Here is a 256,064-nt window from a genome sequence, read left to right as displayed (position 1 = left end):
TAATTGAGTGTACAGTCGTGGCCAAAAGTTGTCAAGTGACACAATTCTCTTTTTCACAAAGTTTGCTGCTCCATTTTTACTGTGACAGTTTGCATATTTTTCAGTCTAGAATGTTATGAAGAGTGATTAGATGAATTGCAAAGTTTCTCTTTGACATGAAACGAATCCGCGCTGATTTACCAACACAAGCCTCCCAGATCCTTCAATTCTTCTTAATCTCACGACTGGATTGTTTAAAGTGAAGTGATTGTCACATGTGATACACAGCAGCACAGCACAACAGTGCACACAGTGAAATTTGTCCTCTGCATTTAACCATCACCCTGAGTGAGCAGTGGACAGCCATGACAGGCGCCCGGGGAGCAGTGTGTGGGGACGGTGCTTTGCTCAGTGGCAACTTGGCAGATCGGGATTCGAACCGGCAACATTCTGATTACGGGGCTGCTTCCTTAACCGCTAGGCCACCACTGTATTACTTCTAGCAGGTCTACCTCTGACTGCCATCCAGCCTCTAAACTAATACAGAACACAGCAGCACCTTCCCAACGTCTCCACACCACCCACTGCTACGTTACCTCCACTGGATCCCAAAATCTGCTCCATCCGGCCTCTACAACTAATACAGAATCCAGCAGCACCTTCCCAACTTCTCCACACCACCACACTGCTACGTTACCTCCACTGGATCCCAAAATCTGCTCCATCCGGCCTCTACAACTAATACAGAATCCAGCAGCACCTTCCCAACTTCTCCACACCACCACACTGCTATGTTACCTCCACTGGATCCCAAAATCTGCTCCATCCGGCCTCTACAACTAATACAGAATCCAGCAGCACCTTCCCAACTTCTCCACACCACCACACTGCTACGTTACCTCCACTGGATCCCAAAATCTGCTCCATCCGGCCTCTACAACTAATACAGAACACAGCAGGACTTCCCAACTTCTCCACACCACCACACTGCTACCTTCCCTCCACTGGATCCCAAAATCTGCTCCATCCGGCCTCTACAACTAATACAGAACACAGCAGGACCTTCCCAACTTCTCCACACCACCACACTGCTATGTTACCTCCACTGGATCCCAAAATCTTCTCCATCCGGCCTCTACAACTAATACAGAACACAGCAGCACCTTCCCAACTTCTCCACACCACCACACTGCTACATTACCTCCACTGGATCCCAAAATCTTCTTCATCCGGCCTCTACAACTAATACAGAACACAGCAGGACCTTCCCAACTTCTCCACACCACACACTGCTAGTTACCTCCACTGGATCCCAAAATCTTCTTCATCCGGCCTCTACAACTAATACAGAACACAGCAGCACCTTCCCAACTTCTCCACACCACCACACTGCTACCTTCCCTCCACTGGATCCCAAAATCTCTCCATCCGGCCTCTACAACTAATACAGAACACAGCAGCACCTTCCCAACTTCTCCACACCACCACACTGCTACCTTCCCTCCACTGGATCCCAAAATCTGCTCCTTCAGGTCTCTACAACTAATACAGAACCCAGCAGCACATTCCCACTTCTCCACACCATCACACTGCTACCTTCCCTCCACTGGATCCCAAAAGGTGAGATCTACCATCAGTCCTGTCTCGTGAGTGAACTCACTCACAATTTTACCCGAGAACACAGCCATGAATAAAGAACGGTACCAAAACTTCCTCCGACAGCAACTTCTCCCAACCATCCAACAACAGTCTGGTGAAGAACAACGCCTTTCCCAGCATGGTGGACCACCCTGTCATGAGGTCAAAATGAGAACTAAGTGGCTCGAGGAATAAATCATTGAAATTTTGGGTCCTACTGAACCTTAATCCAACTGAGAAGTTGTGGTCAATCCTCAAGAGGCGGGTGGACAAACAAAACCCCACAAATTCTGACAAACCCCCAGCACTGATAATGAAGGAACGGGGCGCCGTGGCTCTTAAAAAAACCCGATAAACATGATAAAATACTCCAATACAGCACAGAAACAACTGACATTGTCATTATGAAACGCTGCAGCACAGCACACGGTGACACAGCGAAATGTGTCCTCTGTATTTAACCATCACCCTTGGTGAGCAGCGGGCACCATGGCAGGTGGATTACATTTGAACTAGAACTTGGTTCCTAAACCACGTGAAACCTGCTACCCCTAGACGTGAGAAAGCCCTCTGGAACGGAAGGGTGAAACGTGGTCAAGGAACCAGAACGGTCCAGTTGCTCCTGGAATAACCTTTTGTTCAGATAACCATGGTGACTGAGAACCATGACAGTATTTGTGTCCTTCTCAGAACTTTTGACCACGGGTATGTGTATGAATGTGTGGGCTGGAAACGTGTCACACGCCACCATCAGCACCTGCTTTTAAGTGATACGTCAGTACACGGTGTCACGGTGAAGTGACAGGCGTCTCAGTGGCACGTGGGCGGTTCAGGATTCGAACCAGCGACCTTCTGATTACAGGTCCGCTTCCTTGCCCGTCAGGCCACCACCGCTGAGAACATCATCTGACTCTGTGTTTCTCTGCTCCAATCTCTCATGTTCCCTTCTCGGCTTCTGAATGATATGCAGGACCCAGGAGAACGTTCACGTTGAGACGTACCGCCCAGTCCAGGACGAAGGCGGTTATCGTAGCCATCCAGCAGCCGGTCCAGGATTCTGGTGAAGATGGTGATGTTGTCCTTGCTGTCATCAGGAAGAGGCTCCCGATGTCCAGCCACGACCCTGCATATAAAACCAGGTGGTCAGAACCCAGCACAGTGAAAAAGAAAAGCAGAACCATGACCTGTGGAACCGTAACTGGTGGAGCTCTCAGAACCACATCGCAGATATGGTTTACGGGGACTCACATCGTCTGTGTGAGATGACATGTTTAGAGAGGCATGTTTAAGTTCCACAGGTCATGATAGCGATGGTCCCTGGTGAAGTTGTCCTGTACGCTGGAGGGACACTCGACACACACCAGCGTTCTGCTGATATCTGGTGGGATGGTGACAGTGAAGGTGACTCCACCTCCTCAGGCCAACGAGGGACCACAGGCTCAAATCAACAAGTACACACACAAATACATATAGAGTTTAAATGACTTTTAAATAACGTCAAATCCAATTTCACATTTTTAAATTGTAATTTTATTCGTCACATACACACACATGGTGTGAAATGCTTGTGCGACTGCTGGTAACCTCAATATTACAAATATAAAAAAATGACAAATGTTTTTAAACATAAATATATTTAACGTGTGGGGTGAAGATGTGCAAATGACTTCAATGCTTATACAGAAATATTTGTAGTGGAGTGAAGACGTGAGTCCAGAAGTTGTTTGAACGTTCTGCAGTGTATTGGAGGTCTATGTAGTTTGTGGTTGTTGAAGCTCGGACAGCCTGTGGGAAGAAGCTCCTCCTCATTCTCTCTGTGTTGGACTCCAGGGAGCAGAATGGCTTCCCTGATCGCAGCAGAGAGAAGAGTCCATTGTTGGGGTGGTGAGGTCCTTCACTATCTTCCTGGCCCTGGTCCAGCACTGCTTGCTGTAGATGGATTGAAGGTCAGGGAGCTTGGTACAGATTGTGCGTTCAGTTGATGGAACCACCCTCTGTAGGCCTCGCCTGTCTTGCATGGTGCTGTTCCCGAACCAGGCTGAGATGTTTCCCATCAGGATGCTCTCTATGGGTCATGGTAGTAGGTGGTAGTAGCCTAGTGGGTAAGACCGGGTTCAAATCCCACTTACTACCATTGTGTCCCTGAGCAAGACACTTAACCCTGAGTGTCTCCAGGGGGACTGTCCCTGTAACTACTGATTGTAAGTTGCTCTGGATAAGGGCGTCTGATAAATGCTGTAAATGTAAATGTATGGTGCAGGAGTAGAGGTTCCTGAGCACCTTGCTGGGCAGATGAAGTCTCTCAGGCGTCTGAGGTGGCAGAGACCACGGTGTTGATGTGACAGGACCATGACAGGTCCTGCGTGATGTGAACATGTCTGGATGCTGCAGTACCACTTGAACAGTTTACGAAGGGGGCGGTCCACCCATCAGTCTTGATTGACAGCGTACATTGGCCCAGACACCAGAAAATGGACATGGAACAGGGTGGAGAACCGACTCCATACGGTTCCAGGCCAGTTTGACAGCTCTTCCGTTCCTTCCGGTCCATCCTCAGTGCAGGACAGGGACGTACTGGGATTAGAACGGAGAAAGCTGGGTCGGTGCCGGGGGAGAGAGACGACGTTCCCTCAGAGCAGTTAAAGATGAATGCAGCGGCCTATTTTGAGGACGTTTAGTGAGCGCGCCGCTTTGAAATGGTCTGGCTGGCTGACAGAACTGGATCACGGAACAAACACGGCACGCTGAGCAACACGCCACATCCCTCAAGTCCCCTCCTGCAGCCGCGGCCCGAGGCAGAAGCTCCGCCCACATGCCAGCTGGGACCAATTATCAATTAGCTACTTGAAAGCTGACGGTTGAATTAGTTAATGAATCCGCCGCCTCGGAACCACGCGGCTCCGCCCAGAGGAGGTCGTTAGTGGGATTGGAACGTGTCCCACCGCGTGGGGGACGGCCGATCATTCGCATGGATGTCACTGGACTTAACCTTCACCGTGCCTTCACCAACAAGCAACAAACGTCCTTTACTCTCAGCTCTGGTTCTTCGCGAACCCATTTTGAATTACGGAACGTACCAGGTCCTCTGCGGATTCCCAATTTTCCCAAAGGGAAGACGGAGGTTAAATGAAGTCGGTGCTGAAGTTTTATAATATTAATATATATATATATTAAAAGGAAACTAAAAAATGAAATGTAAATCCTCGCAACTCCTCTCTGGTCTGGATCCCAGTAAAATAAGTCACCCTGAATTGACGCTTCCCACCGCGGGGACATTCCAGCATCCAGGGCTTCATTAATAAAATGCACCGCGTTTCCTCACCTACGACACAAATCACTCTTTTGGGGGGAGGGTGGTCCTCAAAATGAGAGTAAAGTGATTGTCATTATGAAACACTGCAGCACAGCACCGGTGTCACCTGTGTCACCTTGAGCAGTGTGTGGGGACAGTACCTTCATCAAGGGGACCCCACTAGGCCACCACTTGAAAATGAAGATAGTAATATTAGAAATAACATAACTAATTACTCCAGGTAACTAGTAATAACTAGTACTAGTAATTATTGTAGAAATATTCATTTTAATTCACAATTAATTTAGTTTCTATTATTTTTACCATTTTAGATTATATATTTTTATTTCTTTGTCTATTTACTGATAATCCATCTTTTTCAGTCAGTTTTGTCCCGAGAGAGAGAGTGAAATGGACAGACAGACAGTGTTGCTGAATGGAGGAATGTGCAGCTTGAAGAAATCATTTTGCTCTGAAGTCTAACAGGATTATTCAGTCGTTCTGCTTCTTAACCATCAAACTCCCCTTTACACACACACACACACACACACACACACCACACACACACACACACACACACACACACAGATTCCATATTTCACCACCACAAGGAAATAAAATGTTCGGACCCTGAACAGACCCTGACACACACACACCTTTCCTTGGGAACACCTGGATGTTGGACAGTGTAGAAGATGGGACACGACTTTCTCTGGACCAGTGTTCCAGTCGTCGTCCTTCCCCTCCATCACATAAAATTACTGCAAAACCCCAAGGAGACTTGCGATGGACTCTGAATGAAACGGAGGAGGGGTTGTGGGACGCTTGTGTCACTTCACATCCCTCCTCCTTCCACTCCACCAGCACTGAACGCAGACAAGTAAATCTGTGCTCCAGAAACATCTCCTCTGGAGGGTGACCTGGGTGCGTGTGCGAGTGTGTGTCCATGATGTTCTATCAAACCAGACATTTTGTTCAGAGCGGACCAGCATGAAGTGGATGTCAGTAGTCTAGCGGGTATAAGAAGTGGGTATAACCAGAAGATCCAGGTTCAAACCCCACTTACAACCAGTGTCTCCAGGGGAACTGTCCCTGTAACTGCTGGTTGTAAATGCAGCTGCCTAGTGAGTGAGTGAAAGTGAAGTGATTGTCATTGTGACACAGGAGCAGCACACAGTGCACACAGTGAAATTTGTCCTCTGTGTTTAACCCATCACCTGAGTGAGCAGTGGGCACCATGACAGGTGCCCGGGGAGCAGTGTGTGGGGACGGTGCTTTGCTCAGTGGCACCTTGGCGGATCGGGATTCGAACCGGCAACCTTCTGGTTACGGGGCCACTTCCTTAACCGCTAGGCCACCACTGCCCCTAGTGTGGGCGGGGCTTGGTGAACTCACCCTGACTGGTTGGTGGGAACGAAGACCATCAGGGACAAACCGAGACAAAGTCCAGGGAGGTGGGCGTATAGTTTTTGGAGAGAGACGGCCATGTCACCAGACCCACAAAAACCTGGAGCAGGAGAGAGAATAACAAGCAACATGAGATTAGAGGTGGTTTATTAGAGGTGAAATGTCCCACCTGTGGGACTAATAAAGGATCTTCTTATCTTAACACACACATATAGTGAGAGGAGCTGCACTCTCATTGGTCCCCAGGGAGGTGGCTGATTGTCTGTCCCTCCCCCACAGGACTGTGGTCAGGAGCAGAGGTAACATTCCTGCATTCCTTCACCTCAGCTGCTGATCAATTAATGAATTAAGTGAAGTGATTGTCACATGTGATACACAGCAGCACAGCACACGGTGACACGGTGAAATTTGTCCTCTGCATTTAACCATCACCCTGAGTAAGCAGTGGGCACCATGACAGGCGCCCGGGGAGCAGCGTGTGGGGACGGTACGGAGATCAAGGGGACCTCAGTGGCACCTTGGCAGTTCGGGACTCGAACCTGCAACCTTGTGATTACGGGGCTGCTTCCTTAACCCTCTAGGCCACCACTGCCCGTGTCCTGACGGTTGATCATGGCACCAGAACCCGTCCTCCGTGCAGAGACGCTCGCTGATCGGAGTGTTCAGAGTAGCACCTCCATCAAGTGGATCTCGGGCGTGCAGACAAATGTGTGAGAAAGCTCTTGTAGGAAAAGGTCAAACAGCTCAGCTTCCTTTATCTTCTCAGCCAGGCCCGTCAATCCACTGCTGCCGATCAGGGTTCAGTTTTAATAATGCACCTTTCCTCCCCTGGGACGTTCTCACTGAAACGAGGACGTTCTGAGATGTAAAGAAGGATTCCTCATAACCAGCTCTGTCCCAATATCTTCATCTTGACCTTTAACCCTGACCCAAACTGACCCCAAGATCATACAGCATGGTCAACGTGCAATTTTAAACCCCGTAGGGCTGCTTGGGTTCATTTCTCTCTCTCTCTCTCTCTCCATCACACACACACACACACACACACACACACACAGTCTTCACACCGACTGAAACATGTTTGAACGTGACGACTCCATTTCCAGCTCTGAAACAACAGAACACCATTTTCACTCCAGCTGGGTTGCAAATGACATTTTAACACACACACACACACACTCACACACACTAACACTCACACACTACACACACGGTTGTTCTCAGTTCAGTTACTCTGTCACAGAGCTACCACAGAAGTTCAAAGAACATCAGACGCCACAAACGCAGAATAAACAGAGAGACCTGATCACATTCAGAGACAAGCTGCTCACCTACACGATATTGGGTTCATGAAGTGAAAGAGAAAGTGAAGTGATTGTCACATGTGATACACAGCAGCACAGCACACGGTGCACACAGTGAAATGTGTCCTCTGCATTTAACCATCACCCTGAGTGAGCAGTGGGCACCATGACAGGCGCCCGGGGAGCAGTGTGTGGGGACGGTGCTTTGCTCAGTGGCACCTTGGTGAATCGGGGTCCAAACTGGCAACCTTCTGATTACGGAGCCGCTTCCCGGGTAGTAGCCTAGCAAGTAAAACCCAGGTTCGAACCCACTTACTACCATCGTGTCCCTGAGCAAGACACTTAACCCTGAGTGTCTCCAGGGGGGGACTGTCCCTGTAACTACTGACTGTAAGTCGCTCTGGATAAGGGCGTCTGGTAAACGCTGTAAATGTAAGTGAGACGTGGCTGGTTGTCCCTGTATGAGGTTGGTCGAGTCTGCATGATTTACATTTCCCAGTCACTTTCCTCGGCAAGGCTCAAAAAGATTTAGCGTTTTTAACCTTCTGTCACCCACACTGTGAAATGATGGACCTCCAGTTGAGTTTTGAGGTCATGATGTCACCATGCTGATGCCTCCACTGCATACATGTGAATACACCCCCACAAGTTGACAGGAAAGTAAAGCCATAAGGAGCAGAATCAACAAAAGTTCAGAAAAAGAAAGTCTCCAAAAACCAATGACTTGAGATCTCGTCACACATTTGTGTGGTTCTAACACATCCATTCTCCGAACTCTTGGGAGAACCTTATAGTATCCCATACAGGAGTGGGGGTGAGGTAACAGTGGTCCTCCCAGTAGGAGACATGCATCTCTACTTGAGATGAATAACACATTAAAAGGGATGATGACAGTTTAGTGTATCATGCTGTTTCAGTGAAACTCCACAGAAGGGCTGAACAGTGGGAGGAGGTTTACACTCTTAAAAATGCATTATGCAAATGAGCCTGACTGCTACTGTCATTGTTAAAGACTTGCAGGATCATTTGGAAGGTTGTGCATTAAGATCTCAAATTCATAGCAGCTCCACCTCACAGTAACACAAACGTTCACAGCTACGCTGACCACTGGAACAAGCACTACCAGAACTGGCACCTCCAAACACCAACACCACCAGACACCACCAGACACCAACAGACACCAACTCCTCCAAATACCAACTCCACCAGAACCAAAAAACTGCACCTCCAGATGCCAACACCTCCAGATGCCAACACCTCCAGACACCAACACCCCAGACACCAACACCACCAGACTAAGGTCAAACCAAACACCAACACACCAGACACCACATCCTCAAAATACCAACTCCACCAGAACCAAAAAAAGTGCACCTCCAGATGCCAACACCTCCAGAGACCAACACCACCAGACACCAACACCTCCAGACACCAACACCACCAGACAGAAGTAAAACCAACACCAAAAGGCCACCACTCTGCTGCTTGGTTTCCAGCCGTCAGCAGGTCTGGAGTACGTCTCCTCATAAATGTCCCTCCACCAGGAATATTCCATTCTGACACCAGGCCTCAGGGCAGCAGCTGCAAATGAGAGCTGGAGAGAGACAACCTCTTAACAGCAACCTGACAGGTAGACGGACTGTGTGTGTGGTGTGGTGTGTGTTGAGTCAGTTATCTCCACCAGTTAAGTAACATAAGTGACTTGATGTCTGAAAGTATAAACGTGTCTGTACATCTTTGCAGCAGCAGCCCCACCAGCACACTGAGACACTCCTGTCCATTTCAACAGGGACCTGGAGGTCCTCCATCCAGCCAATCCAGGTTCTCACAGGGATTTGCTTTATCATTGGTTGCATGAGGACAGAAATTAACATCTCATCTATACAGACCCAGCAGACCAATCAGTAGATCTGCAAAACCAATGTGTGTGTGTGTGTGTGTTGTGTTGTTGTGCACTTCAAATCCTGACATCCCTCAGCTACAGAGGATGGTTCTCCACACAGCCACCACCATCTGCACCTCATCCCCAACCACACCACCTCCTTCACCACCACTTCTTATTGTCATTTGCCTTCTCAGATCCATCTCTTCACAGTTGAAAGAGAAATGGAACCACTTGAAGAGTGGACAGGTCCGTCTACACAACAGAACCCTTCTAACTGGGACATTATGGTTCTGCCACAGTCACAGCTGTGATTGGTCCAGAACCAGAAAGCCACACGACCACAAGTCGGGACAAGGGACAAGTAAGGTGAGGGCGGAGCCTCCTGCAGGCGGCGCTGATCGCTGTCCCTGCTCTGCTGTCCAGCTGAAGGACGGTACGGTTCCTCGGTTCTGCGCTCAGGCACCGTGCCCAGAGGTTAATGGCGGCTGTTATCAGGTGACGCCACAGAGAGATTTACATTTGACTTTCATTGACGTCCTCCTGCACTGCTGACATTCGCGTTTCTGGATGGAAGGAGGACCAGATTCTCACCGTGCACACACATACACACACACACACACACACAAAATGCAGGCTCTGTCTGATCAGCCGCCGGCGAATACAAATCACACTCAGACAAACACACACACGGCCTTCCGTGGCTCAGACTGCTGAGTCATGTGGGACCTTCAGAACCCGGACTTCTCCACACGTCACCACGCCGAGGCTCAGGAAGGACACACAGGTGGCTCCTCTGTTGCTACGGCAGCCAGGACGCAACACAGCTGGACCTCCAAAGATGTCCAGAAGAAAAGATTTACAACACACACACAAGCAGACAGTGTGAAACGGTGCGGTGACCCGAGATCATGTCTCCATTGGTGTCCCACTCCAACACCACGTGTGTCCCGGAGCGCCTGGACACACTGAACATCTGAGCGCAACAGATAAGTGAGGAACAATGAAACGAGCAGCAGAGCCAGAAATGAAGCAGAACCCAGCGAGTAAATCCGCGGTTCTCCAGCAGAGCGGCGGTCTCACCTCCTCCTCGGCGCGGCGGCTCCAGCGGTGAAGATGGAGGGATGAGCGGCAGCGCCGAGCCGAGAAGAGCCGAGCTTCTCCAAACTAACCTTCCCTGCGCGCAGAACCCCCACCCGGAGGAGGAGGACCCGTCACACACGCACACACGCACACACACACACACACACACACACACGCACAGAGCGCGCGTCAGGGTGGAGGTGCGAATCTTCATCTGTAGCTGTTTCACCTCGACTTCCGACAAACTAACTCACACACACACACACAGCATAATATTACTCACTATATAAGATGTGTGTGAAATATTGTATATGTGCGTGAGTGTGTATGCGTGTGTGTGTGTGTGCATGTGTGTGTATGCATGCGTGTGGGCATGGTGTGTGTGTATGGGTGCATGTTTGTGTGCGTATGCGTGCGTGAGTGTGTATGCGTGTGTGTATGCGTGCATGTGTGTGTGTGCATGCATGTGTGTGTATGTGTGCATGTTTGTGTGAGTATGCGTGCGTGAGTGTGTATGCGTGTGCATGTTTGTGTGAGTATGTGTGTGTGTGTGTGCATGTTTGTGTAACTTGACCACTCAACAGTCATTGTCACCAGACTTTGCCCCAGAGAAACTGAGCCATCGGTTTGTGAGCCTGAAGAGTGGGGCGTCCTTGACTTTCCGCTGTGTGTGTGTTTGTGTGTGTGTGTGTCTTCTTTATTTCTTCTTCAGTGATGGATCCATTGATTCTGGTGTTCTGTGTAGCAGGAAGTGATCAGCAGCTCTGATGCCCTGCAGACGTTCATATGCAGCAGTGAGGAAACGGCAGAAGCTGAGCGGGAGACCCGTTACTGCAGGACCCATGGGTGGGGGATGGGCTTCATCACGCTCCTCTTCCTCACACTTGGATGTGGATGTGCAGGTGCCTGACGGCGGCTCCTGACTGTCACTGCGCTCAGCTCAGCTCAGCTCAGCTCATCTAGGTCATCAGAACCCCATGTCCAGGAACCGCGGTTCCACGGTTCCCCTTCGTCTGCAGAAGATCCGGACAGTGAAAGTGCATTCAGGCACATCAGCCAATCACAGCAGAGCAGCTCTGGCTCCCACGTCTCCTCCGACTGCTGCTGTTTCCTCCTTCTTTCTATTTACAAGCATTTTACCAGATCACCTTACAATCAGTAGTGACAGCGCATAGAGACAGGGAAGGGCCAGCGGTGGCCTAGCAGTTAAGGAAGCGGCTCCGTAATCAGAAGGTTGCTGGTTCGAATCCCGATCCGCCGAGGTCCCCTTGATGAAGGTCCCGTCCCCACACGCTGCTCCCCGGGCGCCTGTCATGGTGCCCACTGATCACCAAGGGTGATGGTTAAATACAGAGGACACGTTTCACTGTGTCACTGTGTGCTGTGCTGCAGTGTATCACAATGACAATCACTTCACTTCTTCTCAGTCCCCTGGAGACACCTGGGACTTCTGGTTTATAGGCAGGTGTAAAACTAGGCTACCACCTTCCTATTTTCCTAGTTATTCCAAAGCAACAATAACTGCTGAGTAACTGTTGGCTGTCAAGCGTCAAGAATCTGGGTCTCCTGATGTTGGTTAAACAAGGACTAAAGTGGAAACCCGACCACATATCTGCTCCTGCCCTGTCTGCACAGCACGCTTCCCTGGTCATTCCTGCATCGACTACAAATATCTAAAATCACAGTTTTTCAGAAAAATCTCCCACATTGGCATCATTTTACCTTCAGATAACAAAACATCAGTCCAGATCTGGTCAAAACCACACCCATCAATCCCTTCCATTAACCACACCCATCAATCACTCAAGGAACCACACCCAGCAATCATCAGAGAACACACCAATCAATCCCTTCAAAGAACCACACAAGCATCCCGGCCAATAACCACACCCATCAAGCCCCAAGAACCACACCAATCAAGCCCGGCCAAGAACCACACCAGCAAGCCGGCCAATAACCACACCCAGCAAGCAGGCCAAGAACCACACCCATCAAGCAATCACGGCAAGGAACCACACCCAGCAATCACGAAAACCACACCCATCAATCATCAAATAACCACACCCATCAATCCCCCAATAACCACACCCATCAATCACTTCAAGTAACCAACCCATCAATCACCATAAACCACACCCATCAATCACTTCAAATAACCACACCATCTATCCCCAATAACCACACCCATCAATCCCATCAAATAACCACACCCATCAATCACTTCAAGTAACCACACCCATCAATCACTTCATATAATCACACCAATCAATCCCTTCAAATAACCACACCCATCAATCCCTTCCAATAACCACACCCATCAATCCTTCCAATAACCACACCCATCAATCCCTTCAAATAACCACACCCATCAATCAGTTCAAGTAACCACACCCATCAATCCCTTCAAATAACCACACCTATCAATCCCTTCAAATAACCACACCCATCAATCCCTTCCAATAACCACACCCATCAATAACCACACCCATCAATCCCTTCAAATAACCACACCCATCAATCCCTTCAAATAACCACACCCATCAATCCCTTCCCAGAACCAACCCATCAATCCCTTCCAATAACCACACCCTCAATCACTTCAAATACCACACCCATCAATCACTTCAAGTAACCACACCCATCAATCACTTCATATAACCACACCAATCAATCCCTTCAAATAACCACACCCATCAATCACTTCATATAAACCACACCCATCAATCCCTCAAATAACCACACTTATCAATCCCTTCCAATACCACACCCATCAATCCCTTCAAATAACCACACCCATCAATCCTGAATTACAGATGCACCAATCCTGGTTTGACACTATTAATATGTGTAATAATGTAATTGATCACTGAGCCTTTCATTATGTGCCAGGGCGATGTGGGGTAACAATATTGTCAAATAATCATTTATGATGATTGAATTTAAAAAAGAATCGCTGGAGGCTAATCTCATTTCTCCTTCTCAGCATCTTCACAACCATGCTGGCATGACGGGCAGGTGAACGGAGAGGTGACGAGAAGACGAGGAAGGAAGGACGCAATCGCATGACGTCCTTCATAACTTCAAAGACCTGATGGTGAACAGAAACAAACAGGGCAGCTTTATACAATTTACACAGGTGAGGACAAACAGTGAATCTCCGGACCGGAGTAACCCCTTTCCGACCGGATCATGACAGCATCCATCTCTCACAATAATTAAGACGCATCATCTGATGACAGAGGCCGAGAATTGCAAATGAACATTTAATTTAAAAATGAACTTTTAATAAAAACAATTTACCAATCACCCAAAATACATTTACATGCATGAAATGTTTGCTGACCGCGCATTTAACAATCCAATCAGAGCCGAGCCCGCCCCGACCCGAGCACGATTAAAATGATCGAAACGGACCCCAAACCCAATATTTACAGCCCTAATACGAGTAGTGCACCATCACACGCCCTCCGGCCCAAGCCGGACTTCTCTCAGAGGGCGAACCTGAGATGAACGCCAGGAGACACTACAGCTCTGCCATCTTATTTGTTTTCTTGTCGTCTTTGTGTTTATTATTTTTATAGTTCTTTTCTCGCTATCAGTCAGTTTTATTTCTACAGCGCTTTTTACAATGTACGTTGTCACAAAGCGCCTATGAATAGAAAAGAAGCTCAAGGCAGCCAGTGAGCAGCCAGAGACAACAGTGGCAAGGAAAACTTGAATAGTGAAAAGTGAAGTGATTGTCACACTTGTGAAACACAGCAGCACAGCACACGGTGCACACAGTGAAAAGTGTCCTCTGGATTTAACCATCACCCTGAGTGGGCAGCCATGACAGGCACCAGGGGAGCAGTGTGTGGGGACGGTGCTTTGCTCAGTGGCACCTCAGTGGCACCTTGGCGGATCGGGATTTGAACCGGCAACCTCCTGATTACGGGGCCGCTTCCACCACTGACCCAGGAAGGAAGACCTTGAGAGGAACCAAGTCTCATCCTTCTCTGGTCACCCTGGGATGGTCAATGCGATTCATCCAGGAAATTATGGCTTTTGAGGTTATTGCAGTCCAGTTATGTATTATGATGTAATATGAATTCCCATAGATGACAATCAGGTGCGTTCAGCAGATGGCTTGTAAGGGACAGGCAGGGATGTCCATGGAGACAACCAGTACCTTCAAACTCCAGGCTGAGTGTGAGATGTTACGGAGGGTCACGCCAATAACCCTCACCATCTAAAAGGACCAATATCATCATCATCATCATCATCATCATCATGGACAATTACTGCCTTCAGGGCAGCATGATGGACTTTTTTAATACCAACCCTGCTGTGACATTTACTGCAGGCTCATCCTACCCTGGAACACTCACTCCTTCATTTTACCTTATTCTCTCCATGACAGGTTTAGTAGCCTTTTCCCCAGAAAGCTTCTGAGTGTGGGGGCATCAACAGTACGGCCTGTCAAAGCCTGCTGAGAAATTCTGTATGTGATGAAGGGGGCGGGGTCACAGATGAGGCTGTGCAGTTCTGTACCAGCACACAAACTCACACTCACACACCCATACACTTGCTCATACGTGCACACACACACTCACTCACACACACACACACACATACACACACACTCACATGCCTACACACTTGCTCATACGTGCACACACACACTCACACACACACATACACACACACTCACACACTCACCACACACACACACACACCACACACACACTCACACAAACACTTGCTCATACGTGCACACACACCACACACACACATACACACACACTCACACACACTCACTCACTCACACACACTCTGCAACTCATTCTCTGCAACAAAAATACATATTGTGGATGGCCTTACTCAAAACACACAACTACACATACAGAACCACAGTGAGAAGCTTTCTGAACCTGTGTGGTACTGATCCAGTGGTACATATGCACCTTCACCGGTTCTGTATGGTAAGTGTAAAGGACTCTAACACTTATCTCTACATATTCATGTCCGAGTCCTGTGACCCTGATGCTGTTCCTCTCAAATGGGAATTTTGTTCAGTTGCTTCATGTGTCATGTTGTGGGTCTGACTGTGATAATGCTTACTTAGTTTATGTTGCTGAATACCTGCCTATCTTCAAGTATTTGTTGCTGTAGCTGGTGGAGACGGATTGCATTGTTTGCCCTGACTAGGTTTACAACGGGCGTTGGCGTCCACCCCCAGTAGGTCTTCTTGGTTTGTCTATACTGTACATTACTGTGTATACCATACACAGTACTGAAACATCTCAACATGGTATCACCGTATGTTTCACAAAACCGCTGCCTTTTAAAAAAAGGACCATCAGCCAGCATGAAATCCAGTAGATGTGATATGGTGCAGTTCTGTAAATACTCTAGATACAGTCTGAGTAGAGTAGGGAGCTGATGACGTACCCGCTTTCCAGTCAGAATGTCCAAATTATGAATGAAACTGTGAAATGGCTTAGATTAGGGTGGACCCTCTGCCCAGCGTCCCTCATAGTCAGACCATGGTTTATGACATGGTCCACCAGAGCTGCTTATGTTATCAGAAATAATGGTCCTTGCATGGACTCTTCGACCATGTCCTCCTCTATCTGTCTTCCTCTTCCTCTACCTTGGCCTCTTGCTCTTCTTGCTCCCATGCTTGCAAAGTTCTCAAAATGGTAAATGAGGTCTTTTTGTAGCTGGTTGATTGGTATTCAAGTATTTTTAACTAGCCAGTGTCTTTTGTATTTTGAATAGATGTGTTTTCCCAACGGTATCCTAAGATATAATTTTTGAACAAAGCGTCTTACGTATGAAATAGTGTGTAGTGTGTTGCAGAATTGTAACTGTAATAGAGGAAGAGGACATTACTTTGTAGAGACGGTCTCCTCAGTGTCCTCAGTGAGTAATTCCATCCAGTGCGGGTGGTTAGCCATCTTGTCTCCATGTGTGCCTTGCAGGGGGTGTGGGTAGTTCCCTACTGGTACTGGTGGTGGTGGCTTGGGGTGTCCTTCGTGGGACTGGGTGCAGGGTCCGTTTTCGGTCCACAGCTTGGTGTCTGACCTGCGCTTCAGGGATTCTGGGGTTGGGTCAGCGAAACATTGTATGCACCACATATCACTATACACACAGGACATGGGGACAGAGGTGTCACCAAGAGGTCATTGGTGGTTCGTCGGCTGGGCTGGCTGTGTTCTGGGTTATGTGGATGGGAGTGTGTCCATTGCTCTGTTCTCTGGTGGTGTGGTGTGTGTGTGTGTGGCTTTTATCTGTGTCAACATGTACATGATTGGGCCTGGCTACCTTCCCAAAAGAAGCGGGTACGAGGTTCTGGAATGCCTTTCAGGATGATCTGGCACCTAGTGGTTAAGACACTTGCGTATGACCCCTGAGCAAGACTCTTAACTGTCTCCAGAGGGGGGACTGTCCCTGTGACTACTGATTGTAAGCGTCTGGTAAATGTGAACCTGGTCTGATCTGAGTTTTTAGTGGAATTTTTCCTTGTGAGCAGAAGGGGTCAAACTGTGGGGGCATTAAAGTCCATTGAGACAAGCTATATATGACTGAGCTAAATAAGAAATAAATCTTTATGTTGTTGTTGGTCACTGACACACAATGAAGCACAATGGGCCATCAACTGATGCACAGTTACACACAAGCAAATATATAATCTTGTTGTGTGACCATGTTTGTGAGTGTGAGTGTGACAATGTGTGTGTGTGTGAAATGACGTGGCACGTGTGCAACACAGACAAACCGGAACAGATAAAGTACAAGGCAGGTGCAAGAGGAACTTCAACCCTTTAGTGGTGACTTTCGAAGGCAGAATGCACTGTGCCTGATTTCAGGTGATCTACATCACAAGCATGTCTCCACGTCAGTCACTACGTCTGTGTGATGGAATGTGTGTGGAGCTCTTGATGAATGATATGGCCCAGCAGTATCTACAGGAGAGGTGTCTGCCCTGGTATCTCTTCTGCTGCTCTGTGCCCAGTGATCTTCCTCCCATGCCTCCTGGTCTTTGCCATCTTCATTTAACGGAATGCAGGTAGTTTAGACCTGGACTCCATTGCAATGTGATGTGAGTATTGTCATTGTCACAAACCCATCACCCATGAAAGGCGCCAAGTGAGCAGTGTGTGGGGACCTTGTTCAAGGGGACCTCAGCAGCCCCTTGCCGGTTTGGGATTTGAACCTGCAGCCTTCTGGATACGAGTCCAGTTCCTGACCCACTTCCCTAAGCCACCACTGCCCCATAAAAGTGCCCCACGGGAACATGGCACAGCTGTGGCATTTGGAGATTTCCCTGTTCAATGTGTGTGTGTGTGTGTGTGCGTGCGCATGTGCGTGTGAGTGAGTGTGTGTGCGTCCGTGCTAGAGAGGGTGTGTGTGTGTGTGTATAAGTGTTTGTAGGTATGTGGATTTTTGAGGCTCCCTGCAGGACAGAGATGGAAGTGCAGCTCATGCCCCACATATCCAGCAGGTGGCGCTGGTCAGACAGGCTTAGAGGAAGAGATGAAGAGGACATGAAGAAAAAGTGGAACTGCCAGATCAGATGATCATAAGTGTGTGTGTGTGTGTGTGTGTGTGTGTGTGTGTGGTGTAAAACAGCAGATCAGAAGCAGCTGAGCCCCTTGGCTCCAAGGGGCCTTTTTGCCTCATGGGCATCGGAGTCCAGTATGGTCTGAGTGTTTGTGTAAATGTGTGTCAATTTGTGTATATGTTCATATGTGTGTGTCAATTTGGTATATGTTCATATGTGTGTGTGTAAAACTGTATTGAACTGTATTTCCCATTTTATGAGTGGCCTCCATCATACATCTCGCTCACAAACACACAACACACTAAGACATATACACAGACATATGTGCCCCATCCGAGTGCTTTGTTCTCTAGTCTATTTTTAGACTGCGTTTCTGTAGGAGGAGTCTGCAGTGATGACGACGCTCCAGAAGATTTGCTCATCTCTATGGCAACTGTACTGAAAGCCGAAGTCAAAGAGTCTAGTACGTCTCCTTCCTCTTTCTTCTGCACCCTGCTCGGTTTCTATCTTCTCATCATCCCCCCATCCCCACATCTTCCTTCATTCACACCTGGGAACCTTCTTCCTGTTCCTCCTCCTCCTCCTCTTCTTCCTCCTTCTGTCTCCATGCACCATCCATCCCTTCTCATTGGTTGTCAAAGCTCTCTCTGCTCCATTTCTATCTCTTTTATTCCTTTCCTTTTTTTCTCTTTCCCACCCCCTTTAGTGGAGGGTGCTGTTCGCGTCTCCATGGTGACGCTGCTGCTTAAGTAGGTGGTTGTTGTTTGGGATCCCCAACCTTTAGCTCTGCAAGAACCACACACACACACACACACACACACATTCATGTGCACTGTGTATGTGTAGTAAAGATGTAAACAAATGTGTGTGCGTGAGATGTGCGTGTGGTACCAATTCTACTCATTGTGTGTGTTGCCTGTTCTAGTTTGTGTGTGTGGTGTGTGTGTAGCACCTCCAGTGATGCCAGCTTGGTAGACCTCTCGCTGTTTGAGATACTAACGTTTTTCTCTCCAGGTCAGCCCCGCCCCCAACACCCTCCGCCGGTTTGGGGCGTGGTCCTGTAGAGTGGCAGCAGGTGACGCTGCGGTGCCCGGCTGTGTGAGTAATGGCTTCACCCTGCCACCCACCACTGTGCCAACCTCCTGTCCTCTGCCAGGCTGCAGGACTAAAATTGTCTCTGATTGGCTGAATGGCTCAGAGGGAACCTGTCCTTTTGAAACGCATCCAGACATTCTGGGACTGGGTGGGTAGTAGCCTAGTGAGTAACTCTCCTCTGAACCAATTTCCATTCCCACTTACGCCCATCGTTGTCCCTGAGCAGGACGCTGAACCCTGAGTGTGTTCCTGGGGACCGTCCCTGTAACTACTGATTGCAAGGCGCTCTGGATGAGGGAGTCGGGTGAATGTGGGACAGCCAGATGTTGGGACTGACAGCAACAGGGTCGATGTGAACTGAGGTGGTCACCTGCTGCTGTTTAAGATCATTTCTGCATTATGATGAATCCACATGGACATCACAGGCAGCATCCATTCGTAAATGAGCCAATGAGAGATGAGGAGAATCTGCAGCTGCCAGCAGACAGTAAAACTGGAGCTCAACAAGTGAAAAAAACACAAAGATCACCACAAGATCTCACTGTAACTGACTCCATGTCCCTTTGTCCTGCTTTTGTTTAAATTCTTTCCAATTCAGATTTTTGCTTTGTAACTCGGATTCTTTTCAATAGCAATGTACTTCATGTATATATATATATGTTACAGTCGCACGATAGCTGAAAGAAACTTTTATTTCTTTATGCTTGAAAGCTCTACGTAGTTTTGCTTGTGATTGATCGGTTCCTGCCAGCTCTCTGAGGAACAGCTTGTGGAGAACCGTGCCTGACATGCTGTTCTGAGTGCTGATGTTAGCAGTATGAAAGGGTGAACATGCTGAGAGGGAACAGACAGCGTCCCCCATACCTGCAGGCTTTTTAAATACCACACCAGTATGTTTATGTCTGACTTTTGGATCTGTGTGTGTCTCTGTAATTGTTGGGTCTTGATATTAATCTTATTTGACAGTCTAAATAAACCACTGAAACAACGTGTGCGTGCATGTGTGTGTGTGTGTGTTGCGTAGTGTAATCTTGTCGAGTGTCTTGAAGTGCGTAGTCCCTCATTGTATCTGAAGCGCAGGTGATGGTTCGTGTGACCTGCTGCATTGTGAGTGACACACAGCATGTGTCGGGTCACCAGGGCCACTGAAATACGACCTGATCAATGCGACCAATCAGAGTCAGCGGGAACAACAGCCAATCAATATGCTGCACTGACAGGAGGGGAGGAGCTGCAGATCAATAGTTGCCCTCTAGGCTGCAAGCTGTACCTGAGGGGTCTGGAGGGAGGGTGGATGTAATCATAATCAGGGTATATCTAAGCCATGCGTTGTGATGAAGCTCCAGGCTGCGTCATTACTTTCTCCCCCAGATTACTGTATAGGCCAGTATAATCAACGTAGCGTAACGTGTCTAACCAATATAACCAGCGTAGCCAGTATACACAGCACACAGGGCACACAGTGCAATTTGTCCTCTGCATTTAACCCATCACCCTGAGTGAGCAGTGGGCACCATGACAGGTGCCCGGGGAGCAGTGTGTGGGGACGGTGCTTTGCTTCAGTGGCACCTTGGCGGCTCGGGATTCGAACCGGCAACCTTTCGATTACGCTAGGGACACTACTGCCAACTGAATAACCTGCGTAGCCAGTTATATCCATTGTAAGGTGTCTAACCAGTATAACCAGCGTAACGTGTATAACCAGCGTAACTGTCAGGATCTGGTCCGAATGGGGGTTACTCCGTCCAGGATCCGGACCAGAGTTCACATTGTTGTCATGATTAATGTTCCCTAATCGTTTTCACCTGTGTTAATTGTATAAAGCTGCCCTGTTCGTTTCTGTCTGCTGTCAGGTCTTTGAAGTTATGTTCCGTGTTCACCAGTGTCTACGTCTCGGATGTCCCCCTGTTCCGTGATGTCAGGTGAAAGCACCCTCCATTCCTCGTCACTCTTCGTCCCTCTCTCCGTTCACCTGCACGTCATGCCCCGCATGGACGTGACAGTAACATGTCTAACGTGTCTAACCAGTATAACCAGCGTCGCCAGTAATGGTGGTTTCTAGGTTTTTTATTTTCTGGTACATGGGAGTAAACTAATTGCCTTCTGCTCACATAGTTCTGTATTTTTGGCAGAATTAACTAGTTCCTGTGAAGTGAGGAAATTAGAACATTTTTAGTCCAATCTGACAAAAGCACAACATTATGTGCTGTATCCTTCCTCAGAAAGATTCAAGGGCACACGTGTCAGGAATAAATATAGGCGCCTGTGTTTGTGACCTCTGGTCTTCGAGGTAAACAGAATCCATCACGATCACTGCTCTCCCGTGGGAACATCCGCATCTGCTCAAATCATCAGTCCTCTTCTCGCATCAAACCTCCATGGGATTTCAGAACTGTGACAAACCACTGAAACTGCTGCCAAGATTCAAACACGTACTTGTACTTTACTAATTTAGCTCAGTTTCAGTCATCAGACCTGGTGGGATATTCAGCTTCTTCACCCTGGCGCCTGTCACAACCTGATCCAGGATCTGCCTGCAGTGTTGTGAGGTGTATGTGTATACAGGTGTGTAGAGCAGGCAGGGTTCTGTGATGATGGGAGATGTTTGAGATCTCCTGATGTTAAGAGTCAGGATTAGGATTCCACCATTAATCAGGTGGTGTGAGTCAAAGAGGAGATTGTGGTCTTGACCTTGTAACTTGTAGGTTGCATCCACAGATCCATGAATGTCCGCGCAAAGACGAGACAGAGGGCTGAAGTTCAGAAATACTGCTGTCAACCGCAACTACTCCTCTTAACCCCAACAGGCCGTGCTACCCAACACTGAACCACAAACCCCCTCCCCATTCGCAGAACACACTGCAGCAGCATGTTCCAAACACCAGAACTAACCATCAGCTCTCATCCATATCTTTCCACGCCTCTCCTCATCTCCACAGAGGTGGCCTAGCGGCTAAGGAAGCAGGCCCACGATCAGAAGGTGCCACTGAGCAATGGACCGTCCCCTGGGTCGGGTGGGGCCAGTAGTCCATGTCCACATCTGCTTGTCTCTGGTGGTCTTTTCATTGGCAGAAGCTGGTACAGAAATACGTGTTTATAGTGGGACGTTAGTGTAATATTGGCCTTGTATCCTAACCAGGACGGCCTAACTAAGGCGAATTGAACACTGTCTATGCTTGACTGGGTGACTGTGTAATTAACACTGTGTCTGGGATTTTAACAGAAGGCCTTCATTTCTCAAGTTTAGCACTGTTTAGCCCCATAAATCAATCGATTTTCACCCCAAAACAGTTTCAATCTGTGCTCAAAAACCGAACTAATGCGGTCAAATCGTGCCTCGAGTCAGTAAATCTAAATGAAATACTGGGAGTAGTCACTAAACACTACATGCTCAGGACATGAGGCGGTAGAAATAAATGTTTATTTAGGTTAAATGCATGTTAAAAAAAAAATAAAAACTGAAATCCTGAAACATTTACATAAGAATAAAGCACAAAAATATACAAATGAAGGACAAAGAAAGTGCCCCAGTTCTCCGTACTGGGTCGGGCCACAGGACTCCATCTACATCACAGGCCACATCTTCTCTGGCCCCTGGCATGCCATATCCAGGCCTCCACAGGAGATTTACCCTGGTGTCAGGGTGGCGTTCATATACCTTCCACCGCCATGAGGAGAATTATTCAACGGGGGTCAGGAAAGGGGAGTACGGTGGAAGGCAAAGATTGATAAATCTTGGTTCATATTAATTCACTCTCTAAGCTGGAGGCCTCTGTGAAAACTCACATGGTCCCAAACAGAGATGGGCTGCTCATTCCTGAATCTTGCATGTCATTGAGGAAAATGAGGAGCTGGTGACTGTTGTAGGGCCCTAGGTTGGCCTGATGGTGGACAACACCATGATTGCTGATGGAAGCACACAATGTGACATTGCCACCACGCTGCCCAGGGACACCAACAATGGCCAGTTGGCCAATCACACTACGGCCTCTCCTCCTTCAGGTGAGAGTAAACCCAGCTTCGTCCATGTAGATGTGTTCATGGAGTTTTTCCATTGAATCCAGTTAAAAAACTATAAAAAAATATATTTTTGACAGATGTCCTGACACCCCCATGTGGCAGTCTTTCATTCTACAAAATGGAATTGGCCTACAAACAGTCAAACCAACAGTCCATTACAATACTACAGTACACTGGCACAGTGATGTACTGAAACACGTTTACTGTGGTACAGTATATTGTACAGTCATTGTACATATGTTATAGTTACATACAGTTATAACAGTTACATACTATAATGTCCAAAAAGGGTAACTACGAGTTCTCTTCTCTAGATCTTCAGATTATGGGACACAGTGAATCTACTGATGTTTGGTGGGACACTTAGTCCGACCACCTTCGTTGTCATACCATGGACAAGAACATGGCCAATCACAGCAGCTCTGATTTCATCTGATATTACGGTTCTTCATCCTCACTGACCACCTCGACCTGCTCGACCTCCTCCCACAGATTTCTATCCATTGTAGCGCCTCATGAACCAGTGCTCTGGCTTATATGGACCCTCACATCATTAGCCACAAGTGTGATCAATTTGGAGTTGTTGTGTTCAACCGGTGACACAAGTGTTAAGTGTGTTTGACTTCTGCCACCTGTGCTCACTATTTTGCAACACAGGTGCATCACAATGACAATGTGATGACAAGATGGCTCTAAGCGGTGAAAAGTGCCTGATTGTGACTGATTCAATAAAGTGGGTTCAGGCAACAGGAGAAGAACTGTAAATGTGGCTGCAGAATGCGGTAGAACCCAGCCCATTAATCCCCTTTTCTCCGTGTGTGTGTGGTCACCTCAGTGGATGGTGAAGCAGCTGCTTTGTGGCAGGCGGTCCCATAGCTGCGTACGTGTGCTGTTCCCGTGCAGCTGCACCCCGGACCTCATGCACGCCCAGGGAAGAGCGCTGCGGCCCCTCAGGCAGCCCAGCAGGATGTGGCGCTGTAATGACAATATTTACACCACAGATGGGGAGACCCCTATTAACAGGACACCCCAGAAGCATCATGGGAGCTCCAAGGTGTGCAGCAGTAGTGGATCTATGAAACGAGTGTTAATGTGTGGTGAAAAATGCTCCTTACTGACCTTTATTTCCATGATTAAGGTCACGGTGACGAGCTAAAATAGATCTTTAGTAATAAAGAGGCAAAAATCTATTTTCATTTTCATGAATGAGATGAAGCGAGACTGGAACGTAGTCTTGTAGACTGTTTATTAATCAGAAAATCAAGGTTTTCTGCAGTGTGTACAGAGGTTCATCACCTCTGTTCTCCATATCCCCCCAAGCAGGAGGTGTGAAAGGCCAGCCATTTGTTTGTCTTTATCGGGCTATGACAATTCTGATTGGTCTGTGGCAACGTCCTGGGAGTCAAATGTGTAAAAGAATTTTCTCTTGTGAACACTGGGACCTTCATCAAGGGAACCTCAGTGGCACCTTGATGGACCGGGATTTGAACCCACAACCTTCCTTACCCGCTAGGCCACCCTGTTTTTGCCATTTTAGATCAAATCAGACCAAGTTAACCCCTCTGGAAAGAAAACAGCAGGTGCATGCAGAGTGAACGTGTCCGGATTATTTCAGGTCGTTTTAGTGGAGTTGTGTTACGCAAAGTGACAAAACAGACATCGGCCCTGTTTTATGCAGTAGAACTGATGAGAGGAGAAACCTCTTCAGAGGTGTTCTGATCCATAATATTCTGAATCAGTTGTCTTCTGAAAGAGCCTCTACTGTGCTTATAAAATGTCTTGCAGTAAAAAAAGCTTGGATAACGTGGTGGCACATAGTGGTGCAGCGGTGGCCTAGCGGTTAAGGAAGCGGCCCCGTAATCAGAAGGTTGCCAGTTTGAATCCCGATCCGCCAAGGTGCCACTGAGGTGTCACTGAACAAAGCACCGTCCCCACACACTGCTCACCAAGGGTGATGGTTAAATGCAGAGGACAAATTTCACTGTGTGTGCTGTGCTGCTGTGTATCAGCAGGGGCAGTGGTGCCTAGCGGTTAAGGAAGCGGCCCCGTAATCAGAAGGTTGCCGGTTTTGAATCCCGATCGCTGAGGTGTCACTGAGCAAAGCACCGTCCCCACACACTGCTCACCAAGGGTGATGGTTAAATGCAGAGGACAAATTTCACTGTGTGTGCTGTGCTGCTGTGTATCACATGTGACAATCACTTCACTTTCACTTTCATAGACACTAAACTGTCAGGTAAGAAGATGCTCATCTTGCCTTCATTTCCCTCTTTGTCCTGCATCATGCGCTGTTGCATTGCATTTTTACAGATTGTGAACATCAGAGTCAGAACAGGTGGTGCAAGGAGACACCTTCAGAGCCCGAGTCCTCACTTCTACATTCTGAAGCTCTGAAATGACAGGACGCTCTTCATCTCTCTGCTGAGCAGGGGCGAGGAGCCGAGGTTCCTGCCCTTCATTTGCAGCTTGTCGCTACTGTGGACAGGGGACGGCGTTTGCAAACACCATCACACCCTCCACCCCTCCGGTCTATTTATACTCCCACGTTACGGAGGCTCGTTTATCTTGGGGGGTTTAATTGACCTTACGTGAGTTCCAGGCTGGCGAACGAACGCGCGGGAAGATTAATGCGGGGGGGACGTTGTGCACGACCCTCAGAGGACTCACTGTGCTGAGTCCATGGATCCTCCTCTCCCTCCCTGTCTGTCTCTCCTGCTCTCCAGGCCACCCCAGCCTGCCTGTCTCTCTCTCTCTCTCCATCTGTCTCTCTGCACCGGCGGCCCGAGGCTCCGCTGACGGCCACTTTGCTCTTTTCTCCTTTTGTCCCTTGTTAATTGGGTGTCCTGAAGTGTGAATTTGTCCCGTCACCACAGAACGAGCGGGAGCTGAATGATAATAAATCAGGTCGGGAAAGACACGTCAGGCACGTCACGGTGAACCGGCCTTCAAAAGGTTCCGTTATAAAGAAACAGGAAGATGAAGAGGAGGAGGAGGTTCTGGAAGATCTGTGTGGTTTCCCATGACATTAATTACAATAGTCATATTCTGTTCATTTGGAATGCATTCAAGTAATAAACTCCTGTATGGGACATTCAAATCATGTTTGATTTACGCCCCTAATCCAGAGTCAGTCCCTCTGGAGACACGATGGTTGTAAGTGGGGTTTGAACCTGGGACTTCATAGGCGATTGTCCAGCCCACGAGGCTCCTACTATATTTCAAACGCTGCAGTCAGGCTTCTCCTCTCAGCTCCCAGGGCAGGAGGAACTCCTCCAGGGTGAAGTACTGTCATTTTCTTGGCTGATCACAATCGATACTTCCCCCCAAACTGGCGTAATGTGATTGGCAGAGTGAATAACCGCGTGATTGTTCAGGGTATTGAGCTGCAGAAACAGAGATGGGTTCTGAAGATACCAAATGACTGGAAGCAGCTCCTCCTCCAAATAATATTCTACTCTGTACATAATATTCATAATATTACGCTGTGTCAGGTTCGCATGTGAAATGTAGACCTAGCTGGATGGAAGTCGCTTTGCCGTGAGTGGTGGACCCAACCTTCTGGCGTGGTAGAAGGACCAGGCCGTAACCTGTCAGCCTCTCTCCACCTCAGGGCTGGTGTGTGGCGCACGGTGTCAGCGTGCAGCGAGCTACAAATTATTATTATGATGGTTGTGCCGATAATATGACCAAACCCCGGTGTAGGCAGGGCAGGGAAGAGAACGAGGAGGAACTGGTCTCTGAGCGAGAGAGCGAGGGAATGAGGGACAGGCAGGGTGGGTGGAGGAGGAGGACGGGGATTCTCTGTGCCCCACTAAACACGTCAACACAGCTCTCCATCTCATCTCCATCTCATTCCCGCCCTCTCTCCCTGGCTCACATTTCCTATTAATTCATGTATTTAGTTCTGTGTAGAGCCCTCCCCCACCCTCTCCTTGTCACTCGCTCTCACTGTTTCACTGTTTCTCTCTCACTACACACACACACAGACACACACACAGACATGCTCGTACACACTACTTTGTTCGTAGTGGACACTGCATTGTCAGACCATATAAAGCTACCTCAGAATCATCTCTCATTGTGAGAAGGAGCTGTGGGGGGTGGACAGGGGTGGCTTTGGGTGTTTCAGTTAGATTCAGTGGTTGGATGTGTGTGTGTGTGTGTGTGTGTGTGTGTTTTCTCTCCCTGTGTACCGTGCATCAGCTCGAGCAGTCACGCAGCTGTTTCCATGGCAATATCTATCTGTGAGGAGAATTCATTAACCCTTTCTCATTGGGCTGCTCCAAGGAAAACACACAGCATACAGATGAGTGAGCAGAGCAGCCAGACACACACACACACACACACACACACACACAGGGCATCATATTCAGATCCACAGAAGACAGGTGGGATTCAAAGATAACCTCTGACCTGAGATCAGAATAGGTGCTTTAAAAGGTTTAATGTTTAATGTGAACGATTATTATAGTAAAAATAATCTCATTTTACACTGTGTTCAGTTGTTGTAATGTGATTATGTTATATTAAATGTTGGATTGTTATGTTGTGATTGTGTTATATTGTGTGTTTAGTTGTTATGTTGTGATTGTGTTATATTGTGTGTTTAGTGTTATGTTCTGCATTGTGTTATATTATATTGTGTGTTTAGTGTTATGTTGTGATTGTGTCTATTTTGTGTTTAGTTGTTATGTTATGATTGTGTTACTGGTGTTTTAGTTGTTCTGTTGTGATTGTGTTATATTGTGTGTTTAGTTGTTATGTTATGCTTGTGTTATTGTGTTTAGTTGTTGTTGTGTGCTTGTGTTCTATTGTGTGTTTCGTTGTTCTGTTGTGATCTGTTATTTGTTGGATTGTTATGTTGTGATTGTGTTATCTTGTTGTTTCGTTGTTCTGTTGTGATTGTGTTATATTGTGGTGTTTCGTTGTTATGTTATTTGTGTATCTTGTGTGTTTAGTTGTTATGTTGTGTGCTTGTGTTATATTGTGTGTTTAGTTGTTCTGTTGTGATTGTGTTATCTTTTGTGTTTTAGTTGTTATGTTATGATTGTGTATATTGTTGTGTTTAGTTGTTATGTTGTGATTGTGTTATATTTTTGTGTTTAGTGTTATGTTATGATTGTTATATTGTGTGTTTAGTTGTTATGTTGTGATTGTGTTATATTGTGTGTTTAGTTGTTATGTTATGATTGTGTTATATTGTGTGTTTAGTTGTTATGTTGTGATTGTGTTATATTGTGTGTTTAGTTGTTATGTTATGATTGTGTTATATTTTGTGTTTAGTTGTTATGTTATGATTGTGTTATATTGTGTGTTTAGTTGTGTTATATGTTGGATTGTGTGAATTCAAAATCAATGCAAAAATGTTCTGTTTGAATCTGTACTTTTATGGTAAATAGAACCCAGTGGAATGAATATGACCCGGATAAGCAGAGGAAGGCGAGGACGAGGACGAGGACGAGGACGAGGACGAGGAATGAATATGGTAACTCTTCTTCATCCATTTCAATGGCTGGTCAGACACAGGATAACCATAAAATCATCATCATCATAATCATCATCACAAATCCGTTCTGTATCCCATCATGCTTTGTGGGGAATGCCATCAGCTGGGGAAAATGGGCCTGAAGTGTCCATTAGCCGCCGGTTTTCTGCCCCGTCAGAAGCTCCATCCAGCTCCGGAATGTGGAGGAGTGTTTTGCCCACACACAAACACATATTCCCTGTGGCACCAAGATGGATGAAGAATGTCATGTTCTCCCCTCAGAGCCACGGCGCTTCACTCTAATTGGTCGTCAAATTCAGTATTTGGTGTGTGAGCAGTTGGTGGCGTATTTTATGGGCGCGGTATTGTAGTCGTATTTTAAAGTGTTTCATGGAAGTGCTCATGTGGTCACTGTCACCCACACAGCCTCCGAACGGCGAACACCAGCCTGAGGGACGAGGGGACGAGGGGACGAGGAGAGGAGCAGCTCCACCGCCGCAGCGGGAGGCTGTTTAAACGTTATGCTAATGTAATTTTGGACTCCGATGAGAACGGAGTTGTGAACGGAGAACGGGGTGCAGGAGTGACTGGGAGGCAGTGATGCATTAAGCATGTGATGCTATTTATATCTGAGAAGTAAGGCTGACCCAGTAACTCATACGCCTTATGCAACATGTGAGTGGGGGCGGTAAAACAGAGGAGCCGATCCCACCCACACACCCCAATTACAGCCAGACGGTGTGGGCACGTGACCCTGGAAATGAGCGAATGGCAAGAGCTGTAGCAGGTGTGGTCACCGGGGTGTGTCTGAGGGCGTGGTCTTCTTGCTGGGGTTCTTGATTACAGTGCGAGTGTCTGTGCCAGGAGGAGATTGTCCAGAAGTGCACCGAGAAAATCAGAAATGATGGAATACGCCGTATAGAACTGCTGTGAGAGGGATTTGTAGAAATGTATTTTCTTGCAAAACACAAATGAAAGCATCAGCTCAGCTACAGCGGTGCATAAAAACCAAACAGCCCTTGGGAATTTGGTTGGAAACCTGCAACTGTGCACTAATGCTTAGAAAAGCGAGACTTCGTGTGAAAAAAACACTTAATTAGCTTTCAATCACAAGAATGAACGACACTTTTAATAAGAGAAACGCTGCAACACAAGCAGAAGAGCTTCCAAAGCACAATTTCACACCACCCTCCTCGCTCACTTCTAATCACTTCTCCTCGCTCGTCATCGTTTCTTCTTACTTCTTCTCAATTCTCAGCATTTACAGGGACACTTGCTCAGGGACACGATGTCACCCACTAGGCAATTTCTCATCACTTCTTGCTTTTCGCACACACATATCATACCTACACACTCCTTACACAACCATACACTCACAAACATGGCAACCACACATTCCCAACACTACTACTAACACAAATACAGGCGTACAACTCACGGCCATGAGCATCCCCACACAGTCCCATCAGGCCATGGGGCTTGGTGGATGATGCCAGTCCGCTCTGCTGCTCTGCATCGCGGCTCCTGCGGTTGCTTAGCAACTAGGCTGCACATCTAACCCTGCAGAAATCCTTATATCCTGCCAAAAAAATATTTCTGCTCTGTTGATGCCATATTACTTCTGGGTTGGTTTTTTTTATCTTTAAATTAGGCCTAAATTTCCAAAAACTCTAAAGACAAATCCTTAAATTGCTGAAACGTTCACTGCTCAGGTCAGAAACAGAACTATCCACTCAAAACCATGCAATCCTACATCGAGTCTGGCTGCAACAAATCACACGAAATGCATCAAATACATATATATACATATGCACTACAAACCAGGGAGAATTACCTCAAAATCTGTTCTGGTTTTTCCGGGACACATTTTCATCTTTTTTTCATTCCATGCTGTACTGTAGCCACAAGACCAAACTGAGTGGGAAAGTTAATCAACTAAGACATGCAACAGATCACGAGCATTGAATGCACTACATAAAATGACCAATGTGCTGTGATGCAGCAGTCAACGGTTAAACCGGCCAGAATAGTTGCCGACAATAGTCATGGTCACAATGACACAAAGCCGCCTCTCCTCAGGTGAGATCATAAAGTGATCCGGGAATGTTAGGAGTCGTTCGGCGTTGTATGTTGCCGTGGGGATATGACACAGGACACCAACATTCCTCTGTCCTGGAACTGTAATAGTGGCCCTGTCCTGCTCTTAACTGTAACTACATGTTAGGACAAGATATAACAGTATACTAATGTTTTCTTGCCTCCACATATTCACACATTGTTTGGCAATGCTCTGGATTTGTGAATATACAATATATACAGAAAGATATTTATGTATATACTGTACAGCATTTATATTTATAACATGATCAATAACATTTACCCAAATTTCATCTGAAACTTGAGCCCTTCCAACTACACCTCTACATCGCACATGAATTGGACCCCTCTTCCTCAGACCCCTATTCCTCGGAAACCTATTCCCCAGACTCCTTCATTGGACCCCTCTTCCCCAGACCCCTCTTCTTCAGACCCCCTTTTCCTCAGACCCCTCTCCCAGACCCCTCTTCCTCAGGAGACCTATTCACCAGACTCCAACCAAGCATGAAGTAAAAGGAATTGTCTGTAGACCTCCTAGACGGTTTTAAGGTTCCAATGAGCACAGTTCAAAACCACCAGACTCTTCCTAGAGCTGCCGGTCACCTAAACTAGTCAGTGAGGTGACCAAGAACCCGATGGTCACTCTGTCAGAGCTCCAGAGGTCCTCTGTGGACAGCAGAGAACCTTCTAGTAGGACTACCTTTTCTGCAGCAATTCACCAATCAGGCCTGTATGGTAGAGTGGCCAGATGGAAGCCTCCCCTTAGTAAAAGTCACATGGCAAATGTGCCTAGGCAAACACCACCTGAGGGACTCTCAGACCATGAGAAACAACATTTCGGTTTGATGAGACAAAGATTGAACTCTGTGGTGTGAATGCCAGGTGTCACGTTCGGAGGAAACAAGGCCAATACCATCCCTACAGTGAAGCATGGTGGTGTCAGCATCATGCTGTGGAACTGGGAGACTAGTCAGGATAGAGGGAACGATGTCTGCAGCAATGTACAGAGACGTCCTAAAGCACTCTTGAACTGAGACTGGGGGGACAGAACGCAGCCAAGATATGAAAGGAGTGGCATCAGGACAACTCTGTGAACGTCCCTGAGTGGCCCCGCCAGAGCCCAGACTTGGTTCTCTGGAGAGATCTTAAAATGGCTGCACCGACACTTCACATCCAACCTGATGGGGCTTGAGAGGTGCAGCAGAGAGGAATGGGTGAACCAGGATAAAAAGTGAAGTGATAGTCATTGTGAAACACTGTAGCGCAGCACACAGTGAAATGTGTCCTCTGCATTTAACCATCACCCTGAGTGACAGGCTTCCTTAACCACTAGGCCACCACTGCCCCTAGGTGTACCAAGCTTGTGGCATCATATTCAAAAAGACTTGAGGCTGTAATTGCTGCCAAAGGTGCATCAACAAAGTTTTGAGCAAAGGCTGTGAAAACTTTTTAATAAAAAGTAAACTTTTTTCCGTTGTCATTATTGGGTATTGTGTGTTGAAGTGAGAAAAAAGTGCATTTAATCCATTTTAGAAGAACAAAAATCTGGAACAACTATCAGGATCCAGTCCGGGGGGGGTTACTCCGGGTCCGGAGTTTCATGTACGCCGCCTCGCCGAGGTCCAAGGAGCCGGGAGGACGCCACCAGCCCCCTTGTCCCTGGCCAGTCGGCTTCATGTTCTGCAGGGTCGAGGACGCTTGCCCCATAGTCCCATGTCTGGTGGTGTCCGAGGTGAGAAGCAGACAGGGGGGGCCGGGGCTGAGGCCGTCAGTATTCGGACGTCCTCCCCATGCATGGACTGTGCCTGGGGGGGGAGGGTAGTGTCAGGATCCGGTCCGAAACAAGCGCAGGTTCTGATTGGCCGTATTACCTTCTGGGTAATTGTGAAGGATCCATATTGGCTCAGCAGAAGGTGCAGGTGTTTAAGACACGTACAGGGGCATCTTTTGGTGTTTGGTGATGATGTTTCGGGAAATTCCGCTTATAATCCTGGTAATAGTGTGTAAGCATTCAAGGAAAAACGAATCGAATCGTCTTATAAACGCAGCAGCCAATCAAATCAACAGCACACACGCCACACATAGATGAGTGTGTGTGTGTGTGTGTGGGTGTGAGAGTTGCTTGGCTTTGATTGTGGTGTAGAATGTGGGGAGGTGGGAGGGACGCATGAAGACGCAGGGGAACAAGCTCCCAGCATCCTGAGCGCTCCACTCCTCAGCGGCGGCGCGCCCACGGGCAGCTGTGCGTCTGCGCTTCTCCATCTTCCACACTTCATCTCCACTCGGTGCGAATACAGCAGGGACGTTCAGGGCGAGCATGGTGGCGCTTCAGGACACCTTCTCCAGCCGGAACTCTGCTCCCGTCATCTAGATCCCTGCTGGAGGAGCAGAGGAACATGCGAGAGGGGCAGCCCTCAGCCGGGAGATCAGGCTTTTTCCAGAGGAGCTGATGGCTTTCTGACGTCGACCACGGGGGCATGAACACACCATCTCTCCGTTTTCATTTCTTCTTCCACCTTTTCCAGCTGAAAATCCTGCTGGATTCTGGCGCGTCACGGGGAGGATGAGGCTCCCGGAGACTCGGCGACAGTAAAGGACACGAACGCTTCTGCTGTCTGGGGAGAATAAGCGCGTTTCAGCGGGGACGTGTGGGTGTGTGCGTGTGTGCGTGTGTGTGTGAGTGTGTGTGTGAGTGTGTGTGTGTGTTTCAGCAGGATGGAGCTGGTTCTGGGGGTCCGGGACCTGCGCGGGTCTCCTGAATGAGTCCGGATCCCCACCTCCGGATTTCACCTGATCTTCACCGCTCATTCCACCCCGCACTGTCCGCTCTTCTCACTGGAGCTCCGGAGGCTGGAATAGTGAAGCTGCGGACAGGATTAGTGGAGATGTTGGGTCTTCAGGAAGAGAAACTGTGTGGAATTTTATCCGCTCTGGCAGCCCTGGCTTTTCTCCGCTTCGCGCAAAGGTAAAATTCCCATAAAGCGCGCGCTCTCTCTCTCACACACACACACACACACTCTCAAAAACACACACTCTCATACACACACACTCTCAAAAACACACACTCTCAAAAACACACACACACACACACACTCTCAAAAACACACACTCTTATACACACACACACACACACACTCTCAAAACACACACACACACACACACTCTCAAAACACACACACACACACACTCTCAAAAACACACACTCTCCACACACACACACACACTCTCAAAAACACACACACACACACACTCTCAAAAACACACACTCTTATACACACATACACACACTCTCAAAAACACACACTCTCAAAAACACACACTCTCAAAAACACACACACACACTCAAAAACACACACACACACACACACTCTCAAAAACACACACTCTTATACACACACACACACACACACACTCTCAAAAACACACACACACACACTCTCAAAAACACACACTCTCATACACACATACACACACTCTCATACACACACACACACACACACTCTCTCTCTCAAAAACACACACTCTCATATACACACACACTCTTACACTCACACACTCTCACACACACTCACACAGACACTTACACACACACACACACACACACTCTCATACACAGAAACACTCTCTCGTACACACACACACACTCTCTCTCTCTCAAAACACACACTCTCATATACACACACACTCTTACACTCACACACTCTCACACACACTCACACAGACACTTACACACACACACACACACACACACTCTCATACACACACACTCTCTCATATACACACACACACACTCTCATACACACTTACACACACACACACACACACACACGCTCTCTCTCACATACACACACACACGCACACTCTCTCTCTCACACACACACACACAAAAATACGTGTATACAGACAAACGTCTGTGTGTGTGTGTGTGTGTGTGTATGAAACATAAATCTCAGGCGCAACAGCAGCATGGATGATGATGATGATGATGATTCTCACACATCTGTGAGAATCTGTGGAATAGATTTCAGATTTTATTCGATTCATAATTACATGATAGAAAGTGACCAATCACTCTGTAGCGCTGATATGCCGAGAGATGAAAATGATTCCAGTTAAAACCTGGCTGAGATCTTCATCTATGCAAATGAGCTCATTTAAATCCATGTGCTGGGAATGAAGAGCAGGCAGACAGACAGGGGCTGTGAGATGAAAAGATGTGTCCATTAGAGCTCCTGTCCATCACATGAAATGTCCTCCTGCTTGTATCTGCCCTAACCTGCTTTCATCCTGTCGCCCTCAGCTCGTCCACTGGAAACACTGGAATATCTGTGGCCAAGAAGACCGTGGACAAACTGCTGAAGGGATATGACATTCGTCTGCGTCCGGATTTTGGAGGTGGGTAGCTTGGTGGACTTGCTGAGACGGTAAACGTTCTTGTCATGTTGTTATCCTGGTGAGTGTGTATTTGCACTGGGGCCTTCTTGCTGGTAGGTGCTCCGCTCGCCCCATGATGGAGGATAACATGGTGCATGGTCCCCCCTGGTGCTCTGCTGCTTCTCTCGCTGCTCCTGTACTTTGTGTGGGTTTTGGCTCCATGCTCTCGGTAAACAGCCCATAGTGGCAGCATCTGATGGAGAAGGTATCAGGAGAACAAGCTCCATAAATCTCGTAGTTCTCGTTGGCCTGTGGTTGGCTGTTGTCTTGAGGTGGTGTGTAAATATGGAAACCTCATATTTAAGGTTTAAGTTATTTTAATAAATGCATTGCAGTCACCCCTGTCCCCATTTTGTAGGTTTGGTTTGGTTGCAAATTAATGGTCAGTATTACAAACCTGTGTTGCCATAATTCTGCCATGAATGAGGCAGAACCTTCTGATTTAATTAATGTTCCTGAACGTTAAATTAGGTCTAAGTATCGTTATTTAATCATCACCGTTCCCAAAAGGGACCCTTCACTTGTCAGAAATCTCGGTGCCACTGTGAACGTCTCAGTCCTGCTGGAGCCCGTCCTGGGACGTTCCCCAGTCTGAACTGGGAATTACATTCATGAATTTGAAATATTAATAATGAAGATGGCAATACTGATTAACCAAAGTGGAGTTTTGGAGATCACGTTAACCCATTAATCAGCCATGTTACCCTAATCAAGAGGGATTCAATGAAGCATTTAAGAAGGTGGTGGAATTGTGCTCTGTTCACTGACACCAGACCAGTATAGAGAACCAGTCAGGAGTTCTATAACATACCTAATAATGCAGCTTCTTTATGGACATGGATGACCTGTGGTTTGAAGCTTGTGAGATGTTCATGGTGTAGAGGATGAACAGAAGTTATCCCAGTATTGAGCCTTGTGGTCCTCCTGTTGGAAGGTGCTGCAGAAGACTTCTGACAGGTTCTATTTGATATGAACAGGATATGCTACGTTTTTTGATATGCTGGTTCCCTCAGCTTCATTCAGAACCTTCAGGAATCACTGCAGTAAGGTTGGTCCTCCTGTATGTGTTCTGCGTCCATGTCTTGATGGAACAGCAGAGTAGGGCACTTCAGTCTTGAAAACCCTTGGTTCACATCCATGTTGGTGTGTTCACATGTTTAACCTTTTGTACAATCGTAACTGATGCGTGATGAAGACTTTTAAGGTCTGAGGTTGACCGGAAATGAGTTCATGTCTTGATGTTTCTTTTGGGAGCATTACAATTGTGGTTCAGGTTCTCCATACCTGGTCTACATCCATATGAATGGGCTGTTTATGGCCTGCATTCAATCACAGGATCATTTCCCTCAGATTACACAGATTGGCTGCTCTTCATTTATATGAAGGATTAGGTTAATCTCCTAACCCCAACCAACCACCAAATCCCCACTGGAAACATCTGAACCATGAAAACTGAAGATCATCCGACTGGTTCATTTATGTAGTCAATATTTTGGTAGTAGTCTGTAGGTGGTAGTAGCCTAGCGTGTAACAAACTCGTCTACGAACCAGAAGACCCAGGTTCAAACCCCACTTACTACCATCGTGTCCCTGAGCAGGACACGTAACACTGAGTGTCTCCAGGGGGGGGGACTGTCCCTGTAACTACTGACTGTAAGTCGCTCTGGATAAGGGCGTCTGGTAAATGCTGTAAATGTAAATGTAAATATTTTTGTGCAAATAGTGTGTTACAAAATGTGGTAAAGTGTACTTCTTACAAAAGGTCCTCCTTGTAACCTGTGGTGTCCTACATTCCAGCAGCTCTGCTGCCGAGGCTAATTAAAGCAGGGAAAGTTCAGTCTGCAGAACGGAGCGCAGTTGCCTGGATACCCGGCGTGTCACACCCGCGGCTGTGATTCACCGCGACTTCGTACGGCAAGATGTTTTGTGCTGTTTGTTGTTTTAGTGAGCAGACTGTGTGAAGGATCTGGTGACTAATGCAGCAGCAGTTAATGTGTTTTAATTTCGACTGTGCAAGCACTCAGCATCAACCCTCATACACACACACACACAACATGATCATCACCACCAGGAGACCACCATGTCACTCCAGGTTCTTTGCACACTTGTGAGCTGTGCACCCTGAAGCCCCCCAAATACACACACACAACATGATCATCACCACCAGGAGACCACCATGTGGTCAGTGGTAGGTTCCTGGTGGCCTAGCGGTTCAGGAAGCCGCCCCCTAAAGCCGGTTTGAATCCCGATCCGCCAAGGTGCCACTGAGGTCCCCTTGATGAAGGTCCCGTCCCCACACGCTGCTCCCCGGGCGCCTGTCATGGTGCCCCCTGCTCACCAAGGGTGATGGTTAAATACAGAGGACACGTTTCACCTTGTCACCGTGTGCTGTGCTGCAGTGTCTCACAATGACAATCACTTCACTTTCATGTCACTCCAGGGTCTTTACACCACTGTGAGCTGTGCACCCTGGAACCCCCCAAATACACACACACACACACACTCACAATAAACACTGAGCAAACACTCCTGATGGACATTCCTGAAGGTAGTGTTGGTGTTGGAGGTTCAGGTTGGATGGATGTTATTCCACAGTAGAAGGTAGAAGGTTGCAGGGACAGGAGTAAATGTGTTTGCTTGACTCCACATGGGGTACGTGGGCCAGCGGTGGCCTGGCGGGTAAGGAAGTGGACCTGTGATCAGAAGATAATCTCCAAGGTGCCACTGAGGTCCCCTTGATCTTGGTACCCTCCCCACATCCTGCTCCCCGGGCGCCTGTCATGGTGCCCACTGTCACCAAGGGTGATGGTTAAATACAGAGGACACGTTTCACAGTGTCACCATGTGCTGTGCTGCAGTGTTTCACAATGACAATCACGTCACTTTCATTCTCAATGTGGTCACCAGACATTCTGCTGCTCCATGTTACTGTTTAGTCTGCTAATGCTGACTGTGAGTGTGTGCGCGTGCGCTGTTACACCATGCTGCCACAGTTGTGTCACTGCATCCCGAGGTTCTGGTTGTCATGGACACCAGCATCATCTTGTTGTCATGGACACGCAGCATCCCTAAAACACCTGCAGCATTGAACACATACCACACACACAGAGAGTCCCCTCACACACATCTTAGATGAGCATGTTTAATGCTGAAATAAATAGATATTTAAATAAAACCCTTTTTACACCGAATTACAGTGATGATGTACATCTCACTGACGAATCTGGACAAGGGCGTCAACTAAATGCCGTAAATGTAAATCTAAAAATGTGGGTTGCATCCTCCAGAGTGGTGGAAATGTAAGAGGGAGGAGGAGGGTGGAGATGCTCTTCTCTGATTGATGGGAATCTGTGTCCTTGGGAGGTGGGTGTGGGGCACAGAGCTCTGATGTTTATATATATGAAGAGGGAGAAGGCCTGCCGTTTATGGCCCTTCCCCCAGCAGGAACACACATACACACACTTTCTTCTTCCTTCCATCCTTCCTTCAATGCTCATTGAGCTCCTCTTGCTGAATACATGTCCGCTCAGGCTCTGCATGTCACTGCTTGTGTTATTAGCTTCAAATATGCTAATTATATCTGGGCAGCAGAGAGCTACTCTGAACATCTAGATCACATGAATTCATGGTGATGATGAGAATTCATCTCGCTCTCAGATCTGGATTGTGATGTTTTTTAATAAGTACCTGTTAAATGTGCCTTAAACCGCCAACGTGCCACTGAGGTCCCCTTAATGAAGGTGCCGTCCCCACACACTGCTCCCCGGGTGCCTGTCATGGTGCCCACTGGTTAAATACAGAGGACACATTTCACCGTGTCACTGTGTGCTGCGCTGCATAATAACTACATATGGCTTCATTCCAGCCGTTTCCAATGTTGCACAAGCTCCACCATCTCTTGCCTGTCTGCTGTGGGACATCAGGAGAGAAGTATTAAAGGATGACACTGATGGACTGGAGGAGAAAAACAGCAGTTGAAGATTGAACAGAATGTGCGACAAGCCATATAGTGTTTTTCTCGCAACATTCCTGCGACAATAGAGCACTGTTGCTAAGGAACCCTCTGTTGCTAAGCAATGAGTGGATGATAGAATTGTAAACTGGTGGAAGAGCAGTGAATTCTGCAAACGCAGCTCCGGGTTTCTTCTGTGCGACATGCTATTTTCCAGAATAACAATATACACACAATACATTTCATACAGACGCCCGTAGTGCATTTGCACAAGTAAATACAAAGATTACATGTCCGCAAAGCTACATTACATTAAAAGTGTTTTTCCGTAATTTCGATAGACCTAACCACCTTATACGGTGCACCAAAACACAGAGTACGAAAATGTTCAGCACCCGGTGTACACTAGCAGGCCATCATCTTGGTCCCACGAAGGGAAATGGGTGGACATACTTATTATTCCAACACAAGCACGTCCTCGAACTTGCTGAATGACACATTGTGCAGTTGGGGAGGTAAGTATAACCCTGGAAGATGGAGGTTCTCATCGTACAGCGAATTTCTCCTCCATCAGCACCTGAGTATAACACTGAGTATAATCTCGCCAGTTCCCCAACTGTGGAGGCAAACAGAAGCATCAGTGGGAACAATGTGACCTCCTGAGGGGTCAGATAAATATCTGCACTGAGAAAGATGGCCTCTGGCTTCAGAGCACAAGAACACATTGAGAATATAAATAAGTTAATAAAGCCTCTAATAGTACAGCAAATGATTGGGTGACGATTGTGTTCTGAAGGACACTGAAAACAATTCTGTTCCTCATGGTTCATTAGATTTATTTTTAAGTAACAAGTTATCTTATTAAGTTGATCAAACGTGGCATTGAATCCAAATTGAAAGTGGTATTCTTGCATGATTAAATATTTTTTTACTTAAAGCTGAATTAACTTCATACATATGGTTTGAAATAATGCAAAGGAATTAGGACAGCCTAAATCAAATGAATCGTGCGGAATTCTTTTTCAGATTCAGTACAGCACTGTTACAATGCAGCCCAACGTCATAAAATTACAGACAGTACAGTGAAGTGAAACACTGCAGCACAGCACACGGTGACACATCGACACGTGTCCTCTGTATTTGATCCATCACCATTAGTGAGCTGTGGCAGCCATGACAGGCGCCCGGGGAGCAGTGCGACTTTCTGATTACGGGGCCGTTTCCCCTACAAGGTATTCCCAGGCGGACTCCCAGGCCTGACTCTGCTTAGCTTCTGAGACTGGACAAGATTGTGCATTCTCAGGGTGGTAATAGAGTCCAAACACATTTACATTTACTGCATTTATACAGTCAGTAGTGACAGGGACAGTCCCCCTGGTAGTAAGTGGGATTTGAACCTGGGTCATTGTGGTCGTCTGGTTTATAGGCGAGTGTCACACACACAACATAATAGTCAAAACACAGTCCTACACAGTACCGCACCACACAAGCTTAGTACAGCCAACAACAATACAGTCTGAAGAAAGGACACCTGGGTGAAGACGGGTCCACTAGCATGAATGGAAGTGTACAGGCGTGCAGGAGATCCATGACATGACGAATGATTAAGCAGCTCAAAAACACGACTGGACCGAATCTGTTGTCAAGACCATCACCAACAACAACTATTTCCTTTGTATAGCCGTAGAAGCAGCATGTCTCCATGGTCTTCACAGCCAATACAGATGACACCCATACGTAGACCCTCTCTGGACAAGGAACTACAGAGATATCTGCACATGCACTCAGACTGGGTCCATAGGCGAGATTTTAGGTGGTGCTGTCAGGATTGCCTGCAGCTGGGCTCCACACCTGACTTTAATCCTGACGCCCCATAAATGCCGGAAGTTTCCGCCCGTTCGGGGTCGCTGGCATTTTCGTGAACTTTAGTTGGTAACACTGTTCGTAATTTGAGTTCTGGCAATCGCCACACGCCTACGGGTTAGTTTTAGTTTCTGTATTTAAGTTAAATCGTTTTCGGCCACCGCGCCATTGTTTATTTGTATTTCTTTGGTTATTGTATAATAAAAACCCCTTCCCAGAATGTCAGACCTCTGCGCTTCCTTCCCCCGTAAGTCCGTAGACGTGACAGAATGCCAGCGACCCACCCAAAAGCGCAGAGGTAAAAAACAGAGGAGAAGAAACGCCGCGAAGGACGCAGCCCGGCGCGGTGAACGCGGACACCAGGGGAGAGACGCGGCGCCCGTTCTGGTGGAGCGTTTTCTCCCCGAGAAGCCGTGGTACGCGGCGCTGCGTGATGACGTCACCCCCGGGAAACTCCGCGAAACCCGGAAGCGACAACGTCGGCGGGTGAGGGGGCGGAGCGAGGACGTTGGCGTCGGCAGCAGCGAGGAAGTGACGTGGGCAGCGAGCGCAGTAGATGCGACCCCCACGATCTTCGCCATGTCGAGCCAAGAACTCTGCGCTCTGCTGGCAAGGCTCCCTGTGGACTGGGACGACACGGACGACGACGAGAGCACGGGAGACGAGAGTTGGGCTCCGCCCATCGCACCAGTCTGCGATCGTCGCAAGGTCCGTGGGGACCCACGTCACTTCCAGGGGGGTGAGAAGCGGCAACAACAACGGCGGCGTTCCTCCAGCGAGGAGGTGGGCAGCCTCCAGCCCGAATGGCCAGAGTACTGCCCATGGGAGCTTATCGCGCCATGGGTCCAGGATGTCCGCAGGGTGGACGACCCTTGGAGTCACCGGTGGGAGGACACGGATGACGAAAGCGATGATGACGTGGATTTTCGGTGGGCGGTCGGTGCCGGGATGGCTCCGCCCAGCGTGCGCGTCCGAGATCATCGCGGCGTCCGTGATGACCCATGTGACTTCCGGGGGTACGAGGTTGATATGGACGACGACCAGGATGACGCCGTTTGGGCAGGCGGTGCCGGGATGGCTCCGCCCATCGCGCCCATCCAGGAGCGTCACGAGGTCCGTGGAGACCCACGTCCCTCCCAGCAGTGTGAGGAAAGCTGGTGGAAGAGGGCGACGGGAGGTCGCCAGCCAGCAACTGCGCTGCCGGGACTGCCTCGCAGGGAATCCTCCATTCCTGCTCCAGTCGCCGACCCGCCTTCCCTCTGCCCGGACGTTCCCCAGCAAAATGGCAGCGCAGCACCAGCGTCCACACCTGCTGGAGAAGACGTCCACCCCCCTCCACACCACACACCTACCACCATCTCCAGCGACGTGCCCAGCCCCGTGTGGGACCGCCCAATTGTCCCGGGACCCTTCAGTGGGGCAGCAGACACAGACGAGATCACTACCATCCTCACGTGTCTGTTTGGGTCAGCATGGGGCTGGAGCACAACCCTCTGGCAGCAGGGAGAGACAGACAGGAGTTTTCGGGACTTCCAACAGAGACTGAGGGCGGAGTTTGATCGGCCTGAGCCAGGGATCGAACTCTGCCCCTCCACCACATCCAGTGCCAGTCAGGATCCGGGGCAAGAAGACCCAGCACTGGTGGGCGACGAGAAGGTCGCTCCTCCCGAGATCCTGGCTGTGCCCCCTGAGGAGGTCCCGGAGAGCCCAGAGAGGGAACTAGACGACCCTCTCTTCTGTCTGTCTCTGTCTGTGTGTGTCTGTGTGGCATATGTGTCCGTATGTCGCCCCCACTTCCCCTCTTTGTGTCCACCAGATGGCGACCCAGCCGCGGAGCCGAACCCCAGGGAGGAGGTTCCTGACCCGAATGTGCTGGTCCAAGGCGAGGTGGACAAGCCCCAAGGTACCCCTAAGTCCAGCCGGGGGGGGTGCTCCCCCAAAGAATTTTTTGGGGGGGTGCAGTTCGGGTTGGGGACTCCTCCTGAGGGGAGGGGAGGTGGGGAAGCGATGGAGCTGGGTCCTCCGGTAGCCAGTGAGGAGGGCGGGGCAGGCATGGGCCTGCGTCTGCCTCCAGAGGGGTGGAGCGCCATAGAGCCCCCGGGTAGGCATGAGGACCCAGCTGGGACAGGCAGGAAGAGGGCCTGCTTGTCCCAACGGACGCAGAAGGGGCTAGCCGGATGGTCTGGCAATGCCCCCCCCTTGGCACCAGGGCCGGGCAGCGAGAGGGGCTGCATAGTCCCAGAAGGCACCAGCCTGGGGTGCCTGGAACAGTCGCCGGAGGCTTTGGGACAATCTCCCTGCGCGGTGCAGGGGGTGACACAAGATGTGTCAGAGGGGACATGTGGAGACAGGGCCCACACGTACCCAGATGGATCGGCCCTGATTATTGTGTGCAGGTACGGGAGTCCGGGGCCGCCAAGCGGGACCACGCCGGGGAGCCAGGCCGAGGGTCCGGGGCCGCCAAGCGGGACCACGCCGGGGAGCCAGGCCGAGGGTCCGGGGCCGCCAAGCGGGACCACGCCGGGGAGCCAGGCCGAGGGTCCGGGGCCGCCAAGCGGGACCACGCCGGGGAGCCAGGCCGAGGGTCCGGGGCCGCCAAGCGGGACCACGCCGGGGAGCCAGCCCGAGGGACCGGGGCCGCCACGCCTGACCACGCCGGGGAGCCAGCCGAGGGACCGGGGCCGCCACGCCTGACCACGCCGGGGAGCCAGCCCGAGGGACCGGGGCCGCCACGCCTGACCACGCCGGGGAGCCAGCCCGAGGGACCGGGTCCTCCAAGGGGAGGATACAGCAGGGCAGGAGCCCTGTGGTTGCCGCCGTCCACCCCGCCGCCTCCACTGATGGTACTGTTGGGGCTCCGAGGACGTAGCCCTTGGAGGGGGGGCTCTGTCAGGATTGCCTGCAGCTGGGCTCCACACCTGACTTTAATCCTGACGCCCCATAAATGCCGGAAGTTTCCGCCCGTTCGGGGTCGCTGGCATTTTCGTGAACTTTAGTTGGTAACACTGTTCGTAATTTGAGTTCTGGCAATCGCCACACGCCTACGGGTTAGTTTTAGTTTCTGTATTTAAGTTAAATCGTTTTCGGCCACCGCGCCATTGTTTATTTGTATTTCTTTGGTTATTGTATAATAAAAACCCCTTCCCAGAATGTCAGACCTCTGCGCTTCCTTCCCCCGTAAGTCCGTAGTCGTGACAGGTGCCCCCGGTTTGAATCCAGACCGTTTCCACACTCTGCTTCTTGGACGCCTGTCCCAGGACGCAGGGTGACGGTTTTTCACCTTTTATACTCACAAGGAATAGAGTAGCTTTGTCTGAGACGTTCTTTTATTTAAATAAACCAATTGCAAATACACAAATATGTTGAATTAGACAGAGGGCTCTCAAGTGTCAGTCCACGAAACTTGACACAGACAATTCAACAAAATGATTTAGCCTATTTGGAGAGAGAGATGATTATAATGTGAACGTGAAGTGAAAGTGATTAGTGAAACTTTTATTTCGCAGACGCTTTAATCCAAAGCGACTTACAGGAGGACGACACCAGCAATTCTCATTCGGTTTCTATAGATTTTGAGTTTACAAAAACTAAGAGCCCTGATAAGGCCCAACTTGTCAGGAATAGAGCATGCTGGGAATTGTTAAGTGCTGGACCATTTGTGTGTGTGTGTGTGTGTGTGTGTTAGTGTTAAATTCGTCTGAAATACTTTTTACATTTACAGTATTTATCAGACGTCCTTATCCAGAGCGACTTGCAATCAGTAGTTTCATGGACAGTCCCCCCCTGGAGACACTCAGGGTTAAGTGTCCTGCTCAGGGACACGATGGTAGTAAGTGGGGTTTGAACCTGGGTCTTCTGGTTCATAGGCGAGTGTGTTACCCGCCAGGCTACTAACACCCCTTTTTAAACAAGTTATTAGTAAATGTGAGAATATGTCCGTCATCCAATGATTCCGAAATGTGACCGAGACTACTTGTTGTCATGCTGGTTGGACATGGCGAGACAGTAGATCTGGAACGATGGCTGGACATGGCGAGGAAGAAGGACACGTATGCACAACATCATGAAACAGGGGTTTAATACGAGGTGAACAGGACGGGGGACGTCCCGATGGCAAACAGAGACAAACTGGGCAGCTTTATACAATCATACACAGGTGTCACTGGCCGAGTTCAGGGACACATTTGCAGGCATGCTTGGAGCGAGGGGACAAGTCGTCATGTGGGGAGTAGACACTGGACGAGCTGGGGAGGGGGTGAGTAGGGACGGGAGTGTAGCCTGGTCTGGTGCTCTCTGGTGGGCTGGAGACAACAGGTCAAAACACACAAATACAGCACAACACAACCAGAACACAACCAAACATATTACATTTTAACAGACACAGTACTGCACAACACAACATACAGCACAGTCATTACACAGCCAGAACTCAGCCAAACACAATACAATCTGAACACACTCAGCACACAGTACAGCACAACACAATACAAGTAGAACACAACCAACAATTATGCAGACTGAACACACTCAGCACACAATACAATCTTAACACACTCAGACACAGTACAGCACAACACAATACAAGTAGAACACAACCAACAATAATACAATCTGAACACGCTCAGCACACAATACAGCACAACACAATACAAGCAGAACACAACCAACAATTATGCAGACTGAACACACTCAGCACACAGTACAGCACAATACAAGTAGAACACAACCAACAATAATACAATCTGAACACGCTCAGCACACAATACAGCACAACACAATACAAGCAGAACACAACCAACAATTATGCAGACTGAACACACTCAGCACACAATACAGCACAACACAATACAAGTAGAACACAACCAACAATAATGCAGACTGAACACAATCAGTACACAATAGTATGTTTACTTTAAGTAAATACAGGAAGTAGATCTTGTGTTCTGGACTACTACATGTTTGTGTGAAATTGTGCGTTTTTAGTCTTCCTTCCTCTTCCTTGGGGTCTTGGTGCGAACCTGAAGGCGATTATTTTGTTCACAACAGACCAAACGAACTGCACCAAAAGGTGAAAGGAGTTTTATTAAAACAGACTGACCCTGACTTAGCGGCGTTATGCTAACTCTACACAACCTACGTACCAACTTACCAACACATGCAAACCATTAAACACTAAATATCGCAAACAGCTGTTTACCCAAGAGGCGGCGGTCAGACAGCATGGCGGGCGTATACACGTATCGGGCAGAAACAGACACTACACTCTGGGAGAAAAGGTTGGAGAAAGACTGGGCTATAACTGGAAACATCTGAGGGATCGATGATGGATTTCTTAAAAACTAGGATGATAAAGGGTCAATAAATGGATGAACCTTTTGGGACAAAACCAGATGCGACAAACTTATTAAAGATAAAGGGTGAAGGGTAGTGGTCATGGGAAACCGATTGAAGCATTGTAGGATGAATTGGATCCAGTGGACAGGTGGTTGGGTTGAATAAAGTTGAGTACCTCATCTGATGTTAGGATAGAAAAGTGTTCCAATGAAGAGGAAGGGGAGATCTTCTGTCCCTGTCCGCCCTGGATAAGGGCGTCTGATAAATGCTGTAAATGTAGAGTTGAGATCATGTTGGGTGAGGTGATTGTTGGGATTGTTGGTGGAGAGGTATCACAGAAGGTGAGAAAGAAGTGGTCTATGGAGTGAACTCACCTTGCTGACTATATCCTCATTTTTGGGATCAGCCCTTTCTGTTTCATTATTGGCATTGTTAAATCAACTTAAGTCTGAGCTCCATTTCCGAGGTGACTGCTGTATCTGAGGAAGAATCAAAGGGCCGTGGAGTCTGTACTAAATATGGGATTAAAGCTGCATTTCAGTGCCTTGCTCCTGTCTCTACGGTGGGCCCATCCTGTACCACAAAGAACGTGCTGAGATCGAAGGCAGAGCTGGCAGCCAATAAAACATCATGAGCTGGCCCAGTCTGCAGCAGGGCTCACACTCGATAAATGAGGCTTAGAAGGATCTGCTGAGTTCTTTACGTTTTCTCATGCTGCTTGCTTATAGAGAGACTCTGTCCTCTACTGCAGGTTCCTTCCACCTGTGGAATGGTCAAATGGGATCTTAAGGGTTTGCTGGAAGTTGTTCTGAGTAGACAGAGGTCACTGAAATGTGCAGTAAGAAACTGATGGAAGAAGTGATGGAAGATTTTGTTTACAACCACCCAACAAATGGACTCTGACATCTCTTGGGAAAATTCTTCCTGGTTGCCTTCGTACGGCACTCTGGAAAATGGCTGCACTTTGTCTTTTTTAAGGCAGCAATGGAGCAGCGAGGAACATGGCCGCTGGGCCTTTAACATGCGAGTTGCTCTGTGTCAACATGGCAGCGATGGGGGAGGGGGTAAAATCTTTACTACATTTATTTATATACGAGATGGATGCTCAGCTGCTTAATATTTCAGGTTTCGGTGGCTAAATGAAAGAATGTCACTAAACAGAGGAGTGAGTGAAGAAGCCCTGATGGACATCTGTGTGTCTGTACCTCCAGGCAGATGCTCAGCCATTTTGAAATCAGGGGGAGGAGATTTGAAAAATAGGCAATGAGGCAAACAGCTTCTAAAATATAAAAACCTTGACCAATGACCATCAACCACAATCTCTAGCCTAAAGTGCAAGGTTTAAGACTAATTTGATTGTGGTGTTTATCATATATATATGTCACTTACACTCACATCCAGACAACATCCAGTGTTATGTTTGCCTAAAAAAAGTCCAGTTGCGCTATCTGACCATGTCCTATTGGCCTGTCTGTGTTTGTGGGTGGGTTACTGTCTCTGCTCATTTCTGTCTGTCTGAACACACAGGTCCTCCCGTGGTCGTGGGAATGAGCATCAACATTGCCAGCATCGACTCCATCTCAGAGGTCAACATGGTAAGTGTCATATGACCCACCCCATCCAGCCAGGCATTGTTGTGTCTGATTGGTCAGTATGATTATCAAGGTCTGATTGTGTTCAGATTTACAGTCTTCATTTATGCTTGATTACCAGATGCTTTTTTCGAAAGTAACGGGCCCTATTTTGATAATCCGATGCATAAAGTGGAAAGGTATTGGCATATTTTGCTTCTCTACTGGCTGCTTCAGCACAAACCAGGAAAGTGGATGAAGTGGAAATGCATGAGCACCACTGTTCCATCAAATAATAACTGTTCACTGTATACGGTGGATACGGAAAGTATTAAGACACCCTTAAATGTTCTACTCTTTTTTTTTTATGTTGCAGCCATTTGTTAAAATCATTTGTTAAAGTTAATTTATTTCCTCATTACTGTACACACAGCACCCCATATTGACAGAAAAACACAGAATTGTTGACATTTTTGCAAATTTATTAACAAAGAAAATCTGTCTGGGCCATTCACAGAGTTGTTGTGAAGTCACTCCTTCGTTATTTTAGCTGTGTGCTTAGTCATTGTGTTGTTGGAAGGTCGACCTTCGGCCCAGTCTGAGGTCCTGAGCACGCTGGAGAAGGTTTTCATCCAGGATATGCCTGTACTTGGCTGCATTAATCTTTCCCTCGATTGCAACCAGTCATGCTGTCCCTGCAGCTGCAAAACACCCCACAGCATGATGCTGCCACCACCATGCTTCACTGTTGGGACTGTATTGGACTGTGATGAGCACTGGCTGTTTTTCTGCACACATACCGCTTAGAATTAAGGCCAATAAATTCTATGTTGGTCTCATCAGACCAGAGAATCGTATTTCTCACCATCTTGGAGTCCTTCGGGTGTTTTTTAGCAAAGGCTTTCATGTGTCTTGCACTGAGGAGAGGCTTCTGTCAGGCCATTCTGTCATAAAGCCCCAACTGGTGGAGGGCTGCAGTGATGGTTGACTTTCTACAACTTTCTCCCATCTCCCAACTGCATCTCTGGAGCTTAGCCAAAGTGATTGTTGGACTGAAATAGGGAGGAATGGGTGATTAATGCAAAGTTATTTTCAATCATATGTGCTTCACATACCTATAATTTCCTCTTTGCATATGGTACAATAAGGCAGAAAGAAAACAGGGAGGTTTAGTATGCATGTAAAATGTTTCAAAAACAGGTATGTTATTGTCTCTCTGGTGTTCCGTAGATTGAATTTTGCATCAGGCTAAACCACCCACATTTCATGAGACCCATTACTCTCTCACATTGTTTACAAATGTGTCTAAATCTGTGTTAGTGAGCATTTCTCCTTTGCTAAGATAGTCCACCTGACCTCACAGGTGTGGCATATCAAGGTGCTGCTTAGACAGCATGAATATTGCTCCCACAGAAGTGTATCTTAGACTGTCCACAATAAAAGGCCACTCTGAAATGTGCACAGTTTCACTTTCCGGGGGACACGGTATCTGGTATCTCAGTATCTTGTACCACTCAGTATCTGGCGTAGCCAAATACTCAGTATCTGGTGGCCTAGCGGTTAAGGAAGCGGCCCCGTAATCAGAAGGTTGCTGGTTCGAATCCCGATCTGCTAAGGTACCACTGAGGTGCCACTGAGCAAAGCACCGTCCCCACACACTGCTCCCCGGGCGCCTGTCATGGCTGCCCACTGCTCACTCAGGGTGATGGGTTAAATGCAGAGGACAAATTTCACTGTGTGCACTGTGTGCTGTGCTGCTGTGTATCACGTGTGACAATCACTTCACTTTCAACTTTTCAACTTTCACTCATTATCTGGCGTAGCCATGTACTGAGTATCTCAGTATCTGGTACCACTCATTATCTGGCGTAGCCAGATACTCAGTATCTCAGCATCTGGTACCACTCAGTATCTGGCGTAGCCAAATACTCAGTATCTCAGTATCTGGTACAACTCAGTATCTGGTGTAGCCATATACTCAGTATCTCAGTATCTGGTTACCACTCAGTATCTGGCGTAGCCAAATACTCAGTATCTCAGTATCTGGTTACCACTCAGTATCTGGCGTAGCCAGATACTCAGTATCTCAGTATCTGGTTACCACTCAGTATCTGGCGTTGCCAGGTTAAATACAGAGGACACATTTCACTGTGTCACAATCACTTCACTTTCATCATGCTGCAACACAAGGCGATGGCCCTCAGGATCTCATCACGGTATTTCTGTGCACTCAAAATGCACCTGTGTTTGTTGTCCATAACATACCCATACCATAACCCCACCTCCAGGAGAGAGAAAAACAGAAAGGAAGAAACGTTGGGAAGGAGTGATAAAGAGAGGGAACCCCTTCCAGGTAGAGTGAGCGTGCAGTTTCTGTCCAGACCCCGATGAGGACGACGAGCATGCAGATGACCTTCCCTGAGACAGTTTCTGACAGTTTGTGCAGAAATTGCCGCTGTCTGGGTGACCGTCCTGGGCTGGTGTGGTTACGCGTGGTCTGCAGGTGTGAGGCCAGTTGGATATACTGCCAAATTCTCTGAAACGCCATTGGAGACGGCTTATGGTAAAGAAATAAACATTCATTTCACATGCAAAACCTATGGTAAATATTCGGACTCGGACCGACAAATTTACATTTACCGCATTTACCAGACGCCCTTATCCAGAGAGACTTACAGTCAGTAGTTACAGGGACAGGCCCCCCCTGGAGACACTCAGGGTTAAGTGTCTTGCTCAGGGACACAATGTGGGGTTTGAACCCAGGTCTTCTGGTTCATAGGCGAGTGTGTTACCCGCTAGGCTAATAACACAGTCTAAATGCATGCTGCCTCAAAAGTTTGTGCTGTGGCCTGCACACTGTCATGGCCGCCATCACACCAACGGGCCCACAGGGGCGCCTGGTCACCTACCAACACGCTGATTCAGAAGGGGGAGACCCCAGGGTCAGTACGGCCATAAAGACACGCAACCATGTTGGTTGCAGCAGACTCATTGTTGATTCATTCACGTTGTGCCAACCGCTCCATGTTTCGTGCTGACCGTTTCTCCTGACCACGACTTTTGGATTATCTTTGTCTGTTCCTGGTTGCCCTTGATGTTGCTTGACCCTCACTATGACCAGGGGACTGAACTCTGACCGCTTCCAGCCAGCAGTCTTCAAGTACAGCTGCACCCCAGTAGAGACGGCCTTTCCTACACCGTGCTCACGCTCGCCATTTCCGGCTCCTTCACGAGCCAAGCGTTGCCAGGCAACAAGCCCCAGCACCATCGGTGTCCAACGCCTCCGCACATGCACCCCTGATACACTCCTGTGCAATATTCATGCGGTCTGATCAGCACCTTGATATGCCACACCACTGATTTGGGAACAGTGCTGGGTCTTTTCTGCATATTAACTATATACATCTCCATGAGAAACCGGGACAGTGGTGGCCTAGCGGGTAAGGTTGCCGGTTCGAATCCCCTTGATGAAGGTCCCGTCCCCACACACTGTCACCAAGGGTGACGAGCTAGAGTTAAAGCAACTGCACAAATGCTACGTACACAGGCTCCTGTACTGGAAGAGTGTGTGTGTGTGTGTGTTTATACTCGCTACCTACGCACACAATCATACATACACATGGGTGCTCATAAACCTACAAGCGCTCTGAGGGGGCGGGGCTTTTTCTTCTCGCAGCTGTAGGCGTGGTCTAGTCACTGGTATCCTGTTCATTAGTTTTCATGGAAACCTGTGAGCTGAAAAAGCATCAGCCAGTAAATCAGACATGTTTCACATCTGTTTCCTGAGGTTTCACCTGAAGGTTCACTGCTGCTGCTGCAAATTCCCGTCCGCAATCAGGGCCAACAGCTTGTAAAACAAAGCAATGGCTTTAATATTTCATGTCTTTCCATTTTTCATGATGCGGAAAGTGGATTTTTCTGATGGAAAATGTGACTTTCCCTCTCTGAGGAGCAACGCCACTCAGGGAATGTAGGTCATTTCCTCTTTACCTGAATGAGTTTCAGCCTTTAAAGCACAATAGCGATGGTGGCACTGCAGCCGGCCAGCGAGGCCTTCGCTCTGACGTCCAAACGGATCGGCTTGTTTTAAAATGAAAGTGACTGTGGTCATGGTGACACTCAGCCACGAATGGCAGCCGGGGACATTTTAACCCACAATCTTCCCTGGACCAGTCCACTCGGCCACCGCTGTTAACATGCAGCGCGGGCCTGAAACAGACCAACCAGACTACAGCTGGACGCCGTCACCCGACACTAACCCTCCAACGCCGCGGTGCCTGGAGGGAACTCGGGCCACTTCGTCACCTTGAGGCGGGCATCTGTCTTGTCTTGATGAGTTCATGACGGACAGTAAATGTAGTGAAAATCAGTCTGGACGGAGACATGTTGTCCTGCTCTGTGTTTTAATGTCTCGGGACTGACGTGATGGAAATGAACAGGTTACAGCAGGTTTGACTGGTTTATTTACATAGTGGCAGTGCAGAAATATTAGGTGGGACGAATGAAATACAATTAAATACAAGTTTATCCAGCGTGTAATTATGCGTTTGTCCCCTGCACAGGACTATACCATCACCATGTACTTCCAGCAGAGCTGGAGGGACAAGCGACTGGCCTACGCTGAGATGGCCCTCAACCTGACCCTGGACAACCGTGTGGCTGACCAGCTGTGGCTCCCCGACACCTACTTCCTCAACGACAAGAAGTCCTTTCTGCACGGTGTCACAGTGAAGAACCGGATGATCCGGCTCCACCCAGACGGCACTGTCCTATACGGCCTGAGGTGAGACGTCCTCCCACTTCACGTCTCTCCCTCTGGCCAGAGAGAGAGCGTATTAGTAGTATTAATAGTAGTGTTAGTTTTAGTAAAAGTAATAGTAATACACTGTAAAAAGGCTAAACTTACACATAATATTTTAGCATTGTAAATTTATCAATCAAACCTGCTGTAACCTATTTACATTACATCAATACTAAAATATCTCTTTATGCAGTGTGTATATATATCTGTAAATTTAAACTGTTGCACACCCTTGGTGAGCAGTGGGCGGCCATGACAGGTGCCCGGGGAGCAGTGTGTGGGGACGGTATCTTCATCAAGGGGACCGTGTCCACACACTGCGCCTGTCATGGCCGCTCACCAAGGGTGATGGTTAAATACAGAGGACACGTTTCACCGTGTGCACTGTGTGCTGAGCTGCAGCATCACTTCATTTTCACTCAAATCAATCGATTTCTGGCCAAAAAATGACGTGGAAAAAACAGTTTCGGCATCTTTTACAGCATCTTCCTCTTGGACTGTCAGTCAATATAGTATGGAGCAACACACACACACACACACACACACACACACACACACTGTTCTGCTGGTGGAATGTGAACGGATGAATTTGATATAAAGATATATGAGTTGATGGGTGTGTCCACCGCCTGACACGATATTAGTGAATTGAACTGAGTGCAGCAGCCGCTGGCGCAGGGAACACCCACACCCAATCATGCTACGGTGGAAATGGCTGCTTGGTTGCCATGGCAACCTTTGGAGATCCAGGGCTTTATTTTCCTGCAGACATGTTCTGAATGTGTAACACACTGCGCTTCAGCAGCAGCACCTCGGCATCCGGGACCATACTGACCCTCTCGTTCTGGACCACCAGGTGTGGCACACTGGTCACCGATCTTCTGATCCTTCTTCATCTCTCAGGATTATTTGTGTCAGGAATTGTTCATCAGTACGTCTCCAGCTGCGACCCCTGACCCTTTTACCTTAAAAACCATGAAGCACTCAGGAATACAGTAGACCAAGATCCCCTGTCATTGCCCAATCAGAGCTCGCTCTGTTAAACGCCATTCATATACGATCACATGGCTCAGTCAACACTAAGCTACTTCTTCCTGAAGGTTTCCACGGTAACGGTGCTTGTGCCCCTCCTCCTTTCCACTGCAGAATCACCACTACAGCCGCCTGTATGATGGACCTGAGGAGATACCCGCTGGATGAGCAGAACTGCACACTGGAGATCGAGAGCTGTGAGTTTACACACACACACACACACACACAGCCATGAACAGTGTACCCCGGTGTACGGTCAGCACGTGCGGCCAGATTCTGATGATCGGACCATCGACCCGCTGACACACAGGTGCCACCCGCTGTGATGGATCTCCTGGAGTAAAACTGCAGAGTGGGGGGGTCTCAGGTGGGGAGGGAGAGTGAGTTCTGACACAGCAGAGGGGACACACACACACACACACACACACACACACACACTGGGCAGTCTACAGATTCACGAAAGGGGTGATATGGTGGCAGCCTAGCAGGTAACACACTCGCCTATGAACCAGACCACCTTAAATTCACTAAGCAGGACACTGAACCCCGAGTGTCCCCAGGCGGGACCGTCCCTGTAACTCCTGACTGTAAGGCGCTCCGGACACGGGCGTCTGGTAAACGCTGTAAATGTAATGATGATCCCAGAAGTGACACTGTGTCTCTGTGTCCTTTTGACAGATGGGTACACCACAGACGACATTGTGTTCTTCTGGCAGGGTGACGACAAAGCGGTTACTGGGGTGGACAAGTTGGAGCTGCCCCAGTTCTCCATCATGGAGCTGCGCTTGGTGTCCCGTGAAGTGAAGTTCACCACAGGTGTGTTGAACCATCGTGGTCGTTACTTTGCTGATGTGAACGTCAGCCCCTCTGGGGGCGTCAGCAGCACCGGCTGCAGAAAAGCTGCCATTCTGCCACTTTCAGGACCTTTAATTGGACAGGAACTCCACCGGCACCAAACCTCAGCACCTTCTAATCTATCGACTGTTCCTCTCCTCCCATTAGGCTCCTACCCGAGGCTCTCACTGAGCTTTCGGATCAAGAGGAACATTGGATACTTTATCCTGCAGACCTACATGCCCTCCATCCTCATCACCATCCTGTCCTGGGTCTCCTTCTGGATCAACTACGATGCCTCTGCTGCCCGTGTGGCCCTGGGTAAATCTGAGCACCATCTACACCACATGATCTTCACCCTGAGAATGTCCTGCTTTAATACCAGCCTGATTATAAGTATCATAGTAAATCTACCATCTTTTATCCTGCCTACTACACACAGTGTACAGTCTCAAAAGCTGTTCATCTCTGCAGTTCATTTATAAATATGAAATCCATCCAGCCAGAGACAAGCCCTGCATGAAGATGGAGCTTTCAGGGACAATTCAGATCATTTTTTCACCCTCAATGCATCTGAATACGTCTGTTTTCAGGTGGAAAGTCCGATCCTGCAGTGTCTTTCCTGAACATTCCCTGTATGAACTTTTTTCCCATACTAGTCTCTCTAAACTATTACCTGTCCAAAAAAATCCACTCACTCTAATTGTTTCGGTTTGTTTCTGCAATGTAACTAGTTTTGTTTTTATCAACGAAATTTCTGCCGAAAGATCTTCATCAACAAACATTTTTGACGTGATTAAGACGAGACGTAAATGCTGGTCATGTGATAATAACTATAATGAAATATATCATCTAATATTGTTGAAAAGTGATGTGATTGTCATTGTGAAACACTGCAGCACAGCACACGGTGAAACGCGTCCTCTGTATTTAACCATCGCCATTGGTAACAGTGGGCACCATGACAGGCGCCCGGGGAGCAGTTTGTGGGGACGGGACCTTCATCAAGGGGACCTCAGTGGCACCTTGGCAGGTCGGGATTTGAACATGTAACCTTCTGATTTCAAGGCCACCGCTGCCCTTGATGAATAAAAACGAGACTAAATGGTGTTTACAAGATAAAAACTATACTAAAATATACACTTCATTTTCATTTTCGTTTAATGGAGTTATTATATTGTGGTTTCTGCTTCCTGTGTCTCTTTTCTGGTCACACAGATGATGTAACTTCCACTTGTGATGGTTTAGCAGATGGCTGGGAGAAAATGATGAAGCCATCTTTCTTTACAATGAAGTGGAAAATGTGCGGTCAAAAAAATATAGAACAAATCCGAACGTCTTCTGTAGACACTTGAACTATATTGACTGGGTTAAATAGAATCACATTACATGGCCAATCCGCCAAGGTGCCACTGAGGTGCCACTGAGGTCCCCTTGACGAAGGTCCCGTCCCCACACACTGCTCCCCGGGCGCCTGTCATGGTGCCCGCTGTCACCAAGAGTGACGGTTAAATACAGAGGACACGTGTCACCGTGTGCTGTGCTGCTGTGTATCACAATGACAATCACTTCACTTTCACTTGAGCTTTATTGTCATTTCAGCTTCATACACAGACAGTACGTAGTGAAACGAAACAACCTGGCGCTACATGTAACGTTTAAACAACGTTACGTACTGATATAAAGTGACCGTGTGACACAGACAAACTGGGCGACAAACACAGACAGAGCAAGATTAACATTTAATAAAAAAAACATGTAGACAACAGCGAGACTGACAGAACTAAACTAGTCAAATGATAAATGAATGTGCAAAGTAAAATAGTGCAAAATAGATTATAATTATAATAGATAATATAACAGAGGTAGTGTGTGTGTGTGTGTGTGTGTGTGTCCAGAGTGGAAAGTCCCTGAGTGTTCAGGTGTCTGATGGCCTGTAGGATGAAGCTGTTCTGGCAGTGAGGGCCCGGATGCTTCGGTACCTTTTTCCAGATGGTAGGAGGGTGAAGATGCATGTGAGGGGTGTGTAGATTCCTTCACAAGGCTGGTGGATCTCCTGATGCAGCGTGTGTGTAAATGTCCGTTATGGATGGAAGAGAGACTACGATGATCTACACGGCTGTCCTCACTGTCTGCTGCAGGGAGCAGTTCCCAAACCAGACAAAATGTGGAGAGTGGTCCCTCCATTCTCTTCTCAACAATCATCTTCATTTGTCCACGTTCAGAAACAGATTGTTGACCTTACACCAGTTCATCAGTTGATGCATCTCCTCTCTGCACCCTGACTCATCGTTCTTGCTGATGAGACCCACCACGGTGGACTTGATGACGTGGTTGGAACGGTGCATCGCTGCACAGTTGTGGGTCAGCAGGGTGAACAGCATTGGACTGAGCACACAGCCCTGAGGAGCTCCAGTGCTCAGTGTGGTGGTGCTGGAGATGCTGAGGCCTCTCCGTCAGGAAGTCCCAGATCCAGTTGCAGAGGGAGGTGTTTAGGTCCAGCAGGCTCAGCTTCTCGACCAGGTGCTGAGGAATGATGGTGTTGAATACTGAACTGAAGTCCATCAACAGCATTTGTTCGTATGTGCATGCGATTAAACATGATGCATTTTCTGCAAGATGTATGAGGTTTGGAGTCGTGATTTGGTGGTTCTGACGAATGATTGGTTTGCTGAGGGTGAAGCCGGATGTCTGTCTGGAGGTTTGGGTAAAAATGTCTCTTGTCAATCACAGTTCTCAGTTCTAATGCCCGTTTCAAATGCAGGTGTTACTACGGTGCTCACCATGACAACCATCAACACCCACCTCCGGGAGACGCTCCCAAAGATCCCCTACGTGAAAGCCATCGACGTCTACCTCATGGGCTGCTTCGTCTTCGTTTTCCTGGCCCTTCTTGAGTACGCCTTCGTTAACTACGTGTTTTTCGGCCGGGGGCCCCAGCAGCAGAAGAAGATCAACGAGCGACTCAACAAAGCCAACAACGAGCGTCCACGCTACGAGGAGAAGCGCCTGAGAGAGCAGGTGTGGCCTTGTCCCCTCCCTACCTCACACCAGTAGACTGGTCAGCCATGCCTGACCAGATTCTTCATGGCGTTTATGGCGCGTTTAACTTTCTTTTCACTTTGTCTTTCACGCCACAAGGACTCCATGTCCACTCCGTTTCAAAGCAACACCCTCAGGTCATACACACAGCGGAGAAACCTGTACCTGGAGGAACAAAGGAAAGTGGGGGTACGTGTCTTCAGTGCAGACACTGGCCATGGGACACCATGTTCTGCAGAGTGTGGGTGTTTGACTTGTTTCTCACGCTGTCCTGCAGGTGGACGCTTACGGAAACATCCTCCTCACCACACTGGACATGAACAATGAGGTGATGCCGACCGACGTGGGCAGCAGCGTTAGTGACTCCCGTAACTCCGTCATGTCCTTCGACAGCTCTGGCGTGCAGTTCCGTAAGCCCATGGCGTCCCGCGACGGCTACGGCCACCATTCGCTGGACCGCGCCGCCATGAGGGGGCGGGCCAATTGCCGGCTGCGGAGACGCTCGTCCAAACTGAAGCTCAAAATCCCCAACCTGACAGACGTCAGCACCATTGACAAGTGGTCCCGGGTCATTTTCCCCATCACCTTTGGATTCTTCAACCTAATCTACTGGTTGTATTACGTCAATTGATGCGCATTCCGCTAGGAATCATGGGCCATATTTTGAGAGCACATTGAATTGGCTTTGATACAGTTGAGAAAATATGTATACACATATCCAGCAATGATACATATGTATATGCATATTTCTATATATTATATTTCTGTACACACACACACACACACACACACACAAACCCACACTCACTCCTGTCAAATGAACGTTTCTGTAAAAAGTATGAAGAGAATGACTTGAATGTTTAAGAGTAATTATGGGAGAAACGTTTTGAGCGTTTTTGAATTTCTTTTCCTTTCTTCAAACGGCGAACATCCGATTCCCTCTCAGGGGATTTGGGACTGAAGACTGCATGATATTTTTGCTAAGAGAACGATCTCAAGAACAGAACAGAACAAAAGACTGGACTTTTTATCGATACTCACTGTTATCTACGCTCCTGATTGTGGCTCATCATATCCGGTTCCGTTCACTCTCTCTGCTGACCCCTGACCCCTCACCCCCGACACAAACACACACTCACGCACCTTCCTCGGGGGAAAACACACAACTTTCATCTTTACTACTCTGTACAGCGGGCGTCTTTTGGATTATGTGGCTTTTTGTTCTCTTTATTGGCCAGCTGACTGGCAGCCATCTGGGTGGTGAACATGGCTGCATTCTCTTCATTTGCCCGCCCTTCTTATTCTCGTGGATTTTGGAGCGGCTCCTCTGGGTATCTGTCGGTCCGGTCGTAAAGATTTGTCTTGGTGCCATTTTGGGAGAGTGTCATTAGTACATTATTAGAAAAGCAGACATGTCCGCTTCACTCATTCCACTCGTTTCGAGTAAATCAAGTGTGCATTCGCTCCTCCAGCCTCCTCGCCCACATCATGGCTGATTAGTATTATCGTGCTCTTTCTTTGACCCGTTTGTGGTACGCCCGGCGTTTGTAGATACGGTCCTCATTGTCATGTTGGTTTTTTACGTGAGAAGGCAGTGGTGGCTGTGGTGGTCTAATGAGCGAACGTCTGAAAGCCATTTAATGTTCTCCAGAGCGCAAGATATTTTATCAACCTTACTAAGATTTTACAATGTTGTGTATTAGGGGGAATTTGAGCATCGTTTTCTACTGAAACTGACATTCAGCCCATCATGTAACCTGCTGCTTCTCCTTCGCTCTACTGCTTCACCCTGATGATGATGATGATGATGGTGGTTGGTGAAATGTGCCTGTTCAGGACTGTTGGAGGTGTCTTCGTTCATTCTGCTCATTTAGAGTTCAGCACACCTGATGGTCCTGATGTCACGTCTCCATGGAAATGGTCCTGAAGGGTGGTGACATAATAAGGAAATCAGGAAACGAGCATAATCAGGGTGATAAAAGCCATGAACTGAAGTAACAACCAAAAAGGCCTATAATCCATCTCCTCTTGGGTTCCTTTTCACTTTTTGTTCTTGTTTTGTTCTGACCTGCTCCTGATTCCTCCAGCACTTTCATCTCCTCTCAGCCTTTACTGAAGTAGCTCACTCTGCATTGTAGCTCAACTCTGAAAGTCATAGTGGGATCGAGCGAGGTGGCCTGTGGCAGCTGACCTCTGATCAGAGGTCTGACGTCTGTAGCCAGATCCAGTCTTTGAGGGTCTGTTTTTTCACCATTGACTTCTCCATGTAGCATATAGTCCATTCTGAAGTGTTCTTTTCAGGAAAAATCTCTAAGTGCACTGTGTCCAACAATCATTAATGCTCCATCCAGAGAGTCAGGAAGAGCAGGAGATGGGCTCACGTGAGACGGACTCACTGTCATTTCACACTAGACACCACCGTCCCTGTCCAGTCAGTTACTGACCCTCCTGCTGAATGTGACGCTCCTTCGTGCAGATCAGCTGGCCAGTGGTGCTGTGTGGATGCCCTGCAAATCCATTTTTAATAGTCTAAATTCTGCTTAAATCCTATGATGTGGTCCATTTGAAACTGTGAGGAACGTTCACTGCTAAATTGTTTGAACTCTTGTCTCGAAAAAGAGAGTAAAAAATACAAGAAGATCCCAGGGCAACAATCTCAAATTTCAACCAAATTCCGATAAGACGTGCAGTGCAGAGTAGCTGTGGTGTAATGACGGTGAGTCCCACGCGGTGGGAGTTACAGAACCAGCAGGGCTTCACTTTAGCACTCCATCATCCCACGGTCCTCCATCTGCTCCAGCAGGAAGTCACCTCTGTCCCTGAACACGTACGCATTTCATCTGGTGTCTCATTGGTTCATTGAGGAGTAGGACATCAAAAATCTGTTGAACTGATTTCAATGTGAATTTTCTTGCCTCTTGTGTATATGTGTAATTACATGTGTATTGTACTGTAAATATATCTTTCACCTATATTTCTTACTGCATGAAACAAACAGGGCCGTTGGTAACAGCAGCTCGCCTCACTGCTAAAGGCATGAAGCGCTAACAGCACCGGCGCTCCTCCGCAAGCAAAACCTGACGTTCAAAAAAGAGCCCAGTCAAGAAAAAGAAACTGGTTTTGTTTTGCATGACTTTGGTTTGGGAAGTTTATTTTCATACTTTTACTATTCTCAGACTCTCCCTCGCCATCCATCGCCATGTCCTTGAGGCTACCGGACGGTGTTAGAGCCGGTCCTGGTGTTCAGACCTTAACAACACTGTCAAGCTAAAACAGAGAAGAATATCGGAGCGTTATATCTCCATTCTCTACCGGCTTTTTACGTACGGCAGAAGACGGTGAATAGACACGCCGACTGGTCTGCGGATAAAGCAGGACTTCTCAGCAGCTTTAAGCAGGATGTCCGGCGAGCACGAGAAGATGTCCTGCAGACGACCAAGGCCAACAACGTTCCACCGTGACTGACTTGGGTTTGGTTTCTAGTTGCCTGTATTTGTTTGACTTGTTACTATCGTTGTTTTCTCATAGGAAGATGATCACGGTACATTCTGCATTTTGTTTTGTACTCTGATGATTTGTTCTCATTAGTTCTGCTTTTAAGTTGGTCTATTAATGAGTTCAGTTTGATTTTAGGGTATGATTTGTCTTCATTAATTCAGCATTTGTATAGTATACAGTTGTATTTCCTTTTCTGTCAGTGCCAATTAATGTAATGGTGTCAATCAGCTTTTCTAGGTGTTTGAGCAAAATGTGTTTTTTACCAATACAAGATGTTACAGTAAGTGGTACAAAAAGGGTTACAATTAAACCAACTGACTTTTTACAAATAAAGGCTTCTACGGTAACAATGGGAGCAGCCCTGTCGTCTCTATACCGAGCTGATGAACAGTAATTCATGGGACAATTCTAGGACATCATAAAAAAACCCATCTGGTCTTTACCAGGTTCGAGAATTATTTCAATATAACCTCAAGTTTACAAAACACAGATCCCACCAACGTTCCTACTCGTCACCCCTCTCCATAACTACTAAACCACCGAGTCCTCACACGCCAGCCCACCCAGCGCACAAGTCTCTGGATGGGGGGAGGAAACCGGGACAGAACCCCTGGCCGCTTCCATATAACTCCATTTACAGCGTTTAACAGGGACAAGCCCCCCGGTCAAGTGTCTTGCTCAGGGACACAATGGAAGTAAGTGGGGTTTGAACCTGGGACTACAGTGGGGCAGTCAACGATTTTGCAGGTTGTCCCACATAAAATGAGGTCGAATGTTCATCACACGTACACTTCAACTGTGAGAGACAGGAAGTCTCTTTTTTAAAGATTCTTCTTTTATTTATTGATGCCAATCAAGGTTACAATACAAAATATTGAGGTGAATTTTTGCATTTTTTTATTGTAACCTTGGTTGGCAATGACAGAGGTCAAACATTTCCTGCAGGTCTTCACACACTGTGGCTGCTATTTTTGCCCATTCTTCCATGCAGATCTTCTCAAGAACTGTGATGTTCTGGGTTGTTGCCGGGTCTGTTACACAGACTTTCAAATGGAGGTCTGGAGCCATGTTTCTTCTTCAGTGCTTTCACGGTGAAGGATGGAAGGAGTTTTCTGTGCCTTCCTTTCTTTCCTACTTTTCAGTCGTCCAGTCCCCTTTGTAGAACACAGCCACCATCATGCTTCACAGTAGGTATGGTGTTCATGGGATGCAACTCAGCATTCTTCCCCCTCCAAACACAAGTTCTATTTTGCTTTCATCTAATCACATGACATTCTCTCAATCCTCCTCTGGACCATCCAGATGGCAAACTTTGGCATGGACACGTGCTGGCTTAAGCCGGAGGACCATTCGAGCGCAGCAGGACGACGTAGTGTGTTACTAATAGTAACCTTTGTCCCAGCAATCTTCTCAAGGTGAGAAGTCAGGACCAGAGTTCCATGTTTGTCCCGTGTTACTATGCTTCCTTATGGTTTTCACCTGTGTACCTGTATAAAGATGCCCTGTTTGTGTCTGTTCTCCATCAGGTCATTGTTTGGTGAAGTTTCCCCTGTCATGTGCTCCATGTAATAAATGTCCTGTCTTGTCAAATTCCTTGCCTTGTCCAGCCATTGTGACATGAGATCTCGCATGGATCCCCTGGCTGAGGGACATTGTCAGTGGGTCCATTTTCTGTTGTGGATTGGCTCGTCCCAGTCTTCTGTAAGTGTTCAATCTTGTCCCTGGTGGAGGTTGGAGTCTGACTGTTTGAAGGTGTGGACAGGTGTCCTTTATACAAGAACCAGTTCAAACAGGTGCCATTAATACAGGTAGAAGAGCTAGAACAAGTTGTGAGGGACAGACTTCTTGCTTGTTTGTTGGGGCCAAGTACTTGTTTTCTGCATCATTATACAAATAAATGATAAAAACCATAAAAAGTAACTTCCTGGATATTTTACATTGTGTCTCTCACAGTTGAAGTGTAGCTGCGACAAAACCTCCACCTCAATACAAACCTCCACCTCAATACAAACCTCCACCTCAATACAAAACCTCCACCTCAATACAAACCTCCACCTCAATACAAACCTCCACCTCAATACAAACCTCCACCTCAATACAAAACCTCCACCTCAATACAAAACCTCCACCTCAATACAAAACCTCCACCTCAATACAAACCTCCACCTCAATACAAACCTCCACCTCAATACAAAACCTCCACCTCAATACAAACCTCCACCTCAATACAAAACCTCCACCTCAATACAAACCTCCACCTCAATACAAAACCTCCACCTCAATACAAACCTCCACCTCAATACAAAACCTCCACCTCAATACAAACCTCCACCTCAATACAAACCTCCACCTCAATACAAACCTCCACCTCAATACAAAACCTCCACCTCAATACAAACCTCCACCTCAATACAAAACCTCCACCTCAATACAAACCTCCACCTCAATACAAAACCTCCACCTCAATACAAAACCTCCACCTCATAAAACTCACATCAGACAAACCTCCACCTCAATACAAACCTCCACATCAATATAAAACCTCCACCTCAATACAAACCTCCACATCAATATAAAACCTCCACCTCAATACAAAACCTCCATCTCAATACAAACCTCCACCTCAATACAAACCTCCACATCAATACAAACCTCCACCTCAATACAAACCTCCACCTTAATACAAAACCTCCACCTCAATACAAAACCTCCACATCAATATAAAACCTCCACTCCAATACAAAACCTCCACCTCAATACAAACCTCCATCTCAATACAAACCTCCACCTCAATACAAACCTCCACCTCTATACAAAACCTCCACATCAATACAAACCTCCACCTCAATACAAAACCTCCATCTAAATACAAAACCTCCACCTCAATACAAACCTCCACCTCAATACAAACCTCCACATCAATACAAACCTCCACCTCAATACAAACCTCCACCTCAATACAAACCTCCACCTCAATACAAACCTTCACCTCAATACAAACCTCCACCTCAATACAAAACCTCCACATCAATATAAAACCTCCACCTCAATACAAAACCTCCACCACAGCACAAATATTCACCACTAGACACTCACAACTGGAAACGTACCTCCACCTCAACATTGTCCTCTTTCTATATATAATGATGGATTTGTCAGCTCTGATCACATCAGTGTCTCACCACCCAACATTCTGATCTACTTTTTGGTCCTGTTTTACATGGCTACATGATGAGATGTGGTGACCACCCCAGCCTGGGAGCAGAATGGGACCCAATGAACACAGAGAGAATCTGTTGCTGCTCCAGACTAAAAAATAAGAGAGCAAAAAGCTCCCCATGCTGCAGATGATGCATCCTGGAAACACCCTCGCCCCTCCGTGGATCTGCTGCTTTAAAAAAGTTGGGAAACTCTCCCAAAGGAAGAAGAAGTGGTTGTGGAGGCACTCAGGCTGGTGCAGTTGGACTGCAGAGTGGCTGAAGTAGTCCTGCACTCTGCTATTGTCAGCACTCCATATAAAAACATCAAATATTGAAAAGCTGCATTAACATGGAGCACAAACTGCACCAGAGGGGCTGCTAGTGGTAAATAACTTCTTCATAGTGTCTGACATGTGTGGCTTGTAGGAATGTCGATGTTGTAATGGTCATTTTTGTGTCAGTTTTGGGGGACTTGAGTACGTGGTCACCAAACAGACTCCAGTAGCATTCCCAGCCCATAACATTCGGAGGCTGTAAGATGTCTGAAGATCTTCTGTACTGGGCTTCTGTACTGGTGTGTATATAATGCCTACAAAGTGCAGCATGAGCGTTCTGTCCCCTGAATGATGGATCACAACAGCGACAAGTGAACTGGGGGGCGGGACTTACGTAACTGAGTGTTGCAGAAACAGCTGAGGGCCAATTCTGACCTGAGAGATGCTGCCCTTGGAGGTGTCCAGTCAGTGGTGTGCGACTCCGGGCTTCTCCGTGTGATCAATGCGGCTGAAGAAGTGTGATGCGTGGAGGGGAGGAACGTAACGGATGAAATATTAAAACCCTCCTCTTTTATCCTCACGGTACAGTATCTGCGCTACAGAGCTGGAGCATCTCCTTTTCTCTCCATCTCAATCTCACGCTCATGTTTCTCTGTCTATTTTAACACACAATGACCTCTGTGTGGGAACTAGACGTTGGTGTTGACCAGTCCAACTGCAGTTTCCAGAAACGACAAAACATCACTACTGCACCTAAAGTGAAAGTGATCTTTGTGATCTTTGTGATTGTGTAGTGGGGCAGTGGTGGCCTAGCGGTTAAGGAAGCGGCCCCATAACCAGAAGGTTGCCGGTTCGAATCCCTGAGCAAAGCACCGTCCCCACACGCTGCTCCCTGGGCGCCCGTCATGGCTGCCCACTGCTCATCAGGGGTGATGGTTAAATACAGAGGACACGTTTCACCGTGTCACCGTGTGCTGTGCTGCTGTGTTTCACAATGACAGTCACTTCGTGTCACAGCACGCATTATACATGAGTAGTGGGCAGCAATGGGGATGGTACCTCAGAGAATCTGAAACTGTGACCTGATCTTGTGTCTGATAGATCGTTCTATCACAGGTAGAGGAGAAGGGAGAAGACAGAAAGTCTCTCTTCTCTTCTGTTGATGTCCTTGCTCCTCTGTAGCTATGTCTCACTGATGCTCCTCTGCCTTGTTGACCAACGCTGCCCTCTGCAGGTGCTGGGCAGCACTGCGCTCAAGGGCTTCCTTAGTGGCATGTCCTACTTCCAAAAGACAATAATGCTGTCCTAAAAGCCACCATGGCCACGTTCATCTGCTCCAGTTCAGTCTGCTGGTCTCTGCTGGGATGACCTGCTGGAGATGCTGCAGATGCCAGAGGGCAGAAAGGGAGGGTGAGTGGCGAGCAGCAAGATAAAAGTCCCAGTCAACCAGGTCGTAACTATGGTGAGAAAAGTAGAGACAATGAGATGTTCCTGAAGCAGGTCACATGACCAGCTGAGATCAGATAGGTTGGTAAGGAAACAACAAAACCTGGAAGATGTTTGCATTCTGTCAGAACAGAGGACAGCTGAACTGTCAAAAGCATTTCCATGGCAACCCTGATTCTGGGGCACAGTGACAAACATCGACTGCGGTTATACGGTAAGGATGCTCAAATTCAGTATGACATAATTTCAGCAACATCACAAATAACACCGGGATGGTGGGGCAGCAGGGTGATGGTGGTGGAGATAGCAGTGTCACGACATCGTAGCGAAAGGAACAACACATTCGCACGGCACATCGCAGAAGAAAAGAGTTGATACACCACACAGCCGGTACACCGGGCACGCCGGGCACAACGGGCACACCCGGTACACCGGGCACAACGGGCACTCCGGGCACACCGGGCACAACGGGCACACCGGGCACTCCGGGCACGTATTTATACCAGCTGAAACAGGATCAGGTGGATCACAGAGCCGGAGTCCCCGTCCAGACGTTCCTGACTATGTGAAGGTGAAGTGATGGTCATTGTGATACACAGCAGCACAGCACACGGTGACACGTGTCCTCTGTATTTAACCGTCACCCTTGGTGAGCAGTGGGCACCATGACAGGCGCCCGGGGAGCAGTGTGTGGGGACGGGACCTTCATCAAGGGGACCTCGGAGGTTCGGGATTCGAACCACCACCCGCCCCTGATTATGGATGTGTACAACAAAGAAACAATTCCATCACACAGAGAAATGTCATTTGTTCTGTACACATGACAATAAACCTTTTGAATTCCTCACACCTCTGATAGCAGCGGTGATGTAGTGGGGATGGTGGGGATGATAATACTTCACACGAGTCCACACGAGTTCCTGGGAGATGATGGTGACTCTACAAATTCCCCCAGGACCTCATACAGACTGATGGTGGCTCTGGGTTCCACAAGCATCTCCACTGTTTTTACAGCATTTAGCAGCAGCTTTTGTGAGTGGAGGTGTCCACACCCTGGACACACCTTCTGGTGGAACTGTCACTACATCCTGCTACTCATCTTCGCCCCATACTCTACTCACATTACTGTTTATGGCATTTGAAGTCTTTTTTATGTATGAATGTGTATGTTGTATTGTGCAGCTCGAGAGACCATGATGGAGTTCTGAATCAGGATTTAGCCCCGCCTCTCCCTGTCCACAATCACATTTTAAATCATAAAAGCAAACAATTCTGAGCAAACAGCACAACGGCTCTCCAGCCTGTGCTGGTCACCACTGCTGATCACATGATTTGTCTGTGGGCGTCGCCCACCTGATAAGACCCGGACCAGAGAACAGCTTTTTGTTTCTGGCTAAGAAGTCCAGCCTGCAGCTTCTGCTTTAACAAGATCACTGGAAACTTTTGTTAAATGATGACTTCAACCCAGGTCCTCCTGCTGCTCAGCATCGCCGGTGAGAAACGATTTCACTCGTCTACCTGGGCATGACCGTAACGCCAGGCTGAAGATCTCCTCTTCGCCTGATAATTATATGTCTGTATGATGTTAAGCTGACCTCTAGACCTCAGTTACTACGGTGGGGTTCAGTAAAGCAGCAGTGATGAACCGGCTGTAATGAATCTGTAACTGATGATTGATGGACCTGAGAACCAATCATGGGCTGCACAAATATTCTAGATTTTATTTTATATATATATATATATATAAAACTTCTGCACACAAACCTGATGTTCCACTGACACATTCTCCGATTACACATTTTGCAGTTGCCCACCTGGCCACGCCTTCACATGAGAAAAGCCTCTGTGGGCACTTGTGTGTTAGATGAGGTGAATCATGGGAAATCGGGTTGGGCTGTGGCAGGGTACGAGAGGGGATCAGATAAGGAGACAAGAGACCTAGAAAACTTCCTCGTGAACTTTAATAAAAATAAGGAAGCACAAGGGGCTTCAGTCCTCCCCAGAACAGTGTGTGTGTGTGTGTGTGTGTGTGCACGTGTGTATAATGGTACATTTTCCTCCTCAACTCCATTTGCAGGCTGCAGCTCTGCCATCCTGGTGAATGTTCCAGCCAAGACAGCCAATGTTACAAAGGGTGGGACAATCTCACTGGGCTGCACCTTCAGCTCTTCATCCCCCACCACCAACCTGGTGGTGCAGTGGTACTTTGTGGGTCAAAAGTCGGCAGGCCAGGTGGAGACAGTGAGTTCAGACCCATTTTCTGTTTCAGTACTGGGACCAGGATCCCCCCAGCAGACTGGACCTCTTGCTTTATATCATTTTAAATCATCAAATCATCTACACAATTCTGCAAAGGTACCAAAGAGAATAAAATGAAGTGAAGGACAATGACCAGGTTCCCCCTGTAATCACAGACCTGCATTCAAACACACACTCACCCACACTGGCGACATACTGTCCATAATGTGTGTGTGTGGGTGAGAGAGAGAGAGAGAGAGAGAGAGAGAGAGAGAGCTAGATAAGATGTTTGCCTATTCAAGACACACCCTAACTAAACAAAAGGGATTTCGGGACAGAACCATAGTCACACACACATCACACACCTCAATCCACACAACAGTTCTATTTGTATTATTTTCAGGCCTTCAGAGTGACTCTGTTCTTGTCTGTTCTTGTCAGGTTCTGTATTATCAGGCCGGAACCACAGCCATCGGGAAGATGTTTGAGAATCGCGTGACGGTTCTCTCCAACCCACAAACCAGCATGAACGCCTCCATCTCCATCAGCAACATGCAGCCGGCCGACACGGGCACCTACACCTGCGAGGTGAACAACGTGCCCGACGTGACGGGTCAGAACGAGATGAGCATCCTGGTTAATGTTTTGGGTAAATTTAAGACTCCTGAAATATCTTCTAATCCTGCATGATAGGGTAGGGTTTGGTCCTGTTTGGTGCTGTACCGCACACACCGGATAAGAGGAATCACACCCGAGGAAAATCGAAGTTCAGTTTGATTGAAGCACACTAAAGCCTCTAGGTGTGGTGGCATGCTAGAGATTGTCAGGAACCAGCCCAGGTGCTCTGAGTGCAACGGTGTAAAAGTATGAATATGTTCTCCTGTCAGTGAAGCCATCATACCCGTACTGTGCCGTGCATGGTGATGTGGAGAGCGGTCATCTGGTCACCCTCACCTGCCACAGCGAGCAGGGAAACCCCCCGCCAACATACACCTGGAGCAGGGTTGGGCAGGGTGCAGGGAGCGGCGTCCTGGGCCTCAGCAGTGAGTTCACGCTCCCATTCAGGTGCGTGTGTCTGACCTCTGATGCTCACTTTCAATTTCCGTTTCGTTGTCCGCGTTGCAGACGTCCAGACTGGATCTTTGGTCATCAGCAACATCACACAGTTCCAGTTTGGTCAGTACCAGTGCAACGCGTCCAACACTGTGGGCTCTGCAGCCTGCACCATCACGCTGCAGGAAGGTATGCCCCGCCCACTCACGCCCCGTCGGTTATCACTGCAAGCCATGAGCTACATGCCCTCTGTACTCTTACCCTCTGTACTTAACCATCACCCTAAGTGAGCAGTGGGCAGCCATGAAAGGTGCCTGGGTAGCAGTATGTGGGGTTCCTAGATCAGTGGCATCTCGGTGGCACCTTGGCTCTTTGGGTTCTGAACCAGGTAACCTTCTGATTACGGGTCTGCTTCCTTACCAAGCATCTAAAAAATGATGACAGCAACTTCAGCTGATAAGCCATGTTGGGCTTAAATGTCACCATGCTACCTTCCCCTAGGATGGACAGAGAGGGCTCGCAGGTCACCCACTCGCTTTGCAGAAGCCAAGAATTGACTCAGACTTGAGCTCCTGATTCAGTGGATCAAAGGGCAGCAGACTAAGTCTGTCTGACACCAGCTGCAAATCCCACTGAGGAATCAATCTCTGGGATGCAGCCGCCAAACCCCTGGTAAAACTGTTTGAGCAATGGGTGCCTAGCAAAGGGTCCCAAACCCCTGGTGGCTGGCAGTAATTGCTGGTGCAAATACCTTGCACAATGATTCTGAAGGAAGGTTAGTCCAGTCGGGCAGAAGCCACGGTCTGCACACCACCCTGCAAAAATGTTCCGTGTGAAGCGCAGCACGTCTCTGCCACTCTGTTGTGTATGGAGTCTATAAGCCCATGCATGCTAAGCTGCTCAAGTGCCACACCATCATCTCGTTGTGCTTGTCCTACAGCCTCAGACGGTCAGTGCACCGTGTAGTGCACCTTGCACCTGCTTTTCTGCTCTCCAGAGCAGTGCACTCCTCAGCTTCACGCCTGGGGCCAATGCAGATAAAGCAAGGAAGTTGACACAAACGCCACAGAAAGAAATACTTGGAGCCGCATGAATAAGTGAAGTGAAAGTGAAGTGATATGCTGCAGCACAGCACACGGTGCACACAGTGAAATGCGTCCTCTTCATTTAATAAATCACCCTGAGTGAGCAGTGGGCACCATGAAAGACGCCCGGGGAGCAGTGTGTGGGGACGGTACTTTGCTCAGTGGCACCTCAGTAACATCTGGTGCCACTTCTGATTACAAGTCTGCTTCCTTACCCACTAGGCCACCACTGGGAATATGGGATATGTCCAATAGGGAAGTCAGTTGAAGGGCGGAGCCTGTACGACATAGAAGCCACTCTCAGCGTAGAGTGGCCAAATTAATTAGTCAAAAATGCATCATAATAGAAGTGAAATATTTGAATGCCTGTATCTGCAGAGTCGCATGATGGGGTGATCGCTGGTGCTGTAATTGGTGCCCTGCTAGCATGTGTCCTCGTCATCCTTCTGGTCTGGTTCATCACCCACCATATGAAGAAACAAAAATACCAGGCAGCCAAGAGCAGCGCTGAGATGCAGTAAGTTGGAAACTCGTGATGTCCACTAATGGCCCTTTCTCAGATTTTGCTGTTTTAACTATAAAGTGATATAAAGTTGTGAATTGTGAGCAAATATCCTAGAATGCTTTTTAATTTAATATAAACTGAAGGGCAGACCTCACATCACAGTCGCACTGAAATGTACAGTTCAGGCCAAAAGTTTGGACACCTTCTCATTCTACGTGTTTTCTTCATCTTCATGGCCATTTACGTTGGTAGATTCTCACTGAAGGCATCAAAACTATGAATGAACATGTGGAGTTATGCCGTATTGCATAGGGCTTCTATTTATCAGCGCCGGGGCTGGAGTTAATGGTGCTGGAAGCAGCAGCCAGCCATGTTCTAGTTGTTCATGGGTGGTCGCTCTCCTTGGTGCTGCCTCGTCTCCGTGGATGTTCGTTGCGCTGTTGGTGGGTGCCTGAGGTGCTCCGTGATAATAGTTAGATTCATCTCTCTGTGCAATTTACCTGCTTGACTCCTGCTTCTAAGCAGAATTCCCCTGCTGGACTCTCTGCTTTCATGGCAATGAACTCCGCCTGTTCTCGACTCTTCTCTGTCTCTTCTCTCTACCTGTTCATTACTCCTCCCACTACCTATTCTTGACTCGTCTCTAACTGTTTACGATTAGTCTCTCGGCCTCTTCTCGACGCCTCTCTCGTCCTGTTCTTGACACGTCACCCCGCCTCCACATTGCTCCTGGTCATGCCTGCAACCTTGGAGTATCAATAGACAACCAACTCTCCTTCTCGACTCACATCAGCAATCTTTCCCGCTCATGTAGATTCCTTCTCTACAATATCAGATGAATCCATCCTGTCAACCCAGGCCACCCAACTACTGGTCCAGTCCTTAGTAATCTCACGACTGGGTTACTGTAGCTACCTTCTAGCTGGTCTACCACTATGTACCATCTGACCTCTACAACTAATACAAAATGCAGCAGCACGACTGATCTTCAACCTCCCAAATTCTCCCACACCGCCCCTCTGCTACGTTCCCTCCACTGGCTCCCAGTAGCTGCACGCATCAGGTTCTAAATACTGATGCTGGCCTACAAAGCCAAACATGGAGTAGCACCATCCTACCTCACAGCCCTTATTACACCTCGCACTGCACCTGGTATACTCCGAGCCTCCAGTACTGCTCGCCTGGTCCCTCCATCTCTGAAGGTAAAAGGAAGACACTCATCTAGACTCTTCTCCATCTTGGCCCCTCGGTGGTGGAATGAACTTCCAGCTCAGTCACTGAGCACCTTCACACGGCAGCTCAAGACCTTCCTCTTCAGAGAAGATTTAGATGAACTTGTAACCTTCTTCTGTATAGAAACTAGAACAGAGTGAATAAAAAGATTGTATTCATAGTTAAAGTGAAGTGATTGTCACATGTGATACACAGCAGCACAGCACACGGTGCACATAGTGAAATTTGTCCTCTGTATTTAACCATCACCCTGAGTGAGCAGTGGGCACCATGACAGGTGTGGGGACGGTGCTTTGCTCAGTGGCACCTCAGTGGCACCTTGGCAGATCGGGATTCGAACCGGCAACCTTCTGATGACGGGGCCGCTTCCTTAACCGCTAGGCCACCGCTGCCCCAAGTGGTGGCCTCTACTCATCTCTCTGCCTCTTTTTGTCTCCTCTCTGCCTGTTCTCGACTCCTCTCTTTGTCTTTTGTCAACAGGCCTATCGGCCTCTTCTCTTGGACTCTTCTCGTTTTATCTTTTCTGAGTCTTTTCACGACTCATCTCTGCCCTTTCTCCACTCGTCTCTCTGCTCGTTCTCCACTCGTCTCTCTGCTCGTTCTCCACTCGTCTCTCTGTTAAACACAACTTGTAATAGTTGAATGCAGCATAAAGCTTAATGAAGATCTGCTGTTACTTACTGCCCCCACAGGCCCATGAAAGACGGCAGCCACCCGAGCTCCCAGCGGCCTCAGTCGGAGGAGAACCCAGAGGCGTAGGGGCTGGAGCAGCATGTTCTGGAACACAGACAGACATGAAGATGCCCTTTTAACAGTTGTTACTATGATAGAATGTACATACGTTTTATAAGAACTGTAGCTGGAGAACCAGGACAAGTTAAAGTTCGGTTAACGATAAAAAATCTTGAAGAAATCAGTAAACATGAGGAAAATGTGTTTCAGGGGCATTTCCTGTTTTATTGCTTGTGTGTTACTAACGTGGGAACATATCTGAAGATATTAAAGATCAGCAGTGCTGTCATATATACACACAAAAAGCTTCAAAGTTGACCTGTTAACTGTGTGTCATTGTTGGCCATAACTTTATGTGTAACGTCTCCAGGATCTCCTGAGTTAAGTAGTCCCCTAGCACGGGGCGCCTGTGCCTGGTGAGACGCCAATTCAGCTGCTAACTCCACAATTCCACAGCTTTGGCGAGTGTGAGGTCATCTGATGACACAATTATCATGTTGGGATGCTCTGTTGATTGATCCTGTATACACTCGTCTTCCATTGTCCCAAACTTACAAGAACAGGCCAGTCCCGCAGGTCCTCCCAGGGTCAACGATCCCAGGACGCTGGCAAAAAACTCCATCCTTTTCAACAATTCCTCACACCCGGACGTCCCTCAGACGTTTAGGATGTCGTGATGTATGAAAATGGTCATCATCAGTTGCTAAATGTTATTGCAGCTCTGCTATGATAAATCCGACCTTTGAGGATTGAGAGTAGATATTTTCAGGCTGAAGGAGGTTTGGTTGTTTCAGCTGCAGCCTTGGGCCCCTATTGGGGTGACAGACACCTCATTTTGTGGTTTCTATGTAATGGTCTCATTGTGTACAGGAGTGTCTTATATTGGGGACAATACCAAGACAACCGTTCTCAACGTGACATCAATTTCAACATTCTGTGGGTATAAAAAGCTGGTATCAGTAAATAATTCCAAGATCATCATTCAAACAGCCATGAACACACGACGTCACTTAACAGACGAGCAGCGTGACCTGGACATGGCATGGCTTGGGGTCGGTGGCAGGCGGTCAGATGTTGCTCGTGAACTTGGTGCGTCTCAAAGTGTCATCAGCAGACTTGCATCAAGACACAGAACAGCTGGCAGAGTTCATGCCAGACCAGGAGCGGAGCTCCACGAGTGACAGACCGCAATGGTGACCAGGACCTCAGGACCCAACTGCCACACAGCTGCAGGCCCGGTTACGAGATGTGAGGGTACGAGGGTTCCCAACCGACTGCAGGTGACACCAAAACACCGGCGTGAACGTTAGCAGTGTGAACAAGACCCTGTAACCTGGACAATGCGGCAGTTGTCTACCGTCCTGTCCACTGATGAGTGTCGCGTCATGTAGTTGGGGAAGGTGAGGTGAGCGATGCGCTGAGGTCACCATGGTCCCCAGGGTTTCCGTTGGTGGAGGAGGTGTGACAGGCTGGGCAGGAATCACCAGTCGGCACTATTGTACACGTCTCAGTCACCGCACCTTCTTACCTCAGAGCCACCGAGACACGCTACTGACATATCAATTTATTTGGGGCTATCCCAGTTTTTGTCTAAATTTTGGGGGTAATAAATATTAAACTAATATAAATGGTGTTTCTTCTCGTACATTATTAGTAATATCAGAGGGAACTTTAATTCATTTCATCAAAAGTCAGAGCAAATAGGAAAAGCACTCAGGTAAATAACAACATCCCTACATGACTGTGAGTCCTCAGTCCCGTGCTACACTCCCTGTACACACATGACTGTGTGGATCCTGGTTCCTGGCAATGAGCTGCTGACGAGTCGACTTGGCATGAAACGTAGCAGGGGGTCACCACCATGGGGACCAGAGGGTCACCACAGCCACCACCATCGTAACAGCTAAAGCTTCAGGGATCTTCAAATGGACCAGTAGCATCATAATGGACATTGTGATGAAATCTACTTTGAACTGTCCTCCACGAACCTGTAGGACTTTTCTCTGCTTGGACAAATAGTCCCCAACCCAGCACTGACACCACCTACAGGCTCACTCCTTGTGTGCAGAAGGGTCAGGTGTGGGGGGGTCAACTGTAGGGCCTGTAGAAGGCCATTGAGACAAAGTGAAGATGAAGTGATTGTGATTACATCAGCCATGAGAGGATTCGAACCGGCAACCTTCTGATTACGGAGCCGCTTCCATAACCACTAGGCCCATCAAGACCCTTGCCCCCACCAAGTATATAGTAGAATGTTCTCAGCTGTCTTCACCATCCTCTGTAGACCAGACAGTGAGTTGGAGTTATGCTGGAGAAAACGAATAACATTTCCTATTTGCATAGCCAGGATGAGTTAGGAGATAATTGCCAACTTCCTTTATAAAACTGGATCCAAACATGGGGTGGAAACACTACGCTTCGGGGGTGTTTCGCTGCTTATAGAAAAAAAATAATTCGGGAACGGTTGAAGCTCTAATATCTCTATTATCTCAGTGTGACCGTGATCACGTGACATTTTTAAACAGCTTTTTGTCCACCACTGACATGTTCCATTAGCAGTAATACACAGTTCAGTCCTTGTAGTAAAAGGCAACATGTTGAAATGTCCACATCAAGTCCCCGGTTCCGATGGCTGTCCACTCTCAGGTGCAGTGACTTTCTTTCCTGGTCTCCTGGAAAACACAAATTAATTAAACAAATTCATATAAAAGCCTCATACTTATACTACTGCAGTAATAAAATCCTTGTACACTGGGCCCATGATCAATATTTCCTCCTTAAACAACTATTTATGTTCCTACATAATCTAACAGCTGTCGCTTCAGAGCAGTAAATACATGCAAATACCCAATTAGATATTAAAATATCTAATTCTAGAAGATGCACAAATTACTCTCCACATTTGAAACATATTTTGGGGTATTTGCGTCACTAGATCTAGTTTTATAAAGGAAGTTGGCAATTATCTCCTAACTCATCCTGGCTATGCAAATAGGAAATGTTATTCGTTTTCTCCAGCATAACTCCAACTCACCGTCTGGTCTACAGTAGATGGTGAAGACAGCTGAGAACATTCTACTATATACCATCATATTATACATCATTTTTTATACTGTATTCAGTAAATATACAGATTCGCAGTCAATGACGCTGCTTGTCTCAACCTGCACTGTATTATGGGTCGGTGCACAAGGTCCTTCGCACTGACAATTTCACTTTACTAAGCTATAATTCACATGGCACTAGTACGTGAACAAGCTTTAAAGATCTTTATTTCACATTCTCAGCCTTTTAATGAATTCAATTTTGTGTTCGGACAATATGTTTTTTTTGATCAGGACGAAAATGTCCTCCACGCTGCAGAGATCCTGCTAATGGTTCATCAAACATGGAGGACATTGTCATTGTCCTCATTTCCCTCACTGCTTTGGACTGTTTGAATCTCAGTAGTAATAAACTCCATTCTTTATAGACAGTATATTCATGGTCCATGAGAAAAGTTCATGCCCTCACCTCTTCCTCTTGCCTTTCTGAAGGAGGAAGCGTGGGGTCGTGCGGATGGTCGCCCTCCATGGAGGTCTCTTCTCAATCTGCCTTTTCATCTTACTGCAGAGAAGAGCCACAGACATTCATTCTTAGTCAAGGTTTGGTCTCGTCTGGACTCTAGAAGGGCTCAAGGCAGGGCTACAACTTGGAGAGATGATTCCCGGACATGGAGAGATGATTTACGAGCAGAGCAGAACCAACCAAGTGAGCGGATTGGCTGACTGGCCTGCCCGAGCTTCTAATATTGGGATTGTGTATTTCGAGGGGACCAACCTCTTGGTTTTCTTGAATCCCAGCATGTAGTCTGGGATGGAGCATCCGGTCTGTTTCATAACTGTGGCGATGCTGTATGGGAACAACACAGACTGAAGTTAAACCGGACTGGTGGGCGCGGTCCCGGTGTTACGGGTTGGCTACCTCCGCAGCATGGGTCGGTCACTCTCTGTGAAGAAGGTGATCGCCCTGCCCTTGTGTCCTGCTCTGCCTGTGCGCCCTGTGAAAGACACGGAGAAGAAGGACGTCTGATTCTTTACGGCCGGGACACTGTTGGCAGCAGTAAAGGACGGCGGGAGAAGCAGCACTGACCGATGCGATGGATGTACTCCACAGCGCTGGTTGGGAAGTCGTAGTTGACCACCAGGTTGACGCCTTTGAAATCGATGCCTCTGGCCAGCAGAGCGGTGCAAATAAGGACCCAGATCTTTCCGGAGCGGAAGCTGGTCACCACATTGTCCCTCTAATAGAGGACAGAGAACATGCTGACTGTGATATTTGGCGCATACGTAAAAATGTCACGGCTGCGTAAACTACCTGCTGCTGAGTGCGGTCTGAATGGATGACGTCCACGTGTATGCCTTCGTAGAGAAGCTCGTGGAAAAGCTCTCGCGCTCTCAGGACTGACTGCACAAACACCAGCACGGGGGGTGAAAAGCCCTGAAACGAGGACACACAGCAGTGTTCACCAGGACAAGAAGAACTCACGTTCTTATTAAAACCAACAGAAAAGCCAGGATGAAGGATGCTGCGGTATTATGTGACTGGGGAGAAGGTTTGGTGAAACGTTAATCTCCTCTCCAGCAGAACATCCTACATCACGCCACTCTATATCTGACATCCGGTGGAGACCAAGGCAGGATGGGTGACAGGGACAGACCCCCTGGAGAGACACTGGTTCATAGGTCAGTGTTTCACACCAGGCTACTTCCACCTGTGTGTGAAGAACATATACACACACCAACCTTTTTAATGAGGTCCCTCATGGCCACCAGCTTCCCACTTTCAGCCCCAACAAACAGGAGCGACTGTTCCACTGTCTGTGGTGCGGAGTTCCTGAACACAAAGTGATTAAACATTTACGGCATTTACCAGACGCGACTTGTAACATGGCTTCCATGTCACCATGGATGAAGTGGTCAGTTCTGGTTCACTAGGACCCCCAACTATGAAGACAATCTTTTTATTCACTCTGTTCTAGTTTCTATACAGAAGTCAGACAAGAAGAAGGTTACAAGTTCATCTAAATCTTCTCTAAAGAGGAAGGTGTTGAGCTGCCGTGTGAAGGTGCTCAGTGACTGAGCTGGAAGTTCATTCCACCACCGAGGGGCCAAGATGGAGAAGAGTCTAGATGAGCGTCTTCCTTTTACCTTCAGAGATGGAGGGACCAGGCGAGCAGTACTGGAGGCTCGGAGTATACCAGGTGCAGTGCGAGGTGTAATAAGGGCTGTGAGGTAGGATGGTGCTACTCCATGTTTGGCTTTGTAGGCCAGCATCAGTATTTAGAACCTGATGCGTGCAGCTACTGGGAGCCGGTGGAGGGAACGTAGCAGAGGGGCGGTGTGGAGAACTTGGGAAGAACTCCCTCCCTCCCTCACTCACTCAAGGCCATTGCATGAATCAAGTCTCACCTTGGACCAATATTGACACTAACAAGGTTGTCCAGGTGCAGCTGGCACCACTGCTCCACGTCCGGCGCACAGGTGGCGCTGTAGAGCGCTCGGCGCACTTGGCTGGAGCTGCAGGCCTGAAAAATGGCGGCCAGCTGGTCCCTGAATCCCGTCCGTCCGTCTTCAAACAGCTTGTCAGACTCGTCCACCACCAGCCACTGAACGCTGTTCAACAGAGAGATGAAGAGATGAGAGCAGCTCCACCGACACCAGACCAGCGGCCGCCCGGCTCACCCTCACCTGCTCAGGTCCGCTGCGGGCGGCTCCTGCTTCAGGAGGTACACCAGGCGGTTGGGGGTCGTCACCAAAACGTCTACGGAGAAATGGACCTTCAGTACAACAAAAGGAATTGGAAATCAAAACCACCAGCATGCAGCAGGACCGTTAAAGTCCTTCACCAAATTTCTTGGCAGACTTGGGGCCGAACTTCTTGGTAGCATCATGTCCTTTGTTGATCATGTGAATCCTGAAGCCCAGACCTTCTGACAGCTTCTTCAGCTCTCTGTGTGTCTGAGGGAAGAGAAGTGAAAGCATGAGCAATAAAAACCTTAATCCAGAAGCACAGATATCCAGGTCTTCATCGTGATCTTCAACCTGGCTGGCGAGCTCTCTGGTGGGGGACAGGATCACCGCTCGGAAGCCGACGTTGAGAGGCTGGCGTAGGTGGGCCAGGATCGGCAGACAAAACGCCACGGTCTTTCCAGAACCTGTCGGCGCGCATGCCAACAACTCACGCCTCTGAAACAGAAGACACGCAAGTCCAGGCTTGAAGAGGAGATGTTTCTGCATCAGAGAGAACTTTGGTCATTCTGCTTCATCATTTGTCATCAACTTTTCAGACACAACTTCCACGTTGTGGTTGGTGAATGGTGATGATGTCATTTCTATAGGCCATGATGATGCTCATGATGATTCCACAGGGTGGTGGTGGCCTAGCAGGTAAGTGTCCCTGAGCAGGTGCTTCAGAGTAATATAAAAAGTGGATTCAGGATCGTGGCGGCGAACTCACATTCATCATGAGGGGAATTGCCTGCATCTGGATGGCCGTGGGGCTCTGGAAGCCGGCGTCTCGGAGGTTCTGGATGATCCGCGGGTCGAGCTGGTACTCCTGCTGTAGCTCCTCGAAGGTGCAGACAGGGTGGGGAACATCACTGCCGTGGACGTTGATCCGGTTCTGGTGTCTGACCTGGTTCACCTGAAAAGTGAGAAATAACGTTTCAGCAAAGAATTCCTGGACCTTCAACTTCCTGAGTGAAGGATTCCAAGGTCCCAACCTTCTCTTGGTGAAGCTGCTGGCGTCTCTTCACAGATAATTTGCGAATCTCCTCTTTACTCTCCTCCACATTCATATCGTCATCATCTGAAAATTGGATTATTATTTTGGGATTATTTGGGATTCTCTGGGATTATTCTCCGTCTGCGTTTCGCTACCTTCGCGACTCGGAGCCACCGTCTCGGACCCGGAGCCACCAGCGCCGCCGTCTCCGCGCCTCGCCACCTTCCTCACCTGCCGGGAGAGAAGAGCCGCGTCCAGCTGAGAAAACGACGGCAGCGCCGCACTGACGCGCAACCACGGAACGGACCTGGAACCTCTGGGCGTCCCCGCCGAACCGCTTCAGGTCGAACTTCGCTCCACGGCCGAGTTTCCTGAACAGTTCGGCCGCGTCCATCTCCACCGCGTGTCTGTCCGCCTCGCACCGGGACGCTGGTCGGGCTCCGGTCCGCAGTGCTGCCACCCCGCGGCTCGGAGGGGAAGCGACGCCCACATCAATTTAACAATAAACATTATATAACCGAGGAATATATTTAAAATTGCTTCTCATTATTGTTATATGAGGAAATCAGGAAGAATTATAATCACATTTTAATGTTTATGATTCATTTATGATTTTAGTGTTTGTAATGAAACGTACCACTTTCACTATTGAAATTATACTTATAGTATGAAGGACGACTGAGTAAAGGAAGGGTGAATGGCTATAAAAATTAAATAATGACAGATAAAATAACACAACGCTCATGTAAGAAATGTGGTTTAATATGCTTATAGAGGGTGGTAGTGGCCTAGTACGTAACCTATGAACCAGAAGACCCAGGTTCAAATCCCACTTACTACCATTGTGTCCCTGAGCAAAACACTTAATCCGAAGTTGCTCCGGGGGGGGACTGTCCCTGTAACTACTGATTGTAAGTCGCTCTGGATAAGGGCGTCTGATAAATGCTGATAAATTATATGGTGGTTGAAGATGGATATAGTGGAATAGTGGAAAATAAAATGACCTTCAGCACCTTGGAAGAATCAAGCAGTCATATAAGTTTTGAGGTAAAAGTTTCTAATTTTGTAAAGTTAATCAAAAATGTATTTATTGTGAAGTGTTCGAACAACTGCAGAATTTAAAACGGGGCACTTCTGTCCCCAGGTAAGCTCCTCAGAACGTCCTCCAGAAAGTCCACCAGTGTGTCCGCGTGTGTTTGCCCAGAAAACTCCCGGAGTCTGACGAGAGCCTCTGACGCTACCTGCACCCGACCCTGCAGCACAGCTCCGTCTTTCCCCTCTGCAGCAGGTGACCCGTCCTCAGTCAGGTGCTGGACCAGAGAGCTGCCAACGTGGCCAGACAGCGATGGTGTCAGGCCCGCCAGGTCCTCAGGCTGGCAGAGGGACAGCAGGTGCAGGAGAGCTTGGCACAGCTGCGTCCGCAGACTGGAGCTGTAGCGGTACTCCAGGAAATCGGCAGAGTCCACGCTGCCTTCCAGGGCCTCCACCAGGGCCTGCCACACCCGCGCGAACTGAGCGGCATCACCGTAGTTCTGCCGCAAGGGCGGCACAGACAGGGCAGCAGCTGAATTGATGCGGACCTTGAAATTCCTGCACGATGCCACCGCGCCGGTCAGCGCTGAGAAGGCGTCTGCAGACCAGCTGGCTGAGCCTGGGCGGGGAGAGAAGGTGAGAAACATCACCATTCCAGCCGATATAAAATGGGGGCACATCCGGAACTGGAAGGTTGTCCCCCACTAAATTCTGGGGCGGTGGTGGCCTAGCGGTTAAGGAAGCGGCCCAGTAAACCCGCCAAGGTGCCACTGAGGTGCCCTTTTAATGAACTTCAGGCCAGGTTTACGCTGCTTCAGGTGTTACAGATAAAGATGGCGTGCGTATGTGTGTTTGAGTGTGTATTTAGCTCACCCAGGTTCAGGCTCGGATTCCTGAAGGCATTACCCAGACCGTAGCAGGCATTCCAGCGCACCTTCATGGTGACGTCGCTGCACACTGTGGAGGTCAGCGCATGCATGGCCTCCTCTATAGGACTGCTGAACTGCGGCCGGACAATCTGCTCTGGCCCAAGGAAATACAGAAGGTTCCCCAGAGCCCGAACTGCGTTACTCTTCACCTGCGACACAGAACAGAACCTCTACAAACATCTGTAACATCACAGCGCAGGTTCCACACTCGCCTACCAACTAGCAGACCACTTCCAAACAGAAGGTTTTACTGGGGGTTCAGCTTAAGGTGGTGGGAAGACAGCCAAGATGAAACATCAGAGAGGCAGTTTGAGGTGCAGGTATATAAGCGGGGCGGCCTTAGCTGGGGATGTAGCTCAGTGGTAGAGCGCTTGCTTCGCATGAGGTCCCATGTTCAATCCCCAGCATTTTTATTGCTGCTACCGGTCCGCCTGGTTCGTCTAATTTGTCTTGACCTGCACTATATTATGGTCGGAGTACAACGTCCTTTATCATGTTGTGTGTTATTTCCATTTGCACACTGTGAATCCCTTAAGCTTCACGATCTCGTCTCTCTGTGTATTTGTATCTGGTGAAATGACAAAGTGGTCTTTGACTTGACTTTGAGGAAGACACTTGTTGGTCATCAGGGGGAAACGAGAGGATGAGATGAGTATCAACTGGTAACAAAGGCAGCAGAATCAATGTGAGCCTATGACATCTCAGAGTGATCTAGTGTATAAGGAGAAGAGGAGGGGTCCAAGGACAGAGCCTTGTGGAACTCCAGTAGACAATCTTCTCGGGCAGACTGGGATCCTTGCCATGACACCCAATGTTTGATTCTGGAGAAACGTTGCAAGCCACTTCCTGGCTGAATCTGAAATCCCAACGTTAGAGACGGTTTTACATGGTGCTGTATTCTCCATAGAGACAAGTGGACATCCTACCTACTTGTGTCTGTTATAGTGAAGCTTGATCTGTTGACTCGGTTTTCCGTTGTGCATTGTGTTTGTCCCTCTAATTTGTGTGTCTAAACAAGGTTCTGGATTTCTGGATTTAAACACAACTACTTTTGACCGCACACATTTTGACTCTTCTGTGTAAGCTGTGTAAGATGCTTTCCATCTCTTGTTTCTCTGAATCGTGTAGATGCCTCATACTCTGTCTTTATCTCTGGATGCCTGTGTTGCAGCGGTCAGCATCTTCAACAGCAGCAGGTCAGAAACCTCGGACCTCAGCAGCTCCCTGATGGAAATGCAGTTCATTCATTGAGAAGTTCAACACCACACACACACACACACACACACACACACACACACACACACACACACAGAACTCACATGTTAACGATCAGCGTGTCTGCAAGATTACCAAGTGACCAAGCAGCCATCGTTCGGACGTTAGAGGAGCAGTCAGTAAGACAAGCCAAGATGGCGTTGGCTGCATCTACCACAAACATTACGTCCTATAGAGATATCAAAATCACATCATTTATACACATCACATGAGTTCAGGTTTGCTGCTGAAAGCACCCTGACCAAGCAACTTGCTTCCTGATGCTTCATATTCTATTGGATTCTTTGGAGGACCGTGTCTGGGGACCACATGGCTGGGATTTGGCTTGATGAAATCAATAAAAGAGCATGATAAAAATCCATAAAATAAAAACTATTATTTGTGCGTGACCTGAATAATGGCCATGGAGGTGAAAATATTAACGTTCCTCACAACGAATTAGTAGACACAAGTCATTTGAAGTAATGGTGATGCAAACTAAACCAACTATAAACCTAAACCTATCAGACAAAAGCACTATTGTAAAAACGACCACTTAGTACTGCATCTCCTTCAACTCAGGAGCCATTTGGAACCACAACTAAATACTCGGACCCATTCACTGTCAGGCACACGTAGGGCATTTAGTGTGTTGCTTTGGTCGGAATCAGTCGGTGAGTTTGTAACGTTGAATCATTTTTCATCTAGATGTAGTGACGTCGAGTATAGACATAGAAACCTGGGAGCCTTTAACCAAAATTTCATGTCTCTTCTCTCTACTATCTGGAACCCCATACAGGGTTCCTGAACCCTCACATCATTTCAAAATCATAGAAAATGCTGTAGCTGCAACAGAAAAAAAAACATTTTAAACCAGTGTGTGTGTGTGTGTGTACATTACCTCTTGTAGGCAGGGGAACAGCACATACACCCCTAATGCTCGGACCGCTGCTGCCGAATTTCCACCGTAGGTCAGTCCCAGCAGCATTGTCATGCACATAACCTGACTCTTATCCTGAAGACACACACACACACACACACACAAAAACACAGTAAATAGAACCGGTTCCGGATCGGCACCTGCATCCACTTCACATATTTTGCTTGGCAGGTTATGTATATTAATGTGTGTGTGTAAATAGTTACGGGCAGTTGGCTGAAGGCCTGTGGTAGTATGGAGGCAAGTGCATCACAGGCACTGGTCTGCAGGGTTGGATGCAGCTCATCTTGTAAAGCAGCAGTCAACGGCCCATTCAGGACATTAGACCAGAACTGGACCACCTGAAAGTGGAATCAAAAAGACAAACACAATCTATATCAGAGCTTCTTATTAAGAAGGAAGAATGGTACACAACTATATATGATCTCCTGCGCGCATGGTTTTTCAACCTAAGCCTGAGGCTGGGTTGTGTGGTACTCTTGTGTGGTACAGCTACAGGCCGGTGGCACTGACATCCCACCTGATGAAGACCCTGGAGCGGCTGGTCCTGGATCAGCTTTGGCTCCTGGTGAGCTCATTAACTGGACCCCTACCAGCCTGGCACTGGGGTGGACGATACCGCTGGGAGAACTGTGAGAATCGTGTTCTTTGATTTCTACACTACCTTCAACACCATCCTTCCCACGATCCTGAGGGACAAGCTGGAGCACACTGATGATCTCTGATGACTCTGTTGGCTTAATCACAAATGGGGACGACAAGGAGTACAGAGAACTGACAAGGGACTGGTGCCAGCAGAACTACCTCCAGATCAACACTGGAAAAACCTGGAGCTGGTGGTAGACTTCCGCAGGCACAAACATCCTCCACTGCAACCGCTGAACATCCAGGGTGTGGACATTGAGGCAGTGGAGAGCTACAGGTACCTTGGTGTTCATCTGAACAATAAACTGGACTGGACTCACAACTCTGATGCCCTCTACAGGAAAGGGCAGAGCAGGCTGTACCTGCTGCGAAGGCTCAGGTCTATTGGGGTAAAGGGTGCACTCTTGAAGACCTTTTATGAGTCTGTGGTGGCCTCAGCCATCTTTTCTGGTGTGGTCTGCTGGGGCAGCAGCATCTCTGCTGGGGACAGGAAGAGACTGAACAGGCTGATCTGGAGGGCCAGTTCTGTTCTAGGATGCCTTCTGGACCCAGTGGAGGTGGTGAGTTAAAGTGAAGTGATTGTCCCAGCAGCACAGCACACGTTGCACACAGTGAAATGTGTCCTCTGTATTTAACAATCACCCTTAGTGAGCAGTGTGTGGGACTAGTGTGTGGAGATGGCGCTTTGCTCAGTGGCACCTCAGTGCCACCTTGGCGCTTCAGGATTCCAACCTTCTCCACACACCTTCTGATTACAGGGCCACCACTGCCCAGGAGAATGACAGGACAAGATCCCTGCTGGACAACATCTCCCACCCCATGCAGGACACCCTGGCAAGACTGAGCCTTCAGTGGCAGGCTGCTGCACCCACGATGTGGGATGAGAGATTGAGAAGGTCCTGCAAACCGCTGTCAGACTCTACAACAGCTGACCACACAAACACACACATCAGTCCACCATCTCCATCTTATGTGTAAATTTACCCACTCTGTACATGTAAAACCTCCCAAATATATCTTTTATTTTTACATCTCACATTGACTTTTTTTTTTTATTAGCACTATTTATTTGCTTTTTTGTACATTGAACTTTTATATTATACATCCTGTACTAGCGCTGATAGATCCAGCTTTATTTCAGCTTTTAAAGACTCTTCCTGGTCCAAACATCCACACACACCGACTGACCTGTGGGAGCGGTAAGCAGCTGTCACCCTCTGCCCTGTACAGCTGAGTGATGGCGCTTCCAAGCTCCTGCAGCAGCTGAGAGACATTTCTGCTGTGAACATTACAGCTTTATCACAGGACACATGCAAAATAACAATTCAAGGGAGGGGTTACAACGCAACGACTGACCTTTGACCCATGCAGCTGGATGTACGCATCTTCCTCCCCGAGGCAACGATTGCATAAGTGGCCGAGCTCCAGCAGAGAGTTATGGACCAGAGAGAAATAACCCTTCACCATCAGCGCCAACACCTGACAGAGGGGCAGAGTTCACAAAAACCAACAAGCAACACAACCGCCGAACACCAGTTCTGACCTGCATGGCTTCCAGTCTGACAGGCAAAGGCTCCATGGCAGCAGGGCCATTACGATGGGCGGGGCTAGTGGCAGAGTCACTGTCTGAGTGGGCACCGTCACGGGGCTTCGTGACCAGACACATGCAGAGCTGGAGAAGCCAGCATGGCCCCTCCTCAGAAGCCCCGCCTCCATCTCCACTTTTCAACAGCTGTGCGACCTCCGTCAGGGGCGCCTGGGCAGACACCAGCGCCCCCAGCAAGGTCAGACAGGACACCCGCACGTTCACATCTACAGGGAAAGGGCGAGAAAGCAAGAAACATGCCTGCATAACGCCAGGATTGGGACAGAAATTCATGCACCGGTAATAATTAATACTAATACGCTTTTATTAACAAAATGACCGCAGCTGTTTTATTCTATTTGATGCATGCATGCATGTATACATACATTCTTTTGTTGCTCAGTGTACCAATAGAAAAAAGAAAAATGTTCCAGATAATCATCAGAAAATATAAATATTAGTCAAAGACAAGACAAGTAAAGTGAATCATTTTGTATTAAGGGAGGAGGAGGAGTCTTTTGTTTTAAACCTTTTACTTCCATCTACTCAACAGTACATCTCCAGTACATGCATACAGCACACTGAGCACTCGACTATCCCCGGTATCTCTGGTAACTGCTGTCCTTCTTAATCAAGAAATCACTTAAATAAGACCTGCCAGACAAAGGGATGTAGACCAAAGGATCATCAAAAGCTAGTACTCATGCCAAGATCCAAAGAAATTCAGGAACAAATGAGATTTCGATTGAAATCTCAAAAGGTTATAAGCCATTTCTGAAGCTTTAGGACTCCAGCCAACCACAATGAGAACCATCATCCACAAAAGGTGCGGCGACAACTCATCACAGAAGACCCCACAACATCCACTTGCCTCAGTTAAATTCAGCTTTCATAAGAGACCGGGCAAAAATGGCCTGCATGGCAGAGGGTCAAGAAAAAAAAAAAAACAAAAAAAACACCAGAAAACATCTTGAGGATCCCAAAGACTCCTTGGACTGACGAGCCGTGTGTCTCTTTATATATGGTGTAAAAGTAACATGGTGACCTTGATCTAAAACACACCAGCAAGTCCACCTCTGTAAACAGAATGAGGACATTGGAGTGGCCTAGCCAAAGTCCTGACATCCTATTGAGATGCTGTGGCATGACCTTAAAAAGGCTGGACTACGGAACTTTATTTGCTGCCTTATTGCAGTTGTTGCTAATAAAAGGCGACCACACCAGTTATTTATGGGCCATGGAGGTTTGGATCTTAATAATAAAATCCTTCACTTAACTGCATTTTGTATTTACACGTGTTGCCTTTGACTAATATTTTTTAAAACATTACTTGTACAGAAGTGAAGTCGGTTCTCGCACCTCTGTGGCGGATGTAGGGTCGTATCTGCTTCCAGAGGGGGCTGAGGAGTCCTGGCCGCAGGCGCTGATATGGAACGTTACACACCAGGTGGGCCAGACACTGGAAAACATCATGCATGAGTACGAGCGAGAAGCTTTTCAAACCCGCTCCACCCCACTCCCCAAAATATGGCCAGAGGGCGCGTGTTCGTGTACCTTTATGACCTGTGTGAGAGTGTGTGGCGATGACTCTGCCAGTAAAGCCAGGCTGAGGCTGCGATGAAGCTCTCTCAGGCTGGCAGCAAGGGTAGCAGAGAGAGGAGTGAAGGCCTGGCGAGGGACACTCACGTCCTCTGCAGTGGACAGAAAGCCCCGAGATCCATCCAGCAACGCTGACAGCACCTGCAGAGAACCAGCCCTGACCTGCAGCCACACCAAGCGGTTTTCAGTAAGTCATCGTCATTGTGAGACACTGCAGCACAGCACACGGTGACACGGTGAAACGTGTCCTCTGTATTTAACCGTCACCCTTGGTGACAGTGGGCACCACGACAGGCGCCCGGGGAGCAGTGTGTGGGGGCGGTGCTTCCTTAACCGCTAGGCCACCACTGTCCCGTAACCACAATTCATTCATTAGAACTAGTAGAATGATGGTTCCTCACCTACCAAACCAGCTGCTGACCCCTGGAAGACCTGGACGTCTGATGTGCAGCAGACTCACCTTGGGAGAAGGGTCCTTCAGCACAATGGTGAGGAGGGTTAGGGTGGAGGCGCTGCCAGGCGTCGGTGCATCTGGGAGGAACGATGACCAATAGCCAAACAGCACACGCTTTTCCACACACTTCAGCAGAGACAGGAAACAGTGTAGCGATGACAACCGTACACGTGCCTGGTAGAGTCTGCACACACACACACACACACACACAATCATCAGATGTGAACACACACACACACACACACACACACAAAAAATACCCTTTCAAACCTGATTTTTCCCTGCATGCCCCCCTCAGGATCAGATACTTCAGAATCAGAACTTCCCTTCTTCCAGGAGGGGGAGGGCGTGGCTCCAGACACTAACTGGACTCTGGGGCTCCATCTGTCTGAGGCTTGGCCCCTTGTTGGCACCACCTCTCTTTCCTCCTGTACATCTTCTGCCTCGCTCCTTCTCCCCTCCACTCCAGACTTCCTGTCCCGCCCATGGGACTTCCTCTTCTTGCTCTGCAAGAGAGGAAATTGACTTCAATAACGGTTCAATCAATCCTGATCCTGCTGCTGCTACAGTCAGGAGCCATCAGACAGGAGACACACCCACCGCTGAGACCCTGCCAGCTTCTGGGGTGTCCTGAGGTGCAGCTGTAGAAGATTTGACAACAGTGACAGAGTCATACTGTGACAAGGGCGCTGGATAAAGGACTGGTGGCACCTCCTCAATCACCCCCGGCACGCCGAAGAACATGAATTTCTGTCAAACAGCATGAGACGTTGAGGTGTTGCACAGAAGAAAGGAATCAGCGAGGTTCATCTGATGGACAGAGCAGCTAGTAAATTAGTGAGCGTGAAGCTAGATGTACCTTCAGGATGCCCAAGATCGATCCCAGCAGATCATCTGGTCCAGAGCTCCACTTCTCTCCATTCAGATAATACTGTAGGCCTTTCAGAGCACTCTGCAGGAGCTGTCAACAAAGGCGAGAAGAAGATTCACTCCACCTCAAATTCAATCTCATCCATCCCATTCTTTTCTCAAAAATGGTGATCATACAAGTTCACAGAGCGAATAATAGACCACGGCAGTGTTAAATAAACCAACCTCAAAGCAAGAGCTACCGTTTTTACCTCAAAACTGCCCACCTTCACCAACACTTTAATCAAGTCATCCATTGGTCTTAGTTCTGTTCCTTTATGTCTGAAGAACCACGGCTTTTATTGAATTACAGGCCTAGTTCTATCCATTCGTGTTCGGACCAGGACCTTTAAAGTGAAGTGAAGTGATTGTCACATGTGACACACAACAGCACAGCACACGGTGCACACAATGAAATGTGTCCTCTGTATTTAACCATCACCCTGAGTGAGCAGTGGGCACCATGACAGGCGCCCGGGGAGCAGTGTGTGGGGCGGTGCTTTGCTCAGTGGCACCTCAGTGGCAACCTTGTGGCACCGAACCGGCAACCTTGTGATTACGGGGCCGCTTCCTTCAGCGCTAGGCCACCACTGCCCCTTGTACTGCCCCTTGTACACTGCTAGTTGTACTAAATCGGCTTTGGAAGTTGGAATATCTCCTGGTTCAAAACCTACTTTGTGCAACTCACATTCACAGTTTCTCTTTTGTAGGCCTATTTACTTGCTTATTTGTACATAGAACCTTTATATTATACAGTCGACATATTGTCTGTGCGGGTTCGAGCTCCGCCCGGTTCCTACATCTTGTACTGCCCACTTTCTGCCGTGACAGATTTGATGGACTATAGATTGGAGTGTGCTGGTTTTTCAGATGTCCTAGTACATCAGCTGATTTGTCATTTGATTGTCACAGGAAGGCGTACTTCCACCTAAAAAACATTGATAGAGTTAGGAACTTTCTCTCCATCTCAAGGTCGGATCTCATTACGTCTGTATTGTCTTCAAGATTCTGCGTATCGCCTATAAAGCTATGCATGGTCTTACTCCAGTTTCTCAGTAACCTACTAGTCTCATTCTACCAGCTGTCCCCCGTGTACGTCACTGCTGGAAATACAGCATTTGATTATAGAGCCCAAACCTTTGGATCAACCTTCGGAGGAATGTATGGTATTCAGACACAGTGGGAATATTTAAATCCAGGCTAAAAACCTACTTCTACAGTCCAGCCTTTAACAACCCTCACCATTCGTAACGCTGTAGTAGTTGTGTCCGCCAGAAATGTCCGGTTCTCTGATCAGTTACTCTCATTTGTTGCTAACTCATCACTACCTCGCTCTTCTCTTTTCTCTTCCCTTCGCCTTCACTCCACTGTGGATGGTGCATCTGGCCTGGGGAGTCTCCTGGTACGGAGTGATCATGTGACCTGGCCGACCTCCATGGACTGTCCTGCTTGGGCCTCTGCTGACCCAGTCTGATACTCTCCTGCTGGGACTAACACGCTACCTGGATGCTGGACGTGGACTGCAACAACCTTCATATGCCGGAGGCACCTGGGGCTTTGAACACTGTTCTATTTGTTAGGGTAAAAAGATTGATTTAAATTCATTTTCGAGGAATTTATAACATTTGTAAAATAGTGAAAAAATGGAAGCGGTGATATGGAAGAAATAATCTGACGAGTTCATTTCTGGCAGCCTGAATTGTTCCTACCATCCCCCTCCATTCGGTCACTCCTGAACCATGTTCATATCCTGATCTCCTGCAGTAACTAGGCTGCTGCTAGCAGCTCAATAGGAACCCATCACTGACCATGCAGTAGACAATGTCGTCCCCTTCTGGAGGCCGGGGACACTGCAATGTCTGCAAGAAAGTTTTGAAACACACTCCACGATAGGGCTGCTCTAGACATGGCTTTCCTGGAAGCCTACGGATAACAGAGGAGAGGACAAAGTCAGAAGAGCTTGCTGAATTTCCTTCTCAACAGGCAATTCAGCTCATCAATACGCAAAAAGCCGACTCACCCCATGCAGAGACTAGACATACAGTGCACTGCTGCCTGCCGCAGTTCCATATCTGGCTGACTGGGGGCGCTGTACCTCATCAACAGCCCACTGGGTCCCAGGAGCTCTGGCAGGTGCTGGTGGTTCACATGAGATTTGAGTCCATCGGTCAATCTAACGCGGGGATTCTCAATGCCAGTAAGAACGTGGCTCTAATGAACAATTTCTACCCTCTTGCACTGGGGTCCATTGGCATAAACCAGAGCCGACATCGCCAGCAACACCTCGGGGTGGGTCCATGGGCTGCAGGAGTAGAGCGCCTGGCAGGTGTAGGACACCAGCGTGTCAAGAGTCGGTTCATCAACGATGACCTAGAAGACAGACCACAGCAGTTTACACTCCAGAAACCGCAGCAGATACCCGATACAGAGGCTGGTCTTCAGATCAATACAATACTACACATCCCCGTTTATACCTCCTTATTAGGACACCATTACAACGCCGGGCACTAGAAGCGGTTTCATATGAAGAATAACGGGCCAGTGGTGGCTAAGTGGGTAAGGCGACGGACCCGTAATAGTAAAACGGTGGGTTCGAAGGTGCCACTGAGGTCCCTTTTATCAAGGTACCGTCCCCACATTTCATGTCTATTTCTATGATGATAAAATGTAGAAAGAACCTGGAAGGTGTCAACAGAAGATGATAAAATTAATAATAACCTGTAGCTGATTGAGAAGTTGGTGGATCAGTTGGCAAAGTTTGACCACAAGGTGCTCCTGACTAGGAGGGACCAGACGGCTGGCTTGTGTGAGGAGCGTACATATTTCCTGTTGGGAGATTAATATTAAGGGTTCCATGAGATGAAAACATGACTTTGGGAGATGATTGAACATTAATACGAGTTCCTCCAGCCTCTTTTATGGTCCTGCAGTGGCTAGAAACGCAGATAGGTGTAAAGAGGGCGGCAGCTCAGCTCAAGGATACAGAATTTGAGGACCAACCAGACCGATATAAAGCAAAACAATACATGACAGGGGACGTTTAAGATCCGTTGAAGGTCTAAATAAGAAGAGTGAGTGGGTATTGAAGTAAATCTCGCCTCGGGGCGGATCTCGGCGCCGCTGTAGTTCTCGGAGATCAGCTGGTCCAGCAGGAGGTTCAGCTCGGTCCGCAGCTCCGGACAGGAGGGCTGCAGGCCGCCGAGTCTCCGGCAGCGGCCCCGGAACTGGGCGTGTGGCGCGGGGAACGAGCTTTCCTGGTCGGCCATGCTCCCGCCGAGCTTCTCAGCCGGGGAGGACCGTGTTGTTACAGCAACGGGAGTCGTCATCCGGGTAAACGCCTCAACTTCCGGGTTCAAAGGTCAACATGCATTCACATAAAACTCGCGGGTCGCGACACAAAACCGTAATTTTTCACGCTGTGAAACGAGGCCCTTTTATTTACTCATCGTTTTTCCCAATTTCTCTTCTTTTATTTAGCCCCATTCCTTCGACAAGATCCATTACACGCACCATCTGTTGTGGTCTTTGTAGACATTATAATCATGATCGATATTACAATATTAAAAACGATCCCATAAAAATCCCACAAATGTGACGTCACTTTACGTCGATATTAGCTTTTATTACCTAAATCAAAAGCAACAAAAAGTTACAACTTAATTTTGAAGGAATGCTGCATATTATACTGAAGCAAGTACAGAAAATCAAAATACATTTTCGGCATTTATCAGACGCCCTTATCCAGAGCGACTTACAGTCAGTATTTACAGGGACAGTCTCCCTGGAGCAATTTAGGATTAAGTGTCCTGTCAGGGACACAATGGTAGTAAGTGGGATTTGAACCCGGGTCTTCTGGTTCACAGGCAAGTGTGTTACCCACTAGGCTACTACCACCCCGAAATAATGTATAATGTACAAATTATACATTTCCACAAATCGCCAGGTAATCCCCATACAGTCTGTTCACCCCGATTTGAAGAGAAGAATGGCCACTTGGCCCAGGTAGAAAAATAGATGAAGTGTTTGGTCTCATGAGTCACATAGCTGCCAAAATTTCTGCCCACAATGCAATGCCATGTAGGGTTGTATTTCTTGTCAAATTCCTGTTTGAGGAAAAAATAAAATCAGCGAAGACTTCACTTTAATGGCAAAATAATAATCTGTCATAAACTGTAGAGAAAGTTAGTGGCCATAATTACCTTTTTGATATAGGCAGCAATGTCTTTCTCGATGTTATATTTCTCCATGGCCTGCATGGCACAGTCGACGGCGTCCTGCTGCATGTCCTCGGACATGTCCGCATTCTTGATCACGGCCTTCCGGTCAGTCATGGTGTCAGCATCAAAGAACGAGAATTCTAGCACTGCTGGGATCATGGCTGAAGACCACACATCTCACAAATCCCACAATCAAGCTCATGGACTCAATGGTAAAAATGGAATTCCACGAGGAGGTCTGCGCACAGCTTCATGGTCTGTGTGGAGAGGTTGGACTGGAGATCCATTTTCACCATGCTGGTCAGTTCGGTATCTGGCCACCACTCGGTACCTGGTAGAACTGCTGTTGACCACCACGTTTTGATAAAATAAAAGATAAAGTGAAGTGATTGTCACATGTGATACACAGCACACGGTGCACACAGTGAAATGTGTCCTCTGCATTCAACCCATCACCCTGAGTGAGCAGTGGGCAGCCATGACAGGCGCCCGGGGAGCAGTGTGTGGGGACGGCGCTTTGCTCAGTGGCACCTCAGTGGTACCTTGGCAGATCAGGATTCGAACCGGCAACCTTCTGATTACGGGGCCGCTTCCTTAACCGCTAGGCCATGCTGGTGAGTTCGGTCTCAGACCACGTTTTGGTTTATAAGAAGTGGAGTACCTGGTAGAACTGTTATTGACCACCATGCTGGTCAGTTCGGTCTCTGGCCTGTCTCGGTTATTAAGAAGTAGAGTACCTGGTAGAACCGCTGTTGACCACCATGCTGGTCAGTTCGGTCTCTGGCCCGTCTCGGTTATTAAGAAGTGGAGTACCTGGTAGAACCGCTGTTGACCACCATGCTGGTCAGTTCGGTCTCAGACCACGTTTTGGTTTATAAGAAGGAGTACCTGGTAGAACCGCTGTTGACCACCATGCTGGTCAGTTCGGTCTCTGGCCTGTCTCGGTTATTAAGAAGTGGAGTACCTGGTAGAACCGCTGTTGACCACCATGCTGGTCAGTTCGGTCTCTGGCCTGTCTCGGTTATTAAGAAGTGGAGTACCTGGTAGAACCGCTGTTGACCACCATGCTGGTCAGTTCGGTCTCTGACCACGTTTTGGTTTATAAGAAATGGAGTACCTGGTAGAACCGCTGTTGACCACCATGCTGGTCAGTTCGGTCTCTGGCCTGTCTCGGTTATTAAGAAGTGGAGTACCTGGTAGAACCGCTGTTGACCACCATGCTGGTCAGTTCGGTCTCAGACCACGTTTTGGTTTATAAGGAGTACCTGGTAGAACCGCTGTTGACCACCATGCTGGTCAGTTCGGTCTCTGCCGCGTTCTCTGGCCTGTCTCGGTTATTAAGAAGTGGAGTACCTGGTAGAACCGCTGTTGACCACCATGCTGGTCAGTTCGGTCTCAGACCACGTTTTGGTTTATAAGAAGGAGTACCTGGTAGAACCGCTGTTGACCACCATGCTGGTCAGTTCGGTCTCTGGCCTGTCTCGGTTATTAAGAAGTGGAGTACCTGGTAGAACCGCTGTTGACCACCATGCTGGTCAGTTCAGTCTCTGTCCTGTCTCGGTTATTAAGAAGTGGAGTACCTGGTAGAACCGCTGTTGACCACCATGCTGGTCAGTTCGGTCTCTGGCCCGTCTCGGTTATTAAGAAGTGGAGTACCTGGTAGAACCGCTGTTGACCACCATGCTGGTCAGTTCGGTCTCTGGCCCGTCTCGGTTATTAAGAAGTGGAGTACCTGGTAGAACCGCTGTTGACCACCATGCTGGTCAGTTCGGTCTCTGGCCCGTCTCGGTTATTAAGAAGTGGAGTACCTGGTAGAACCGCTGTTGACCACCATGCTGGTCAGTTCGGTCTCTGGCCCGTCTCGGTTATTAAGAAGTGGAGTACCTGGTAGAACCGCTGTTGAGGAGGCAGCTCGAACGTCCGCAGCTCTGCGTGCAGCGCTTTGATTGCTCGGCCCAGCCCACCCCGCTGCGCCGCGGCTCTGATTGGCTGGAGCGGCTTCTCGCTCTGCGCGTTTTCTAGTAGCTCCAGTTTGTCTGCGTTTTGTTCCGTGAACCAGTACTCCCTACTTGCTTTACGAAACATTTGTCACGTCACCAGAATGTATCTGGTCGTTACCCGGGGGGCATCGCGGTGGGGTCGCAATTTAATTTTTTTGTGTGCCCATGCTGCCCTGACATCATTGCATGGCCACGGATCGGTTTTTTATTCTGTTTACGGGGGAGTCAGGGCCGCAGAGAGATTCTCTGACTGGCTGGAGGGCATCTGACAACCAGTTCCACCTTAAATACTGCTCAGTACTGTTAGTAATAGTACCGTTTTTTACTTCCACTGTTAATACTAATGCTCTAGTGCTTCTTGTACACAGCACCTTTCGGCCCAGGACAGTTTTACGTGGTTTGGTGGAGAAGCCCAGATCTTCTGATCCCAGGTCCTAGACTAACCCAACCTTCCCACCTTTAGACCAAGAGCCAAAAATGACCAAACACAAAATTCGGTGACTTTTTCATCTTTTTTTATTGTTTGTGTAGGTGGGGGCATTACTTTGCTCACATTAAATCCCTACAAGAGTAAAGAGTTTTTAATCGATTAAATGCAACTCAAAAACAAAACCCTCATAAACACAGAACACTGCCCACCCACCCACAACCAAGACCCTTCTAGTTACCAAATTCCTTATGCCGATTCCATCCTAGGAGATCGATCCAGCCTCCTGGTCCTCCTTGTTTTGCTCCATTTTAACACCAAATTAACTTTATTATAATTATAAAAAAAAAAAAAAAAATCAATCGTTGGATCCCATGCACACTCCTCTGGGGTTCCATAAAAAGAAAAAATGAATTTGGGACTACAGAAGCCAATTTGAAAGTTTTTGAACTTCCTTTAACTGTGGTTTGGTGAGGGGTGGGCTGGGGTTGGGATCCTCTCCTACGGTTCCCGCTCCCGGTAATATGATCCCGCTCCTTGTATCCATCCTTATCCTAATCCTAATCCTGCTCCTGATCCTGAACTGATCCAATGATCCGGCTCCAAGGATCGGGACACAGTGAGCCCCTCCAATCCAAACCTTAGAAATACCGGCAAAATCAAAAAAATAAAGTAAAATAAATAAAAACAAAAAAAGGAGGCAACAAGTTAGAATCAGAAACTAGCAAAAATGTCTACAAATACATGTAGGAGCTGTTCACAGTTCACAGGACTGCTACCTTTTACATCTGAATGGGGGAAATGGAGGATATGGAAGCAAATTCACACGTTTTAGCTACTTTTCCAGGTAAAAATCAGTTGTCACACATTTTCCTTTTTCAACTACTGCTGCCTGGGGCTAAAAATAAATTTTGGTAGAAAAATAGGCCAAAACCATTTTACACAATAGCAAAAGCTCTGTATGGTGCACAAGCATTGCAACATTCAGACATGCATGCTTAGCAGTCGATGAACTAGTGAATGGAAATGAGAACGATGACAGCTGCGCTACACGTCTAGTTGTGCCTTTCACAGAAAAGGATCGGCCATTTTGTTGGTTTTAAGGTGACTTGAGCCACTTGCTGTCATACCATTGCCTCCTTAATTGAACTGCCTGCTCCTCCTCCTCCACAAACGCTTTATCCTAATATGAATGAACTGTGCTTCACAATCCTTTATTCCAAAGCACTTTAATCCTGCGTCTCTGATGTCTATAGAAAGACACATGAAAAGGTAAAAATAGAACAGCATTGAAAAACCAAAAACAACGTTCCCTCCCAAATTCAAACACATCAATGGCCACCTTCTCCCTTCATTAAACGAACAGAAACAGGACACGACAGAACAGAGGATGAGTACAGAGAGGGGACGGGCGGGGTCGAGTGGAGGGGAGGCGGGGATCGGGGGGAGGACCCAAAATTAACCGGCTAAAAATCAAAGTGAACATAAAACGCGGCGGGAAGTGAACGTTAGTAAGTACAGGAGAACTGGACCGTCCCGGCGGCGCTCAGGTGCGGGAGCGGGAGCGGCTGTGGCGCGGCGAGTAGCGGGGCGACCCCCGGCTGCGCCGCGGCGAGTAGCTGCGGCTGCGGCTGTTGCTGCGGCTCCGGCTGCGGGAGCGCGAGCGTCCGTAGCTGGGGCTGCGCGGTCCGTCCACCTTCACGCGGATGTAGGCCGTCTCGCCCTGCAAGGACAGCAGAGTCTTTCCGAGAAGCTGGACGGAACAAGGGAGCTCGAACCTCCTTACCTCCCACCAGCTATGCCCTGCGCGTGCCACGCCCCTCCCACCTACCTCGTGCGAGCGGAACTTAGTGTTATCCAGCTTTCGTACAGCGTAGGTCATGTCTTCCTTGCGCACAAACTCCACTACGCCGGTGCCGTCCCGGAAAACGTCGGCATAACATACATCACCTGCTTCACGCATGTGATCCTTCAAGTCCTGCCAGCTGCCGCTCGGGGGGAGTCCTGCGGGGACACGGCGGCGGGTCAGTCCCGGCACGTACGTACGCCCGGGCGGGCGGGCGCGGCGGTACCCACCTGACACGATCACCCGGTACTCCGAGCGGCGAGACGGCGGTCCGTACCGACCCCTGGGGGCTCCCGCTCCGCCCCCGGCACCACCACCACGGCCCCCACCGCGGCCGCTCCTGGGAAACTCCACCCGCAGGCGGTACCCGTCGTAGTCATAGCCATCTCGTCCGTACACGGCGTCCTCGGCATCTCTGTGGAGACAAGAAGCAACACGGCGACGTCACCGCGGTCCTCGACTACCGGACACGGCACCGCGGTCCTCGACTACCGGACACGGCGACGTCACCGCGGTCCTCGACTACCGGACACGGCACCGCGGTCCTCGAGTACCGGACACGGCGACGTCACCGCGGTCCTCGACTACCGGACACGTCACCGCGGTCCTCGACTACCGGACACGTCACCGCGGTCCTCGACTACCGGACACGGCACCGCGGTCCTCGACTACCGGACACGGCGACGTCACCGCGGTCCTCGACTACCGGACACGGCACCGCGGTCCTCGACTACCGGACACGGCACCGCGGTCCTCGACTACCGGACACGGCACCGCGGTCCTCGACTACCGGACACGGCGACGTCACCGCGGTCCTCGACTACCGGACACGGCACCGCGGTCCTCGACTACCGGACACGGCGACGTCACCGCGGTCCTCGACTACCGGACACGTCACCGCGGTCCTCGACTACCGGACACGGCACCGCGGTCCTCGACTACCGGACACGGCGACGTCACCGCGGTCCTCGACTACCGGACACGGCACCGCGGTCCTCGAGTACCGGACACGGCGACGTCACCGCGGTCCTCGACTACCGGACACGTCACCGCGGTCCTCGAGTACCGGACACGTCACCGCGGTCCTCGAGTACCGGACACGGCGACGTCACCGCGGTCCTCGAGTACCAGACACGGCGACGTCACCGCGGTCCTCGACTACCGGACACGGCGACGTCACCGCGGTCCTCGACTACCGGACACGGCGACGTCACCGCGGTCCTCGACTACCGGACACGGCGACTTCATTTACTCCAGTTTATCAAACTACATGCTGCTTCGCAGTCGTGGAAGTCGTACGTAATAGTGGCGTTAACGTGTTCATTTAGGGCTTTTATTCATATTTAGTAAGGATCCTGTCTGGGTCATATTTTAATTTCGGGTTGTATTAGTTTATTTTTTAGTTAACCGAATTAGAAAAGCTAAATTAATGAGTTAAAATATTAGCGTTTATCATAATAATTCCAGGAACAATCGCCCAGCTGCGCTACAGTATAATAGAAGTTGCACCACTGGAATAATCAGCAGACATCTTCACACTCGCAAGGCCCCGTTTCACCGAACCTCCTCCGCACCTCGGGTCCTCGAACTCCACGAAGGCGAACGGCGGTCCTCCCCTGCGGTTTTTCAGGTCGATGTCGCGGATGGCCCCGTACTTGTAGAACACGTCCTCCACGTCCTTGGTGCGGATGTCGGGTGGCAGGTTCCCCACGTAGATCCTGCAGTCGTTGTTCCCCGCCGGGCCTCGGATCACCCCGCCGCCGGACATCTCCCCGCCGACCCAGTACCAGCCACAACACGGGAATATCACGCAGGGAACTGGCGGAAATGTCTCCTGGTCACAAGTAGCGACGAGTCGAAACTCACAAAACACAAAAAAGGAGAAACGATTCTTCCTCAAAATGGCGCCGCGGCTCCTTCCCCGCGCTGCTGACGCGCTTCTAAACAGCCTGCCGTAAAGCGGCGCCCAGAGGCGCAAACTGTCGCAAAGACGGCTCTCGTCGGACGACGGCTTTTTGCAAATAATCCGCAGGGAAAGGATTATTTTATTACTAGGATTAACTACATTTTAGAAAGCCCATTCACTTCAACGTGATATTTCGATAGCAGAGATGAAATTGAGAAGATCATTTTTTTTTAAATTAGTTTAATTTTGTAAAACGAGTCCCATAATAAATAAATGTAAACATCTGAGAAGTGGCACGGCCATCCGGTCCAGACACTGATGTGCGACATCCGTCAATCCCGCTTGGCCCGTTTCTCAGCACGATGCTGCTGCACCTCTCGAAAGATCTTCAGCAGAGACAGCAGGATGGGGACACACATGGGCAGGAACAGGGGGATGTAAATGGCAAACTTCTGGTCATCGGGGAAGTAGAGGAGATGAAGCAGCGATGGGTCAAAAAAGGCCCGTTCCGACGCGGAGATGGCCTCCCGGCTGTGCTCCAGGGCGAGGGCCAGATTCCCCGCCTCCAGCTCGGCCACCGCGGCCTGAAGCGCCGTCACGGCACTGGCCACCTGAGGGAGCGGCAGGAGGAGCGGGTGAGGAACGTCCGCGCGGCCTCAGCGTGGCGTTCCGGCCTTTTCCACTCACCTGCTGTGCGATGTTGTCATTGATGACGATGTTGGCGATCTGATCCAGCAGCTGAGCGAGGGAGGTGATGGAGGCGCTGGCCGTGGCCACGTTCTCCACACTGCGACTCCACAGCAGCCGGTCCAGCTCCCATTCCGCCACGCCCTCCCTGCCAGCGGCCTCCAGCACGAAGCCTGGAGGAGCACCAGTCTGCTGGAAGCCCAGCATCAGCCTGTTGTGTCCACATACAGACAGCCAGTCAGTCAGTCAATACAGACTGTTCAAGAGAAGACAGCAGGTATCAAATAAAGGCCACCTGAGCTGTGACAAGAAGACGCCCATCACTCTGGACATGTCAATGGCGATGTCCACTGGGAACTGCGTGTCGTTGCCATATGCGCCATCCACGTTGTACACCTAAAAGAACCAGGACAGGAAAACACACCGGACACGTCTCAGGTCTCCTTCAGCTTCATGTGTGGTGGTCAGATCTGTGTAACGAACGATGTCCTTGTAACGTCCCCTGTCTGCAATACAGAAGTCCAGTCGGAGTGGCCTGTTCTTAGTGGCCTGACTGCTTTGTTTCGTCTCTGTGTCCAGGATTAAAAGAATTTCTTTTTACTTATTACAATTGTTAAAAACGTCCGTAGTGTTTCTCTCCTGCTTTCCTGTTCTAGACCAGGGCGTAATAATCACGTACAGTACGTCTCAATGGGCTTTGACAGGCCCTACAGTTGACACCCCGACACTTGACCCTTCTGCACACAAAAACATCTGTAGGAGGGAGAAAAAAGGTGGGAAGGAGTGATAGAGTAGAGTGGTAGAGTGAGCCTGCAGTTGGCGTCAGTGAGATAAAATAAGATAAAAACGGTTCTAAGGGACTGAAGGGGAAATTGGGACAACAGCATTATCAGACCAGTTCCATGATGAGCACTGAGACGTGCTGGTACCATAATCCCTCCCCAGCGGGGGCTGTGGAAGGCGTTGGACGCCACCTCCTGCTTCTGGTCATTCCTGATGATGAGGGGCGAGTGGAGCGAGTCGGGGACGTACAGCAGGAAGTTCAGGACGGGGTTGGAGGAGGCAGCATTCGAGCCTGAGGAAGGACAGGAGAAAATATAACAAAGAACACTCAAAAGATCCCTTAAAAAGGACGTTCTTACACACACCGACCTAGTCGAGCCTCCACAGGGTTAATGACGTGTGCAAGGCTGTCCGCGCTGAGCGTGTATGCAGACGCGGAGGCATCGTAGCGCGGATTCACGCCCAGAACCGCATAGTACAAGATCTACAAGAGGAGGTGGATTAAAAAAAAGCAGGTTCCGCATCACAACTCGCCCAGAGCCGCGTACCTGCGAGTCCACGGAGAAGTTGGCGACGGGGGCCATCTTGTGCAGCAGAGGGTAGATGTAGGCGTCCAGCGCCGCCTCCACGTCCCAGTGCAGCTGGTGGTGCTTGGGGTCGGGATTCAGCAGGCTGAAGGTGATTTCATACCCTGGATAACCAGACGAAGGTCTCCTCAAACACTTCCATACCCAGCCCGTATTTACACAACACTTTCTTCTGTACGGCTTTCATGTGGTGGCCACTCCAAAACATTGACCCTGTTGTCCATAAAGGGCCGTATCATGACAATTTCACTTTGTGAGATGATTGAACATTAACACGAGTTCCCCGGCCTGTCTATGGTCCTGCCGTGGCTAGAAATGGCGGTCGGTGTAACGCGTGTTTGTTCATTATGCTTCACTGGAATTCGTCCCCTTATGGCGTATGGCGTTAGCCCCTGTTTCTCATGCTTCGCTCGCCCCGCCCCTAAAACATGATCTCCACCGAGCGTCATGGCTTCCGAACGTAAGAAGCATCGCAGTTGCGTGGTGATTGGATGTAAAAATGAGCACAAATGTATTTTTTTTAGGTCCGTCATGCGAGACTCTGAGGAACCGGTGGGTTCATTTATGTTTTTCTGGAAAAACAGACAGGACTTCCTGTCCTCGCCAAACATTGTGGTTGGTGGAAGGTGTTGATGACGTCATTTCCGTGAATTTTCCCTCAACTTCTATTGGCCGCTCTCCTCCTCATTGGCATTTAAAGCTACAGACGGTGAAGCGGTGCATCCTGGGAAATCTCATTGTGGGACTGGAACAAAGTGGATGTAATTCTGCACCAAGACTGAATTTCAGAAGGAGACTTCAGATACAGAATTAGTGGACCAACAAGACAATTTAACACGATATAAAAGCAAAAAAATATTCCATAATAGGGGACCTTTAACAGCGGCCTGCCACGCGGGAGGCTCGGGGTCCATTCCTGGCCAATGCAGCCCTGCTGTTTAATGGGGCCAGTGGTGTCCTAGCGGTTAAGGACGCGGCCCCGTAATCAGAAGGTTGCCGGTTCGAATCCCGATCCGCCAAGGTGCCACTGAGCAAAGCACCGTCCCCACACACTGCTCCCCGGGCGCCTGTCATGGTGCCCACTGCTCATCAAGGGTAAATACAGAGGTGTGCACCGTGTGCTGTGCTGCTGTGTATGACATGTGACATCACTTCACTTTACTTTAATGACTCTTACCAGCTTCAAGGCCTTTTGTTTCTACTTAGGATTTAAATGCTTATTTCATACCAACATTTACAGCGTTTACCAGACGTCCTTATCCAGAGCGACTTACAGTCAGTAGTTACAGGGACAGTCCCCCCCTGGAGACACTCAGGGTTACGTGTCCTGCTCAGGGACACGATGGTAGTAAGTGGGGTTCGAACCTGGGTCTTCTGGTTCGTAGGTGAGTGTGTTACACCGCTAGGCTACTACCACCCGCCCCATTCCTGGGACACAGATGCCATCTCTTTCCTGGTTTGATGGCTGGACATGTTTTGTTCTTGTGTATGATTGTCTGAATAGATGGACAGTCGTCCTCCATGAAGATTACTACGCCTTCAAACAAAGTAATGCACAATGCTGTACAAACCGTCATTATTCCCACATTTATCAAATAGAAATGATTTTGGGAATCCTAACTGATTTAATGTCAGATAGTGGGGGAAACGTCACCGTTTATACAGTGTATGTAACCATCTGGTACACCGTACACTCTTAACGTTAAACCTTACCAGGGCTGGACTTGAAAGCCCTCATGCTGTCAGCCAAGCTGTCCCTGGTGGACAGTCCTGGACGCAGCCGGTCAGTGAGGGCGGCCGTGACGTCTTGGTGGTTGAAGCTCATGGTCTGCAGCACCTGCTCCATCTGCGGGTCCAGCGCAGCGAGCACCTCCGGCAGCCCCGCCCCAACCACAGACGCCACCTGGCTTCTCAACAACGCCGTCCGGCTCCTGCCCACATACACCCGCATGTCCTGCAACAGACAAGGGTTGAAAAGCTGCGGAGACAGGAGCCTGATCCCTGGACGGCCGCAGCCTCACCTGCGGGAGCAGAGCAGAAGCCTCTGGGATGATGTAGATGACCACAGAACCACAGGATGTCTCAGTGAGCGTGTGAAGGGCGTGGTCAGCCTCTACAAGGCATAAAGATTTAGATTTACAGCAACTTTCATAAGTTCTTTAAATATTCATCATTGAAATCCATCATTTGGACCACTAGGTCCCGATCTGTGGACATCGTTCGATTGCAGTAAGAGACGGACCTGCAGCAGTGGGCTGATTCAGCGCATCCTCCTCCATGACGGTGGCCGTGCGGAACCTGGTCTCATATGTGAACTTCAGGCCGGTTTTATCTGAGGTAGAATAAAAAGCGTGAACAATCTGAACTTCAGGAGCAGCTGAGGAGCTCATCCGTCCTCCTCACCATCCACCTGCTGCTGCTGCTCACGCATCCGACTGGCTGGTACCTTCTTCTGCTGCTCGGGGCTCAAGGTTCCTCTGGCAAATACGACTTCGACCTCCACGCGGAGCTCAAGCTGCACCAGACAACAGTGTGAGGATGGAGGAGGAATAACAGCGGGCAGTGAGAACTTCTAATGCATCAGATCACAGACGTCGTCCCATACAGACGTCCCACCGCTGCTACCGTCTCATTCTTACCAACCATGGCCCCTTATATACTAGTTATCACCAGCTGACGTCATGAATGCATGGACCAACCAAATAAGTACAATTCATTCATTCATAAGACTGTCAATCCAAGCTCATTATGCCTCAGTTATTTTTCCTAGGTTGTGCTGATTGAATGTGTGCATTAAAGTGACTATTAATTTATATTGTGGTGCAGGATGGGTGTTGATCATGGAGAGTAAAATGAACCCCACCAGACAGGCGGGGACTGTCCCTGCCACATATAATATATTTTAGCGACGCCTGTGCAGTTTTAGAAGGTAAGACTGAGCTTTACTGTCACTGTCAAGGGACGTTAAGAAGAGGAATAGAACTTTAATAACATACTGTCTGTGCTCGACATTTTATATCTTGTAGTGTCGCTTGACCGTGTCACCTGCAGCGCCTCCAGCTCGCCGATCCGCGCCGCGGGCAGCCAGGCCCGGTACGTCTCCGTCGTCTTCCACCAGAGAGGGATCCCCGCGGCGATCACCAGCGCGGCGATGGCGACGGCGGCCGAGCGGCCGCGCTGCTTCTCTGGGTCGGAGAGAACAGGCCGGACTTTCATTCCGCTCTGCGGCCGCGGAGACCGGCGGCGACGGGGAAGAATGAAAAGGAAACTCACCCACTTCCACCGCGGCCATCGCGAATGAAACGACGGCCACAGACTTCCGGTCCGTCTTGGCCGCTGACCAATCAGAAGCTGCGTTAGGAAACGCTGTCCAATCACAAGTAGGGGGGCGGGAGTTCGCGGATGCCGCGCAGTCATTGGTTGGAATGTCCTCAGCAGGACAGGGGGACTGTCCCCGTCACAGTGGTGGCCTAGCGGGTAAGGAAACTGTCACCAATGGTGATGGTTAAATAAAGAGGACACGTTTCAATCACACTTCACTTTCACTGCTGATTATAATGCGCAGTTCATCTCTCCACAACTGTCTGTGTGCTGTTATTTACTTAGTTCAAAATGGGTTTATAGTCTTTCAACTTCCAGACTTTGACCATATTCCTCCACCGACCTCGAGCTGTATAATTACAGTTATATTAACACAGCTTACCCATCAACACAAAGCATGGATCATACTTGGTGCATGATATTCATATAATTCATGATACAGCGATGTATTGTTTATTGTGCGTTTGCCATTTTAGCCTCTGTGTACTTGTATGGTGAGATATCGGTATCGGTATTTCATTAAAAAAATGTTATTTTAAAATGCCCTAAAACGTCTGTTTTTACTTATTAAAAGCAGAGGACATATTTTGCTGTGCGGTGTTTCACCAATCAGACCTGTCTGGTAGTGACCATATGGAAGGACTCTCAGACCATGAGAAACAACATTTCGGTTTGATGAGACAAAGATTGAACTCTTTGGTGTGAATGCCAGGTGTCACGTTCGGAGGAAACAAGGCCAATACCATCCCTACAGTGAAGCATGGTGGTGTCAGCATCATGCTGTGGAACTGGGAGACTAGTCAGGATAGAGGGAACGATGTCTGCAGCAATGTACAGAGACGTCCTAAAGCACTCTTGAACTGAGACTGGGGGGACAGAACGCAGCCAAGATATGAAAGGAGTGGCTTCAGGACAACTCTGTGTACGTCCCCGAGTGGCCCCACCAGAGCCCAGACTTGGTTCTCTGGAGAGATCATAAAATGGCTGCACCGACACTTCACATCCAACCTGATGGGGCTTGAGAGGTGCAGCAGAGAGGAATGGGTGAACCAGGATAAAAAGTGAAGTGAAAGTCATTGTGAAACACTGTAGCGCAGCACACAGTGAAATGTGTCCTCTGTATTTAACCATCACCCTGAGTGAGCAATGGGCACCATGACAGGCACCCGGAGGGGTCGCCTCCTTAACCACTAGGCCACCCCGCCCCACTTAATCGGTGTGCTCGCGGCATCATATTCAAAAAGACTTGAGGTTGTAATTGCTGCCAAAGGTGAATCAACAGTTTTGAGCAAAGGCTGTGAAAACTTTATACATTTCAGTTGTCAGGTTTTTTATTTTTAATAAATTTGCCAAACCGCAAGAACTTTTTTCACATTGAGATTATGGGGTGTTGTATGTAATTCAGGGGATTTTTTTTTTTTTTTATCCATATTGTTATAAGGCTGTAAAACAACATAATGTGGAAAAGGTGCTAGAAGCCATAATATGGTTTTCACCGTGGGGTTCAGTGAAGTTCTTACATTGAGCCTGGAGGTGGTCTCTAAAGCAGGTCTCTTATTGCTTATTCGCTGCTCTTCTCTAATGCAGCATTTTTAAACCTCATGGTTTTCAGTATTACATTTTGTGGTTTCAGACCCAGACATGGTAAATAATTAAAATAAATAAATAAATAAATCAATACACCAATCACGTTATCAACATTTTTAATTTTGTCATTTTAGATTGAACTAAGACTCAAAGTCCTTATAGAACACAGTCACAAACATCAACACTGCAGCAGGTCGACCCCACAGGGCCCAGCTTGGTCCAATACAGCCAACAGTCACTCAGATCAGGGGGACTGGGCCCTCGGGTGGGGCAGGGATTTGGGGAGCACAGAGACGAAGCGTCACACAGATCTACACGACTGCACATTTAGGGTGTAGATGTAGACACACACACATATATATATTTTTTCCCTATTTAACCATTATAAATGTACAGAACACAGCGCACACACAACCAGCAAAATCCATCATTGCGAGGGTGAAACGCCCCAACATTTCTTTACGAGTGAGCAAGTGGGAGGAAATACCGAGTGCAACGGGGGCGCAGTGGTCCATCAGCTCCTGTCCAGCGATGCTATAAACTGCTAGATATTCGGAATCGGTTTATGACTATTATTAGTGGGTCATTCCAAGACACTAAAGTACAGAGGACAGAGCAGGCGTGTGACATGAGCGGTGACTCGTGGTTGGAGGAATGCTCTCAGTAGGCGTGGTTGGCCACGTACAGGGACTTCCCTGCCGCGCCGCTGCCGCCCTTGGAGACGTACTTGCCCTGTGATGCCAGTCCGTTGGCCTGTTGAAGGGACAGAAGGTATGTTAGTCTGCGGCGTGCAGGGCGGGGCCGAGCGCCGGTCCCGGCGTCCTCACCTCAGCGCGCTTGACGAACTCCTCAGTGGCTGCCTTCTCGTTGGCCTTCTCCCCACGCCACGCGCCGAGGGCGGAGGCCTGGAGGGCGCGGCCGTAGGAGAACGTCAGAGCCCACGGTTTGGGCAGGGGGCAGATGTTAATGGCGTTCAGGTTGATTGAGGCTTCCTCCTCGCTCTGGCCTCCAGACAGGAAGGTCACACCTGAGAAGAAAACACCTGGCTGAGGACCTGACACCAACACGGGAAGCAATCGTGAAGCAACGGCAGCATTCAACCGTCCAACCTGGGACCGCAGGCGGGACAGTGCGCCGTAGAGCGGTCACTGTCGCCATGGCGATCTCCTCATTACTGAATTTGGTGGGGCAAGCGTGGCCCGGAGTCACCATGTTGGGTTTCAACAGAGTCCCCTCCAGGTAGACGTGGTGGTCAGACAGGGCCTTGTAGCAGGCAGCCAAAACCTGGGGGGGACAGGGGGTTCAAAACCGCGTCTCCAGACCAGGACACACGTTCCACGTCTCCTGCTCACCTTCTCAGTAACGTACTGGCAGCGCCGGAGGTCGTGCTCTCCGTCCGGCAGGATCTCGGGCTCCACGATGGGAACGATGCCGTTCTGCACAGAGAGACAGGCTGGTGTCACGCTCCACATAGACAAGACCAGGGAGTAGCCTAGCGGGTAACACACTCGCCTACGAACCAGAAGATCCAGGTTCGAACCCCACTTACTACCATCGCGTCCCTGAGCAGGACACTTAACCCTGAGTGTCTCCAGGGGGGGACTGTCCCTGTAACTACTGGGTGGTAGTAGCCTAGCGTGTAACAAACTCGTCTATGAACCAGAAGACCCAGGTTCAAACCCCACTTACTACCATCGTGTCCCTGAGCAGGACACTTAACCCTGAGTGTCTCCAGGGGGGGACTGTCCCTGTAACTACTGGTTGTAAGGCGCTCTGGATAAGGGCGTCTGGTAAATGCTGTAAATGTAAATGTAATGTTGTGTAGATGCAGAGGCAGCGACACCTGCTGGCAGATGCTGGCGTAGCGCGCCAACACGTTGGCGTTCTCCATGATGGCAAGCTCAGAGGGCGTGGTCTCAGAGATCTTCAGCACAGAGCGCCACTTCGCAAAGTCGGCCCCGTCCTTCTTATACTGGGCACAGCGTTCCGAGAGGCCGTCCAGCCCTACACACACACACACACACACAGGTCAGTTTCATGCCACCGGCGGCCATGAAAAGACGGGAAGCGCCGCGTAGCCCCACTCACCCTGGGTGGTGGTCTCACCGTTGGTTCCTGCCAGTGGAACCACACCTTTATCCACCTGAAAGCACAGAGCAGCTTTAACAGGGAACCCGGCCGCGGGCCGCGCCTACACGTCTACGTACCTTGATGCCCACAACAATGCCGCGGTCCTTGATGAGTTTGGCGAAGTTGGTGCCGTCATCGGTGGACTGGTACAGGGTCTCGTGGAAGAAGATGACCCCACCGATGCAGCTGTCAATGCGCTGGTCAGCAGTGAAGAGGAGCTGGCGGTACAGACGCCGGTTTTCCTCAGTGTTTTCCACACCGATGGGGTTCAGCCGCTTTGCCATACTTCCTGTTGTACACACACACACACACACACACACAATCAGTCTGCAGAAACAGCTCTATGGTTCATCAGCACTGACAGGAGTGGCTGAGTTAAGTTATTTACCAGACGCCCTCATCCAGAGCGACTTACAACGTGCGTCCATGTCACCATGGATGAAGTGGTCAGTTCTGGTTCACTAGGACCCCCAACTATGAATACAACCTTTTTATTCACTCTGTTCTAGTTTCTATACAGAAGTCAGACAAGAAGAAGGTCACAAGTTCATCTAAATCTTCTCTAAAGAGGAAGGTCTTGAGCTGCCGTGTGAAAACGCTCATCCGATCTTTAAAAACCTTCCTTTTCAGGAAATACTGAAACAGGGAAATTACGGAAATTAAGTCACTCTGGATAAGAGCGTCTGTCTAACGCTGTTGATGGACAGATTTTCCACATATTAATTAATTGTACAAACATCCTCTGCTACTTTACTCGTCCGGGGCAGCAGTGGCCTAGTGGTTAAGGAAGCAGCCCCGTAATCAGAAGGTTGCCGGTTCGAATCCCGATCCGCCAAGGGGCCACTGAGCAAAGCACCGTCCCCACACACTGCTCCCCGGGCGCCTGTCATGGCTGCCCACTGCTCACTCAGGGTGATGGGATAAATGCAGAGGACACATTTCACTGTGTGCACCGTGTGCTGTGCTGCTGTGTAACACATGTGACAATCACTTCACTTTCAAAAGGAGAATTTTTAATACAATTAATGAAGGCCCATCTGACTTAATTTATAGTTAAACCAGGCAGCCAGGTCATTCATGTCCGACTCATCAACAGTAACATTTCTTAATAAAGACACATAAGGCACATTTACTGCAGCAAAATTAGAGGAGGGGCTTATAAATACACTATAAATGTGGGTGTGGTAGTAGCCTAGTGGGTAACACACTCGCCTATGAACCAGAAGACCCAGGTTCAAACCCCACTAACTACCATCATGTCCCTGAGCAAGACACTTAACCCTGAGTGTCTCCAGGGGGGGACTGTCCCTGTAACTCCTGACTGTAAGTCAGTCTGGATAAGGGCGTCTGGTAAATACTGTAAATGTGAATGCCTAATTGTTGCCAAGTGTCCTGCATTCACACCACTAGGGGGACCGAACCCCAGCAGATGCGAGCAGCACTGACCGGTGGACTCGTCTGCAGCCAGGATGCCTTTTCCTGGAGCCACGATGCGCTGGGCGATCTCCTGGAGCTCCTTCTTCTGCTCGGAGCTCAGAGCGGGGTACTGGTGCGTCATCCTGGTAGCGGGTGTAGAGCCTGGGAGAGACGGGATCAGGTGATAAATCGGTGACAGCGTTCTGAAGCGGTTACCATGGAGAGGAACTCGGGCATAAAATCCTCCATTCTGCACATTCAATCAGGTTACGTAACAGCAGGGACAACAGCCCCTCCCACTTCACCACATCTACCGTCACCATGGTGATTAATGGGGGAGGGACTCATGAGCTCAGTAACCAATCATGGATGTTCGGAGGCCTTCAATAGGCCTCTGTGAGAAGCGCCTGTTCAGCATTAGTGTTCCGTTCACGCTCCAAATCTCCTCTCAGGAAGCATCAGACCAGGATCTGTTCACCACAGGCTCAAAATCACCCTGTGCGAACTACGTGCGTGGATATACGCGTAGGTGCGTACCGAGATGGACGCGTACGTGCGTGCGTGCGTTTGTGGGGACATGGACGCGTACGTGCGTGAGTTTGTGGGGACATGGACGCGTACGTGCGTGCGTTTGTGGGACATGGACATGGACGTGTACGTGCGTACCGAGATGGACGCGTACGGACGGACGTGCGTGTGCGTCACATCGTCCATCCGCAGCCCAACGGAACTCGCGCTGCCGCACGTAGGCACCGCGCGTGTCACCGTGACGTCACACGGCAGGAGAGGAAACACGAGAAGAGATAATAAAAAGCCCACACTGTACACCAGTACACGCTTTTAATAAACACACGGTGCGGAAGTGATGGCGATTCTGACTAACGGAAGTGCGAACATGAGCCGCGTGACCATCACCACCAGAGAACGGTACACGGATCCCCGCCCCCAGACACTTAAACCCACTAACTCCACAAGATATTTAAAATATGACCCGTCGTTACCGAGACGCGGACAGTCACGGTTCCCGTCTTACCTGCGGAAGAGGAGTTGAAGGCGGCGACCTGTTCAGCTGCTGAGCGTCACGTCTCGCGTTTCAATGCCGCATCGCAACGTGACGACTTATAAAACCACCCACACGGGGCGGGGCTTTGCAATCCAACCCTCCCACTGGGCGGGGCCTGCAACTGTTCCCAGCCCAGTCTTCTCCCCGGGGAGGGCGGAGCGTGTGAAGCACAAGGGGCGGGGACTCACGCCAAATCCCACCCACCGCGAAGACGTTCCCTCCCTCCGCACGTCCACCATTACAGCCTCCGTCCCCGCGACTGATCTGAGATCGGTCAGGCGGAGCTGCTCCTGGATCAGCTGGACAGCCTCCCTTAATCTGAAATAAGGTCGCGACCTTCAGGCCGCCCTGAGTCACGGCGCCATATCACACATTTATTCTGGCAGTAGAGACACGGTTTAATGGAGGACATTTCCAGGGGGAGTGAGAAGATAACACTTCATTAAGGAGGGACTACTCCATGGATTCTAATACTTGAGTGTTTCCTGTCCTTCTGTCCATCACTTTCGCAGTCACGTGTTGGTCAGACAGTAAAAACAGCGTGAAAATGAAGGAAGTACATATCTATAAGCAACTTGAAGTGAGGATTTTTCATACGAACACCTCCCTTTTGTTGGGTGGGGCGCGGGCTGGGGGCAGGAGGCGCTTCTGAATGAGAAGCTGGCCGGGGTCCGTCCCGGAAGGGGAACCCTGCAGGAGGTCGCAGTCGAAGCCGCTGAAGGCCAGCGAGGACAGGCCTCGGCGCGCTCTCTCTGGCCGGTCCGGCCGCTGCTTCAGCTCCAAGATCCGCTGCATGGGCGTCTTCTGCAGCAGGTGACAGTCGAACGGGGTTCCCAGGAAGAAGGTCTGGCGCTGGAAGCGCTCCAGCGTCCGCAGCCTCCGCGTGGGGGTCTTGCACATCAGCTGTGGGGTCACACATCACATGAGGGGACAGCCTGCTGGACGTACGTACGTACGTGCGCTCGATCTTCTCACCTCAGCCAGCAGCAGCGAGAACGCAGGCGAGAAAGACGGCGGCATCTCATACGGGCAGCGGCGCACCTGCCGCAGCATGCTGCAGTGGTCCGGCTCCGGGGCCACGGGGAACTGGAGAGGACGCACACACAGGCACTTCAGCTCGGTCGGTCACGCGTTTCACCGGGGGGGGACGGGGGACGGGGACGTCACCTTTCCGGTGGCCAGCGCGAACAGCAGGATGCCCAGGGACCACCAGTCGGCAGCGTGGCTGTAGGGTCCGCCGCCGAGCACCTCCGGGGCTGCACACAGACACCGCCATCAGAACAGCGTTCTTCTCATACCCACGACGCATCGCGGTGGCCACGCCCTGCTCACCCATGTACTGGATGGTTCCACAGATGGTGAACGCTCGGCCCCCGCGCTCCAACCGCCGCGACAGCCCGAAATCGGCCAGGCGCAGGTGGCCTGAGGACACATGGTACTGTAATTAACTAGATTCCTACATATACATATTATTATTAGTACTGTAATAGTCATGATGCATATTTTACATGAGTTGCCGGGAGCATTGCTGTAAGAACTAAATGAGCATATAAAATATTTCATTTTGAAGCAGCGTAGCGGCACAAACTCTTCCTGGTGGGCGGAGGGGTGCGGCTGTTCCGGAATGTTCCGTCACTTTATTACACACACTGCCCCCTTGTGGTTGTCCCTGACACAGCTTTTACCTTCATCTGTTAAGAGGACATTCTCCATCTGGAAAGAAATCAAAGGCATAATCATCAAAACTAATCCGGCAGCATTAGTTACACAGACGTCCTGACGTAATAAAAATATTCTTTATACTTCTTGATTAAGTTATTGATGGGTGTGAGAAAAGGTGAGATTTGCGAGTGGGAGGCTGGATTATAGAGAAATAATGCGGTCATGTTTCAGGCTTGATCTAAACCTCATTATGATTAGTGATCAGCACAGCACATGGTGAAACGTTGTCCTCTGTATTTAACCATCACCCTTGGTGAGCAGTGGGCACCGTCCCCACACGCTGCTCCCTGGGCGCCTGTCATGGTGCCCACTGTCACCAAGGGTGATACAGAGGACACGTTTCACCGTGTGCTGTGCTGCAGTGTCTCACAATGACAATCACCTCACTTTCTCACCTTCACATCTCGATGAATGATTCCAAAATCATGCAGAAACCCTGCAGACAAAAAACATTAATTCATTCACATGTTGCACAGTCATGCTCTTGAAGACCTTTTATGAGTCTGTGGTGGCCTCAGCCATCTTTTCTGGTGTGGTCTGCTGGGGAGGTAGCATCTCTGCCGGGGACAGGAAGAGACTGAACAGGCTGATCCAGAGGACCAGCTCTGTTCTAGGATGCCTTCTGGACCCAGTAGAGGTGGTGAGTGACAGGAGAATGGTGGCTAAGCTACCATCCCTGCTGGACAACATCTCCCACCCCATGCAGGACACCCTGACAAGACTGAGCCTTCAGTGGCAGGCTGCTGCACCCACGATGTGGGATGAGAGATTGAGAAGGTCCTGCAAACCGCTGTCAGACTCTACAACAGCTGACCACACAAACACACACATCAGTCCACCATCTCCATCTTATGTGTAAATTTACCCACTCTGTACATGTAAAACCTCCCAAATATATCTTTTATTTTTACAACTCACATTCACGGATTTTTCTTCTATTCTAGGACTGTTTACATTTCCAGCATTTACCAGACGTCCTTATACAGAGCGACTTACAGTCAGTAGTTACGGGGACAGTCCCCCCCTGGAGACACTCAGGGTTAAGTGTCTTGCTCAGGGACACGATGGTAGTAAGTGGGTCCATAGGCAAGTGTGTTACACGCTAGGCTACTACACACAATCTTATATTATAGTGGACATCGTGTCTGTGCTATTTTTTTTTGTTGCTGCTCTTATCGGTCCACTTCCTGCCGTGACTAATAAAAGATCATCTTATCTTATCAAACAGAGCTGGACTTCAGAGGGACTCACCCAGAGCCGAGCCCAATTCTGCTCCAAACACCTTCACCACATCCTCCCCGAAGCGGCCACTCATCATCCAGTACGTGTACAGGTCTCCGGTGCTGCAGTAGTCACACACTGCAAGAGGGGGACACGTGGACAACTAGCAACACACACCCAGCAGGAACTCCTGCAACACACACGTTCTACCAAACCACATACACCAACGGGTGTGGCCCGAGGAGCAGGAGGGTCAGTGAGGAGGACACATGCCTTCAGGAGCTCGATGGGTTACAGGCTTCAGAAAAGCACAGAATGTACGGACTTTCATGGCTTATTCGGGCCCGTGCTGGTGCTGTACGAGCTTCGCCCGGTTCCAACACCATCCAGCCTGCCGCCATGGGCCGGGAGAGGGTGGGGTGGGCAGGGGGGAGTCGGGGGGATCTAGTCCGAGAGACTCACTAATGTACAGATGGCGCTGCGTCTGCCAGCAGTCCTGCAGGTTGTGAACGAACGGGTGACGGACCTGCCGCTGGAACGCAAGAGTCGGGGAGACACACATCGTCACCTGGCGGCCAGGTGCCACCGTCACGCCACACCGGTGACACGAACCCCCTTTCTGCTAAGACTCATGTGATGATTGCTGTTGTGGACGTGGCCCTTCAGCACTAGAAGCCGGCACCTCCAGTAACATCTAAAAGCAGCGTCCGTGTGAATATGTGGGTGAAGGACCCACCTGGACGATCACCTCTTCTTTAGACTGCTCCAGCACGCCGAGTCGCAGGATCTCCGACTTGGGAATGACCTGGAAACGGCAATCAAACACACACACACACACACACACTGCTGCACAGAGCTTCACTGGGAGCACCTGCACCACCTGGCCTTTACCTTCACAGCGTAGGTTCTCTCCCTGGCCTTGTCCTTCACCTTCAGTATGGGACCAAACGAGCCCTTGGCGATGAAGCCCAGAACCTGGAGGAAGAGGACACACGGCGGTCAGAAAAAAGGGGACAGTGGTGGCCTAGCGGTTAAAGAAGCGGCCCTGTGATCAGAAGGTTTAAAAAGTATTTCAGACAAGTCTAACACTAACACACACACACAAAATAAATACATTAATTCATCCAGCACTTAACAATTTCCTAGAATGTTCTGTTCCTGACAAGTTGGGCCTTATCAGGGCTCTTAGTTTTATAAACTCAAAATCTATAGAAACCGAATGAGAACTGCTGGTGTCCTCTTGTAAGTCGCTTTGGATAAAAGCGTCTGCCAAATAAAGTAAAGTAAAGTAAAGTAAAGTAAAGTAAAGGAAAGGAAAGGAAAGTAAAGTAAAGTAAAGGTTGCCTCCTGAACCGCCAAGGTGCCACTGAGGTGCCACTGAGCAAAGCACCGTCCCCACACACTGCTCCCCGGGCGCCTGTCATGGTGCCCACTGCTCACTCAGGGTGATGGTTAAATGCAGGAGACAAATTTCACTGTGTGCACCGTGTGCTGTGCTGCTGTGCATCACATGTGACAATCACTTCACTTCACACGCTGCTTCCCGGGCGCCTGTCATGGTGCCCACTGTCACCAAGGGTGATGGTTAAATACAGAGGACACGTTTCGTTGTGTCACCGTGTGCTGTGCTGCAGAGTATCACAATGACGATCACGTCACTTTCTAGAAAAAAACAATCACTTTCTTGAGACGCCGCACCTGCAGCTGCTGGTGTCCCGGGACGTTCCTGTGGGGGAACTCGGGCAGGAACATGCAGATGAAGGCCGGCAGGTTCCACTCCACCCGCAGCTTCTCCGCTCCGGGCGCGTCTCCATCCTCGATCATCCGCCGCGATCCGGAGAGGAGGCGGCGGCGCCACCCGGAGGCGCCGCGGAGCCGCGGCTGGACGGGCAGAGAGGACCACGTGACCGCTGCTGCTTCTGGTGATGGATCGAGTAGATCCGCAGTAATTACGGACTCACCTTTTCAGCTTTGCTGCCATAGGCTCCCATCACACTGGGTTCAGCCGCCGGACGTCGTCCATGTCGCCCGAACCGGGTCGGAACCTGCGCGGCGATGACGTAGCGGCGCAGGATTTAAAGCAGAATAATCCCCAGGAGCTGAGCCCCGCCCACTTACGCCGCAGCCAATCGCGTTAGGGCCTGTGGTCGCCGACATGAAGCGCGATGACGCCATGACGTCTTTACGCAAAAGGCGTGGCCTGAAGTTTGAAAGTAGCGGCGGCAGCGGCCTGAGGAACGTTACGTATCCGTTGTTGTGGAGCACACGGCGGCGGCGACTCGGGTTCTTCTCACCGGACGGCTTCACGAGTTCTTCACCCCGGTACGAAGATTACGGAAGGTCGCAGGCGTCGTGGGTTTTTGTGTCTGTGTTGAAATGTGACTCTGTGCTCTTCTACTTCATGGAGTAAGGGTGGTAGTAGCCTAGCGGGTAACACTCGCCTATGAACCAGAAGACTCAGGTTCAAACCCCACTTACTACCATCGTGTCCCTGAGCAGGACACTTAACCCTGACTGTCTCCAGGGGGGGACTGTCCCTGTAACTCCTGACTGTCTGGTAAATGTAAAGTGGAGTGTGTTCCCCACTAGGCCAACCATGCGTGGAAACGTGTGTGTGTTTGTGCACCAGCAGAGGCCTTTATTACTGAATAATATCCTGTATAGAAAAGTGAGGGTTCCAGTTCTGAACCGTGTGTTGGCTTGTTGCAGATGGAGGAGGTGAAGGTCATACCGGTCAGGGTCGCCCTGAGGTGTCGCCCTCTCGTCCCGAAGGAAGTCGGCGAGGGCTGCCAGTCGTGCCTGACGTTTGTTCCTGGGGAGCCGCAGGTCAGCTCGGTCGCGGCGCCGCTTTCTTTGCTGTGCGTTTGGTGGAGCTGACGCGGCCTCTGCTGCTTTCTTGGCAGGTGGTGGTTGGTAACAACAAGGCCTTCACCTACGACTACGTCTTCGACCCGACCGCGGAGCAGGAGGAGGTGTTCCAGGCGGCCGTGGCGCCCCTGCTGGGCGGCCTGTTCCGAGGTGCGTGTCCGTGAACGTGTGTGCCGGGTCACGCTGGAAATACCAAAAGAATGGAAATTCTGCAGCACTCACACTACCAGCATGCTGCGTTAACACCACATTCCTGCATCTTCACGTGACCTGTTCAGTAGGTGTCAGGATTTAGAATATTAGAAGAATACGCTGGAATTTGATATGCGCCACGTTTATATAAGCTACAAAATAGAATCTTTTCTGTATGTATGTCTGCTCATTTACCCTTTAATCAGTTTATGCATGATTACTTCAAAAGCTGAACATGAACAAGTATCTTTACCAGCATTAATATTATAATGTGCACAATTTCCAACGACTCCGACCACACTGTCTGCCTGTTTGTTGAATGCATTGCATTGTGGGATATTTGTCAGAAATAGTATGCACTTTAAAAAAGTGATCACATGGCCAGCACCTGAAGAACACATGCAGGTTTTCATCGGTACTTGAGGATCTACATGGAGAAGTGTATTGTGAACGCGCTTTGATCACCTGTAGGTTACAACGCCACCGTTCTGGCATACGGGCAGACCGGCTCTGGAAAGACCTTCTCCATGGGTGGCACCTACACCTCTGCTCAGGAGAGTGAGCCCACGGTGGGCGTCATTCCACGGGTCATCCAGCAGATCTTCCAGCAGATGGAGACCAACTTTCTGCTGTCTGTCTCCTACCTGGAGGTGCATTTTCCATCGGTCACAGTTTGCATTAAATTTTGCAAGGGATTGCTGCTGCTTGTCATTAAGACTGGTAGAATTTAAAAGTAGTGTTAAGTTCTGGGGCAATTGATTGTCCTGTTAGATCTACAACGAGGACATCCTGGACCTTCTCAGTGCCGCTAAAGAAAAACCTGCCATCAGCATTCGTGAAGACCCTAAAGAAGGCATTAAGGTGGGTAGGCGTGGCCTTGGTTGAGTGGCGGATGGTGAGAGCGTGCAGTTTCAGGAGGTTTTTCTCTCTTTCTTTGGTCATGCAGATCTTTGGCCTGACTGAGCGGCAGGTTTTCAGCTCCCAGGAGATGGTCTGCTGCCTGGAGCAGGGAAACTCCGCCCGTACTGTAGGCTCCACGGCCATGAACGCTGCGTCATCGCGCTCCCACGCCATTTTCACCATCACGCTGGAGCAGCGTAGCCAAGGAGACAAGTCAGTTGCTTTCTCTCCTCTTTCATTGGTCAACACTGCATTTGCTCTGTAAAGAATTGTGTGTGTTTTTTTGTGTAGAGGTGAGGCTGTCGTCTCTAAATTGCACTTGGTGGATCTGGCTGGTTCAGAGAGGCAGAAGAAAACGAAGGCTGAGGGTGACCGCCTGAAAGAGGGTGAGTTGGTCGGGAGTTGAGATGGAGTTTGCAGCCGTCTTCACTTTCCCTCCATTACTGTGCTTCATGCAGGAATCAGCATCAACCGTGGCCTGTTGTCCCTGGGAAATGTCATCAGTGCGCTGGGGGACGAGAGTAAGAAGGGTGCCTTTGTTCCCTATCGTGACTCAAAACTGACACGTCTGCTGCAGGGTCAGTAATACACACACACACACACACACCCTGTTGTAGACATGTTACATTTACATTTACATCATTTACCAGATGTCCTTATCCAGAGCGACTTACAGTCAGTAGTTACAGGGACAGTCCCCCCCTGGAGACACTCAGGGTTAAGTGTCCTGCTCAGGGACATGATGGTAGTAAGTGGGGTTTGAACCTGGGTCTTCTGGTTCATAGGCGAGTGTGTTACCTGCTAGGCTACTACCAGCCTCTAGATGCTCTGTTGTTTACTGAGGCCTGCATCTGCTTCCCTCTAAGGCTGGGACATATTAAACTGTAAAATAATCAATTCAGTTATATGAAAAGGTTTAGAACCCCTCTTCATTTTGGGGATTTTGATCATTTGCTTATAATATCGGCCGTGCGTCATAGAGACAGTATTTCAGCAGTTACAATAAGTTTCAATAAATTACAATAAATCGGATTAACAGAAAGTTATTGCAGATTTTATGTCACATGCATAGTTGTTGCAGTACAACATGTCCATGTAAAGTAATAGATAAAGAAATAAAATGAATAGAATAAAGGGGTAAACAAAATAGAATAATGTTAGTAAAAAGAAGCAAAAATTTTTGCAACTTATAACGCATTATGCATCATAACAGAACAAGAATAGGTGTGAGTTAGCGCCTTGCTCTGCGACAAAAAGTCCACGCTCAGCTCATTCCACGAATGTCCGAATGTGTACACTAGCCCGCTTCCATTCTAATATGAGTTGCGGTTCACCAAATTCCAATAGAAGCGCACCGAGTGGCACGGAACTCCGACACGAAGCCAAGATATCAGGCAGCCACAGTAGAGTTGAGCTTAAATGTCGTTTCAGCTACGAAACAACCTGGTGCTACGTGGAACATTTAAACAACGTTACGTACTGTGAACGTAGGAGGTAGGGTGTCTGTCAGTGTTCTGGTGTCTGATGGCCCGTGGGATGACGGCAGTGAGGGCCCGAATGCTTGGTACCTGGTTCCGGATGGTTCTATGTGCTGTTAAGAGCTGGTAACGGACGTTGCATCCGAGCAGGGGATGCTGAACGTGAACATGTAGCAGGTAAAGCGGTCGACCCATCCGCACACGGTGAAGCCCCGCCCACCCCCACAACAACTTTCTTGGCATGAATAAAATTAACTTTTTTTTCTAATATTAATATATGCAGTGTTGCTTTCTGTTTTGTGGAGACTGGTTTAAATGGCTCTGTACAGAACAGCGGCTTATCGTTCTTATTCCTGCAACTTTGTGCCACAGACTCCTTGGGTGGGAACAGCCACACGCTGATGATCGCCTGTGTCAGTCCAGCGGACTCGAACATCGAGGAGACCATCAACACGTTGCGCTATGCAGACCGCGCCCGCAAGATCAAAAACAAGCCCATCCTGAACGTCGACCCCCGCTCTGCGGAGCTGAAGCAGCTCAAGCAGCAGGTGGGCGGAGCTCCGCCGTTTCTGGCCCCGTGGTTGGTCCGTGCTCCGCCAGTCATGCCGTCTCTGTCGGTCCACAGGTGCAGGACTTGCAGGTGATGCTGCTGCATGCGCGTGGCGGCGTGACCCCGGTGCTTTCTGGGTAAGTAGGTTATTCCAGTGTTTGGTGCTCAGTGTGTGGCTCCTGGTTTGAAAGTTTGTCCCGTTTTTGGCTTTCTAGCGCGGAGCCAGCAGAGAACCTGACACAGATTCTGGAGCAAAACCGCAGTCTTCAGGTTGAGAACACCAAGCTGAGCCGGGAGCTGAGTGAAGCTGTGGGACAGACTGCCCTCATGTGCGAGAGAGTCATCGTGGTAAATAAAGTTTTTCAGTTCAGTTGTTGGGGTCAGAGGTCACGACAGGAGATCTGCTTAGTTGAAACACACTGTCAGGGAAGTGATGAGCCATTTTGATATATTAAGTGTGTGTGCGTGTGTGTGTGTGCGTGTGTGTGTACTTGCACGTTTCAGACAGAACAGGCAAATGAGAAGTTGCAGAGTCGACTGGAGGAGCTGAAGCAACATGCTGCGTGAGTGACCCAACCTAACCACCATCGGCATCACCGCACTAGTTGCCAAGTGCTGACCTGTACGCTCCTTACACCAATATGCTTTAGCGAAGTGTGTGTGTGTGTGTGTGTGTGTGTGTGTGTGTGTGTGTGTGTGTGTGTGTGTGTATCTAGCTGTAAAGTGGACCTCCAGCAGCTTGTTGAAACTCTTGAGGACCAGGAGCTGAAGGAGAACGTGGAGGTGATCCGCAGCCTTCAGCAGCTCATCACTCAGCTACAGGTACCGGATGGTGGTGTGTTCACTGGTTTTGAATGAGTTTGGATGTCTCTGCCGGCTGTGTGTAGTAGGCCAGCACGCGCCTGCCTGGCGATTCCGGTTTCACCGCCAACCCGACTGAAAACGAATGATGAAGGTGGAACATTCATAATAAAACGAGACTTGCAGCGCGTTTCACCTGTTCCCACCGCTGGGTCTCCTCCCTCTGTTCAGGACGAAAGTGCTGGGATTGCTGCCTCCATCGAGGAGCCGGAGGTGGAGGAGCCTGACGGAGGCGTTTCCCCGGTGAGGTTGGAGATCTGAAAAGCTCCACTCCTAATCTCTACCTTGAGAAGCAATATCAGCAGTAGTAATCAGGGCTTATTTGTACATGCAGACGTCCAACGTGAGTTCTCCAAAGGACTCTCCTGAAGCCTACACTACCCAGCATGCCTTACGGCAGGCACAGATGTCGAAGGAGCTCATCGAGCTGAACAAGGTGCTGGCGCTGAAGGAGGCCTACGTGAAGAAGGTGTGCCAGAGCAACAGCCACCTGGAGCCCATGCAGACTGAACACCAGGTAGAGCTACTCCCGTTCCACATGTCCAGCAGGTAGGACGCCATCCTTCTGTCTCCTGATTGCTTCTGTCTGTAGGAGAACATGCAGAGGCTGCAGGACGAGGTGGGGACCCTTCAGAAGGAGAAGGAAGATCTCATTCTGGCTCTGCATTCTGCTAAGAAGGACACCAACCAGGCCAAGTATGCAGGAGGGTGTCTGAGGAGTTTTAGATTTATTTCAGCCTGGCTTCATGTGTGGATCACAGCACTGCAGATATGATGATGATGATGATGATGATGATGATTTTCAATATTGATAAAATGGCAATCATCTCTGATTCGCCACCAGGCTGAGTGAACAGCGGCGGAAGCGTCTGCAGGAGCTGGAAGGGCAGATCTCAGAAATGAAGAAGAAGCTGCAGGAGCAGAACAAGCTGCTGAAGCTGCGCGAGACATCCGTCCACAGCGTCACCAAACTTAACCAGGAGATCCAGGCGAGTCCTGTGGACCGTAAAAAAAGTGTCCCAGGCCCGCGTAAATGGCCGTGTGGCAGGTCAGGGAAGGTGATTGGTGGATAATGTTCTACTGGCTCTGATGGCTGAAGACTAGCTGGAAGTGACTCGAGAAGAGGGTCATTCGTCGTTTTATCGTTCTGTGTTGTACATTTGACCTTTTTAGTGTATTGCTGGAGGTTTGCAGCTTTTCAGATGAGCAAATTACTACAAAGCTCCATTTTTAATTTTCTTTTGCTGATTCCTAAAAAGCAATGAAAAGTGGGCTCAACAGGTTTCTCCGTAATCATATATACACACCGTTATCTCTAATTGCGCTCCTTTCTGCAGGCTATGAAAGCCCAGCGGGTGCAGCTGATGCGGCAGATGAAGGAAGATTCCGACAAGTTCCGCCAGTGGAAGAGCAAAAAGGACAAAGAGGTTCTGCAGCTCAAAGAGAAAGTGAGACCTGAGCGGTAACTGCTGGATAGCTCCTGAGTGGTCCTTCAGGAGAAGTCCTGCTGACTCGGTATCGTGGCGTTTCAGGACCGGAAGCGGCAGTACGAGATGCTGAAGCTGGAGAGGGACTTTCAGAAACAGGCCAACGTCCTGAGACGGAAAACGGAGGAGGTGAGTGGTGCCACCTGACCTGACCTGACCTGACCTGACCCGGCTCTCGTTCTTTTTTTTATTTTTATTTTTAAATGGATGTCATGGTGACGCTCCTGTCCCTCAGGCTGCCGCAGCCAACAAGCGTCTGAAGGATGCCCTGCAGAAGCGCAGCGAGGTGGTGGAGAAGCGCAAGGAGGTGCAGAGCCGCGGGATGGACGGAGCAGCCGGACGGGTGAAGGTGCGGCTGAAGGCTGCTTGGCTGGTGCTGCTGCTGCGGCGGAACGTCCCGGCGCCGTAGTAACAGAAGACGTTTCTCCGCTGTGCAGACCTGGCTGCTGAACGAGGTGGAGGTGCTGGTCAGCACGGAGGAGGCCAGGCGCCACCTGCACAGCCTGCTGGACGACCGCAAGATGCTGGCGGAGGAGATCACCCAGCTCCGGCAGCAGATGGAGTCTGGGGAGAGGACCACGGCCAAAATCCGGGTGAGTTTCACAACATGATTCCTGGCGCATAGAATAAGAGGAGAGATCTAAGCTTCATGTCTCTTCAGAGGCGAACCATGACCATCTTGGAGCTGGAGAGTCGGAGCGAGCTGGAGGAGTCCATCAGCAAGCAAGTGGAGAACCTGGAGACGGAGATGGGTCTTAGGTGGGTCCATGGTAGACTGTAGGGGTGTGCAAGAACATCTCTTGGTAGTATGTAACACATCTTGAAGAGGTTTGTGCACCGTGTAATCAGGTTTGAATCCTACTTCTCATGTCAGGAACGCTCAGATTGCAGACCTGCAGCAGAAGGTTTTGGATGCAGATAACGAGGGCCGTATGAAGCAGCGGTGGGACTCGATCAGCACCCTGGTGGAGGCCAAGTGTGCGCTGAAGCTGCTCATGTCTGAGGTGCATCTTCACTCTTGTCCTTGTAACCCTGCACGTGCTCAGTAGGTCCAGTGAAGCTGTATATAAGGTGGCGCTCAGCGTTTCCATCTTCTGCCAGGTGTGTTAGATGAAAATAAGAATATATTTCAATGGTCATGCCGCTCTCAGTAGAAGGTATGTCACTTGTGGTGCAATTTTCTCCCACTGCATTGTGGGGTTTTGTGGAAGTAAGGGAAGGTCACGGACTGGAGGAAACACTCTGGGTAGTTATCAGCAGGACTTCGTCCATAGTGGGAACTCCGTGGTTCCGTCAGCAACAGGTCTGTGGGCTTTTCATCCAAATACCAAACTCATGAGCCGTGATCAGAAAAGAGAGAAACTTCAACCATCACACCACACATTGTGACCAATTTATAGTTCCAGACAGTCGTTCTGCAGGTATCTAGCTTTAGGGTCCGTTTGAACTATTAATGATCTGAGGTCATCTGCTCCTGTACGGTGCAGGTGGTGCCTGCGAAGTTGATGGCAGCGCGTCTGGAGAGTGAGATGAACCAGGAGAAGGGAAACGTGCAGCACATGCAGAAGCTGCTGTGTGACGAGCGGAAGTTGCTGTCTGATCTTGAGATGGAGCATCAGCGCCACCTCATGGACCTGGAGCAGCAGCATCAGGAGAAGGTCTCAGCTGTGCTCCTCAGACCTGTGGTGTGTGTGTAATGGGCTCTTTCCTAATTGCTTCTTTTCCTCTTCAGGTGCTATATTTGCTGAGTCAGTTTCAGAACAAGCCCATCTCACCTGGGACGTGTGAGAGTGAGGACAACGTCTCCAAACAAGAGGAGCTGCTGCAACGTTTGAAGTTCCAGGTAGGTCTGTGTGTGTGTGCACATCTTGCACTGCTGTGGTACCAACTCATTTCTGTATGTCGAGCAGGAGGGGGAGATTGAGAAGCTGCAGGAGATAAGTGATCAAAACCAGAATCTGCTGGAGGAAAACAAGCAGCTGAAGCAGGTGTGTGAGGTTCTGCTTCTGGTCTGAACCCTCAGAATTCCACTCTCAGGTACAGGATTGGGCTTGAAATGAGTTTTTCTTCTTGTAGGAGCTTGCCAGCAGGAAGATGCCTCAGAGTCAGTCTCCAGACTCGTCATTTGAATACGTGCCCCCGAAGGTGAGTCTTCTCAGCCTTCTCCATCTGCAGCACCGTCCCCGTTACGCTTCACGAGTCATTTCCTCCCACAGCCTAAAGGAAACCGCTTCTCCACGGCCAGGGGGGTGATGCTGGAGTCGCCCATCAACCTCGACGAGCTGGTCTCCCCATCCGAGTCCGAAAATGAAGAGGACGACTGGGTGCCTGAGAAACATGAGAAGAGGCACAAGGCCTCTAAGAAGTCCAGAGCTACAGGGGTAAGGAGGTGATGGAGGAGGAGTTAGGTGATGGTGGTGGTGTGGTGATGACCCGTGTCTCTCGCGTCAGTGTTCCTGTAAGGGTCGCTGTGGGAACAAGCTATGCCGCTGCCGTAAGGGCCGTGTGACCTGTGGCGAGAACTGCCAGTGCGACCGCAGCAAGTGCCGCAACGTGGACGTGGCCTCCTCCAGCGCGGTGAGTCCTTCAGGGCCACTGTCCCTCTAACCACCAACGTTTTCATGCTTCTGGTCCGGTTTTGAAATATTTCTTCTCCGGTAGAGTCTGAATGAGGCAGATGAGCAGTGCAAAGAGGCGGAGTTACTGTCCATCCCCGAGGACCCCATGGCTGTGAACCCCACAGACGCCACCTTCTTCAGACCACCCAATGTCTCGCCCACCAAGAAGGTAACTGTTCACAGCAGGCTGTCTGTGGTCAATTCCGGTCCAGAAAATACCAAACGTGGAGATCTTTAGACTACTGGTTGGGGTCGAGACCAGAACCATCTGTTTTCTGCACAGGTGCTGCAGGAGATCGGAGACATGGGCTACCTTCCTTCTGGTCTCAAACTGGTCAAGAAGCCCATCGCCGAGGAGGAGGGCGAACATGAAGACGATGAAAAGACCGAGAAGAAGAAGAAGAAGAAGCGTGTTTTGTGCAATTTCCAAAACAGCTTTTTCTCTGGCTGTACTCCGATCCGGGAGGAGTACTGAACTGCTGCTGATCTTCATGTCCAGTTTCCATGTCCATGTCTTTTCCATGTTTTACGTCTCCACTGTGGTCTGTCATTGTGATGATTGTTTTAATTCTGTCTAATTTTTACTGTTTTATAAAATAAAGATGTCCATCCGTGTCACGTTCATGCTGATGAATGGAGCTTTTCACCCGCACGACACACATTAGTTTAATAAACTGAAGTTCATCCTGCCCTGATTTCGTAAAGCAGGTTCTCCTCCTTTGGTCTCTAACTGAAAGTGAAGTGATTGTCACACGTGATACACAGTGAAATTTGTCCTCTGCATTTAACCCATCACCCTGAGCAGTGGGCACCATGACAGGCGCCCGGGGAGCAGTGTGTGGGGACGGTGCTTTGCTCAGTGGCACCTCAGTGGCACCTTGGCGGATCGGCATTCGAACCGACAACCTTCTGATTACGGGGCCGCTTCCTTAACCTCTAGGCCACCACCGGACCCTGGACCCCATGGGGCTGATTTGTCCTCCAGGGTTTAACAGGTTCTGCTTTCACCTCGTGGAGGATAAATCCACACACGTCCCACTTGGCCAGAGCGACTAATGATCGGTGTTTACAGGGACTGTCCCCCGGTCCAGTGTCTACTGCCCCCCAGCAGCCAGATTCATCACGAAACTTTCCATCAACTTCTTGACTCATGTTTGCATGAATATGAACGTGTGCTTGTGAACAGTAACTGCTGCGGGGTCAGATGGCCGTCATGTCAGGAGCTCCGGCGGGGGTGACACCGCCCGGGGCAGGAAAGCCTCTCGCTGCTGATTCGTCTCTTTGCGGGATTTGCGCTCCTGCGCGCAGCACATTTCGTCCGTAGCCGCAGCTGAGAATCCAGATTTGATGACCCAGGAGGGGAGATACGCACCGAGCGTAAGGAACGTCGTGGATTCTCCATTCGCGGGGAACCGAGGGTCCGTGGAGCCGCCGCCGCCGCCGCCGGGTACCGAGAGTCGGAGACTCCGGCGGAACATGCGCGCCTTTGGCGGGGTGACAGCGGGCGACAGGACGGTTAACATGACCCTCGTCTGGCAGACCGCAGCCTGCAGCGTCCACAGCCATTTTGACTGCGTCGGTGCGGGGATCGGCTGCCGGGACCGGGCTGAGACGTGCGGCTGCCGCGGTCTGTAGCTCCAGCCTCCCACACAGGAAGACGGGGCTGCCCGCCGCCTCGCCTCGCCACGCCTCGCACCGCTGCGGGGACACGGGAGCCTGTTTCTCGGACATTTATCTGCGACTTGCAGCGGTTCACAGCTGGCCGTCGCGCCGCGTACGCCTCCTGCGTAGCCTGGACACTTGGACGGCGACGCCTGCGTGACTTTGCGGTCCCTCCTCGTCCTGCCCCCTGCGGCCGGAGTCGGAAGCGCAGCCCGCGTTCCGCGGAGCGGGGGAGGCGGAGCGTCGTGCGTCGTACGTGCTGACGTAGGGGGATTTGTACGTCTGGTCGGCGTGTAGCCCCGCCCTTCCCGCGGTGACGGTGATGGGTCGGAAGCGGTGTGTCGGTGCAGATTGTTCCAAGATGGCGGCCGGGTGCTGCGGGGTGAAGAAGCAGAAGTTGTCGGGATCCCCTGGGGCGGGGGGTCCCGGCGGGGCGGGGAGCGGGTCCGCCGCGACGGGACACTGCGGGTCGGACCTGGGCCTGGGCTCGTCCTCCGGCGTCGCGGCCGGGAGCGTGAACCGAGTGAACGGCCTCGGAGGTCCTGGGGGCAGCGGCGGCGGCGGCGGCGGCGGCACCGGCACCAGCGCTCTGTCCGCGGCCCCGGGAGGCTACAACACCGCCGGCCTCTCCCCCAACCTCAGCCCCGGACCCGGCCCCGCCAGCGCCGGGCGGAAGATGGTGGTTTCTGCGGAGATGTGCTGCTTCTGTTTCGACGTGCTTTATTGTCATCTGTACGGATACCAGCCGCCCCGAACGCCCCGCTTCACCAACGACCCGTAGTGAGTAAAGCCGCCGCCATTACAGGGCGTCGCGGTGCGGGGTTACCGTCCACAAGCCCGGCTGTAGGCGCCGGTTCCGTTCCGACGGTCCCCGCCGACCGGACCGCCATAAAGCCCGGGGCTCCGAACACGCCCATGCGGCAGGGGGCGCTGGCGGCCGCCTCGTTTTCAGCAGCCGGCCCGCATGTTTTAATTAATCTGTTTAATAATTACGCTGTTAATATTGTACTTGTATAACGTGCGCCAACATTCCAACGTTTAGATATTTTTTGTTGTTTTTCCATGAAAACCTTCACATCCAAACTTGAAATAACGAACCCTGGTGCAGTAAATACTGTACTAGCGCTGTAATAAGATAATGAAATAGCCAGTGAAGGGTTCCATTAGATATGTTCTTCCACCGTTAACAGCCCATTCCAGACACCCTTCTCATCCAAATCTCTGCCGGATTGGGATTTCTGTGTTTTTGTGAGGTGATTGTCACCTTGGAGGTCAGATTACAGGTCCAGTAGAAGCAGGACATGTTAACCGTAGTCCTGCTTCTGATAGGAGTTGGGTTTTTTGAGTATGAAGGTCAGGAAGCAGTGGAAGGAGCTGGAGGTCTTTACTTCTCTCCCAAGTCTGTTCCATGGAGGCAGAACATCTCTAATGGGGTTATGCTGAGGAAATTACAAGTCAGAAGTGAAATAAAGTTTTAGAAAATTCTCTTTTGACTCCAAATTCGTAGTTGGGTTATTAAATGGTGTAATTTAGCAGACGAAGCTACTTCCATAATGGAACTCTGACTTCCAGACAGAGTAGACTGGATCTTACGTGCTACGTTTGCAGAATAAATGTGCATGCTGTTAGAACTGGCTTCAGGATGAGTTCTTGCGCGTGGACGCTGCCATCGGATGAGCCTGAAGTCTGTTTACTCGCATGAGGGAGGATTTGTTGAATTAGCAGCGTATTTATAGGACTCGGCGGGTCTTCCTGAGGCAGCACCTCCACAGCCAGATCAGGCGAGATGCAGGTCTGCAGGACACGTCCGGACCAAGCTTCCAGTGGCCGGAGTACGGAGGAGGTGGACTCACTCACAATCTGATATCGACAAAGGGGACAGGAGGACACTTAAGGGAGCTTCCCACCCGACCCTCACTTCAGTACGATGTAGAGCTGGCTCTAAAGTTCTCCCTCCACGCAAGGTCCTGATGGGTGGGGGGACCTGGGTACCTTTTTCATTTCAAATGCAGACATTTCTCTTTGGCTTAATTTTTTTAATACAATTTTTATTATTGTGGCTAATGGCCACAAAAATTTTTTGGAATTTTTCCTGGTTTCCTGGTTCAGTGTAAAGGAACTACATAGAAAATGTGAGGAACACATCAGGCCACGAACACGTGTCTCCTGAGGCATCGTAATGACCTCAGGACCGTTTCGCCCTCCTTGTTTTCCACATTTTCTTCAGTCCTGCTGCCACAGGCCACCAAATCCACCAAAGTAGTTATTCCTGACAAACGCTATAAACTATTGTACGGTGCACCAGCACGGTAGATGTCAAAAAAGATGCCAAAGCAATCTGGCATCTGGTTGGCAGCCTGTGCAGAGAGTTAGTGTAGCGGGTAACGAAGCGGCCTCGTAACCAGAAGGTTTCCGGTTCGAATCCCGATCCCCCGAGGTGCCACTGAGGTCCCCTTGATGAAGGTCCCGTCCCCACACGCTGCTCCCAGGGTGCCTGTCATGGTGCCCACTGTCCCCACTGCCCACTGTTAAATACAGAGGACACGTGTCACTGTGTGCTGTGCTGCAGTGTTTCACAATGACAATCACTTCACTTTCACTTTTATGTAAAGGAACCTTGATTAACTTTAAAAGTGCTCTAGGACATTTACAGTTATTGAGAGTGACTTACAATCAGTAGTTACAGGGACAGTCCCCCCCTGGAGACACTCAGGGTTAAGTGTCCTGCTCAGGGACACAATGGTAGTAAGTGGGGTTTGAACCTGGGTCTTCTGGTTCATAGACGAGTGTGTTACCTGCTAGGCCACCACCACCGTACATAAAATGTATTATTATCAAACAAGTAAAAAAAAATCACAGTTTACATTGTAATAAGTAAGATTGTGGTTTCTATTTCTCCATCAAGATGTTGAAGAGCAACAATAGGGGGCGCTGCGGTACTTTTCAAGTGTTAACGTTGGCTGTCTACTGTCTCCGCAGTCCGCTGTTCGTCACCTGGAAAATTGGGCGGGACAAGCGCTTGCGGGGCTGCATAGGAACATTTTCTGCCATGAACCTGCACTCAGGACTCAGGGAGTACACCCTTACCAGGTAGGTCAAATGAATCAGTGCCGGGTTACGACTGGATGTGTGACGATGACGACGGTGAAGATTAAATAACTACATTTACAGTATTTACCAGACGCCCTTATCCAGAGCGACTTACAATCAGTATTACAGGGACAGTCCCCCCTGAACCCTGGTTCATAGGCGAGTCATTTGACTTCTGGTTCATAGGAGAGTGTGTTACCCACTAGGCTACTACCACCCTGTAACTAGTCACCCCATGTGACCCCGTATTGCACGTACTATTTTATGTAAAAATGTCTGTTAGAATATAAATCTATGACTGCTCAGTTTTTGGCTTGCTGGGTTCTTACAGTCAGTAGTGACAGGGACAGTCCCCCCCTGGAGACACTCAGGGTTAAGTGTCCTGCTCAGGTGGAGGTGTGAACATTCACTGGTCTCACGATTTGATTACGATGATCAATGCCTCCATATCGATGCATCACAATGCAGCCCGTAAGTTTTTTACTAAGTCACACGATGTGTTCAAATACGAGTTCAGGTCTCGTACGTCTCGATTTGCTTCAACAAGCAGAAACACGGTCTGCGTTCAGTCCGCACTCCTCTGATGCCACAAAAGGCAGAGAAATGTGGAATCAGATTAGATTTCTAACATCTAACGAAAATATGACGTTGAAATGTAAAATTAGAGGTCGGGATTCTGACAGCATGCGTCTTCATGCCTCAGCAGGAGAAATCTGCAGGTAAGATGGTAGTCGTGCTGTAGATCGGCTTTTCCTCCATCTCCACTTCACTTGTGTGTTCCGAGGTATAAAGAACGCTGAAAATACGTCACAGCGCAGCGGTCAGAGTTGAACGAATGGCCGCGGGCCGAGAACAAGCGATCAATACTTCACTTTCAGTGCCTGGGGAGTGGCAACCTTCTGACTACGGGGCAGCTTCCCTAACCGCTAGGCCGCTGGGTGCCGCGCCGCACGGCTGTACTCAGATCAGTCACTGCCGCCGCTACTTTATAACCAGAGTTTTACTCCCGCTGCCAGAAAGTCCCCAAGCAACGTCCTTTACGCTGTGCAGCACCGCTCATGCGCTTCATTTCAACACCCCTACGAGGAAGTGGGGTTTGGTACATGCCGGGCCACTACCGCCCCCAAGTGAACGTGGCGAGACTCGAACCCCGGCTGCCTGTGCCGAAGACAAGTTTCATAAGTGCTAGGCTATGTCTGGGGCACCGTCCCCACACACTGCTTCACCGTGTCACAGTGTGCTGTGCTTCACATCTCGCTTTTCCACTCTCGCTTCGCTTCTGGCTTTTTTAGCGAATTACTATTGCAGTTACATGGAAATATTGTCTGTAAAAAGGTACCAATGTTACAGGGAAACCCCAAGAAAAATGCCAGGAGAAAAGCAGGTAAAGAGGAAGACCCTCCGTCCCCGATGGAAAGGAAAAAAGTGCCCAGAGACCACAAGAGAAAACTCCCAGGAAGTTGCCACAGACCAATCAGAATTTGTCGTTTCCGCCCGGTCACGCCCTTGGCGTCTCCTGTCTGGAGGGTGTCGTCGCTCGACAAAAGACAAAGCGAGGGACCCCAAACAAATGGCTGGCCTTTCACACCTCTCTGATGAACCTCTACTTCCCATCGTTATGTTAATGCTGCCTGAGATCTCTCGTGTGGGCGGGGCTTCAGGTATTTGAGTGACCGCTCCGGAACTCTCATCACTGCGAGTATTGATCGAGTATTGATCGAGTATACTTCCTGCGCTGTGATCCACGTGTAGTTGCCTTCAGGGGAACGGAGCTGTCCCTCAGACACAGCCTGGGAACAGTGAACTTGAGTCTAAAAGGAGGAAGTCTCGTGGCTCTGGTGGGACATTACGAGGCGATTTAAAGTGGAGGAGGGCGGTTAAATTTGGGGGAATCATGCTGACGTAACACACTTTTATAAAGGGGAGGTGGACCTGATCCTCCAGCTACGGAAAAGATTTAAAAATGGATCCTGGATCCAACACTGGCTGGTTAGATGGATGTTCCGTTCTAGGACCATTATTATTGTTAATTATTTCTAAACCACGCTAAGCTGCGGCCCCTCTGAAGGGGTTGAGGCCAAAATGAAACGATCGGGTCCCTTCAAGTCAGCCTGATGGGCTGAATGGCCTCTTCTCGTTTATAACTTCATGTAACGTCCCTCCTGCTGCTCTTACTTCAAAATTCACATTTTATTTGTCACATGCACAATCATACACGGCATGGACCATGTACTTGGTCTCGACTGGACCCACAGGGGATCTTTAAATGACTTGGAGTCCTTTTGAGGACATTTCAGGGAAAGCTCTGGTATGTGTGTGCGTGAGAGAAATGCTCTGTCACTATTTTCAACTAGTCTGTGTAATCTGATTAAGTCTGTGTGTGTCCCCACAGTGCCCTTAAGGACAGTCGCTTCCCACCAATGACGAGGGACGAGCTGCCCCGCCTCCTCTGCTCCGTTTCCCTGCTCACCAATTTTGAGGACGTGGGTGATTACCTTGACTGGGAGGTGAGAGAGACTTGTTCAGAGTCCTCCTCCTTACAGCTGTATGCTGCACCATCCCGAGGGTCAGAGGTCCAGGTAAGTAAGTGGAGCCTTGAGCTAACATGGACTCTTTTCCTGCAGGTTGGTGTTCACGGCATTAGAATTGAGTTTTTCAATGAAAAAGGATCAAAACGCACCGCCACCTACCTGCCAGAGGTTGCCAAGGAGCAAGGTAGGATAAAGATCTGTCTGACCTTCTCCCCTCTCACGGCCGCTTTCACAGCCTCGACGTGCTTTACAGGATGGGACCACATTCAGACCATAGATTCCTTACTGAGAAAGGGAGGTTACAAAGCTCCCATCACCAACGACTTCAGGAATACCATTAAACTGACCAGGTGAGCGGACGTGTCCACCACCTGAGAAATGTCCTCATGTCGTCATAATGACTACCCGCTCCTCAAAAGTCATCCACGAAGCCTCTGAGCCTCTTGTCATCGGTGTGTCTTTAGGTACCGTAGTGAGAAGATGACGATGAGCTACGCAGAGTACATCGCCCATCGCCAGCACCATCACTACCAGAATGGCATCGGCCACCCGCTCCCCCCATACAACCATTATTCCTGACAGCGAGCCGCATGACCAGTCCCTGGACGTCACCGCCGACCTCTTCCCTGGAGAGCCCGCCCCCACATGGTCTAGCTATCTCTACTACTGTACCATTTTATGATGATAGTTTCCGTTGCCGTGCTAGTTCACTGGTGGCATGGCAACGGGGATGGCAGCATACGCATCATTTACGATTCTGAAGACCAGAAATCTTCCCTTTTTATCCTTGATTTATATTTAGTTTTGCAGCATTTATCTTTATATTAACCCATTTGTGTTATTCTCAAAACGAAAAAAAAAAAAACTAAAAAATATTCTACAAAATTTTCTTTCTCCCTGAAATGAATTCTTATCAGGTTTTTGAGACTGTGGATGGAAAGTGAGTCACTTGAGAAGGACTAATAAAGTAGGAAATGCTTTTATGTTGTTTATGTTCAGCATTAGTTATTTTTTAAGTAGTAATTAATACGTGGGATATTGTGTGTTGTGTTTAGTACTATAAGATTGAGGCCTCAGCTTCTGATTGGCTGATGAAGGGTGATCTAGCAGCGTGTTCCTGTTCCTCCTCCTAGTCGTTCTGACGTCTGAAATCTGGAGATGCCATAATATTTCCCGTAAGAGTGAAGTTATTGTCATAGTGATACAGCGCAGCACACGGTGACATTGTGCAACGTGTCCTGTGTATTTAACCACAACCCTTGGTGAGCAGTGTGTGGGGACACCACATGACTCCAGATCGCGCGTCTTGATCGATGTTAGTCCTTTATTGTCCGTAGGTACGTGGAGACGATTCGGAACTTTAAGCCATATTCTCTTCGGTGTTGAGGTTGGACTGGTCAGCAGCTTGTTTGAGGTGAAGGGTCAAGGTCAGTGTTTACAGGATGCGACATGTTGCTGAGAACACGTTTTTTTTTTTTCCGCCCTTGAGCCTGCTCTTCAAAATGGCTTCTTGGTTCAGGCATTATGCACAAAGTTAAGGGCTTACGGTTCCATCCACAGCAACCCTAATGTTCCCTGAGACTTTAACCACGCTCTATTTGGTTCTGTTGCCTTACGGACGAACATGGGCTGAAGAACTGTCCGCCTCTTCTGCGGTGTGCGGGTTACTGCAGTCCAGGTCTCTTTTTGGCTCCATGGGCAAACAGCACAAACTGAATATTTTTTCTGCTGCAAAACTAAGTCCAGCAAGTGAATTCGAACCCGTGTGGCGGAGTGGGTTTCTGTTGCATGTCTGAATATGAGCTGTTTCTCCACGGCATGCATCTTCTACTGGCAGAGGACACGACCAACCAAGAGAACGGTTAAAATGGTGCTACTGGACCTCCTGTGGGGGCGGTCACAGTGACATGTGACTGGTCATGCGGACTCATCGATCATATCAGACTTTTATTGTTAATCCTGATATATGCAGATCTGTTTTACAGGTTTTTCCTACCGGTGTAACGATAACATTAAAAACATCAAAAAAATCTGCAGGTTTGAAAGGACATGGAGTCAGAAGCTCCGCCCCTGGGGGCTGCCTGGCCACGCCCCTCTAGTCTCCACCACGTCTGGTTTTACACTGACGCAGGCCGGATGATTGGCCACTAGGAACCGTAACGCAGTTTCGATCGGTTTCTCGGTCATTGGCGTCTTTCCTGATCGCCGACTGGATGAACGGACCACCGCTCTTCCCCCCCAACACCATCCATTCATTTCTCCAATCGTCTCACGGCGGGATCAACTCCACCCGTTTGGAACGTGTCCTTTGTTGACCGAACCAAAGATGCCTCCGGCCAGACTGCTGCTCCTCCCCTGCCTTCCTGTCCTTCCAAACTCCTGCAGCGCTGCGCTCTTCTCTTTTTTAATCATTTTATACGACGTCAGACTTGAGTTCCGCAACCGAACTGCAATGGAGGAACCTCATCTCATAATATCTGAGCCTCATGATCTCTGGTTGCAATTTGTTTTTCTCCATAATTATTATATATTTTTTTTTAATTTAAGAAAATCCCATAGCGTGCCTCTTAGATTTATGGGTTTCTAAATGTGTTTTCCTAAAGACCAGCAGTTCTACTTTCTACAGAAATGTGTTGATCCTTATTTTTTATGCCATTAAAGAAGAATTGAAAAAAGCCTCTTCTGTACTCTGGACCCAGTAGCTGCACTGGTAAACAATCGCACTGATAGATGTTAAAAAAGAGGAAATAATCATTACTATTAATAATACATGAAGTTCAACAATAAACGTGTGCTTGAAAAGAACATTTTGTAAGAAAATATGCGATAAGAAAAGGAGGAAAAAAAGAAACTATGACTGTTTTTGTACATCAGATCTGATTCTTTTGAGAAATATTTTGGATCTAGTTTCTAATTCTTTTCCTGGTTTTCTATGTTGGACGGCTGCCTGGTGTAGCCCCCGTTCCTTCATCCGTTTATCTGGGTTTGATTCTTCTTTCTGGTGAAAGACGAGGCGTGAGAAGCAAGCTCTAGGACTTTCTCTCCTTTCCCCTGGTGAACCGCTGTTGGTGTGGTGGTTGGTGATGATTATGACACTTGAAACAGGCATTTATCCTGCTAGTACGTTAAAAGAGAAAAAATAAAATAATAAAAAATAGGTGTGGGGTGGGGGGTTGTGTGCAGTATGGCAGTGGCGATGGTGTAGTTTTAAACATTATTGTTATTCCCTTTTAAAATCATTTATCCAATAAAACAAAAGCAGAAAGCACCTGCGTCTGTCTCTTTATTCTAGAATCCCACACAGACCAGTAGAGAAACGAACAGGATAAAATGAAAGATCAGTAAATCTGAAACATCTCTACTGAACGTACACAACTGACCTGTGGAGGGAATGTAAAAAGGGTTAAAGGTCGAATGGCGGCGAGGAACTTGGCCGCTTCACTTGGAGTGTAATTGTAACAAAAGTTCACATTAAATTTACGTAACATGAAATGAACAGAATGGCGACTTCCTCCAAACTGTCCGGCCACATGGAAGGGAGGGAAAGGCCGGTCAGTCCAGCTTCTTGCTTCTGAGGTGGGTGGGGTCGAACATGTAGCGGAAGGCGGGGCCTGTGTGCTGTGACAACAGTGTCAGCACCTTCCCATGCAGCAGCGTCAGCAGCGTCTGGTGACCCGTCGCCCAAACTCGGTACCAGGGCCCATAAAACGGGTCGGACACAGCCGGGCACAGCATGTTGTTCAGGTTGACCTCTGTGATCTGGTGAGGGAACAGAGTTACTGCTGTGCTGGGTCACATGGAGGGTGTGAAAATGGGAGAAATCCTACTGGCCAGTGGCGGTTTTTGATATGGGCAACATGGGCAGGCTCGGCAGGCCGCCGTTCCACCTTAAATACCGCTCGGCAGGCCGCCGTTCCACCTTAAATACCGCTCGGCAGGCCACGGTTCCACCTTAAATACCGCTCGGCAGGCTGAGTGGGGTTTGAACCCGGGTCTTCTGGTCCACAGGCCAGTGTGTTACCCCCTAGGCTACTACCACCATATAAACTGCTCGACAGGCTGCGGTTCCACCTTAAATACCGCTCGGCAGGCCGCCGTTCCACCTTAAAGGCCGCTCGGCAGGCCGCCGTTCCACCTTAAAGGCCGCTCGGCAGGCCGCCGTTCCACCTTAAAGGCCGCTCGGCAGGCTGAGTGGGGTTTGAACCCGGGTCTTCTGGTTCACAGGCCAGTGTGTTACCCGCTAGGCTACTACCACGATATAAACTGCTCGGCAGGCCGCTGTTCCACCTTAAATACCGCTCGGCAGGCCGCCGTTCCACCTTAAATACCGCTCAGCAGGCTGAGTGGGGTTTGAACCCGGGTCTTCTGGTCCACAGGCCAGTGTGTTACCCGCTAGGCTACTACCACCATATAAACTGCTCGACAGGCTGCGGTTCCACCTTAAATACCGCTCGGCAGGCCGCCGTTCCACCTTAAAGGCCGCTCGGCAGGCCGCCGTTCCACCTTAAAGGCCGCTCGGCAGGCCGCCGTTCCACCTTAAAGGCCGCTCGGCAGGCTGAGTGGGGTTTGAACCCGGGTCTTCTGGTCCACAGGCCAGTGTGTTACCCGCTAGGCTACTACCACGATATAAACTGCTCGGCAGGCCGCTGTTCCACCTTAAATACCGCTCGGCAGGCCGCCGTTCCACCTTAAATACCGCTCAGCAGGCTGAGTGGGGTTTGAACCCGGGTCTTCTGGTCCACAGGCCAGTGTGTTACCCGCTAGGCTACTACCACCATATAAACTGCTCGACAGGCTGCGGTTCCACCTTAAATACCGCTCGGCAGGCCGCCGTTCCACCTTAAAGGCCGCTCGGCAGGCCGCCGTTCCACCTTAAAGGCCGCTCGGCAGGCCGCCGTTCCACCTTAAAGGCCGCTCGGCAGGCTGAGTGGGGTTTGAACCCGGGTCTTCTGGTCCACAGGCCAGTGTGTTACCCCCTAGGCTACTACCACCATATAAACTGCTCGACAGGCTGCGGTTCCACCTTAAATACCGCTCGGCAGGCCGCCGTTCCATCTTAAATACCGCTCGGCAGGCCGCAGTACCCGTATTGCACCTGCAGGGGTTCTAGTTCAGCGTTTTAAATCTGTATATGGTGATGATCTGCGTCCCCTCAACATCCTGAACTATTAGAAATGGTATCAAGTGTCCCCTGTCTGTCACGGGGGACTGAGGACCTGGGAACTTTGCTCATGTGCACATAGATTTATGGTGAGTATGGACATTTCCGTGGAAAATAAATAGTATTGCAGCCTGCAGTATTTAAGGTGGGCCAGACAAGTGGAACATCTGTGTGACGTGAACTTGATGTCCTCGATGTGCCTGCTGCTTCCACGTTTTATTCATTCATAATACTGTCAATCCGAGCTCATCACGTCTCGACTTTTCCTGGCGAAGTCGCGGAGGAGAAATTAAAAACGTAAACTGACTATTAATCCTCGGGTTGGAGGACGGGTGTCGATACTGGAGAGCAACATTCTTGATATGTTTAATATTTGCGTGTATGTTGGGGGGCAGAGGGCCCCCGTTTAAACAGAATGTTCCAAGATTCAGAGAACATTCCATGGACTTTGTAATTGCACAAAAGCAAACATTGCAAGAACATTAGGAAAACATTCACAGCAGGTAGCTTTACTACAACATGGACCAGTAGTCACTTTTCACTCCAGCTTTACTCCATCATTAACTTCTCCACAATCATCGAACGCAGCATAACTGTCTGTCGGCGTGGTGTGGGTGTGGCCTTACCAGCCCCAGGCCCTGCAGGAACAGGAAGTGGTAAAGGAACAGGATGCCCGTAGACAGTAGAGCCCAGGACATGTCCCTCAGGGGCTCTGGTTTATACACACCTCGAGACAAAGAAAGACACCACAATCGCAACAGGTCTCCTCGGGTCACATGACTGTTCCATTCGTGCACTCACCTCCTCTCCTGAGCAGGTAGATGGGCACCAGGTAGAGCATGGAGTGCTGGATGTAATAGATCTCCTTCTCAAAGGGCAGCTGCAGGAGCAGAGGAACGGGAAGGAAGCTCTTCACTGACGACACACGCACAGTTACGTACATTTACACTCGTAATCAGGAGGGGCCCCTGAGGTCCCCGGGCGCCTGTCATTCTGCATGTGACTGTGGGCTGTTGTCTCACCAGGCGTGTGTTGACCACAGGAAACAGCAGCGCCAGCAGGGCTCCGTTCAGCATGTGTACCTGCAGCCTAACAACATGATGCAGGTGAGAGCCAGGAATGAATGTGGACATGCTGTGTGTATGAGGCTGGGCGGGGCGGGGCGGGACTAACCTGAACACCACCATGGCTGTTCTGCAGGGGGGACAGGCCAGCAGGAAGATCTACCGAGTCAAGGTCTCATTAATTCTCAGCAGAAATGGCAGCGTTAAAACATACATCTAATACACTTCTTATTCTATCTGGGGAGGACCTTCACCCCGCCCACTTCACCTTCACCCTCCCACACACACACACACACACACACACACACAGCGGGAAAACGCCTTACATTTTGTTATAATCATTTTCCTCTTTACATAGAGCACAAGGTCCTAAATATTCCCACCCTGCGTGTACATGAACTTAAGTGGGTGGTGGTGGCCTAGCGGGTAACACACTCGCCTACAAACCAGAAGACCCAGGTTCAAACCCCACTTACTACCATCGTGTCCCTGAGCAAGACACTTAACCCTGAGTGTCCCCAGGGGGGGACTGTCCCTGTAACTACTGACTGTAAGTCGCTCTGGATAAGGGTGTCTGGTAAATGCTGTAAATGTAAATGCAATATGACAGAGTGAATAACCCCTGAACCCACAGTATACACCCCCAGTCAAACGTCTGGACGCCCCGACTCTGGTGCTTCTGGAGACCAAGATTTGTCCATTTTGAAGAATCCAAAGTAAGACCTAGATGTCCTATTTGTAGTATGAGGAGAAGGTGGGGAAGGAAGCGGCCGGTGATGTCCCCTCCTCACCTGGATCATGGTGATGACGTGACACGGGTTCAGCAGGTAAATCACCGTCTTGGTGGCGAACTTGAACCCGACCTCCACGCCGAACGTCAGACACAGCGCCACCAGCAGCACGTTCCGGCCCACGCTGTCCTCCCGGCTCCCGCCGACCTCCCGGGGCTCCGCGCTCAGCCGGATCCTCCGCAGGGCCACGGCCACCTCGGCCGCGGCCACCAGGCCGATCAGCAGGCTCTCCGCGGCCCGCTGGCGCGGCGGGAGGAAGGCCGCGCAGTCGGGACCTCCGTTCCCGGCGAACTGCGGGTCCACGCCGCCGTAGAGCCAGTCCAGCAGGCTGGGGACGTCGTAGCGGGACATGGTCCCGGAACAGGTGGGGACGGGACGCCGACCTCCTGGCGGAACATCAACCCGCTCACCTCCACCCACCGCCCCGGCTGCTGCGTCTCCTCAGCGCCGGGGAGCCTCGGTCAAGCGGAACCCCGGCGGCCTGGAGCGACGCTTCTACACCGGACGTGGCGCGGCGTTCCTCCGCCCGCCAATCAGCGGGCCGCCGTCGGCCAGCGTACTGACGTCATCACGCCGGCAGCGTCGTTTCCCGGGGAGCGGGCTGGCGACACGCCCATGACGGAGGGTCAGAATGGCGGGTTTTCACGCTGTACATTCATACCTGAAATAACAGCGTCTTGATGGGGGAAATTGAATTAATAACGAGGCGTGTGCCATTACGTCCATTATCCAAAAATGTACTGATATTTAAAACAATACAAGGAGCGAGTGAATATATATCAAGATGAGTTATGAAATGATGTGACATGTGTCCTCTGTCTTTAACCGTCACCCTTGGTGACAGTGGGCACCATGACAGGAGCAGTGTGTGGGGACGGGATCTTCATCAAGGGGACCTCAGTGACACCTTGGCGGGTCGGGATTTGAAACGGCAACCTTCTGATTACGGGGCCGCTTCCCTCACCGCTAGGTCACCACAGGCCCGTGAAAATATATATATTATATAGAGTACAAAATAAAAACTGTAAAATGCCAGATGTGAATGTATAAGGCCACCCTGATCTATGCTAGTGGATTCCATGGTGACACTTTCATCCTGGTGACAGAGAAAAGCCCCACCCACCATCACCTCAGGAGAACTTTCCCTTCCCTGCGCTGGTGGGACGTAATGATTCATAAATGTAAATGAGGGACATCTGAGGGGAGCATCAGACTTTTTGACGTCAGCCAGAAGGTCACCACAGGCCCCGTGAGCATCTGTCACCCAAAGCCACCAGTCAAAATCCAGCAGTCTCAGCTGGACGCTGGCCTTTACTGCACATGAATCATGCCTGTCATACAGGCATTTAATATCTTCATTGTTGATATGTGGTGTTAGTAGCCTAGTGGGTAACACACTCGCCTATGAACCAGAAGACCCAGGTTCAAACCCCACTTACTACCATCGTGTCCCTGAGCAAGACACTTAACCCTGAGTGTCTCCAGGGGGGGACTGTCCCTGTAACTACTGACTGTAAGTCGCTCTGGATAAAGGACGTCTGGTAAATACTGTAAATGTAAATATGTCCTAAATTACAGAAAAGCTACACGTTGTACACAAACTTGTTCATTTATTCAATTAGAGTCAAAACTCTACGTCATTATGCATGAATTCCTGTTTTATAATTCTGTTTGAACTGTTTTAACGCTACACTGTTACACATCAATTAATCTGAACTCTTCATCAGTTACACTTTTTATTCTGTGAAATTCAGATGCTCTGCACTGTTACACATGAATTAGTTTAAACAGAATTTGTATTATATGCCGTTAATCCCAAATTACAGTTTTAATTCTACACTCTAATACTTTCATATTAGTCTTCACCTCTACTCTATTCATTTCAGATAAATTAGTTTTAACGGCGATCTCTGTTCCTGCTCATGTATTGTGTTCTGATCTGACATGGTGTGGAGAGCAGGTTGATAGCAGAGCTGGGGCAGATGAGTGGTGTAGGGACGGTCCCATCGAGTGTGGGGAGAGACCCGGGGGAATTCGCAGGCCGCAGGTAATAAAGCCGGAGAGTCGGTGCTCAGCTCATTCGCACGAGGAACTCTCGACGTGAAGCAGCGCAGAGATCCAGCGCAGGCAGGAAGCCGCCTGCTTCGGGTTCTGAGAAGCTGCTCTGTCTGTGAGGAAGGAAGGATGTTGGGCAGGAGATGTTCAGAGCTTCGGTGTTACTTTCCTGTAGAATGACTGAAGAGAATCTGTGAGTGAACCTACATTCTGGACCTCTGCGGTGGTCCTCTGGCCTGAGCTCCATCTCTACACCATTGGCTGGAAACTGATGTGCGGTGCTGACCCAGTATTCAGGGTAGGGTCTGTGTGAAACCATTACAGCTACATCTGATTACTGGGTCAGTAATGGCATCACATTGCAACATCATCTTGGATCAATAAAATCACAGGTTATTTTCGGAGAGTTTCACTGAAGAGCATTTTTAAAGATATTATTAACATCAACAACGTTCATTTCTTATATTGCCCTTAATCACATACAGTACGTCTCAATGGGCTTTGACAGGCCCTACAGTCGACACCCCCACACAAGGAAGAAAGAAGGAACCTTGGGAAGGAGTGAGACAGAGAGGGACGGCCTTCCAGGGTCGAGCGATTTGTCCAAGAAGAGAAAAAGTCCTACAGTTGTAGTGGTGGAAAGGTCCAACGTGTAGAATCCCCCCAAACACCTGTCTGCTCACCCCGTGACGTCCCCCCCCCCCTCCTCGTCCCTGGGTCATTTCCCTTCGCACCGGACTGTCCTGTGCGGCAAGGCCTCTTCTAGCCCTGTTGTCAGCTGCTGGAATCGGTGGTAATGCCACTTCCTCGGCTCCACCCCGTGCTAAATGCTACAGCATGGCGTCTAACAAGGCACCAATGAGTCCATTTTGGACAGAATGACCCTCAGAATTCATATAATTTTCTGCAGCGTGTCCCACTTCGATATCAGTCGTAACAGGCGAGTCACCTCGGTCACATTAATCACGCGCATTGGAACCACACGGGCCACCAAAACGTCACAGTGGACAGTTATTGAAGAGGCTGTTTCCAACATGCAGACCGTGGGACCTGCTGTGATCACCTCACTATATGGAGTAATTACCACATCCACCGCCACGGTGACCACTCTGGCCCCCCCAATATGAGAATTAATAAGCAAGTGTAATATCAATATACATTTGGCGGCAAGGTCTCAGCCACCAAGAAGTCTTTCCACTTGCTCACGATCAGCATCTCCCCACCATTAGCAACAGATACCTTCCCTGGACAACTTTCTAAAGTCTCACATGCCTGAGTGACAACAGACCAAAACTGTTTAGGGACGACTGAAACCTGATGTTCCAGTATCCACCAGCACCACTGATTCTACATCTGGACGAATCCTGATCTGCCAAGGTGAAGGTCCCGTCCCCACACACTGCTCTCACTGCTCACCAAGCTTGATGGTTAAATACAGAGGACACTTTTCACTGTGACCCCGTGTGCTGTGCTACAGTGTTTCATACTGACAATCACTTCACTTGCCCTTTCATACACATGTTTAGCCTGATGGGGGCGCTCCACCCACATTCCCCTCATGTTAGCTGGAGGATAGCTGGAGGATGGGGGCCTCAGACAGCTGAAGAGCTTCGACCATTCTTGGACTTCACGGATATATAGGCGATTTTTGAAGGACTATGCCAAAGTTGTCAGGGCTTTAAACAATCTGGTGAAAGGAGACTTAGCTCCTAGTGATAGCTCAATCCCTGTCCCGAACGGGCCAGTGGTGGCCTAGCGGTTAAGGGTGGCCTTATACATTCACATCTGGCATTTTACGTTTTTTATCTTGTTCTTTATATAATATAATATATAGAGTATTTTCACTGTTGTTTAACCATCAGGGGCAGGGGCAGTGGTGGCCTAACGGTTAAGGAAGCGACCCCGTAATCAGAAGGTTGCCGGTTCGAATCCCGATCCGCCAAGGTGCCACTGAGGTGCCACTGAACAAAGCACCGTCCCCACACACTGCTCCCCGGGCGCCGGTCATGGCTGCCCACTGCTCACTCAGGGTGATGGTTAAATGCAGAGGACAAATTTCACTGTGTGCACCGTGTGCTGTGCTGCTGTGTATCACATGTGATAATCACTTCACTTTATTTTTTACTTTATCACCCTTGGTGAGCAGTGGGCACCATGACAGGCACCCGGGGAGCAGTGTGACGGGACGGGACCTTCATCAAGGGGACCTCAGTGGCACCTTGGCGGTTCGGGATTCGAACTTGTGATTTAAAAAAAAAAAGTGAAGTGATTGTTAATTGTGATACTCAGCAGCACAGCACACGGTGCACACAAGGAAAATTTGTCCTCTGCATTTAACCCATCACCCTTTTGTGAGCAGTGGGCAGCCATGACAGGCGCCAGGGGAGCAGTGTGTGGGGACGGTGCTTTGCTTAGTGGCACCTCAGTGGCATCTTGGCAGATCGGGATTCGAACCGGCAACCTTCTGATTACCGGGCCACTTCGTTAACCGCTAGGCCACCGCTGCCCCCTGATTGGGTTACAGTTACTGTAGGATGTCCCACATCCAGAGGGGTCTGGATGCTGCATGCATGATAAAATTGTTAAATTGTTAAAAAGAGTTAAATTATATATTTTAATGTTATGCAGACAGGTACTGAATGTTCTACCTTATGTTTATGTAAATATCTGGTAGGATAAACGGGTCATACTTTTATATGATATTAATTTGTGCTCGTCGGGTCATTTGTTACTCAGTAACTAGTAATTAGTTTTATTAACCAGGAGCAGGTAAACAGAGCAGAATGGTTGAATTTAACGCGGACCTTTATTTTGTGATTGTGACCCCGGTTGGCGCAGGCAGCAGAAGTACTTCCGGGGCAGGAGGAAACTCGCTATGGCGACCGTGGAGTCATGGCGTCCCGAAGGCGGATGGGGGCGGACGAGAAGGCGGTTGGCAACCACTGGACTGTGAATGGACAGGAGTGCGCTGAGGGAAGTGACGAATCAGGAAATGAAATAGGAGAGATGGAAGTAGGTGGCGGGAGTTATGAAAAATGTGATATGGTTAGGAATAATAAACGGAAAAAGAAGCGACAGAGTAAATCGGATGAAAGTAACTCTGACAGGGGATCAACTGTAGAAGAAACGAAAGAGGAATATAAAGTGTTTGCAAAACTTATGCATGATGGAGACTTGTTTGAAGGTATGAATCCAATACTGTTGACAAAAGCATTAAATAAAGAAATAGGTGAAGTACAGAGTGCTGAAATACTTAGAAACGGACTGTTGTTGATTATTTGTAGAGACTCGAAACAGCAAGAGAAAGCAATCAAAATGAGCAGGATAAATGGAAAGAGAGTGGAATGTACTAAGGCCAACAGCAGGAACTTTATAAAAGGAGTTGTTACAGGAATCCCGGTGAATATATCGGTAGAAGATGTGAAACGAAACATAACAAATACAAATGTAAAAGAAATTAAACGGCTAAAAACAAACAGGACTGGAAGTTTAAATGATAGTACCTCGATTATGATCAAATGTCAAGGATGTGATAAATTGAAAGAAGAGACCCTGATAGTGAAGAAGAATGATTTTGTATTGTTTATGGCGGAAATAATAAATTGTTCTGCACAGACGAAAAGCCGAAATGAAAGGATCAAAATAATTGTGAAATCAGCGGAGAAGTATCTAAACGTAAAAGAGTTGCCCTGGGAAACAGTCAGAGATACCCTTAATGAAGAAACCCAATCCTCTCAGACATGGGCTGGATCATCATAATGGTGTTATCTATACTACAGTGGAATGCCAGAAGCCTAATAGCAAATGGTCAAGAGTTTAAGAAATATATAGATGATTTAGCAGACAAACCAAATGTAATGTGTATACAGGAGACATGGATGAAACCGCAGTTAGACTTTAGTATAAAAGGTTACAATATAGTTAGAAGGGACAGAGAATTTGGCAAAGGAGGAGGACTAGCAACATTTATACAGAATGGTATGAAATATAGGATAGAACATATACATTTAAATTTAGAGTCAATCAGAAGTAAGATATGGACAGAAAGAGGATGTATAGATATAATAAATTACTATAACCCATGTGAAAAACTAAGTCAAAGCATTTTAGAAGAGGTTGTGGGAACACCACAAAATAGCGTAATATGGTGTGGGGATTTTAACTCGCATAACTCATTATGGGGGAGTAAGAATACTGATGCAAACGGCCTACTTATTGAAGAATTTATTGATGATAAAAATCTAGTATGTAATGGAGAAGGAACGCGATATAATAATATACATAATACAGAAGCGGTACTTGACCTAACATTTGTATCTAGTTCAATAGCAGGGATTAGCACTTGGAGTGTATTAAAAGATAATACTGTAGGGAGTGACCATTACCCGATAATGATTAAAGTTGGTACAGAAATATGTTTCAAAAAAGGAAACGGAATTCCCAGATGGAAACTAGAGAATGTAAATTGGGACGTTTTTAAAGAAATTTGTGAAAAAAGATTTGTGACCCTTCAAGAGGAGAACCAAAGGGATATAGATGCACTTAATGAAAAAATAGTTAATGTGATTATTCAGTCAGCTGAGGAAATAATACCTAAAAGCAGAGGGGTTAGACGTGCTAAGAGTGTACCCTGGTGGAATAACGAGTGCAAAGAAGTTATAAAAGCAAGAAATAAAGCATTTAGGAAACTCAAAAAACATCATACTCTGGAGGCTTTGAAAAAGGGCTCAAGCAAAAGTTAGGAAAACAATTAAAACACAAAAACGTACATATTGGAGACAATATTGCTGCAGTATAGGGAGAGAAGTACAATTATCAGATGTTTGGGGCATGATCAGGAGAATGGGGGGGTCAGGAAAAATTATGAGTTACCAGTGATGAGCAATAGAGATAAAACGGCTGTTAGCAATCAGAAAAAGCAGAACTTTTAGTTCAGACATTTTTGAGAGTCCATAGCTCTGATAATCTTTCAGTAGAGGCCAGACAGAGTAGGAATAGAACCTTAATGGAATACCCTAATACTTTACAAAAAGACGATGTGTCAGAAAACCCCTTAGATTTGCCGCTTAACATGTTTGAGTTAAAAAGAGCAATAATCAATGCTCGACTAATTATGCTCGACTAGTTACGTACTTCCTGGAAAGCAGATATCTTTTATCTCCATATCAGAGTGGGTTTCGTAAGGGTCGAAATACTATGGATTCTGTATTATGTCTTGAGTCAGATATAAGGAAAGCACAGACCAACAAAGAAGTAGTAATCGCAGTCTTCTTTGATGTGGAGAAGGCATATGATATGCTCTGGAAGGAAGGACTATTGATAAAATTAAAAACTATGGGAATTAATGATAGAACATATAATTGGGTTTTGGACTTTTTACTTAATAGGAAGATACAAGTGAGGGTAGGTGAAGAATATTCCAGGATATATACAGTAGAGAATGGTACTCCACAAGGTAGTGTGTGTAGTCCATTATTATTCAATATAATGATTATATTCACTCAGGTTGAACAAAACATAGGGAAATCTTTATATGCTGATGATGGGGCTTTGTGGATTAGAGGTCGGAATATTCCGTATGTCAATAATAAAATGCAAGCTGCAATTGATGAAGTGGAAAAGTGGACTAATAAATGGGCATTTAAATTATCTATTGCAAAAACACAGGTTATTTGTTTCACTAGGCGACACAAAATGTCACCCCTTTGCTTGTATCTGTACAGACAACAACTGGAGCAAGTAAAAGTTATTAGGTTCCTTGGGGTTTGGTTTGGTGGCCTAGCGGTTAAGGAAGCGGCCCCGTAAACAGAAGGTTGCCGGTTCGAATCCCGATCCGCCGAGGTGCCACTGAGCAAAGCACCGTCCCCACACACTGCTCCCCGGGCGCCTGTCATGGCTGCCCACTGCTCACTCAGGGTGATGGTTAAATGCAGAGGACAAATTTCACTGTGTGCACCGTGTGCTGTGCTGCTGTGTATCACATGTGACAAATCACTTCACTTTTTTTTACTTTTGATGAAAAATTGACATGGAAGGTGCATTTGTTACTGGCAATATTATTGGCCCTAAATTGGATAGAAGAAATGGAAATAAATAATAGTGTCATTGCATCGGACAGTTTCAGCACTAGAAAGTATAAAATCCGGCAGGTCATCAGCTAGGATGGATATTGTCTATAAAATATTCTGCAAAATGTACGATCTGAAAGTTAAGGGCATATCTACACAATTCATATGGGTTCCTGCACATACTGGAGTGGAGGGAAATGAGAAGGTGGATACTCTGGCTAAACAATCAATAAGAAAAAAGGAAATAGAACTATGTATTCCGTTAAGTAAAGCCGAAGCCAGAGTATACATCAGGAAATACACACAATCCGTTTGGCAGATGTATTGGGATGACCATGAAGCAGGCAGACACTTATACAAAATACAAAAATCAGTAGATGCCGGGAGAATAGGGAGTAGATATCGAAGGGAAGAAAACATTATAACACGCCTTAGAATTGGACACACTGGACTTAACAGCACATTATATAGAATTGGCCAGCACCCAACTGGGGAATGTAGACATTGTAATCAACAAGAAACAGTTGAACATGTTCTACTTCAATGTACCAAATACAACAATGAGAGATATCGTCTTTTCCAGTCAATGAAAAAGGCAAATCACCATGACATGTCTTTATCCGGTTTATTGGGGAATATGGCTAATAAGATATATGATGATATTATTAAGTTTATCCAAGAATGTGGATTAAGTAAAATAATATAGAATATTAATAATGCATTAATGGAATAATTGTATATGGGTATTATTAATATTATGTAAAATGGGTTGTTATATAATATATAGTATATAATATATAGTTTTGTAGTCCTTATGGCCTTTCCCTTCATTACCCAACATTAATGAATAAATGAATGCATACATCCCGGTCCACACTCCAGTCCAGTCGGTGGCGGTAATGCACCATTAAGCTGGTTGCCAACCGCCATAAAACACCAGAAGAAGAAGAAGAAGAAGAACTCGCTATGGCGGAGAAGACGGGTGGAGGTGGGTGTCGGGAGACGCTGCGAATCCTCCGGTTTTAACTGTGATAGTGCGACCGGGACGTAACTGCGGTTTAAACCGAACTGATCTTTTTCTGCCGCTAATCCGTCTGGTTGTAAGTAGAAATGTTCTGGTTGGTTGGATCGTGTTGTGCTGTGCTGGGCTGTGATTGGTCGGGCAGTAATGGGCGGGGATCAGAGTGACCAATGACGAGCTCACATCGTAAAGAATTTTTGAAGTCAGTGGTTGTTCTGGCTCCACTCTCCAACTGAGCTCAGAACTAGTTCTTTCTGACCAGCAGGTGTGTAGGAACCAAGATAGTAGGTAGAAGATGGTCAGCCATCAGTGTATGACTGGTGAATAATATTAGTTACCTGTCAGTGAACATTTAGTCCTGTTGATGTGTTGGGACCAGAAAGGATGTATTGCTCACCACATATCCAAAATGATGTGACGTTCCTGGTCTGCAGTGGAGAACCAGAAGTGGACAGGGCAATGGTGGACAAAGACAAAAAAAAAAAGTTAATTCTGGTTCTGATAGAACGGCGTTTGGTGAATATGAAAATGTGTCATTGTCATTGTGAAGCGCAGCACACTGTGTCACAGTGAAATGTGTCCTCTGTATTTAACCATCACCCTTGGTGAGCAGTGGGCACCATGACAGGCGCCCGAGGAGCAGTGTGTGGGGACGGGACCTTCATCAGTTGGATTGAATCTCCAAACCACCGAGGTGCCTCAGAGGTCCCCTTGATGAAGGTCCCGTCCCCACACGCTGCTCCCCGGGTGCCTGTCATGGTGCCCACTGCTCACCAAGGGTGACGGTTAAATACAGAGGACACGTTTCACCGTGTGCTGTGCTGCTGTGTATCACAATGAACAATCACTTCATTTTCGCTCGAACTCACCACCTTACGATTACGGGTCCTTACCCATAGCCACCAGCACTGCTGCCTCAGAGCAGAGATCTGTGACTCAGAGGTGACAATTATTTTGTCCCCCCACACCCACAAATCACTACTTCCAGGCAATGATGAGACCTTCGATGTCATGGAGCTGGCGGAATATGCCAAGAAGCAGAAGTGGTGGAAGCGACTGTTCGGGAAGAACTCTGGGCCAGTGGCTGAGAAGTACTCTGTTGCTACGCAGCTTCTGATTGGTGGAGTGAGCGGCTGGTGAGTGCCACTCTGGGACTTGAGGACTGTGTCTTGTCTTCCTTCACGTCATGACGTCATTTCCTGCAGGTGCGCTGGCTTCCTCTTTCAGAAGGTTGGGAAGCTGGCAGCATCAGCTGTGGGCGGCGGCTTCTTCCTGCTCCAGGTAATAAGTGGACACGCCCCTTCATACCTTTATGTAGAGCTGCTTTTCTACAGGAACTGAAATGTTTGGGCTTTCAGGTTGCCAATCACACGGGCTACATCAAAGTGGACTGGAAGAGGGTGGAGCAGGACATGAACAAGGCTAAGAAGCAGCTGAAGCTCAATGTGGACAAGCCGCCCCGAGAAGTTCGAACCAAAGTGGACGAGGTGTGGACCGAAGATCCGTCTGAACTTTAACCTCTAAATGCAGATCGGTGTCACTTCATTCAGGTTGTCCATCTCCTCTTGTAGGTCCAGTCCTTTGTGAAGAAGAACATCGTCCTGACCGGCGGCTTCGCAGGTGGCTTTCTGCTGGGTCTGGCATCATAGGCGCTGGCACCTTTACTATCTTCTCACAGCAGTCTTCCCCTGGTTCGGCTGGCATGAGAGTTTTATTGTAGGTTTCAGATGTTTTGCAGAGTTGCAGTTTGTTGCTTGTGCGCAGCTTTTGTCAGATATTTAGCAAATGTATAAATGTTAATAAATGTATAAATAACCCTGAATGAAATGTGGCTGTTTATGGCCGAGCGCCACCCTCAGAGGAGAAGAATAGGGGTCGTCATCTGCTCCAGACTTATCATTTTATTTATATAAGCTTCTATGATGAAACAGTATGACGTTTATGGTGTTAAATGCACGAGAAGACATTTGATTTGATTTTCATCATTATTATTACAGAATTACATGAATTTTATTCACTTTTACAAACGAAAGAAACACGTGTGCGTCACTGCTGGTTCTGCTGGTTCTGGCTCTGGTTCGGTTCCGCCGTATTGAACCCTGAGCAGGAAACCGAGTCGCTTCGCGCATGCGCAGCGCAACACCGGCGCATGGCCTCGATCACGTGACTGCAGCGCACCTCACTGTACAGGTTCTCTGTGGGAATAAATCATATAAAACATTTCACTCGTGGAAAAATGAACTGCACATGCTATTTCTATTTTTTTTTTTATCTCATTCAAAAACGGAAATAACTGGGTACTGTATGAAAGCGACATGATTGTAAGACACTGCAGCACAGCACACTGTGACGCGGGGACGGTACCTTCATCAAGGGGACCTCAGTGGAACCTTGGCGGGTCGGGATTCGAACCCGCAACCTTCTGATTACGGGGCCGCCTCCTTACCCACCAGGCCACCACTGTCCGTTGTTAATAAGCTGGGTAAAGAGCCGTTACCTTGTAGACATTTCTGTATGTCGCACGCCTGCTTCTGACACGGTTCTTTACGCGACATTTCTGTCTGGTTCGTTCCGCGCATGCGCAGCGCTGCCGACGGCTCGGTCCGTCGGTCCAATCGTTCCGGCGGAGAACCGCGGAGCGTCTGGCGTCTGTAATGAAACCGCTATAAGGTAGGCGAAGGGTCGCCACGCAGGGGAACGGAAGGTGCGAGGTCATTGCGAGAGGAGATGGCCTGGAGAAAGTGTCGGAACTCCGAGGCGCCGCGGCTGGTTGCACTGCGGAATGTTTTGATTGCGGCACCGCCGTCTGGAAGCGGCGCGGCTGCGTCATGGCGGTCAGCGCGGTCCACCTGGAGTCCGACGCCTTCCTGGTGTGCATGAATCACGCGTTGAGCACGGAGAAGGAGGAGGTGATGGGTCTCTGCATCGGGGAGGTGAGCGGTCCGCAGAATGACTCTTCTGCTTCGCTCAGTTCGCTGTTTACGTGGTTTTCTGCTCTCAGGTCAACACCAGTCGCATCGTCCACATTCACTCCGTCATTATTCTCCGACGCTCGGACAAGAGGAAGGACCGGGTGGAGATCTCGCCGGAGCAGCTGTCTGCAGCCTCGACCGAGGCAGAAATATCCTAAAACCCTCTGCAGAGGAAGTAGTAGAGCACTGTAGTATATTACTGTAGTATAGTACTGTAATAGATTACTGTACAGTATTGTAGTAGATTACCGTAGTAGAGCACTGTAGTATATTACTGTAATAGAATACTGTAGAGTATTGTAGTAGATTACTGTAGTAGAGCACTGTAGTATATTACTGTAATAGAATACTGTAATAATTACTGTACAGTATTGTAGTAGATTACTGTAGTAGAGCACTGTAGTATATTACTGTAATAGAATACTGTACAGTATTGTAGTAGATTACTGTAGTAGAGCAGTGTAGATTACTGTAGTAGATTAGGGTAGTATATTACTGTATTAGAGTACTGTAATTGATTACTGTACAGTATTGTAGTAGATTACCGTAGTAGATTAGGGTAGTATATTACTGTATTAGAGTACTGTAATTGATTATTGTACAGTATTGTAGATTACCGTAGTAGAGCACTGTAGTATATTACTGTAATAGAATACTGTAGAGTATTGTAGTAGATTACTGTAGTATATTACTGTAATAGAATACTGTACAGTATTGTAGTAGATTACTGTAGTAGAGCAGTGTAGATTACTGTAGTAGATTAGGGTAGTATATTACTGTAGTAGAGTACTGTAATAATTACTGTACAGTATTGTAGTAGATTACTGTAGTAGAGCACTGTAGTATATTACTGTAATAGAATACTGTACAGTATTATAGTAGATTACTGTAGTAGAGCAGTGTAGATTACTGTAGTAGATTACTGTATTAGAGTACTGTAATTGATTACTGTACAGCATTGTAGTAGATTACCGTAGATTTCTGTTCCATCTTATGTCACTTTGCACTTAACTGAAAGCCACAGGTTGGCTGAGATGACGGGCCGGCCTGTCAGGGTTGTGGGATGGTACCATTCGCACCCACACATCACTGTCTGGCCATCTCACGTCGGTAAGTAGCCTCAGTTGTCCTGCAGACCGCTGGAGACCTTCCGACCATCTCTACCTGCGTGTGTTGTGCAGATGTGAGGACGCAGGCCATGTACCAGATGATGGACCAGGGCTTTGTTGGCTTGATATTCTCCTGCTTCATCGAGGACAAGAACACAAAAGTAAGGGTCGTGTTTTGACTGGTGGAACGTGGTTTGTGTTGTTTGGTTTATTTTCTGATTTGTGGCTGCTGCAGACCGGCCGGGTTCTTTACACCTGTTTCCAGTCAGTGCAGGCCCAGAAAGGCTCGGAGTGAGTCCCTCCCTCCACACATGCACATTCACACCCTTGGATACGAGTGTTTGAGAGGTTGTTTCACTCTACCTGTCCCTGATGTGTCGGAGGTATGAGAGGATCGAGATTCCCATCCACGTGGTGCCACATGAAGCCATTGGGAAAGTGTGCCTTGAGTCCGCAGTGGAACTTCCCCGGATCCTGTGCCAGGAGGAGCAGGACACATACAGGAGGATCCACAGGTGGTCCAGTCTTCACCTCAGTTTGGCTGGAGTGGTGCTCAGTGTGGAAACTCATCTTGTTCTGTTCTTTTCATAGCTTAACCCACCTAGACCCAGTCACCAAGATACATAACGGCTCTGGTACGTCAGGTCACACACACACACACACACACGCACATACATTGATGCTGACAACTGAAGCTGAAGCTCATGTCCCCAGTGTTCACCAAGAACCTGTGCAGCCAGATGTCTGCGGTCAGCGGGCCGCTGCTGCAGTGGCTGGAGGATCGTTTGGAGCAGAACCAGCAGAGCATCCAGGATCTCACACAGGAGAAGGACCGGCTCCTGCTGGAGCTGGCATCCTTGTGACCAAGCCCATCACCGTCCAGAAGCAGTGGTGGTCAGGAATGTCTGTCAACTCTGTCCAGTTATCATTTAGTTTCATTAAATCTGTAAACTATTATGCGGTTGGCGTCTCTTTCACTTTCTGCTCTCGTTGTCCAACTTGCTTTGTGAGATTTGGCGATGGTGCTGATAATGAGCACCAACAGGATTACATTTTACTCACTCGCACAGACGCTTGTATCATGTGACATCATGTGACAATGTTGAAAATGTATGGGGTGCATCATGATGAATTGATAATCACACTCGGAATCATGTAACCAGTGAAGGGTCACACCTCTACTATTGACACTGACTGTGCCCTGACTTCACAAACAAGATAAATGTACTTGATTTTATTTTACTGTACTTTACGTGTCAGACGCTTTTATCCAAAGCGACTTACAAGAGGACGACACCAGCAATTCTCATTCGGTTTCTATAGATTTTGAGTTACAAAACTAAGAGCCCCGATAAATTATACTGTCACACTGACAGGAAGGGCTTGGTCCAAAATGAGGAAGTAGGGTGTGTCAGCTGTCAATCACACATACAGGCCCCGCCCCCTTTAACATTTTGTTTTAGAAAACATGTTCTGGGTGTCAGAGATATTTAAAGACCATCAAAATGGGTTAGTTCGTTCCTCTTCTCCAGCGTACAGATAACCAGCATGAAAACACCCGTCTTGTATATCTAAAGAGAACGAAGAGGTTTGGTATGATCCTTGCATCTGCTATTGAGGACATTTGGGAGTTTTTCGGATAACATTACGTTTATGACTTTGCAATTCATCTGATCAACTCTTCATAACATTCTGGAGTATAGTCAAATTTGCATAATAAAAACAGAAGCAGCAAACTTTGTGAAAACCAGAATTTGTGTAATTCTCAAAACTTTTGGCACGACTGCCACTAACAAAGAATTCTTACAATTCCTTTAGTTCTTAGTTCCTTCCTTAGTTCTTTAGGACCTTCCTGTATTAAGGATGCATGATGTATTTATATCATTCAAGTCCAATCATGCACTAAGATAATGAAGAATTATGCTAAAGATATTGTAAGGCCTCCTTTCCAGATGCCAAAAATCCTGGATGAAAAACTAATCAAGAGGCAATATAAAAGCAGGTTAAGCCAAACAGAGAGGGAGATCATCACAGATGATGACATTGATGATGAAGTAGTGCAAAACCTTCATCTGGAAACCCTGAATATTGCAAAGATTGACAGTATATGGAAATACACGTCTCTAACCAAGCTAAGACTGAGCAACAATTTCATTGAGAAGATTGAAGGCTTAGACACTCTTGTAAATCTAAAAACATTAGATCTCTCACTAAATATGATTGAGGTAATCGAAGGACTTGACACTTTAATAAAACTGGAAGACTTAAATCTCCACAGCAATAAAATCTCTTTCATAAAGAACCTGGACAATCAGCAACATCTGAAGCTAATATCAGTGGGATTCAACTGTCTGGCTGATTTTGAGGCGACTATGGTCTACCTAAGACAATTTCAACATCTACAAAGCATCAGTATAGGTGGAAACCCCTTTTCTGAGGAAGATCTTGAGATTCGTGTTGTTGCCTACCTCCCACAGATACGGTACTTTGACTATAAAAGAATAAAGGAAGAAACACGACAGGCAGGATTAATAAAATACGAAGACAAGCTTGAAAAGATTGAAAGAAGAGAATACATATATCAGTTGATCCAAGATCTACTGTCAGATATCGATGCGACAATTCAAACCCATCGCGACGCCTTTGTTTACTTCCTGAAAGATGAGCACTTTTTCAACAGCATTCTGGTGCGCGATCGTGACGGTCGCATTTTACTCCACATCCCTGAGGTTTCCAAACTCTCAGAGTCGTACAAACAGCAGCTGGTGCCACTGTGCCATCAGCTCATTCAGGAGGGTCTGGAACATCACAAGGAGCAACAGCATGAGTTCAATGGCTACTACAACCTGTTCAATGAGGGTGTGGAAGAGCACCAGCTAGCAGCAGACCAGATAAAAAATGACTTTCAGGAAGACCGACTTCCCCAGATGACAGAAGAGATCCAAGAGATCACAGATATGAGCCGGCGGCTGGAGAAGCTCAGTAGTTTCAAAGAAGAAGTCCAAGAGATGAAAAACACTCTATTCATCATGGAAGTGGAGCTGGAAAATAAGCTGAAAAACTATGCCAAAGCTTTTGAGGAAAAAATGTCAAGCCTTGCTGACACATTTAAAACTTAGGCATAGACCATCTTCACACAGTTCAGGGAGCTAGAAGATGAAAATTACCAGCGTGTGATGGAGATTGTAACATAGTAGCTGGAAAAAGACCTGCCTGATCAGGTGAAAAGTCTGTTACAGAATGAAGGGATGGTTAAGGATGCTGCGGAAAACTCTCACGTCGTCCACCTCGAGAACCTCAACAGACAGGAGGAAGAGATGGAGACGCAAATACTCAACTGGAGGAGCACACTCATAAAATCCATTGAAGACAAGATATATAGACAGTACATGGAACACAACCTCCAAACGTTGAACTTCGACCAGCATGTCCATGATCAGCTGTACAGTTCCATTGACAGTGTTTGAGTTACATAAATGAAAAACTTGTTACAATGACAATAAAGGTCCAGAAAACAAACGGTTCAAACCAACTGAAAGCCCCTTCTGATTTTCACAGCTGATGATTTGTGGATATGTTCTCTGAAACAGGAGTCTGCAGTTGTTCTTGCTGCTGTCAATCAGCCCTTGATAGATATTCTGTTATAGCTCCATCACTCCGTCCTGTGTATAGTAAACTTGATTTATGAACGTTATCATTCTCCTCCTCTGGGCGTGTGCCAGTGTGGCAGTGAGTGGGTCCACCAAGGGAATCATTATCACTCTCCATGTGTATATTGAAGTCTGCAAATTCTTTCAGCAATTCTGTGATTGGTGCAGGTGGTCTGTAGTTGATGCCCACAGTAATAGGAGAAATATGCTGTATATGGAGGGGTGAACTCATTCATGGCTAGATATTTTGTAGTTCTAAGGCATGTTTAAGTAAGACCGATGAAATATGTTAAATAAACGTTAATAATGTCCTAAATGAATACTGTCTTAGATGAGATCTTACAAACAGGCATTGCCTTAACGTATACCACTCTCACGCATACCAAGAACGACCGATTTGGTCTGACCTGGAAGATAAGCAGGGTGGGGTCTGCTTAGTACATTTATAGTTAATGCATTTACCAGACGCCCATATCCAGAGCGATTTACAACGTGCTTCCATGTCACCATGGATGAAGTGGTCAGTTCTGGTTCACTAGGACCCCCAACTATGAATACAATCTTTTTCTTCACTCTGTTCTAGTTTCTATACAGAAGTCAGACAAGTAGAAGGTTACAAGTTCATCTAAATATTCTCTAAAGAGGAAGGTCTTGAGCTGCCGTGTGAAGGTGCTCAGTGACTGAGCTGGAAGTTCATTCCACCACCGAGGGGCCAAGACGGAGAAGAGTCTAGATGAGCGTCTTCCTTTTACCTTCAGAGATGGAGGGACCAGGCGAGCAGTACTGGAGGCTCGGAGTATACGAGGTGCAGTGTGAGGTGTAATAAGGGCTGTGAGGTAGGATGGTGCTACTCCATGTTTGGCTTTGTAGGCCAGCATCAGTATTTAGAACCTGATGCGTGCAGCTACTGGGAGCCGGTGGAGGGAACTTTTTTTTTTTGCACATTTCACCCTGCAGGGCCAGGTTCGAATCTCGCTTCAGACATTTTTCCCTTTGTATTTAGGAATAGATTTGTATGCACATGATGTCTTCAACTAAAACCAGCAATAATGGGCAAATGAACATTCATGAATTATACACTACTCAAAAAGTAAAGGAACTCCAAATAAGACATCCGAAATCTGCATAAATGAAATATAATCACACAAAAAACACAGTGGAAAAACACACTAAAGGATTATACAGCTTTAATGTAATGCCCTTTAATGTATTAAGGGTCAGCCTTGATTACAGAATGATTGACACAGACATACTTTTTTCGAGTATTTCCTTTTAATTTTTTGAGACGTTTTTGTCACAAAAACAAGGCTTAACAGCACAGTGTGTACCTGTACACAAAAATGAAGAGAAGCTCAAGGAGCATCACAACGTTAATGTGGGAGTGTAATATCATCCGAAGCTGCAAACCTCCACGGATGTCATCACTTGCATAAGAAGGACAAAACAAGAAACGAGAGGGCAGGCAGACCGGGTGGGAGATCAGGGAAGAAAATAATCTTCATGGGTTTTCAATGAGTAGAAAACAGAGTCAATGAGTCCAGGTAAAGACATTCAAACACTTCATTAGGTTTTCTTTGCCGGAACACTAGCTATTTAAAAGGATCTGGTTTCACATAGATTTTGAATTTTTTACATAAGCAAAATAATTTCTTCTTGTTTAGAATAACTGCACGACCTCAGTGCATAATAATCATCTATAGATTATTCAGTATCATTGGCAGTATATAACATCTTCGTCATAATATTTTCCTGCTTAATTCTTTCTTCTTTCATTTGTCTGATGAGCTCAAAAATTTTCTCTTTTAACTCTGGTTCAAGTTATTATGAGTTCTTTATCTCATCTTCTATTTCATCTAAATATTTTTCACCTATGTCGAAAAATGCTTGATCTGTAAGACCTATGTTTATTTTATAAACATGAAAAAAATCTGGATTATTGATTACCAATTTATTATCCGTGTCATAATTCACATCCGCAACGTCACACTTATACTGCGAAATCTTAGACCAATCAACTTCATGCATTATTTTATCTACGGTTTTCATGTACTCTTCATGACCCTTTGGAGCTGATTTTTTGGGTTCCTCATGTTGCTTCTCCTGCTAAAATTGCTTATCTTATTTTTCATATATCTTGGACTTCAGCATCATCTTATTTTTATAAGCTGATTCTAAATCAGGTTTTTATACAACACAATTATTTTTTATTATATTCATGTTTAATTTTATTGCAATTTTTAGAAATTAAACAATAACTATAATGTATATATAATTGTGGTTTAATTATTTAGTGTTAAAGAACTTAGTGAAAAAGAAACAGACATCCCATTAGGGGCAGTGGTGGCCTAGCGGTTAAGGAAGCGGCCCCATAATCAGAAGTTTGCTGAGGTGCCACTGAGTAAAGCATGGTCCTCACACACTGCTCCCCGGGCACCTGTCATGGTGCCCACTGTCACCAAAGGTGATGGTTAAATACAGAGGACAAATTTCACTGTGTGCACCAAGTGCTGTGCTGCTGTATATCACAATGACAATCATTTCACATTAAAAATGCCACTGGCACTGTCCAGCAGCTTTTTAAGTCTCCTTGTACCCTGCTGAAAATGATCATCACTGGATTTTTTGAATGCCATTCTATGCTTATGTGAAAGTGAAGTGATGAGTCTTACTTTGACCGAGGTGAAGAAGATTCAAGTCGAGTTGACACAACAATGACTGAGCAGCCCATCGGCAGCTCCGACATTCTTTTTGACCGTTCAACCGTGTAGTCCTGCTGTTTTTTAAGTCCTGGCAATCGCCAGAATAGCCTGCGGGCTAGTTTAAGTTTCTGTTTTGGTTATTAATAAATCCTTGTTCCTTGTATGTCCCGCCTCTGCGCTTCCTTCCCCCGTCAGCCCACCAATTTGACAAGCGCATGCTGTTGAAGACTTTTAATTCCGGCTCCAATGAGCCGGCATGTGGTTTTATGTTTAATGTTTTATGTGGTTTCTTAGGCAGTCCTTTCTTAACTCTTTAAATATGTTGTCTAAAAAATGTTCTTATTTTATTTTATTCTGTATTCTTTGTGTTCTTTATTTTTAATGAACTCTACGTCCATGTCTGTCCTGTTCCTGGTAATTTAACTTATTTTTATTTGAATGTACAGCACTTTGGTCAGCTCCTTTGTTGTGTTGAAGTGCTTTATAAATAATTATGGTATGGTATGTGGTTGGGTGTCTTATTGCGTGGACGTTCTTGTAAAACCTGCACAAATATTCCACACGAACATGAACAGAACATTTCTTTAAGAGCTCCTCGTTGGCCGCTTGTCCTGAGAAGAGATAAGTCCTTGCAGCTTTGCTCTAACTTAACCCTTTATTTTAGCTTAGTGGAGCCGAGTGGAAGACATCTGCTCACCTGCAGTCTATGTGAGGGATCTCATGTCTTTTCTCGCGAGACTTGGTTTACCCACAAATCCTTACATTCAAAATTAACTACAAATCACATATATTGTAAACATCGTGCAAAATTAATTTAAACAATAATCATAAACCATGCAACTGTAGCGGTTCTTCTTCTGCGTTGTGTAATTTTTGGATTTCTTTTCTGTGTCTAAGAGGACTAAACATTAACATACACATTTTAACATAAAGCAAGGTCGCGTCAGAACATCGCGTCACAAACCGCGTCTCTCTGCACCTCTCTCTACAATATACAGTATTAACGGAACATGAAAAAATATTCACAAAATAACACACATGCAAAATATTCCTAATATGTACGTAAATTAAAATAGAAGCAATAACTTTTTACACACAAACCCCACGCACCTCTCACAGCTCATGCCATGTGTCTAAGAGGACTAAACCGGGTCTCCAACCCACTAACCCAAGGGCACGGCCGCATCCAACCACTTTTCGGGGGTGATCAAAGTTTTAGAACCCACATAACTCTTTATAATAATCATAAATTGAACAAACAAAAATACAGAAACATATTTGACATAACCAGAAACATTAACACATTTTAACATTCTACAATTAAACAACCACCCGGATTATCATTATAATTCCCTTACCCACATCAGAATACAGGTAAACAAAATAAAAGTCTTTAGAAAATAAGAAATACATTTATAAATCTAGTGTAACCATTTAACTCCGGCACACAACCCATACTAATTCATATCATATAATCTTTCATTTCATAACTTGTTAACATTGTGAAAGGGACACCATCTACACACATATAGTTTTTACACTACACCGTGCCTCAGGGTTCAAAGGAGGAGTAGAAAAGGCTAGTTTAAATAGAACATTTATTAAACATGAATTAAGAACTCAGAGCTCGGCCCACCCACAAAACCAAAACGAAAATGTCCATCAATCCCGAAAAAAAGAAAATTAACGTGGTCCACTTAAAAAACAAAAGAAAATTGTACAACAAAAAACTCAAAAGCATCTACCCGGGTAGTATGATTTTTCCATAAAAAATGTATGGCGTGATCTCCCGTGCTTATCTGGATCTTGGAATGATCCACGTTGCCGACGAGAACTTTCTCTTGCACATGTTCACTTCCACGGCAGTTTTCTCCTGTGGCCGCCACTCTCCACTCAAAATGGTCTCAGTCAAAAAACAACCCGAAATAAACACTGTATTTGGTGTTACTTTACTTTACCTTAAAGATGTTAGAGTTATACGTCATTCCAACATTTATAAACTAGAGAAGAAAGACACAAAGCAGTTGAGTTCTTTTTACTTGCAAGGAGAGCGATCAGAGACGCGCATTACATCATGACTCCAACAGCTCTGCGGTCTCAGTCGCATCTTCTCTTTTTATTTAGTACAGGGAGGTACATTTACCATAGAATCCCACCATATAAACTTATAATTATCTTTTGCACGTAGGCTTGTTTCTTGGTAGACGCTCCATCACAAGGTCATGCTTCTTGCTTCTCAGCAGCTGCAGACCTCCTCTTATCAGGTCGTGGTCATTCTGTTCTGCAAACTGTCCTGCAAAACAGTCCTGCCCACCAGTTTCTCATCCAAGAGACTAATGATTCATATAGTTTGCGTATTCCAAATATTAATACAGTTTAATACATGTGAGATATATATATTAAAAAGGTAATTGCATGATAACTTATACACATTTTCCAACAAAAGAAAATAAAGTGCTAACATGCTGCTGATCTCGTTCACCTTCTCTCATTCTCTCCCCATCAGTTCTTCCCTCAGCCGCGCCACACTGCCCCCTGCTGGGTGGGCATCTCAACAATCATGAAATTAGGTTTCAACTCCAACAACAAGTAGTAAGGACAAAATCCACCTTTTCTCCATGTCTACTTTAAGTGGATTACACCCCCCCTTACCTGCATGCATCCTTGCATGTTGCACCCCACACTACTTCAGATGCTAGGGGTTCAAATGTTTGGGAGGAGGCCTGATCAAACCCTGCTAATATAGAGTGCATAACCATGACTAGGGGGTCCCTAAGGATGGATAGATTAGCCTTTTTGGAGAAGTTTTCTCTGACAGATCTTCTTAATGGCACCTCTGTCAGGGGCAATTTCCACGTTTTCTGACTCATTTTGTTCTTGCACATCTCCAGCCCCCTTTGTCTCCCATTTCTTGGATCACGATCCCTACTGAGATCCATGGTCGGAGAGTCAAGAAGATCCTGGGTGGCCATTTCGATCTTGTATGGCTCTGGCACAGGCGAGTAAAAAACCAGAACTGCCTCACTACCTCTGTCAACATTGATATTTACAGGCTTAAAAGTAGGGTTCAACGTAGACACTTCAAGGCCCACATTAGTTCCCTGATTGTCAAGGAGTTCACTATTGTCCTCAATATGCTCTCCAAGTTGAGGTGTTTCCTCTTGTCCTTGATGGTCACTAGCCAGCACATTTCCCCTAACTGTTGAATGCTGATCAAAAAGGGAATAACACTCGCTCTCATCTTCCACTTCAGACAGTTCTTCGTCGTCCTCAGCTCTCTCAGGTTTTGAGTGAGATGGTTTCTTGGGTCTTTGTTTGGACTTCAACTTGAGTTGAATATCTTTTACAGTGGAAGGAAGAAAACCACATGGCAAAAGCAGGTCTCTGTGTAGAACTCTTTCTGGTCCATCTGTGGAATCAGGGAAAACAACACAGACAGGGGAGTCTTGCAATTGTTTTACAAAAACGTATATGGTCTTACTCCAACAGTCAGCAACTTTGTGTTTTCCTCTGATGCTGGCGTTCTGTACAAAGACCTTGTCTCCTGCTGCCAGGGTGCACTCTCTCACTTTACTGTCGAATCTTTGTTTGTTCTGCAAAGCATTCTTCAAACTATGTTCAGTGGCTAATCGCTTTCTGTCAAATGCTCAGTCAATCTTTGGACATACTCCGAGTGAGATAGCTTACTGTTCCTCTCAGGGCCCAGTCCAAATGCTATGTCGATTGGGAGTCTCGGTTGGCGACCAAACATCAGCTGATATGGTGAAAATCCCATGGTGTCATTCTTTGTGCAGTTGTATGCATGAACAAGAGGTTGAACAAAATCTCTCCATCTTACTTTATCTCCTTTTTCTAGTGTTCCGTGCATCTCCAGAAGTGTTCTGTTGAGTCGCTCAACTGGGTTTTCACGTGGGTGGTAAGGTGTCGTCATTGTTTTCTTTATGCCAAGTAATGCACAAAGGTCTTTGATCAGTGCTGATTCAAAATCACGACCTTGATCGCTGTGAAATCTCTGTGGAAATCCATAGTGGATGAAAAAGTTTATTCCATAGAGCCTTTGCTACAGTTTTAGACTTTTGGTCGGAACTGCCACTGCATATTTGGTAAAATGATTTGTTATTACCAAGTTGTTCTTAGTGTCCTTTCCATCAGGTTCCAGAGAAAGGTAATTCATGCACACCGGCTCCAAGGGACAGCTGAAGACCTTCCTCTTTAAAGAATATTTAGATTTACCTGTAACTTTTCTTATTGTCGAACTTGTGTACAGAATCTACAACAGAGAAAGAAAACGGCAGCATTGTCTGGGATGGCTAGTTGCTACGTCACCGTGCCACTTGTGGGTCCAAACTAGTGCGGTGTACCGTGTTGTAAAAGCAGAATGATGTTGAAAAAGTGAAAAGAAGGTGGCTTAAGTTGATACAGTGAGTTGGATCTCAAATTATAATCAGTACAGCCTAATGTCATTACCTCACGTTAATGTTAGCACCAGGTTACCTATCTCTGTTTATAGAGACAGGTAGCAACGTAGCGCAACCAGATCGTACCGTAACAAACATTATTTGTTTGAATAATCCAGAATGTGCTAGTTCGAAATAGAAATGGAAATTTCTATAAAAGTGAACTAAAATGCCATGTACCTGTTATAATCTGCAATTGTTGCAGAATGAAATGGTAAAGTAAGTGAAATCACAAATACTACCCACCACCCGTGCCATATTTAATAAACCAATAACTTAGATAAACAGCAGTTTTACACGTGGGTTGTCAGAATATTGTGGAGATGTGCGCTCATGTAGTTGAGAGTTGCAAGTTGACATGTATAAATCTGACAATGGTATAAGGTGCAACAAATAGACCCAACAAGAAATATGATATATGCTGTGAATTTCTTGCCAACTAGAGCCACGGCGGGCAAATGATAAATGAAACCTACTGTCCTATCTTAAAACTTCGTAGCTACAGTTAATGTTGTCGTTAGCTGTGTGATCCTTTTGTTTTCTTGCCGGCTCATGGAAGTCTTTATCAGTTTAAATTTGCGATTGTAGATCTACTTTTATTACATTACTTTTCGTTCTTTTACTTTATGCCATATAGATTTAGGAGGGCAAGCATACTATAATACAGATTGAAACAAAAAAAAAAACACGTTGCGCCACGACAAGAAAAACATATCCATGATTTCAACTTGGGAATGCCCACTAGAAACGTCTACCGCACGCCCATATAATTATTTTCTTTTCTTTATTTAAATTGCTTAATTTTCTGTCAAATCCAGTTAGAAAATCCATGAACAAATGTATTGTCCTTAATGGAAAACAGTTTGCAAGCAAAACAGTACACACAGCCAGTTGAAGGGGAGTAAAGTAGCCACTGCCTAGTCACTGTTTGCCCATGTAGACAACAACTGAGTAAAGCATTTGTAAAGCTTCTACTGATACCCCCAATGTTTCTATCCCTGACTGAGGCAGGATACTTGGCACTTCTGTTTTGAAATGCAGCTAGCCCTCTACTATGAAGAATTGACTTGGCTGGGTCAGTAATGGTACTGCAGGGTCATTGACAGTTTCACACCAGGAGCTGGGGTCTGTGCCCTCCTCAATTGAAAACGGTACCTCAGGCAATGCAGCTGACTGGTCTAATTGTGGCCCTGACACACCTGCATCTTTCATTTGATTATCTTTCTGTTGCTGGTGGTCTGTGGTAGCCTGGCAGGGCTGGCATCCCTGTCCTGTACCTGACTGGGTCTGCAAGGGTTCATAGACACTGTCAGATAACAGTAATCCAGTGGTGAGCTCATCTTCATTGCTAGAACTCTGGTGACTGCTAACATTAGAAATACTCATCTCACTTTTATCCAGCGGCTTATCAAAAAAGTTTGATATTAAAGGAACGTCTTTTAGGAAAACTGCCTGCTTTGCCTCCTTCATTTGTTTTGCTTTTCTTTTTGAAGCACCACTTTTTTGTTTGGGATCCATGTTATTTATGGAAATTGTGTCTTTATAAGGTGATCTAGAATTACTCTTGCAATACTATAGCTGAAATATAAAAGAACAACAACCTTTTAAAAAGGCTGTGAGTTGCAAGGTAGCAACTGCTACTTAGACTAGCCTTTAAAAAGGCCTGGATCCTTGGTGTACTGTTATTACAACTAAGAAATATAATACAGTATAAAATAATATGCTAGGACATTCAGCCTGTTATAAGACTAGAAAATCATATACTTCTGGTAATGAATAGTACAGAATATAATATGCCATATATAATATAGTATAATATAATTACAAATAATATATTATAAAATGATATAGAATAAGAGAGAGGGGTTTAGAGAGAGAGAGAGAGGTGGAAAGAGAGAGTGAGAGAAAGTCAAGGAGATAGAGGGACAGAGATGCAATATAAAGGTAATGAGCCTTTAAAAAGGCTTTTGGTTTTTAATCTTGTGATAACAAAGAAGTATAGAAGACTGTATAGAGAGTGTAAAGCAAGTTCTCAAGCTGAACTGTCTGAATGAGGAGTTTTGATTCTGTTGGATTTTGAAAAGTGCTCACAACACCTGATTGGCTGACTGGAGGAAATGTAACAATTTTGCAACAGTCTGAGTGAGAGTGTGTGTGTGTGTGTGTGTGTGTGTGTGTGTGTGTGTGTGTGTGTGTGTGTGGGGGGGGGGGGGGGTAGCAACTGTCTACTACAGCATGCTGTCTGCTGATCTAGCATCGAATGAGATAACCATCAGACAGAAGTCAGAAAATATTAGAACTTGTCCAGTTTTAATCAACAATGCAAACTGATCATGCAGTTTGAGTGTCATACAATTCATGCTCTAAATCAAAGCACTTTGCTAATCATCCCATTTCTATTCAGCAGCCTGGTTATTACCATGGGAAAAGAGAGGTCTCTCCCCATGATTTACGCATTGCAAGTTCTCCAATGTGAAAAAAACTGTTTGCACCCCAAGGGCCCCTGGGCAGCAGCCCTGCTGGCCCGGTCCGTAATCCGTCCCTGTGTCTCTGTTCTCCTCTGTTTTTCATCCCTGTATGTTTTAGGGCTGTTTCTTAAGAAAGACCTCGAATAACCCCTCCTTGCCAAGGCTCTAAACAGTGTTCTTGTCCCCCTGGCGTGAGCATATTCTATCAAATCTAATCAATTGTGATTTAGTGATGCCCTTGAATGTGTGTCTGGGATGGAAGCTGGACTTAAAAAGGAGTTGGTGAGTGTCTGTTTCTTTGAAATACACTTTGGTATCCAGAGTCCCGGTTCCAAAAAAATCTGGACCTTTAAATGTGGTAGTATCTAAAAAATTAACCCTTTCTTTGTCCGTAGTGTGTTTGATCGTGGTGTCTGTTAAGAATGGAGATAAAATCATTAAAGTTTCTACTGAGTCACTCCAAACCCCCCAGATGTCATCTAAAAATCTAAAATAATGTAAGGGTTTAATTGGACAGGAGGCCAAAAGCGATTCTTCCCATGCCGCCATGTAAATATTGGCATAGGAGGGAGCAAACCTCTTGCCTATAGCTGTACCTCTGACCTGTAGGTAATATTGGCCATCAAATTCAAAATCATTTTTTCTAAAATTGATGTCTAATAGTTTGAGAATATGATCATCCGGTCTGTTGGGGTCTGGATATTTTTGTAAGAATGCACTGAAGAATGCACTGAATGCAGTCCTGCCTCCGTCTCAATATTTGTGTAAAGGCTGTCTATATCTATTGTAAATAAGAAGGCCTCTAGGGGAATCCTAGTTTGTATAATAATATTTATAAAATCATAAGTGTCATTAATGTAGCTGGGGTGTTTATTGGAGATTGGATTCAGATGGTACTCAATGAATTCTGCTATCCTGTATGTATTGCTCTCACAGTCAGAAACTATAGGACGGCCCGGTGGGATCCTGTGTGGCACGCTCCATGTAGCTGGTTCCTTGTGGATTTTGGGAAGCAAATAAAATTGGCGAGGTCTAGATCCAATTGTTTCATGTAAATATCTCCTTTGTTTATTATTAATAAAATTCTCTATCACCAGGTCTGCAATGATATTTTTTATTATCAGAACCGTGTCAGGGAAAATAGGTTTTTCTAGTCTCTGATACTGTTCCGTTTTGGAGAGCTGTCTGTTTACCTCCCACACATATTGTTCTCTGTCCGTAATTACCACCACAGAGCCCTTATCTGCTGGTTTAATCGCTATTTCCTTGTTTCTTTTCAGATCCTGCAATGCCCTCTCCTGGTCCTTTGTGATGTTCCACTTTGGGTTCATATGTTTGCATGGTCTTGATATGTTGTCTGGTGCCTGATGATATTGGAGGTTGTAGTGGAAAAGTCCAATTTTCCAAGGTCCCTAATTGAACCCTCACCACCCGTGGAGTCTGCTTTGTGGTGGGAGGAGGTGTGTGTATTTGTACCACACTTGGTTGGATTGTTTCCTGCTGTCCTGGTGTTTCTTGTGTGTCGATGTTAGTGGGGAGGTCTTGTGTTTGCTCTATAATGGTGTTCTTCAGTTCATGATCTTCTTCCACCACATAAGACTGTAATGCAGTTTTTCTCCTCTTTATTGGGCGTTCCCTCTGTGGCAAGATGGAGAACGGTGGAGTAAAAACCTGTTGCAGTGTAGGGAAATTTTCTTCATTTAATTCTAGGTTGGTCTCCACCTGCATCTGTTTTTGTGTTTGGGGAGGGGGCTGATGTATAGTGTCACCTGTCTCGTTTGTCAGGGTCACTATGTATGCTTTAACCAAATCCAGTGTGTTTTGTGTAACTACTCTGGTCTGCTCAAAAGGACTTCACACTTCGTACTGATATCCATTGACGTTTATTTCTCTAATACAGGTTATGAAATGCTGATGGAACACTGTGAAAACTAAAATAAACAAGTTCAATATTTCAAATTAACATTCATCACAAAATAAACACAAATTGCACATTCCAGATGTAACAAGGCAACAACAGCTTCATAAAATAATATTTACCGTGTGCGCCTGTTTGACCAGTAGTAGAATGAACGTTCGTTTCTTTATCGTTCCTCTCTCGTATTTCTCTGACTTCTCGACTTCTCTCATAACTTTTCTCTCCCGCTGCTCCCACATACACTTCTGGGTGTATCACGTAACTCGTACAGGTATAACATTCTCTAAAGCACAGGTAATTTTACAAACAAACACTTTTAATTATGATGCTATGTTACTCATTGCATTAAATGATTGACTTCCTTCTATGATCCATTATAGCGCCAGCTACACCAAATTACCTTTGATACAATGAAGATGCTACACGTAACTCTTCATGCAATACATCAATGGGTAATTTCCAAATAAACAACTTCTTCAAACCACACACATTCAGAAATAAGGTTAGCGAGATATTCCCTTTTCCATCTGCTCCAAAACTGTTCTGATAGATATTGGACTCTTCTCCAGCGTTTTGTTGCATACAGATCTTCTTGAATGAACCTCCCAGGTGGGTGCAGTGGTACAGAGCCTTTCATGGTGATCTGATGGTTCGTTGTTAAGGGCTCTAAACTTGAAGGATCACTGATGCTATTAACAGTGAGCGGGCGACTGTTTACAATGTACATGGCTTCATAAAGAAAGGTCCTTAAAGATGCATCATCCAGCCTTCCAGCACTTTGCGCAATAACTTTACTCTTGACTTGGAGTTATTTGCGTTCTAATATTGTCATATAGTTCTTTCAGTTCGGAATCAAGCATTTCAACATCTTCCATCATGCTACATAAATCCTTTTCTGGACATGCTGCCTTTAATCTTGTGCGAATTGTTACGTTTGCTGTTAGTGAATAACCACGCGGACTCTCGACACGCTGTCTGCTTCTTTTCTCTTTATTTCAGTATACCCAGAATACCTTACAGCAACACCCAGAACCTGGAACACACGCAAAACGTACACTGCCCATGTGCATATGTAACATCCCCCCCCCCCCCCCCCCCCCCCCCAGGAGGAACACCAACAACACAATATAACTAGGCGACCGGGGTCGACTACCCGGAATGCCAGCATAGCCATGTGGGTTATTCTGCCATGTGACAGGCTATGTCCTAACTACGTGGTGTGCTATTCTGTCACATAGTCCTTGAGGTAAGCCGGTCTACAGCGGACACGGACAGGGCGTGGTGAAACTGTGCTCCCCCGGCCTCCAGCCTCCACTGGACAGTTCCCTGTATCACCGGGTAGGTCCTCCACTAGGTCCAAGTCACTAGCCATGGAGTAAGGGTCTACGGGGGTGGGCGGTGACATCTTCTTGAGCCGGCTCGCATACCACTTCGTACCATCAGCCAGGCGGAAAGTACCAAGCCCAGCCGCCCTGTAATCTGCACTGGCTCAGACCAAAAGGAAAGGAGCTTGTTGTCCCGGTGAGGTCGACGAACTCTGACCCAATCATGGACTGCCAGACAGGAAGGTGTCACCTTACATCGGCGATCAAAAGACTGCTTCATCTGGCGCTGAGAAGTCGAAACCCTGTGGCGCAGGGCTGCTGCAGTAAGCGGAGCAGGCTGCGGCCGCAGCCGGTCTAATGGAAGCTGTAATGGAAGCACTTTTAATTATGATGCTATGTTACTCATTGCATTAAATGATTGTGCAATAATTAATCCAAATTAACAATTTCCATGATCCATTATAGCGCCAGCTACATTTTGGTGGAGCCTTTTCCCCAGGACCCGCCTGGCCCATCTAAACCCTGTTTTGAATAGGTCCTCCTACTCCACTGGTATGTCCGTTCTAATTTGTTGTAGTAGCCCCTCTATCACATCCTCATAATGGTTTGAGTATCAGTTGTGCGGTGTGTTCCCACTGTTTTGCGTTACCCTGGATTAGTTGGAGTACGGTGTCATTTGGGGTGGCTGGTTTTATTGCTTCTGAGATTAATTGTGTGAGTTTGGAAATGGTTACTGGCATTTTGTCAGAATCTGAAATGTTCTGCAGGTGGTGTTTGGCACGAATTAGATTGTGGATGTTCTTGACCAGTGGCCTGTATCTGGTCTCCAAATTCCCAGCATGTTTTGTGTTTCCCCTTGTCCCAGTGTTTGGATTGCCATCATGGGGCGCTAAAAACCGTGCAGTGGGTGCCGTATTATTGCGCAGGGATCTGCTGAGACACTGCAGGTGGCGGGAACGTGGAAACACGGCGCGTGGACCGTTTCCCCACCGGGGATTAGGTTCAGACAGAACTGCGTAGATGTGAGGACGGAATGAAAAATCGTTTGGGCAGTGATGGCCGTGTTGTGTGTCCCAGCGCATCTCTGCGTGGCACGGAGGAGACCAGAAAGATCTTCCTCGCTTCACTCTCAACCAGCTAGACATGTTGTTCTGCACAAAATACAGTAAACAGTCGAGCGGCGAGACAAAAAAATGTAGAAAACAAAAATATTAATTGAAAATAAAATGCAAACCAGCGCGCGACGTTTCTGTGCATTAAGCACCTTTTTCAGGTGAAAGGCTTGCAAAAAATGAGAAGAGAAAAAGAGAAATAAACCGTGAGAAAGAAATAAAAGTTGGTTTTTAGAAAAACCTTTTGTTTTACAAGTGAACCAACAAGGTTTCGGCGATGTGCTCAGCTCTGTGTCTGGCAGCGGAGTGAGGTCCACACTGCAGGGGCTAGTGAACGCTCCAAGCTCCGCCCCCCGAAACTAAGGAAGTCTTCTTGACCGACAAGGGTGCACCAAAATCAGACACTTTTTGAGAGCCCGGCCTCTCTGGTTCTCAAAAAAGTCGAGGTAGTCTAGAGGGGTATGGGTCGGATTTTGAGAAACGCACTAAACATGTCATTTTTTCCACTTATTCACCTAAGTTGGAATTGTAAAATGCTACAAAAAATTACAAAGTCCAAGAAAAAAACAAAATTCAGAAGTAAAAAAAAAATTAAAAAAAGAGAAAAAAAAAAACGAAAAGTCAGAAGTGAAAAGGTGAAAAAAAATTACAAAGTCAAAAAAAAAAGTTTTTTCAGTTTTTCCACTTTTTTACTTCTGACTTATTTTTTTATTTTTTTTTTTAAATCACTTTTGTCAGTTTTTCCACTTTTTCAATTCTGACTTATGTTTTTTTTTTACATTGTCTTTTTTTCCACTTTTTCACTTCTTACAAATGTTTTTTGTTGGACTTTGTCATGTTTTCCCCTTTTTCACTTCTTACTTATGTTTTTTTGGAGGGGATTTTGTCATTTTCTCCACTTTTTCACTTCTGACTTTTTTTTTTTTTTAACTTTGTCATTTTTTTCCACCTTTCCTCTTCTGACAAAGTAAAAAAAGAAACATAATTCAGAAGTAAAAATTAAAAAAATGACAAAAAAAACAAAAGTCAGAAGTGAAAAGGTTAAAAAAATTACAAAGTCCAAAAAAAAAACAACATGTCAGTTTTTCCACTTTTTTACTTTTAATTTTTGTTGTTTTTTAAATTAGTTTTGTCAGCTTGTTTTTTTTTGGACTTTTTTTCCACTTTTCAACTTCTGACTAAAGTTTTTTTTCTGGACTATCATTTTTTCCACTTATTCACCTAAGTTGGAGTTGTTAAATGTTCAAAAATGTAAAAAAAAGACAAAGTAAAAAAACAAAAAAAAAAGCCAGAAGTGAAAAAAGTAAAAAAAAAAGACAAAAAAAAAAACAAAAGTCAGAAGCGAAAAAGCGAAGAAAAATGACAGTCCAGAAAAAAAACTTTAGGTTTTGTCAGTTTTTTCACTTTTTTTCTTCTGACTTTTGTTGTTTTTTAAATCAGTTTTGTCTGTTTTTTTTCCCTTTTTCACTTCTGTTATTTGTTCTTTTTTAACTTTGTCATTTTTCCACTTATTTAACTAAGTTGGAATTGTAAAATGCTCAAAAATGTACAAAGTAAAAAAAAAAAAAACAACAACAACAACATTTATTTTTTATATAGCCCAAAATCACATACAGTATGTCTCAATGGGCTTTGACAGGCCCTACAGTTCACACCCCCCACACTTGACCGTTCTGCACACAAGGAAAAACTCCACACAAAAAAACTCTAGGAGAGAAAAAAAGAAAGGAAGAAACCTTGGGAAGGAGTGATACAGAAAGGGACCCCCTTCCAGGGTAGAGTGAGCCTGCAAATGGTGTCAGTGCAGGGTTGGGGATGATATAATAATAAGTCCTACAGTTGTAGGGTTGGAGAAGTCCAGGATGTAGTCAGTGTCATGGTCTAGATTACGTGTCCATAATGATGTTACTGGTCCATTTGAAGATCCCTGAAGCTGTAGTTGTAACGGTGGTGGTGGCTGTGGTGACCCTCTGGTTTGTTTCATGGTATGTCCTTGTTTAGCAGTTGTCAGGAACCTGGATTTATTTGCTGGTCTCTTCACTGGGGTCTGCCAGTAGTCTGGGTGCTTGATTCCGTGTCTCGGAGAAAAACAAACAGAAGCAGCGGCAGACGGTTGCACTGTACAACCGATACTGAAATATGTGGTTATGGTGGTATATTGGTGCAACAGTGGCCCGGTACCCTAAATAGGACAGCCTAACTAGGGTGAATTTAACTTTGTCTGTGTCTAACAGGGGAACTCTGCGATAAACTGGACTTTATAATTGACACTGCGTCAAAGTGAAGTGAAATGAGGGTCTAGGACTTTAGCAAAAAGACAGAGAAAACAGATAGGTTTTGAGATTGGATTTAAATACTGAGACTGTGTCTGAGTCCCGGACACTGACAGGCAAGCTATTCCACAACTGCGGAGCTCTATAGGAGAATGATCTGCTCCCAGCTGTGACCTTCTGCACTTTTGGTACCAGTAGTGACCCCGCACCCATTGATCGAAGGGGGCGTGGTGGTTCGTAAAGAACCAAAAGTTCACTCAGGTACTGTGGGGTGAGACCATTTAGAGCTTTATTGGTCAAAAGTAGGATTTTGTAGTCAATCCTAAATTTGATGGGTAACCAGTGCAGTGATTGTAAGACTGGGGTGATGTGGTCAAATTTCCTGGTTCTGGTTAGAACTCTGGCTGCAGCATTCTGTACTAGCTGGAGTTTACTCATGCACCTATGTTACGTCCACAAAACAGGTCCAGGCAGTCTAAGTCTTATCTTCTGGTCCAATTCCTTCACTTCACCAACAACATTCTTCTCTCACACCAACAGTCTATCTTCACCAACAACGTCCTCCTCTTCACCAACATCCCTCTTCTTCACCAACATCCCTCCTCTTGTCCCAAAGCAGCCGCCATTTTGAATCCTCTTCCTGATTACAGCCCACCAAGCATGGCAGGAAGTGGGAGGAGTCCAATCATGGGCTGATGAGGAGCCACCCTGCAACATTACAGAGACAGAAAGAGAGAGAGACACACACAAACACAACAGAAAACACCCATAGTCTGCCACGGGATGTCACACCTACTAGAGCATCCAGACTTGCAGTAATCTAACCTTGATGTAATAAATGCATGGACCAACTTTTCTGCATCATGCATTGAAATGATATTTCTTATTTTTGCAATATTTCTATGGTGAAAGAATGCTATCCTAGTGACATTGTCTACGTGCGAATTGAATGAGAGACCTGCATCAATGATGACACCTAGATCCTTCACTTCAATACTCGGTGAGATAGAAAGGCTATCCAGGGTTATTGTGTAGTCAGCCAACTTATGCCCTGATCAGAGGCCAACAGCAGGTCATTAACCACTTTAACCAGCGCTGTCTCAGTGCTATGATGAGGTCTAAATCCTGATTGATATACTTCATGGATATTGTTACAGTCTAGGTATGCGCTCAGCTGCTGGGCTACGACTTTTTCTAAGATTTTTGATATAAACGGAAGGTTGGATATTGGTCTATAATTTGAAAGCTGACTGCGATCAAGATCAGGCTTTTTAATCAGGAGTCTAATGACTGCTACCTTGAACGAACTTGGTACGTGGCCGGTGCTAAGCGACGAGTTAACAATTTTGAGGATGGAATTTATAATATTGGGTGCTATTTGCTTAAGGAACCTTGTTGGAATCGAATCCAAAGCGCAAGTACATTGTTTTGACAACAAGATTAATTTGATTAATTCATGTTCTTTAATAAGGTTGAATCGTTCTAATCAGTGGTCGTCTATTAGAAGATTATTTTCCATGGAAATATCGGCGGAGCTATTTGTTGTGCGTTTAATCTTCTCTCTATTTGCGACAATTTTAGTATTAAGGAAATTAATTAAATCATCGCTACTATGATGATATTGAGTGGTAGTATCCATTTCTGTCTTATTCCTGGTTAGTTTGGCTATAGTTTTAAACAGGAATCCGGGATTATTTTGGTTTTTGTCTATTAGCGAGGAGAGATACGTTGATCGAGCCGCGCTAAGAGCCTTCTTATAGTTAAGTAGGCTCTCCTTCCAAGCTATTCGGAATACATTTAATTTACTTCGATGCCATTTGCGTTCTAATTTCCGGGCGGTCTTCTTAAGCGAGCGCGTGTGATCATTATACCAAGGAATTACGTTTTTATCTCTTACTTTCTTCCTTTTGAGGGGAGCGACTATATCTAACTTACTACGCAGTGTTAATTCTAGACATTTGGTCGCTTGGTCGAGTTCAGCGGGGTCTGACGGTGAGTTTATCAGCGTTGATAAATCTGGCAAGGTATTAATAAACCTCTGTGCCGTACTTGATGTAATTGTCCATTTGTCTCTATAACGAGGGTGATTGAGTTTGTTGTGTCTGAGACATATTTTAAAAGCGATGAGGAAATGATCTGAGATCATTTCAGATTGCGGAAGAGTAACTATATCTTCTATATTTAAACCGAAGGTCAACACAAGATCGAGTGTGTGACCACCTTCGTGAGTAGGTCCTGTTACATGTTGGTTAACTCCAACTGAGTCTAATAAAGACAGGAATGCTGTTCTTAGTGAGTCTTCTAATTTATCACAGTGGATGTTAAAGTCGGCGATATTTAGGGCTTTATCCACAGATACAACTAAGTTGGAGACAAAATCTGTAAATTCACTAAGAAGCTCAGAACAAGGTCCAGGGGGTCTATAAATAATAATACATGGAATGAATTTAGGATTTTTATTTTGTGAGACTACATGAGTTATATTGGTATGCAGAATCTCAAAAGAGTTAAATCCTTGTCCGGGTTTATGAGTAATACTGAGTTTATCCTTATAAATTACTGCAACACCACCTCCTCTTCCAGTTAAGCAAGGTTGGTGTACATAGCTATATCCAGGAGGACTAGACTCATTCAATGCTACAAATTCGTTTTGTTTTAACCAAGTTTCGGTCAGGCACAGTACATCAAACCCCTGATCTGTAATCATTTCATTGACAATGAGCGTTTTAGGTGTGAGAGATCTAACATTTAATAATCCTATTCTTATATCGGGGGTGCTGGTGGTACGTTCAGAAGGAATGATAGTAACGGGTAGTAAGTTGCTGAAACAGACACCCCGTCCAGCCCGTGGAACAGACACAGTGTCAGCATATTTATGAGTTTTATTATTAACGTTTCTTGTAGAATCTCTTGTTTTAATAGAGCGAGGTACAGACACAGTGTCAATATAATACACGCTGGGTGGCGACTCTATGCAAATGGCAGACACTCGGTTTAGCCGGTCTGTCTGCTGCCTGGTCTTGGCTCTGGCGAGTCAGTTTTGTTTTTTGATTCTAAGACCATGAACCAAATTTTTAGACAACTGAGTGCTGCCCGCCCAGTTGGGGTGGATGCCGTCTCGCCCCAAAAGACCAGGCTTCCCCCTAAATATTGGCCAGTTATTAATAAAGCCCACTTTATTTTTTGGACACCACTCCGACAACCAGCGATTTATGTCGAGGAGCAGCTACAGGTCTCGTCGCTACGCCGAAACTGCGGTAATGGGCCAGAGCAGATTACTTTATCCGACATCGTTTTAGCCAGTTCAAGCATCTCTATAAAATTATCTTTAGTTATTTCCAACTGGCGTAGCTGGACGTTGTTAGCGCCGACGTGAATCGCTATACTGGAGTACCTGCAGTTATTTTTTGCCAGCGATTTTAAATTTGCGCAGATGTCGGGCACTCTGGCTCCAGGAAAACACAGGGTTTTATTCGCTGGTGCCGGTATCCTCACGTTTCTAACCATAGAGTCGCCAATGACTAGAGTCGGTGGACTGTAGGACCCAGCGGATGCCTCGCTGAGGGGGGAGAAGCAGTTCTGAACGTGAACCGGTGATTGGTGCCCAGGTGGTGGGGGAGCTTGGCGGCTCGCCACGGAAGCTCGTTTGCGTGATTTACGCCGAGCCGTTACCTGGCAGGCGCCAGGACTTCCTGTTTATCTCCTGTCCTAACCAATCCTCACTCTTCCTCGCAGTCACCTGACTCGCTCACCTGACAACATCACATGGTATTCCCAGGCAGTCTCCCATCCAAGTACTAACCAGGCCCAAGCCTTCTTAGCTTCCGAGATCAGACGAGACCGGGCGTTCTTCGGCTGGTATGGACGTAAGCAATCTCTGCTTGAAAATCTTGGACTTTAAACAAAAAGCTTGAAAACATATCACAGAGTAAAAATGACTCTTAACTTACTTAAGAAAGAAATGAACAAAGCGATGCAAAAAACTTCATTTTAAAAAGTTTTTCAATAGTTAAAGCTTACAGCACCTGGTATTACCAGGCAGTCTCCCATCCAGGTAATAACCAGGCCCAAGCCTCCTTAGCTTCGGAGATCAGACGAGAAGGGGCGTTCTTCGGCTGGTATGGCTGTAAGCAATCTCTGCTTGAAAATCTTAGACTTTAAACAAAAAGCTTGAAAACATATCACAGAGTAAAAATGACTCTTAACTTACTTAAGAAAGAAATGAACAAAGCGATGCAAAAAACTTCATTTTAAAAAGTTTTTCAATAGTTAAAGCTTACAGCACCTGGTATTACCAGGCAGTCTCCCATCCAGGTAATAACCAGGCCCAAGCCTTCTTAGCTTCGGAGATCAGACGAGAACGGGCGTTCTTCGGCTGGTATGGCCGTAAGCAATCTCTGCTTGAAAATCTTGGACTTTAAACAAATAAGGCTTGAAAACATATCACAGAGTGAAAATACCTCTTAACTTACTTTAGAAAAAAAGTAACAAAGCGATGCAAAAAACTTTATTTTAAAAAGGTTTTCAACAGTTAAAGCTTACAGCACCTGGTATTCTAGGCAGTCTCCCATCCAAGTACTAACCAGGCCCAAGCCTTCTTAGCTTCCGAGATCAGACGAGACCGGGCGTTATTGGGCTGGTATGGCCGTAAGCAATCTCTGCTTGAAAATCTTGGACTTTAAACAACCTAGGCTTGAAAACATATCACAGAGTGAAAATACCTCTTAACTTACTTTAGAAAAAAACTCACAAAGCGATGCAAAAAACTTTATTTTAAAAAGGTTTTCAACAGTTAAAGCTTACAGCACCTGGTATTCCAGGCAGTCTCCCATCCAAGTACTAACCAGGCCCAAGCCTTCTTAGCGTCCGAGATCAGACGAGACCGGGCGTTGTTAGGCTGGTATGGCCGTAAGCAAACCCGGCTGAAAAAACTTGGACTTTAAACAAATAAGGCTTGAAAACATATCACAGAGTGAAAATACCTCTTAACTTACTTTAGAAAAAAAACTAACAAAGCGATGCAAAAAACTTTTATTTTAAAAAGGTTTTATACAGTTAAAGCATACAGCACCTGGTATTCCTAGGCAGTCTCCCATCCAAGTACTAACCAGGCCCAAGCCTTCTTAGCTTCAGAGATCAGGCGAGACAGGGTGATGTTCGTCTGGTTTGGCCGTAAGCAACCTCTGCTTGAAAATCTTTGACTTTAAGCAAATAAGACTTGAAAAAATATCACAGAGTGAAAATACCTCTTAACTTACTTTAGAAAAAAAAGTAACAAAGCGATAGAAAAAAAATCATTTTAAAAACCTTTTTTAACAGTTTAAGCTTACAGCACCTGGTATTCCCAGGCAGTCTCCCATCCAAGTACTAACCAGGCCCAAGCCTTCTTAGCTTCCTAGATCAGACGAGACTGGGTGTTCTTCTGCTGGTATGGCCGTAAGCAATCTCTGCTTGAAAATCTTAGACTTTAACCAAATAAGGCTTGAAAACATATCACAGAGTGAAAATGCCTCTTAACCCACTTTAAAAAAAAAACTAACAAAGCGATGCAAAAAACTTCATTTTAAAAAGGTTTTCAACATTTAAAGCTTACAGCACCTGGTATTCCCAGGAGGTCTCCCATCCAAGTACTAACCAGGCCCAAGCCTTTTTAGCTTCCGAGATCAGACGAGACCGGGCGCTCTTGGGCTGGTATGGCCGTAAGCAATCTCTGCTTGAAAATCTTGGACTTTAAACAACCTAGGCTTGAAAACATATCACAGAGTGAAAATATCTCTTAACTTACTTTATAAAAAAACTAACAAAGTGATGCAAAAAAACTTCATTTTAAAAAGTTTTTCAAAAGTTAAAGCTTACAGCACCTGGTATTCCCAGTAGGTCTCCCATCCAAGTACTAACCAGGCCCAAGCCTTCTTAGCTTCCGGGATCAGACGAGACCGGGCGCTCTTGGGCTGGTATGGTCGTAAGCAATCTCTGCTTGAAAATCTTGGACTTTAAACAACCTAGGCTTGAAAACATATCACATGTTGAAAATACCTCTTAACTTACTTTAGAATAAAGCTAACAAAGCGATGCAAAAAAACTTCATTTTAAAAAGTTTTTCAACAGTTAAAGCTTACAGCACCTGGTATTCCCAGGAGGTCTCCCATCCAAGTACCAACAAGGCCCAAGCCTTCTTAGCTTCCGAGATCAGACGAGACCGGCCGTTCTTGGGCTGGTATGGAGGTAAGCAATCTCTGCTTGAAAATCTTGGACTTTAAACAACCTAGGCTTGAAAACATATCACAGAGTGAAAATACCTCTTAACTTACTTTAGAAAAAAACTAACAAAGCGATGCAAAAAACTTCATTTTAAAAAGTTTTTCAACAGTTAAAGCTTACAGCACCTGGCATTCCCAGGAGGTCTTCCATACAAGTACTAAGCAGTCCCAAGCCTTCTTAGCTTCCGAGATCATACGAGACCGGGCGTTCTTGGGCTGGTATGGCCGTAAGCAATCTCTGCTTGAAAATCTTGGACTTTAAACAACCTAGGCTTGAAAACATATCACAGAGTGAAAATACCTCTTAACTTACTTTAGAAAAAAACTAACAAAGCGATGCAAAAAAACTTCATTTTAAAAAGTTTTTCAACAGTTAAAGCTTACAGCACCTGGTTTTTCCAGGAAGTCTCCCATCCAAGTACTAACCAGGCCCAAGCCTTCTTAGCTTCCGAGATCAGACGAGACCGGGCGTTCTTGGGCTGGTATGGAGGTAAGCAATCTCTGCTTGAAAATCTTGGACTTTAAACAACCTAGGCTTGAAAACATATCACAGAGTGAAAATACCTCTTAACTTACTTAAGAAAAAACTAACAAAGCGATGCAAAAAAACTTAATTTTAAAAAGTTTTTCAACAGTTAAAGCTTACAGCACCTGGTTTTTCCAGGAAGTCTCCCATCCAAGTACTAACCAGGCCCAAGCCTTCTTAGCTTCCAAGATCAGACGAGACCGGCCGTTCTTGGGCTGGTATGGAGGTAAGCAATCTCTGCTTGAAAATCTTGGACTTTAAACAACCTAGGCTTGAAAACATATCACCGAGTGAAAATACCTCTTAACTTACTTTAGAAAAAACTAACAAAGCGATGCAAAAAAACTTAATTTTAAAAAGTTTTTCAACAGTTAAAGGATACAGCACCTGGTTTTTCCAGGAAGTCTCCCATCCAAGTACTAACCAGGCCCAAGCCTTCTTAGCTTCCGAGATCAGACGAGACCGGGCGTTCTTGGGCTGGTATGGAGGTAAGCAATCTCTGCTTGAAAATCTTGGACTTTAAACAACCTAGGCTTGAAAACATATCACAGAGTGAAAATACCTCTTAACTTACTTTAGAAAAAAACTAACAAAGCGATGCAAAAAAACTTCATTTTAAAAAGTTTTTCAACAGTTAAAGCTTACAGCACCTGGCATTCCCAGGAGGTCTTCCATCCAAGTACTAACCAGGCCGAAGCCTTCTTAGCTTCCGAGATCAGACGAGACCGGGCGTTCTTGGGCTGGTATGGCCGTAAGCAATCTCTGCTTGAAAATCTTGGACTTTAAACAACCTAGGCTTGAAAACATATCACAGAGTGAAAATACCTCTTAACTTACTTTAGAAAAAAACTAACAAAGCGATGCAAAAAAACTTCATTTTAAAAAGTTTTTCAACAGTTAAAGCTTACAGCACCTGGTTTTTCCAGGAAGTCTCCCATCCATGTACTAACCAGGCCCAAGCCTTCTTAGCTTCCGAGATCAGACGAGACCGGGCGTTCTTGGGCTGGTATGGAGGTAAGCAATCACTGCTTTAAAATCTTGGACTTTAAACAACCTAGGCTTGAAAACATATCACAGAGTGAAAATACCTCTTAACTTACTTTAGAAAAAAACTAACAAAGCGATGCAAAAAAACTTCATTTTAAAAAGTTTTTCAACAGTTAAAGCTTACAGCACCTGGTTTTTCCAGGAAGTCTCCCATCCATGTACTAACCAGGCCCAAGCCTTCTTAGCTTCCGAGATCAGACGAGACCGGGCGTTCTTGGGCTGGTATGGAGGTAAGCAATCTCTGCTTTAAAATCTTGGACTTTAAACAACCTAGGCTTGAAAACATATCACAGAGTGAAAATACCTCTTAACTTACTTAAGAAAAAACTAACAAAGCGATGCAAAAAAAATTAATTTTAAAAAGTTTTTCAACAGTTAAAGCTTACAGCACCTGGTTTTTCCAGGAAGTCTCCCATCCAAGTACTAACCAGGCCCAAGCCTTCTTAGCTTCCAAGATCAGACGAGACCGGCCGTTCTTGGGCTGGTATGGAGGTAAGCAATCTCTGCTTGAAAATCTTGGACTTTAAACAACCTAGGCTTGAAAACATATCACCGAGTGAAAATACCTCTTAACTTACTTTAGAAAAAACTAACAAAGCGATGCTAAAAAACTTAATTTTAAAAAGTTTTTCAACAGTTAAAGGTTATAGCACCTGGTTTTTCCAGGAAGTCTCCCATCCAAGTACTAACCAGGCCCAAGCCTTCTTAGCTTCCGAGATCAGACGAGACCGGCCGTTCTTGGGCTGGTATGGAGGTAAGCAATCTCTGCTTGAAAATCTTGGACTTTAAACAACCTAGGCTTGAAAACATATCACAGAGTGAAAATACCTCTTAACTTACTTTAGAAAAAAACTAACAAAGCGATGCAAAAAAACTTCATTTTAAAAAGTTTTTCAACAGTTAAAGCTTACAGCACCTGGCATTCCCAGGAGGTCTTCCATACAAGTACTAAGCAGTCCCAAGCCTTCTTAGCTTCCGAGATCATACGAGACCGGGCGTTCTTGGGCTGGTATGGCCGTAAGCAATCTCTGCTTGAAAATCTTGGACTTTAAACAACCTAGGCTTGAAAACATATCACAGAGTGAAAATACCTCTTAACTTACTTTAGAAAAAAACTAACAAAGCGATGCAAAAAAACTTCATTTTAAAAAGTTTTTCAACAGTTAAAGCTTACAGCACCTGGTTTTTCCAGGAAGTCTCCCATCCAAGTACTAACCAGGCCCAAGCCTTCTTAGCTTCCGAGATCAGACGAGACCGGGCGTTCTTGGGCTGGTATGGAGGTAAGCAATCTCTGCTTGAAAATCTTGGACTTTAAACAACCTAGGCTTGAAAACATATCACAGAGTGAAAATACCTCTTAACTTACTTAAGAAAAAACTAACAAAGCGATGCAAAAAAAATTAATTTTAAAAAGTTTTTCAACAGTTAAAGCTTACAGCACCTGGTTTTTCCGGGAAGTCTCCCATCCAAGTACTAACCAGGCCCAAGCCTTCTTAGCTTCCAAGATCAGACGAGACCGGCCGTTCTTGGGCTGGTATGGAGGTAAGCAATCTCTGCTTGAAAATCTTGGACTTTAAACAACCTAGGCTTGAAAACATATCACAGAGTGAAAATACCTCTTAACTTACTTTAGAAAAAACTAACAAAGCGATGCAAAAAAACTTAATTTTAAAAAGTTTTTCAACAGTTAAAGCTTACAGCACCTGGTTTTTCCAGGAAGTCTCCCATCCAAGTACTAACCAGGCCCAAGCCTTCTTAGCTTCCGAGATCAGACGAGACCGGCCGTTCTTGGGCTGGTATGGAGGTAAGCAATCTCTGCTTGAAAATCTTGGACTTTAAACAACCTAGGCTTGAAAACATATCACAGAGTGAAAATACCTCTTAACTTACTTTAGAAAAAAACTAACAAAGCGATGCAAAAAAACTTCATTTTAAAAAGTTTTTCAACAGTTAAAGCTTACAGCACCTGGCATTCCCAGGAGGTCTTCCATCCAAGTACTAACCAGGCCGAAGCCTTCTTAGCTTCCGAGATCAGACGAGACCGGGCGTTCTTGGGCTGGTATGGCCGTAAGCAATCTCTGCTTGAAAATCTTGGACTTTAAACAACCTAGGCTTGAAAACATATCACAGAGTGAAAATACCTCTTAACTTACTTTAGAAAAAAACTAACAAAGCGATGCAAAAAAACTTCATTTTAAAAAGTTTTTCAACAGTTAAAGCTTACAGCACCTGGTTTTTCCAGGAAGTCTCCCATCCATGTACTAACCAGGCCCAAGCCTTCTTAGCTTCCGAGATCAGACGAGACCGGGCGTTCTTGGGCTGGTATGGAGGTAAGCAATCACTGCTTTAAAATCTTGGACTTTAAACAACCTAGGCTTGAAAACATATCACAGAGTGAAAATACCTCTTAACTTACTTTAGAAAAAAACTAACAAAGCGATGCAAAAAAACTTCATTTTAAAAAGTTTTTTAAAAGTTAAAGCTTACTGAACCTGGTATTCCCAGGAGGTCTCCCACCCAAGAACTAACCAGGCCCAAGCCTTCTTAGCTTCCGAGATCAGACGAGACCGGGCGTTCTTTGGCTGGTATGGAGGTAAGCAATCTCTGCTTTAAAATCTTGGACTTTAAACAACCTAGGCTTGAAAACATATCACAGAGTGAAAATACCTCTTAACTTACTTTAGAAAAAAACTAACAAAGCGATGCAAAAAAACTTCATTTTAAAAAGTTTTTTAAAAGTTAAAGCTTACTGAACCTGGTATTCCCAGGAGGTCTCCCACCCAAGAACTAACCAGGCCCAAGCCTTCTTAGCTTCCGAGATCAGACGAGACCGGGCGTTCTTGGGCTGGTATGGAAGTAAGCAATCTCTACTTGAAAATCTTGGACTTTTGAACAACCTAGGCTTGAAAACATATCACCGAGTGAAAATACCTCTTAACTTACTTTAGAAAAAAACTAACAAAGCAATGCAAAAAAACTTCATTTTAAAAAGTTTTTCAACAGTTAAAGCTTATGTGGCCGGGATGTTATGTAAGATAATTGTATGTATGTCGTGAACTCCAACAAAACTTATTGTAATTGTAAGCTACGGTGTTCATGTGTTTTTTCTGTGTATTTGTGGGTGGGAACGAAAATTTTGATTCCACATTGTTTGTGTGGTCAGGGTTACATTAATGGCGCACTCTATAGCTCACGTTCACGTGCAGTTACCTCAGTGTGCTGCGGGAGCAGAGAGGGGTGAGACGCGCGTGCAGTGTTCTCCATATCATGTGTTGTATATAGGTGTATTAAAGTTATTAAAGTTATGTCATGTTGTTGGTATTATGCTGTGTATTATTAGCGCGTGCTGCGTTGTGCCACACGCGCGGTTCTAAAAAAGAAAAAAAAGAAATTTTATTTGCCGCCACGTGTTAGCAGAAGCATGTGTTTCGTAGGATGAGAGGAGGGCCGTGACGCGTGTGATCGTTAGCCACTGACTGTACCCTGCTGTGTTCCCACAGGTATGTTAAATGTGAAATGTATGTAACGTAGCCACTATACGATCGTCATTTTCTTTTTTTAAATTGTATTTTTGTATTTTACTGTTGTTTTACTGTTGTTTAATGTCACTGTTGGCTCACCTGTAAATAGTTTAATATATGTCATTTAATGACTGAGTTACTGGTTGAATTCATGTGGTGGGTTTATTTATTTATTTTTTGGTTTTTTATTTAATCATATTTTACAAGTTGTATTGACGGGCAGTTGCCTCAGTGTGCTGCGGGAGCAGAGAGGGGATGAGAGGAGGGCCGTGACGCGTGTGATCGTTAGCCACTGACTGTACCCTGCTGTGTTCCCACAGAAATAAAATCTCTCTTCTGACACCAGCTGATGTGCATGGGTGATTGGATGCTGGTGTGCATCCGTTACATAAAACTGGTGCCGTGACCCGGATGCACCTGATCAGCCATCGCCGATCGCCGGGACCGAGTGCATGCTGGTGAAGCTGGAAGCACCAAGACAGAAGTGTTCTGAACCTACTGTGTTACGGTCTGCTGCATATCAGTTCTGATAGTGGTGTTGTGTACATAGTGAACCTTCTTTTATTTGGTTATCATCCATTGTGTAATATCAACCCAATATGTCCAGTGATAGGTTAGAAGTATCTGATGCTCTCATGTTGGGTTTGGGGCGTGGCCGAGGGTTACCTAGATTTTTAGGGGTGGGATCGGCAGGCATTAGTCATCCCACAGAGGTCCATACTTCACCAGTAGGTGACACACAACCATGCACTGAGACACCTATTGCTAGACCCAGGTTCTCCACTCCAGCTATTAGCAATGATTTTGCCACACAACAGTTATGTGACCTGATTGGAGACTCTGTCATTAATCGGTTGTTGGCTAGTCAGACCCCCGTGCAGTCATGCCAGTCACCACCGCTGGGTGACACTAGAACCGAACCTGCCAGTAAAACCCTTGATTTATCTCAAGTCAGCTTGATTGTTAAATCCAAAGTGAAAGAGCCACCCATCTTCCGTGGTGATGGAAGAGACAGCTGCTCCATCCAAGAATGGATCGACCAGATGGAAGCGTACCTGCGAAAGAAAGAGTGTGCACAACCTGAAAAAATCGACGAGATTCTGGAACACCTGATGGGCAGAGCAAAGAGCATTGTCAAGGTAACTCTCAAAAGTAACAATTCACATAATGCTACTGTCAACCCCGAAGCAATTTACTGCACCTTGAGACGCTACTTTAGCGAAACTCCAGTGTCATGCCTACCGTTGGCCGACTTCTATTCTACACTGCCCACTGCTCAAGAGACCCCTGTTGACTACTGGGTGAGGCTGAACACAGCAGCTGAAATAGCCACCAAATATTTGGACCAACAAGGAAGCAGAATGGAGAATATGGATGCTGAAATAGCGATGATGTTCATCAGAAACTGCCCAGATGTCGAACTTTCTAGTGTGTTCAAGTGCAAACCCATAGGTAAATGGACTGTGATCGAGGTGCAGGAAGCCATTGACGAGAATCAGAGAGAGATCCAAGCAAAGAAGCTTCTTCTAGGCATGCACAAGCCTCGCTCATTCCAGGTGGCTACTGCCATGGCCGTCACTGACCCGGCTGCCACCAGCGATGGTGGGTATGCTCACGCTAATGTAGCGCAGTGTGTCCCAGTTAAGTCAAGTGATGCCAAGACAAGTGGAAGTGCTGTTACAGAGTCAGGTACGCTGGAGCGTGTTCTCGACATGTTAGAGAAGGTACTCGAAAGAACGAGCCAGTTCCCCACTGTTGCTCCAGCCAGGCCCTCATCCTTCTCGTGGGACCAGCGTGCTACCTGCCAGGTGTGTAGTGATAAGTCACATTCCACTCGTACACACTGTATGAAGGAGAAGAGATGCCTCGTCTGCTTTGAAACTGGACATCAACGAAGGGATTGCCCTGGGACAACTAAACGCGCTGTCCAGTCTGTTAATCGATCACAGAACCAGGAAAACTGAATTACTCACATTCGGGAGGGGACAATGTGAGTACAGGAAAAGGGACCCTCAATACTGGTGATGCCATGTCTGAGTTTGAAGAAATGGTTGCAGCTACTCCCGACCACACAATGGTGGTGTTTCAGAATGTAATGAAATTGGACAAAGTAGACAGTCTGTTCTATGTGGATGTTATTGTGGAAAAGAAAGTCTCATTGCATGCTCTGCTGGACAGTGGATCCATGGCATGTACTATGAGCGAAGAGGCTGAACAGAGACTGCTGGATGCAGGGTTGATCACAGCCCAGAGTACAGTACCTACTGATGTTGTCCTTGTAGGCTGTGGAGGTGTCCAAGTCCGTCCTAAGCAGGTGCATGATGTAGATATGGAAGTGTATGGTCACACAGTCTGCGTGCCCACATTAGTAGTACCCGGACAGCAGGATGAGCTGATTTTGGGCACGAATGTCATCAAGTACCTTTACTTTACTTTACTTTACTTTACTTTATTTGGCAGACGCTTTTATCCAAAGCGACTTAACCTACAGTCTCAAATGAAGCAGATGTCGTCTTACTGGCGCTGTGTCGCACAGCCTGAGGCCCCAGGGAGCCCAGAGGTTTCCCATTTCATGAACATGCTGTCTGGCCTCAATCGTTGGAAAGGAAGTGAAATACCTGATGTCATTGGAACTGCTAAACTGGCCCGTGCTGTCACGCTACTTCCAGAGCATGAACATCTGGTGTGGGCTAAGTTACCGGTGACCTCCCCAGTGTCTGAAGGAAGTACCATCGTCATCGAACCACCAAGAGCACAGACCCACAAGAAGGAGGTAATTATTGGTAGAGTCATAGCTACCATGACAGGGGACAGATGGGTGCCAGTTAAGGTTTTGAACGCAGGTCACTCGCCCATAACTCTTAAACGGAACACAAAACTGGCTGATGTCTACCCATGTGTGGCTGTAGAAGACCTTGATGGGGACATCAAGCAGTCACTTGGTGTGACAGCCAAATTACATAACCAAACATTACGAGCTGACCCAAGCTTCAGCATTAGCAATGAGCTACAGCGAATGGGATTGAAAGATTTGGACATCGATTCCTGTGAAGTGACGCTGGATTGGAAAATCAAATTGCTGCAATTGATCAAGAAGTACGAGAGTGTGTTCTCCAAGGATAAGCTTGATTGTGGGAAGGCTAGGGACATAGTCCATCATATCCACCTGTCCGACGACAGACCGTTCAGGCTACCCTACAGGCGTGTACCCCCTGCACACTACCAGAAACTCCGACATGTGTTGACTGATATGGAGGAAAGAGAGATCATCAGGAAGTCCAAGAGTGAATGGGCTTCTCCCCTGGTGCTAGTGTGGAAGAAGAGCGGTGATCTCCGCGTCTGTGTTGATTACCGGTGGCTGAATGCTCGAACGATCAAAGACGCACACCCTTTACCCCACCAAGCGGATTGTCTGGCGGCCCTTGGCGGCAATGCCATATTCAGTACCATGGACCTGACGTCCGGCTTCTATAACGTTGCAATGGCAGAAGAGGACAAGAAGCTAACTGCTTTCACGACACCAATGGGCCTCTACGAGTTCAACAGGCTTCCACAGGGTCTGTGTAACAGCCCTGCCAGCTTTATGCGTCTGATGATGGGCGTGTTCGGGGATCAAAACTTTTTGACCTTGCTCTGCTACCTAGATGATTTGTTGGTGTATGCTCCAAGTGAGGAGGAAGCTTTGGAACGATTGGAGATGGTCTTCAATCGACTGAGTGCCCATGGGCTGAAGCTAGCTCCAAAGAAGTGCTATTTCCTCCGGCGCAGTGTAAGGTTTCTTGGTCATGTGGTAGACAGGGCCGGTGTTGCTGCAGATCCCGACAAAATCAGCGCCATCTGTGATATGGGAGAAGTGGATCTCATGAGGGATGATGCTGTCACACCATGTCAGCGGAAGATAAAATCATTTCTCGGCATGGTGATGTATTATCAAAGATTTATACAGAACTGTTCTAGAATTGCCAAACCGTTCTTCATGTTGACTGCAGCTCCTAGAGGAAGGAAAGGGAATCCAAGAGGAGCTGCTTCATTCAAAAAGTTAAAACCAAGTGATTGGGGGCAGGAGCACAGAGAAGCGTTCCTGCAGCTGAAGTCAGCACTCCTGAATTCGGTTGTACTTGCACATCCAGACTTCAGTCGGCCGTTCGTTCTTTCCACGGATGCTTCTTTGGATGGATTGGGCGCCGTACTGTCACAGGCCCCAGAAGACGGGAGCAAGGCTCGACCAATAGCCTTTGCCAGCAAAGCACTTACTCGTGCCCAGCTTAACTATCCCGCTCACCGACTGGAATTCCTGGCATTGAAGTGGGCTGTTTGTGACAAATTCGGACACTGGCTGAAAGGTCACCCATTCACTGTTTGGACGGATAACAATCCACTGACATACATCCTGACAAAGCCCAAGTTGGATGCATGTGAACAGAGGTGGGTCGCCAAGTTAGCTCCTTATGATTTTAACATCCGATACATACCTGGCAGCCGAAATGTAGTGGCTGACGCGCTCAGCCGACAGCCGTTTGTGAAACCACAGGTCAGTGTGAGATTGGTGGAAGAACCTTACAGAGCATTGTTGAAGGAGGCCGAACAGCTTAAGGAAGACTTGATTCAGGACACTTTTAGGCTAAGCAATAACTGTCAGGCCTTGGTAGAACCTTCCTCCTTTGAAAATCTGCAGCGTCGTTCACTCGGCAGTGAGGAAGTGTCTGCTTTATTGACTGGCTGCATGGAGTGGAACAAGGGACCTGAAGGAAGAGTGATCTCTTGGTTAGCACAGGACGTGGAACAGCTAGTACCATCTGGTCAAGTGCCCTTGCATTCATTCTCCCTCCGGGATTTGCAGGAAAAGCAAGCCGAGGATGCTACCCTTTCCCGTATTCTTGTCTACGTGGCCCGTGGCAGAAGACCTTCACGTAGGGAGCGTGCTAAGGAGACATACAAGGTACTTAAAGCTTTGAAACAGTGGGAGAAACTGAAGATGTTGGATGGCATATTGTATAGAGCCAGTAAAGACTTTCTGACAGGGAAGAAAAGACACCAATTCATTGTTCCGTCATCACTTATTAAAGATGTTCTGGAAGGAGTTCATGACACTGCTGGACACCAAGGTCAAGCCAGGACCCTGTACTTGGCAAGACAGCGGTTCTTTTGGGTTGGAATGGAACAGGATGTTCGTGAGCATGTCAAGTGTTGTAGACGATGCGTGGTTAGCAAGACACCTGAGCCAGAAGGTAGAGCGCCCTTGGAAAGTATTAGAACCACGAGGCCGTTGGAACTTGTTTGCATGGATTTCTGGTCAGCAGAAGATTCGAATGGAAGAAGCGTGGATGTTTTGGTAGTAACAGATCACTTCACCAAAATGGCGCATGCCTTCCCGTGTAGAGACCAGTCAGCTAAGCAGGTAGCACGACAGCTGTGGGACCGTTATTTCTGTATATATGGATTCCCAGAGAGGATACACTCGGATCAAGGTGCTAATTTCGAGAGCCAGCTGATTCAAGAGCTCATGCAGGTAGCTGGAGTCATGAAGTCAAGAACCACTGCATATCATCCGATGGGAAACGGTCAAGCTGAGCGCTTTAACAGAACGTTAGGTGGCATGATCAGAGCTTTATCCCCCAGAGCTAAGCAGAGGTGGCCTCAAGTGTTGCAGACCTTGACTTTTGCATACAACTGTACAGCCCATGAGTCCACGGGCTACGCACCATTCTACCTCATGTTTGGAAGAATTCCACGTCTACCGGTTGACGTTATGTTTCATAACGTTGAAAGAGACAATAATCATGTGGATTATGACAGCTTTGTCAAGAGGATGAGAGATGACTTGAAGGAAGCTTTGTTGGTTGCACAAGCAAATGCAACGGATAGTCAACGTCATCAAGCTGAATTGTACAATCGGAGAATCAAAGGCTGCGACATTGAGGTAGGAGACCAAGTCCTTTTGGCAAACAAGGGAGAACGTGGACGCAGGAAACTGGCAGACAAGTGGGAATCTACTCCTTACATTGTGGAATCTAAGGACCCCAGGTGCCATGTCTACCATGTCAAGAACACCAGCTCGGGACATGTGAAAGTAGTTCACCGCAACTTACTCCTGCAAGCAAATTTCCTCCCGCTTGAAGTTGGAGATGAGTGTTCTTTCACCAGTGAGCCTGAAGTCAGCCAGGTGCATAGCGAGAATTCTGGAGGAACTCAATCTGTTCTAGATTCGGTCATAGACAGTGCTGTGCGTACCGTTAATTGGGTGGCTGAAGTTACCGACACAGTTGGTTGTGCTGAAGATCCACAAGTGCCTTCAGGATTGGAAGTGTCAGAACCTGTTTCCCTACCTGTGAACAACTCACCTTGTGATGACAGTGCCTCAAATAGCAACCATGATATTGAGACTGAAAGCCCGAGTGTTCCTGCTGACTCAGTTATGGTTGTACCCTCCACAACCCCTTTGTCTGATGAGATTACGTCCCAAGCAACTACTATATCCCAGATTAGGACGAGAGTAGGGAGAATAGTGAAGCCGGTAAGCCGATTGATTCATAACATGACACAGAAAAGTGTACCTATGGAAAGATCAGTTAGTGGGATTGTGAATCTCCTGTCATCGTAATCAATGTCCCATGTGATTGGCATTAATTGTAGATCCATTAAGACACACAGTTAATGAAGTTATCCTGTTCGTAGTAGTGAGTGGTGTATGGGGCACCTCTTTAGCAAGTGATGGAGGAGAACCTGGCCAGTTATCCTCTGTCATTTTCCCTGTAAGTGGGAGACATATGTGTCGCATAGTAGACGATGGTTGTATGGATGACCGGGTTCATAGCATTGTGTCATTGAGCTACTTACCTTACTGAATAAGTTTTGTGAAGTTCAGGGGGGAGTATGTGGCCGGGATGTTATGTAAGATAATTGTATGTATGTCGTGAACTCCAACAAAACTTATTGTAATTGTAAGCTACGGTGTTCATGTGTTTTTTCTGTGTATTTGTGGGTGGGAACGAAAATTTTGGTTCCACATTGTTTGTGTGGTCAGGGTTACATTAATGGCGCACTCTATAGCTCACGTTCACGTGCAGTTACCTCAGTGTGCTGCGGGAGCAGAGAGGGGTGAGACGCGCGTGCAGTGTTCTCCATATCATGTGTTGTATATAGGTGTATTAAAGTTATTAAAGTTATGTCATGTTGTTGGTATTATGCTGTGTATTATAAGCGTATTACACGCGTGGTTCTAAAAAAGAAAAAAAAGAAATTTTATTTGCCGCCACGTGTTAGCAGAAGCATGTGTTTCGTAGGATGAGAGGAGGGCCGTGACGCGTGTGATCGTTAGCCACTGACTGTACCCTGCTGTGTTCCCACAGGTATGTTAAATGTGAAATGTATGTAACGTAGCCACTATACGATCGTCATTTTCTTTTTTTAAATTGTATTTTTGTATTTTACTGTTGTTTTACTGTTGTTTAATGTCACTGTTGGCTCACCTGTAAATAGTTTAATATATGTCATTTAATGACTGAGTTACTGGTTGAATTCATGTGGTGGGTTTATTTATTTATTTTTTGGTTTTTTATTTAATCATATTTTACAAGTTGTATTGACGGGCAGTTGCCTCAGTGTGCTGCGGGAGCAGAGAGGGGATGAGAGGAGGGCCGTGACGCGTGTGATCGTTAGCCACTGACTGTACCCTGCTGTGTTCCCACAGAAATAAAATCTCTCTTCTGACACCAGCTGATGTGCATGGGTGATTGGATGCTGGTGTGCATCCGTTACACTTACAGCACCTGGCATTCCCAGGAGGTCTTCAATCCAAGTACTAACCAGTCCCAAGCCTTCTTAGCTTCCGAGATCAGACGAGACCGGGCGTTCTTGGGCTGGGATGACCGTAAGCAATCTCTGCTTGAAAATCTTGGACTTTAAACAACCTAGGCTTAAAAACATATCACAGAGTGAAAATACCTCTTAACTTACTTTAGAAAAAAACTAACAAAGTGATGCAAAAAAACTTCATTTTAAAAAGTTTTTCAACAGTTAAAGCTTACAGCACCTGGTATTCCCAGGAGGTCTCCCATCCAAGTACTAACCAGGCCCAAGCCTTCTTAGCTTCCGAGATCAGACGAGACAGGGCGTTCTTGGGCTGGTATGGCCATAAGCAATCTCTGCTTGAAAATCTTGGACTTTAAACAACCTAGGCTTGAAAACATATCACAGAGTGAAAATACCTCCTAACTTACTTTAGAAAAAACTAACAAAGCGATGCAAAAAAACTTAATTTTAAAAAGTTTTTCAACAGTTAAAGCTTACAGCAACTGTTTTTTCCAGGAAGGTCTCCCATCCAAGTACTAACCAGGCCCAAGCCTTCTTAGCTTCCGAGATCAGACGAGACCGGGCGTTCTTGGGCTGGTATGGCCGTAAGCAATCTCTGCTTGAAAATCTTGGACTTTAAACAACCTAGGCTGGAAAACATATCACAGATTAAAAATACCTCTTAGCTTACTTTAGAAAAAAACCAACAAAGCGATGCAAAAAAACTTCATTTTAAAAAGATTTTCAACAGTTAAAGCTTACAGCACCTGGTATTCCTAAGAGGTCTCCCATCCAAGTACTAACCAGGCCCAAGCCTTCTTAGCTTCCGAGATCAGACGAGACCGGGCGTTCTTGGGCTGGTATGGCCGTAAGCAATCTCTGCTTGAAAATCTTGGACTTTAAACAACCTAGGCTTGAAAACATATCACAGAGTGAAAATACCTCTTAACTTACTTTAGAAAAAACTAACAAAGCGATGCAAAAAAACTTAATTTTAAAAAGTTTTTCAACAGTTAAAGCTTACAGCACCTGGTTTTTCCAGGAAGTCTCCCATCCAAGTACTAACCAGGCCCAAGCCTTCTTAGCTTCCGAGATCAGACGAGACCGGCCGTTCTTTGGCTGGTATGGAGGTAAGAAATCTCTGCTTGAAAATCTTGGACTTTAAACAACCTAGGCTTGAAAACATATCACAGAGTAAAATACCTCTTAACTTACTTTAGAAAAAAACTAACAAAGCGATGCAAAAAAACTTCATTTTAAAAAGTTTTTCAACTGTTAAAGCTTACAGCACCTGGCATTCCCAGGAGGTCTTCCATCCAAGTACTAAGCAGTCCCAAGCCTTCTTAGCTTCCGAGATCAGACGAGACCGGGCGTTCTTGGGCTGGGATGACCGTAAGCAATCTCTGCTTAAAATCTTGGACTTTAAACAACCTAGGCTTAAAAACATATCACAGAGTGAAAATACCTCTTAACTTACTTTAGAAAAAAACTAACAAAGTGATGCAAAAAAACTTCATTTTAAAAAGTTTTTCAACAGTTAAAGCTTACAGCACCTGGTATTCCCAGGAAGTCTCCCATCCAAGTACTAACCAGGCCCAAGCCTTCTTAGCTTCCGAGATCAGACAAGACAGGGCGTTCTTGGGCTGGTATGGCCGTAAGCAATCTCTGCTTGAAAATCTTGGACTTTAAACAACCTAGGCTTGAAAACATATCACAGAGTGAAAATACCTCTTAACTTACTTTAGAAAAAAACTAACAAAGCGATGCAAAAAAACTTCATTTTAAAAAGTTTTTAAAAGTTAAAGCTTACAGCACCTGGTATTTCCAGGAGGTCTCCCATCCAAGTACTAACCAGGCCCAAGCCTTCTTAGCTTCCGAGATCAGACGAGACCGGGCGTTCTTGGGCTGGTATGGCCATAAGCAATCTCTGCTTGAAAATCTTGGACTTTAAAAAACGTAGGCTTAAAAACATATCACAGAGTGAAAATACCTCTTAACTTACTTTAGAAAAAAACTAACAAAGTGATGCAAAAAAACTTCATTTTAAAAAGTTTTTCAACAGTTAAAGCTTACAGCACCTGGTATTCCCAGGAGGTCTCCCATCCAAGTACTAACCAGGCCCAAGCCTTCTTAGCTTCCGAGATCAGACGAGACCGGGCGTTCTTGAGCTGGTATGGCCGTAAGCAATCTCTGCTTGAAAATCTTGGACTTTAAACAACCTAGGCTTGAAAACATATCACAGAGTGAAAATACCTCTTAACTTACTTTAGAAAAAAAACTAACAAAGCGATGCAAAAAAACTTCATTTTAAAAAGTTTTTTAAAAGCTTAAAGCTTACAGCACCTGGTATTTCCAGGAGGTCTCCCATCCAAGTACTAACCAGGCCCAAGCCTTCTTAGCTTCCGAGATCAGACGAGACCGGGCGTTCTTGGGCTGGTATGGCCGTAAGCAATCTCTGCTTGAAAATCTTGGACTTTTAAACAACCTAGGCTTGAAAACATATCACAGAGTGAAAATACCTCTTAACTTACTTTAGAAAAAAACTAACAAAGCGATGCAAAAAAACTTCATTTTAAAAAGTTTTTCAACAGTTAAAGCTTACAGCACCTGGTATTCCCAGGAGGTCTCCCATCCAAGTACTAACCAGGCCCAAGCCTTCTTAGCTTCCGAGATCAGACGAGACAGGGCGTTCTTGGGCTGGTATGGCCGTAAGCAATCTCTGCTTGAAAATCTTGGACTTTAAACAACCTAGGCTTGAAAACATATCACAGAGTGAAAATACCTCTTAACTTACTTTAGAAAAAACTAACAAAGCGATGCAAAAAAACTTCATTTTAAAAAGTTTTTCAACAGTTAAAGCTTACAGCACCTGGCATTCCCAGGAGGTCTTCCATCCAAGTACTAAGCCAGGCCCAAGCCTTCTTAGCTTCCGAGATCAGACGAGACCGGGCGTTCTTGGGCTGGTATGGACCGTAAGCAATCTCTGCTTGAAAATCTTGGACTTTAAACAACCTAGGCTTGAAAACATATCACAGAGTGAAAATACCTCTTAACTTACTTTAGAAAAAAACTAACAAAGCGATGCAAAAAAACTTCATTTTAAAAAGTTTTTCAACAGTTAAAGCTTACAGCACCTGGTATTCCCAGGAAGGTCTCCCATCCAAGTACTAACCAGGCCCAAGCCTTCTTAGCTTCCGAGATCAGACGAGACAGGGCGTTCTTGGGCTGGTATGGCCGTAAGCAATCTCTGCTTGAAAATCTTGGACTTTAAACAACCTAGGCTTGAAAACATATCACAGAGTGAAAATACCTCTTAACTTACTTTAGAAAAAAACTAACAAAGCGATGCAAAAAAACTTCATTTTAAAAAGTTTTTCAACAGTTAAGGCTTACAGTACCTGGTATTTCCAGGAGGTCTCCCATCCAAGTACTAACCAGGCCCAAGCCTTCTTAGCTTCCGAGATCAGACGAGACCGGGCGTTCTTGGGCTGGTATGGCCATAAGCAATCTCTGCTTTGAAAATCTTGGACTTTAAACAACCTAGGCTTGAAAACATATCACAGAGTGAAAATACCTCTTAACTTACTTTAGAAAAAAACTAACAAAGCGATGCAAAAAAACTTCATTTTAAAAAGTTTTTCAACAGTTAAAGCTTACAGCACCTGGTATTCCCAGGAGGTCTCCCATCCAAGTACTAACCAGGCCCAAGCCTTCTTAGCTTCCGAGATCAGACGAGACCGGGCGTTCTTGGGCTGGTATGGCCGTAAGCAATCTCTGCTTGAAAATCTTGGACTTTAAACAACCTAGGCTTGAAAACATATCACAGAGTGAAAATACCTCTTAACTTACTTTAGAAAAAAACTAACAAAGCGATGCAAAAAAACTTCATTTTAAAAAGTTTTTCAACAGTTAAAGCTTACAGCACCTGGTATTTCCAGGAAGTCTCCCATCCAATGTACTAACCAGGCCCAAGCCTTCTTAGCTTCCGAGATCAGACGAGACCGGGCGTTCTTGGGCTGGTATGGCCGGTAAGCAATCTCTGCTTGAAAATCTTGGACTTTAAACAACCTAGGCTTGAAAACATATCACAGAGTGAAAATACCTCTTAACTTACTTTAGAAAAAAACTAACAAAGCGATGCAAAAAAACTTCATTTTAAAAAGTTTTTCAACAGTTAAAGCTTACAGCACCTGGTATTCCCAGGAGGTCTCCCATCCAAGTACTAACCAGGCCCAAGCCTTCTTAGCTTCCGAGATCAGACGAGACCGGGCGTTCTTGGGCTGGTATGGCCGTAAGCAATCTCTGCTTGAAAATCTTGGACTTTAAACAACCTAGGCTTGAAAACATATCACAGAGTGAAAATACCTCTTAACTTACTTTAGATAAAAAACTAACAAAGCGATGCAAAAAAACTTCATTTTAAAAAGTTTTTCAACAGTTAAAGCTTACAGCACCTGGTATTTCCAGGAGGTCTCCCATCCAAGTACTAACCAGGCCCAAGCCTTCTTAGCTTCCGAGATCAGACGAGACCGGGCGTTCTTGGGCTGGTATGGCCGTAAGCAATCTCTGCTTGAAAATCTTGGACTTTAAACAACCTAGGCTTGAAAACATATCACAGAGTGAAAATACCTCTTAACTTACTTTAGAAAAAAACTAACAAAGCGATGCAAAAAAACTTCATTTTAAAAAGTTTTTCAACAGTTAAAGCTTACAGCACCTGGTATTCCCAGGAGGTCTCCATCCAAGTACTAAGCAGTCCCAAGCCTTCTTAGCTTCCGAGATCAGACGAGACCGGGCGTTCTTGGGCTGGTATGGCCGTAAGCAATCTCTGCTTGAAAATCTTGGACTTTAAACAACCTAGGCTTGAAAACATATCACAGAGTGAAAATACCTCTTAACTTACTTTAGAAAAAAACTAACAAAGCTGATGCAAAAAAACTTCATTTTAAAAAGTTTTTCAACAGTTAAAGCTTACAGCACCTGGTATTCCCAGGAGGTCTCCCATCCAAGTACTAACCAGGCCCAAGCCTTCTTAGCTTCCGAGATCAGACGAGACAGGGCGTTCTTGGGCTGGTATGGCCGTAAGCAATCTCTGCTTGAAAATCTTGGACTTTAAACAACCTAGGCTTGAAAACATATCACAGAGTGAAAATACCTCTTAACTTACTTTAGAAAAAAACTAACAAAGCGATGCAAAAAAACTTCATTTTAAAAAGTTTTTCAACAGTTAAAGCTTACAGCACCTGGTATTTCCAGGAGGTCTCCCATCCAAGTACTAACCAGGCCCAAGCCTTCTTAGCTTCCGAGATCAGACGAGACCGGGCGTTCTTGGGCTGGTATGGCCGTAAGCAATCTCTGCTTGAAAATCTTGGACTTTAAACAACCTAGGCTTGAAAACATATCACAGAGTGAAAATACCTCTTAACTTACTTTAGAAAAAAACTAACAAAGCGATGCAAAAAAACTTAATTTTAAAAAGTTTTTCAACAGTTAAAGCTTACAGCACCTGGTATTCCCAGGAGGTCTCCATCCAAGTACTAACCAGGCCCAAGCCTTCTTAGCTTCCGAGATCAGACGAGACCGGGCGTTCTTGGGCTGGTATGGCCGGTAAGCAATCTCTGCTTGAAAATCTTGGACTTTAAACAACCTAGGCTTGAAAACATATCACAGAGTGAAAATACCTCTTAACTTACTTTAGAAAAAAACTAACAAAGCGATGCAAAAAAACTTCATTTTAAAAAGTTTTTTCAACAGTTAAAGCTTACAGCACCTGGTATTCCAGGAGGTCTCCCATCCAAGTACTAACCAGGCCCAAGCCTTCTTAGCTTCCGAGATCAGACGAGACCGGGCGTTCTTGGGCTGGTATGGCAGTAAGCAATCTCTGCTTGAAAATCTTGGACTTTTAAACAACCTAGGCTTGAAAACATATCACAGAGTGAAAATACCTCTTAACTTACTTTAGAAAAAAACTAACAAAGCGATGCAAAAAAACTTCATTTTAAAAAGTTTTTCAACAGTTAAAGCTTACAGCACCTGGTATTCCCAGGAGGTCTCCCATCCAAGTACTAACCAGGCCCAAGCCTTCTTAGCTTCCGAGATCAGACGAGACAGGGCGTTCTTGGGCTGGTATGGCCGTAAGCAATCTCTGCTTGAAAATCTTGGACTTTAAACAACCTAGGCTTGAAAACATATCACAGAGTGAAAATACCTCTTAACTTACTTTAGAAAAAACTAACAAAGCGATGCAAAAAAACTTCATTTTAAAAAGTTTTTCAACAGTTAAAGCTTACAGCACCTGGTATTCCCAGGAGGTCTTCCCATCCAAGTACTAACCAGGCCCAAGCCTTCTTAGCTTCCGAGATCAGACGAGACCGGGCGTTCTTGGGCTGGTATGGCCGGTAAGCAATCTCTGCTTGAAAATCTTGGACTTTAAACAACCTAGGCTTGAAAACATATCACAGAGTGAAAATACCTCTTAACTTACTTTAGAAAAAAACTAACAAAGCGATGCAAAAAAACTTCATTTTAAAAAGTTTTTCAACAGTTAAAGCTTACAGCACCTGGTATTTCCAGGAGGTCTCCCATCCAAGTACTAACCAGGCCCAAGCCTTCTTAGCTTCGAGATCAGACGAGACCGGGCGTTCTTGGGCTGGTATGGCCAGTAAGCAATCTCTGCTTGAAAATCTTGGACTTTAAACAACCTAGGCTTGAAAACATATCACAGAGTGAAAATACCTCTTAACTTACTTTAGATAAAAACTAACAAAGCGATGCAAAAAAACTTCATTTTAAAAAGTTTTTCAACAGTTAAAGCTTACAGCACCTGGTATTTCCAGGAGGTCTCCCATCCAAGTACTAACCAGGCCCAAGCCTTCTTAGCTTCCGAGATCAGACGAGACCGGGCCGTTCTTGGGCTGGTATGGCCGGTAAGCAATCTCTGCTTGAAAATCTTGGACTTTAAACAACCTAGGCTTGAAAACATATCACAGAGTGAAAATACCTCTTAACTTACTTTAGAAAAAAACTAACAAAGCGATGCAAAAAAACTTCATTTTAAAAAGTTTTTCAACAGTTAAAGCTTACAGCACCTGGTATTCCCAGGAGGTCTCCCATCCAAGTACTAACCAGGCCCAAGCCTTCTTAGCTTCCGAGATCAGACGAGACCGGGCGTTCTTGGGCTGGTATGGACCGTAAGCAATCTCTGCTTGAAAATCTTGGACTTTAAACAACCTAGGCTTGAAAACATATCACAGAGTGAAAATACCTCTTAACTTACTTTAGAAAAAAACTAACAAAGCGATGCAAAAAAACATTCATTTTAAAAAGTTTTTCAACAGTTAAAGCTTACAGCACCTGGTATTCCCAGGAGGTCTCCCATCCAAGTACTAACCAGGCCCAAGCCTTCTTAGCTTCCGAGATCAGACGAGACCGGGCGTTCTTGGGCTGGTATGGCCGTAAGCAATCTCTGCTTGAAAATCTTGGACTTTAAACAACCTAGGCTTGAAAACATATCACAGAGTGAAAATACCTCTTAACTTACTTTAGAAAAAAACTAACAAAGCGATGCAAAAAAACTTCATTTTAAAAAGTTTTTAAAAGTTAAAGCTTACAGTACCTGGTATTTCCAGGAGGTCTCCCATCCAAGTACTAACCAGGCCCAAGCCTTCTTAGCTTCCGAGATCAGACGAGACCGGGCGTTCTTGGGCTGGTATGGCCGTAAGCAATCTCTGCTTGAAAATCTTGGACTTTAAACAACCTAGGCTGGAAAACATATCACAGAGTGAAAATACCTCTTAACTTACTTTAGAAAAAAACTAACAAAGCGATGCAAAAAAACTTCATTTTAAAAAGTTTTTCAATCAGTTAAAGCTTACAGCACCTGGTATTCCCAGCAGGTCTTCCATCCAAGTACTAACCAGGCCCAAGCCTTCTTAGCTTCCGAGATCAGACGAGACCGGCCGTTCTTGGGCTGGTATGGAGGTAAGCAATCTCTGCTTGAAAATCTTGGACTTTAAACAACCTAGGCTTGAAAACATATCACAGAGTGAAAATACCTCTTAACTTACTTTAGAAAAAAACTAACAAAGCGATGCAAAAAAACTTCATTTTAAAAAGTTTTTTAACAGTTAAAGCTTACAGCACCTGGTATTTCCAGGAGGTCTCCCATCCAAGTACTAACCAGGCCCAAGCCTTCTTAGCTTCCGAGATCAGACGAGACCGGGCGTTCTTGGGCTGGTATGGCAGTAAGCAATCTCTGCTTGAAAATCTTGGACTTTAAACAACCTAGGCTTGAAAACATATCACAGAGTGAAAATACCTCTTAACTTACTTTAGAAAAAAACTAACAAAGCGATGCAAAAAAACTTCATTTTAAAAAGTTTTTCAACAGTTAAAGCTTACAGCACCTGGTATTCCCAGGAGGTCTCCCATCCAAGTACTAACCAGGCCCAAGCCTTCTTAGCTTCCGAGATCAGACGAGACAGGGCGTTCTTGGGCTGGTATGGCCGTAAGCAATCTCTGCTTGAAAATCTTGGACTTTAAACAACCTAGGCTTGAAAACATATCACAGAGTGAAAATACCTCTTAACTTACTTTAGAAAAAACTAACAAAGCGATGCAAAAAAACTTCATTTTAAAAAGTTTTTCAACAGTTAAAGCTTACAGCACCTGGTATTCCCAGGAGGTCTCCATCCAAGTACTAACCAGGCCCAAGCCTTCTTAGCTTCCGAGATCAGACGAGACCGGGCGTTCTTGGGCTGGTATGGCCGTAAGCAATCTCTGCTTGAAAATCTTGGACTTTAAACAACCTAGGCTTGAAAACATATCACAGAGTGAAAATACCTCTTAACTTACTTTAGAAAAAAACTAACAAAGCGATGCAAAAAAACTTCATTTTAAAAAGTTTTTCAACAGTTAAAGCTTACAGCACCTGGTATTCCCAGGAGGTCTCCCATCCAAGTACTAACCAGGCCCAAGCCTTCTTAGCTTCCGAGATCAGACGAGACAGGGCGTTCTTGGGCTGGTATGGCCGTAAGCAATCTCTGCTTGAAAATCTTGGACTTTAAACAACCTAGGCTTGAAAACATATCACAGAGTGAAAATACCTCTTAACTTACTTTAGAAAAAAACTAACAAAGCGATGCAAAAAAACTTCATTTTAAAAAGTTTTTTCAACAGTTAAGGCTTACAGCACCTGGTATTTCCAGGAGGTCTCCCATCCAAGTACTAACCAGGCCCAAGCCTTCTTAGCTTCCGAGATCAGACGAGACCGGGCGTTCTTGGGCTGGTATGGCCAGTAAGCAATCTCTGCTTGAAAATCTTGGACTTTAAACAACCTAGGCTTGAAAACATATCACAGAGTGAAAATACCTCTTAACTTACTTTAGAAAAAAACTAACAAAGCTGATGCAAAAAAACTTCATTTTAAAAAGTTTTTCAACAGTTAAAGCTTACAGCACCTGGTATTCCCAGGAGGTCTCCCATCCAAGTACTAACCAGGCCCAAGCCTTCTTAGCTTCCGAGATCAGACGAGACCGGGCGTTCTTGGGCTGGTATGGCCGTAAGCAATCTCTGCTTGAAAATCTTGGACTTTAAACAACCTAGGCTTGAAAACATATCACAGAGTGAAAATACCTCTTAACTTACTTTAGAAAAAAACTAACAAAGCGATGCAAAAAAACTTCATTTTAAAAAGTTTTTCAACAGTTAAAGCTTACAGCACCTGGTATTTCCAGGAGGTCTCCCATCCAAGTACTAACCAGGCCCAAGCCTTCTTAGCTTCCGAGATCAGACGAGACCGGGCGTTCTTGGGCTGGTATGGCCGGTAAGCAATCTCTGCTTGAAAATCTTGGACTTTAAACAACCTAGGCTTGAAAACATATCACAGAGTGAAAATACCTCTTAACTTACTTTAGAAAAAAACTAACAAAGCGATGCAAAAAAACTTCATTTTAAAAAGTTTTTCAACAGTTAAAGCTTACAGCACCTGGTATTTCCAGGAGGTCTCCCATCCAAGTACTAACCAGGCCCAAGCCTTCTTAGCTTCCGAGATCAGACGAGACCGGGCGTTCTTGGGCTGGTATGGCCAGTAAGCAATCTCTGCTTGAAAATCTTGGACTTTAAACAACCTAGGCTTGAAAACATATCACAGAGTGAAAATACCTCTTAACTTACTTTAGATAAAAACTAACAAAGCGATGCAAAAAAACTTCATTTTAAAAAGTTTTTCAACAGTTAAAGCTTACAGCTCCTGGTATTTCCAGGAAGTCTCCCATCCAAGTACTAACCAGGCCCAAGCCTTCTTAGCTTCCGAGATCAGACGAGACCGGGCGTTCTTGGGCTGGTATGGCCGTAAGCAATCTCTGCTTGAAAATCTTGGACTTTAAACAACCTAGGCTTGAAAACATATCACAGAGTGAAAATACCTCTTAACTTACTTTAGAAAAAAACTAACAAAGCGATGCAAAAAAACTTCATTTTAAAAAGTTTTTCAACAGTTAAAGCTTACAGCACCTGGTATTCCCAGGAGGTCTTCCCATCCAAGTACTAACCAGGCCCAAGCCTTCTTAGCTTCCGAGATCAGACGAGACCGGGCGTTCTTGGGCTGGTATGGACCGTAAGCAATCTCTGCTTGAAAATCTTGGACTTTAAACAACCTAGGCTTGAAAACATATCACAGAGTGAAAATACCTCTTAACTTACTTTAGAAAAAAACTAACAAAGCGATGCAAAAAAACTTCATTTTAAAAAGTTTTTCAACAGTTAAAGCTTACAGCACCTGGTATTCCCAGGAAGGTCTCCCATCCAAGTACTAACCAGGCCCAAGCCTTCTTAGCTTCCGAGATCAGACGAGACAGGGCGTTCTTGGGCTGGTATGGCCGTAAGCAATCTCTGCTTGAAAATCTTGGACTTTAAACAACCTAGGCTTGAAAACATATCACAGAGTGAAAATACCTCTTAACTTACTTTAGAAAAAAACTAACAAAGCGATGCAAAAAAACTTCATTTTAAAAAGTTTTTCAACAGTTAAAGCTTACAGCACCTGGTATTCCCAGGAGGTCTCCCATCCAAGTACTAACCAGGCCCAAGCCTTCTTAGCTTCCGAGATCAGACGAGACCGGGCGTTCTTGGGCTGGTATGGCCGTAAGCAATCTCTGCTTGAAAATCTTGGACTTTAAACAACCTAGGCTTGAAAACATATCACAGAGTGAAAATACCTCTTAACTTACTTTAGAAAAAAACTAACAAAGCGATGCAAAAAAACTTCATTTTAAAAAGTTTTTCAACAGTTAAAGCTTACAGCACCTGGTATTCCCAGGAGGTCTCCCATCCAAGTACTAACCAGGCCCAAGCCTTCTTAGCTTCCGAGATCAGACGAGACCGGCCGTTCTTGGGCTGGTATGGCCGTAAGCAATCTCTGCTTGAAAATCTTGGACTTTAAACAACCTAGGCTTGAAAACATATCACAGAGTGAAAATACCTCTTAACTTACTTTAGAAAAAAACTAACAAAGCGATGCAAAAAAACTTCATTTTAAAAAGTTTTTCAACAGTTAAAGCTTACAGCACCTGGTATTCCAGGAGGTCTCCCATCCAAGTACTAACCAGGCCCAAGCCTTCTTAGCTTCCGAGATCAGACGAGACCGGGCGTTCTTGGGCTGGTATGGCCGTAAGCAATCTCTGCTTGAAAATCTTGGACTTTAAACAACCTAGGCTTGAAAACATATCACAGAGTGAAAATACCTCTTAACTTACTTTAGATAAAAACTAACAAAGCGATGCAAAAAAACTTCATTTTAAAAAGTTTTTCAACAGTTAAAGCTTACAGCACCTGGTATTTCCCAGGAGGTCTCCCATCCAAGTACTAACCAGGCCCAAGCCTTCTTAGCTTCCGAGATCAGACGAGACCGGGCGTTCTTGGGCTGGTATGGCCGTAAGCAATCTCTGCTTGAAAATCTTGGACTTTAAACAACCTAGGCTTGAAAACATATCACAGTGAAAATACCTCTTAACTTACTTTAGAAAAAAACTAACAAAGCGATGCAAAAAAACTTCATTTTAAAAAGTTTTTCAACAGTTAAAGCTTACAGCACCTGGTATTCCCAGGAGGTCTCCATCCAAGTACTAACCAGGCCCAAGCCTTCTTAGCTTCCGAGATCAGACGAGACCGGGCGTTCTTGGGCTGGTATGGCCGTAAGCAATCTCTGCTTGAAAATCTTGGACTTTAAACAACCTAGGCTTGAAAACATATCACAGAGTGAAAATACCTCTTAACTTACTTTAGAAAAAAACTAACAAAGCGATGCAAAAAAACTTCATTTTAAAAAGTTTTTCAACAGTTAAAGCTTACAGCACCTGGTATTCCCAGGAGGTCTCCATCCAAGTACTAACCAGGCCCAAGCCTTCTTAGCTTCCGAGATCAGACGAGACCGGGCGTTCTTGGGCTGGTATGGCCGTAAGCAATCTCTGCTTGAAAATCTTGGACTTTAAACAACCTAGGCTTGAAAACATATCACAGAGTGAAAATACCTCTTAACTTACTTTAGAAAAAAACTAACAAAGCGATGCAAAAAAACTTCATTTTAAAAAGTTTTTCAACAGTTAAAGCTTACAGCACCTGGTATTCCCAGGAGGTCTCCCATCCAAGTACTAACCAGGCCCAAGCCTTCTTAGCTTCCGAGATCAGACGAGACCGGGCGTTCTTGGGCTGGTATGGCCGTAAGCAATCTCTGCTTGAAAATCTTGGACTTTAAACAACCTAGGCTTGAAAACATATCACAGAGTGAAAATACCTCTTAACTTACTTTAGAAAAAAACTAACAAAGCGATGCAAAAAAACTTCATTTTAAAAAGTTTTTCAACAGTTAAAGCTTACAGAACCTGGTATTCCCAGGAGGTCTCCCATCCAAGTACTAACCAGGCCCAAGCCTTCTTAGCTTCCGAGATCAGACGAGACCGGGCCGTTCTTGGGCTGGTATGGCCGGTAAGCAATCTCTGCTTGAAAATCTTGGACTTTAAACAACCTAGGCTTGAAAACATATCACAGAGTGAAAATACCTCTTAACTTACTTTAGAAAAAAACTAACAAAGCGATGCAAAAAAAATTCATTTTAAAAAGTTTTTCAACAGTTAAAGCTTACAGCACCTGGTATTCCCAGGAGGTCTCCCATCCAAGTACTAAGCAGGCCCAAGCCTTCTTAGCTTCCGAGATCAGACGAGACCGGGCGTTCTTGGGCTGGTATGGACCGTAAGCAATCTCTGCTTGAAAATCTTGGACTTTAAACAACCTAGGCTTGAAAACATATCACAGAGTGAAAATACCTCTTAACTTACTTTAGAAAAAAACTAACAAAGCGATGCAAAAAAACTTCATTTTAAAAAGTTTTTCAACAGTTAAAGCTTACAGCACCTGGTATTTCCAGGAGGTCTCCCATCCAAGTACTAACCAGGCCCAAGCCTTCTTAGCTTCCGAGATCAGACGAGACCGGGCGTTCTTGGGCTGGTATGGCCAGTAAGCAATCTCTGCTTGAAAATCTTGGACTTTAAACAACCTAGGCTTGAAAACATATCACAGAGTGAAAATACCTCTTAACTTACTTAGAAAAAAACTAACAAAGCGATGCAAAAAAACTTCATTTTAAAAAGTTTTTAAAAGTTAAAGCTTACAGCACCTGGTATTTCCAGGAGGTCTCCCATCCAAGTACTAACCAGGCCCAAGCCTTCTTAGCTTCCGAGATCAGACGAGACCGGGCGTTCTTGGGCTGGTATGGACGTAAGCAATCTCTGCTTGAAAATCTTGGACTTTAAACAACCTAGGCTTGAAAACATATCACAGATTGAAAATACCTCTTAACTTACTTTAGAAAAAAACTAACAAAGCGATGCAAAAAAACTTCATTTTAAAAAGTTTTTCAACAGTTAAAGCTTACAGCACCTGGTATTCCCAGGAGGTCTCCCATCCAAGTACTAACCAGGCCTAAGCCTTCTTAGCTTCTGAGATCAGACGAGACTGGGCGTTCTTGGGCTGGTATGGCCGTAAGCAATCCTCTACTTGAAAATCTTGGACTTTAAACAACCTAGGCTTGAAAACATATCACAGATTGAAAATACCTCTTAGCTTACTTTAGAAAAAAACTAACAAAGCGATGCAAAAAAACTTCATTTTAAAAAGTTTTTCAACAGTTAAAGCTTACAGCACCTGGTATTCCTAGGAGGTCTCCCATCCAAGTACTAACCAGGCCCAAGCCTTCTTAGCTTCCGAGATCAGACGAGACCGGGTGTTCCTGGGCTGGTATGGCCGTAAGCAATCTCTGCTTGAAAATCTTGGACTTTAAACAACCTAGGCTTGAAAACATATCACAGATTGAAAATACCTCTTAGCTTACTTCCGAAAAAAACTAACAAAGCGATGCAAAAAAACTTCATTTTAAAAAGTTTTTCAACAGTTAAAGCTTACAGCACCTGGTAATCCCAGTAGGTCTCCCATCCAAGTACTAACCAGGCCCAAGCCTTCTTAGCTTCCGAGATCAGACGAGACCGGGCGTTCTTGGGCTGGTATGGCCGTAAGCAATCTCTGCTTGAAAATCTTGGACTTTAAACAACCTAGGCTTGAAAACATATCACAGAGTGAAAATACCTCTTAACTTACTTAGAAAAAAAACTAACAAAGCGATGCAAAAAAACTTCATTTTAAAAAGTTTTTCAACAGTTAAAGCTTACAGCACCTGGTATTCCCAGGAGGTCTCCCATCCAAGTACTAACCAGGCCCAAGCCTTCTTAGCTTCCGAGATCAGACGAGACCTGGCGTTCTTCGGCTGGTATGGCCGTAAGCAATCTCTGCTTGAAAATCTTGGACTTTAAACAACCTAGGCTTGAAAACATATCACAGAGTGAAAATACCTCTTAACTTACTTTAGAAAAAAACTAACAAAGCGATGCAAAAAACTTCATTTTAAAAAGTTTTTCAACAGTTAAAGCTTACAGCACCTGGTATTCCCAGGAGGTCTCCCATCCAAGTACTAACCAGGCCCAAGCCTTCTTAGCTTCCGAGATCAGACGAGACCGGGCGTTCTTGGGCTGGTATGGCCGTAAGCAATCTCTGCTTGAAAATCTTGGACTTTAAACAACCTAGGCTTGAAAACATATCACAGAGTGAAAATACCTCTTAACTTACTTTAGAAAAAAACTAACAAAGCGATGCAAAAAAACTTCATTTTAAAAAAGTTTTTCAACAGTTAAAGCTTACAGCACCTGGTATTTCCAGGAGGTCTCCCATCCAAGTACTAACCAGGCCCAAGCCTTCTTAGCTTCCGAGATCAGACGAGACCGGGCGTTCTTGGGCTGGTATGGCCGTAAGCAATCTCTGCTTGAAAATCTTGGACTTTAAACAACCTAGGCTTGAAAACATATCACAGAGTGAAAATACCTCTTAACTTACTTTAGAAAAAAACTAACAAAGCGATGCAAAAAAACTTCATTTTAAAAAGTTTTTCAACAGTTAAAGCTTACAGCACCTGGCATTCCCAGGAGTTCTTCCATCCAAGTACTAACCAGTCCCAAGCCTTCTTAGCTTCCGAGATCAGACGAGACCGGGCGTTCTTGGGCTGGGATGACCGTAAGCAATTTCTGCTTGAAAATCTTGGACTTTAAACAACCTAGGCTTAAAAACATATCACAGAGTAAAAAAATACCTCTTAACTTACTTTAGAAATAAACTAACAAAGTGATGCAAAAAAACTTCATTTTAAAAAGATTTTCAACAGTTAAAGCTTACAGCACCTGGTATTCCCAGGAGGTCTCCCATCCAAGTACTAACCAGGTGTTGGAAAATGTATATAAGTTATCATGCTATTAACCTTTACTACCTTTTTGACATATATATCCCACATGTATTAAACTCTATTAATCCTTTTGACATATATATATATCTCGCATGCATTAAACTATATTAATCTTTTTAATATGCGCACTACATTGAATCATAAGTCTCTTCAGAAACTGGTGGGCTAAAGGCTGTTTGCAGAACAGAATGACCGCGACTTGATAAGAGGAGGCCTGCAGCCGCGGAGAAGCAAGAAAAACAAGAAGACCTTGGCGATGGAGCGTCTACCAAAGAGACAACCCTACATGCAAATTATAAGCTTATTTGGTGTGATCCTGTGATGAATGTACCGCCCTATTATTGAATAAAAAGAGAGGAAGCGGAAGAGACGGCAGAGCTTTTTGGAGGCTGCTGTATTGGTCGTCTCTGATCGCTCTCCTTGCAAGTAAAAGAACTCAACTTCTTCGTGTCATTCTTCTCTGGTTTATAAGTGTTGGAACGGCGTACAACTCTAACATTTTATTGGTCCTTCGAGCCGGATTCCAAGACACCAAAGGATTCCAGCGGACGGGACGGATACCAGGAAATCCTTGGCCAAGGCTGACTTCTTAGTAGGGGTCAGAGACAGACCCCTTTGGGGACTGGGAGGCCGACCGTCAGTTGGGATCTGGAGGTTGACGGAATCTTACGAGTGAGAGAAGGCACGGGGGTAAGTTGACTTCTGTTTAAAAGAAATGGAATGAATGGTAACAAGAGGTTACAAGAGGTTACAAGAGGTAACAAGAGGTTACAAGAGGTAACAAGAGTAACAAGAGGTTACTTAAAGGAAACAAACCCTGGGTATTCTAGACTCTGGCAGGTAACGAAGGCAGTTAAATTCCGTGGGGGGGGCGGACCCCTCCCGTAAAGGGTTAAAATCCGCGGGGAGGACGGACTCCTCTGTCAGTGAAAAGGAACGTTCAATAGTAAAATAAGTGATTTAAAACTCATACAGGTGTATGAGAGTGCGCGCGGGTGTGAGTGTGTGGATGAGTGGGGGTGAAAGTCACTAGACGGACACTCCATACAAAACCTCACAGGGAAGGAAACAGCGACCCCTCGTGGACGCAGAGGCAAGGTATTTCCACCCCAAATGATTTGAGGTAGAAGTGAAATACACCACGAGAGGAATTTTGATACGCTGTCCTGTGAACAAATACCAGTGTTTTAGGATACCCCAGGTACAACACACTGGTCAAAATTTAGGTCAAAATGGGTAAGAGATCCAGTAAACCAGATCCGAAAGAAGAACTAAAAAGGGAAAAGACAAAAGATGAATCCGTTAGATAAATGGATAACAAAATACGGGTTTGATGGACAATTGAGAGTAAAAAGCCTAATTGAGTTACAGGGAGTCATAAAACATACATGTAAAAATAAGGAGAAGCAAATGAAGCGAGAAGGGGTTGAGGCTTTAACACAGTGGATAAAGATAGCAGGAAAGAGAGAAGAAGGGGAGAGGAAGATAAGACAGGCTAGAGAGAATGCAGCACGTGAGGAGGAAAGGGAGAGAGAGGATCAGGCAGTTAAATTGATGGAAGTGGAGAAAACTATTCTGTTTCTCCGCAAAGAAGATAATGAAGAAACTGGAAGTAGGGGAAGTCAGAGGGAAGGGGTGCGTAGGGCTGACGAGGAAGGAGTAGGGGAGGAGGGGGGCAATAGAGGGTGCCGCTGTTGCAGCCCCAGCTGCTTCCCTCTGTGCCTATGCAGCTCCTCCCCTTGTATCTGGATATTGGATATTGCATATTCCACGCCCATGCACATAGACAAACTGATAAAGAACTAAAAGGAAAAGACAAACCTCTAAAAAAGATTTACACCTTTGGGAAAACACATTTTACACATACAGACACATTTTACCATGGAGGCGGAGGCAGAGGGAGACAGGGAGGGACGCAGGGGAAGAGAAGAGGGGGGTTGTCCAAGGACGAGTGGATGGAACACACAGGGCCACTGGTAGAGCCGGCTTGCTGGTCCCTGGTGGGAAGGCCGGGGCACATAGCCAGAGACTGGTCTAGCAGGGCCGGGAGATAAACACGCATGGACTGGAGGAGAAGAATTAGTAGGGAGTAGTAGGGAGATCAGTAATCGGGGGTACAACAATAGTCACTGCTTCTAAACAGTTTGGGTGAGAGACCCAAAGAGGAACATCATGTAAAACGTGTCCATCCTTTTTATCCCAGAATGCCCTGTTAATTTGCTGGGAAGAGACGGCTTACTTAAATTAGGTTTGGCACTCGTCTCCACTCCGTAACAGGTGTGGAGCTCATGCCCTCTGACGAACTACATGTTACCATGTGGTATAAAAACTCTCCTTGACCTGATCCAATATACGAAAAGAAATTGTCACGACTCACGCCAACAACCATAGTCATTCTTTATGTTTACTCGGACGGGCAAGGTAACGTGGTGGCGGGGGTCGCTTTACCTAGCAATGCTCCGGGTTGGTATCCACCGCACATCTCACAGTATAAAAACAGAGAGAGGAGTTGGAAGTCGTTGGGCACCATAGTTCAAGAAGGTGACAGCGCAACGGATTTGGGCAGACATGTGGGACAAATTAGAGCATAATTTGGAAATGGCTGTATTGGACAATACAGACCAAGACTGGAGTACATCCAGAAACCAGTGACATTTTCTGCTCACTGAAGAAGATGAAGATGAACTAGCACAAATCCCTCAATCATTGTGGTCACAAGGACCGTCTGATGTAGGACTGATAAAAGGAATTTTGCCGGTACAAGTCAGACCCAAAACAGAATATCGGCCTTGCATAAGACAATATCCGCTTAAACCTGACACACTAGAAGGCACACCAGTGATACGTGACTTACAGCAAGCAGGGGTTATTATAGAGAGAGATTATTCCCCCTGTAATATACCTATATTCCCGGTGAAAAAGCAAGCTCCCTCGGTGGGATGGAGAATGGTGCAGGATCTGCAGGCAGTAAATGCTGCAGTAGTACAGCGAGCTCCGTGTGTGCCTGACCCACACACATTACTAAATTCCAAATTCTAAAGACCAGATGCGAATGCCTTTTTCTCCATTCCCATAGACCCAGACAGCCAATTTTGGTTCGCTTTTACATTTAAGGGGAAACGATACACCTATACTAGGCTTCCCCAGGGCTATTGCGAAAGCCCTACTATATATTCCCAAGCCATGCATGCCAGCATGTCCAAATTTCAACCACCGGGGGGAAGTCAGATTCTACTTTACGTTGATGATATATTAGTGGCTTCTCCGAGTCTAGATGCATGTAAAAACGACACTGTGGCCCTCTTAAATCACCTAGCTATAGAGGGGCACAAAGTTAGTAAAAACAAATTGCAATTGTGGAATCCACAAGTCAAATACCTGGGTCACCACCTCAGTGCAGGCGGCAGAACTATTCTAGAAGACATCACCGCTAAATTGGACGTCAGAAGCAGAAAAAGCTTTTTGTGATATTAAACAGGCGCTGACCTCCAATTTAGCTCTAGCCTTGCCAAATTATAGTAAACCGTTTATAGAAATGGTGGACTGCAAAGACAAATATATGACTTCTGTCCTAGGCCAACAACATGGAGACAAACTGAGACCGATAGCTTATTTTTCATCCAAATTAAATAATGTAGCCCGCGCATTGCCACACTGTGTGAGGGCGGTGATAGCGGCGTCGATGGCAGTAGAAGCAAGTGCCGGAATAGTTTTATTCCACCCATTGACCCTTAAGGTCCCACATGCAGTAGCTGCTTTACTACTGCAAACCAATATGATCTTTTTATCACCTGCAAGGCACCTCTCCTGCATGGCCACGTTGCTGTCACAGCCACATCTCACTATCGAACGATGCACCACATTTAACCCAGCCACATTGTTACCTTTACCCGATGACGGAGAATAACACGAACACACAGCTAAATCTAGATTAGATTTAAGTAACCAACCTTGCCTCAGGGTGAGGTAATATTCATCGATGGCTCTTCAAAGAAAAATTATTTGGGAAAAACATAAACGGGCTACGCCATGGTGACAGCAGTGATTAAAGCTGACAACTTACCATCGACTTTTTCAGCGCAAGCAGCCAAAATAATTGCTCTAACTGAGGCTTGTAAATTAATAAAAGGGAAAGATGTTACTATATATACTGATAGCCAATATACATTTGCTCAGTACTGGCGGAATAGGGGAATGGTTACATCTACAGGAAAATACAAGTGCAGGACAGGAGTTCTGATGAGACACTCCAGCCTCTGTGTGTGGGTGTGTGTGTGTGTGTGTGGGTATGTGCGTCTACACGCATTGGCAGACCTTATCTCTCTGGTATGTGTGTGTGTGTGTGTGTGGGGCCTATCTATCTCTCTCTCTCTCGTTTTGTTTTGGAACTCTTAGCAATAGATTTTACCGTCTGGGCAGCAGCACAGCGATTTACAACGGGTCTCCACCTTATTCAGATTTAAAGGGAATATGGGAAATATTTTGAATTTACATTTTGTGTATCTTGTTTGTTTGTTTTCTTTTCTTTCTGAGAGTTTTAAAATTAAGTTTGTGAAAAGCTGGGGAAAATATATACATTACATCTAAACTGTGCAATTTTAAATGAATATTGTACTGTTGTATGTACACTTTGGGTTATTTTTTTCTGGGTTTTGTGTTGTTTTATTTTATTTAAGAAGGGAGATTTCCCAACGGCTGCACTGTTTGCCTCTGTTACTGTGTCTTTGAATAAGGTCCATCACACCTACACTGACCTACACTGACACTCACGCTGAATACGAAGACATAACACACTGATACGCATCCCTCTGACAAGTGAATTTTTTCTTTTCTCATTGTTGATTCTAGTGCAGCCATGTAAAAGAAGCACAGTGGAAGACTGGAAAAAAAAAAAAAAAAAAAAAAAAAAAAAAAAGGCTTCACATTTATATTGTACTGTGGATTTTATTTCATTTCATTGTGTTGCCCCAGCCAATGACCGATATGATGCTGTATTGTTTTTTATTTAAATGGTAGCATTGGGATGACTACATTATTCTGGTTATAACTTGCGCTGTGCACTTTTTGTTTCCTTGAACCCAGACCGAGAGCATTTAGAGAATAATTATTATTATTGTTATTTACAGCAATAGGGTTATTGTCTCAGTTTTGGTTTGGATTTCAGTTGCATTTTTGCTGTTACATTTCTGTTTCTGGGTCACATTATTAGTGGAAGATGACAAGGACCTGTCATCCAAACTCCTCACATCCATTACTGTAAAACAGTTGTTGTTATTTATTGCCTTTTGTTCCTACCATTGAGTATTTCTTCCAAGGTTCAGCAAGCCTTTAACTGCCCTCACTCATTATAAATCGATGTCTTCTCAGGTGCTGTGGAACCCTGATGCAGAGCAGGCCCTCTTAGCTTTGAACAGACTCCCCACCCACATTAGGCCTCCAAAATTGTGACCGTATCACCTCTGTTCTCCTTCACTATGTCCTTTAGCTGATTTTTCATGCATTCTTTTTTTATTTATTTTTGGGAGGTGCAAATTTTTGTGTAAAGACGAATCGGGTGCGTAACGGATGTTGGATGTTACTGCTGTAGCAGTCTTGGATTTTCAGCATGACTGAGGATGTGTTTCTACGCGGGTTTTTGATGCAATTTGGATGTTACCTTATCGACAACTGTTAATTTAATTTTTTATTATTTACAAATTTTTTATGAAAAAAAAAAAACATAATTGATACATGCTTGATGTGGTAAAAACAACAATTGGCTTCTTTAAGTGGAGCAAGCAGCTAATGTCACTCAACAAGATTGCGTGCTTTTTATGGGGCCATGACCATTATTACAGGTAAAACCAGCGGTTATAACTCAACCAGATTGTCGTTGCAGAAGTTGGGATCAAGTTTGGGATCAGGTTGTTTGATCGATTGCCCACAAACACCACCGGGTTGTGTGTCTTAGTAACCCTTTTATTACCAGTGTCCATATATCCAACAACAATAAGTAACCTATTATTCAAAATAGACAGCCTGGTGCCTGCAGACTGGCACCAGACGAAGCGGTCAACCCCGCCCTGGGAGAAGCTAACAGATCCAACTTACATAGATGCAATTGGGGTTCCCAGGGGGGTGCCTGACGAAAATAAAATAGCAAATCAAATAGCAGCGGGATTCGAATCAACCTTGTGTTGGTGGTGTACGATTAATAAGAACGTAGACAGGATCAACTACATCCATTACAATGTTCAGAAATTAGGAAATTGGACACAAGACGGTTTTGAGGCCGTGCATGGGCAATTATCCGCCACTTCCCTAATGGCTTTTCAGAACAGAATAGCGCTTGATATGCTCTTGGCTGAGAAAAATGGGGTTTTGCGCCGTGTTTGGAGAGCAATGCTGCTCGTTCATACCAAACAACACAGCTGCAGGAGGCAGTCTGACATTGGCCATTGACGGCCTGCGCACCCTCAACCGGAAGATGAAGGAGCATTCAGGGGTGGAAACTACGATGTGGGATTCCTGGATGAATGTATTCGGGAAATACAAAGCCCTAGTTCAATCCGTTTTAACTTCTATGGCTGTATTTGCAGCAATTCTGACCTTGTGTGGATGTTGTTGTATTCCTTGTCTGCGCGGTCTTGTGAACCGTCTCATCACTACGGCCTTATCACCCAGGGAGGTTGATCCCACACAGTTATACCCGCTCTTGGAAAATAAAATCCACGATGAGGGCTTTGAGATGTCCATGGAGCCCAGTGACTTACAGTTGAGCCAACTGTTCTGAGAATCTATCTTCGAGAATTGAAGCAACATCCCTTTGAGTGTAAATGTATTGCTCGGTTTATGAACTAATAGTCGAAAATCCTACCGGAAGAGGTTATTAGGGAAGTACTATAGAAAAAAAAAAAAAAAAAGTTCAATACATGATAAACAGGGGGGGAGTATTGGGGGACATATGCTTGACTCATTATGTTTTAAATGTATTTTTTGTTGTTTTAATTCTGAATTTCCTGAATTTATCAGGCTTTTTTGTTGTTTTAATTCTGAACTTCCTATATTTATCAGGCAAGGTGCTGTTTGGATAAGGCTGGAAACGACGTTCGGAAATATGGTGACTTATGGTGATAGGATGGTAGAATATGGATCTCTCAGCAGACTTGAATCTGCTGATTCAAAGAAAAAAAAAAAAAAAAAAAGGAGCAGCGTTTTGAATCGGCAGGGTAGCGTTTATTCTGTCCTCTCCTGAACAGCGACACCACGTTTTTGTTCTCTTGAATGCTTGGTTGGTTGCATTGTGGTTTCGATTCGGTGCGTCATGTGGCCTGTTCTCAGCACCGTACTACAGTCCCTATGTGGTCCAGGACGGCATTATCACTCTGTGTGATACTCACGATGTTTTCCTATTATTTTTGTTATTCTATACTCACGATTTTTTCTATTATTATTATTATTGTTGTTATTATTAAGAAAAAAAAAAAAAAAAAAAGATATATGTATATATATCACTATACTCACGATTTTTTTCTATTATTATTATTATTGTTGTTATTATTAAGAAAAAAAAAAAAAAGAAAAAAAGAAAAAAAAAAGGAATTGGAAGAAGGTTTGATACATGATAAACAGGGGGGAAATGTTGGAAAATGTATATAAGTTATCATGCTATTAACCTTTACTACCTTTTTGACATATATATCCCACATGTATTAAACTCTATTAATCCTTTTGACATATATATATATCTCGCATGCATTAAACTATATTAATCTTTTTAATATGCGCACTACATTGAATCATAAGTCTCTTCAGAAACTGGTGGGCTAAAGGCTGTTTGCAGAACAGAATGACCGCGACTTGATAAGAGGAGGCCTGCAGCCGCGGAGAAGCAAGAAAAACAAGAAGACCTTGGCGATGGAGCGTCTACCAAAGAGACAACCCTACATGCAAATTATAAGCTTATTTGGTGTGATCCTGTGATGAATGTACCGCCCTATTATTGAATAAAAAGAGAGGAAGCGGAAGAGACGGCAGAGCTTTTTGGAGGCTGCTGTATTGGTCGTCTCTGATCGCTCTCCTTGCAAGTAAAAGAACTCAACTTCTTCGTGTCATTCTTCTCTGGTTTATAAGTGTTGGAACGGCGTACAACTCTAACACCTCTTAACTTACTTTAGAAATAAACTAACAAAGTGATGCAAAAAAACTTCATTTTAAAAAGTTTTCAACAGTTAAAGCTTACAGCACCTGGTATTCCCAGGAGGTCTCCCATCCAAGTACTAACCAGGCCCAAGCCTTCTTAGCTTCCGAGATCAGACGAGACCGGGCGTTCTTGGGCTGGTATGGCCAGTAAGCAATCTCTGCTTGAAAATCTTGGACTTTAAACAACCTAGGCTTGAAAACATATCACAGAGTGAAAATACCTCTTAACTTACTTTAGAAAAAACTAACAAAGCGATGCAAAAAAACTTCATTTTAAAAAGTTTTTCAACAGTTAAAGCTTACAGCACCTGGTATTCCCAGGAGGTCTCCCATCCAAGTACTAACCAGGCCCAAGCCTTCTTAGCTTCCGAGATCAGACGAGACCGGGCGTTCTTGGGCTGGTATGGCCGTAAGCAATCTCTGCTTGAAAATCTTGGACTTTAAACAACCTAGGCTTGAAAACATATCACAGAGTGAAAATACCTCTTAACTTACTTTAGAAAAAAACTAACAAAGCGATGCAAAAAAAACTTCATTTTAAAAAGTTTTTCAACAGTTAAAGCTTACAGCACCTGGTATTCCCAGGAGGTCTCCCATCCAAGTACTAACCAGGCCCAAGCCTTCTTAGCTTCCGAGATCAGACGAGACCAGGGCGTTCTTGGGCTGGTATGGCCGTAAGCAATCTCTGCTTGAAAATCTTGGACTTTAAACAACCTAGGCTTGAAAACATATCACAGAGTGAAAATACCTCTTAACTTACTTTAGAAAAAACTAACAAAGCGATGCAAAAAAACTTCATTTTAAAAAGTTTTTCAACAGTTAAAGCTTACAGCACCTGGTATTCCCAGGAGGTCTCCCATCCAAGTACTAACCAGGCCCAAGCCTTCTTAGCTTCCGAGATCAGACGAGACCGGGCGTTCTTGGGCTGGTATGGCCGTAAGCAATCTCTGCTTGAAAATCTTGGACTTTAAACAACCTAGGCTTGAAAACATATCACAGAGTGAAAATACCTCTTAACTTACTTTAGAAAAAACTAACAAAGCGATGCAAAAAAACTTCATTTTAAAAAGTTTTTCAACAGTTAAAGCTTACAGCACCTGGTATTCCCAGGAGGTCTCCCATCCAAGTACTAACCAGGCCCAAGCCTTCTTAGCTTCCGAGATCAGACGAGACCGGGCGTTCTTGGGCTGGTATGGCCGTAAGCAATCTCTGCTTGAAAATCTTGGACTTTAAACAACCTAGGCTTGAAAACATATCACAGAGTGAAAATACCTCTTAACTTACTTTAGAAAAAAACTAACAAAGCGATGCAAAAAAACTTCATTTTAAAAAGTTTTTCAACAGTTAAAGCTTACAGCACCTGGTATTCCCAGGAGGTCTCCCATCCAAGTACTAACCAGGCCCAAGCCTTCTTAGCTTCCGAGATCAGACGAGACCGGGCGTTCTTGGGCTGGTATGGCCGTAAGCAATCTCTGCTTGAAAATCTTGGACTTTAAACAACCTAGGCTTGAAAACATATCACAGAGTGAAAATACCTCTTAACTTACTTTAGAAAAAAACTAACAAAGCGATGCAAAAAAACTTCATTTTAAAAAGTTTTTCAACAGTTAAAGCTTACAGCACCTGGTATTCCCAGGAGGTCTCCCATCCAAGTACTAACCAGGCCCAAGCCTTCTTAGCTTCCGAGATCAGACGAGACCGGGCGTTCTTGGGCTGGTATGGCCGTAAGCAATCTCTGCTTGAAAATCTTGGACTTTAAACAACCTAGGCTTGAAAACATATCACAGAGTGAAAATACCTCTTAACTTACTTTAGAAAAAACTAACAAAGCGATGCAAAAAAACTTCATTTTAAAAAGTTTTTCAACAGTTAAAGCTTACAGCACCTGGTATTCCCAGGAGGTCTCCCATCCAAGTACTAACCAGGCCCAAGCCTTCTTAGCTTCCGAGATCAGACGAGACCGGGCGTTCTTGGGCTGGTATGGCCGTAAGCAATCTCTGCTTGAAAATCTTGGACTTTAAACAACCTAGGCTTGAAAACATATCACAGAGTGAAAATACCTCTTAACTTACTTTAGAAAAAAACTAACAAAGCGATGCAAAAAAACTTCATTTTAAAAAGTTTTTCAACAGTTAAAGCTTACAGCACCTGGTATTCCCAGGAGGTCTCCCATCCAAGTACTAACCAGGCCCAAGCCTTCTTAGCTTCCGAGATCAGACGAGACCGGGCGTTCTTGGGCTGGTATGGCCGTAAGCAATCTCTGCTTGAAAATCTTGGACTTTAAACAACCTAGGCTTGAAAACATATCACAGAGTGAAAATACCTCTTAACTTACTTTAGAAAAAACTAACAAAGCGATGCAAAAAAACTTCATTTTAAAAAGTTTTTCAACAGTTAAAGCTTACAGCACCTGGTATTCCCAGGAGGTCTCCCATCCAAGTACTAACCAGGCCCAAGCCTTCTTAGCTTCCGAGATCAGACGAGACCGGGCGTTCTTGGGCTGGTATGGCCGTAAGCAATCTCTGCTTGAAAATCTTGGACTTTAAACAACCTAGGCTTGAAAACATATCACAGAGTGAAAATACCTCTTAACTTACTTTAGAAAAAAACTAACAAAGCGATGCAAAAAAACTTCATTTTAAAAAGTTTTTCAACAGTTAAAGCTTACAGCACCTGGTATTCCCAGGAGGTCTCCCATCCAAGTACTAACCAGGCCCAAGCCTTCTTAGCTTCCGAGATCAGACGAGACCGGGCGTTCTTGGGCTGGTATGGCCGTAAGCAATCTCTGCTTGAAAATCTTGGACTTTAAACAACCTAGGCTTGAAAACATATCACAGAGTGAAAATACCTCTTAACTTACTTTAGAAAAAAACTAACAAAGCGATGCAAAAAAACTTCATTTTAAAAAGTTTTTCAACAGTTAAGCTTACAGCACCTGGTATTCCCAGGAGGTCTCCCATCCAAGTACTAACCAGGCCCAAGCCTTCTTAGCTTCCGAGATCAGACGAGACCGGGCGTTCTTGGGCTGGTATGGCCGTAAGCAATCTCTGCTTGAAAATCTTGGACTTTAAACAACCTAGGCTTGAAAACATATCACAGAGTGAAAATACCTCTTAACTTACTTTAGAAAAAACTAACAAAGCGATGCAAAAAAACTTCATTTTAAAAAGTTTTTCAACAGTTAAAGCTTACAGCACCTGGTATTCCCAGGAGGTCTCCCATCCAAGTACTAACCAGGCCCAAGCCTTCTTAGCTTCCGAGATCAGACGAGACCGGGCGTTCTTGGGCTGGTATGGCCGTAAGCAATCTCTGCTTGAAAATCTTGGACTTTAAACAACCTAGGCTTGAAAACATATCACAGAGTGAAAATACCTCTTAACTTACTTTAGAAAAAAACTAACAAAGCGATGCAAAAAAACTTCATTTTAAAAAGTTTTTCAACAGTTAAAGCTTACAGCACCTGGTATTCCCAGGAGGTCTCCCATCCAAGTACTAACCAGGCCCAAGCCTTCTTAGCTTCCGAGATCAGACGAGACCGGGCGTTCTTGGGCTGGTATGGCCGTAAGCAATCTCTGCTTGAAAATCTTGGACTTTAAACAACCTAGGCTTGAAAACATATCACAGAGTGAAAATACCTCTTAACTTACTTTAGAAAAAAACTAACAAAGCGATGCAAAAAAACTTCATTTTAAAAAGTTTTTCAACAGTTAAAGCTTACAGCACCTGGTATTCCCAGGAGGTCTCCCATCCAAGTACTAACCAGGCCCAAGCCTTCTTAGCTTCCGAGATCAGACGAGACCGGGCGTTCTTGGGCTGGTATGGCCGTAAGCAATCTCTGCTTGAAAATCTTGGACTTTAAACAACCTAGGCTTGAAAACATATCACAGAGTGAAAATACCTCTTAACTTACTTTAGATAAAAACTAACAAAGCGATGCAAAAAAACTTCATTTTAAAAAGTTTTTCAACAGTTAAAGCTTACAGCACCTGGTATTCCCAGGAGGTCTCCCATCCAAGTACTAACCAGGCCCAAGCCTTCTTAGCTTCCGAGATCAGACGAGACCGGGCGTTCTTGGGCTGGTATGGCCGTAAGCAATCTCTGCTTGAAAATCTTGGACTTTAAACAACCTAGGCTTGAAAACATATCACAGAGTGAAAATACCTCTTAACTTACTTTAGAAATAAACTAACAAAGCGATGCAAAAAAACTTCATTTTAAAAAGTTTTTCAACAGTTAAAGCTTACAGCACCTGGTATTCCCAGGAGGTCTCCCATCCAAGTACTAACCAGGCCCAAGCCTTCTTAGCTTCCGAGATCAGACGAGACCGGGCGTTCTTGGGCTGGTATGGCCGTAAGCAATCTCTGCTTGAAAATCTTGGACTTTAAACAACCTAGGCTTGAAAACATATCACAGAGTGAAAATACCTCTTAACTTACTTTAGAAAAAACTAACAAAGCGATGCAAAAAAACTTCATTTTAAAAAGTTTTTCAACAGTTAAAGCTTACAGCACCTGGTATTCCCAGGAGGTCTCCCATCCAAGTACTAACCAGGCCCAAGCCTTCTTAGCTTCCGAGATCAGACGAGACCGGGCGTTCTTGGGCTGGTATGGCCGTAAGCAATCTCTGCTTGAAAATCTTGGACTTTAAACAACCTAGGCTTGAAAACATATCACAGAGTGAAAATACCTCTTAACTTACTTTAGAAAAAAACTAACAAAGCGATGCAAAAAAAACTTCATTTTAAAAAGTTTTTCAACAGTTAAAGCTTACAGCACCTGGTATTCCCAGGAGGTCTCCCATCCAAGTACTAACCAGGCCCAAGCCTTCTTAGCTTCCGAGATCAGACGAGACCGGGCGTTCTTGGGCTGGTATGGCCGTAAGCAATCTCTGCTTGAAAATCTTGGACTTTAAACAACCTAGGCTTGAAAACATATCACAGAGTGAAAATACCTCTTAACTTACTTTAGAAAAAAACTAACAAAGCGATGCAAAAAAACTTCATTTTAAAAAGTTTTTCAACAGTTAAAGCTTACAGCACCTGGTATTCCCAGGAGGTCTCCCATCCAAGTACTAACCAGGCCCAAGCCTTCTTAGCTTCCGAGATCAGACGAGACCGGGCGTTCTTGGGCTGGTATGGCCGTAAGCAATCTCTGCTTGAAAATCTTGGACTTTAAACAACCTAGGCTTGAAAACATATCACAGAGTGAAAATACCTCTTAACTTACTTTAGAAAAAACTAACAAAGCGATGCAAAAAAACTTCATTTTAAAAAGTTTTTCAACAGTTAAAGCTTACAGCACCTGGTATTCCCAGGAGGTCTCCCATCCAAGTACTAACCAGGCCCAAGCCTTCTTAGCTTCCGAGATCAGACGAGACCGGGCGTTCTTGGGCTGGTATGGCCGTAAGCAATCTCTGCTTGAAAATCTTGGACTTTAAACAACCTAGGCTTGAAAACATATCACAGAGTGAAAATACCTCTTAACTTACTTTAGAAAAAAACTAACAAAGCGATGCAAAAAAACTTCATTTTAAAAAGTTTTTCAACAGTTAAAGCTTACAGCACCTGGTATTCCCAGGAGGTCTCCCATCCAAGTACTAACCAGGCCCAAGCCTTCTTAGCTTCCGAGATCAGACGAGACCGGGCGTTCTTGGGCTGGTATGGCCGTAAGCAATCTCTGCTTGAAAATCTTGGACTTTAAACAACCTAGGCTTGAAAACATATCACAGAGTGAAAATACCTCTTAACTTACTTTAGAAAAAACTAACAAAGCGATGCAAAAAAACTTCATTTTAAAAAGTTTTTCAACAGTTAAAGCTTACAGCACCTGGTATTCCCAGGAGGTCTCCCATCCAAGTACTAACCAGGCCCAAGCCTTCTTAGCTTCCGAGATCAGACGAGACCGGGCGTTCTTGGGCTGGTATGGCCGTAAGCAATCTCTGCTTGAAAATCTTGGACTTTAAACAACCTAGGCTTGAAAACATATCACAGAGTGAAAATACCTCTTAACTTACTTTAGAAAAAAACTAACAAAGCGATGCAAAAAAACTTCATTTTAAAAAGTTTTTCAACAGTTAAAGCTTACAGCACCTGGTATTCCCAGGAGGTCTCCCATCCAAGTACTAACCAGGCCCAAGCCTTCTTAGCTTCCGAGATCAGACGAGACCGGGCGTTCTTGGGCTGGTATGGCCGTAAGCAATCTCTGCTTGAAAATCTTGGACTTTAAACAACCTAGGCTTGAAAACATATCACAGAGTGAAAATACCTCTTAACTTACTTTAGAAAAAAACTAACAAAGCGATGCAAAAAAACTTCATTTTAAAAAGTTTTTCAACAGTTAAAGCTTACAGCACCTGGTATTCCCAGGAGGTCTCCCATCCAAGTACTAACCAGGCCCAAGCCTTCTTAGCTTCCGAGATCAGACGAGACCGGGCGTTCTTGGGCTGGTATGGCCGTAAGCAATCTCTGCTTGAAAATCTTGGACTTTAAACAACCTAGGCTTGAAAACATATCACAGAGTGAAAATACCTCTTAACTTACTTTAGAAAAAACTAACAAAGCGATGCAAAAAAACTTCATTTTAAAAAGTTTTTCAACAGTTAAAGCTTACAGCACCTGGTATTCCCAGGAGGTCTCCCATCCAAGTACTAACCAGGCCCAAGCCTTCTTAGCTTCCGAGATCAGACGAGACCGGGCGTTCTTGGGCTGGTATGGCCGTAAGCAATCTCTGCTTGAAAATCTTGGACTTTAAACAACCTAGGCTTGAAAACATATCACAGAGTGAAAATACCTCTTAACTTACTTTAGAAAAAAACTAACAAAGCGATGCAAAAAAACTTCATTTTAAAAAGTTTTTCAACAGTTAAAGCTTACAGCACCTGGTATTCCCAGGAGGTCTCCCATCCAAGTACTAACCAGGCCCAAGCCTTCTTAGCTTCCGAGATCAGACGAGACCGGGCGTTCTTGGGCTGGTATGGCCGTAAGCAATCTCTGCTTGAAAATCTTGGACTTTAAACAACCTAGGCTTGAAAACATATCACAGAGTGAAAATACCTCTTAACTTACTTTAGAAAAAAACTAACAAAGCGATGCAAAAAAACTTCATTTTAAAAAGTTTTTCAACAGTTAAAGCTTACAGCACCTGGTATTCCCAGGAGGTCTCCCATCCAAGTACTAACCAGGCCCAAGCCTTCTTAGCTTCCGAGATCAGACGAGACCGGGCGTTCTTGGGCTGGTATGGCCGTAAGCAATCTCTGCTTGAAAATCTTGGACTTTAAACAACCTAGGCTTGAAAACATATCACAGAGTGAAAATACCTCTTAACTTACTTTAGATAAAAAACTAACAAAGCGATGCAAAAAAACTTCATTTTAAAAAGTTTTTCAACAGTTAAAGCTTACAGCACCTGGTATTCCCAGGAGGTCTCCCATCCAAGTACTAACCAGGCCCAAGCCTTCTTAGCTTCCGAGATCAGACGAGACCGGGCGTTCTTGGGCTGGTATGGCCGTAAGCAATCTCTGCTTGAAAATCTTGGACTTTAAACAACCTAGGCTTGAAAACATATCACAGAGTGAAAATACCTCTTAACTTACTTTAGAAAAAACTAACAAAGCGATGCAAAAAAACTTCATTTTAAAAAGTTTTTCAACAGTTAAAGCTTACAGCACCTGGTATTCCCAGGAGGTCTCCCATCCAAGTACTAACCAGGCCCAAGCCTTCTTAGCTTCCGAGATCAGACGAGACCGGGCGTTCTTGGGCTGGTATGGCCGTAAGCAATCTCTGCTTGAAAATCTTGGACTTTAAACAACCTAGGCTTGAAAACATATCACAGAGTGAAAATACCTCTTAACTTACTTTAGAAAAAAACTAACAAAGCGATGCAAAAAAACTTCATTTTAAAAAGTTTTTCAACAGTTAAAGCTTACAGCACCTGGTATTCCCAGGAGGTCTCCCATCCAAGTACTAACCAGGCCCAAGCCTTCTTAGCTTCCGAGATCAGACGAGACCGGGCGTTCTTGGGCTGGTATGGCCGTAAGCAATCTCTGCTTGAAAATCTTGGACTTTAAACAACCTAGGCTTGAAAACATATCACAGAGTGAAAATACCTCTTAACTTACTTTAGAAAAAAACTAACAAAGCGATGCAAAAAAACTTCATTTTAAAAAGTTTTTCAACAGTTAAAGCTTACAGCACCTGGTATTCCCAGGAGGTCTCCCATCCAAGTACTAACCAGGCCCAAGCCTTCTTAGCTTCCGAGATCAGACGAGACCGGGCGTTCTTGGGCTGGTATGGCCGTAAGCAATCTCTGCTTGAAAATCTTGGACTTTAAACAACCTAGGCTTGAAAACATATCACAGAGTGAAAATACCTCTTAACTTACTTTAGAAAAAAACTAACAAAGCGATGCAAAAAAACTTCATTTTAAAAAGTTTTTCAACAGTTAAAGCTTACAGCACCTGGTATTCCCAGGAGGTCTCCCATCCAAGTACTAACCAGGCCCAAGCCTTCTTAGCTTCCGAGATCAGACGAGACCGGGCGTTCTTGGGCTGGTATGGCCGTAAGCAATCTCTGCTTGAAAATCTTGGACTTTAAACAACCTAGGCTTGAAAACATATCACAGAGTGAAAATACCTCTTAACTTACTTTAGATAAAAACTAACAAAGCGATGCAAAAAAACTTCATTTTAAAAAGTTTTTCAACAGTTAAAGCTTACAGCACCTGGTATTCCCAGGAGGTCTCCCATCCAAGTACTAACCAGGCCCAAGCCTTCTTAGCTTCCGAGATCAGACGAGACCGGGCGTTCTTGGGCTGGTATGGCCGTAAGCAATCTCTGCTTGAAAATCTTGGACTTTAAACAACCTAGGCTTGAAAACATATCACAGAGTGAAAATACCTCTTAACTTACTTTAGATAAAAACTAACAAAGCGATGCAAAAAAACTTCATTTTAAAAAGTTTTTCAACAGTTAAAGCTTACAGCACCTGGTATTCCCAGGAGGTCTCCCATCCAAGTACTAACCAGGCCCAAGCCTTCTTAGCTTCCGAGATCAGACGAGACCGGGCGTTCTTGGGCTGGTATGGCCGTAAGCAATCTCTGCTTGAAAATCTTGGACTTTAAACAACCTAGGCTTGAAAACATATCACAGAGTGAAAATACCTCTTAACTTACTTTAGATAAAAACTAACAAAGCGATGCAAAAAAACTTCATTTTAAAAAGTTTTTCAACAGTTAAAGCTTACAGCACCTGGTATTCCCAGGAGGTCTCCCATCCAAGTACTAACCAGGCCCAAGCCTTCTTAGCTTCCGAGATCAGACGAGACCGGGCGTTCTTGGGCTGGTATGGCCGTAAGCAATCTCTGCTTGAAAATCTTGGACTTTAAACAACCTAGGCTTGAAAACATATCACAGAGTGAAAATACCTCTTAACTTACTTTAGATAAAAACTAACAAAGCGATGCAAAAAAACTTCATTTTAAAAAGTTTTTCAACAGTTAAAGCTTACAGCACCTGGTATTCCCAGGAGGTCTCCCATCCAAGTACTAACCAGGCCCAAGCCTTCTTAGCTTCCGAGATCAGACGAGACCGGGCGTTCTTGGGCTGGTATGGCCGTAAGCAATCTCTGCTTGAAAATCTTGGACTTTAAACAACCTAGGCTTGAAAACATATCACAGAGTGAAAATACCTCTTAACTTACTTTAGATAAAAACTAACAAAGCGATGCAAAAAAACTTCATTTTAAAAAGTTTTTCAACAGTTAAAGCTTACAGCACCTGGTATTCCCAGGAGGTCTCCCATCCAAGTACTAACCAGGCCCAAGCCTTCTTAGCTTCCGAGATCAGACGAGACCGGGCGTTCTTGGGCTGGTATGGCCGTAAGCAATCTCTGCTTGAAAATCTTGGACTTTAAACAACCTAGGCTTGAAAACATATCACAGAGTGAAAATACCTCTTAACTTACTTTAGATAAAAACTAACAAAGCGATGCAAAAAAACTTCATTTTAAAAAGTTTTTCAACAGTTAAAGCTTACAGCACCTGGTATTCCCAGGAGGTCTCCCATCCAAGTACTAACCAGGCCCAAGCCTTCTTAGCTTCCGAGATCAGACGAGACCGGGCGTTCTTGGGCTGGTATGGCCGTAAGCAATCTCTGCTTGAAAATCTTGGACTTTAAACAACCTAGGCTTGAAAACATATCACAGAGTGAAAATACCTCTTAACTTACTTTAGATAAAAACTAACAAAGCGATGCAAAAAAACTTCATTTTAAAAAGTTTTTCAACAGTTAAAGCTTACAGCACCTGGTATTCCCAGGAGGTCTCCCATCCAAGTACTAACCAGGCCCAAGCCTTCTTAGCTTCCGAGATCAGACGAGACCGGGCGTTCTTGGGCTGGTATGGCCGTAAGCAATCTCTGCTTGAAAATCTTGGACTTTAAACAACCTAGGCTTGAAAACATATCACAGAGTGAAAATACCTCTTAACTTACTTTAGATAAAAACTAACAAAGCGATGCAAAAAAACTTCATTTTAAAAAGTTTTTCAACAGTTAAAGCTTACAGCACCTGGTATTCCCAGGAGGTCTCCCATCCAAGTACTAACCAGGCCCAAGCCTTCTTAGCTTCCGAGATCAGACGAGACCGGGCGTTCTTGGGCTGGTATGGCCGTAAGCAATCTCTGCTTGAAAATCTTGGACTTTAAACAACCTAGGCTTGAAAACATATCACAGAGTGAAAATACCTCTTAACTTACTTTAGAAAAAAACTAACAAAGCGATGCAAAAAAACTTCATTTTAAAAAGTTTTTCAACAGTTAAAGCTTACAGCACCTGGTATTCCCAGGAGGTCTCCCATCCAAGTACTAACCAGGCCCAAGCCTTCTTAGCTTCCGAGATCAGACGAGACCGGGCGTTCTTGGGCTGGTATGGCCGTAAGCAATCTCTGCTTGAAAATCTTGGACTTTAAACAACCTAGGCTTGAAAACATATCACAGAGTGAAAATACCTCTTAACTTACTTTAGATAAAAACTAACAAAGCGATGCAAAAAAACTTCATTTTAAAAAGTTTTTCAACAGTTAAAGCTTACAGCACCTGGTATTCCCAGGAGGTCTCCCATCCAAGTACTAACCAGGCCCAAGCCTTCTTAGCTTCCGAGATCAGACGAGACCGGGCGTTCTTGGGCTGGTATGGCCGTAAGCAATCTCTGCTTGAAAATCTTGGACTTTAAACAACCTAGGCTTGAAAACATATCACAGAGTGAAAATACCTCTTAACTTACTTTAGATAAAAACTAACAAAGCGATGCAAAAAAACTTCATTTTAAAAAGTTTTTCAACAGTTAAAGCTTACAGCACCTGGTATTCCCAGGAGGTCTCCCATCCAAGTACTAACCAGGCCCAAGCCTTCTTAGCTTCCGAGATCAGACGAGACCGGGCGTTCTTGGGCTGGTATGGCCGTAAGCAATCTCTGCTTGAAAATCTTGGACTTTAAACAACCTAGGCTTGAAAACATATCACAGAGTGAAAATACCTCTTAACTTACTTTAGATAAAAACTAACAAAGCGATGCAAAAAAACTTCATTTTAAAAAGTTTTTCAACAGTTAAAGCTTACAGCACCTGGTATTCCCAGGAGGTCTCCCATCCAAGTACTAACCAGGCCCAAGCCTTCTTAGCTTCCGAGATCAGACGAGACCGGGCGTTCTTGGGCTGGTATGGCCGTAAGCAATCTCTGCTTGAAAATCTTGGACTTTAAACAACCTAGGCTTGAAAACATATCACAGAGTGAAAATACCTCTTAACTTACTTTAGATAAAAACTAACAAAGCGATGCAAAAAAACTTCATTTTAAAAGTTTTTCAACAGTTAAAGCTTACAGCACCTGGTATTCCCAGGAGGTCTCCCATCCAAGTACTAACCAGGCCCAAGCCTTCTTAGCTTCCGAGATCAGACGAGACCGGGCGTTCTTGGGCTGGTATGGCCGTAAGCAATCTCTGCTTGAAAATCTTGGACTTTAAACAACCTAGGCTTGAAAACATATCACAGAGTGAAAATACCTCTTAACTTACTTTAGATAAAAACTAACAAAGCGATGCAAAAAAACTTCATTTTAAAAAGTTTTTCAACAGTTAAAGCTTACAGCACCTGGTATTCCCAGGAGGTCTCCCATCCAAGTACTAACCAGGCCCAAGCCTTCTTAGCTTCCGAGATCAGACGAGACCGGGCGTTCTTGGGCTGGTATGGCCGTAAGCAATCTCTGCTTGAAAATCTTGGACTTTAAACAACCTAGGCTTGAAAACATATCACAGAGTGAAAATACCTCTTAACTTACTTTAGAAAAAAACTAACAAAGCGATGCAAAAAAACTTCATTTTAAAAAGTTTTTCAACAGTTAAAGCTTACAGCACCTGGTATTCCCAGGAGGTCTCCCATCCAAGTACTAACCAGGCCCAAGCCTTCTTAGCTTCCGAGATCAGACGAGACCGGGCGTTCTTGGGCTGGTATGGCCGTAAGCAATCTCTGCTTGAAAATCTTGGACTTTAAACAACCTAGGCTTGAAAACATATCACAGAGTGAAAATACCTCTTAACTTACTTTAGATAAAAACTAACAAAGCGATGCAAAAAAACTTCATTTTAAAAAGTTTTTCAACAGTTAAAGCTTACAGCACCTGGTATTCCCAGGAGGTCTCCCATCCAAGTACTAACCAGGCCCAAGCCTTCTTAGCTTCCGAGATCAGACGAGACCGGGCGTTCTTGGGCTGGTATGGCCGTAAGCAATCTCTGCTTGAAAATCTTGGACTTTAAACAACCTAGGCTTGAAAACATATCACAGAGTGAAAATACCTCTTAACTTACTTTAGATAAAAACTAACAAAGCGATGCAAAAAAACTTCATTTTAAAAAGTTTTTCAACAGTTAAAGCTTACAGCACCTGGTATTCCCAGGAGGTCTCCCATCCAAGTACTAACCAGGCCCAAGCCTTCTTAGCTTCCGAGATCAGACGAGACCGGGCGTTCTTGGGCTGGTATGGCCGTAAGCAATCTCTGCTTGAAAATCTTGGACTTTAAACAACCTAGGCTTGAAAACATATCACAGAGTGAAAATACCTCTTAACTTACTTTAGATAAAAACTAACAAAGCGATGCAAAAAAACTTCATTTTAAAAAGTTTTTCAACAGTTAAAGCTTACAGCACCTGGTATTCCCAGGAGGTCTCCCATCCAAGTACTAACCAGGCCCAAGCCTTCTTAGCTTCCGAGATCAGACGAGACCGGGCGTTCTTGGGCTGGTATGGCCGTAAGCAATCTCTGCTTGAAAATCTTGGACTTTAAACAACCTAGGCTTGAAAACATATCACAGAGTGAAAATACCTCTTAACTTACTTTAGATAAAAACTAACAAAGCGATGCAAAAAAACTTCATTTTAAAAAGTTTTTCAACAGTTAAAGCTTACAGCACCTGGTATTCCCAGGAGGTCTCCCATCCAAGTACTAACCAGGCCCAAGCCTTCTTAGCTTCCGAGATCAGACGAGACCGGGCGTTCTTGGGCTGGTATGGCCGTAAGCAATCTCTGCTTGAAAATCTTGGACTTTAAACAACCTAGGCTTGAAAACATATCACAGAGTGAAAATACCTCTTAACTTACTTTAGATAAAAACTAACAAAGCGATGCAAAAAAACTTCATTTTAAAAAGTTTTTCAACAGTTTAAAGCTTACAGCACCTGGTATTCCCAGGAGGTCTCCCATCCAAGTACTAACCAGGCCCAAGCCTTCTTAGCTTCCGAGATCAGACGAGACCGGGCGTTCTTGGGCTGGTATGGCCGTAAGCAATCTCTGCTTGAAAATCTTGGACTTTAAACAACCTAGGCTTGAAAACATATCACAGAGTGAAAATACCTCTTAACTTACTTTAGATAAAAACTAACAAAGCGATGCAAAAAAACTTCATTTTAAAAAGTTTTTCAACAGTTAAAGCTTACAGCACCTGGTATTCCCAGGAGGTCTCCCATCCAAGTACTAACCAGGCCCAAGCCTTCTTAGCTTCCGAGATCAGACGAGACCGGGCGTTCTTGGGCTGGTATGGCCGTAAGCAATCTCTGCTTGAAAATCTTGGACTTTAAACAACCTAGGCTTGAAAACATATCACAGAGTGAAAATACCTCTTAACTTACTTTAGATAAAAACTAACAAAGCGATGCAAAAAAACTTCATTTTAAAAAGTTTTTCAACAGTTAAAGCTTACAGCACCTGGTATTCCCAGGAGGTCTCCCATCCAAGTACTAACCAGGCCCAAGCCTTCTTAGCTTCCGAGATCAGACGAGACCGGGCGTTCTTGGGCTGGTATGGCCGTAAGCAATCTCTGCTTGAAAATCTTGGACTTTAAACAACCTAGGCTTGAAAACATATCACAGAGTGAAAATACCTCTTAACTTACTTTAGATAAAAACTAACAAAGCGATGCAAAAAAACTTCATTTTAAAAAGTTTTTCAACAGTTAAAGCTTACAGCACCTGGTATTCCCAGGAGGTCTCCCATCCAAGTACTAACCAGGCCCAAGCCTTCTTAGCTTCCGAGATCAGACGAGACCGGGCGTTCTTGGGCTGGTATGGCCGTAAGCAATCTCTGCTTGAAAATCTTGGACTTTAAACAACCTAGGCTTGAAAACATATCACAGAGTGAAAATACCTCTTAACTTACTTTAGATAAAAACTAACAAAGCGATGCAAAAAAACATTCATTTTAAAAAGTTTTTCAACAGTTAAAGCTTACAGCACCTGGTATTCCCAGGAGGTCTCCCATCCAAGTACTAACCAGGCCCAAGCCTTCTTAGCTTCCGAGATCAGACGAGACCGGGCGTTCTTGGGCTGGTATGGCCGTAAGCAATCTCTGCTTGAAAATCTTGGACTTTAAACAACCTAGGCTTGAAAACATATCACAGAGTGAAAATACCTCTTAACTTACTTTAGATAAAAACTAACAAAGCGATGCAAAAAAAACTTCATTTTAAAAAGTTTTTCAACAGTTAAAGCTTACAGCACCTGGTATTCCCAGGAGGTCTCCCATCCAAGTACTAACCAGGCCCAAGCCTTCTTAGCTTCCGAGATCAGACGAGACCGGGCGTTCTTGGGCTGGTATGGCCGTAAGCAATCTCTGCTTGAAAATCTTGGACTTTAAACAACCTAGGCTTGAAAACATATCACAGAGTGAAAATACCTCTTAACTTACTTTAGATAAAAACTAACAAAGCGATGCAAAAAAACTTCATTTTAAAAAGTTTTTCAACAGTTAAAGCTTACAGCACCTGGTATTCCCAGGAGGTCTCCCATCCAAGTACTAACCAGGCCCAAGCCTTCTTAGCTTCCGAGATCAGACGAGACCGGGCGTTCTTGGGCTGGTATGGCCGTAAGCAATCTCTGCTTGAAAATCTTGGACTTTAAACAACCTAGGCTTGAAAACATATCACAGAGTGAAAATACCTCTTAACTTACTTTAGATAAAAACTAACAAAGCGATGCAAAAAAACTTCATTTTAAAAAGTTTTTCAACAGTTAAAGCTTACAGCACCTGGTATTCCCAGGAGGTCTCCCATCCAAGTACTAACCAGGCCCAAGCCTTCTTAGCTTCCGAGATCAGACGAGACCGGGCGTTCTTGGGCTGGTATGGCCGTAAGCAATCTCTGCTTGAAAATCTTGGACTTTAAACAACCTAGGCTTGAAAACATATCACAGAGTGAAAATACCTCTTAACTTACTTTAGATAAAAACTAACAAAGCGATGCAAAAAAACTTCATTTTAAAAAGTTTTTCAACAGTTAAAGCTTACAGCACCTGGTATTCCCAGGAGGTCTCCCATCCAAGTACTAACCAGGCCCAAGCCTTCTTAGCTTCCGAGATCAGACGAGACCGGGCGTTCTTGGGCTGGTATGGCCGTAAGCAATCTCTGCTTGAAAATCTTGGACTTTAAACAACCTAGGCTTGAAAACATATCACAGAGTGAAAATACCTCTTAACTTACTTTAGATAAAAACTAACAAAGCGATGCAAAAAAACTTCATTTTAAAAACTTTTTCAACAGTTAAAGCTTACAGCACCTGGTATTCCCAGGAGGTCTCCCATCCAAGTACTAACCAGGTCCAAGCCTTCTTAGCTTCCGAGATCAGACGAGACCGGGCGTTATTGGGCTGGTATGGCCGTAAGCAATCTCTGCTTGAAAATCTTGGACTTTAAACAACCTAGGCTTGAAAACATATCACAGAGTGAAAATACCTCTTAACTTACTTTAGATAAAAACTAACAAAGCGATGCAAAAAAACTTCATTTTAAAAAGTTTTTCAACAGTTAAAGCTTACAGCACCTGGTATTCCCAGGAGGTCTCCCATCCAAGTACTAACCAGGCCCAAGCCTTCTAAGCTTCCGAGATCAGACGAGAACGGGCGTTCTAGGGCTGGTATGGCCGTAAGCAATCTCTGCCTTAAAATCTTGGACTTTAAACAACCTAGGCTTGAAAACATATCACAGAGTGAAAATACCTCTTAACTTACTTTAGATAAAAACTAACAAAGCGATGCAAAAAAACTTCATTTTAAAAAGTTTTTCAACAGTTAAAGCTTACAGCACCTGGTATTCCCAGGAGGTCTCCCATCCAAGTACTAACCAGGCCCAAGCCTTCTTAGCTTCCGAGATCAGACGAGACCGGGCGTTCTTGGGCTGGTATGGCCGTAAGCAATCTCTGCTTGAAAATCTTGGACTTTAAACAACCTAGGCTTGAAAACATATCACAGAGTGAAAATACCTCTTAACTTACTTTAGATAAAAACTAACAAAGCGATGCAAAAAAACTTCATTTTAAAAAGTTTTTCAACAGTTAAATGCTTACAGCACCTGGTATTCCCAGGAGGTCTCCCATCCAAGTACTAACCAGGCCCAAGCCTTCTTAGCTTCCGAGATCAGACGAGACCTGGGCGTTCTTGGGCTGGTATGGCCGTAAGCAATCTCTGCTTGAAAATCTTGGACTTTAAACAACCTAGGCTTGAAAACATATCACAGAGTGAAAATACCTCTTAACTTACTTTAGATAAAAACTAACAAAGCGATGCAAAAAAACTTCATTTTAAAAAGTTTTTCAACAGTTAAAGCTTACAGCACCTGGTATTCCCAGGAGGTCTCCCATCCAAGTACTAACCAGGCCCAAGCCTTCTTAGCTTCCGAGATCAGACGAGACCGGGCGTTCTTGGGCTGGTATGGCCGTAAGCAATCTCTGCTTGAAAATCTTGGACTTTAAACAACCTAGGCTTGAAAACATATCACAGAGTGAAAATACCTCTTAACTTACTTTAGATAAAAACTAACAAAGCGATGCAAAAAAACTTCATTTTAAAAAGTTTTTCAACAGTTAAAGCTTACAGCACCTGGTATTCCCAGGAGGTCTCCCATCCAAGTACTAACCAGGCCCAAGCCTTCTTAGCTTCCGAGATCAGACGAGACCGGGCGTTCTTGGGCTGGTATGGCCGTAAGCAATCTCTGCTTGAAAATCTTGGACTTTAAACAACCTAGGCTTGAAAACATATCACAGAGTGAAAATACCTCTTAACTTACTTTAGATAAAAACTAACAAAGCGATGCAAAAAAACTTCATTTTAAAAAGTTTTTCAACAGTTAAAGCTTACAGCACCTGGTATTCCCAGGAGGTCTCCCATCCAAGTACTAACCAGGCCCAAGCCTTCTTAGCTTCCGAGATCAGACGAGACCGGGCGTTCTTGGGCTGGTATGGCCGTAAGCAATCTCTGCTTGAAAATCTTGGACTTTAAACAACCTAGGCTTGAAAACATATCACAGAGTGAAAATACCTCTTAACTTACTTTAGATAAAAACTAACAAAGCGATGCAAAAAAACTTCATTTTAAAAAGTTTTTCAACAGTTAAAGCTTACAGCACCTGGTATTCCCAGGAGGTCTCCCATCCAAGTACTAACCAGGCCCAAGCCTTCTTAGCTTCCGAGATCAGACGAGACCGGGCGTTCTTGGGCTGGTATGGCCGTAAGCAATCTCTGCTTGAAAATCTTGGACTTTAAACAACCTAGGCTTGAAAACATATCACAGAGTGAAAATACCTCTTAACTTACTTTAGATAAAAACTAACAAAGCGATGCAAAAAAACTTCATTTTAAAAAGTTTTTCAACAGTTAAAGCTTACAGCACCTGGTATTCCCAGGAGGTCTCCCATCCAAGTACTAACCAGGCCCAAGCCTTCTTAGCTTCCGAGATCAGACGAGACCGGGCGTTCTTGGGCTGGTATGGCCGTAAGCAATCTCTGCTTGAAAATCTTGGACTTTAAACAACCTAGGCTTGAAAACATATCACAGAGTGAAAATACCTCTTAACTTACTTTAGATAAAACTAACAAAGCGATGCAAAAAAACTTCATTTTAAAAAGTTTTTCAACAGTTAAAGCTTACAGCACCTGGTATTCCCAGGAGGTCTCCCATCCAAGTACTAACCAGGCCCAAGCCTTCTTAGCTTCCGAGATCAGACGAGACCGGGCGTTCTTGGGCTGGTATGGCCGTAAGCAATCTCTGCTTGAAAATCTTGGACTTTAAACAACCTAGGCTTGAAAACATATCACAGAGTGAAAATACCTCTTAACTTACTTTAGATAAAAACTAACAAAGCGATGCAAAAAAACTTCATTTTAAAAAGTTTTTCAACAGTTAAAGCTTACAGCACCTGGTATTCCCAGGAGGTCTCCCATCCAAGTACTAACCAGGCCCAAGCCTTCTTAGCTTCCGAGATCAGACGAGACCGGGCGTTCTTGGGCTGGTATGGCCGTAAGCAATCTCTGCTTGAAAATCTTGGACTTTAAACAACCTAGGCTTGAAAACATATCACAGAGTGAAAATACCTCTTAACTTACTTTAGATAAAAACTAACAAAGCGATGCAAAAAAACTTCATTTTAAAAAGTTTTTCAACAGTTAAAGCTTACAGCACCTGGTATTCCCAGGAGGTCTCCCATCCAAGTACTAACCAGGCCCAAGCCTTCTTAGCTTCCGAGATCAGACGAGACCGGGCGTTCTTGGGCTGGTATGGCCGTAAGCAATCTCTGCTTGAAAATCTTGGACTTTAAACAACCTAGGCTTGAAAACATATCACAGAGTGAAAATACCTCTTAACTTACTTTAGATAAAAACTAACAAAGCGATGCAAAAAAACTTCATTTTAAAAAGTTTTTCAACAGTTAAAGCTTACAGCACCTGGTATTCCCAGGAGGTCTCCCATCCAAGTACTAACCAGGCCCAAGCCTTCTTAGCTTCCGAGATCAGACGAGACCCGGCGTTCTTGGGCTGGTATGGCCGTAAGCAATCTCTGCTTGAAAATCTTGGACTTTAAACAACCTAGGCTTGAAAACATATCACAGAGTGAAAATACCTCTTAACTTACTTTAGATAAAAACTAACAAAGCGATGCAAAAAAACTTCATTTTAAAAAGTTTTTCAACAGTTAAAGCTTACAGCACCTGGTATTCCCAGGAGGTCTCCCATCCAAGTACTAACCAGGCCCAAGCCTTCTTAGCTTCCGAGATCAGACGAGACCGGGCGTTCTTGGGCTGGTATGGCCGTAAGCAATCTCTGCTTGAAAATCTTGGACTTTAAACAACCTAGGCTTGAAAACATATCACAGAGTGAAAATACCTCTTAACTTACTTTAGATAAAAACTAACAAAGCGATGCAAAAAAACTTCATTTTAAAAAGTTTTTCAACAGTTAAAGCTTACAGCACCTGGTATTCCCAGGAGGTCCTCCCATCCAAGTACTAACCAGGCCCAAGCCTTCTTAGCTTCCGAGATCAGACGAGACCGGGCGTTCTTGGGCTGGTATGGCCGTAAGCAATCTCTGCTTGAAAATCTTGGACTTTAAACAACCTAGGCTTGAAAACATATCACAGAGTGAAAATACCTCTTAACTTACTTTAGATAAAAACTAACAAAGCGATGCAAAAAAACTTCATTTTAAAAAGTTTTTCAACAGTTAAAGCTTACAGCACCTGGTATTCCCAGGAGGTCTCCCATCCAAGTACTAACCAGGCCCAAGCCTTCTTAGCTTCCGAGATCAGACGAGACCGGGCGTTCTTGGGCTGGTATGGCCGTAAGCAATCTCTGCTTGACAATCTTGGACTTTAAACAACCTAGGCTTGAAAACATATCACAGAGTGAAAATACCTCTTAACTTACTTTAGATAAAAACTAACAAAGCGATGCAAAAAAACTTCATTTTAAAAAGTTTTTCAACAGTTAAAGCTTACAGCACCTGGTATTCCCAGGAGGTCTCCCATCCAAGTACTAACCAGGCCCAAGCCTTCTTAGCTTCTGAGATCAGACGAGACCGGGCGTTCTTGGGATGGTATGGCCGTAAGCAATCTCTGCCTTGAAAATCTTGGACTTTAAACAACCTAGGCTTGAAAACATATCACAGAGTGAAAATACCTCTTAACTTACTTTAGATAAAAACTAACAAAGCGATGCAAAAAAACTTCATTTTAAAAAGTTTTTCAACAGTTAAAGCTTACAGCACCTGGTATTCCTAGGAGGTCTCCCATCCAAGTACTAACCAGGCCCAAGCCTTCTTAGCTTCCGAGATCAGATGAGACCGGGCTTTCTTGGGCTGGTATGGCCGTAAGCAATCTCTGCTTGAAAATCTTGGACTTTAAACAACCTAGGCTTGAAAACATATCACAGAGTGAAAATACCTCTTAACTTACTTTAGATAAAAACTAACAAAGCGATGCAAAAAAACTTCATTTTAAAAAGTTTTTCAACAGTTAAGCTTACAGCACCTGGTATTCCCAGGAGGTCTCCCATCCAAGTACTAACCAGGCCCAAGCCTTCTTAGCTTCCGAGATCAGACGAGACCGGGCGTTCTTGGGCTGGTATGGCCGTAAGCAATCTCTGCTTGAAAATCTTGGACTTTAAACAACCTAGGCTTAAAACATATCACAGAGTGACAATACCTCTTAACTTACTTTAGATAAAAACTAACAAAGCGATGCAAAAAAACTTCATTTTAAAAAGTTTTTCAACAGTTAAAGCTTACAGAATCTGGTATTCCCAGGAGGTCTCCCATCCAAGTACTAACCAGGCCCAAGCCTTCTTAGCTTCCTGAGATCAGACGAGACCGGGCGTTCTTGGGCTGGTATGGCCGTAAGCAATCTCTGCTTGAAAATCTTGGACTTTAAACAACCTAGGCTTGAAAACATATCACAGAGTGAAAATACCTCTTAACTTACTTTAGATAAAAACTAACAAAGCGATGCAAAAAAACTTCATTTTAAAAAGTTTTTCAACAGTTAAAGCTTACAGCACCTGGTATTCCTAGGAGGTCTCCCATCCAAGTACTAACCAGGCCCAAGCCTTCTTAGCTTCCGAGATCAGACGAGACCGGGCGTTCTTGGGCTGGTATGGCCGTAAGCAATCTCTGCTTGAAAATCTTGGACTTTAAACAACCTAGGCTTGAAAAACATATCACAGAGTGAAAATACCTCTTAACTTACTTTAGATAAAAACTAACAAAGCGATGCAAAAAAAATTCATTTTAAAAAGTTTTTCAACAGTTAAAGCTTACAGCACCTGGTATTCCCAGGAGGTCTCCCATCCAAGTACTAACCAGGCCCAAGCTTTCTTAGCTTCCTAGATCAGACGAGACCGGGCGTTCTTGGGATGGTATGGCCGTAAGCAATCTCTGCTTGAAAATCTTGGACTTTAAACAACCTAGGCTTGAAAACATATCACAGAGTGAAAATACCTCTTAACTTACTTTAGATAAAAACTAACAAAGCGATGCAAAAAAACTTCATTTTAAAAAGTTTTTCAACAGTTAAAGCTTACAGCACCTGGTATTCCAAGGAGGTCTCCATCCAAGTACTAACCAGGCCCAAGCCTTCTTAGCTTCTGAGATCAGACGAGACCGAGCGTTCTTGGGCTGGTATGGCCGTAAGCAATCTCTGCCTTGAAAATCTTGGACTTTAAACAACCTAGGCTTGAAAACATATCACAGAGTGAAAATACCTCTTAACTTACTTTAGATAAAAACTAACAAAGCGATGCAAAAAAACTTCATTTTAAAAAGTTTTTCAACAGTTAAAGCTTACAGCACCTGGTATTCCCAGGAGGTCTCCCATCCAAGTACTAACCAGGCCCAAGCCTTCTTAACTTCCGAGATCAGACTGAGACCGGGCGTTCTTGGGCTGGTATGGCCGTAAGCAATCTCTGCTTGAAAATCTTGGACTTTAAACAACCTAGGCTTGAAAACATATCACAGAGTGAAAATACCTCTTAACTTTCTTTAGATAAAAACTAACAAAGCGATGCAAAAAAACTTCATTTTAAAAAGTTTTTCAACAGTTAAAGCACCTGTTATTCCCAGGAGGTCTACCATCCAAGTACTAACCAGGCCCAAGCCTTCTTAGCTTCCGAGATCAGACGAGACCGTGCGTTCTTGGGCTGGTATGGCCGTAAGCATTCTCTGCTTGACAATCTTGGACTTTAAACCACCTAGGCTTGAAAACATATCACAGAGTGAAAATACCTCTTAACTTACTTTAGATAAAAACTAACAAAGCGATGCAAAAAAAATTCATTTTAAAAAGTTTTTCAACAGTTAAAGCACCTGTTATTCACAGGAGGTCTCCCATCCAAGTACTAACCAAGCCCAAGCCTTCTTAGCTTCCGAGATCAGATGAGACCGTGCGTTCTTGGGCTGGTATGGCCGTAAGCAATCTCTGCTTGAAAATCTTGGACTTTAAACAACCTAGGCTTAAAAACATATCACAGAGTGACAATACCTCTTAACTTACTTTAGATAAAAACTAACAAAGCGATGCAAAAAAACTTCATTTTAAAAAGTTTTTCAACAGTTAAAGCTTACAGCACCTGGTATTCCCAGGAGGTCTCCCATCCAAGTACTAACCAGGCCCAAGCCTTCTTAGCTTCTGAGATCAGACGAGACCGGGCGTTCTTGGGATGGTATGGCCGTAAGCAATCTCTGCCTTAAAATCTTGGACTTTAAACAACCTAGGCTTGAAAACATATCACAGAGTGAAAATACCTCTTAACTTACTTTAGAGAAAAACTAACAAAGCGATGCAAAAAAACTTCATTTTAAAACGTTTTTCAACAGTTAAAGCTTACAGCACCTGGTATTCCTAGGAGGTCTCCCATTCCAAGTACTAACCAGGCCCAAGCCTTCTTAGCTTCCGAGATCAGACGAGACCGGGCGTTCTTGGGCTGGTATGGCCGTAAGCAATCTCTGCTTGAAAATCTTGGACTTTAAACAACCTAGGCTTGAAAACATATCACAGAGTGACAATACCTCTTAACTTACTTTAGATAAAAACTAACAAAGCGATGCAAAAAAACTTCATTTTAAAAAGTTTTTCAACAGTTAAAGCTTACAGCACCTGGTATTCCCAGGAGGTCTCCCATCCAAGTACTAACCAGGCCCAAGCCTTCTTAGCTTCTGAGATCAGACGAGACCGGGCGTTCTTGGGATGGTATGGCCGTAAGCAATCTCTGCCTTGAAAATCTTGGACTTTAAACAACCTAGGCTTGAAAACATATCACAGAGTGAAAATACCTCTTAACTTACTTTAGATAAAAACTAACAAAGCGATGCAAAAAAACTTAATTTTAAAAAGTTTTTCAACAGTTAAAGCTTACAGCACCTGGTATTCCAAGGAGGTCTCCCATCCAAGTACTAACCAGGCCCAAGCCTTCTTAGCTTCTGAGATCAGACGAGACCGGGCGTTCTTGGGCTGGTATGGCCGTAAGCAATCTCTGCCTTGAAAATCTTGGACTTTAAACAACCTAGGCTTGAAAACATATCACAGAGTGAAAATACCTCTTAACTTACTTTAGATAAAAACTAACAAAGCGATGCAAAAAAACTTCATTTTAAAAAGTTTTTCAACAGTTAAAGCTTACAGCACCTGGTATTCCCAGGAGGTCTCCCATCCAAGTACTAACCAGGCCCAAGCCTTCTTAGCTTCCGAGATCAGACGAGACCGGGCGTTCTTGGGCTGGTATGGCCGTAAGCAATCTCTGCTTGAAAATCTTGGACTTTAAACAACCTAGGCTTGAAAACATATCACAGAGTGAAAATACCTCTTAACTTACTTTAGATAAAAACTAACAAAGCGATGCGAAAAAAACTTCATTTTAAAAAGTTTTTCAACAGTTAAAGCTTACAGCACCTGGTATTCCCAGGAGGTCTCCCATCCAAGTACTAACCAGGCCCAAGCCTTCTTAGCTTCCGAGATCAGACGAGACCGTGCGTTCTTGGGCTGGTATGGCCGTAAGCAATCTCTGCTTGAAAATCTTGGACTTTAAACAACCTAGGCTTGAAAACATATCACAGAGTGACAATACGTCTTAACTTACTTTAGATAAAAACTAACAAAGCGATGCAAAAAAACTTCATTTTAAAAAGTTTTTCAACAGTTAAAGCTTACAGCACCTGGTATTCCCAGGAGGTCTCCCATCCAAGTACTAACCAGGCCCAAGCCTTCTTAGCTTCTGAGATCAGACGAGACCGGGCGTTCTTGGGATGGTATGGCCGTAAGCAATCTCTGCTTGAAAATCTTGGACTTTAAACAACCTAGGCTTGAAAACATATCACAGAGTGAAAATACCTCTTAACTTACTTTAGATAAAAACTAACAAAGCAATGCAAAAAAACTTCATTTTAAAAACTTTTTCAACAGTTAAAGCTTACAGCACCTGGTATTCCCAGGAGGTCTCCCATTCAAGTACTAACCAGGCCCAAGCCTTCTTAGCTTCCGAGATCAGACGAGACCGGGCGTTCTTGGGCTGGTATGGCCGTAAGCAATCTCTGCTTGAAAATCTTGGACTTTAAACAACCTAGGCTTGAAAACATATCACAGAGTGAAAATACCTCTTAACTTACTTTAGATAAAAACTAACAAAGCGATGCAAAAAAACTTCATTTGAAAAAGTTTTTCAACAGTTAAAGCTTACAGCACCTGGTACTCCCAGGAGGTCTCCCATCCAAGTACTAACCAGGCCCAAGCCTTCTTAGCTTCTGAGATCAGACGAGACCGGGCGTTCTTGGGCTGGTATGGCTGTAAGCAATTGCTGCTTGAAAATCTTGGACTTTAAACAACCTAGGCTTGAAAACATATCACAGAGTGAAAATACCTCTTAACTTACTTTAGATGAAAACTAACAAAGCGATGCAAAAAAAATTCATTTTAAAAACTTTTTCAACAGTTAAAGCTTACAGCACCTGGTATTCCCAGGAGGTCTCCCATCCAAGTACTAAGCAGGCCCAAGCCTTCTTAGCTTCCGAGATCAGACGAGACCGGGCGTTCTTGGGCTGGTATGGCCGTAAGCAATCTCTGCTTAAAAATCTAGACTTTAAACAACCTAGGCTTAAAAACATATCACAGAGTGAAAATACCTCTTAACTTACTTTAGATAAAAACTAACAAAGCGATGCAAAAAAAATTCATTTTAAAAAGTTTTTCAACAGTTAAAGCACCTGTTATTCACAGGAGGTCTCCCATCCAAGTACTAACCAAGCCCAAGCCTTCTTAGCTTCCGAGATCAGACGAGACCGGGCGTTCTTGGGCTGGTATGGCCGTAAGCAATCTCTGCTTGAAAATCTTGGACTTTAAACAACCTAGGCTTAAAAACATATCACAGAGTGACAATACCTCTTAACTTACTTTAGATAAAAACTAACAAAGCGATGCAAAAAAACTTCATTTTAAAAAGTTTTTCAACAGTTAAAGCTTACAGCACCTGGTATTCCCAGGAGGTCTCCCATCCAAGTACTAACCAGGCCCAAGCCTTCTTAGCTTCTGAGATCAGACGAGACCGGGCGTTCTTGGGATGGTGTGGTGGAAATTCTGCCGTCTGGGGAGCTGCAATAAAGGAAGTCAACTGAATTGATTATCCAAGTTTATTTTACCGCGCACGGGGGGACCCACAAGAGAACATCCCCCCGCTTGATTACAGTTCACAAGCATTTATACATCTGGGGTGTACAAGGTCGAAAAGCAAGCTCGCACCACTTTGGACAGTGGCGCCCATCAACGTCACAGAACCTTTCTTTTATCAGTTTATGTCTAGTTTTTGCATCAAACTTTTGCATCAACAAGGTCAGACCTAAGATACACAGTTGTCTTCTGACTGTTCCATGACCAAAGGTGAAACACGTGGAGAGTCTGGCCTACTAAATTTCGTGGAGTGTCTGGGCCTACTAAATTTTCCTTCCACACTCCACACTTTTTTTTTTTTTTTGATTAATTGATCTCTACTATAGGCACAAAAATATATATGATGTGTACGCAAGGTGAGGAGTACATAATTACATAATAGCACAAAATTCAAAGAATAAAAAATGATTATAAAAATGATTAAAAAGTACGCAGCAAATTAATGCAAAATTACAAAGTAACTTAATATACAACCAGAAACATCAAAGTATACCACTCCATCAAGGGTTTAAGGTAACTCATCACAGGCAGTTGTATAAAAATATAAACTCAAAACTAAATAATTAAAAAAAACAAACTATTTAAAATGAAAATCAACAACAAGTATATCAATCAATATATAGTGTATTATGTGTCTGCATCTGTCTCATCCGAGGAGGAGCTTGATTCAAAGCATGATTGACCACTATGAACAAGAGTTACATAATTTTTTCTAGGGGTCTAATAACATATCAACAGCAATGTGGTTCTGGAAGGCCATAAGTGAGGTGGCTTTAAATTGTCCATGTACAGTCTCAAATCCATCTCTAGTGAAGTTTGATAAGCGCTGCACCTTGTAATGAATGTAATTGATTCTGTCAACATTTTTGTTAGGAGTTATTCAAAATAAAAATTTATTCAAAGCCTGCAGCTATTTGATTAACTAATATGTATTCGTCGGGCACACCTCTGGGAATACCTATGGTATCAATGTAAGTTGTATCAGGGGAATCAAAAGAAAACAATGATCTCCTAGCTAAATGGGAGTGAACATTGGAAAAAGAGACTGGAACTTCCGATGCAGTTACAGGCAAAATAGTCACAGGTAGGATAAGAGTAGAAGGAGTGCAGACACCCAACCAGTTCTCAGGTAAAGTGGAGCGCAGTGTTTTACCACCACCAGATGTCAGAACGATCAACTTTCGGGGAATCAGACAGGTTGTGGATGGATGCACAATATGAAACATTCACAGTACCAACAGTATTACCAGGGGAAGGGTTAACAAAACAAGTAAAATTGTTACGAGCTACTTCAGCATCAAAAACAAGACATCGGCTTTTGATCCTACAGGAAAAAGGAAATCCCAAAAAGAGCAAAAAGGATCAAGGTTATCTTGAGTCATAAGTTGGATAAGACAGGTAATTCAGTTCGGCTGGAGTGGGGACAATCTTCAACAATGGGCGAGGTCCTAAACATACAATGCAATCAGATTTTGCAATGTCACCAGTAGCTTCTGCAAGTAACAACAAGTTATTCCTGTGGCCAAGTTTTTTTTGTTTTTTTTTTTTTTTTCCAAAACAGACCAAATATCAAATTATTTTTCCCTTTAAAAACCATTTGGTGTAAAAACTTAAGACCGATTTAGAAAGCCATCTGCCGTTTCCCCAAAATGTTTAACTGTCACCTAAAAATAATGGAAAAGAACAAGTCTGCATAGATTCTGCAGGCAATTGGTGGTAATCTGGTCAAATGCATGTTGCAAGCTTAGACGATTGTCAAGTCAAATCTGTTTCTTATTGCTCAGATCTTTGATGTTTCTTCTTGTTGACTTTACCGGACGATGGTAGCGATGGTAAATCAGTGTTTATTCAGCCCCGCTCTGCTCAGCCTCGGGAGCGGACGTTTTCTCAGCGGATGTTTCGGCTGCCTTGCTCTCTTTGCCATCCTGAGGTTCGGTGGTCTGGGCGGTAGTTGATGTTGCATCTGTAGCGCCGCTGGTGGGGCTCCTGGTTCTCTTTGCCTTCGCCCTGGTTCTCTTTGTCTTCCTCGCCTTCCCTCACCAGTCTGGGACGTGGGGGACTCCTTGGTCTGAAGCCTCGGTAGTAGTTCTGCCTCATTGGTTTGCTCTGGTCTGGACCACCCTGGTTGTCATCACCTTCAGTTCCTTCTGTCATTTCCTTTCGTGGTGCGCTGGTATATGGGGGGCGGCTGCCATAGCGTCGGCGGACAAAGTACGGTGGATAGCGCCGCCTGCCAGGGAACAAAGTTCTGCGTTGCTGTGGCTGTGCGACCCCCTCAGGACCAATTTCCTGGCTCTCTCTCTTCTCCCGCCCCTCGCTCTGGTAGTTATCCTGGTAGTCGCGTGGGGGTCTCCTCCGGCGTGGGTACCGCCTGTAGCGGTTCCGGTCAGCGACGTATTTGCTGCCCTGGACTGGGACCCCCCCTGGGCCGGTGACATTGGCCGCCTCGGCACCCTTCTCCCCTTCAACGACATCAAACTCCACAGTCTCACCGCCCCCAACACTGCGGAGGTATTTTCTTGGGTTGTTTTTCTTTATGGCAGTCTGGTGTACAAAAACATCTTCTTTTGTGTCATTCCTGTTGATGAAACCGTAGCCGTTGCAAACGTTGAACCACTTCACCGTCCCCAGGACCTTTGTTGGAATGTGTGTGAGTGTGTCTGTGTGGGTGTGCATGACCTTGGTTGGAGCCTCCTTCAGGGCTGCAGCCGCGCCTTCGTTTGGAGCTCCGCCCCGCTTCACCAGTCAGGCTGTTTGGGATTGTTCATGATGGGTGTGTTCTCCTCTGTGTCCACGTCTCTCGCCATAGGGAACACCATGTCCTCTGCTCCATTCTCTTTCTTCATTGGGACATTCTCGTAACCAATGTCCGCTTTGGCCACAGTTGAAGCACACATCAAATTGTTCCTCGCTTCGTGGTCTCCACTGTCCTCTCCATCTTTTGGTGCAATCTCGTGCCCAGTGTCCCCTTTGGTTACACCTGAAGCACACATCCGGTCCGCGATATGAAGTGGAGTTGGCAGCAGCATGCTGCAACAGAGCTAGTTGTGCCCTGTGGGTTGAATCTTTGTTTTTGTTGTCTTCTTTGATCCTCGCTTCCGCCTGTCTGGCCTGGGCGTGGCGCGCATGGCGCAGAACTTCAGCGAGACGCACTGAAGCATCTGCCCACATGATGCAGGAAGTCTTTGTTGCTTCACTGAGGGGGGGGAGAAGGCCATCAATGAAGGTATTTTTCAGGAGCGCTTCGTATGGTGTCATACCTTGTCCAGGGTAATCATGGGGGCGAGCAAGGCCGCTGTGGTCATCAAACACAACTTGGAGTCGAATCAAAAAATCTTCTGCTGACTCCAAAGGCTGCTGAGCACACGTGCTGATTTTAGAAAGGTCACAGGCAGTAGGAAAGTTACCAGCGATCGCGGTCACAAGTCCTTCAGCCCAACATCTGTAATCTGCATCTCCCCTCACTGCACCAATGTCGTTTTGATCAGCAGTTGCCCAACCAGGGGTGCAGGGCTGATGATGGGTAGTGAAATGTTCACGTAGCTGACCATACTGCGCAGGGGTCATGTGCCTTAGCAGGACTCGGGCCATTTCGGTGGATGTTGGTGTGAATTCTCTGATGAAATCGCTCACGGCTCTGGACAGGGCCGCACCCCCTCGATCTGCATTTGGGAGATGCTTGGAAGAGTTCAGAAGGTCTTCCGTTGTCCATGGTCTGTAAACAAATGTAGGCCCCCCTGTCCCAGCAACCTGAATCATGGGGAGAGTTGCAGTTGAGGGTCCTGATGGTTCAGAAGATGTGGTGGCAGACCGGGTCTTGGGTGGAGAATATGGGGCGGCTGCTCTGGTGGTGTTTTTTTTTTCTGAAGTTGAAGCAGTGACGCCATCATGCTGTGGTGGTTTCTGCTGTTCTTGTAACGGTTTCTCCAGCGGGAGTTGCTGCTGTTTCAGTGGGGGTTGCTGTTGGGGGTAGGGCGGAGGGGTGGAGTCCAAACTCAGGTTGACCCGTGCGCCCTGTAATGACGGATACAACGAGGCAGGTGCAGTATCAGAGAATTTTTTTTTGGTATCAAGGTTCAGCGTAGTCTTCCCTTTTGTTTTCTTTCCCACAGTCAGCGCAGTCAGAGCGTTCTGGGTGTTTGGCTTGTCTCTTCGGTCACCCTCTGCTTCCCATATTTTAAAACAGTCTTCCATTATAAGCATTTTCCGAATTACTTTACTTTTACTTGACTGCAGTATTTTTTGCCTGCTGCCCTCTAGCCCCTCCTTCAGCTTTTTTAGCTGAGTTTGACTAAGAGACCCACCCGCAGGAAAACCGTAATTTTCATGCCAGTCCACCAGATGATTACACACATCATCACCATATTTCTGTTTCATCAGTATCATTAACTTAGTTTCGGGACTAATAGGAGTGTCACTTTTCCCACTTTTATTTCCCATTTTTTATGCACACAGCTTTCTCGAGTTTGCCCGGGGAATTCACAGCCCAACGAAAACAACTGCTCTTGCTAAGAGAGCTCACAGATAACTAATGGCTCACAACTCTTCCCGTTTCACGTTTTCCCTTTGTGCTCTTGCCTTATTACTCACACTGATTGAAATATTACTTAATGATTGAATGATTTTTTTTTTTTTTTTTTTTTTATCTTGTAAAGAAGGCTCACACTTTTATTTCACACTCGATCTCCAAGATCGTTTTACTCAGAGGACTTTAACCTCTATTAAACAAAATAAAAAGTGACACTCGCTTAGTTGGATCAACTCAGTTGACTACAGAATAAAGCAAATATGCAATTCCCCTTATCAATTTGATTTTGGATTTATTAATCTTCTAAATTCTGCAGTTTTCATTAAATGTTTGAGAGGTGGAATATTTTAGCTCACCGTGTTCGTGTCCCCAGACGACAGAAAAGAGAAAAAATCCCGGCGGAATCGGCCAAGGACACTGACCGCAGTCCCAGTCACTCCGAAACTCTAAGACGAGGTTTTGGAGATGGATCTTGGTGACCCAGGGTGACCAGCCACTCCGGTCATGTCCTGGCGGATTCACGCGGATCCTGTTCGTGACGCCAATTGTGGTGGAAATTCTGCCGTCTGGGGAGCTGCAATAAAGGAAGTCAACTGAATTGATTATCCAAGTTTATTTTACCGCGCACTGGGGGACCCACAAGAGAACATCCCCCCGCTTGATTACAGTTCACAAGCATTTATACATCTGGGGTGTACAAGGTCGAAAAGCAAGCTCGCACCACTTTGGACAGTGGCGCCCATCAACGTCACAGAACCTTTCTTTTATCAGTTTATGTCTAGTTTTTGCATCAAACTTTTGCATCAACAAGGTCAGACCTAAGATACACAGTTGTCTTCTGACTGTTCCATGACCAAAGGTGAAACACGTGGAGAGTCTGGCCTACTAAATTTCGTGGAGTGTCTGGGCCTACTAAATTTTCCTTCCACAATGGTATGGCCGTAAGCAATCTCTGCCTTAAAATCTTGGACTTTAAACAACCTAGGCTTGAAAACATATCACAGAGTGAAAAAACCTCTTAACTTACTTTAGATAAAAAGTAACAAAGCGATGCAAAAAAACTTCATTTTAAAAAGTTTTTCAACAGTTAAAGCTTACAGCACCTGGTATTCCTAGGAGGTCTCCCTTCCATGTACTAACCAGGCCCAAGCCTTCTTAGCTTCCGAGATCAGACGAGACCGGGCTTTCTTGGGCTGGTATGGCCGTAAGCAATCTCTGCTTGAAAATCTTGGACTTTAAACAACCTAGGCTTAAAAACATATCACAGAGTGACAATACCTCTTAACTTACTTTAGATAAAAACTAACAAAGCGATGCAAAAAAACTTCATTTTAAAAAGTTTTTCAACAGTTAAAGCTTACAGCACCTGGTATTCCCAGGAGGTCTCCCATCCAAGTACTAACCAGGCCCAAGACTTCTTAGCTTCTGAGATCAGACGAGACCGGGCGTTCTTGGGATGGTATGGCCGTAAGCAATCTCTGCCTTAAAATCTTGGACTTTAAACAACCTAGGCTTGAAAACATATCACAGAGTGAAAATACCTCTTAACTTACTTTAGATAAAAACTAACAAAGCGATGCAAAAAAACTTCATTTTAAAAAGTTTTTCAACAGTTAAAGCTTACAGCACCTGGTATTCCAAGGAGGTCTCCCATCCAAGTACTAACCAGACCCAAGCCTTCTTAGCTTCTGAGATCAGACGAGACCGGGCGTTCTTGGGCTGGTATGGCCGTAAGCAATCTCTGCCTTAAAATCTTGGACTTTAAACAACCTAGGCTTGAAAACATATCACAGAGTGAAAATACCTCTTAACTTACTTTAGATAAAAACTAACAAAGTTATGCAAAAAAACTTCATTTTAAAAGGTTTTTCAACAGTTAAAGCTTACAGCACCTGGTATTCCCAGGAGGTCTCCCATCCAAGTACTAACCAGGCCCAAGCCTTCCTAGCTTCCGAGATTAGACGAGACCGGGCGTTCTTGGGCTGGTATGGCCGTAAGCAATCTCTGCTTGAAAATCTTGGACTTTAAACAACCTAGGCTTGAAAACATATCACAGAGTGAAAGTACCTTTTAACTTACTTTAGATAAAAACTAACAAAGCGATGCAAAAAAACTTCATTTTAAAAAGTTTTTCAACAGTTAAAGCTTACAGCACCTGGTATTGCCAGGAGGTCTCCCATCCAAGTACTAACCAGGCCCAAGCCTTCTTAGCTTCCGAGATCAGACGAGACCGGGCGTTCTTGGGCTGGTATGGCCGTAAGCAATCTCTGCTTGAAAATCTTGGACTTTAAACAACCTAGGCTTGAAAACATATCACAGAGTGAAAATACCTCTTAACTTACTTTAGATAAAAACTAACAAAGCAATGCAAAAAAACTTCATTTTAAAAACTTTTTCAACAGTTAAAGCTTACAGCACCTGGTATTCCCAGGAGGTCTCCCATCCAAGTACTAACCAGGCCCAAGCCTTCTTAGCTTCCGAGATCAGCTGAGACCGGGCGTTCTTGGGCTGGTATGGCCGTAAGCAATCTCTGCTTGAAAATCTTGGACTTTAAACAACCTAGGCTTGAAAACATATAACAGAGTGAAAATACCTCTTAACTTACTTTAGATAAAAACTAACAAAGCGATGCAAAAAAACTTCATTTTAAAAAGTTTTTCAACAGTTAAAGCACCTGTTATTCCCAGGAGGTCTCCCATCCAAGTACGAACCAGGCCCAAGCCTTCTTAGCTTCCGAGATCAGATGAGACCGTGCGTTCTTGGGCTGGTATGGCCGTAAGCAATCTCTGCTTGACAATCTTGGACTTTAAACCACCTAGGCTTGAAAACATATCACAGAGTGAAAATACTTCTTAACTTACTTTAGATAAAAACTAACAAAGCGATGCAAAAAAACTTCATTTTAAAAAGATTTTCAACAGTTAAAGCTTACAGCACCTGGTATTCCCAGGAGGTCTCCCATCCAAGTACTAACCAGGCCCAAGCCTTCTTAGCTTCTGAGATCAGACGAGACCGGGCGTTCTTGGGCTGGTATGGCTGTAAGCAATCGCTGCTTGAAAATCTTGGACTTTAAACAACCTAGGCTTGAAAACATATCACAGAGTGAAAATACCTCTTAACTTACTTTAGATGACAACTAACAAAGCGATGCAAAAAAAATTCATTTTAAAAACTTTTTCAACAGTTAAAGCTTACAGCACCTGGTATTCCCAGGAGGTCTCCCATCCAAGTACTAACCAGGCCCAAGCCTTCTTAGCTTCCGAGATCAGACGAGACCGGGCGTTCTTGGGCTGGTATGGCCGTAAGCAATCTCTGCTTAAAAATCTAGACTTTAAACAACCTAGGCTTAAAAACATATCACAGAGTGAAAATACCTCTTAACTTACTTTAGATAAAAACTAACAAAGCGATGCAAAAAAACTTCATTTTAAAAAGTTTTTCAACAGTTAAAGCTTACAGCACCTGTTATTCCCAGGAGGTCTCCCATCCAAGTACGAACCAGGCCCAAGCCTTCTTAGCTTCCGAGATCAGACGAGACCGTGCGTTCTTGGGCTGGTATGGCCGTAAGCATTCTCTGCTTGACAATCTTGGACTTTAAACCACCTAGGCTTGAAAACATATCACAGAGTGAAAATACCTCTTAACTTACTTTAGATAAAAACTAACAAAGCGATGCAAAAAAACTTCATTTTAAAAAGTTTTTCAACAGTTAAGCTTACAGCACCTGTTATTCACAGGAGGTCTCCCATCCAAGTACTAACAAGGCCCAAGCCTTCTTAGCTTCCGAGATCAGACGAGACCGTGCGTTCTTGGGCTGGTATGGCCGTAAGCAATCTCTGCTTGAAAATCTTGGACTTTAAACAACCTAGGCTTAAAAACATATCACAGAGTGACAATACCTCTTAACTTACTTTAGATAAAAACTAACAAAGCGATTCAAAAAAACTTCATTTTAAAAAGTTTTTCAACAGTTAAAGCTTACAGCACCTGGTATTCCCAGGAGGATCTCCCATCCAAGTACTAACCAGGCCCAAGCCTTCTTAGCTTCTGAGATCAGACGAGACCGGGCGTTCTTGGGATGGTATGGCCGTAAGCAATCTCTGCCTTAAAATCTTGGACTTTAAACAACCTAGGCTTGAAAACATATCACAGAGTGAAAATACCTCTTAACTTACTTTAGATAAAAACTAACAAAGCGATGCAAAAAAACTTCATTTTAAAAAGTTTTTCAACAGTTAAAGCTTACAGCACCTGGTATTCCTAGGAGGTCTCCCTTCCAATGTACTAACCAGGCCCAAGCCTTCTTAGCTTCCGAGATCAGACGAGACCGGGCTTTCTTGGGCTGGTATGGCCGTAAGCAATCTCTGCTTGAAAATCTTGGACTTTAAACAACCTAGGCTTAAAAACATATCACAGAGTGAAAATACCTCTTAACTTACTTTAGATAAAAACTAACAAAGCAATGCAAAAAAACTTCATTTTAAAAAGTTTTTCAACAGTTAAAGCTTACAGCACCTGGTATTCCCAGGAGGTCTCCCATCCAAGTACTAACCAGGCCCAAGCCTTCTTAGCTTCCGAGATCAGACGAGACCGTGCGTTCTTGGGCTGGTATGGCCGTAAGCATTCTCTGCTTGACAATCTTGGACTTTAAACCACCTAGGCTTGAAAACATATCACAGAGTGAAAATACCTCTTAACTTACTTTAGATAAAAACTAACAAAGCGATGCAAAAAAATTCATTTTAAAAAGTTTTTCAACAGTTAAAGCACCTGTTATTCACAGGAGGTCTCCCATCCAAGTACTAACCAAGCCCAAGCCTTCTTAGCTTCCGAGATCAGACGAGACCGTGCGTTCTTGGGCTGGTATGGCCGTAAGCAATCTCTGCTTGAAAATCTTGGACTTTAAACAACCTAGGCTTAAAAACATATCACAGAGTGACATAACGTCTTAACTTACTTTAGATAAAAACTAACAAAGCGATGCAAAAAAACTTCATTTTAAAAAGTTTTTCAACAGTTAAAGCTTACAGCACCTGGTATTTCCAGGAGGTCTCCCATCCAAGTACTAACCAGGCCCAAGCCTTCTTAGCTTCTGAGATCAGACGAGACCGGGCGTTCATGGGATGGTATGGCCGTAAGCAATCTCTGCCTTAAAATCTTGGACTTTAAACAACCTAGGCTTGAAAACATATCACAGAGTGAAAATACCTCTTAACTTACTTTAGATAAAAACTAACAAAGCGATGCAAAAAAACTTCATTTTAAAAAGTTTTTCAACAGTTAAAGCTTACAGCACCTGGTATTCCTAGGAGGTCTCCCTTCCAAGTACTAACCAGGCCCAAGCCTTCTTAGCTTCCGAGATCAGACGAGACCGGGCTTTCTTGGGCTGGTATGGCCGTAAGCAATCTCTGCTTGAAAATCTTGGACTTTAAACAACCTAGGCTTAAAACATATCACAGAGTGACAATACCTCTTAACTTACTTTAGATAAAAACTAACAAAGCGATGCAAAAAAAATTCATTTTAAAAAGTTTTTCAACAGTTAAAGCTTACAGCACCTGGTATTCCCAGGAGGTCTCCCATCCAAGTACTAACCAGGCCCAAGCCTTCTTAGCTTCTGAGATCAGACGAGACCGGGCGTTCTTGGGATGGTATGGCCGTAAGCAATCTCTGCCTTAAAATCTTGGACTTTAAACAACCTAGGCTTGAAAACATATCACAGAGTGAAAATACCTCTTAACTTACTTTAGATAAAAACTAACAAAGCGATGCAAAAAAACTTAATTTTAAAAAGTTTTTCAACAGTTAAAGCTTACAGCACCTGGTATTCCAAGGAGGTCTCCCATCCAAGTACTAACCAGACCCAAGCCTTCTTAGCTTCTGAGATCAGACGAGACCGGGCGTTCTTGGGCTGGTATGGCCGTAAGCAATCTCTGCCTTAAAATCTTGGACTTTAAACAACCTAGGCTTGAAAACATATGACAGAATGAAAATACCTCTTAACTTACTTTAGATAAAAACTAACAAAGTTATGCAAAAAAACTTCATTTTAAAAGGTTTTTCAACAGTTAAAGCTTACAGCACCTGGTATTCCCAGGAGGTCTCCCATCCAAGTACTAACCAGGCCCAAGCCTTCTTAGCTTCCGAGATTAGACGAGACCGGGCGTTCTTGGGCTGGTATGGCCGTAAGCAATCTCTGCTTGAAAATCTTGGACTTTAAACAACCTAGGCTTGAAAACATATCACAGAGTGAAAATACCTCTTAACTTACTTTAGATAAAAACTAACAAAGCGATGCAAAAAAAACTTCATTTTAAAAAGTTTTTCAACAGTTAAAGCTTACAGCACCTGGTATTGCCAGGAGGTCTCCCATCCAAGTACTAACCAGGCCCAAGCCTTCTTAGCTTCCGAGATCAGACGAGACCGGGCGTTCTTGGGCTGGTATGGCCGTAAGCAATCTCTGCTTGAAAATCTTGGACTTTAAACAACCTAGGCTTGAAAACATATCACAGAGTGAAAATACCTCTTAACTTACTTTAGATAAAAACTAACAAAGCAATGCAAAAAACTTCATTTTAAAAACTTTTTCAACAGTTAAAGCTTACAGCACCTGGTATTCCCAGGAGGTCTCCCATCCAAGTACTAACCAGGCCCAAGCCTTCTTAGCTTCCGAGATCAGCTGAGACCGGGCGTTCTTGGGCTGGTATGGCCGTAAGCAATCTCTGCTTGAAAATCTTGGACTTTAAACAACCTAGGCTTGAAAACATATCACAGAGTGAAAATACCTCTTAACTTACTTTAGATAAAAACTAACAAAGCGATGCAAAAAAACTTCATTTTAAAAAGTTTTTCAACAGTTAAAGCACCTGTTATTCCCAGGAGGTCTACCATCCAAGTACGAACCAGGCCCAAGCCTTCTTAGCTTCCGAGATCAGACGAGACCGTGCGTTCTTGGGCTGGTATGGCCGTAAGCAATCTCTGCTTGACAATCTTGGACTTTAAACCACCTAGGCTTGAAAACATATCACAGAGTGAAAATACTTCTTAACTTACTTTAGATAAAAACTAACAAAGCGATGCAAAAAAACTTCATTTTAAAAAGATTTTCAACAGTTAAAGCTTACAGCACCTGGTATTCCCAGGAGGTCTCCCATCCAAGTACTAACCAGGCCCAAGCCTTCTTAGCTTCCGAGATCAGACGAGACCGGGCGTTCTTGGGCTGGTATAGCCGTAAGCAATCTCTGCTTGAAAATCTTGGACTTTAAACAACCTAGGCTTGAAAACATATCACAGAGTGAAAACACCTCTTAACTTACTTTAGATAAAAACTAACAAAGCGATGCAAAAAAACTTCATTTGAAAAAGTTTTTCAACAGTTAAAGCTTACAGCACCTGGTATTCCCAGGAGGTCTGACATCAAAGTACTAACCAGGCCCAAGCCTTCTTAGCTTCTGAGATCAGACGAGACCGGGCGTTCTTGGGCTGGTATGGCTGTAAGCAATCGCTGCTTGAAAATCTTGGACTTTAAACAACCTAGGCTTGAAAACATATCACAGAGTGAAAATACCTCTTAACTTACTTTAGATGAAAACTAACAAAGCGATGCAAAAAAATTCATTTTAAAAACTTTTTCAACAGTTAAAGCTTACAGCACCTGGTATTCCCAGGAGGTCTCCCATCCAAGTACTAACCAGGCCCAAGCCTTCTTAGCTTCCGAGATCAGACGAGACCGGGCGTTCTTGGGCTGGTATGGCCGTAAGCAATCTCTGCTTAAAAATCTAGACTTTAAACAACCTAGGCTTAAAAACATATCACAGAGTGAAAATACCTCTTAACTTACTTTAGATAAAAACTAACAAAGCGATGCAAAAAAACTTCATTTTAAAAAGTTTTTCAACAGTTAAAGCTTACAGCACCTGGTATTGCCAGGAGGTCTCCCATCCAAGTACTAACCAGGCCCAAGCCTTCTTAGCTTCCGAGATCAGACGAGACCGGGCGTTCTTGGGCTGGTATGGCCGTAAGCAATCTGTGCTTGAAAATTTTGGACTTTAAACAACCTAGGCTTGAAAACATATCACAGAGTGAAAATACCTCTTAACTTACTTTAGATAAAAACTAACAAAGCGATGCAAAAAAACTTCATTTGAAAAAGTTTTTCAACAGTTAAAGCTTACAGCACCTGGTATTCCCAGTAGGTCTCCCATCCAAGTACTAACCAGGCCCAAGCCTTCTTAGCTTCCGAGATCAGACGAGACCGGGCGTTCTTGGGCTGGTATGGCCGTAAGAAATCTCTGCTTGAAAATCTTGGACTTTAAACAACCTAGGCTTGAAAACATATCACAGAGTGAAAATACCTCTTAACTTACTTTAGATGAAAACTAACAAAGCGATGCAAAAAAAATTCATTTTAAAAACTTTTTCAACAGTTAAAGCTTACAGCACCTGGTATTCCCAGGAGGTCTCCCATCCAAGTACTAACCAGGCCCAAGCCTTCTTAGCTTCCGAGATCAGACGAGACCGGGCGTTCTTGGGCTGGTATGGCCGTAAGCAATCTCTGCTTAAAATCTAGACTTTAAACAACCTAGGCTTAAAAACATATCACAGAGTGAAAATACCTCTTAACTTACTTTAGATAAAAACTAACAAAGCGATGCAAAAAAACTTCATTTGAAAAAGTTTTTCAACAGTTAAAGCTTACAGCACCTGGTATTCCCAGTAGGTCTCCCATCCAAGTACTAACCAGGCCCAAGCCTTCTTAGGCCTGGTTAATACTTGGATGGGAGACCTCCTGGGAATGCCAGGTGCTGTAAGCTTTAACTGTTAAAAAACTTTTTAAAATGAAGTTTTTTAGCATCGCTTTGTTATTTTTTTCTAATGTAAGTTAAGAGGTATTTTCACTCTGTGATATGTTTTCAAGCCTAGGTTGTTTAAAGTCCATGATTTTCAAGCAGAGATTGCTTACGGCCATACCAGCCCAAGAACGCCTGGTCTCGTCTGATCTCGGAAGCTAAGAAAGCTTGGGCCTGGTTAGTACTTGGATGGGAGACCTCCTGGGAATGCCAGGTGCTGTAAGCTTTAACTGTTGAAAAACTTTTTAAAATGATGTTTTTTAGCATCGCTTTGTTATTTTTTTCTAAAGTAAGTTAAGAGGTATTTTCACCCTGTGATATGTTTTCAAGCCTAGGTTGTTTAAAGTCCAAGATTTTCAAGCAGAGATTGCTTACGGCCGTACCAGCCCAAGAACGCCCGGTCTCGTCTGATCTCGGAAGCTAAGAAGGATTGGGCCTGGTTAGTTCTTGGATGGGAGACCCCCTGGGAATACCAGGTGCTGTAAGCTTTAACTTTTGAAAAACTTTTTTTAATGAAGTTTTTTAGCATCGCTTTGTTATTTTTTTTCTAAAGTAAGTTAAGAGGTATTTTCACTCTGTGATATGTTTTCAAGCCTAGGTTGTTTAAAGTCCAAGATTTTCAAGCAGAGATTGCTTACGGCCATACCAGCCCAAGAACGCCCGGTCTCGTCTGATCTCGGAAGCTAAGAAGGCTTGAAACTGGTTAGTACTTGGATGGGAGACCTCCTGGGAATGCCAGGTGCTGTAAGCTTTAACTGTTGAAAAACTTTTTAAAATGAAGTTTTGTTGCATCGCTTTGGTAGTTTTTTTCTAAAGTAAGTTAAGAGATATTTTCACTCTGTGATATGTTTTCAAGCCTAGATTGTTTAAAGTCCAAGATTTTCAAGCAGAGATTGCTTACGGCCATACCAGCCCAAGAACGCCCGGTCTCGTCTGATCTCGGAAGCTAAGAAGTCTTGGGCCTGGTTAGTACTTGGATGGGAGACCTCCTGGGAATGCCAGGTGCTTTAACTGTTGAAAAACTTTTTAAAATGAAGTTTTTTGCATCGCTTTGTTAGTTTTTTTCTAAAGTAAGTTAAGAGGTATTTTCACTCTGTGATATGTTTCAAGCCTAGGTTGTTTAAAGTCCAAGATTTTCAAGCAGAGATTGCTTACGGCCATACCA

The 256,064-nt window shown here is 46.0% G+C and overlaps 14 protein-coding genes, 155 non-coding genes and 66 pseudogenes across 178 annotated transcripts; 10 read left to right on the top strand and 225 right to left on the bottom strand.

Moving 5' to 3' along the window:
- The first annotated feature begins 27,578 nt into the window (after positions 1-27,578).
- On the top strand, positions 27,579-61,539 carry LOC114782987 (gamma-aminobutyric acid receptor subunit beta-4-like). Of its 3 annotated transcripts, none has more exons than XM_028968635.1 (12): positions 27,579-27,674; positions 28,646-28,731; positions 33,354-33,793; positions 35,129-35,223; positions 47,939-48,006; positions 52,545-52,765; positions 53,930-54,012; positions 54,494-54,631; positions 54,818-54,970; positions 57,414-57,670; positions 57,791-57,880; positions 57,969-61,539. In XM_028968635.1, the coding sequence occupies exons 3-12, from the start codon at positions 33,588-33,590 to the stop codon at positions 58,320-58,322; spliced, it is 1,665 nt and encodes a 554-aa protein (XP_028824468.1). In that variant the 5' UTR covers positions 27,579-27,674; positions 28,646-28,731; positions 33,354-33,587; the 3' UTR covers positions 58,323-61,539. The 3 variants fall into 3 exon arrangements, with proteins under 3 accessions (XP_028824468.1, XP_028824469.1, XP_028824470.1); XM_028968636.1 differs by having other exon boundaries at positions 27,671-27,686; XM_028968637.1 differs by lacking the exons at positions 27,579-27,674; positions 28,646-28,731 and having other exon boundaries at positions 32,978-33,793; positions 57,969-58,019; positions 58,085-58,248.
- Positions 61,540-67,467: 5,928 nt separating this feature from the next.
- LOC114782985 (V-set and immunoglobulin domain-containing protein 1-like) lies at positions 67,468-72,983 on the top strand. Its single transcript, XM_028968633.1, has 7 exons — positions 67,468-67,603; positions 68,188-68,351; positions 68,790-68,997; positions 69,236-69,391; positions 69,474-69,590; positions 70,865-71,003; positions 72,917-72,983. The coding sequence occupies exons 1-7, from the start codon at positions 67,561-67,563 to the stop codon at positions 72,981-72,983; spliced, it is 894 nt and encodes a 297-aa protein (XP_028824466.1). The 5' UTR covers positions 67,468-67,560.
- A 1,892-nt stretch (positions 72,984-74,875) lies between these two features.
- Positions 74,876-80,378, bottom strand: LOC114783007 (probable ATP-dependent RNA helicase DDX52). The gene is made up of 15 exons (XM_028968673.1): positions 80,029-80,378; positions 79,877-79,952; positions 79,720-79,805; positions 79,455-79,640; positions 79,040-79,183; positions 78,844-78,955; positions 78,686-78,758; positions 78,407-78,610; positions 77,741-77,831; positions 77,313-77,435; positions 77,088-77,238; positions 76,920-76,995; positions 76,776-76,847; positions 76,470-76,562; positions 74,876-75,628 (listed from the first exon to the last, which is right to left on the bottom strand). The coding sequence occupies exons 1-15, from the start codon at positions 80,113-80,115 to the stop codon at positions 75,568-75,570; spliced, it is 1,635 nt and encodes a 544-aa protein (XP_028824506.1). The 5' UTR covers positions 80,116-80,378; the 3' UTR covers positions 74,876-75,567.
- Positions 80,379-80,757: 379 nt separating this feature from the next.
- LOC114783006 (HEAT repeat-containing protein 6-like) lies at positions 80,758-92,392 on the bottom strand. 3 transcript variants are annotated; one of them, XM_028968670.1, is made up of 20 exons: positions 92,167-92,392; positions 91,787-91,894; positions 91,298-91,438; positions 91,089-91,204; positions 90,877-90,991; positions 89,019-89,120; positions 88,760-88,909; positions 88,430-88,665; positions 88,166-88,343; positions 87,661-87,867; positions 87,466-87,565; positions 86,065-86,333; positions 85,878-86,000; positions 85,710-85,784; positions 84,083-84,217; positions 83,838-83,951; positions 83,002-83,126; positions 82,822-82,906; positions 81,627-81,831; positions 80,758-81,372 (listed from the first exon to the last, which is right to left on the bottom strand). In XM_028968670.1, exons 1-20 carry the CDS (start codon positions 92,332-92,334, stop codon positions 80,840-80,842), a joined length of 3,285 nt encoding a protein of 1,094 aa, XP_028824503.1. In that variant the 5' UTR covers positions 92,335-92,392; the 3' UTR covers positions 80,758-80,839. The 3 variants fall into 3 exon arrangements, with proteins under 3 accessions (XP_028824503.1, XP_028824505.1, XP_028824504.1); XM_028968672.1 differs by lacking the exons at positions 90,877-90,991; positions 91,089-91,204; positions 91,298-91,438; positions 91,787-91,894; positions 92,167-92,392 and adding an exon at positions 90,311-90,844; XM_028968671.1 differs by lacking the exons at positions 90,877-90,991; positions 91,089-91,204; positions 91,298-91,438; positions 91,787-91,894; positions 92,167-92,392 and adding an exon at positions 90,397-90,844.
- A 639-nt stretch (positions 92,393-93,031) lies between these two features.
- Positions 93,032-93,625, bottom strand: LOC114783013 (dynein light chain 2, cytoplasmic-like; annotated as a pseudogene).
- Positions 93,626-95,783: 2,158 nt separating this feature from the next.
- On the bottom strand, positions 95,784-99,521 carry LOC114783000 (serine/arginine-rich splicing factor 1B). 3 transcript variants are annotated; one of them, XM_028968656.1, is made up of 5 exons: positions 99,133-99,521; positions 97,789-97,973; positions 97,544-97,716; positions 96,843-97,435; positions 95,784-96,352 (listed from the first exon to the last, which is right to left on the bottom strand). In XM_028968656.1, exons 1-4 carry the CDS (start codon positions 99,324-99,326, stop codon positions 97,259-97,261), a joined length of 729 nt encoding a protein of 242 aa, XP_028824489.1. In that variant the 5' UTR covers positions 99,327-99,521; the 3' UTR covers positions 95,784-96,352; positions 96,843-97,258. The 3 variants fall into 3 exon arrangements, with proteins under 3 accessions (XP_028824489.1, XP_028824487.1, XP_028824486.1); XM_028968654.1 differs by having other exon boundaries at positions 96,843-96,962; positions 97,232-97,716; positions 99,133-99,520; XM_028968653.1 differs by having other exon boundaries at positions 95,784-97,716; positions 99,133-99,520.
- Positions 99,522-99,687: 166 nt separating this feature from the next.
- Positions 99,688-104,844, bottom strand: LOC114782998 (GPI transamidase component PIG-S-like). Of its 3 annotated transcripts, XM_028968651.1 has the most exons (12): positions 104,795-104,844; positions 104,567-104,706; positions 103,925-104,036; positions 103,764-103,853; positions 103,543-103,634; positions 103,235-103,475; positions 101,483-101,625; positions 101,304-101,418; positions 101,081-101,226; positions 100,447-100,547; positions 100,152-100,362; positions 99,688-100,075 (listed from the first exon to the last, which is right to left on the bottom strand). In XM_028968651.1, the coding sequence occupies exons 1-12, from the start codon at positions 104,811-104,813 to the stop codon at positions 99,797-99,799; spliced, it is 1,689 nt and encodes a 562-aa protein (XP_028824484.1). In that variant the 5' UTR covers positions 104,814-104,844; the 3' UTR covers positions 99,688-99,796. The 3 variants fall into 3 exon arrangements, with proteins under 3 accessions (XP_028824484.1, XP_028824483.1, XP_028824485.1); XM_028968650.1 differs by having other exon boundaries at positions 104,567-104,830; XM_028968652.1 differs by lacking the exon at positions 104,795-104,844 and having other exon boundaries at positions 103,932-104,036; positions 104,567-104,583.
- Positions 104,845-106,528: 1,684 nt separating this feature from the next.
- LOC114782984 (fructose-bisphosphate aldolase C-B) lies at positions 106,529-111,236 on the bottom strand. Its single transcript, XM_028968632.1, has 9 exons — positions 111,009-111,236; positions 110,006-110,137; positions 108,637-108,848; positions 108,518-108,572; positions 108,273-108,433; positions 107,782-107,865; positions 107,539-107,713; positions 107,257-107,456; positions 106,529-107,182 (listed from the first exon to the last, which is right to left on the bottom strand). Exons 2-9 carry the CDS (start codon positions 110,115-110,117, stop codon positions 107,090-107,092), a joined length of 1,092 nt encoding a protein of 363 aa, XP_028824465.1. The 5' UTR covers positions 110,118-110,137; positions 111,009-111,236; the 3' UTR covers positions 106,529-107,089.
- Positions 111,237-111,399: 163 nt separating this feature from the next.
- On the bottom strand, positions 111,400-116,101 carry LOC114782983 (ribosomal protein S6 kinase-related protein-like). The gene is made up of 12 exons (XM_028968630.1): positions 115,943-116,101; positions 115,680-115,862; positions 114,873-114,956; positions 114,718-114,786; positions 114,444-114,513; positions 114,012-114,119; positions 113,156-113,196; positions 112,724-112,751; positions 112,371-112,460; positions 112,206-112,294; positions 112,014-112,124; positions 111,400-111,941 (listed from the first exon to the last, which is right to left on the bottom strand). The coding sequence occupies exons 1-12, from the start codon at positions 115,970-115,972 to the stop codon at positions 111,630-111,632; spliced, it is 1,215 nt and encodes a 404-aa protein (XP_028824463.1). The 5' UTR covers positions 115,973-116,101; the 3' UTR covers positions 111,400-111,629.
- A 34-nt stretch (positions 116,102-116,135) lies between these two features.
- Positions 116,136-125,550, top strand: kif4 (kinesin family member 4). Its single transcript, XM_028968629.1, has 31 exons — positions 116,136-116,303; positions 116,691-116,807; positions 116,885-116,999; positions 117,513-117,691; positions 117,813-117,902; positions 117,988-118,154; positions 118,233-118,327; positions 118,400-118,519; positions 119,792-119,967; positions 120,045-120,106; positions 120,185-120,317; positions 120,474-120,532; positions 120,686-120,791; positions 121,002-121,073; positions 121,165-121,347; positions 121,423-121,526; positions 121,675-121,819; positions 122,168-122,278; positions 122,363-122,446; positions 122,553-122,666; positions 122,755-122,910; positions 122,979-123,076; positions 123,192-123,321; positions 123,805-123,975; positions 124,050-124,160; positions 124,228-124,305; positions 124,394-124,462; positions 124,534-124,698; positions 124,769-124,894; positions 124,979-125,104; positions 125,219-125,550. Exons 2-31 carry the CDS (start codon positions 116,691-116,693, stop codon positions 125,408-125,410), a joined length of 3,654 nt encoding a protein of 1,217 aa, XP_028824462.1. The 5' UTR covers positions 116,136-116,303; the 3' UTR covers positions 125,411-125,550.
- Positions 125,551-126,361: 811 nt separating this feature from the next.
- ammecr1 (AMMECR nuclear protein 1) lies at positions 126,362-134,894 on the top strand. The gene is made up of 6 exons (XM_028968677.1): positions 126,362-127,377; positions 129,577-129,687; positions 132,080-132,194; positions 132,312-132,402; positions 132,472-132,568; positions 132,683-134,894. The coding sequence occupies exons 1-6, from the start codon at positions 126,920-126,922 to the stop codon at positions 132,795-132,797; spliced, it is 987 nt and encodes a 328-aa protein (XP_028824510.1). The 5' UTR covers positions 126,362-126,919; the 3' UTR covers positions 132,798-134,894.
- Positions 134,895-135,484: 590 nt separating this feature from the next.
- Positions 135,485-139,736, bottom strand: tmem164 (transmembrane protein 164). Its single transcript, XM_028968676.1, has 6 exons — positions 139,235-139,736; positions 138,553-138,602; positions 138,402-138,468; positions 138,181-138,259; positions 138,006-138,106; positions 135,485-135,977 (listed from the first exon to the last, which is right to left on the bottom strand). The coding sequence occupies exons 1-6, from the start codon at positions 139,583-139,585 to the stop codon at positions 135,771-135,773; spliced, it is 855 nt and encodes a 284-aa protein (XP_028824509.1). The 5' UTR covers positions 139,586-139,736; the 3' UTR covers positions 135,485-135,770.
- Positions 139,737-148,217: 8,481 nt separating this feature from the next.
- On the top strand, positions 148,218-150,200 carry fundc2 (fun14 domain containing 2). The gene is made up of 5 exons (XM_028968645.1): positions 148,218-148,345; positions 149,367-149,514; positions 149,584-149,659; positions 149,737-149,865; positions 149,950-150,200. The coding sequence occupies exons 1-5, from the start codon at positions 148,324-148,326 to the stop codon at positions 150,025-150,027; spliced, it is 453 nt and encodes a 150-aa protein (XP_028824478.1). The 5' UTR covers positions 148,218-148,323; the 3' UTR covers positions 150,028-150,200.
- Positions 150,201-150,261: 61 nt separating this feature from the next.
- Positions 150,262-151,418, bottom strand: cmc4 (C-x(9)-C motif containing 4 homolog (S. cerevisiae)). The gene is made up of 2 exons (XM_028968646.1): positions 150,876-151,418; positions 150,262-150,573 (listed from the first exon to the last, which is right to left on the bottom strand). The coding sequence occupies exons 1-2, from the start codon at positions 150,955-150,957 to the stop codon at positions 150,425-150,427; spliced, it is 231 nt and encodes a 76-aa protein (XP_028824479.1). The 5' UTR covers positions 150,958-151,418; the 3' UTR covers positions 150,262-150,424.
- Positions 150,888-153,416, top strand: LOC114782992 (lys-63-specific deubiquitinase BRCC36). 2 transcript variants are annotated; one of them, XM_028968644.1, is made up of 8 exons: positions 150,888-151,311; positions 151,380-151,499; positions 152,373-152,460; positions 152,532-152,620; positions 152,725-152,750; positions 152,843-152,974; positions 153,051-153,094; positions 153,174-153,416. In XM_028968644.1, exons 1-8 carry the CDS (start codon positions 151,207-151,209, stop codon positions 153,320-153,322), a joined length of 753 nt encoding a protein of 250 aa, XP_028824477.1. In that variant the 5' UTR covers positions 150,888-151,206; the 3' UTR covers positions 153,323-153,416. The 2 variants fall into 2 exon arrangements, with proteins under 2 accessions (XP_028824477.1, XP_028824474.1); XM_028968641.1 differs by having other exon boundaries at positions 150,961-151,311; positions 152,695-152,750.
- A 22,698-nt stretch (positions 153,417-176,114) lies between these two features.
- On the bottom strand, positions 176,115-176,233 carry LOC114783199 (uncharacterized; annotated as a pseudogene).
- Positions 176,234-176,374: 141 nt separating this feature from the next.
- Positions 176,375-176,493, bottom strand: LOC114783250 (uncharacterized; annotated as a pseudogene).
- Positions 176,494-176,634: 141 nt separating this feature from the next.
- LOC114783229 (uncharacterized) lies at positions 176,635-176,753 on the bottom strand (annotated as a pseudogene).
- Positions 176,754-176,896: 143 nt separating this feature from the next.
- On the bottom strand, positions 176,897-177,014 carry LOC114783160 (uncharacterized; annotated as a pseudogene).
- Positions 177,015-177,157: 143 nt separating this feature from the next.
- Positions 177,158-177,275, bottom strand: LOC114783155 (5S ribosomal RNA). The gene has a single exon (XR_003748427.1). It is a non-coding gene; the product is annotated as a 5S ribosomal RNA (ribosomal RNA).
- A 145-nt stretch (positions 177,276-177,420) lies between these two features.
- LOC114783253 (uncharacterized) lies at positions 177,421-177,539 on the bottom strand (annotated as a pseudogene).
- A 145-nt stretch (positions 177,540-177,684) lies between these two features.
- LOC114783165 (uncharacterized) lies at positions 177,685-177,803 on the bottom strand (annotated as a pseudogene).
- A 144-nt stretch (positions 177,804-177,947) lies between these two features.
- LOC114783056 (5S ribosomal RNA) lies at positions 177,948-178,066 on the bottom strand. Its single transcript, XR_003748330.1, has one exon. It is a non-coding gene; the product is annotated as a 5S ribosomal RNA (ribosomal RNA).
- A 144-nt stretch (positions 178,067-178,210) lies between these two features.
- On the bottom strand, positions 178,211-178,329 carry LOC114783065 (5S ribosomal RNA). Its single transcript, XR_003748339.1, has one exon. It is a non-coding gene; the product is annotated as a 5S ribosomal RNA (ribosomal RNA).
- Positions 178,330-178,473: 144 nt separating this feature from the next.
- LOC114783225 (uncharacterized) lies at positions 178,474-178,592 on the bottom strand (annotated as a pseudogene).
- A 143-nt stretch (positions 178,593-178,735) lies between these two features.
- Positions 178,736-178,854, bottom strand: LOC114783204 (uncharacterized; annotated as a pseudogene).
- Positions 178,855-178,998: 144 nt separating this feature from the next.
- Positions 178,999-179,117, bottom strand: LOC114783189 (uncharacterized; annotated as a pseudogene).
- A 143-nt stretch (positions 179,118-179,260) lies between these two features.
- On the bottom strand, positions 179,261-179,379 carry LOC114783240 (uncharacterized; annotated as a pseudogene).
- Positions 179,380-179,522: 143 nt separating this feature from the next.
- LOC114783235 (uncharacterized) lies at positions 179,523-179,641 on the bottom strand (annotated as a pseudogene).
- A 144-nt stretch (positions 179,642-179,785) lies between these two features.
- LOC114783158 (uncharacterized) lies at positions 179,786-179,904 on the bottom strand (annotated as a pseudogene).
- A 144-nt stretch (positions 179,905-180,048) lies between these two features.
- On the bottom strand, positions 180,049-180,167 carry LOC114783215 (uncharacterized; annotated as a pseudogene).
- A 144-nt stretch (positions 180,168-180,311) lies between these two features.
- On the bottom strand, positions 180,312-180,430 carry LOC114783214 (uncharacterized; annotated as a pseudogene).
- A 143-nt stretch (positions 180,431-180,573) lies between these two features.
- Positions 180,574-180,692, bottom strand: LOC114783239 (uncharacterized; annotated as a pseudogene).
- Positions 180,693-180,835: 143 nt separating this feature from the next.
- On the bottom strand, positions 180,836-180,954 carry LOC114783247 (uncharacterized; annotated as a pseudogene).
- A 144-nt stretch (positions 180,955-181,098) lies between these two features.
- On the bottom strand, positions 181,099-181,217 carry LOC114783203 (uncharacterized; annotated as a pseudogene).
- Positions 181,218-181,361: 144 nt separating this feature from the next.
- Positions 181,362-181,480, bottom strand: LOC114783188 (uncharacterized; annotated as a pseudogene).
- Positions 181,481-181,623: 143 nt separating this feature from the next.
- LOC114783245 (uncharacterized) lies at positions 181,624-181,742 on the bottom strand (annotated as a pseudogene).
- A 143-nt stretch (positions 181,743-181,885) lies between these two features.
- LOC114783219 (uncharacterized) lies at positions 181,886-182,004 on the bottom strand (annotated as a pseudogene).
- A 144-nt stretch (positions 182,005-182,148) lies between these two features.
- On the bottom strand, positions 182,149-182,267 carry LOC114783157 (uncharacterized; annotated as a pseudogene).
- A 144-nt stretch (positions 182,268-182,411) lies between these two features.
- On the bottom strand, positions 182,412-182,530 carry LOC114783213 (uncharacterized; annotated as a pseudogene).
- A 144-nt stretch (positions 182,531-182,674) lies between these two features.
- On the bottom strand, positions 182,675-182,793 carry LOC114783210 (uncharacterized; annotated as a pseudogene).
- Positions 182,794-182,937: 144 nt separating this feature from the next.
- On the bottom strand, positions 182,938-183,056 carry LOC114783183 (uncharacterized; annotated as a pseudogene).
- An 8,416-nt stretch (positions 183,057-191,472) lies between these two features.
- LOC114783241 (uncharacterized) lies at positions 191,473-191,591 on the bottom strand (annotated as a pseudogene).
- Positions 191,592-191,735: 144 nt separating this feature from the next.
- On the bottom strand, positions 191,736-191,854 carry LOC114783129 (5S ribosomal RNA). Its single transcript, XR_003748402.1, has one exon. It is a non-coding gene; the product is annotated as a 5S ribosomal RNA (ribosomal RNA).
- Positions 191,855-191,997: 143 nt separating this feature from the next.
- LOC114783198 (uncharacterized) lies at positions 191,998-192,117 on the bottom strand (annotated as a pseudogene).
- Positions 192,118-192,261: 144 nt separating this feature from the next.
- On the bottom strand, positions 192,262-192,380 carry LOC114783067 (5S ribosomal RNA). Its single transcript, XR_003748341.1, has one exon. It is a non-coding gene; the product is annotated as a 5S ribosomal RNA (ribosomal RNA).
- Positions 192,381-192,523: 143 nt separating this feature from the next.
- LOC114783236 (uncharacterized) lies at positions 192,524-192,642 on the bottom strand (annotated as a pseudogene).
- Positions 192,643-192,785: 143 nt separating this feature from the next.
- LOC114783201 (uncharacterized) lies at positions 192,786-192,904 on the bottom strand (annotated as a pseudogene).
- A 143-nt stretch (positions 192,905-193,047) lies between these two features.
- On the bottom strand, positions 193,048-193,166 carry LOC114783168 (uncharacterized; annotated as a pseudogene).
- Positions 193,167-193,309: 143 nt separating this feature from the next.
- On the bottom strand, positions 193,310-193,428 carry LOC114783096 (5S ribosomal RNA). Its single transcript, XR_003748370.1, has one exon. It is a non-coding gene; the product is annotated as a 5S ribosomal RNA (ribosomal RNA).
- A 144-nt stretch (positions 193,429-193,572) lies between these two features.
- LOC114783060 (5S ribosomal RNA) lies at positions 193,573-193,691 on the bottom strand. Its single transcript, XR_003748334.1, has one exon. It is a non-coding gene; the product is annotated as a 5S ribosomal RNA (ribosomal RNA).
- Positions 193,692-193,837: 146 nt separating this feature from the next.
- LOC114783078 (5S ribosomal RNA) lies at positions 193,838-193,956 on the bottom strand. The gene has a single exon (XR_003748353.1). It is a non-coding gene; the product is annotated as a 5S ribosomal RNA (ribosomal RNA).
- Positions 193,957-194,101: 145 nt separating this feature from the next.
- LOC114783112 (5S ribosomal RNA) lies at positions 194,102-194,220 on the bottom strand. The gene has a single exon (XR_003748385.1). It is a non-coding gene; the product is annotated as a 5S ribosomal RNA (ribosomal RNA).
- Positions 194,221-194,363: 143 nt separating this feature from the next.
- Positions 194,364-194,484, bottom strand: LOC114783191 (uncharacterized; annotated as a pseudogene).
- A 144-nt stretch (positions 194,485-194,628) lies between these two features.
- On the bottom strand, positions 194,629-194,748 carry LOC114783163 (uncharacterized; annotated as a pseudogene).
- Positions 194,749-194,892: 144 nt separating this feature from the next.
- On the bottom strand, positions 194,893-195,011 carry LOC114783123 (5S ribosomal RNA). The gene has a single exon (XR_003748396.1). It is a non-coding gene; the product is annotated as a 5S ribosomal RNA (ribosomal RNA).
- A 145-nt stretch (positions 195,012-195,156) lies between these two features.
- Positions 195,157-195,275, bottom strand: LOC114783054 (5S ribosomal RNA). Its single transcript, XR_003748328.1, has one exon. It is a non-coding gene; the product is annotated as a 5S ribosomal RNA (ribosomal RNA).
- Positions 195,276-195,419: 144 nt separating this feature from the next.
- Positions 195,420-195,540, bottom strand: LOC114783223 (uncharacterized; annotated as a pseudogene).
- Positions 195,541-195,684: 144 nt separating this feature from the next.
- On the bottom strand, positions 195,685-195,803 carry LOC114783053 (5S ribosomal RNA). Its single transcript, XR_003748327.1, has one exon. It is a non-coding gene; the product is annotated as a 5S ribosomal RNA (ribosomal RNA).
- Positions 195,804-195,948: 145 nt separating this feature from the next.
- Positions 195,949-196,067, bottom strand: LOC114783077 (5S ribosomal RNA). Its single transcript, XR_003748352.1, has one exon. It is a non-coding gene; the product is annotated as a 5S ribosomal RNA (ribosomal RNA).
- Positions 196,068-196,211: 144 nt separating this feature from the next.
- On the bottom strand, positions 196,212-196,329 carry LOC114783192 (uncharacterized; annotated as a pseudogene).
- A 145-nt stretch (positions 196,330-196,474) lies between these two features.
- LOC114783111 (5S ribosomal RNA) lies at positions 196,475-196,593 on the bottom strand. Its single transcript, XR_003748384.1, has one exon. It is a non-coding gene; the product is annotated as a 5S ribosomal RNA (ribosomal RNA).
- Positions 196,594-196,737: 144 nt separating this feature from the next.
- LOC114783076 (5S ribosomal RNA) lies at positions 196,738-196,856 on the bottom strand. Its single transcript, XR_003748351.1, has one exon. It is a non-coding gene; the product is annotated as a 5S ribosomal RNA (ribosomal RNA).
- Positions 196,857-197,000: 144 nt separating this feature from the next.
- LOC114783164 (uncharacterized) lies at positions 197,001-197,119 on the bottom strand (annotated as a pseudogene).
- Positions 197,120-197,264: 145 nt separating this feature from the next.
- Positions 197,265-197,382, bottom strand: LOC114783159 (uncharacterized; annotated as a pseudogene).
- A 145-nt stretch (positions 197,383-197,527) lies between these two features.
- Positions 197,528-197,646, bottom strand: LOC114783110 (5S ribosomal RNA). Its single transcript, XR_003748383.1, has one exon. It is a non-coding gene; the product is annotated as a 5S ribosomal RNA (ribosomal RNA).
- Positions 197,647-197,789: 143 nt separating this feature from the next.
- On the bottom strand, positions 197,790-197,910 carry LOC114783169 (uncharacterized; annotated as a pseudogene).
- Positions 197,911-198,054: 144 nt separating this feature from the next.
- Positions 198,055-198,173, bottom strand: LOC114783211 (uncharacterized; annotated as a pseudogene).
- Positions 198,174-198,317: 144 nt separating this feature from the next.
- Positions 198,318-198,438, bottom strand: LOC114783180 (uncharacterized; annotated as a pseudogene).
- A 144-nt stretch (positions 198,439-198,582) lies between these two features.
- Positions 198,583-198,702, bottom strand: LOC114783098 (5S ribosomal RNA). The gene has a single exon (XR_003748372.1). It is a non-coding gene; the product is annotated as a 5S ribosomal RNA (ribosomal RNA).
- Positions 198,703-198,847: 145 nt separating this feature from the next.
- LOC114783052 (5S ribosomal RNA) lies at positions 198,848-198,966 on the bottom strand. The gene has a single exon (XR_003748326.1). It is a non-coding gene; the product is annotated as a 5S ribosomal RNA (ribosomal RNA).
- A 143-nt stretch (positions 198,967-199,109) lies between these two features.
- LOC114783113 (5S ribosomal RNA) lies at positions 199,110-199,228 on the bottom strand. The gene has a single exon (XR_003748386.1). It is a non-coding gene; the product is annotated as a 5S ribosomal RNA (ribosomal RNA).
- Positions 199,229-199,373: 145 nt separating this feature from the next.
- On the bottom strand, positions 199,374-199,492 carry LOC114783209 (uncharacterized; annotated as a pseudogene).
- Positions 199,493-199,636: 144 nt separating this feature from the next.
- LOC114783120 (5S ribosomal RNA) lies at positions 199,637-199,755 on the bottom strand. The gene has a single exon (XR_003748392.1). It is a non-coding gene; the product is annotated as a 5S ribosomal RNA (ribosomal RNA).
- A 144-nt stretch (positions 199,756-199,899) lies between these two features.
- LOC114783109 (5S ribosomal RNA) lies at positions 199,900-200,018 on the bottom strand. The gene has a single exon (XR_003748382.1). It is a non-coding gene; the product is annotated as a 5S ribosomal RNA (ribosomal RNA).
- Positions 200,019-200,161: 143 nt separating this feature from the next.
- On the bottom strand, positions 200,162-200,279 carry LOC114783119 (5S ribosomal RNA). Its single transcript, XR_003748391.1, has one exon. It is a non-coding gene; the product is annotated as a 5S ribosomal RNA (ribosomal RNA).
- A 144-nt stretch (positions 200,280-200,423) lies between these two features.
- On the bottom strand, positions 200,424-200,542 carry LOC114783108 (5S ribosomal RNA). Its single transcript, XR_003748381.1, has one exon. It is a non-coding gene; the product is annotated as a 5S ribosomal RNA (ribosomal RNA).
- Positions 200,543-200,687: 145 nt separating this feature from the next.
- LOC114783135 (5S ribosomal RNA) lies at positions 200,688-200,807 on the bottom strand. Its single transcript, XR_003748408.1, has one exon. It is a non-coding gene; the product is annotated as a 5S ribosomal RNA (ribosomal RNA).
- A 145-nt stretch (positions 200,808-200,952) lies between these two features.
- LOC114783051 (5S ribosomal RNA) lies at positions 200,953-201,071 on the bottom strand. The gene has a single exon (XR_003748325.1). It is a non-coding gene; the product is annotated as a 5S ribosomal RNA (ribosomal RNA).
- A 144-nt stretch (positions 201,072-201,215) lies between these two features.
- Positions 201,216-201,335, bottom strand: LOC114783143 (5S ribosomal RNA). The gene has a single exon (XR_003748416.1). It is a non-coding gene; the product is annotated as a 5S ribosomal RNA (ribosomal RNA).
- Positions 201,336-201,479: 144 nt separating this feature from the next.
- Positions 201,480-201,599, bottom strand: LOC114783145 (5S ribosomal RNA). Its single transcript, XR_003748418.1, has one exon. It is a non-coding gene; the product is annotated as a 5S ribosomal RNA (ribosomal RNA).
- A 144-nt stretch (positions 201,600-201,743) lies between these two features.
- LOC114783147 (5S ribosomal RNA) lies at positions 201,744-201,862 on the bottom strand. The gene has a single exon (XR_003748420.1). It is a non-coding gene; the product is annotated as a 5S ribosomal RNA (ribosomal RNA).
- Positions 201,863-202,006: 144 nt separating this feature from the next.
- LOC114783172 (uncharacterized) lies at positions 202,007-202,127 on the bottom strand (annotated as a pseudogene).
- A 144-nt stretch (positions 202,128-202,271) lies between these two features.
- LOC114783161 (uncharacterized) lies at positions 202,272-202,391 on the bottom strand (annotated as a pseudogene).
- Positions 202,392-202,535: 144 nt separating this feature from the next.
- Positions 202,536-202,654, bottom strand: LOC114783050 (5S ribosomal RNA). The gene has a single exon (XR_003748324.1). It is a non-coding gene; the product is annotated as a 5S ribosomal RNA (ribosomal RNA).
- Positions 202,655-202,798: 144 nt separating this feature from the next.
- Positions 202,799-202,917, bottom strand: LOC114783085 (5S ribosomal RNA). Its single transcript, XR_003748360.1, has one exon. It is a non-coding gene; the product is annotated as a 5S ribosomal RNA (ribosomal RNA).
- A 144-nt stretch (positions 202,918-203,061) lies between these two features.
- LOC114783124 (5S ribosomal RNA) lies at positions 203,062-203,179 on the bottom strand. Its single transcript, XR_003748397.1, has one exon. It is a non-coding gene; the product is annotated as a 5S ribosomal RNA (ribosomal RNA).
- A 144-nt stretch (positions 203,180-203,323) lies between these two features.
- On the bottom strand, positions 203,324-203,443 carry LOC114783079 (5S ribosomal RNA). The gene has a single exon (XR_003748354.1). It is a non-coding gene; the product is annotated as a 5S ribosomal RNA (ribosomal RNA).
- A 142-nt stretch (positions 203,444-203,585) lies between these two features.
- LOC114783117 (5S ribosomal RNA) lies at positions 203,586-203,703 on the bottom strand. The gene has a single exon (XR_003748390.1). It is a non-coding gene; the product is annotated as a 5S ribosomal RNA (ribosomal RNA).
- A 144-nt stretch (positions 203,704-203,847) lies between these two features.
- On the bottom strand, positions 203,848-203,965 carry LOC114783116 (5S ribosomal RNA). Its single transcript, XR_003748389.1, has one exon. It is a non-coding gene; the product is annotated as a 5S ribosomal RNA (ribosomal RNA).
- Positions 203,966-204,109: 144 nt separating this feature from the next.
- LOC114783049 (5S ribosomal RNA) lies at positions 204,110-204,228 on the bottom strand. Its single transcript, XR_003748323.1, has one exon. It is a non-coding gene; the product is annotated as a 5S ribosomal RNA (ribosomal RNA).
- A 144-nt stretch (positions 204,229-204,372) lies between these two features.
- Positions 204,373-204,493, bottom strand: LOC114783184 (uncharacterized; annotated as a pseudogene).
- A 144-nt stretch (positions 204,494-204,637) lies between these two features.
- Positions 204,638-204,757, bottom strand: LOC114783146 (5S ribosomal RNA). Its single transcript, XR_003748419.1, has one exon. It is a non-coding gene; the product is annotated as a 5S ribosomal RNA (ribosomal RNA).
- Positions 204,758-204,901: 144 nt separating this feature from the next.
- Positions 204,902-205,021, bottom strand: LOC114783144 (5S ribosomal RNA). Its single transcript, XR_003748417.1, has one exon. It is a non-coding gene; the product is annotated as a 5S ribosomal RNA (ribosomal RNA).
- A 142-nt stretch (positions 205,022-205,163) lies between these two features.
- Positions 205,164-205,282, bottom strand: LOC114783130 (5S ribosomal RNA). Its single transcript, XR_003748403.1, has one exon. It is a non-coding gene; the product is annotated as a 5S ribosomal RNA (ribosomal RNA).
- A 144-nt stretch (positions 205,283-205,426) lies between these two features.
- LOC114783174 (uncharacterized) lies at positions 205,427-205,545 on the bottom strand (annotated as a pseudogene).
- Positions 205,546-205,690: 145 nt separating this feature from the next.
- Positions 205,691-205,809, bottom strand: LOC114783055 (5S ribosomal RNA). Its single transcript, XR_003748329.1, has one exon. It is a non-coding gene; the product is annotated as a 5S ribosomal RNA (ribosomal RNA).
- A 144-nt stretch (positions 205,810-205,953) lies between these two features.
- LOC114783128 (5S ribosomal RNA) lies at positions 205,954-206,072 on the bottom strand. The gene has a single exon (XR_003748401.1). It is a non-coding gene; the product is annotated as a 5S ribosomal RNA (ribosomal RNA).
- Positions 206,073-206,216: 144 nt separating this feature from the next.
- Positions 206,217-206,335, bottom strand: LOC114783089 (5S ribosomal RNA). The gene has a single exon (XR_003748363.1). It is a non-coding gene; the product is annotated as a 5S ribosomal RNA (ribosomal RNA).
- Positions 206,336-206,478: 143 nt separating this feature from the next.
- LOC114783048 (5S ribosomal RNA) lies at positions 206,479-206,597 on the bottom strand. The gene has a single exon (XR_003748322.1). It is a non-coding gene; the product is annotated as a 5S ribosomal RNA (ribosomal RNA).
- A 145-nt stretch (positions 206,598-206,742) lies between these two features.
- Positions 206,743-206,861, bottom strand: LOC114783075 (5S ribosomal RNA). The gene has a single exon (XR_003748350.1). It is a non-coding gene; the product is annotated as a 5S ribosomal RNA (ribosomal RNA).
- Positions 206,862-207,005: 144 nt separating this feature from the next.
- On the bottom strand, positions 207,006-207,124 carry LOC114783218 (uncharacterized; annotated as a pseudogene).
- An 8,434-nt stretch (positions 207,125-215,558) lies between these two features.
- Positions 215,559-215,678, bottom strand: LOC114783097 (5S ribosomal RNA). The gene has a single exon (XR_003748371.1). It is a non-coding gene; the product is annotated as a 5S ribosomal RNA (ribosomal RNA).
- A 143-nt stretch (positions 215,679-215,821) lies between these two features.
- On the bottom strand, positions 215,822-215,940 carry LOC114783046 (5S ribosomal RNA). The gene has a single exon (XR_003748320.1). It is a non-coding gene; the product is annotated as a 5S ribosomal RNA (ribosomal RNA).
- A 145-nt stretch (positions 215,941-216,085) lies between these two features.
- LOC114783114 (5S ribosomal RNA) lies at positions 216,086-216,205 on the bottom strand. Its single transcript, XR_003748387.1, has one exon. It is a non-coding gene; the product is annotated as a 5S ribosomal RNA (ribosomal RNA).
- Positions 216,206-216,348: 143 nt separating this feature from the next.
- LOC114783045 (5S ribosomal RNA) lies at positions 216,349-216,467 on the bottom strand. The gene has a single exon (XR_003748319.1). It is a non-coding gene; the product is annotated as a 5S ribosomal RNA (ribosomal RNA).
- A 143-nt stretch (positions 216,468-216,610) lies between these two features.
- On the bottom strand, positions 216,611-216,729 carry LOC114783044 (5S ribosomal RNA). The gene has a single exon (XR_003748318.1). It is a non-coding gene; the product is annotated as a 5S ribosomal RNA (ribosomal RNA).
- A 144-nt stretch (positions 216,730-216,873) lies between these two features.
- On the bottom strand, positions 216,874-216,992 carry LOC114783043 (5S ribosomal RNA). Its single transcript, XR_003748317.1, has one exon. It is a non-coding gene; the product is annotated as a 5S ribosomal RNA (ribosomal RNA).
- A 144-nt stretch (positions 216,993-217,136) lies between these two features.
- LOC114783042 (5S ribosomal RNA) lies at positions 217,137-217,255 on the bottom strand. Its single transcript, XR_003748316.1, has one exon. It is a non-coding gene; the product is annotated as a 5S ribosomal RNA (ribosomal RNA).
- Positions 217,256-217,398: 143 nt separating this feature from the next.
- LOC114783041 (5S ribosomal RNA) lies at positions 217,399-217,517 on the bottom strand. Its single transcript, XR_003748315.1, has one exon. It is a non-coding gene; the product is annotated as a 5S ribosomal RNA (ribosomal RNA).
- A 144-nt stretch (positions 217,518-217,661) lies between these two features.
- LOC114783039 (5S ribosomal RNA) lies at positions 217,662-217,780 on the bottom strand. The gene has a single exon (XR_003748314.1). It is a non-coding gene; the product is annotated as a 5S ribosomal RNA (ribosomal RNA).
- Positions 217,781-217,923: 143 nt separating this feature from the next.
- LOC114783038 (5S ribosomal RNA) lies at positions 217,924-218,042 on the bottom strand. Its single transcript, XR_003748313.1, has one exon. It is a non-coding gene; the product is annotated as a 5S ribosomal RNA (ribosomal RNA).
- Positions 218,043-218,186: 144 nt separating this feature from the next.
- Positions 218,187-218,305, bottom strand: LOC114783037 (5S ribosomal RNA). The gene has a single exon (XR_003748312.1). It is a non-coding gene; the product is annotated as a 5S ribosomal RNA (ribosomal RNA).
- Positions 218,306-218,448: 143 nt separating this feature from the next.
- Positions 218,449-218,567, bottom strand: LOC114783036 (5S ribosomal RNA). The gene has a single exon (XR_003748311.1). It is a non-coding gene; the product is annotated as a 5S ribosomal RNA (ribosomal RNA).
- Positions 218,568-218,710: 143 nt separating this feature from the next.
- On the bottom strand, positions 218,711-218,829 carry LOC114783034 (5S ribosomal RNA). Its single transcript, XR_003748309.1, has one exon. It is a non-coding gene; the product is annotated as a 5S ribosomal RNA (ribosomal RNA).
- A 144-nt stretch (positions 218,830-218,973) lies between these two features.
- Positions 218,974-219,092, bottom strand: LOC114783033 (5S ribosomal RNA). The gene has a single exon (XR_003748308.1). It is a non-coding gene; the product is annotated as a 5S ribosomal RNA (ribosomal RNA).
- Positions 219,093-219,236: 144 nt separating this feature from the next.
- Positions 219,237-219,355, bottom strand: LOC114783032 (5S ribosomal RNA). Its single transcript, XR_003748307.1, has one exon. It is a non-coding gene; the product is annotated as a 5S ribosomal RNA (ribosomal RNA).
- A 144-nt stretch (positions 219,356-219,499) lies between these two features.
- LOC114783031 (5S ribosomal RNA) lies at positions 219,500-219,618 on the bottom strand. The gene has a single exon (XR_003748306.1). It is a non-coding gene; the product is annotated as a 5S ribosomal RNA (ribosomal RNA).
- Positions 219,619-219,762: 144 nt separating this feature from the next.
- LOC114783030 (5S ribosomal RNA) lies at positions 219,763-219,881 on the bottom strand. Its single transcript, XR_003748305.1, has one exon. It is a non-coding gene; the product is annotated as a 5S ribosomal RNA (ribosomal RNA).
- Positions 219,882-220,024: 143 nt separating this feature from the next.
- Positions 220,025-220,143, bottom strand: LOC114783029 (5S ribosomal RNA). Its single transcript, XR_003748304.1, has one exon. It is a non-coding gene; the product is annotated as a 5S ribosomal RNA (ribosomal RNA).
- Positions 220,144-220,288: 145 nt separating this feature from the next.
- Positions 220,289-220,407, bottom strand: LOC114783028 (5S ribosomal RNA). The gene has a single exon (XR_003748303.1). It is a non-coding gene; the product is annotated as a 5S ribosomal RNA (ribosomal RNA).
- A 144-nt stretch (positions 220,408-220,551) lies between these two features.
- LOC114783027 (5S ribosomal RNA) lies at positions 220,552-220,670 on the bottom strand. Its single transcript, XR_003748302.1, has one exon. It is a non-coding gene; the product is annotated as a 5S ribosomal RNA (ribosomal RNA).
- Positions 220,671-220,813: 143 nt separating this feature from the next.
- LOC114783026 (5S ribosomal RNA) lies at positions 220,814-220,932 on the bottom strand. Its single transcript, XR_003748301.1, has one exon. It is a non-coding gene; the product is annotated as a 5S ribosomal RNA (ribosomal RNA).
- Positions 220,933-221,076: 144 nt separating this feature from the next.
- LOC114783025 (5S ribosomal RNA) lies at positions 221,077-221,195 on the bottom strand. The gene has a single exon (XR_003748300.1). It is a non-coding gene; the product is annotated as a 5S ribosomal RNA (ribosomal RNA).
- A 143-nt stretch (positions 221,196-221,338) lies between these two features.
- LOC114783022 (5S ribosomal RNA) lies at positions 221,339-221,457 on the bottom strand. Its single transcript, XR_003748298.1, has one exon. It is a non-coding gene; the product is annotated as a 5S ribosomal RNA (ribosomal RNA).
- A 144-nt stretch (positions 221,458-221,601) lies between these two features.
- On the bottom strand, positions 221,602-221,720 carry LOC114783021 (5S ribosomal RNA). The gene has a single exon (XR_003748297.1). It is a non-coding gene; the product is annotated as a 5S ribosomal RNA (ribosomal RNA).
- A 144-nt stretch (positions 221,721-221,864) lies between these two features.
- On the bottom strand, positions 221,865-221,983 carry LOC114783020 (5S ribosomal RNA). Its single transcript, XR_003748296.1, has one exon. It is a non-coding gene; the product is annotated as a 5S ribosomal RNA (ribosomal RNA).
- A 143-nt stretch (positions 221,984-222,126) lies between these two features.
- Positions 222,127-222,245, bottom strand: LOC114783019 (5S ribosomal RNA). The gene has a single exon (XR_003748295.1). It is a non-coding gene; the product is annotated as a 5S ribosomal RNA (ribosomal RNA).
- Positions 222,246-222,389: 144 nt separating this feature from the next.
- On the bottom strand, positions 222,390-222,508 carry LOC114783018 (5S ribosomal RNA). Its single transcript, XR_003748294.1, has one exon. It is a non-coding gene; the product is annotated as a 5S ribosomal RNA (ribosomal RNA).
- A 144-nt stretch (positions 222,509-222,652) lies between these two features.
- LOC114783284 (5S ribosomal RNA) lies at positions 222,653-222,771 on the bottom strand. The gene has a single exon (XR_003748465.1). It is a non-coding gene; the product is annotated as a 5S ribosomal RNA (ribosomal RNA).
- A 145-nt stretch (positions 222,772-222,916) lies between these two features.
- On the bottom strand, positions 222,917-223,035 carry LOC114783283 (5S ribosomal RNA). The gene has a single exon (XR_003748464.1). It is a non-coding gene; the product is annotated as a 5S ribosomal RNA (ribosomal RNA).
- Positions 223,036-223,178: 143 nt separating this feature from the next.
- Positions 223,179-223,297, bottom strand: LOC114783282 (5S ribosomal RNA). The gene has a single exon (XR_003748463.1). It is a non-coding gene; the product is annotated as a 5S ribosomal RNA (ribosomal RNA).
- Positions 223,298-223,441: 144 nt separating this feature from the next.
- LOC114783281 (5S ribosomal RNA) lies at positions 223,442-223,560 on the bottom strand. The gene has a single exon (XR_003748462.1). It is a non-coding gene; the product is annotated as a 5S ribosomal RNA (ribosomal RNA).
- Positions 223,561-223,704: 144 nt separating this feature from the next.
- LOC114783280 (5S ribosomal RNA) lies at positions 223,705-223,823 on the bottom strand. The gene has a single exon (XR_003748461.1). It is a non-coding gene; the product is annotated as a 5S ribosomal RNA (ribosomal RNA).
- A 144-nt stretch (positions 223,824-223,967) lies between these two features.
- Positions 223,968-224,086, bottom strand: LOC114783278 (5S ribosomal RNA). Its single transcript, XR_003748459.1, has one exon. It is a non-coding gene; the product is annotated as a 5S ribosomal RNA (ribosomal RNA).
- A 144-nt stretch (positions 224,087-224,230) lies between these two features.
- Positions 224,231-224,349, bottom strand: LOC114783277 (5S ribosomal RNA). The gene has a single exon (XR_003748458.1). It is a non-coding gene; the product is annotated as a 5S ribosomal RNA (ribosomal RNA).
- Positions 224,350-224,493: 144 nt separating this feature from the next.
- On the bottom strand, positions 224,494-224,612 carry LOC114783276 (5S ribosomal RNA). The gene has a single exon (XR_003748457.1). It is a non-coding gene; the product is annotated as a 5S ribosomal RNA (ribosomal RNA).
- Positions 224,613-224,756: 144 nt separating this feature from the next.
- LOC114783275 (5S ribosomal RNA) lies at positions 224,757-224,875 on the bottom strand. Its single transcript, XR_003748456.1, has one exon. It is a non-coding gene; the product is annotated as a 5S ribosomal RNA (ribosomal RNA).
- A 144-nt stretch (positions 224,876-225,019) lies between these two features.
- LOC114783274 (5S ribosomal RNA) lies at positions 225,020-225,138 on the bottom strand. Its single transcript, XR_003748455.1, has one exon. It is a non-coding gene; the product is annotated as a 5S ribosomal RNA (ribosomal RNA).
- A 144-nt stretch (positions 225,139-225,282) lies between these two features.
- On the bottom strand, positions 225,283-225,401 carry LOC114783273 (5S ribosomal RNA). Its single transcript, XR_003748454.1, has one exon. It is a non-coding gene; the product is annotated as a 5S ribosomal RNA (ribosomal RNA).
- A 144-nt stretch (positions 225,402-225,545) lies between these two features.
- LOC114783272 (5S ribosomal RNA) lies at positions 225,546-225,664 on the bottom strand. Its single transcript, XR_003748453.1, has one exon. It is a non-coding gene; the product is annotated as a 5S ribosomal RNA (ribosomal RNA).
- A 144-nt stretch (positions 225,665-225,808) lies between these two features.
- Positions 225,809-225,927, bottom strand: LOC114783271 (5S ribosomal RNA). The gene has a single exon (XR_003748452.1). It is a non-coding gene; the product is annotated as a 5S ribosomal RNA (ribosomal RNA).
- A 144-nt stretch (positions 225,928-226,071) lies between these two features.
- On the bottom strand, positions 226,072-226,190 carry LOC114783269 (5S ribosomal RNA). Its single transcript, XR_003748451.1, has one exon. It is a non-coding gene; the product is annotated as a 5S ribosomal RNA (ribosomal RNA).
- A 144-nt stretch (positions 226,191-226,334) lies between these two features.
- On the bottom strand, positions 226,335-226,453 carry LOC114783268 (5S ribosomal RNA). Its single transcript, XR_003748450.1, has one exon. It is a non-coding gene; the product is annotated as a 5S ribosomal RNA (ribosomal RNA).
- Positions 226,454-226,597: 144 nt separating this feature from the next.
- Positions 226,598-226,716, bottom strand: LOC114783266 (5S ribosomal RNA). The gene has a single exon (XR_003748448.1). It is a non-coding gene; the product is annotated as a 5S ribosomal RNA (ribosomal RNA).
- A 144-nt stretch (positions 226,717-226,860) lies between these two features.
- LOC114783265 (5S ribosomal RNA) lies at positions 226,861-226,979 on the bottom strand. Its single transcript, XR_003748447.1, has one exon. It is a non-coding gene; the product is annotated as a 5S ribosomal RNA (ribosomal RNA).
- A 144-nt stretch (positions 226,980-227,123) lies between these two features.
- LOC114783264 (5S ribosomal RNA) lies at positions 227,124-227,242 on the bottom strand. The gene has a single exon (XR_003748446.1). It is a non-coding gene; the product is annotated as a 5S ribosomal RNA (ribosomal RNA).
- Positions 227,243-227,385: 143 nt separating this feature from the next.
- Positions 227,386-227,504, bottom strand: LOC114783263 (5S ribosomal RNA). The gene has a single exon (XR_003748445.1). It is a non-coding gene; the product is annotated as a 5S ribosomal RNA (ribosomal RNA).
- Positions 227,505-227,648: 144 nt separating this feature from the next.
- Positions 227,649-227,767, bottom strand: LOC114783262 (5S ribosomal RNA). The gene has a single exon (XR_003748444.1). It is a non-coding gene; the product is annotated as a 5S ribosomal RNA (ribosomal RNA).
- Positions 227,768-227,911: 144 nt separating this feature from the next.
- On the bottom strand, positions 227,912-228,030 carry LOC114783261 (5S ribosomal RNA). Its single transcript, XR_003748443.1, has one exon. It is a non-coding gene; the product is annotated as a 5S ribosomal RNA (ribosomal RNA).
- Positions 228,031-228,174: 144 nt separating this feature from the next.
- On the bottom strand, positions 228,175-228,293 carry LOC114783260 (5S ribosomal RNA). The gene has a single exon (XR_003748442.1). It is a non-coding gene; the product is annotated as a 5S ribosomal RNA (ribosomal RNA).
- Positions 228,294-228,437: 144 nt separating this feature from the next.
- LOC114783259 (5S ribosomal RNA) lies at positions 228,438-228,556 on the bottom strand. Its single transcript, XR_003748441.1, has one exon. It is a non-coding gene; the product is annotated as a 5S ribosomal RNA (ribosomal RNA).
- Positions 228,557-228,700: 144 nt separating this feature from the next.
- Positions 228,701-228,819, bottom strand: LOC114783258 (5S ribosomal RNA). Its single transcript, XR_003748440.1, has one exon. It is a non-coding gene; the product is annotated as a 5S ribosomal RNA (ribosomal RNA).
- Positions 228,820-228,963: 144 nt separating this feature from the next.
- LOC114783256 (5S ribosomal RNA) lies at positions 228,964-229,082 on the bottom strand. The gene has a single exon (XR_003748439.1). It is a non-coding gene; the product is annotated as a 5S ribosomal RNA (ribosomal RNA).
- Positions 229,083-229,227: 145 nt separating this feature from the next.
- On the bottom strand, positions 229,228-229,346 carry LOC114783243 (5S ribosomal RNA). Its single transcript, XR_003748437.1, has one exon. It is a non-coding gene; the product is annotated as a 5S ribosomal RNA (ribosomal RNA).
- A 144-nt stretch (positions 229,347-229,490) lies between these two features.
- On the bottom strand, positions 229,491-229,609 carry LOC114783232 (5S ribosomal RNA). The gene has a single exon (XR_003748436.1). It is a non-coding gene; the product is annotated as a 5S ribosomal RNA (ribosomal RNA).
- A 144-nt stretch (positions 229,610-229,753) lies between these two features.
- Positions 229,754-229,872, bottom strand: LOC114783220 (5S ribosomal RNA). The gene has a single exon (XR_003748435.1). It is a non-coding gene; the product is annotated as a 5S ribosomal RNA (ribosomal RNA).
- A 144-nt stretch (positions 229,873-230,016) lies between these two features.
- On the bottom strand, positions 230,017-230,135 carry LOC114783208 (5S ribosomal RNA). The gene has a single exon (XR_003748434.1). It is a non-coding gene; the product is annotated as a 5S ribosomal RNA (ribosomal RNA).
- Positions 230,136-230,280: 145 nt separating this feature from the next.
- LOC114783197 (5S ribosomal RNA) lies at positions 230,281-230,399 on the bottom strand. The gene has a single exon (XR_003748433.1). It is a non-coding gene; the product is annotated as a 5S ribosomal RNA (ribosomal RNA).
- A 145-nt stretch (positions 230,400-230,544) lies between these two features.
- On the bottom strand, positions 230,545-230,663 carry LOC114783185 (5S ribosomal RNA). Its single transcript, XR_003748432.1, has one exon. It is a non-coding gene; the product is annotated as a 5S ribosomal RNA (ribosomal RNA).
- A 144-nt stretch (positions 230,664-230,807) lies between these two features.
- Positions 230,808-230,926, bottom strand: LOC114783173 (5S ribosomal RNA). The gene has a single exon (XR_003748431.1). It is a non-coding gene; the product is annotated as a 5S ribosomal RNA (ribosomal RNA).
- A 144-nt stretch (positions 230,927-231,070) lies between these two features.
- LOC114783162 (5S ribosomal RNA) lies at positions 231,071-231,189 on the bottom strand. Its single transcript, XR_003748429.1, has one exon. It is a non-coding gene; the product is annotated as a 5S ribosomal RNA (ribosomal RNA).
- A 144-nt stretch (positions 231,190-231,333) lies between these two features.
- Positions 231,334-231,452, bottom strand: LOC114783150 (5S ribosomal RNA). The gene has a single exon (XR_003748423.1). It is a non-coding gene; the product is annotated as a 5S ribosomal RNA (ribosomal RNA).
- Positions 231,453-231,596: 144 nt separating this feature from the next.
- On the bottom strand, positions 231,597-231,715 carry LOC114783059 (5S ribosomal RNA). Its single transcript, XR_003748333.1, has one exon. It is a non-coding gene; the product is annotated as a 5S ribosomal RNA (ribosomal RNA).
- Positions 231,716-231,859: 144 nt separating this feature from the next.
- Positions 231,860-231,978, bottom strand: LOC114783081 (5S ribosomal RNA). The gene has a single exon (XR_003748356.1). It is a non-coding gene; the product is annotated as a 5S ribosomal RNA (ribosomal RNA).
- Positions 231,979-232,122: 144 nt separating this feature from the next.
- On the bottom strand, positions 232,123-232,241 carry LOC114783139 (5S ribosomal RNA). The gene has a single exon (XR_003748412.1). It is a non-coding gene; the product is annotated as a 5S ribosomal RNA (ribosomal RNA).
- A 145-nt stretch (positions 232,242-232,386) lies between these two features.
- LOC114783131 (5S ribosomal RNA) lies at positions 232,387-232,506 on the bottom strand. Its single transcript, XR_003748404.1, has one exon. It is a non-coding gene; the product is annotated as a 5S ribosomal RNA (ribosomal RNA).
- A 144-nt stretch (positions 232,507-232,650) lies between these two features.
- Positions 232,651-232,769, bottom strand: LOC114783127 (5S ribosomal RNA). Its single transcript, XR_003748400.1, has one exon. It is a non-coding gene; the product is annotated as a 5S ribosomal RNA (ribosomal RNA).
- Positions 232,770-232,913: 144 nt separating this feature from the next.
- On the bottom strand, positions 232,914-233,032 carry LOC114783115 (5S ribosomal RNA). The gene has a single exon (XR_003748388.1). It is a non-coding gene; the product is annotated as a 5S ribosomal RNA (ribosomal RNA).
- A 144-nt stretch (positions 233,033-233,176) lies between these two features.
- On the bottom strand, positions 233,177-233,295 carry LOC114783104 (5S ribosomal RNA). The gene has a single exon (XR_003748377.1). It is a non-coding gene; the product is annotated as a 5S ribosomal RNA (ribosomal RNA).
- A 144-nt stretch (positions 233,296-233,439) lies between these two features.
- Positions 233,440-233,558, bottom strand: LOC114783092 (5S ribosomal RNA). Its single transcript, XR_003748366.1, has one exon. It is a non-coding gene; the product is annotated as a 5S ribosomal RNA (ribosomal RNA).
- A 144-nt stretch (positions 233,559-233,702) lies between these two features.
- Positions 233,703-233,821, bottom strand: LOC114783080 (5S ribosomal RNA). The gene has a single exon (XR_003748355.1). It is a non-coding gene; the product is annotated as a 5S ribosomal RNA (ribosomal RNA).
- Positions 233,822-233,964: 143 nt separating this feature from the next.
- Positions 233,965-234,083, bottom strand: LOC114783069 (5S ribosomal RNA). The gene has a single exon (XR_003748343.1). It is a non-coding gene; the product is annotated as a 5S ribosomal RNA (ribosomal RNA).
- Positions 234,084-234,227: 144 nt separating this feature from the next.
- On the bottom strand, positions 234,228-234,346 carry LOC114783058 (5S ribosomal RNA). Its single transcript, XR_003748332.1, has one exon. It is a non-coding gene; the product is annotated as a 5S ribosomal RNA (ribosomal RNA).
- A 144-nt stretch (positions 234,347-234,490) lies between these two features.
- Positions 234,491-234,609, bottom strand: LOC114783047 (5S ribosomal RNA). The gene has a single exon (XR_003748321.1). It is a non-coding gene; the product is annotated as a 5S ribosomal RNA (ribosomal RNA).
- A 144-nt stretch (positions 234,610-234,753) lies between these two features.
- LOC114783090 (5S ribosomal RNA) lies at positions 234,754-234,872 on the bottom strand. The gene has a single exon (XR_003748364.1). It is a non-coding gene; the product is annotated as a 5S ribosomal RNA (ribosomal RNA).
- A 144-nt stretch (positions 234,873-235,016) lies between these two features.
- Positions 235,017-235,135, bottom strand: LOC114783035 (5S ribosomal RNA). The gene has a single exon (XR_003748310.1). It is a non-coding gene; the product is annotated as a 5S ribosomal RNA (ribosomal RNA).
- A 144-nt stretch (positions 235,136-235,279) lies between these two features.
- Positions 235,280-235,399, bottom strand: LOC114783122 (5S ribosomal RNA). Its single transcript, XR_003748394.1, has one exon. It is a non-coding gene; the product is annotated as a 5S ribosomal RNA (ribosomal RNA).
- Positions 235,400-235,543: 144 nt separating this feature from the next.
- LOC114783023 (5S ribosomal RNA) lies at positions 235,544-235,662 on the bottom strand. Its single transcript, XR_003748299.1, has one exon. It is a non-coding gene; the product is annotated as a 5S ribosomal RNA (ribosomal RNA).
- A 144-nt stretch (positions 235,663-235,806) lies between these two features.
- On the bottom strand, positions 235,807-235,925 carry LOC114783142 (5S ribosomal RNA). The gene has a single exon (XR_003748415.1). It is a non-coding gene; the product is annotated as a 5S ribosomal RNA (ribosomal RNA).
- Positions 235,926-236,070: 145 nt separating this feature from the next.
- On the bottom strand, positions 236,071-236,189 carry LOC114783095 (5S ribosomal RNA). The gene has a single exon (XR_003748369.1). It is a non-coding gene; the product is annotated as a 5S ribosomal RNA (ribosomal RNA).
- Positions 236,190-236,332: 143 nt separating this feature from the next.
- LOC114783279 (5S ribosomal RNA) lies at positions 236,333-236,451 on the bottom strand. Its single transcript, XR_003748460.1, has one exon. It is a non-coding gene; the product is annotated as a 5S ribosomal RNA (ribosomal RNA).
- A 143-nt stretch (positions 236,452-236,594) lies between these two features.
- Positions 236,595-236,714, bottom strand: LOC114783200 (uncharacterized; annotated as a pseudogene).
- A 144-nt stretch (positions 236,715-236,858) lies between these two features.
- LOC114783063 (5S ribosomal RNA) lies at positions 236,859-236,977 on the bottom strand. The gene has a single exon (XR_003748337.1). It is a non-coding gene; the product is annotated as a 5S ribosomal RNA (ribosomal RNA).
- Positions 236,978-237,122: 145 nt separating this feature from the next.
- LOC114783182 (uncharacterized) lies at positions 237,123-237,241 on the bottom strand (annotated as a pseudogene).
- Positions 237,242-237,385: 144 nt separating this feature from the next.
- LOC114783187 (uncharacterized) lies at positions 237,386-237,503 on the bottom strand (annotated as a pseudogene).
- A 145-nt stretch (positions 237,504-237,648) lies between these two features.
- LOC114783066 (5S ribosomal RNA) lies at positions 237,649-237,768 on the bottom strand. Its single transcript, XR_003748340.1, has one exon. It is a non-coding gene; the product is annotated as a 5S ribosomal RNA (ribosomal RNA).
- Positions 237,769-237,905: 137 nt separating this feature from the next.
- On the bottom strand, positions 237,906-238,024 carry LOC114783233 (uncharacterized; annotated as a pseudogene).
- A 137-nt stretch (positions 238,025-238,161) lies between these two features.
- LOC114783234 (uncharacterized) lies at positions 238,162-238,280 on the bottom strand (annotated as a pseudogene).
- A 144-nt stretch (positions 238,281-238,424) lies between these two features.
- LOC114783141 (5S ribosomal RNA) lies at positions 238,425-238,543 on the bottom strand. The gene has a single exon (XR_003748414.1). It is a non-coding gene; the product is annotated as a 5S ribosomal RNA (ribosomal RNA).
- Positions 238,544-238,687: 144 nt separating this feature from the next.
- LOC114783134 (5S ribosomal RNA) lies at positions 238,688-238,807 on the bottom strand. Its single transcript, XR_003748407.1, has one exon. It is a non-coding gene; the product is annotated as a 5S ribosomal RNA (ribosomal RNA).
- A 144-nt stretch (positions 238,808-238,951) lies between these two features.
- Positions 238,952-239,070, bottom strand: LOC114783140 (5S ribosomal RNA). Its single transcript, XR_003748413.1, has one exon. It is a non-coding gene; the product is annotated as a 5S ribosomal RNA (ribosomal RNA).
- A 145-nt stretch (positions 239,071-239,215) lies between these two features.
- On the bottom strand, positions 239,216-239,334 carry LOC114783121 (5S ribosomal RNA). The gene has a single exon (XR_003748393.1). It is a non-coding gene; the product is annotated as a 5S ribosomal RNA (ribosomal RNA).
- A 145-nt stretch (positions 239,335-239,479) lies between these two features.
- Positions 239,480-239,598, bottom strand: LOC114783267 (5S ribosomal RNA). Its single transcript, XR_003748449.1, has one exon. It is a non-coding gene; the product is annotated as a 5S ribosomal RNA (ribosomal RNA).
- A 145-nt stretch (positions 239,599-239,743) lies between these two features.
- Positions 239,744-239,862, bottom strand: LOC114783083 (5S ribosomal RNA). The gene has a single exon (XR_003748358.1). It is a non-coding gene; the product is annotated as a 5S ribosomal RNA (ribosomal RNA).
- Positions 239,863-240,006: 144 nt separating this feature from the next.
- LOC114783138 (5S ribosomal RNA) lies at positions 240,007-240,125 on the bottom strand. Its single transcript, XR_003748411.1, has one exon. It is a non-coding gene; the product is annotated as a 5S ribosomal RNA (ribosomal RNA).
- A 144-nt stretch (positions 240,126-240,269) lies between these two features.
- LOC114783061 (5S ribosomal RNA) lies at positions 240,270-240,388 on the bottom strand. Its single transcript, XR_003748335.1, has one exon. It is a non-coding gene; the product is annotated as a 5S ribosomal RNA (ribosomal RNA).
- Positions 240,389-240,532: 144 nt separating this feature from the next.
- On the bottom strand, positions 240,533-240,651 carry LOC114783106 (5S ribosomal RNA). The gene has a single exon (XR_003748379.1). It is a non-coding gene; the product is annotated as a 5S ribosomal RNA (ribosomal RNA).
- Positions 240,652-240,795: 144 nt separating this feature from the next.
- LOC114783074 (5S ribosomal RNA) lies at positions 240,796-240,914 on the bottom strand. The gene has a single exon (XR_003748349.1). It is a non-coding gene; the product is annotated as a 5S ribosomal RNA (ribosomal RNA).
- Positions 240,915-241,050: 136 nt separating this feature from the next.
- LOC114783216 (uncharacterized) lies at positions 241,051-241,169 on the bottom strand (annotated as a pseudogene).
- Positions 241,170-241,313: 144 nt separating this feature from the next.
- On the bottom strand, positions 241,314-241,432 carry LOC114783248 (uncharacterized; annotated as a pseudogene).
- Positions 241,433-243,204: 1,772 nt separating this feature from the next.
- On the bottom strand, positions 243,205-244,376 carry LOC114783016 (nuclease-sensitive element-binding protein 1 pseudogene; annotated as a pseudogene).
- A 2,765-nt stretch (positions 244,377-247,141) lies between these two features.
- Positions 247,142-247,260, bottom strand: LOC114783166 (uncharacterized; annotated as a pseudogene).
- Positions 247,261-247,404: 144 nt separating this feature from the next.
- On the bottom strand, positions 247,405-247,523 carry LOC114783176 (uncharacterized; annotated as a pseudogene).
- Positions 247,524-247,667: 144 nt separating this feature from the next.
- LOC114783153 (5S ribosomal RNA) lies at positions 247,668-247,786 on the bottom strand. Its single transcript, XR_003748426.1, has one exon. It is a non-coding gene; the product is annotated as a 5S ribosomal RNA (ribosomal RNA).
- Positions 247,787-247,930: 144 nt separating this feature from the next.
- Positions 247,931-248,049, bottom strand: LOC114783148 (5S ribosomal RNA). The gene has a single exon (XR_003748421.1). It is a non-coding gene; the product is annotated as a 5S ribosomal RNA (ribosomal RNA).
- Positions 248,050-248,193: 144 nt separating this feature from the next.
- LOC114783103 (5S ribosomal RNA) lies at positions 248,194-248,312 on the bottom strand. The gene has a single exon (XR_003748376.1). It is a non-coding gene; the product is annotated as a 5S ribosomal RNA (ribosomal RNA).
- Positions 248,313-248,456: 144 nt separating this feature from the next.
- Positions 248,457-248,575, bottom strand: LOC114783070 (5S ribosomal RNA). The gene has a single exon (XR_003748345.1). It is a non-coding gene; the product is annotated as a 5S ribosomal RNA (ribosomal RNA).
- A 137-nt stretch (positions 248,576-248,712) lies between these two features.
- On the bottom strand, positions 248,713-248,831 carry LOC114783227 (uncharacterized; annotated as a pseudogene).
- Positions 248,832-248,975: 144 nt separating this feature from the next.
- Positions 248,976-249,094, bottom strand: LOC114783087 (5S ribosomal RNA). Its single transcript, XR_003748361.1, has one exon. It is a non-coding gene; the product is annotated as a 5S ribosomal RNA (ribosomal RNA).
- Positions 249,095-249,238: 144 nt separating this feature from the next.
- LOC114783249 (5S ribosomal RNA) lies at positions 249,239-249,357 on the bottom strand. The gene has a single exon (XR_003748438.1). It is a non-coding gene; the product is annotated as a 5S ribosomal RNA (ribosomal RNA).
- A 143-nt stretch (positions 249,358-249,500) lies between these two features.
- On the bottom strand, positions 249,501-249,619 carry LOC114783149 (5S ribosomal RNA). Its single transcript, XR_003748422.1, has one exon. It is a non-coding gene; the product is annotated as a 5S ribosomal RNA (ribosomal RNA).
- Positions 249,620-249,762: 143 nt separating this feature from the next.
- Positions 249,763-249,881, bottom strand: LOC114783177 (uncharacterized; annotated as a pseudogene).
- Positions 249,882-250,025: 144 nt separating this feature from the next.
- LOC114783195 (uncharacterized) lies at positions 250,026-250,145 on the bottom strand (annotated as a pseudogene).
- A 144-nt stretch (positions 250,146-250,289) lies between these two features.
- Positions 250,290-250,409, bottom strand: LOC114783202 (uncharacterized; annotated as a pseudogene).
- A 144-nt stretch (positions 250,410-250,553) lies between these two features.
- On the bottom strand, positions 250,554-250,672 carry LOC114783082 (5S ribosomal RNA). Its single transcript, XR_003748357.1, has one exon. It is a non-coding gene; the product is annotated as a 5S ribosomal RNA (ribosomal RNA).
- Positions 250,673-250,808: 136 nt separating this feature from the next.
- Positions 250,809-250,927, bottom strand: LOC114783242 (uncharacterized; annotated as a pseudogene).
- Positions 250,928-251,071: 144 nt separating this feature from the next.
- On the bottom strand, positions 251,072-251,190 carry LOC114783178 (uncharacterized; annotated as a pseudogene).
- A 144-nt stretch (positions 251,191-251,334) lies between these two features.
- Positions 251,335-251,453, bottom strand: LOC114783136 (5S ribosomal RNA). Its single transcript, XR_003748409.1, has one exon. It is a non-coding gene; the product is annotated as a 5S ribosomal RNA (ribosomal RNA).
- A 143-nt stretch (positions 251,454-251,596) lies between these two features.
- Positions 251,597-251,715, bottom strand: LOC114783137 (5S ribosomal RNA). Its single transcript, XR_003748410.1, has one exon. It is a non-coding gene; the product is annotated as a 5S ribosomal RNA (ribosomal RNA).
- A 144-nt stretch (positions 251,716-251,859) lies between these two features.
- LOC114783152 (5S ribosomal RNA) lies at positions 251,860-251,978 on the bottom strand. The gene has a single exon (XR_003748425.1). It is a non-coding gene; the product is annotated as a 5S ribosomal RNA (ribosomal RNA).
- A 144-nt stretch (positions 251,979-252,122) lies between these two features.
- Positions 252,123-252,241, bottom strand: LOC114783091 (5S ribosomal RNA). The gene has a single exon (XR_003748365.1). It is a non-coding gene; the product is annotated as a 5S ribosomal RNA (ribosomal RNA).
- Positions 252,242-252,386: 145 nt separating this feature from the next.
- On the bottom strand, positions 252,387-252,505 carry LOC114783101 (5S ribosomal RNA). The gene has a single exon (XR_003748375.1). It is a non-coding gene; the product is annotated as a 5S ribosomal RNA (ribosomal RNA).
- Positions 252,506-252,648: 143 nt separating this feature from the next.
- Positions 252,649-252,767, bottom strand: LOC114783068 (5S ribosomal RNA). Its single transcript, XR_003748342.1, has one exon. It is a non-coding gene; the product is annotated as a 5S ribosomal RNA (ribosomal RNA).
- Positions 252,768-252,904: 137 nt separating this feature from the next.
- LOC114783246 (uncharacterized) lies at positions 252,905-253,023 on the bottom strand (annotated as a pseudogene).
- Positions 253,024-253,167: 144 nt separating this feature from the next.
- LOC114783062 (5S ribosomal RNA) lies at positions 253,168-253,286 on the bottom strand. The gene has a single exon (XR_003748336.1). It is a non-coding gene; the product is annotated as a 5S ribosomal RNA (ribosomal RNA).
- A 144-nt stretch (positions 253,287-253,430) lies between these two features.
- Positions 253,431-253,549, bottom strand: LOC114783181 (uncharacterized; annotated as a pseudogene).
- Positions 253,550-253,692: 143 nt separating this feature from the next.
- Positions 253,693-253,811, bottom strand: LOC114783133 (5S ribosomal RNA). The gene has a single exon (XR_003748406.1). It is a non-coding gene; the product is annotated as a 5S ribosomal RNA (ribosomal RNA).
- Positions 253,812-253,954: 143 nt separating this feature from the next.
- Positions 253,955-254,073, bottom strand: LOC114783100 (5S ribosomal RNA). The gene has a single exon (XR_003748374.1). It is a non-coding gene; the product is annotated as a 5S ribosomal RNA (ribosomal RNA).
- Positions 254,074-254,217: 144 nt separating this feature from the next.
- LOC114783088 (5S ribosomal RNA) lies at positions 254,218-254,336 on the bottom strand. The gene has a single exon (XR_003748362.1). It is a non-coding gene; the product is annotated as a 5S ribosomal RNA (ribosomal RNA).
- Positions 254,337-254,480: 144 nt separating this feature from the next.
- LOC114783017 (5S ribosomal RNA) lies at positions 254,481-254,599 on the bottom strand. The gene has a single exon (XR_003748293.1). It is a non-coding gene; the product is annotated as a 5S ribosomal RNA (ribosomal RNA).
- A 407-nt stretch (positions 254,600-255,006) lies between these two features.
- On the top strand, positions 255,007-255,125 carry LOC114783125 (5S ribosomal RNA). The gene has a single exon (XR_003748398.1). It is a non-coding gene; the product is annotated as a 5S ribosomal RNA (ribosomal RNA).
- Positions 255,126-255,268: 143 nt separating this feature from the next.
- LOC114783171 (uncharacterized) lies at positions 255,269-255,387 on the top strand (annotated as a pseudogene).
- A 144-nt stretch (positions 255,388-255,531) lies between these two features.
- LOC114783179 (uncharacterized) lies at positions 255,532-255,650 on the top strand (annotated as a pseudogene).
- Positions 255,651-255,794: 144 nt separating this feature from the next.
- Positions 255,795-255,913, top strand: LOC114783205 (uncharacterized; annotated as a pseudogene).
- Positions 255,914-256,064: the final 151 nt, after the last annotated feature.

This window comes from Denticeps clupeoides, unplaced genomic scaffold, assembly GCF_900700375.1.
Source record: "Denticeps clupeoides unplaced genomic scaffold, fDenClu1.1, whole genome shotgun sequence".
NCBI classification, from domain to species: Eukaryota; Metazoa; Chordata; class Actinopteri; order Clupeiformes; family Denticipitidae; genus Denticeps; species Denticeps clupeoides.
Note: the sequence above shows the minus strand (reverse complement) of the source record. Positions and strands in the feature narration are given on the sequence as shown.

Coding starts and splice junctions, on each gene's coding strand:
- LOC114782985 (XM_028968633.1), top strand. CDS start 67,561: ATGATGACTTCAACCCAGGTCCTCCTGCTGCTCAGCATCGCCG. Junction 68,998..69,235: donor CATCCTGGTTAATGTTTTGG/GTAAATTTAAGA, acceptor TTCTCCTGTCAG/TGAAGCCATCATACCCGTAC. Junction 69,392..69,473: donor CGGCGTCCTGGGCCTCAGCA/GTGAGTTCACGC, acceptor TCCGCGTTGCAG/ACGTCCAGACTGGATCTTTG.
- ammecr1 (XM_028968677.1), top strand. CDS start 126,920: ATGGGTCGGAAGCGGTGTGTCGGTGCAGATTGTTCCAAGATGGCGGCC. Junction 129,688..132,079: donor AGGGAGTACACCCTTACCAG/GTAGGTCAAATG, acceptor GTGTCCCCACAG/TGCCCTTAAGGACAGTCGCT. Junction 132,403..132,471: donor AGAGGTTGCCAAGGAGCAAG/GTAGGATAAAGA, acceptor CGTGCTTTACAG/GATGGGACCACATTCAGACC.
- LOC114782998 (XM_028968650.1), bottom strand. CDS start 104,737: ATGAAAGTCCGGCCTGTTCTCTCCGACCCAGAGAAGCAGCGCGGCCGC. Junction 104,037..104,566: donor GCGAGCTGGAGGCGCTGCAG/GTGACACGGTCA, acceptor TGTCTGGTGCAG/CTTGAGCTCCGCGTGGAGGT. Junction 103,854..103,924: donor GCAGCAGCAGCAGGTGGATG/GTGAGGAGGACG, acceptor ATTCTACCTCAG/ATAAAACCGGCCTGAAGTTC.
- tmem164 (XM_028968676.1), bottom strand. CDS start 139,585: ATGTCCCGCTACGACGTCCCCAGCCTGCTGGACTGGCTCTACGGCGGC. Junction 138,260..138,401: donor CTGTGGTCAACACACGCCTG/GTGAGACAACAG, acceptor CTGCTCCTGCAG/CTGCCCTTTGAGAAGGAGAT. Junction 135,978..138,005: donor TCCTGCAGGGCCTGGGGCTG/GTAAGGCCACAC, acceptor TTCCCTCACCAG/ATCACAGAGGTCAACCTGAA.
- LOC114782987 (XM_028968635.1), top strand. CDS start 33,588: ATGAGTCCGGATCCCCACCTCCGGATTTCACCTGATCTTCACCGCTCA. Junction 52,766..53,929: donor ACTGTCCTATACGGCCTGAG/GTGAGACGTCCT, acceptor TTTCCACTGCAG/AATCACCACTACAGCCGCCT. Junction 57,881..57,968: donor AGGAACAAAGGAAAGTGGGG/GTACGTGTCTTC, acceptor GCTGTCCTGCAG/GTGGACGCTTACGGAAACAT.
- LOC114783000 (XM_028968653.1), bottom strand. CDS start 99,326: ATGTCCGGCGGCGGGGTGATCCGAGGCCCGGCGGGGAACAACGACTGC. Junction 97,974..99,132: donor GTGGAGTTCGAGGACCCGAG/GTGCGGAGGAGG, acceptor TTGTCTCCACAG/AGATGCCGAGGACGCCGTGT. Junction 97,717..97,788: donor GTACCGGGTGATCGTGTCAG/GTGGGTACCGCC, acceptor GTGTCCCCGCAG/GACTCCCCCCGAGCGGCAGC.
- LOC114782984 (XM_028968632.1), bottom strand. CDS start 110,117: ATGACGCACCAGTACCCCGCTCTGAGCTCCGAGCAGAAGAAGGAGCTC. Junction 108,434..108,517: donor CGGTGAGACCACCACCCAGG/GTGAGTGGGGCT, acceptor GTGTGTGTGTAG/GGCTGGACGGCCTCTCGGAA. Junction 107,714..107,781: donor GCCAGTACGTTACTGAGAAG/GTGAGCAGGAGA, acceptor TGTCCCCCCCAG/GTTTTGGCTGCCTGCTACAA.
- cmc4 (XM_028968646.1), bottom strand. CDS start 150,957: ATGCGCGGAACGAACCAGACAGAAATGTCGCGTAAAGAACCGTGTCAG. Junction 150,574..150,875: donor CATACAGAAATGTCTACAAG/GTAACGGCTCTT, acceptor TTATTCCCACAG/AGAACCTGTACAGTGAGGTG.
- LOC114783007 (XM_028968673.1), bottom strand. CDS start 80,115: ATGGACGCGGCCGAACTGTTCAGGAAACTCGGCCGTGGAGCGAAGTTC. Junction 79,184..79,454: donor CAATTCCCCTCATGATGAAT/GTGAGTTCGCCG, acceptor CTTCTGTTTCAG/AGGCGTGAGTTGTTGGCATG. Junction 78,956..79,039: donor CCAGAGAGCTCGCCAGCCAG/GTTGAAGATCAC, acceptor CTCTTCCCTCAG/ACACACAGAGAGCTGAAGAA.
- LOC114782992 (XM_028968641.1), top strand. CDS start 151,207: ATGGCGGTCAGCGCGGTCCACCTGGAGTCCGACGCCTTCCTGGTGTGC. Junction 152,461..152,531: donor TGTCTGGCCATCTCACGTCG/GTAAGTAGCCTC, acceptor TGTGTTGTGCAG/ATGTGAGGACGCAGGCCATG. Junction 152,751..152,842: donor CAGGCCCAGAAAGGCTCGGA/GTGAGTCCCTCC, acceptor GATGTGTCGGAG/GTATGAGAGGATCGAGATTC.
- LOC114783006 (XM_028968670.1), bottom strand. CDS start 92,334: ATGGCCGACCAGGAAAGCTCGTTCCCCGCGCCACACGCCCAGTTCCGG. Junction 86,001..86,064: donor TCAGACTGGAAGCCATGCAG/GTCAGAACTGGT, acceptor CCCCTCTGTCAG/GTGTTGGCGCTGATGGTGAA. Junction 81,832..82,821: donor CATCCAGAGATAAAGACAGA/GTATGAGGCATC, acceptor TCTGTGTCGCAG/GTGAAGAGTAACGCAGTTCG.
- LOC114782983 (XM_028968630.1), bottom strand. CDS start 115,972: ATGGGAGCCTATGGCAGCAAAGCTGAAAAG. Junction 112,752..113,155: donor TCATTCATCGAGATGTGAAG/GTGAGAAAGTGA, acceptor ATTTCTTTCCAG/ATGGAGAATGTCCTCTTAAC. Junction 112,125..112,205: donor TCGCGCTGGCCACCGGAAAG/GTGACGTCCCCG, acceptor CGTCCTCTCCAG/TTCCCCGTGGCCCCGGAGCC.
- fundc2 (XM_028968645.1), top strand. CDS start 148,324: ATGGCGGAGAAGACGGGTGGAG. Junction 148,346..149,366: donor GGCGGAGAAGACGGGTGGAG/GTGGGTGTCGGG, acceptor CACTACTTCCAG/GCAATGATGAGACCTTCGAT. Junction 149,866..149,949: donor TTCGAACCAAAGTGGACGAG/GTGTGGACCGAA, acceptor CTCCTCTTGTAG/GTCCAGTCCTTTGTGAAGAA.
- kif4 (XM_028968629.1), top strand. CDS start 116,691: ATGGAGGAGGTGAAGGTCATACCGGTCAGGGTCGCCCTGAGGTGTCGC. Junction 117,692..117,812: donor TGTCTGTCTCCTACCTGGAG/GTGCATTTTCCA, acceptor TTGTCCTGTTAG/ATCTACAACGAGGACATCCT. Junction 125,105..125,218: donor ATGTCTCGCCCACCAAGAAG/GTAACTGTTCAC, acceptor TTTTCTGCACAG/GTGCTGCAGGAGATCGGAGA.